Source organism: Stigmatopora argus, chromosome 16, assembly GCF_051989625.1.
Source record: "Stigmatopora argus isolate UIUO_Sarg chromosome 16, RoL_Sarg_1.0, whole genome shotgun sequence".
In the NCBI taxonomy this organism is placed as follows: Eukaryota; Metazoa; Chordata; class Actinopteri; order Syngnathiformes; family Syngnathidae; genus Stigmatopora; species Stigmatopora argus.
The window spans coordinates 3,192,263-3,445,644 of record NC_135402.1 but is presented as its reverse complement, the minus strand read 5'-3'; the positions used below and the strand labels follow the sequence as shown (position 1 = coordinate 3,445,644).

The following is a 253,382-nucleotide window of genomic DNA, read 5'->3' as shown; positions in this document are numbered from 1 at the left end:
TCATCTCGTAGGTGGAATGGAGGGGAGATGTCTAGGGATTGGTCGCCAGAGACCAAAAAAAGGCTGGCCACGAACCCATTGGCCTTTTTTTTTTTTCATTTCTGCTAACAAGATGAATTGGGACTTGGGGAACTGGCTCAGGTTTAATGTTTAATCCTTGGAGAGTTCAGGACCAACATGTATAGAGGGAAAAAAAGGACTTATCTATCGGGAGAGCAGCTGTTTTTCTATCAAATAAATAAATAAAAAGGAGTCTAGTTTAGCTATTCCAGAGCAACAATACCTTAAAAAAACTGATATAAAGTATTATGATGTCATTTTCAAACTGTAAAATGAATTTAAAATAAATTAAACTCTCCAATCACACTTCAAATGTTTATTTTTGTTTATTTTTTCTCTTTTATGCCATTTAGGTCAGCACGGTGAACGTCTCCTTTCAAGTTCAGAGACCAAGATTTTAATTGCTGCTGGATTCCAGCTCCCCATGTGGATTTTGCATGTTCTCCCCATGACTACGTGGCTTTTCTCCGGGTACTGCTCTTTCCTGCAACCAAAAAAAAGGTAGGCTTCTTATTCACTCAAAATGTTTGTGTACATGATTTATGCGATTGGCTAGCAAGCAATTCAGGATGTAACCAGAGTTGGCTGGGATAGGCTCCAGCACCCCCGTGACCCTTGTAAGGATAAGAATAGGACTGACTAGATTATGTTATATAAATGAGTGCCCTTAGCACAAAAAAAGCCCTTTTTTATTTTATAACAAATTCTTCAATCACTGACGTCAACCTCAAATGGTCACATCTGATTGGCTGAATTGGTCCAAGCGTTAATGTATGACAGTTAACTCATCAGCTGCCATTGATGGCGATAGATGTCCAATCTAAGGCCGTTTTTCCCCCCTAGTTGGGCGTAAGTGAACTCCGCTGACACCGTCAAACAAAAGTTAGCTTAACATGACAACAGACAAGACAAGGCGTGCGTGCTTGCATGCATTTTAATATCATGGCGGGCTGAATTATGGATTCTTCCAATGCCGCCTCGGCGCACATAGCTTGCTTTTTGGCGAAGGTTCACATCGTGTTTGATCCCTGTGTACGGATTTTTTTTTTCACGGATTGGGGCTGTCAAACATGTAGACGTTTAACTGTCAATATTATTATAATTCAGATGATATGAATTTATGTCGCTATTTTTTTTATACATTAACCTTCTGTCTACAAAGTAAATTTCATTCAAATTTTCTCAATTAAACCAATTTTCAATCCTTTTCCCCCCCACTAGAATAAATAAATGTACAATAGTGGCCTATGTGCCTGAAAATGTTTAAAAAAAATGGAGCATATTTTTGCAAGCTTGTGTACTATTGAAGTTTGTGAGCAAATGCTAACTGCAGTCATAAAAATATTAATGTATTATTCAGATCTTATGCGAATAGTAAACGAGCACACGGTGTTTGTTGATCAAGAAAAAAAGTACATGAGAACATTTCCTTGGCAAAGCTTCAAGCAACTCATGTACTTTATTGTTGTTGTTACAGATTTTTTTTTATTTTTTATAATTACCACCTCAAACTGTTCATCTTCAAAGAGACCTTTTTTTGCCAGTCAGTTCTTTTGCAAAAAAAAAGGTTTTTGGACCTTTTTTTTGTTGGCGTCAAGTACGGGTGAAGTAAAGTGAATGGCCAAATGATAGAGCTAAAAATAAAATGGGACTGGACGCCCATTAAAAAGACAAACATGCTGCCAACAAACACTTTGACTGGACAGGTGAAACTTTTAAGAGGACAAAATGCAGAAGAACAACAACCAAAATAATACTTTTGCATCAAAATGCCCCCCAAAAAGGAGTTTTTGGCTTCCAATTTTTTTTTAATTTTAAAATAATTGCTCGTTTTTTAGACTTTATAATGGAGACATTTTAATATCAACCAAAACAATGTTTAAAAAATACTTAACTAATTTCAATTAAGAAGAAAACCTGAGTAACTAGCTGCATTGTCTTTAGTGTAAAAAAATACAACAAAAACAAATAAAAAAACTAACATGTATAATCCATAATGGCTTTTTTATGAAAAAAAATCTTGTAAAATACAATGGGTGCGGTTTATAGTCAGACATTTATTAGATTAAGATAATTCTGAATTAGCTAGCCAACAATCCAATCTTTTTTCTTTTTAATTTAAAAAAAGGTAACCCTGTTATCTCCCCAAAATAAAATCCCGGATGTTTAAAAACAAAGAGTATTTTTAGATAGGCGGCACGGTAGAAAGTGTTTAGCACATCTGCCTCACAGTCTGGAGATTGAGGGTTCAGTCCCTGCCTCGTGCGTATACTTTTAATACATTTTAGACATAAATAGATTGGTAATAAGTAAGTTAATAAATAATGTTGCTTGTTTGGATTAGTGTATAGATTATATATATCTATACACACACACACACTGGCTCCAAGCTCATTATCTCTTCGGAGTTGTCCCATTTTCACGTCTCCAACAGCAACAAGACAATGAAAAAAAAAAGCTTTGTGAAGTCTCTCCTGTCGAAAAACAAAAGGGGAAGCAAGCGAGATTGTGACCCAGATTACTTCTTCATTGTGATGAGGTGCTAATTCTCCTCCTCGCACACACCGCTACTGCTAACATTCATTTTAATTGCCATCCCAGGCCAAGAAAATCATTTTTTATTTGATTTTTTTACCTAAGGTGTTGGAATTTTGGGGTACAAAGGAGGAGTTTTTGTGTGGGAAGATTTTGTAATGTGGGATATGATTATAGTGTCAAAGTATAGTTTTGCTGGCGTTAGATTGTTTTTAATTAACATAAAATTGAATTGTATTCAGTGTTTCTGTTGTTTAGAGACAAGTTGAGTCAAGAGTGATTGGTTTTTATGACATTTTTTGGGGGGGTTATCAGGGGTGAAGAAGATAGATCAAGTTATGAGAGCAGAAGAGATGGAGGTAGCGCGTCCTAAAATACACCCGAGCTCCCAGAATTTGAGAGGGATGCGCATTAGCTTGCGGCGCTGTAAAATGGAGCGCCGCTTTTATCCTCCATCATCGGGCGTCATTGCAATCGCAACTTTTATTATTAGACTTCGACACCAGTTGGGGGGCTCGACAATATTTCATTCTGATTTCTTGGATGCCACCTTTCAAAATAGGAGGGTTTGGAGTGATATAACACTTTTATATTTGTTGTTTGTAGTGCGAAAAAAAAGTGATAGGGAATTTTTGATAGAAAATGTAGGCCTCTTGATTGGATGTTTGGGGGGGAAACCAAGAGAAGGCAGGGAATTTTTTTCCTCCAATGAGAAAATATCACAATTTTTATACTAGGAAGATTTGTTGTCTTATACCAAAATGAGTGTATTTAAAAAAAAATATATAAACTGGTTTTCCTTTTTTTTGCAAAGCAAGAGGGTTTTTATCCCTTGCAAAATGATTATTTTCCCTCATGAATCCCTTTTTAAAATTGAAAAAGTCAACTATTGTGCACGTATTGTTATGTGCTAGCCTTTATATTAATTGTCTTACATTTAATCAAAAATTCAGCCAAACATTTTGCAAGATTAGAATCTCAAGTAAAACATAGTAAACAAATAAATCTGTTTTACCTTATCATTCGTATAAGGGCACTTCATAAACTTAAACATATCCACTATACTTAACATTTAAAAATGAACAAAACACAATAAAATGCAATCATTTTGCTTGCCAGTCCAATTTCCAACTTTATCGTTGTCTCCATGCCGGTCTTCCCATGGGTTTTTTTCCTCCAGATTTTCATTTCCACGCGTGAAGTCGCTCCCATCCTCCGAGAGGAACATTTCTTCTTTTTTTTCGCACCCATCATAACGTGAAAATGTGCGGTCGCCCGGTTCGACGTGGCGACACGTCAGAAAATAGCATTGCACCTTTTCTGACAGGTGAGCGTGGGTGTGTTCTGTGCAAGATGGCATGCCACAAAAAAAAAGAAAAGACAGCAATTATGTCTTGTCCATTTGGACAAATAATCGCTGCCAACCCTCCCTTTCCAAATGGTTTAAGAGACCTTTTCTGAGCAGCCTGACACAGAAGGAGGGCCAGAAGAGGGCAGATGGCCACCTTGCGCCATATTTGCCAGCGTCCGTCGCCAAAGCTTCTTTTAGCAAATACACGCACGTGGCATGTTTACACGTCATCTTTGCGGTCTTGCTCAAAAAAGTCGGCAGTACTGGACATGATACTGGCACTCATAATAGTATTTATGCATTTGTTTATTTGTATTGGTAGTGTTGTAACTTCCGTGGCAAGGCCACATTTTGAGGGTCTTGATCCGAATTTTTTTAGTCTAATGAGCGTTCAGTATATGGTTTATAGATATTTGTTCTTTCGTAGTGCTGTAGTATAAATTTGCTGCTTCTTTTACGATGTAGACAAATTGTCGGGGTGCTTCAATCGCTCTTTGTAGTATTGTTTGTTCTATTTTTGCTATCATGAGCACTGGGTTTAGTTTTGGTACCCGTTCCAGCACCTTTTGATATTTTTTCTAGTCCAATTTGCATTGTTGAGGTACTTCTTTATCGTTTTTGTCAGGAGGACTGTTTCAAATGTGTCTTGTACTGATTTAATTCCTGCTACTTTTTCTGTACCGTTTCCACCGGCACTAGTAATAGTTTTGGTACCAGTTCCAGCTACTTTTTCTGTACTATTTCCACTAGTACTGGTATTAGTTTTGGTAGCAGTTCAAGCACCTTTTGATATTCTTTCTAGTCCAATTTGCAGTGCTGAGGTATTTCTTCGCCATTTTTGTCAGGAATGTATCGAATGTGTCTTGTTTTGATTGGATTCTTGCTACTTTTTCTGTACCGTTTCCACTAGCACTGGTATTAGTTTTGGTACCAGTTCCAGCACCTTTTGATATTATTTGGAGTCCAATTTGCATTGTTGAGGTACTTCTTTATCGTTTTTGTCAGGAGGACTGTTTCGAATGTGTCTTGTACTGATTTAATTCCTGCTACTTTTTCTGTACCGTTTCCACCGGCACTAGTAATAGTTTTGGTACCAGTTCCAGCTACTTTTTCTGTACTATTTCCACTAGGACTGGTATTAGTTTTGGTAGCAGTTCAAGCACCTTTTGATATTCTTTCTAGTCCAATTTGCAGTGCTGAGGTATTTCTTTGCCATTTTTGTCAGGAATGTTTCGAATGTGTCTTGTTTTGATTTGATTCCTGCTACTTTTTCTGTACTGTTTCCACTAGCACTGGTATTAGTTTTGGTACCAGTTCCAGCACCTTTTGATATTATTTGGAGTCCAATTTGCAGTGCTGAGGTATTTCTTTGCTATTTTTCTCAGGACTGTTTCGAATGTGTCTTACTTTTTGCGTACTGTTTCGACAAATGTGTCTGGCTTCTTGTAGACCACATGTGTCAAAGTGGCGGCCCGGGGGCCAAATCTGGCCCGCCGCATCATTTTGTGTGGCTCGGGAAAGTAAATCATGAGTGCCGACTTTCTGTTTTAGGATCAAATTAAAATGAAGAGTATAGATGTATATTAAATTTCCTGATTTTCCCCCTTTTAAATCGATAATTGTCATTTTTAATCCATTTTTTCTGTTTTTAGTTCAAAAATCATTTTGTAAAATCTAAAAATATATTTAAAAAAAGCTAAAATAAACATTGTTTTAGATCTATAAAAAACTGAATATTCAGGGCTTTTAATCCAGTTCTTTTAATCCATTTATATAAAAAAAAAAATCTAAATATTATATCTGAAATGGTCCGGCCCACGTTAAAGCGGCCCGCGAACCAACCCGAGTCTGACACCCTTGTTGTAGACTATAATTTAAGAATGTTTCCTTGTACAAGTCCTGGGACTAACCCTAAACCTGTCCCTGCAGTTTTTGGGGGGCATTCATGTCAGCTTGAAGAAAGACGTTAATGAAGCAGAAGCTGGAGTGGTGGTTAGGGGCCTTTTATTGGTGTATGTGCGCACATAGCCACAGGCTAATGGATCATTTCCATTATTAGTATTCGCTAACTCACCTATGCCGTGTCCAGCGGCTAATGAGCTCCCGGGGGATTCGTACATTAAGACAAAAGACCAGAGTGAGTTAGCGATTCGGGATCCGTTTAAATGCGCTCGCACACAATGAGCTTCCTTCGCATCTGGGTCACTTTGCCTCCTCCTCATTATTTATTCATGAGGTTATTTTTAGACAGGCGCACTCTTCTTCTGTGGTTTTGATTTTGCACCAGAGACATCTTAATTCGCCGATCCTCCAGGAGCAAAACATTGGGAATGTGCTGAGCTTGCCGATGATTTCCGATCGGGGATGAGTAGATCATTAAAACCACGGCGGTGGTCCCCAGCTTGGAGGGTGATTTTCTAGCTAACCTGCGTACAAATGTGCATGGCGCATACTAAATGGACAGATGGGGGATGCTAAATTCTGGAGAGTTGGCAGCAACGTTTCATGACTCTCTGTAAAACAGTGCTCCAGGACTTGGGTAACAAAAGTCTCAAAAAGACACGGAAAGTCGGCCATTTTGGTGAAACCTTTATTAGTCGTTGATTTAATTGACAGGTTCTAGACGATTGCGGTAGACGTAGACCATCACATTTTGTGTTATGTGGGGCATATTTAACAAGTTTGGTAGAAATGTCCATTAAAGGTCGTTCTACAAAGAAAGAAGGTGTGAGACTTTTTAGAGATTTAAAACAAGTGTCAAAGTGGCACCCGGGAAAGGAAATCATGAGTGCCGACTTTCTGTTTTAGGATCAAATTAAAATGAAGAGTATAGATGTATTTTAAATTTCCTGATTTTCACCCTTTTAAATCAATAATTGTATTTTTTTAATCATTTTTTCTGTGTTTTAGTTCAAAAATCATTTTGTAAAATCTAAAAATATATTTAAAAAAAAACCTAAAATAAACATTGTTTTAGATCTTTAAAAAAAACTGAATATTCAGGGCTTTTAATCCAGTTCTTTTAATCCATTTATTAAAAAAAAAACCTCAATATTATATCTAAAATGGTCCGGCCCACGTGAAATCAAGTTGACGTTAAAGCGGCACGCAAAGCAACCCGAGTCTGACATCCTTGATTAAAAAGACCATTTTATAGTCATTTTATTTTGTCACACAGGGTATAATTTAAATGATAGGAAAACATTTTTTATAGATAGTGAGCGTCATGTCGGATTTAACAAATTATCGGACGTGAACTAAGATAAACTAATGACAAGCTTCTTACTAGAAGTCTCCATTTAGATGAAGATACTCCGACTCACAGTTCATTTCCGCGGGTGTAATAGCGCATATTATTAGCATAAATTCCAATTCCAGTCTCATCCAAATGAATTGCAGTTTCATTCGGGTCCAAGATGGATTAGTCGTCCAAAGGCGAAGTCTGGCCGCCAGACGAGAAACAAAATGGCGTAACGCAAGACAAGGCTCGCCCTCTAATGTCCGTGAAGAATCTTTAGTCAAAAGTTACACATTGTGCTGTGCCAGCGAGCGGTTTGTTATAGATATTTTCACTGGACCCCTTACAAAAAGTAAAATATAATACAGAAGATTTACAGCCTATTATCTCATCAACATTTTTTGGGCGGGTCAGCACTTTTTTTGTTAGGCCAATGGGAAGAAAGTAATCCCAAACGACACACATTCATCTCCTAAGCGAAGGATTGATGGCGGTCACGTTCCTCGCAGCTTTGCTCGCCCTGAGAATACAGAAGTAGATTTATTGACTTAACGTCAATGCTTAGCTGAACCTTTAGACTGGCTGCCCGTAGTGGAACAGCATATATAAAATACAGGGCTAATAGCACCGATACTTAAGATTATAAATTATGATGGTATTTTACGCATAAAAAGTCCAGGGTATGTTCGAAAATTTAGGGAAAAAGTTGCCAAATCTGACCAAATTGCTGAATTCTAAATAATTTCTTTAGCTTTTTAATTGTTTGGGGGACTTTAAAATACTCGCATAATGGAAATGTAAGTGTTTTTAGGGTTGAACAGTTTTAATGTGCCACATAGGAATTTGATGTATTCCCATTGGGGTTGTTAATTCAGAGAAAGTTGCCAGACAAAAATGGAATTATCAAACACCCTTATTTTAGTTTGAAACTTTATCAGATTCTAACAAAATTAGCCATTTGTACACCTAAATATTTTTAACAACAGTCTTTCATATGAATGTCATTCATACTATGTATTGTCTCTCTCTTTAACAATTGAAGGACCCTGACATATGACCAAATATATCTTGATAGGCTGTCGTAAAATAATGAATGAAACGGTTTCAGACCCCACGTAACAATTTTATACGAAGAAAACCGGTTTCTGATTCGGACGTTTCTAACGAGGTGATGTTCCTGGCGAGGCCCCGCCTGACCTTTTACAAGCCTAAACCGCACGGACTGGAAATCAAAATGATGTAGCACCCTCACGTTGCTTAGATGAAGGACACTGACCTTTTAAGACGATATCAAATCCCTTGTGAACCTCTATATTTCTGACAAGGTGGAGGAAGATGTCCGATTTAAAAAAATACATATCTAATTCTACCGTTGTTTCAAATCGCACAGGTCAACCAAAGCGTTGTTTCGCAGTCAGGTTTCCTGATATCTAACTTATGGCGACAAGTCTTGAACCGTAGCTTGAGAAAGTCTAGTGGTTCAGCAACCTAAAAAGGCCTTAAATGACCTACAGGTGCCGGCAAATATCACCCAAGCACTACTTTCCTATTAGCTCGGCGAAAGCCAGCCCAGTGAGTCACTCGTCGGCCAGCTGGCGCTCCATCAGAAAAAAAAAAGTAGATTGGCAGGTCCAGACGGACACAACATGGAGCTCTTTTTATCCCTCATGTCTGGCAGTTGCGTTGGACATTTGGTTTCCAATATATATATATGTGTATAATGTGTGTAATTTTCGGTAAAGACATGGTAAAAGTTGTTTTAAAAAAATGTAATTTGATGAGCAAATCTTTAGAGAAAAAAAATAGTGAGCGGGATCTCTCTTTCCTTGGCTCAATGCAGACTGGTACCTTGGAGAGAGATCAAACTGGAGTTGGATGCAGATGGCAGAAACATTGGCTTTACTCGCCAGCATCCTCCTTTACCTCCCTCCATTCCTCCCTCAATACATCATATAATACACAGACGCATACAAAATACATGCACTTTCCTTGAAGGACTTCCAATCAATGGATTCTTGCTTTGTTATGGAACAGTAATGCATTTTATGAGGCCACTTCAATGTCAGGGTGAGCCAGTGACAATAACGCAAGATCAGCCAATATCTTTCCAGTCGTTTAGGATAAAAATGCATATATACATGTATATGTGTATATGTGTATATATGTATGTGTGTATATATATGTATGTGTGTATATATATGTATGTGCATATATATATTTATGTATATGTGGATATATGTATATATGTGTATATATATATATATATATATGTATATGTATGTGTATATGTATATATGTGTATGTATATGTATGTGTATATATATTTATGTATATGTGGATATATATGTGTATATATATGTATGTGTATATGTGTATATGTGTGTATATATATGTATGTGTGTATGTATATGTATGTCTATATGTATATGTACATATGTATGTGTATGTATATGTACGTATATGTATGTCTGTATGTATATGTACATATGTATGTGTATGTATATGTACGTATATGTATGTCTGTATGTATATGTACGTATATGTATGTCTATATGTATATGTACGTATATGTATGTCTATATGAATATGTACGTATATGTATGTCTATATGAATATGTACGTATATGTATGTCTATATGTATATGTACATGTATGTATGTCTATATGTATATTTACGTGTATGTATGTATGTATGTATGTATATGTACGTGTATGTATGTCTATATGTATATGAATGTCTATATGTATATGTACGTATATGTATGTCTATATGTATATGTACGTATATGTATGTCTATCTCTATCTATATATATATATATATATATATATATATATATATATATATATATATATCGACTTTAATTGACTAAGAGAAGCTCGAGTAACTCTGAGTGTGTGAAAGTAGTGAAAAGCAAGAGAAGAAAATAATATATATATTTTTACCCTTGATTGCACCAGGGTTGGAATGCCTGTCATTAAGAGTTTGGCTGGATGGCTGTCAGACTTGGTGCCAATTAGTGCTACTTTGGGGCTCCCGGACAGGGCTACCCTCTGGATCTTGTTTCACTTGGCATAAGGAGCAAAAAAAATGCGAAGGCCAGGAGAGTCCTCCATTGAACAATTACTTACCGACAAGTTGGACATAGCGCATTGTCCCTGAGAGATACAAAAGAACAAATATTGTCGGGGAAACTGGATAAAAAAGTGTATTTTTACAATAGTTAAACAACTAAAGCAGACTAAATAATAAATGAGTAAGCACCCATTTAAAGTTAGCCAGCTTCATGCATCCTGTGCGTTTAGGTTTTTCAATCCATGTGAAAGGTTATGTCAATCAATCCATTGGCAATCCTGCTGGTCAAGTAAGTTCCAGGCGGGGATTCTTTTTCTCGTCAAAAGCAATCAAATTGATCAACCGCTCAATATTCCCTTCCCCCGTGTAACGTCCTGACATTTTCTTGCTCGATGGCGGGGATCCCGCGTAATCCTCGGCTCATCCCACCCGATAAAATGAATTCAATTGTGCGGTCTGCCATTAAAGAAAATTTCATGGAAATAGTGAAATTCCTCGTAAATAAAATCCACTACATAGAACTATGCTAGATGGAATTTCATACAATAATTAACCAACATTGACCCATGTTTAAGCCGCCTATTGAGAAAATTCAAGCCTTATTTGCGCCTTATAGTGCAGAAAATACAGTACTTTCACTCTAAAGTGTTACCGCTCTTAAGTGTCAACTTTTGAATCGCTGTAGATGATAGCGACCGCTCTCCCTGAAAGGCTTAAAAAGACAAATTGTACACTCAGTGTAAAAACAAGACAGTCTGAAACAGCAAAGTCTATACACTAAGCGCTATCTACAGTACAGTAAACAATAGCGAGAGAATGGCGGTGTTTGACTGGGTAGAAAAATGGAGCAAATCTTCACCACTCGAGACTCCTAAGAGAGCACCTTAAACCATCTTCCTGCCAAGCCCCCTCGCCTCGCCTCTTCACATCTTCATAATGGACCGCAGCCCCTTAAGTGATCGCTAATGGAGGCTCTTCGGGGAGGCAACCCTCACTCCGTCTCCATTTGTCATCCGCCATCCAAAACAAAATGTCACAACCGCCAGGCTTTTTAGTTTCCCTTTTTGCGACTCTCCAGGGAATTGGCAGCACTAATCCGGATTATGTGGGGATTCACCCCCTGTCTGCACCCTTGCTCGGTTAATCCAAAACAACATCCGAGTATATATGTGATAGCATCCAGAATAGTTGACGCCTCATGCCAAATCATGTGGCCTTGTGTTTTGCAGGGATATTAAAAGTCAGATTTTCTGCCTGTTTTGCGGTTAAATGGTCAGAATTAATGCTAGATATGTAAAAGGTCTATTAAATGGTGACCATGTCAAAAATGCAAATGACTGCGCTAATGTCAAGCCAATGAGGTGCTCATCATATACGTACATTTAGTTATTCCACTTAAAACCAATGTCGGATTTTATTTTGAAATTCTGGTTGTGACATCACAACCAGAATTGATGATCATATTAGTGCCACATGACAACAAGATAATAAACTGATAAAACTGCTTTATTTTGGGTGTGACATGGTCGTCTTTTTGGATTTTTTTTGTGTGGCTGACAGCTGGGAAAGTTAGACTAATTAGGATTTATCTTCATTTTTGTGTCACTTTCTTGGATGGATTTGGATTTTAAAAACAGGTTTGTTATAATTTTAATGTCACTTGTAGTATTTCACAATACCTTCAACTTCCGTTAATTAGTAGCAAACTAGTTGTAATTCACGTCACGAGCTGGCACGGCTCGAAAAATACAAAAGCAGTGGAGCTGCAGTTAGACGGACGCTAATCTCCCGCTGTCACCTGAATACTAAAACATGACGTACTCCGTCCAAAAGTAAATATTGATGCGCTTTACGAGAAACATCTGCCATGCGCCGCTCATGAAATATTCACTGCAGAAAAATAGGAGGGGGGAAAAGATACAAAGCTGCGGTATGTTACGGTCTGGGCCATGTTTATGCGTAGAAGAGGGCATTGAAAAATAAAAAAAAAATAAAAACCGTTAGGTCATTTACTGTAATTGACGGTGAAACATGTCCAATTCATTTTCATGAAAAACCAGGGATTGTACTTATTTATTGGTTCCTTTTTAGCTGAAAATTTGAGGCAGTTTTCATTTATTCATGGGGGTGCCGGAGCCAATCCTAGCGTATTATAGCCAGTAAGCGGGTACCTATTAAAGTATGCATTATTAAATTGTTATTCATTCCATCGGGCCGCCATTTTTCTCAACACAGCTCAATGCCGTGAGCTAAAATGAACGTAGTATTTTTAGCGCTGGTATTCCATGACAAAGCCAGCGCAGTGATGTGACATGATGGTTTGAATCCAAATTGGGTTGATAACATGAACATTTCAACACAATTAGCATAATAATTTTAGTTTATGTCAAACCTTTTAGAGCGGTTTAATCCCCAAAATCTGATGTTTGACACAGAAATCATTTCAAATGGTCACCGACTTGTGACCCAGTTCAAAGGCAAGGGAAGAGTGGCAACCAAACGTGCACACGCATTCTAAGCTTCCATAAATCTTTTAATCACAGCACCGACAGGAACTATTTTTTCCCTTTCGCTTTCTCCCATGGTAGTTCTTCCTCCCTCGTTAAAAGCCACCCCCGCGCCACCCCGCGACGTTCAGTGGTGCGCCCCCCACTTCCAAGTTTCATCTTCTTCGCCTCATCCCTCGCCATTTGACAGCCTCATCCCTCCCCTCTTTTCCTCAGCCTTACTCCGCACACTACAGTTGAGTCCTAATGAGTACACTGGCAGCCTGTGTAAATTATTCAATAACTGGGTGAGGAATCTCATCTTGCCCCCCCCTCTCAATCCCCCTCTCCACCCGTGTCTTGGCTCAAAATAGACTTTCCCGTGTCGAGAGCAAATCATTCCCAGAGAATGAAAAGCAACACCACTATTGTTAAGTACCACGGAAGGCGGGAATACACGCCACCTGTGTTATGCATGCCAGACCAGTAGTTGGCAACGTTGCATAAGGGACTCGTTATTTGACAGAATCAGGATATTTTAACGGCGTTATCAGTAACGTCATCAAGGCGTTGAATTTCGTAACTCTACCAAAACAAATGCGGAGGGGGCTAATATGCGAGAAAATACGGTGTGTATATATATACTATATATGTATATATGTATGTGTGTATATATACTATATATGTATATGTATGTGTATGTATGTATACTATATATGTATATGTATGTGTATATATATACTATATATGTATATGTATGTGTATATATATATATATATATATATACTATATATGTATATAGATACTATGTGTGTATATATACATGTGTATGTGTATATATGTGTATGTATGTATGTACTGCATGTACATATATTACGGCTTTTAGTATCAAGAAAGATACTAACGGAGTTATACCCATTTACATCACGTTGTCAGCACAGCCAAAACAAGTCTTTTTTCATAAATGTGAGCATACAACTGACGTCTCTGGCCCACTCTGGAATTATCAAAAATCTTCATGCTATCAAAAATCTTTGACCTAATATGTGACCTCTGTTTTCATCTGGAAGTTGTTTGAGTGTGCGTTTGATATAGGACTCATAAGTATTGAAAAACTTGCGACAAAATACACCAAAGATGCCCACCTATTAGTTAATAGTAATAGTAGCAGTTGTAGTAGTAGTAGTGGTAGTAGCGGTAGTAGTGGTGGGTTTAGTAGTAGAAGAAGTAGTAGTAGTAGTAGTAGTAGTAGTAGTAGTAGTAGTGGTGGTAGTAGTTTCAAACAGTTGTTTCAGGTTTTATGTTCTTAAATTAGCCTCAATTGATGACCACCAAATCTCATCAGGTTTCAAAAAGCGCATGAAATGAACAATAATAACAGATGGAAACCTCATTTTTCATTGTTTGACAACTTGATGTCAAGCAGTCGTTTGTGAAATTGATGTCAGCGATCGAGTGGGCAGATTCTACAAAGATGCCTTCACCGATGTTACTCACAATTAAACGTGTCGACGCCAACAAAGGATAGACACTTTGCAATCAATATGACAATCACATCTAGCTTGATATAAGAGACCTCAAGGGACCATCGAGAAATGATGAAATGGCTTCCTATAAAGCGCGTTTTCCTCTTCCCACCGCCGCCGCCCACCAAGTTGACACGGAACAAACGAAGGAGATCTGCCGTGACGGCTCGGCTTTGTAATCCGACCAGAAACGTCATAACGCTCCGCGAGCTCTTGGCCACGGATGGAATATTCTCCCATCGAGTGTGCTTGGAGCGTGATGAAAACATTTTTTTTCTCTAGCCGGCGGCTGTGTGTGAATAAATAAAGACATTTATTATTCATGACTCTATGAATGGCGAGCCGATTGATCGTTGATTGTGGCGGGGGAATGCAGACAATAGCGGCTAGCCATGTGATAAAGAAGATAGATGAGCTGCAATACCTTTTTTTTTTTCATTTCATTTTTGTAGAGTCCAGAGAATGATACGGCTTGAAAGAAAATGGAGATATCATGACGTTATCTTTTGCAATGTCGTCGCCGAACGGATTATGTGTCGAACTCGAGGGCCTTGGATGGATATGAATTCCCGCGGCCTGCAAAGACAAATAGTGGTTGCAAATTTTATTGACGCAGTAGCGTAGCGTGTGGCTTTCACACGTCAGTGAATCGACCGTTTCGCCACGTGGACTTCATTTGTTTAGTTTTGTCAATATTGACGCCGACGCTTAGGGTTTTTAGCATAACTCCATCGACCGGACCCTAACAGACTGCAAAAACAGGGACTCCAAGAACCACTTATTGCCAGACTATGTTCATATGCAAACTATTCAAGAATAATTTCCTTTAGGCTACATCTATCAAGAGCAAGGTGAATTATTTCATTTATTGCTAACGGCTGAATTAATGATCATGGTAATTATATTCGAGTTTTTATCATCATCTTTTGAAGCAGCTCAGCAGTAACTGTTGCAGTTAAGTGTCCATTTTGTGTCATTAAAAAGAATAAAAACATAACTTCATAAAGATCTGCTGTCCAAAAATAGGTGGACTGCCCATTTGGTGTCATGTGGATTTATTTAATATTCATGTATAGTAAGTAAAAGAGGGAAATTGAATTACAAACTCCTTTCGACGGAAATAGACGTCCAATTCATTTCACCTGATTATTCAATCGGCAGCCAAAGGGTTAATCTATGCAAGGTCACGAAAGATTTATTATTTAAATGTAGTATAGTCAATACTAAAGTGTTTTGACTTGTGACACTGAAATAATTACTTTTGATTTATTTTTGGAAAGATTTGCCTTTTTTTAACAGGAATTTATTTATATAATTAATCAAATGGAATGAAATGAATAGATTTATTGTCATTATACAAGTTTAATGAGATTTAAAGCTTCACCACAATGTGCATAAATAACAGACAAACTAATAATCAATAATAAATAACACTGACTAATAAATAAATAATCAATAATAAATGATGACTAAGAAATAAATAATAAATATTTACTAAGAAATAAACAATCAATAATAAATAACAATGACTAAGAAATTAATCAATATTAAATAATGACTAATAAATAAATAATCAATAATAAATAACAATGACTAATAAATAAATAATCAATAAAAAGTAATAAACAATAAAATTATAAGTAGTCAACATAATTCATGGTATTAATATATTACTGTATCACTTCATTGTTTTTCCCCTTCACAAAAGACAGGAATTGAAATATAATATGTAGTATGAAAAAAAATCCTCATTTAAAGATGTGAATTAAAGCTGCTTCTGGGTGTTTTTTAAAATTTTTTAAATGTCCTATATTGCATATTATTGTATTTTGCAATTGTACACAAAATGCTGCATCAAAATGCACTTCCACTCTGTCAGTGAGCCCTACCCACTTCATTAGTAACTCTTTTCACCTGGTTACACGACAGCTGCAAACCAGCAATCAGCAGCCATGTTCTAGTCTTTTGTTTGTTTGTGCTGCCATGAAACTGTAGTGGGAGATTACCAGTTTAAAATTTACCACTGGGAATTTACCAGTGGGAATTCACCAAATGGACTTTACCAGTGTGTGTTTACCAGTTGGGCTACCAGTGGATTGCAGGTATGGGGCATAATTACCTTTAATTATTGTGATCTGGTGTACTGGGGTTGGCTTGTGTACTCATAGTTATTTTCTGGCCTGTGTTTCTCTGTCTTTTTATTTCTTTTTTAAAGAGTCATACATATTTATGACTGAAAATGCATTAATTTATCACTGAGTAGTACAAGTAGACTGTATATGTATTGCAATATTTGGTATGTTTTAGCTTGAAAAACTGGTTTCTGAACATGATAGGCATGCAAAGTGATGCCTTCATATTTTTGGGAGATGTGACTTCTCTTGCCATAGTCACAGAACTTCATTTTTATTGCTGATCTTGGCTTTTGGTAGACTTATATTTGTGTTTTCTCTTCCTCCTTACATCCTTGAGTATTTTTTTATGTGGTTAATTAATTTGAATATTCTGTCAATTGAATTGAATTGAATGCCTTTATTGTCATTATATACAAGTATAATGAGATTTGAAGCTTCCACCATATAGTGGTTAAAGCTTTAAATCAACTGTATTAGAAATGTTATGAAACTAGATTCTTGCATGTTTCCCAGTTTGAGAAGGCCTGGTTTAGTCTTGCCCATTTGTGGAAAAAGTTTGGGTTTATTTTCCTTTTTTTTTTCATTCCATCTATAGACATTTTATATCCACTTTACTCTGCAAGATATATTACTTTAAAAAAAAACACTAGGATGATTTTTAGCCTCATATCTCCAAGTCTGAGGCTAAAATAGTCTTTATTGTTCACATTGCCCAGCTTCAAACTCCTCCCTGCGGTGGGGCAAAAAAAAAAGAAAAAACCCACAGTGGGACATTTACCACGTTTGTACCCGTGATTGATAGGACTGTAAAAGACAAGGCGTCCATCCAGCGCGGCAGGCTGGCAATCAGCATGGCCGTCCGCGCTTTCCCTGTCGCCTTTCCTCCCAGCGAAGAAAACACGACCTTGTCTCGCCCATCGCTCTCTCGCTTGTCAGATGCACTTTGTCTAAATATCATTAGAGCCTCGCAGGTCCCAGGCCGGTGAAATCCATACGCCGCATACGCCAGCGCCAATCCGCTGAGAGCAGAATACGAGCGAGACGACATTTATCTCGTTGGCGGTCGTTTGCTCGAGCGCAAAAAACAAAAAGGAGATTTAGTCTTTGATTTATTCTTCTTTTTTTTTAACATCAGAATGGGTGGTGGATTGGTTTTCCGATAAAGCATACCTGTCAATGTCTACATTTTTGCCGTTTTTTTTATCATTTCAAATTGTGTAGGCCATATAACAACTTCATTGAAATTCAAGATTGAATTACATATTCAGAATCTGGAAATATACTTGTTTTCAACCCTAAAATAGTAAATATCAAATATTTCAAATGCATTCTCATGCCATGGAACGGTACGGAGAAAAGCAATGCAAAATTATATCATGCACATACCTGTCAACTTCTACGTTTTTCCCGTTTTTTTGATCATTTCAAATTGTGTAGGCCATATAACAACTGCATTGAAATTCAAGATTGAACTACAAATTCAAAATCTGGAAATATACTTGTTTTCAACCCTAAAAATGCTAAATATCAAATATTTCATATGCATTCTCATGCCATGGAACGGTACGAAGAAAAGCAATGCAAAATTATATCATGCACATACTTGTCAACTTCTACGTTTTTCCCGTTTTTTTGATCATATCAAATTGTGTAAGTCATATAACAACTGCATTGAAACTCAAGATTGAACTACATATTCAAAATCTGGAAATATACTTGTTTTCAACCCTAAAAATGCTAAATATCAAATATTTCATATGCATTATCATGGCATGGAACGGTATGAAGAAAAGCAATGCAAAATTATATCATGCACATACCTGTCAACGTCTACGTTTTTCCCGTTTTTTTGATCATATCAAATTGTGTAAGTCATATAACAACTTCATTGAAATTCAAGTTTGAACTACATATTCAAAATCTAGAAATATACTTGTTTTCAACCCTAAAAATGCAAAATATGAAATATTTCATACACATTCTCATGCCATGGAACGGTACGGAGAAAAACAATGCAAAATTTAATCATGCACATACCTGTAAATTTATACGCTTTTCCCGTATTTTATACATTTTTGAATATTTCATTGTGTACGCCATATAAGATTTTCAGTACTTTCTTTTACATGAATAACCTTAAAAAATGGCGCCATCTTAGTTGGGATTTTCTTGCCTTTTTTTGTTTCTGTCATTGATTCTGTCTTTATTTTTCTTTTGTTTAAGTATATTGCAATATCCTTTTACTTTTGGATTATTTTGCTGCTCCTATCCCTTCATTCATTCACTGCCTTTGACATTTATAAACATTAAATCCATTTCCACTGTAATGGTTTCACCGCCATTGACGGCAATAGACTGCACAACCCAATTTGACCTCCATCTCTCCCAGTCAAAATGCATTGGACGGCTATTACCACCACTGCGTACTTTTTCCAAACAACCCTTCCAAGACCGCGTGACACATCCCATAATAAAACCGCCAATTTGGATGAACCCAATCTCCTTGCATTTGCATGACAGAGCGCCTGTCTATTAACGCCTGGATGAAATGTGAAATCCCGACGAGCGAGGATGAAACGGGGTGAGGAAGCGTGCGACAAAAATATCCGGGAAAGGCGGCGGGAGGTCAAAACCCAAGACGGGAGACGTCTCTGTCACGCGGGGGGGGTGTCGTCATGCAGATTTTTACAACGCCGCCTGCTCTTTCCATCACATCGGATGCGATTTCCAAACCCGATTTAATTAAAAGCGCCGGCTCTTCTTATAGCCTTTTGAAATGTGCGCATGTCTTTGCTTTAAAGCCTGCTCTGGATGAGCTTATAAAACAAAAAAAACCTAGACATGGGCCTAATTTCTCATTGCGGTCGCCAAGGGGGGGCTCCGGTGAATGTTTCCAGCTATCCTGTGTCTTCATTTTATAGATCACATCCTCCACAGCGCAAGAGATAACATAGCGGTCTAATTGCAATTTTTCGAACGCCAACGTGTCTGGCAAACGACCCGCGTTCAGCTTCTCTGCAGTAATTCAATTTGGATGCTACAATACTCACGGGAAGAATGGCGAATAGACAGGTGGCTAAATGTTGGCGCATTGTCGTCTGCTAAGCGGTTTTGGGGGGGCTTCAGTTCTAGGATGAGTTCTCTTGCGGGTTACAATCTCGGAAACTGAGTTTTCTGGTGTTGGCAAAGTGATCAATAATTTTGGAACCCACACTGACTTTACGTCCAATTGTATTATGTTTGTTTGTATATACTTCTTATGGCTTCTAGGGAATGATTTGATTCATTTGAACACATTTGTTAGACCTAAAATTGTGTTTTTTTTGTGGTTTTGTTTTTTGTGGGGGCCTGGAAAGACCGTCTTATTTTTATTTTTTTTAATGGTGCTAGTTAATCCTTTAATCCCTCTTCTGACGCTAATTGTGACAGCATTTTCAACAAGTCCATCTGTTTTATGCCGCAAATTTATGCTTGCATCAATCGCTCCTCCGCTAGTTGCATGCAATGAATTGTTTTGGGTGCAATTTATCAGCCAGGAATTCTCCGAGCAGCTCGACCCGTGACAGTTATTATCGTTCAATCCACAAACAAATAAAGAATTGATTTCGGACGAGGCTAGCTGAGGTCAGATGGCACAAATGGGATTTATCTAACATGAGGTGACCTTTACCTCTACCGGCGTGCATGTAAATAGATGCCATTTTGGGCGGAAAGCCCAGTTGTGGGATGGACTTTTTTTTCACTGGAGGCTGGCAGAAGGCGGCCGGCAGGTCAAGATCGGCTAGCGATCGAAATTTGCGGCGCTTAACTGCCAATGGGCGAGTCTCCAACCAATGGGGAGCTAGACTGAGCGAATGCCCGCAACTCTAAAACGATGAAGCCCGATAAACGGTAGTAAAACAAAACATTCAAGACTGCCTATCAATTCATTTGGCCTTGCTCCTATTGGATATATGTTTAACTCTCAATCCAGTCTGTTATGTTTTCAACTATATTTATCGGAACAACTGTTTCTGTCAGATGCCCATTTAGCCCGTTGTTCACGAGTAATTCATTCTTGATGTCTGCTTATTTAGATAGTTGTGCACTCCAAAAGTAATTTAAACTTCAGTGTCCTACGTTTTTTGTTTTTTGACCTCTTTGTGGATTCTTTGCCTGCCGTGATTTATCCGAAAATCTGTGTTCCATGTCATGTTGAGACAAAATTAGTTGACAACATTGGATAGCCTGGGTAATGTATAATATCTGCTTGATTTCAAGGTTGCAACTCATGCAAAAAAAACCTCTCACCACCCTGCCTCCTTTATCATCAATCCAAATTATAAATGACAGATTAATCGTGACTTCCGTCCAATCCAACAGCAACTTGCGACGGAACGCCAGCTCATGCGCGACCGCTCCTTCAAGGCCTGATGCTGCCTGGCGTTCCAGGTTCAAGGTCCCAAGTCCACAGGAATCCCCCAAACCAATCAGCACGGGGCCGTCCGCTAATCCCAGCCCAACGTAGCATTTCAGCCCTAAATCCGTCTGATCCTTTCGCATATACACGAGTATAAATATATGAATTGGGACAGGCCGTGACTGAACGCCGGCTCAAATGCCCGGTAGACCACCGCGGCCCTCCTCGATTCCCGACCCTTAGGTGCACCGAGGCGGCGTTCGGATCTGACAGTGGCATCCATCACGCGCTATGAATAATCAATGAATGCCATCTGGCGCGTTCATCCCGGACTGCCTCACCTTCCTCCTCCTTGCCTGTTTTTTTATTTTTTATTTTTTTTACCCCCCGCCACATGTTTCCACAGCTTGTCGCGGCAGTGACGGGTGGCGGTATCCCTCGTTCCCTAATTGCGCTGCATAATTCTCTGAAAGCTAATGAGGTGACCCACAGCCCTTTAAAAGGACACCCTTTGTGATTTCAACATGACTAATAGGCTGGATTGACAAAAACTTTGGTAATAAATTGTCCATTTTTTTTTGTCTGAGGGACAAAAAAAATCTAATAATGCGAGGGTCAACTTGATTTCTGCAAATTTGCAGAACAGAGAAAATGTCCAGTAATGTCAAAAAACTGCAATCAAATTATCACCAAAAATAGGCCATTTTAACACATCAGATTGTTTTAAAAAATAATAATTCAGTTTCAAAGCAAAATATTGCAATTCTACATAGATTCCTCCATCAAATTCAACGTGTCAGGTTTTGCGTGTTGAGCTAATGGACTAACATTGTGTAATTAGCTCCTAATATTTCCTAATATTTTGGTCATAAAAGCTAAGAGACAGCGGTACTCGGTCGCTTGGTCGCCGGTCTTTTGGTCGCCTGGAAGGTTATTGATAATTACCATTTAAATCGTTGCTCAAATTCCCTAAATACAAACTGTGAATTATTATTTAGTCATACTTAATGCCCTATTAATTATTAGGCTAAAAAAAGCTCCAAATTTCCCGTACCGTGTTGTTTTACCTTGTTTTGTCGCCAGTCTTTTGGTCGCCCGGACCCAAACAACGGGCGACCAAAAGACTGGCGACATAACAAGGTAAAACAAGACGGTCTACGCATCAATAAAAGCCAACAATGGCCATGAGCAGTTTCACTGAGCCGATATGTGATTGTATAAGAGTTTGTATGTACATGAGTTGTCCCCTTAGGAAAGGACGTCAGTCAGGGTCTTAACAAGTTCTCCAACAAAACACAATAGTATGGGAAATTTGGAGCTTTTTTTAGCCTAATAATTAATAGGGCATTAAGTATGACTAAATAATAATTCACAGTTTGTATTTAGGGAATTTGAGCAACGATTTAAATGGTAGTTATCAATAACATTCCGGGCGACCAAAAGACCGGCGACCAAATGACCGCACACAAGAGACAGCATTAGCTTGAAATTCTGAAGGATTGCCTGTTCAATTTCCAAAGCAAAATTGCTTCAGCGATGCTCCCTATCATCTCAAGAAAGGTACACGGTGACCCCTCGTCGTTTATTTTGTAACGCGATGCGACTTCTCCGCAAGGTTGTTGTTGCCTTTGTAGCTTTCTATTACTGTTAAGTGCTTTCGCCCTTGGGGAAATTGAACTCCTTCTCGCTGGGCTCAAGCAAGGTCAACGCTTCCGTCGTGCTATTTCACTCGGCATCAAGACGTCTTGCCGGTTTGCGGCGGCTAATTACCCTTTAAAACCTGTGTTTGTTCCCGTTAAGTGGATACGACAACACGATGAAATGAAAATGCAACCAACAGGTTTTGGAAAGACGGGGAAAATAAGCCCCGCCAACTTGAGGCGCCAATCACAACACCGAAGAAGAAATTGAATGTTAATGTATTCAGCGAGTGACTGACGGCTCATTCGGTCGCCAGCGTCGGGAGATGATCCCGCCGACATGTCTGTCCAATCATCTGTGGCGCAAAGCGTCTCGTGTTGGCCAAGCACTCCCTGTGAAAAATAGAAGCAATCATTTATTCATCGATTGAAACATCACAGGAGGGGAGAAGAACGGTGGAACACGGGTTGTTTAGCAAAGAATGGGGATAAAAGATTGACAGAGCGAAAGATGGACTGCAAAGACACGGGGCAGGGATCGAGCCAAACCCAGCGTGGATCAAGGCGAGAGCGTCAAAAGGCGGCGTGCTGACAAAAAGGACAGTTTTACACCAACAAAGGACTTCAAAGTGTACCGAGCGGAGGCTTGATGCGAGATGAGGGGTGTGTGTAAGGGGGATGGTGGTTGCAGTTTACTCCAATAGCGCTAACAATCCGACCTTTCCAAACATCAAAGGTAAACAGAAGCTTTGAGAAAATGAAGAGCGGCGAGAAAATGCAAAGCTTTCATCAAGCGAGTGATGTTCCTCAACGTGGATTGGGATCAATGTTCCCTCTAAGCTGCGCACGTGCGCAATTGCGCACTACTCTCGTCTTCTATGCGCACAGCAAATCATATGGAGCGCACAAAATAAAATCCCATTTTTTTATTTTTTAGCTGTGAGGCTGACGCGTGAACCACTCATCCGCCGGGCCGCCCATTCATAGATGTTAATCATTACATTGTATTATTACTAAATCATTTATGTGTAGTAGACATGCACCTGCTTATGGCAGGTGTGATACTGGTGTGTGCCCATAGCGAGCAATGATGATGTTGCTCACACCAGTACTCAGTGTGCTCAGGGAGGTTGTCTTTCTGCCCAGACAAACAAAAAAATTGAGGGAATATTGATTGGGATGCACATTTTAATTTACTGCCGCTGATGGTAATAAAATTCTGAACTCCCCACTGATTTTATCTGGACTAGCCGACCTCCCGGTTTTATTCCACTTGACTATGAAAAACCATCAATACTAAAAAAACTAAAATGTCACCAATCTGCCATATGGCACATTGAAAGTGTTCCAGTCTTTAAAGGGAGAGATTTCATTTTGTGACTGTGCAGTGTGGTAACAAAATAAATAAAATACATATACACATCTGGAGTAATTTACTCATTGGCTGGCATTGTAGAGTAATAAGTACGACCTTCAATCGTGTTTTCTTTTAAAAGGAATGGTGGGAACGGGTGTGACTCTTTAAATTTCAAGCAATTACCGTATTTTCACGACTATAAGGCCCACTTAAAAGTCTTAAATTTTCTCAAAAATAGATAGGGCGCCTTATAATCCAGTATGCTTTATATATGGAAAAAAATGTGTCATTCATTGAGGGTGCGCCTTATAATGCGGTGCGCCTTATAGTCGTGAAAATGCGATATACTGCTAGACAACTGCCAGCAGGTGGCAGCGATGTGGCTTTTTGGATCTGAAATCGGTGTACTTTGTTTTGTTGATGAATTTGTGGAGGTTTGAGGCGGAAAAACACCAAAATTGTATACTAATGCTTGTTACAATTCTATTATAGATGTCCCCCCAAAACTATTCTTCTAAACACAGTCCTTCTCTGTTTTTTATTTTTTTTGGTATTGACACAAGTGAACTATCTCATTTCAGGTACAACACGTCGAGTACAACTGGAAAAAAGAAAGAGAGGCTTTTTTTGTCCACCGGGAGTTACATTGAAAACAAGTTGCGTCCTTCACAAGCCGATACATGTCATGGGACAAGAAAAAAGGAGTTTCAACCACAGTTGCATGGAGGGATTGACAATCTTAAGGTAGGTACATTCTCTCATATTTAACTTTTTTTGATATTCAGATTCCTCCCATGCGCTTATAAAAAAATAAATAAAAATAAGAAGCTACGGCGCCAACAATTACAGTGATACAAAGACCAGAAATTAAGTAAAAAAATGAACAATACAAGAAATAATACCCCAAAAAAGCAGCTAAAAATATCAAAATTCCCATAGTGAAATCCTCCATGATGTTTGATTTAATTTATTTTTTTAACAATAGGCTAACATCGAAGGAAAGACATTCAGTAGCGGTAGAAAACACTCATGCAAAAAAAATAAAATAAAATAAGAAAGCTTTTTTCCCACACGAACATGGAACTTTTGAATGAGCTTCGCCGAAAGAGCCCAGCAACAGTCGGGGCCTTCGGTCGTTATTGTCGCTGTCCTCGATGGACTTTATTTGCTACTATACTCCATGAAAAACGAAATGACTTGATGTACTGTCAGTCTCTTTGGGGGGGTAATTGGGGTTATTCTTTGTGAGGGGTTATGATTTATGTTTTTTTTTCCGCTTGGAAATGAAATGTTAGTCTTTGTTTAACGACTCACAGCAAAAAAATCACAGCCGTCGGAATGAGTGAAGTTTGATGATGATGATGATATTAACAAAGGCATGTTTTTTTTTTATTTCTCCATTTTTGGCATCTGTTGTATTACTTTCTGTTATACATATATATAGAGCGCTTTATATAGGTGTGGTCTACTTTTACAATCATTTTCTATGCAGTAAACAATGAAGATTTTCATTCCAAACTAATCGTCTGACAAAAAGATGGCAGCTATAAAATGGTAACTATTGCCTAACTAGTATTATCACAGTATGATTTTTTTTAAATTTATTTAAATATACAAATGTATCCTTTTTCTTCTTTGTCGTTTAAAAAAGAGGGAACAAACAGAATTATTTTAAAGAATCCTCTTGATGTGCCACCAGAACTCAAACACAGCATACATTTTTTTTTTTAATTAGATTTTCAATGACTACTGCAACTATTTAGCTATAACTATATGTAACCAACTAAAATTCATACTTGGTATTGTTAACCCATTTAAAGACAAGTGACTCATATATATTATGTGTATGTGTATAAATATTTGTATATATGTGTGTGTATATGTGTATATATGTATATATTTGTGTGTGTATATATATGTATGTGTGTATATATATATATATACTATGTATGTGTGTACATATATACTATGTATGTATGTATGTATGTATGTATGTATGTATTTATGTATACATGTATATAAATGTATATATATATGTATGTGTGTATATATGTATACATATATAAATGTGTATATATATATGTATGTGTATATATATGTATATATGTGTGTGTATGTATATTTGTGTGTGTATGTGTGTATATATATTTGTATGTGTATATGTGTATATATACGTGTGTGTGTGTGTGTGTGTATATATATATATATATATATATATATATATATATATATATATATATATATATATATATATATATATATATGAATGTGTATGTTTGTGTGTGTGTGTATGTATGTATGTATATATGCATGTATGTATATATATATATGTATATATGCATGTATGTATATATATATATATATGTATATATATGTATGTGTATATATATATGTATATATATATGTATGTATATATATATATGTATATATATATGTATGTGTATATATATATATATATATATATATATATATATATATATATATATATATATATATATATATGTATGTATGTATATATGTATACATGTATATAAATGTGTATATGTGTGTGTATATATATGTATATATGTGTGAATGTGTATATATATGTGTGTGTATGTGTCTGTGAATATGTGTACGTGTTTATATATGTGTATGTTTGTGTGTGTGTATATGTGTGTATATATGTGTATGTGTATGTATATATATATGCTAGTCACTGTAATAGTCAAACTCTTTGGTCATGTGATAATTACGTAAATTGGACGTAAATTTGGGTTCATAGCATTTAGAATGCTGTGTTTTGACCTGTGGTGTCACAGTCAACAGTTTCTTGAAAAACGAAATTGTTCAGTTCTCCTTTAAATCTAACCCTCTGATATTTCTCGATATTTTCTCCGTTAAAGTCCTCTGTGTACATTCTTTCGCAGGTACATACTTTATTTCGTACAATCCCGTTTTGCCGCGATTACAGTTCCTCCGAGCGAATGACGCGGAATAGCGTGACGTTGTACAGCACCTGATGCCCGTTGTTCCAAGCGTAGAGAGCGCGGTCCCGAGGGTTGTAGTCCAGCATTGAGATGTGCGAGTACTTGTTCTGGAAGGCGATGTCTATGTACTCGTACGTCGAGGAGTTGGTCGAGTAGGCGTAGTAGACCTTGGTGCCGCCGGAGTAGCCGTTGGTGACGTACAGCGTGCCGCAGATCATGAACGACTCGCCGGCGCTCCTTTTGGGGTGGTTGGTGGGCCAGCTTTTGACAGTCTGCAGCGTGTTGGGGTTCAGCTTGCTAATCACGATGTTGCCGGCGTTCTGGTTGGTGGCGTAGACCGCCCACAGGCCCCCCTCGTCCACCATCAGATCAATGTACGAGTGGCCGCCCCAGGCGTAGTGATACGCGTTGTTGAAGCCGGCGTAGTCCAGCTGCCGAGACTTGCTGATGGCGGAGGTGCGGAAGTCGAACTTGATGATGACGTGGCTCTGGAACTTGTTGAAGTAGATTGAGCCGTTGTAGACCACCTGGCCCGTTCCGGACCAAGGGTGGGGGAGCCGGTGGGAGGTGAAATTGTCGGTTGACATGAAGTCCTGCATGGACTTGTACTCCCGCACAAAGCGGTTGTTGTGGTAACCGTCCATGTACCAGACCTGTCAGCCACAGTAAATGAGAATCGTCATTCCAAACAAATTTAATCGTATCAGCCAGCAGACACGAAGGAGGAACACGATAATACCTCGACTTGCCTCAATTTACATGTTTTTGAGTTATGACCTTGCCTTGTGTTGTGAGTCTAAATATTACTTCATCCTTTTGTGACTTCATTGGAAAGCTCCGTCCAATGTGGCTGCTAGCTAATTCAATCAAAACAGCTCGTCTTAGACTTAATTCGTGCATTGTTCGGGTTGTCGATGGCGGGACCTCTGCCAAACTGCTACCGCAGGAGGCTAACAGCTTCATTCACCAACAGAAATTGACATTTCCTTCCCTCACGCTTCCTAATACCAATGTATGGATCCACAAAATGGAGTCTTGCTGAAACAATTGGCAGAGGGATGCCGGCTGGCTAAATAATGGATAGAGCAGCATCGAAAAATGATACAACAGATCGGCCATGTTGCTTTACCCTTTAAATTTTACACTCTACAGTCAGAACGCTGACCTTTTCTCTGGCACCGCCACAGGATTTCGTCAGCACTGATTTAAGAAGACAGACAGATCGACGTCAACAGTTTGCAACGCGTCAGCCTGCCTCTCGCCGTACGTGAATTTTAACCAGCTAAATGAAAACGCATGAATCCGGTGCAGAAACGCATCTTGCATTATTCAGTATATACTTCTGGATTAATTACACACAGTACAATGCAAACAAACCAACTGCAGGGAAAAGCGGGCACAACCGTTCCGTGTCTGCAAATATGCAAACGAGTCACGAATCCAATGAGCAGCGTCTCAAAACTAATAGATCATTACAGTTCAAGTCAAAGCAATTCCAGACATTTCCTTTGCGTATCGCTCATTTTTGTAGGCAGTTCACTTGCACTGAACAGATCACATTACACAGTCAACAAGCATCCCAATTAAATTAGCGCAGAGTTCTCCGCGAAACAGGCAGCGCCAAGATGTAATGGTGGATGAACACGGTCGGATGGACAAAGGATGGTTCTACCCCCAATAAAATATCTATTCTCAGAAGCTTTAAACACACACACACACACACTCACAGTTCCTGTTCTGCACCAGAGGCTCAAACACTTTTGATCTTTCTTTTACCTGTCATGCCGCCACGCACCATCCCGCTGGGATTGACTTATTTATAAATCACTTCAGAAAAGCTTTTTATTCAAATCCAGTATTCAATCTTAGCGTTCCTATCTCACAAGATATTTTTTGTTTGTTTTTCTTAGTGCCGATACATGCCACAATATTCTTTCATCTAGCTTTTTTCTTTCCACGTCCTGTGTCGAACAGTCTCACAATTTCCAATATTTTCTCCTCATTCCAAATTCAACACTGACAGTGGAATTCTTGACATGAAATACTTTTCAGCAAAGGACAAAAAAAAACAGAAGTTGAATAGACAGCGGCATGCTATTGTCACTTTCCTGCATTTTTCCACTTTCACGCCCCGCGAGGATAGCACAGCATCTCTTTCATGTGATCTGCTTATTATGTATTCGTTTCCAGGTAGCCTTGGCGGCATGCTAAATATAACATTAGGTCAGCAATTTGCAAGTTGAAGCAGCCTCCAGGAAGCAATTTACATAACAGTGGATGCTCTTCATCCTCCCGACGTGACATTGAAAGTTGGGTCGTTGCTATCGTGGGGCCCAATAAAGTGCTCCTGTTTTGCCGCCAATAAAATGTGTTTACCCGCTGCGCTCACCTTTGCTTGTCCGCTGCGCTGCGTCTGGTTGAATCTACAATGATTTATATGCCATATTTGCATGTTTGTGTTGTGTTGAGAAAGTGTCACACTGGGTTAGAAGTTTGTTTTTAAAATTATGCGATTAAAAAGACGAAGCCGACAATCGCAAATGGTAAATGTGCTCCAAATTTGCTCGTTTTACATCTTTAAGCGTTGATCAACAAATGCAATTCATTGTAACGTGTCCTTTTTTAGAGTTTCGTAGTGGATGGAAGAAGGTGTCACCCTCTACATAGATAATTAGCACTTGTAGTTAACTGAGAAGGGTCCGCATAATGGTAAACAAGAAATATTTAGTATTTTCTCCCACAATTGTCATAGACTGTCATCAGAGACGAATAAAAAGTCAGGCTTTCGGTTTGAGTGATGTGACTCAATATTATCTTGCATTTCCAAATCATTTAAGAATGCGATAATCTCTACCCTTCCGGCTTAAGCACGTTGAGCTGCGTTCTTTTCTGTAACAAACGTCTCTTTCAGGAATGATCCAAGGGGGAATTTAATGCAATTCCGTTTCGCTCATTTGTCCCGTTGGCTGAGTCAACGGCGGTTGAAAAGCTGCCAACAAAGGCCAATGAGTGCCAACCTAAAGACTGGGTCCACAGACGCTCGTCGAATGGTGTGTCGGAGGAGCTTTACTTGGGTTTTGCGCTCATTGTAAAGAGCCGTTGAGCTTCTATCCCCATTCCAGTACATTCTGTACACCCATGCATCTTAATATTCCTCCTTATTTTATGAAGACAGCCTCTTTTTACAACTTCCACGATATGTCAGCTCTAACTTTGAACACGACGTACAGACGAGCACTAGTTACGACACAAGACGCTAGCTTCAATATTTATTTAGGTCAATCATTTCCAAGTTCGGATATTTCGGCACTTCTCGCAGGGTATCAAGCCAAAGCAAATCATTTCAAATAAGCTTTCATAAGAGTCAATGTAATATAAAAGTGAACCGACATACCCTTGTGTCTCCTTCAGCTGCCAAGGGATCCGTCATCCAGGAGCCGAACCTGGACCCCGACGTCTTGATAGTGATGGGGTCGCTGATGTCCGTTAATTTGCCGCATGCTGCAAAGGACAGGAGGTAAGAAGACAGGAGCCAAAACCATTCAGGGTTGCTTTATCTGAAACAGCAATTCATTAGGCCAGGATTTCATTTGCTTGACATCCAAACGAGTTTGCCTGAAAGATGAGGGAGTTGAAGTCCATCTGGCCGCTCTCCGTTTCCTTTCAAACGGTCAATAGATTCTTCTTGCTATTCCGCTCACACATGAGTTGCTCTGTGTATTCACTATGTTTTTAATTGGCAATGATGGAGTTCTACGTGCGAACTTGACAAAACTAGCGTGGCCGCCACTCTACACGACCCGCGTTCCGATTTTAACGAGAACGGATTAGTTCAGGGATATAAAACGCTTGCCGTTAAGCATCCATTTCTTCGGACGCCATTTCGCTCGGGCAAATGTCGATTAGGATGATTGGATGGCTTCATTGGTAATGAGCCATTTCGAGCCACTAATTTAAAGACCGAGTCATAATAGCCTGTTTCGGCTCGTCATTAGCCCCTTTTGCACAAATTTCCAGTCATTATCCGCTAACTGTGCAACTCCTCGTCTCTTTTTAAGCCTCTTAAAACCTCCCCCTGCTGTTAAATGCTCCAAGTTTTTCCACTTTTCTATCTTCACTTCCAAGTAGAGGATCCATGTGTCTGTCAGTTAGCTGTAATTATGGGATAAAATTTATTCTGATGGTTCTGTTGGGAATTGAACATTCTAAGATAACTGAAGTCTTAAAAGTGTTGCCTGGATTTGAAACTTTCCCCAAAACCTAAATTCCATCATTCCCGAACCCATTACGTAGCTACCATCGATGTCAATAGACGCCCATACATAAGGTAAGTTTATGTTTACACAAACTGACTCTTTGGTTCTATCATTTTTATCATCTGTTACATTCAAAGCAATGCATTTGTAAGGGTCACCGATGATTCACTGTTAGAGATATACACAGCATTTACTATTTACAGTAGGGCTTGTATCTCTTCCATCATCCTCAACAGGATTAGAATGAAGTCATAAATGCTTCATCTACTTAACCATTCGTTTATTTTCTGCAATTAAGCCTCCATTTTAGGACGCTCTAATAAAGTCTGGAGGGTTTAATCCCTTGTTGGCCTAAATGTATGGAAATCAAAATAAACCCGATAGAAAGTGGCGGCTTGATGACAAAACACTGTTTTGGGCAACTGGGATGATGACAATGTTAAGCGCCGCATAGTCAACTTTATTGTCTTAGCCACCCTGTTTTGAGCTCCGAAACCAAGTCTTATAGTCATTATTTAACCTAAACAGTTGATGAAGTATTATTTGAAGTGCTAGCCAAGACTTATGGTCAATTTCGAACTCCTCCCTACAAGCGAGTGGAGGGAATGGTGTTAGAATAATGGCAAGTCTGTACTAGTATAGACTTCCTGCGCCATTCATCAGCATTGAGGATTAGCCCCAAGCGCTCACGTTGTTGGGATGTGACGGCGGGTGATTTATCGATTTGATTATTGCCCGGCCAGCTGAAGCGTCCCCTTGATCAATGACCATTGTAGCCCGTCCCCATCCTATCTCCCTGAGCAGTGCCATTGGACGATTCTCCGACAAAGGTTGAAGGACAGAAAATACTTAAGCTATTTTTTGTGATCCTCCTAGTATTCTTACTTCATTAAGGTAGACTCACAAAAGCTCTTACCTGAAAAGTCACAGGACATCCAGCATTTGAACCGTTTCTAGGCGTCCTATTATGCCCAATAATGTCTTCTGTATATTACACAGACCCGTATCGCTTAATTGATATTTATTAACTCGCCATAGCAAAACAAAAGTCTTCGCGAATAACTCTCGAGATTCCGTCCACGGCAAAATTGCCCTTCCATTGAACTTTATAACTTTAATTAGACTTTTCCCCCCTCCTGTTCGGTCCCACTGCCGCTTATGCGGTTGATTGACCTTCACGAGTGGAATCTCAACAAGCGTTTGTCTCGACATGAAAGGACCGGCGAGCCTCGATTTTTGCCGCCTCTCGCTGCGCGACCTCGTCTTTTATCTCTTCTCATCTTGTCTACATGCACCAATTGCGCTCCAAGCATCAAGTCTGTTTGTTTGAGAAAAAGAAAAATAGTCCTGCTGAGCACAAGTGAGCCCTTGAGATTTCTAAAGGAAAAAGCTGGGTCATTGCTAAGCAATTTTTAAGTCATAGAAAACTTGGATAGTCTCAAAATGCTCTTTAGTTCATCATACTGAAGCCACCTGTTCCGTGGACATTAGCATAGACATGAACAGGTAGGAGGCGTTGTTGTTGATGGTGTGTACACTATTTTTTTAATCTAGTTTTCTTGGTGGAAATCGCTCTCTTGTTCATAATGACATTTGGTAGGTAACTTGTACAGATGTGTACGCCCATTTATTTTTGTAATCTGTGCAGATTGATTACGTTTAAGAGTTGGACAGTAGCGTATAAGCAAACCCTTTTTGTCATTCCTTTAGCATGTGGTATAGCAGGTTGAAAGGATAAAAAGGATCATTTCTCTTGAATGAAGGAAAGGTTGAGTAGGGTTTTCATATCGATTCAAGTCATAAAATATTAGTGTTGTTAAGGGGCACTTTAAGGGGAAAACACTTTCAAGTGGTAAATGAGAACTCGCTGACCTGTAACTAATTCGGAGAATTTTGTCACTCGCTAGGATTACCGAGCCAAAATGATTTCTCAAGAACTCTCTGTGCATAATAATGAAATAATAATTAAAAATACAAGCACAGGGACACATTCTACCCGTGATTTACAGCCTTGCTGCTGTCTTATTCAATCGAGTGTGGGTGTGCATGTATTAGCGCCGGGGCTTGTAACAGAGGTGTGAAGAAGACACTGGCGACGGACTGGAAAGTAAAAGGACTTTGCCGAGCCGTAAAAGCATTTATCACTACAGCATCGCCTCTGTATTTTTGTCAGAAGATCATGATGTTGTCATTGAGCCTGAATTAACCCCAGTACCGTATTTTCCAGACTATAAATCACACAGATAGTTTGCCGTTAGATTTTGTTAGTAGGTTTTTCATATAACTATAGACTGTTAACAGATGCTTGTTTAGTCTGATTTTCTCCATTTTACTATTATTACTTTAAAGCCGCTTTAACGTCAACGTCACGTGTGCCGGACCATTTTAGATATAATTTTTAGATTTTTTTTAAATAAATGGATTAAAAGAACTGGAATAAAATCCCTGAATATTCAGTTTTTTTATAGATCTAAAACAATGTTTATTTTAGCTTTTTTTAATATAAAATGGATTAAAAAATGACAATTATTGATTTAAAAGGGGGAAAATCAGGAAATTTCATATACATCTATACTCTTCATTTTAATTTCATCCTTAAACAGAAAGTCGGCACTCATGATTTACTTTCCCGGGCCACCCAAAAAAAAATTATGCGGCGGGCCAGATTAGGCCCCCGGGCCGCCACTTTGACACATGCTTTAAAGTATGTTCTTGGTTTCTTATAAAATAAAATAGAAATTGCCTTCCAAAAATGCGACTTAATACTCCACTGCGACATCTATTTTTTTCTCTCATTGTGTATTCTTTGGTGCGTCGTCTTAGACTCAGGTGTGACTTCTAGTAAAAAAAAATAAAAAAAAATGACACATGGACGTTAGTACCTACCGTTTCAAGTTAATTTTAAAATATTTTTTGCCAGTTTGTGTCTTAGTTGAAATGCAATTAAAGCTCCTTTTCGAGAAATAGCTATTTCTTCACCCTCTTAATTTTTAAAAATACGCTAGCTGCAACTTTTAGCTGCACTTTTCACTTTACCCAAAATGCAACATGAACCGTATACGTCGAAGGTGACAATGTGAATGTACCTGAGCGTCTTCTCTGTGCGTGAGTGCGTGCACGTGTCTGCGTCTGCTGTGGCCTACCTAATTTTTGCATGCACGCTCGCAGCCGCTCCTCGAGATTTGACACTCGGTTGTGGAGCTCCTCGTAGTCATAGGCCCCCATCTCCTCCTGCAGCCCGCTTAGCACTGACGTCAGATTCTGGACCTCCTCCTTAAACTGCAATACCAATTTGGCATCGGCCTTGTACTCCACCAACACCGGTATCAACGGCCTAAGCTCCTCCATTTTCGCCTTTATGGCCTGAAAGGATTAGAATAAGCTCGGTTGAGTGTCACGGCGCCTCGCAAAACCGACCCCGCCACCCTCCCCAGCGTCGGCGAGAGAAAAACAAAAAAAATCTGGCTTTGCCTGGCTACGCTAACACTGACCTGCCACCAAGACCCCCAGTGTGTGTTGTGTGTACTTGTGTGAGTATATGTGCGTGTGCACAAACCAGCAAATGTTTTTTTTTTTTTGCTCTCGAAGTTCCGTCCCGGCGGTGACCAGCCGCTTAAGACAAACAAATCAAAATTCAAAAAAAGCAAGCCCTCGGTACACCAGCAACAATTGGGAAAGCTCTTTATTGGTCATTGTCTTTTTTTTTTAAATGCAACATTGTAGTAAGGGTTACATGCGTCTTTTTTTTTTTCTTTTTTGACATGTCACACACAACTGGAATTTTACGTTTTGAGTTTTTTCTTTCAAAAATGTTCTTGGTGGATTTGTCGAGGAACCAAATATGCATAGACAAAAGCTCGAAAGCAAGTAGAATGAAATAACAACAATTAGAGGAGATCCATTACACTTGGAAATCAAAAGTAGGAGGGGGACAGCAATAATTAACATGCAGGAAGAGATCAGTGGTGTGGGAGGGGGCGTGTCTGCCTGTAATGGTCACTAAAATAACTGCCCGAAAAAAAGCTCTCACTGGGGTCAAAGGGGAAGGAAAGGGGGAGAAAAATCTGGATTTTTGACCTGCCTCTTCTTCCCTGTGGCTCTTTCTCTTTCTCTCTCTCTTTACATGTCTTAAAGTTAGCCCTGCAAGCAAGAAAACGACAGGCTGTTGATAGCAGCTTGCTAACCTCGCTAGCAGACACACAACAAACAAAACGCGCAAGATTTTTTTTGTTTTTTGTTTTGCACAGAACAAAAAAACAACAACACACATGCAATGAGTAGTGAGTCGTGGGTATGGCCGTAAACATGCATGGGAGGGCTCACGCCGTAGATTTTGGAACTGACCAATCCAGCACCAGATCTTGAAAGTATATAAAATATTGTACTGCTAAATAATCAAAACATTGCAACAAACGTGCAAATGTTCAGGAATATATTTTTAAAAATTTGCAACTTAACGGCGCCAACATGTTCCGATTTTTTTTCTTTAGTTGAGGCAATTGTTGGAGGGAATATGGAATGAATGGAACACATTAAGTGGTCATGTAAATTGTCATTGAAAAAGATTTAGGGTCATATAGAAATTCTTTATGTTGTTGTTTGGTTGTAGTAAAGTTGAAAGTCAATTGGAAATGTAGTTTTTTATTTTTTATTTTAGTAATTATTGATTCTCACATATACAGCCAAGTCATTAACATAATGGGTGCCATTGAGAGGAGTGAAAAAGTTATTGTTATTGATTGTGATTTTCTTTAAAATCTATATATCTGAGTGACCCCAAACGTTTTGCAAGAAAGTTTACGTAAGGCCTTCGCATGTCAGGATCGGACTGATCCATCCCCCCCAAACAAGATCGGTATGACAGTGTACAATTCCTCACCTTGTATTGCTTAGCCATGTTCTGCATGTGGTTCTCTTCCACTTGCCTAAACTTGGTCTGCAAGCCACGGAGCTGCACTTCCATTTTCTCCACATACTGGAGTTCCCTCTGGGTTCTCTGGTCCAGAACTTGAATGGACTGGGTCATGTTCTGGACCTGAGAGCAAACTCAGTTGACGTCTTTGCTTCGGTTCATTTCGGCAAAGCTTAAAAGCGGGGTTACCTTCTCCAGAAGCTGCCTCAGTTGCTTTGTGCGGGCGTCCCTGGAGCACATAGATTGTTGGGGTGCCACCACGGTGCAGACGCACCTACCGTCGCCATCCTGGCCAGAACTGTAAACCTGCCACGACTCCTCCGGGTTGGCCGGCAGCACCTGAAGGGCGGGAAAAGTGGGGTGTTGAGTGGTGGTGGTGATTGAGAAAGATAATCTAGCGCCATCTGAATGGTAGATGATCTTGATTCAAGGTAAATGAGAAACATTTAGCATGGTCGTGAACAGGTGAGGATATTCAATTTAATTCGTAGAACTGACAATGAATTTTTCTTACGTGTCGATGGAATGTTTGGTGAAATGATGAGAATCTTGTCTCAATGTACTCAGAAAATGACTTAGCTGTTGTCAAATGGAGGTCTGTTTAGTTCAACGGCTATCTTGTATGAACAACAGGTTAACATCAGAGGGTAATTGCACCTTCTGTCATCTAGTAGAAGGACGCTTAATTGTTCTGTAGTGCAGTGATTGGGAATCAATGCTATCTGTTAGCTATCTTCTGGATATCAGAGTTTGGTGACCCAACGTAATAGCCGAAGTTCCTCGACACAGAAAATGGCGGAAAGTCGCAATCTGTATTATTTTGCTCTCGTGCCATCAGGGCAAACAGAATCAATCCTTTCCTGGCTGGACTCATTCGTTTGCAGGAAAAGGAATTCTGACCGACTGGCTAAACCGTGGAAGAGGAAAAAAAAACATTAATCACTGTGCAAATCCCGCGTGCACCTGCTGATTTCATCTGTAGGTGGAAGCTGCGAACAAATTGGAAAAATGTAGATGACGCTCCACTGCACTGGCGACAAAGAGCCCAACCCCTCATCAAACTAACATTTGGTCTTGGGTTTTAGGAAATAAAGCAATGAATCAGATGATTTGAGCCGAGCTTTACCAGATCGTGCCATTGTTTTTTTGTTTCTTGGCGAGTCAGACCAGAACAAATACCTTCAAACAACTCCTTTAGGTTTAACCACTGGTCTAGGGAGATACTTAGACTGGTAAACGATTGGCTGTTGTTTTTTAGACAATACGTTTGAGGTGTTTAATGCTTCATTTGTCATTAATTTGAGGGAATTACTGATGAGCTCCACTTGGGAGAGTTGCGATTGTGCTCTTGTAGATTGACCCTCAGTTTTGTCACATGTTGGACAGTTGAAATGCCTGTTGCTGGTTAACCCATCAAATGTGGCTTTGATTTTGTCATATTGTCACCAGAATTCTTATTCGAGATAAAAAAAAAGTTAGGTAGCCAAAGGAGAAATGGAAAAAGCCGCAGACTTACTCCGGTGCTGCGGTCCGGATAGCCACCGTGCGCCGCCGTCAGCTTGGTGGTATTAAGCCCCACCAGAGACGGCAACGTCTGCGACATCCAGTTGGTAATCATTGCCATGGTGCTCAGCACCACGCCGATTTTAAGCAACGGCACCGACATCTTCCTCCGAAAGTAAGCCTCCGCTCACGCCGTCTTCATTCCAACCACTCCTGGGAAGATTTGCTTCAAACGGGGGTGGCGTAGCCCGGTCTGGCTGGCTGGTTGGCACCGGGACTCCGGCTCAGTTCTCCGTTCCTGGCACATCTTCTTCTTCTCCCGACGTAACTCGATGCAGTGGAATTTCTCCGGAGTGACCGAAAGGAACCGGCGCAGGACCCCTTGCGCTTGGTTCAGCTTTCTCCCGCGCACTGCTCCCTCTTTCCGATGCGCCTCTTTACTATTTGCTTCACGCCCACAACCCGCCTCCCGCCTGCCTTCGTTAGGAGGCAGCACTCTCCGAATGGATGAGAGCGAGTGGGATGGAGGAGGGGAGGGCCACTAGGCATCTATCTCCAGACGCAATGATGTCAGCCAGGCTCGTGGAAAAATCTGCGATTGCAGTCTGAGCCGCTCATCCCGGCTCGACAACCCCCCTGGGCCGAGATGACAATCTGGGATTAACTAGAATTGTCGCGGTGGCCAGGGGATGCTCTCGGTCACCCCGACAACCCTGCTTCCATCCTTCAAGCCACCTCTGAGCAAACTCCAAGCTTGTCATACGGCTTCTCTAACGATTGTCGAACGCAGTGGCGGACTCTGGCGCCATCTGCATGTGAAATGTAGTAATGCCTATTTTTGAGGCATGTGCGATGTCCAGACGTTTTCTCAAGCCTGAGGTGAGTTAGTCAATCTAAATTTAGGCAAAAGCCAGAGGTGGATTAAGTTTAAGGTCCATGTCCTAACTGTTCAATACAAAGAAGAAATATTTTTTAAAGAAATATATAATTAGTAGTGATGTGCAAGAAATTAAATGCTCCTCCACAAGATGGCAGAATGCACAATTCACTTGCGTTTTACCTGTTACCCGTCATAGAACATTATAGCTTTGCGTTCACCTGAACAGGCAACATTTCATCAAAATGTGTTATTTGATGAATTAACATATATTCACTGCCATCACCGGCAATCAATTATACACATATTTTATGACCCATCCCAGGCAAAATGGCGTTTTCTGACCCCGTCCCAGGAAAAACAGATTGCTTGTCTAGCGCCTAGTGAGTTAAATGTTTGCCCTACAAGAAGTTAAGCTTTATTTTATCAGGAAGACTTTGTGTGACATTTTTATTGGTTGTGTGTTGATGCCGGTGTGATTTTTCTCATGTACAATATGAGCTTTGGCTCCATAAACGTGGTGAAACGCTCTTCCCACCAATGACTCATATCATCCCTTTCTGTTGACATTCGCTTTCATACACCAAGCTTTTTGTATCCAGTTCAGCCACGTGAAATAAGACAGTGTGAAAATGGCAGCGATGCATCATGCATGAGACCCCCGGAATAGCCGCACTGCTTCCGTCCGCTGGTTTCTGTAACGTAATTTTAGGGAGGCGAAGCGCACTATTGCCACATTGGCGGCGCTCTCTGCCCTTGTGACCTTTGCGTTAGGATGGGGTGCATGAGCAGAAGCCCAGATATGCTTTCCTCCAATTATCTAAAAGTCACAAATGAGAAATCCTCTTTTCATTTTCCGCTGGAAAATGAGCGTTCAAAGTTGCTAACCCACAAAACATGTTTTTTTTGAGAAAGTAACATCATAGCCCATGCTGTGTTAGAGTGAGCCGCAGTTGCCATGACGACAATCACACATACACACAAAGGCAATCACACTCCCGGCCCACAAGCGCACCACGACAATGTACTAACTCCCACTCTGACTGCTACTCGCAGCGTTTCACCTCAAGCTTCATATTTAGTCCATTTTAACTCAACACTGCATTTAATTTATTGGCTGTGTAACGCTGATTATTGGGCGGAATTGTGCAAATTTTGAAGTCAACTGATTCCATTGGGATCTGCCCTCAAACAATGGCCTGATAAATAAAAAAAATGATAGTGTACACACCACTAACAACAACAAGTAGTTTTAACTCGACAATTAAGTCTTGAAAAAGGTCACATTTTTGAAAGTGATTTTTGATCAATTGCATTGAGGTCTATTAATCTTGCTTTTGATTTGTTCTTATGATTTCATACCGAATATTCGACACACGGCGTTCCCCCAGGCCACGCCTCCTATTGGCTTACCGTCAATCAGCCGGTGCTCCATTCAGCCCTGACCCAAATAAACTGCACGAGAGAATCGTATGCTCACCTAGCTCCACGTACCTTTAACTGATGGCTTCCACTCGCCGCTGTAAATAGCCGCCATTGTTTGATCGTGTCAGTGTTCAATGTTTATTTTTTAAAAAGTGAATAGAATAGACATTCTTGATTGACATTTGGAAATGAATCGAGATCTGCCACAGTGAGATGTCAATATTTTCCAAGACCGTAGGATTGGTAAAGAGCTTCTTTTCAATGATTTTTGTCACTCGGATCGTAGTTTATTTATTGTGCCTGCGCTCGAATAGGGGTCAGAGGTCTTTAGAAAATATCCATAAATATGGGAGAAGCCATTTAAACCATGCAATTTAATGTAAAATCCACATCTTTGGATACAATTCGAGTTTTCTGTCAGCCAATCGCATCATTTTTTTTTGTCTAAACAACCCTAATATGCGACAATAACAACAAATTTAAACTAGAGTGAAAAAGTCCTCCACCATACGTAATGTAATTGATTTTTATAAACAACGACGGCATTAAAAGTTCAATACTCAACCAAGTGCACTGGATGCCATTAACAGAAAGGTATGGTTCTTTAAATAAATAAACGTTTCTGTTGCGTTCAAGGCAGACTGCACTCAACAACAAATTAGACATTTTCAATGGAGCCTGTTTTTTCAGCAACAATTTTCCTTTTGAATGCCTTCCTACCAGTTTTAAGTGGTATAACGACGCCAACGCCCTTTTTATCAAGTTATGGCGGCTCAGGCGTTCATCATCTACACTTTGTAGTGAGAGCTTGTGTTGATGCATTGATCTCTTGCAATCTATTGTGAGCTCATCCTTAGTAAAAATAAGTAAACATAGCCTTAGGCACCAAAAAGAAAGCCATGAAATAATAAAAATTCTACACGGAAAGTAATCCCTCGAATATCGCGGTTAATGTAGACCAGACATGCCCGTGATAATTGAAAAATCGCAAAGTAGGGTTTTTCAGTGCTGAGTACGAGTTTCAGCATGGATTTTCACATTTTTATGAACTTTAAAAAACAATTAATAATTGATAGCAGAAAAAAATGGGAAATGATAATCAAGGGAAGATTGTCATTTGCTCTATGCTGTAAAACATTTGTAAAAGATTTTCTAAAGAACGATAGTTTGCAATAGTCGCATCGTTAAATTATTATCGACTATCAGTTTTAAAATACAATCTGTTGCAATATATTGTATGCATATAAACAGTACAGCATAAACTTGGTAGCGACTAGCCAAAATTTGAGTATCTTATACAAGACGTATCTAACATATGCAAAATTGTAATGCAAAACCTTTTACCATAACTATTTAATTGCTGTGATTTAAGAACAATATTGGCAGAACTTTGATCTCATGATGAAATGAAATGAAAATTTGATCTCAACTTGGCCAAAATTTCACAATAAAGTTGGATGACAACTTGCCCAGCAGTCAATAGTTATCTAAAAAAACATTAATCAATACATTCACCCTTTAACAAAAGATATCGTGGCCTACATGATCCAAAATGGGATGTTTACGTATGTATTACATAACATTTCTTTACCAATAATAGTCACTTGCCCTAGAAAGAACCATGTAAAATGACCACATAATATTTCCTGCATGGTGATATCAATTTATCCCTTAAAAAAATATTGCAAACTTTGCCCATATCACAACTTGCCCTGCTCAAAAATTGCGTGCGGGTCACACCCACCTTCTGAAACGTTACGTACCTTTTTTTAGTTTACCGATCACCACGTACTAATATTATTTACGCCTTAATGGACTCGCAGGGAATGCAGTTTATTTCCCATCACCGACTTCAACATCCAAACATTTTTGGGAACAAAGTACCACCGAGTCGGCGTTGACGATCTCGCTAAATCCGCTTTCTCCCGAGCCAATTAGAGGGCCAGATGACATTTGGAACAGGAAGCAGAGTGCAAAATGGCGTTTTCAAGACCAAACAAGAGCTTACTTGCGTGAGTTCCATGCCCATGACGATGAGGAGGACCAGCGTGAGGAGCTTGCTGGCGGGCTGCATGTCTCTCGCTGTGAGGACGGAGCCCCCCGCACCCTCACCTTGTCTTTTTTTCCCACGGCCGCCTTCCTCGCGTCTCCTTTTCCGGCGTTGCGGCTGTCGTTTTAGTGCCTCGATGACCAAACGTGAGCGTACAGTAGCCCCCCTCCTCCACCTCTCTCTTTTCTTTTTTTTCTCAGCGAGGATGCGAGCGCAGATGCATCCTTTTGGTCTCCAACGCGCCTCCTTCTTCTCCTGTCTCTCTCTCTCGTTTTGCACGTCAGGCTAGTAGCATTTGGGTCAATGGGTGGTAGAGCGTTCTAGGGGGGGCGCAAAGTTGACGTTACCCCCGTCGAAACAGGGTCATGCCGTCGATGCTGCCGGTTGGGGAGAGCGGTCGAGCGCGAGGTGCTGAGAGCCGGAAGTTGCAGGCTAATGATGGGGAGGAGGGATGCAGGGAGGGAGGGGGGAGGGATAACGGGAGGAGAAGGGATGGTTGGATGGAGGGAGGGAGGGAGGGAGGGTATTGGGTACTCCAAATGGCAGGAGTGAAAAGATGATGACTACGGAATCAAGAGGTCAATTAGGAAGACGAGATAGGGATTCATTGGAAAGATTTTTTTTAATGGACACTATAAATTAAATCATGTTTTTTAGGGTAATTGAGGCATTTGAGATTAACAAATTTTGTTTTTTTATCTACAGTTGTAAGTTACTTCTTTTTTTAATCCATCATACATCATTTTTATTGTTTTTTTATCTACAGTTGTAAGTTTCTCCTTTTTTTAATCCATCATACATCATTTTTTATTGTTTTTTTTTTTTACCCCTTTAATTCATTGAATGAACTTTAGTTGGGCTTCCTACTCAAAACTGATTGGACGTTCTCTGCTGTTAATAGCGCTTTTTAGTCATATCAGTTTCACTACCTTAGTTTTTATTAACTTGAATTCATTATACATTTATTTATAATTCTATCTAGTTTATTTTTAAATGACCTAAAATAATCACAGGGCTCAAAGTTCTTAAGAGTCAACTTTTGAATAGAATAACCTAAGTTGCAATAACATACCATTCGTTTTTTTGCATTGCTTTGTTTTTCAAAATCTAAATTTTCCCCCAATCACTTTCTTTATAAAGCCTCATAGTTCTTAAGTGTCATCTTTTGAATAGTTTCAATAATAAACCATTGACATGTCCATTTCCCCCATCAGTTAAACTTGTAGACAAAAAAAATCTAATATTGAGCCACACTCGATGAAGAAAACACTCTTTTTCTCAGATAAAAAGGGATCCAAAATAGAAGGAAGGAGGAAGCGGTTTTAAATTTAGGTCCCCACCAGATTTCTCTCCTCGGTCCCCGAGCGTGCTGCCATTAATTCCCCCTTTCATCACTTTCCCCTCTTCTTCCCCATCCCGGCTGCTCTACCGCTGCTTCCTTTACTGCAACGGCCCTGATTAGTTCCGTGTTAACAAGCGCCGTTGCCATCCACTGATTTATGATGAATATGAAAGCGGGTGAGCCGAGTCCTGAGAGGTCATTATTGCCCCGTCCGTCCATCGGCGTCCATCCCTCTGCCGTGAACATGATGACTTGTTTGTTATAAACGACCTTTTGAAATGTCAGCAGCCATTTTTTTGTTCTTTGCGCATCGTGGGTGGACCGCGACGCCTCCTGGATTTCAATGTAGTCAAAGCAGTTGTCCAGACTTTGGTCTATGAGTTTGGATCCGTTAAATATGACGATTTACGTCATATCGTAGCGTACTGTTTTGTATTTTGTATTTCAACCTGTCAGGTTTTGAACCCTGAGCTGATGAGGGCGCTGTTTGCATGACTAGGCTGATTTTTTTTCAGATTTTCATAATGCGAGCCAATTAAAAACTGGCATCTGTCGGGCTGTAGTTCTAAAGTTTTCAATTATAGAAGTTTAATCCTTATCACTCTATCTATATTTTTTGCTACGGAGTTTAGCTCACTGTGTTGCTTCGCCTCGCGAGCATTAGCACGCCCGAATCTCGATTAATTGAAGTAACTTGGCACGCCGCCATGAACATTTCAATGACTACTACGAGCCCCGAGAGCACTCGTTATTATTCAGCGCATTAGCAATCAGCGTGGCGACGTTTTCATCTTTTTTGTTCTGCACAAATCTGACTGTAGGCTAACCATCATTCTTGTTCAATTCATAAAATAAAAAGACAACGTCCTTCTCCTTCCCTTTTGTATCCATTAGCGTAATGTGTTGGCTTGCGGCAGTTCAGTCAAAAGGTTGTTGAGCATCTCTTGGAAATCTGCTATCAAATTCTACACCAAGGAAATGATATGGAATGATAGCAGATCTTTTGGATGCAAATCAATCCAAAAAAGGGACACAAAACGCTTAATAAAATAATTACATCCTAATTAGTCATCGCCTTTCTCAGCGACCTTGGCCCCTCCCACTAAAAAATGTCAAAAATGTCACACCTGAGCAGCCTTTCTGTCTAGCGCGGCACTTGAAAGCTAAACATGATAACCAATTCTGGTTGTGATGTCATAACCAATTCTGGTTGTGATGTCACAACCAATTCTGGTTGTGATGTCACAACCAATTCTGGTTGTGATGTCACAACCAATTCTGGTTGTGATGTCACAACCAATTCTGGTTGTGATGTCACAACCAACTCTGGTTGTGATGTCACAACCAACTCTGGTTGTGATGTCACAACCAACTCTGGTTGTGATGTCACAACCAACTCTGGTTGTGATGTCACAACCAACTCTGGTTGTGATGTCACAACCAACTCTGGTTGTGATGTCACAACCAGAATTGCCAAATAAAAGTGGATATTCTTTGAAGCATTGTTTTGGGAATAATAACTATGAAAGGAAAAAAAACATTAATATTATTTGAGATATTTTGACATGCTCACCATTTCCTAACATCTTTAAGTCGGTTTTCATCTTTTTCGGATTAAAAGTCATACCTGAGTATAAGTCGCACCAGCCAAAGAATACACAATTAAGCATTTTCTTTTTGTTTGCTTGTTTGATTGTTTTTCCTTCATATTTTTCGTCCATTGAATCTTTACTCTTGGTACAACAAAAATAACATGTTGCTGGATTTGTGCAAGTCATTTAACATGCGAACGGCGTTGATGTTTCACAAACACAGCCAGCAGTGATAACCGTTGTTTCGTGGGCCGTTTGCTTACCGCCCCTTCAATTATACGACGGAGATTAGATGGCTATGATGGCGTCTGTCCGCTTTAGCGCCGATAATACCGCCGCATACATTTCGACGTGCCATGCATGGGAACGGAGTCTACGGGGAGGGTCGAGGATGCCATTTTTCCGTAGGCCTCGCGCTCAAGTCATGGGTTTAGTCGCAGGACTTTATTCCTGGTCAAACATTGGCTCAGCCACAAGGGAATTTTCCCACATTCTGCCTTTCCCATATCTCTGTGCACATCGTGTACTGAAGTCCCGCCATCTGTCCTCACCGCCAATCGGAAGGGCTTCAAGCTAAATCTGCTCTTTTCTGTCTTACTCTGAGTTAAGTGGCAAGATTGCTTCACATAGGGGCGTGATCCTCAAAACTCGATTTGGTAAACCCATTCTGCAGATTATTATTTTTTTTAAATCTGCCTTTCTCGCTCTTTTAACTAGGCAACATGAAATTCTAAATTAAACCTTTACACAAGACGCCATTTTCAGAATATCTTGGGTAAAAAAGATGAAGCTTACGTGACCCAAAATGTGATGTTCAGATTTGTGGAGGCTAGGTCTCAATTTTGATTATTTTCTTGTCATTCCTGTCAACCTCGGCCAATTGCTCCCCTTACTAATGATTGCAATTCCCCTTACTAAGCAAAAAAACCATACAAATGCAATGCGGCACATATTTACTCACATAGGGCCCACTTAAAAGTCTAAAATAGTAGATGGAGTGCCCAATCAGTATGCACTAAATTCAAGATTCTGTAAATGTCGCTGTATGACGCTGACATCTTGACTGTCTGGGTACATTGCTTGCTGACATGCTATATTTATACAGTGAAAAGGCAGATGTATGAAAGGGGAATGCACATTTGCATATCACGCTTAAAGATTGACAATATTAGCAGTCGAGAATGACGTTTTCGTCTCCTGCCAGTGACCGAAATGGGTAAAATGAGATCGGTTTTACAAAAAACGTTTGGAAGGATCAAAAAACGTATAAAATAGAGGAAAACCGTATAAGTTGCCAGGTATGGAGTCTGGCAGCCAATGAATTACATTTGTGCTTCACGAATTGGATTTAATATGATGTGTTAACTTCGCGTTACAGTCGGCATGGTAACAGAAGCCATCAACTGACTCACCGTTGGCAGAAGTACCACCAAATTTTAGCAAAACAAGTCTTAATAACGATATAAATTCTTCACTTTCAGAGTGTTCTGATGAAAAGGGTTTTATGAATACACCAGGGAACTCTTTGAAAATACAGCAAATATGCCTAATCTTTGCTCATGGGCATTTTTGTTCACTGTGCGTAAGGGACATTTCTCTACGTTGTTGCGGCACAATGGGTCACTTATGTATTTTTTTTCCTTCTCTGGGGGATTTCCACTGAACGACTGCAAAAGTACGCCACAGAAACGAGTCGTTTGGTTTTCAGTTTTGTGACGGCGCACCTGTGTCGCCGTCGTCGCTTGGCTGCACCCGGCGGAAACAAATTTGACAGTTTGACAAACGAGAGCAAGTCTGCGTCTGTCCAATTGCTGATGTATCGCTTCCTCATTACAGCAAAGCGTATGCTGCTTTTTCTTCTAAGATTAGAAAAGTGGAGCTCTGCTTTCAGCGCCTTATTCATCATTTTTGGGGATAAAATTAGACACCAAAATGGAGCGAGTGAAAGAAACTTGGAATCTTCTCTGTAGAAAGCAAACCTCCACCAAGGCCTGATCTTTATATTGTCTGAACCGAACACTTTCATGCGGTTCGTAGTCTCGCTCTGTTTGAATATATTCTTTTTATTTTTTAATACATTCAGGAGAGAGGTGATTAGAGTTGATTTTTATTTAAAGTTATTCGCTTAACTCATTCAGCGCAAGTCTCGGTCACAGATTAAGTGTTATGGTAGTTAGATATTTAAAAATAATACCTATTGACGGCAATGGACGTCTAATTAATTTCAGACATTTGAACTTAACTCCCATTTAAAATGGATTTTGCATCTATTACCATCAAAGGAAGCCAAAGAGTTCACTTATTTAAATTTCTCATTAAAAATGATTTTTATTTAGTTTATGCTTTCTGATATCTTTTTTATTGCCCTTAGCTTTTCTCCATTTGAGTTATTTTTATTTTTTACTGTTCAAATTGCACCATCCAAAAAATATCTAAATTCATTTTACGTAGTAGTTATTAAAATGTTTTATTGCGCATCGCAAAATACATGCGATCAAAACTAATACTACAATTGTATGTCAAATGGGATCCGCGTAAAATAGCCCACAACAAGTTAGAGACCCCTTTGTTTTAATAACTACATAAAAATATATCTTAAAAATAACTCCAAGTGGCCACTGTAAAATCGTCTTTCCCTGCAGGACGCATTTGAAATGTGAACGTGTGCGTTTGCCGCAGTTACATAAAAGACACTCTGGCGCACAAACAAGTGTTGCGGCCCAGGCGGTTTCCCTCCCAAACGCTGCATTATTAATGATGTTGCACCGTGCTGATGAAGATGATGCAAATGAGCAGCGGAGAAGGCGTTCTACTCGGCGCAGTGACGCTCGCGGTCCATTCCGGGGGATGACTTAGTACATTCTCGCCTCTCTGTGAATGCCATCCCCTAAAGAACCAGTTGAGGAACTCGTATCCGCATTGTTTTGAAAGACTGTATGAGTTGAAAATGGTAGCTTTCAACCAAAAAAACATTGATTCTGGCAGTACATTTTTCGAGGTGATATGAAATGCAACAGCAAGTGACTTTAAAATAACAGCAGAGCTTATTTTGCAACGGATCTCTCCGAAAATTTGACAGAAAATCATTAATAATGAGATCAGATCTGAACAAAGAATTTCTCAGCGGCCTTAGCCCCGCCCACAAACAAATATTTCCAAACAGAAAATATCACTGCTAGAAAAAAGCTAGGCTTTCTGTCCCGTCATTGGAATGTTATTGTTTTGTCATTCTACCATCATTTACTATCTTGCCTAGCAATGGAAAGTGACATGTGATTGTCAATTCTGGTTGTGATGTCACAACCAGAATTCCTGAAAAAAATGTCGTTCCTGATGCATTGTTTTGGGTGGAAGAGTAACTATCAAAGGGTATTTAAAAAAAGGCAGATTTCAGTGAGAAATAAGATTTTTGTTTTGAGGGCAGGTGTAGAAATTCCTACCAGAGTTCACTGTGCTGGTTAAAATTGGCTGGTGGATAAATTATTTACTTGGACACAGCATGTGATTGTCAATTCTGGTTGTGATGTCACAACCAGAATTCCTGAAAAAAAGTGTTGTTATTAATGCATTGTTTTGGGTGGAAGAGTAACTATGAAAGGGTATAAAAAATGTCAGATTTCAGTGCAAAATAAGATGGCTAGTGGATAAATTATTTACTTGGACACAGCATGTGATTGTCAATTCTGGTTGTGATGTCACAACCAGAATTCCTGAAAAAAGTGTTGTTATTGATGCATTGCTTTGGGTGGAAGAGTCCTTATGAAAGGGTATAAAAATGTTTTAGTGTGAAATAAGATGGCTAGTGGATAAATTATTGACTTGGACACAGCATGTGTCAGCGTTAGCTGTTATGTTAGCATGGAACGCTTTGCTCTTCGCCACGATTTGGATGATGCAACCTGAAGACATGTTGGTGATAAAATGGCAGGAAGGGGGGATTGAGGACAGAATTGCTTGGACAAACTCTCAGGGGACAAAAGAACAGTAAATTGGTTCTGGAAAGGAAGTGAGAGCGTGGAGTCAAGGCGTGGGGTGACTCCATCATGAAGTCAGGTTGGCAATTGGATGTGTCGGAGGTGAATAATTGAACAATGTGGGTTTGTAACCATGAGCGTCTCGGACCATGTGTCAGTGTGTCAAGAATTCCGATGGGGGTTTAGCTCAAGGGTGTCCAAATCGCTTTGAGAAAAATCTAATCATCATGGTAATAAAGTTTACCTGGCGTCAGCGCAAAATGTCAGTCATTTTTAAAATGTCTTCCGAATAGAAGTCACAATGCTAAAAATGGAAGTCGCACTAAAATCAGCGTGGGATTCGGGCGGGCGGGATTTGTTTTGATGTGTTAATACGCCACCCGAGGCGGCGTCCATGTTTCCCGGCAGAATGGCAGGTAGCAACTTGGGGTTGATGCTTTGGCATAACAAGTCGGAGCAGAGATCATTAGAATGCAAAATAAATAAATAGAATAATAAAGAACGATCGCCTCGCGCTGTTGCAAACATCTGAGATTTCTCGAGAGTTGAGTGAAGGCGGGAACACACAAAAAAAACGTAAAGTTTCGCTCAAGTCTTAAAATAGAGTGGCGCTCATCCTTGGCAGAGTTGGCACTGGAGGGCCAAAAAGGGAATATTTAACAAAAATGACTTTGAGGCTTTCTCAGCAGGGGACGCTTTGTAGCCTAGCTGCAGAATGTAGCCTTGATTTAATTAGATGGTGGGCTTTAAGTGCCAGAAGGGGGGCCATATGGTCCTGTGCCTGGAACCCTCCCCGAACCCTCCTCAAGCACGTTAGGCTTGGGACGCCGTGATGAGAGTTCGCTTTGAAGCGCCGTGGGTAGAGAGACCGAGTCAAGGAGACGCGACATATCCAACCTTCCATTTTAACTTTTTGCGCGTACTTTGATTTGGACTTTCAGGAAAGTCTTTTGTACTCCCTTGTAGGCAAATATAACTTCCTGTTAGCCGTTAATATTTTTTTCTTGTGCATGACAATTCTTGAATCACTTAGTTTGAGTACTAACTCTTTTTATCAAGTCAATATTGGAAACTCTTAACTTAGACGAGCTTCCTTAGTTCAATGCCTGAGTAAACTCAACTTGAAATAAGTTGTGCAAACTTACCGTATTTTCGGGATTAAAAGTCGTACTTGTTTATAGTTTGGCTGAACCTGCCACTTATATTCAAGTGCAATTTATATATTGCTCTTGTTGCAGTTTGAACAAAATGTGCAATATGATCCGGTTCCAGACAGAACGAAAGACGCACTTTAGTGCAAAGTTCGGCATCTTTTATAGGCTAAGCATAGTACAGTGAAAAACGTGAAGGACATCTGCCCTCTTTCGTCATCGTTTTGGTCAAAACACATCGTCCGATATCTTTCTTGGTAGGTCTACCCGACCCCCGCTCCTATACACATGGGATGCTAACGGTCGCCTACACAACTCGTTAAAACTGGATCTAATTCCACAGTACTATTTTATTTTGACCACCGCACACGTTTTTTAAATTATATATAATGTACGATAATGTTGGAATAATGATTCAAACCTTTTAAATCATTATTAGTAATATTTAATTAAAAAAGGAAAAACATCTTTCAACAAACTCTGCCTACAACTTGCAAGGAAAATGCGCTGTGACGTCGTCTTAGCCCCCAGTGCATTCTGACGAGCGGCATACTCTTCGGTACATTTAGCGGCACATAACCAAAACATTCAAAGGTAATCTGATTTAAACAATTGCCATTGAAAGAAAAACACCTGCGTAAGAATTTGCAGTATAAGCATAATAATTTCTTTATAAGGTAAACTGCCGGTGTCCCAGACAAAACAATTTATGAGTCCTTCGTAGATCTCCCAGTAAACAGTCCTTGGAGGGTGAGGTGTTATGTCAACAAGCTGGAGCCAGCAGGGTGACCTCGAGTTTGTCCCAGTCTTATACAAAAGTAATTAAAATGCCTTATTACTTATTAAAAATGCTTACAACACATATAGAATATTCCATAATAATTCTAACAGATAACAAATGCCTATTTAGCCTGTTGCTCTCCAGGTCAGAGAGTTTTGCAATTAAGTGCCACTCATCCATTTGTTGGTTCAAAGTTGATAGCAACTTCAAGAGCAACTTTCTGAAGGACACTCTAATCTAGCCTAAAATGGCAAACATTACTCTATTCAGGCAAGATTTCACTTCCGAAATGAATCGCTACTAACCAAACAGGATGAACCGCACATTTGTACACTGCGCAATGTTTGTACGTTATACAATATATTCTGCACATGAAAATATTGTATCCATCTTCCACGCGGCATCTTGTATGTACACATCTCCCCAAGGCAAAGCTTTCATATATCATATTTTAATGCCCACATTTGCATAGACTAATAACACGCTTGGATTTCTCTTTTTCTGTTATGTTGTTCCGCAAATGATTTAATGGGTTATTAAAATCTAGAGCCCCCACCGACGCCAAATGCCGTGATATATTTCATCGCAAAAAAAATGATCTGATTCTCCCAGGTGCCTCTGACTTAAATCGACGCAAACCTGACAAACGTCACCTCGTTCCCGAGGACGTGAAAAAGGATTTACTATTTAATTAACGGCGGTATTTGTGATTCATCGCTTCACGTATTTGTTTAGCATTTGAAATGGATTGGTTGATGGCTTCGGGTTTGTAAGGCATTCTATTAAGACAGAAAACATGTCAGCATTTTATTGATTGTTTTATAGTTACTAGTGCCGGTTAATTGTGTAGTTGAAAAAGTGGCAAAAAAGACAGAATGGAGATATTTTGGCATAAATTGTATTTTGGGATGCTTTGCTATTGGTCCCATGATTCATGTAGACTTTGTATTCGTTCAAATGAGCGGATTTTGTGATTTTAATTTGGGTGCTTTTTTCTGGTTTTGGTATATTTATTGGGATTTTTTTTGGAGAGTATCTGCAGGATTGGGAAATTCAAAGCTCAGAAACATGTAGCCTCTGAAGACATCTTTCCAATTGTAATGAGAAGCCTCTTTTAAAGAGTGTCACGGGTTCCGTTTAGACGGGTCAAGCGGGGTTGAGATTCGGGTTGGCCACGTTTCCCTCGGTGTCAATGCGTAATTGCTTTGAGACAGTAGAAACTCGCCTATCAGGAGTCTGGTCCCGCTGCCGATGACCCACATGCATGCCAATCAGTTTAGCCGGAGAAGGAAGGCTGCCATGCACGTCGTCTAGAATTTAATAACGAGCTTTTCTGCTCCGAAGGGCTCTTCGATTGAACGTTTTGCGTTTGTCGATGCGCCGCTGTGATTAAAGCCCTCCCCGCCCCGGAGTCATGTAGAAATGTCTTTGTTTCATGCTTCGTTTTGCAAACAATTAGAATCGGGGTCGTGAAAGCTTCCATACAAATGAGCTGTCGCTGTAGGAAGGCTAAGACCGTGTAGTCCGAGAGAGAGACTTGACCTGGACCAGAACTTTTTGCAGTTGAGATTGAGACCAGACTGAGACTTGGGCGTTATTATGTTGGTATGAAAAGTCCTGAAAACCGGGTGAGGATCGAGTGCGAACAGTTGTTGACTGAGAAAAATTCCGAGAACCTTTTCATGGCGTGAGCAACAGGGCTTCTTCCGAGATGCTAGTCCGTGTGCGTTTACAACATACTCGATGTTTCTTTGAAAATATTTATTTTTCTATTTTGGAATGAAATACTAAATTACTGCATACTCACATGAATGAATTAATTGCTACTTTGGCTTGATCAGACAAATTCCGATCCAAATTATGCCATTTTAGTTCCATACCGATCCATATCGGTGTTAGTGCAACATTAATATTTCACACCAATCGATAATCATTCCAATCAAATTGCAGCCAAGCTAGCGACATTCACACTCATCGTGTTTTTCGCCGAACGAAACAAGTTCCGATAAATCTCTCCTTATGTCGAGTTGTTTAAGTGTTTTTCTGGAAGTCATCAAAAAAGTTGAAGCAGCAGCAACAAAGACAAGTCAAATAATAACAGGGTAAAGCCTAAATATTGGGATGGCCTCTTTACACTTAGGTTTGTGATGTCATTTTTTTATTTATTTTTATTAAATAATACAATAAATATATAGAACGGTGATGACAACAAGAGAGCAAACTTAACCATTTCATGCATACAGATGAGTTTTAATGCTTCAAAAGACATACAAAGGAGTGGATGGCCACAGTAAACTTGGATTTATTGACATTTTAAACCAGAAAGGGGGGAAAAAATCATTTTGTCCGTACACAGGTTTCACACTGGAAAAAAAAAAAGTCATTTTATGGTTATAACCTCTTCCGAACAGATTGAGAAATTGTTCAAGTCACGTTTGTTTATTAATTGTTTTATTTTAAAAAAAATGTGTGAGGCTGTAGAAAATTGTGGTGCAATACTAGTGGTCATAAGCGTAAAAGAGTGCATAGGTTGAACATTTATTAAAATAGAAACCTGTATCAGAAGGGGGAAAAAAGCACCTTTCCCATACGAAAAGATGACTTAAAAGCTTTTTTTTTGGCATGGGATTTTGTCACAAGCAACAACAAAATAATACTCTTTGGATTCCTTTTTGGTGCTCCGATTCACGAAATTCAAGCAGATCGGCTGTGCTGAGAGGAAAAAAATAAAGCGTACAATATGCAGCAAAAAGATCCACGAGGAAAAATACAAAGTGTAGCACCACAGAAGAGGAAAAATAGCACCCAAGTTCGTCCGATTTTTGGCTGACATATTCCGTTTTGGTTTTAGTTCGCTGGTTGCAAATGTTTTTTTTTTAATTTCCATTCATCCAAACATCCTGTAGTTTTTTTTATTGTTGTAGTTTTCGCATTTGTCTTCTTTTTAAAACTGGTTTTCCTCGTCGCTGTTGCCGTGATGACGATGATGATGATGATGTCATGGGTGCATCCGCCCATTGGATGGAGTCACATGCGTTTTTTTTAATTCAGTAGAGCAATAAAACAAACACCAGGATCAATATACAGAATGTACTTACAAACATAAAAATTATTTATATATTTATATATATTTATAAAACAAAACAGGGAGAGGGGCAATTATGCACAAAACAAAGCTCCCAACAATAAAGCGAAGAACAAGCGTGACGGGAAAGGAAGTGAAGGGAGCCAAAATGGAGTCCGTGGCGGGAGGAGATGACACGTGGAATGTGATCACTAAAGAAGGCACGCTGAGGTTGCAAGGTTATTTTCTTTCATCCCACAGAATTTTGCTTTACGGAAAAAAACAAACATTTTTACAAACGGAATTGTCCTGGAAACAAAAAAAATAAGTGTTGTTGTTGCTGCTTTTCGTTCTTTTATTTTATTTTTTTTCTTCTTTTTTTTTCTTAACCTCCCAGATGTTTACACAGTTTTTAGCCGAGGAAGCAGACAGGGCCCACTTCGAAGCCGAACTTCTGCGTTGGGCCGCCAAAGTCGTTGAACATAATGTCCACAAATGGCACCTGCTCCACCTTGGGAGTGTTGATTTCCAGGACTGTCCTGTCGTAGCCCTTTTTCAGCTGCGGGAAAGGGAAAAACGTTTTAAGTGGGCACAGAAATGTACGCTGTCCCTACTGCAAAACACTCTGGGGCTGCTTTGCTGCTTCGGGCATTGGTGTCTTTAACTTAACCTGTCAGCGATTGAATTGCTAGCCCTCCTAGTCTACCTAATTTTGTTGTCAGCTGTTTTGTAGACGTGGATTATTTCTTCAAGCTGGCGACTAATGGACTCTAAACATTATTTTTCATTTCTACAGAGCATGGCGCTAAATTCCGGTGCATTTTTGTTACTTAGGCCTGTCATGAAACTGTTTTATTTTTGCAAAAATGTACTTTTGGCTGTATAAGGGTTCAAGTGGCTCACAAGTTAGCCCTCCCATCATTGAAATTTTCTGATAGTGGCCCTCGAGGAAATGTTTTGGGGACACCTCGGTCTTAGATAGACAACCACACGAGGAATAATGGCGCCCACTTGTCTTACCGCGCAGCCGTCCATTACTGCTCGAATGTACGGGTTGTTATCGTAGGACATCTCCTCGTCGTTGGAGCCCAGTAGGCGGATGGCCTTGTCGTAGTTGTCGCCGTCCGTGTCGTGCCAGGCCACAGATTGGTGGCAACTGTACGTTAGGTTCTGGCGGGCGGAGGCACTCAGCAGGCGCATGAAAGTCATCTGCACCACGCCGATGGGGTTGCCCTCAGCGTCCACGTAGGAGAGCTGGCATTAAAGAAGAGAGTTGTAGTTTTATTTACAAGTACAATTTGGGAATCTCCGAGTCAAGGAAGAAAAGATGGTGGGTAATAAAACAAGGAAGAACCCAGATTGCCTAGGAGCAAAATTGCTTTTACATTTGCCATATTATCATTAGAAAAAAATTAAACTATCAATGTTTATCCAGATTTTTATTTTATTTTACAATCATTAACCTACAGCAACAATGAAATCATCAGGTAGTCATCATTAATTGACTTATTTACCTTCATCACGAAATGGTTGCCGTTGGCAAGTTTTTTGCGCTTTCCACTATTTATAAAAAATAATAGATTAGCATTGCTTATTCTATCACCAATTGATACATTTCTGCCTTTTTTGCATTAATTATGTCAGTACAACATTGTAAAAGTCTCGAGTTAATGACATTAAAACCAATTGTCTCTAAACAGAGCACCCTCAAATTTGCACTTTTGTTGGCATGAAGGGAGCCAAATCCTGTCACAACAAAACGACGTCAAGAACCGTAACTCACATTTGTATACCAACCATGAGAAATCCCGTTACAGTCCACAATGTGGCTTCGTCTTCCCCGCCAAACTTACTGTGTGCATGCGGAATGGCAGCCAGCGGAGCAGAGCGTTCTTTTGTCGCCATTTCTTTGCCATGCATTTCATTCGTTCATTTACATGCATCTCTTGAGCCATAGTAATCAGATTAACAATGAAATTGTTTAACTGCATTGCAGTGCTACATAAAATTGCTAAGAGCATTCTTGTTAGAGATTTACCAGATGAGGTGACCCTTCAAAATGACATATAACCTATCTGCATTTTGTTTATTTTGGGAATTCAAATGATGAATTCTGAAAATTTGTTTGTAAGGTAACCCAAGTGTTTGGTGAAAATGTGGGAGAGATTGTTAAAAAGTTTAAATGTCAGTGCAATTACATAGTACTTCTACGGATAGTTACGTTAAATGATGGATTGACCATCATTGTCAGATTTAAAAAGATTTAATTGGACGGTCACCATACAACTGTTAGCTATAGCGTCTTGACACTGTGGCTCATGAGTCAGGGTTGTCATGCTTTTTCCCACATTTCCCCCAACATTACCTCTTCATCATCATCATCATCATCATCATCATCATAGCAGCCCAAAGTGACTGAGTTTCCTAGAAACCCATGGGTGCCTGGTGGCCGAGTATCCTGACCCGCTGAATTTGCATTGTTTCCAGCCAAAGTTGAATTCATTAGCAAAGAATTTGCACAAACGCTTGTGTTTAAAACACAAGTTTTATATTTTATTTCAATTGGCATAGCCATTATCAGCGATGCTGCAGTTCTAAAACTGCACTCGAGTTTGCAGCGTCAGGATATACGAACACCAACCCACTCTTTTGGGACTTAGGACTGGCTAGCAGCGGGATTGGACGCCCCATTCACCAGTCCATCCGTCTTTCTCGTTTCTGCTCTTGTACTCAAAGAAGCATGCACCTCATGCCAAGTCATGCGCCAACATCGTAACAGTAAATCCAGGAAGTGCCATGCACGGCCTGGGGGCCCACGCTATCCCAGCCTGCCCTTTCAGGCAAGGGGCCACTTACCAGGGAACCTCTCTTGTAGTGACTATACCATGTGCCTGGTGAGTCTTTGGGCCATTTTGCCATTTTGCTCTGGAAAAACCATATAACAGGCATTCAGGGAAAGGGAATGGTTGTAGGCCAGCTTACCAGTTTACCGCGTTTGAATTCACTGAACCAGGAGCCGGTTTTCTCCTTTAACCAGGAGGTGACTCTAGCCTGGGGGGGGGGGTACGGATCGACAGGAAGGAAAAATGGTTAGTGTTGACCACCAGGGAGGGATGATTAGTTCACCCTTTTCTCAATCATGCTGGTTCTCAGGGGGGCGGTGATGAGTGAGGGTAGCTGTCCACACCTGCCGGAATAGCGGAATAGACGCCGCGGCTTGAACCAACTGCAGCTGGCAGCTAATTGCTGCTGCAGCGTACACACGGATGAATGAAGACAGCGCAGCCCGTTGGGCGCTTTGCCACGGTGCTATTTAAAGATCAGCCGACCTCAGCGCTCAAAGTGTCAACTAGGGTTTTACAGCTCAGTATTAAAACTGTCATCAATTGGTATAAGAGCAGCCATGATGTATAGATTTGAAGAACAGTGCTTCTAGAAAGAAGATAAAGCATTAAGGCTTGGGAAATATAGTTTTAAAAAATAAGGATTTCCAGAGTAACGTTAGAATAAGAAATTAAGGTATGGTGTAGACTGACTTACTTCTTTGGGGATTTGCCATATTCAGAGCCGTTATCCAATTATGAGGAAAAAGCAAGCTAGCCTTGATTTTTATGCATTCAAAATGTGCCAATGACCCTTAGCTTGGGAAAAGAGTAATAAAAAAACAGTAAATTAGCAAACAATGACAACTGTGAATGATTAGCCTTTCATTTTGGAGCCGACAGCGTCATTATTCTTTCAAATTAAGCTATGAATGAGAAATATCGTACTTCCCCAAATATGTTGTCTGCATCGATAATTCTTCCATCATCATTTTCAACATTTTGATATTGCAGGTAATTACCATGCAATTTTCCGGGATTTTTTTTAACGTCTTCTGTATATAAAATGATGAAAAGTCTTCAGAAAAATTAAAACTCCAGGCAAGTTGTATCTACTAAAGTGTAGCAATGACATATTTATATACTTCCCGTCTCTAGACAGCAAGTGTTTGACTCAAGCCAAGCTTTGACATTGCGGAATTTATTTTTTTCTCCATCACCTTGGCTTCTTTTTCTTAAGGCAACTAAAGCCATTTCTCTTTGGGTTTAGTTAGCGTGTGATGGGCTTGAAGCGAGGCCTCATTAAAATGGCCGCCACACAGCCTTCCCTCCTGACAGCCGGATTGCACAGCCGCTCGTCTTTACGTGAAGCAAAAATCTGGTTAAATTGTTTCTGTCTCCATGCCGACGTGTTCAGAAATTAATCAACCCAAAGAAATGTGATAGTCAATGTGAGGAGAGGAGTGTGTCAAAATCGTAACATTCTACCAACCCTCTCCACACACATGCTAGCTGGTACTATGGTTACCAGAGTGGAAATAACATGGTTTGCTGTCAAAATCAGTACTCTGATCATGTATGAAGTCATATGGGCACTGGTATCGGAGTTGTATTACCAGCTCCACTGAACCTAAGGCTTAAAATGGCAGCAAGCAGACTCACCCCTTCCGATTTCTTGTCAGGGAAGATGCAGCTCTCGCCGGCTGTGAAGTTGCAGTAAACCTTGAAGGAGTCCCGGGAGCAGCCTTGGTTGGGATCGATCCAGTATTCACCTGTAGAGAGTCCACAGGTACGTGTTTCATTTGACCTTCACGGAAATGGTTTTCATTTGAACAATGGCCACAGGGCACTGAATTATCTTCAGTCGCTGTGTGGCAATAGTTGCAAAAATTTTATATGATTACAACACAGCGGCTACCAACCATCGGGGAAGTCCGGATGGCATAGCTGCAGGTCCTTGCAGGTGCGGGCAGGGTTGGCCTGTGTGCCTAGAGGGTGTTTCATCTGCTCGATCTCCAGTTTGAGTGAGTTGAGCGAGCCAAAGATCTCCTCCATGCCGTCGTCGTAGTCCTTGTAGTTGGCGTCCCCTGCCTCATCATCCATCATCTGGCTGGCGTCAATGTTCCTGCGCGTGCGGCCCTTGGTAGAGGCCTGGAGAGGGAGTGGGTGGATGACATCGCCTGGGGGCCCCTGTTACAGTGAAGGGAAAGAGTTGTTTGAGAACCCATTGGAATCATTTAGATCTAGCTAGTTCAAAAAATGTCTTGACTTACTGGAGGGCCTTGAGGTCCGGGTGTACCAGTCTCTCCCTTAGGTCCAGTTTGACCCTAACAAATCAGGAATAAAAAAGGAACCCTCAATTATACACCTTTTAAATGTCATCTGACTGCTTATTTTTTGGACAACTTACAGATGAGCCTTTAGCACCTTTGGGACCAGGAGGACCCTGCAGAGACAAAGTTGATAGATGGTAATATGTCAAAGGACACTACACTAAGAATGATTTGCAGAAGCTTACAGGGAATCCAGGCGGGCCAAGTGGACCAAGCGGACCAGAAGGACCAGCAATTCCCTATAGAAAGAGAAGGGTAGCAGAACAGAATTATTTGTTGAGAGTTTCCTCAAATAAATTGCTTACGGATTGTTTCACAGTAGACTCTAAATCCTAGCCAATGTTCTTGACAATCACTAGGCCTAAGCCTTGCACTTAAATCCCTCAAGGTTAGCCTTTTGTCACTCACATTATCTCCTTTGGGACCTCCAGTTCCTGACGGTCCAGGAAGACCTCTGTCACCCTTTTCTCCTTGCTCGCCCGGTGGTCCGATAAGACCAATAAGACCCGGATGGCCCTGAAGAAAAAGCACACTCCCTATAACTATCACGTGCACAAAACTTAGCACCTTCATACATCTAAGTGGCAGCCGGTGCTCTAATGGTTTGATGGCTGCGGGCAACCAACAGAGCTGATCAATCGGCCAGGAAATGAGTCCATTAGTCTTTGTGGCTAAAATGTCTGGGCTCACCTTCTCTCCCTTGACACCAGAGTCTCCTTTCAAACCAGCTAAGCCTGGAGGACCCTGTGATTTTAAAGGATATAACAGTTCCATTACTTGATGCTCATATAACCATAAAGACTAACACATCAAAGGCAAACTGACCATCGGCCCGGGAGGTCCGTCTGGACCAGGAGCACCAGGAAAGCCTTGCTCCCCCTGAGTACAAATAACAAGCGGTGATGTTGGGCCCCTGGGAAACCAGAATTTGATTTGCTTGCAATATTAAAACTTACAACGGGGCCAGGGATTCCCCTCAGGCCTTCAGAACCAGGTTTTCCAGGCGATCCTTGAGGTCCAACAGGACCCGTCTTTCCTTGAGAGCCTTCCAAGCCTGCTTCTCCCTTTTTAAGGACATGAAATCAGCTTCAGCTTAGGTTCTTGTTTGGACCACAATCAAGGGCAGTGATGTTCTTTATCTGCCACCACTTTTGCTGGTGTTTTGACAATAATAATAATAATAATAATTCATCTTTTACCTTGGTACCCTTCTCCCCTTGTCTTCCCTCAGGACCTCTAACACCGGCTGGTCCCTAATTGCGGAAAAAGTGGCATAATCATTGATTTGGAATATGAGAGTAGGTAGAAAAAAGCCACGTTAAGAGTGTACTCACTCTCTTTCCTGGTGGTCCAGAGGGACCAGACTCTCCTGTTGGTCCAGGGGAACCCTAAAGCGAAATTTTATAACATAAAAAAAGAAATGTACAACAACAACTACATTAATAGACAATCATAATGCACTTACAGCCTGACCGGCCTCTCCGTCATCACCCTTGTCACCAGCTGGCCCATCCAAGCCCTGTCAAACACAACCACACTTTATTCCCAAAGCACAAACTAAGCACACTTAGCTCAATCACAGGTAAAACGTCTAAACGTACAGCAGGACCGGTCTCTCCGGGAGGACCTGGATCTCCAGGGAAGCCGCTTGGACCCTGAAAGTTTACACAGTCGCCTTAAAGCCAATTTCCATTAAAACTGTGAACCGAGAGACGAGGCCACACGAGGACTTACGGGGCTGCCTTTGGGACCATCATCTCCAGGGGGACCCTTTGGTCCAGGTGGTCCAGCAGTACCAGCCGGGCCGGACTCTCCTTTCTCTCCTCGCTCTCCCCTCGGTCCCTATAATGATTAAAACAAATAGACATAAGTGGATTTTCGCAGAGTCTGCTAAAACATTTAAATGCTGCTAAGGTAAAGTCACTCACTGGTGGACCACCATCTCCCTGGAGACCTGGCTCTCCTGTCTCCCCAGCGTCTCCCTAAAAAAGTGAGCAAGTGCAAGGGTGAGAGACATTTCAAGATATACCGACGATGGCATTAAAAAAAGAATCCTTGTGACAATAAATCCATCGGCAAGGGGTTATCTGGTGAAATTAATAACCACAGCGATATGACCCACTAGCGCGCTGCACAGTGATGCCAATCTCCATTTTTATGAATAAAAACCCTATCCCGTTGCTTTAGATCCCCCTGGGGGCTGACCGCTTCTCATCTGCTGACAACGGCCCAAGTGCCAGCATGACTGACAGCTACTCAGCGCCGTTATTATGCTGATGTTCCGCCTCATAAAAGTGCCATTTCGGCGGAAGTGTCATTAGCCCAAAGAGAGATGTGATTGTGCGATGTTGTCATTTCGCAAGGGAGAGGATCAAGCTATCAGTAGCCTGTAAGACGTATCATTTTTCTGGGTAATAATGGCACCAGCAATTTTCCATGTCAGGGCCTTCTGTATTCCCTTTGAAAGTCGACTTTTTTAGGGCTTGCTGTTCTGTCTAAACTCCTCCAATATGGAATGGAGGAATAAATTTGGCCCGACACTGCCATTCTGTCAATGGAGGTTGTAAAGGCTTTTTTTTCACAGAAAGTGTAGAGCTAGTAACAATCTTTTTCGCGTTGTCTGTAAAATTATTCTTTTCTACTCCGAGGTCTTTATCTTGGTCTCGATCTTGGCATTCTCTTTGTGACCTCTGGTAAAGAGCAGATACAGGTCCACTCTTGGTTGTGGTTTTGACACAACATTAGTAGGTGGTAGTGAAAAAAAGTCCTGAAAAATATCTACCACTTTCTCAGTCTTTTCTGTCCTTCTACCGACAACTGACTTATGACGTTAATGAACACATTAGTCACCCAACAGATGCGAGCTGTTTGTTGTACTGACTGAGCGGCCATGCAAACTGTTTGCACACAACACTCCCGTCTTAAATCAAATAAACTCCAGGGACGTAACGCTCGCCTGTTTGGAATTCTCGCACCCGTCTGGGGCAAGAAAGAAGTACGAAGCAGCAAAAGTGTCATTTGCCACAATTCATCTCCTCAATCGGAGCTCAATTCCGGAACAGCCAATCGTTCTGAAGCTAAAATTTGTACGTTTCCCGGGAGAGAAAACAGCTCTTGAAGATGGACAAAAGTTTCAGAAGATAAATAAGCCAATAAAATGAGAAGACTTACTTTCTCACCAACAGAACCAGGGTTGCCAATACCACCAGGAGGTCCCTGAGGGCCATCAGCACCGGGTGCTCCGGAGGGGCCTCTTGGTCCAGGTGGGCCAGGTGGACCCTTCAGAAAAATGGTCACAACAGTGTGAAAAGTTGCGAAAATTAATCTTCTTGGAGTGTTGCGGTTTATCATGATCATACCATCTGACCAACGTCGCCTGTTTCGCCTTTCTCGCCACCTGGACCTGGCAAACCCTGCAGAAAACGGCAGTACGGCAATCTGTCAAAATGACACCGGTAAAATTCCTCAACACATTTGCACTATTTCTTACCTGCAGCCCGACTGGGCCTGGGGGTCCGGGGAAGCCTCTGGATCCTTCATCTCCCTTCTGGCCAAAGAGACCTTGCTGACCTCTGGGACCGGGTTCGCCATCTGCTCCCTGCACACCCGAAGAAAATAGAGATGTCAACGATGGCTCATTTAACAGCGAGCCGAGCCTTGGAATTAATATACTCACTGCAGGACCAGGAGCTCCGACGGGTCCTTGTGGTCCAGTGGGGCCTGGTGGACCCTGTCAATTTGAAGTCAAGTGTCAAGTAATGATTACAGATGATTACATACAGAGTAAATAAGCAAATGAACTCACATGTTCGCCTTTGTCCCCTTTGCTTCCTTTCTGGCCAGGTTCTCCAAGTTCTCCCTGAGAAACGTAGCCGTCACAAATGTGAAATCGACTCGACATTTTATCTTCAAATGAACGTAAGTATTAATAAAGTCCTTTCATACAGACGGAACATGTTAACTTTTGAAAAATCTGCTTTTATTTCACCGTTTTATGCACCGCTTTCTTTTTCTGTTAGGCAATGTGGTTTTCTATTAGTTTTACAGAATTTGCGATCAAACAATGCTACAAATGAGTTAAATTTTGTACGACTTATTTGTTTTGAAAGTTCTATCCTACCTTGTCTCCGTCCTCTCCTGGCGGTCCAGGGGGTCCTCCAGGTCCGGGCAGACCCACTGGTCCCTGAATACCATCTCTTCCAGCTGGGCCTAGAGGTCCTTTCTCTCCCTGAGAAGAATTTAAGACTTTCAAAATAGTACTTGGAACTGTCAAAGGCTCTTTTTGTCTTTGGATGTAGTATTAAGTTCCTTTCATGAAAAGTTTTCTTACCGGTCCGCCCTTCTCTCCGGCGGGGCCTGGGGGGCCCTGAGGGCCAGGGCGTCCGGGCAAGCCCGTGGGTCCAGCGGGGCCAGCAGGACCACGTTCACCTGGAGAACCCTTTAATGCAAAATATCAAAGTCAAGTTCTGTTTTTTGACACTTTCTAGTGGTTAATTTCGAGGCAAGGGAACAAAGTCCCAGAAATATTGTGCCATGCAATTAAAAACTATAAGTAATGTTATAACCTAACATAATGCATTCATTGCTTATAAGTTCTGATCTTGATGAATTCATCTTAACACAGTACTATACATTTTATAGTTGAAATCTGAAATGAATGAGTTATTTAGTCTGGTTTTGGCAGTACGTACAGCTGGGCCAGGTGGACCGTTTGGACCCTCGTTGCCTTTCAAACCGTGAGCGCCCTAAAAACACAAACAAAGCTTTCAGAACAATGCTTAAACCTTCACAATGTTTCTTTCTAGCTGAATGTGAGAGTAGAAGCAGGTTACATAACAAGCAAGACTTTGTGCACTGAGTTCTAAACAAACGAGGCAGGATGGCGTCGTGGTTCAACTCCAGCCCACTCAAGGTCTTGCCGGCGGGCTTTTGACAGCCTACAAGTGTTATGCAATGACACTGTAAAAGAAAATGATACTGACCACGGGGCCGGGTAGGCCTCGTTCTCCTGGGAAGCCTCGTGGGCCAGGTGGGCCGTCTTTACCAGCGGGGCCATTGGGTCCAGCATCGCCCTTTGGTGGGAAGACACAATCCCATAAAGAGTTAAAGTGAATTCGGAAAAGTATAATTACTTTCAAGTCATTTTCAATCATGAGGCCACAAATAATGAGAAATTGATTTGGAAAAGAATTAATACATTTCCACTAAGAACCCCAGGCTTAACTTAATGATATACAAAGACTGTTTCTGAGTTCAGATCCATGACTTCAGCATACATCCTTGACGCCAAATTTCTTCTCACGTGGGCTGTGAGGCCATTTTAGGACGCATAGATAGAGCACCACTGTGAATAAAGGGATATTTTTTCAATTATCAACAAACCTTAGCGCCTTCCTTTCCGGCAGCTCCGGGAAGACCCTGCTCTCCTGGCGGACCCGGGGGTCCTGGATGGCCTCGATCTCCCATTGGTCCAGTCTCTCCTGTTGGTCCCTGCACAATAAGGGTCACAAGGAATAGTTGACTTCTCGTAACATTTTCATAACAACTAGGATAGGATTGCATTGTGGAAAGACCAAACACCCACCTGAGGTCCGACCACGCCAGGGGGCCCTGGAGGGCCGGTCTTTCCTTGGAAACCCTGCGTGATACAAAAGTAGAAGAGAAAAAGACTTGGCTCAAGCGACAAATGTCCGTCTTGTTTTTTTTTAGTTCTTTTTAGAAGGTGACCACTCACAGTTTCTCCTCTCTGTCCAGGGTGTCCTGGAAGTCCCTCTTTTCCGGCAGGCCCTGGTGGCCCTTTTGGTCCGTGGAATCCCGTTGGTCCCTGAGGTCCTGGCAGACCCTGACACACAAACGACAGCGCTCATTATTAAAGGAAATTTAACGGGAATGGAGATCAAGTCATTTACCCTCTCGCCGGGGGGTCCCGGTGGTCCGTCGGTCCCTGAGGTGCCCTGAGGAAAGGGATTAACCAACCGTAAGTAAAAAATTTCATTGACAAGTATGATAAAAATGATTTCAATGATGTCCATTAGAGAATGAATGTGACATTTCAAGTAAATTGGTTGGGCGCACTTTTGGGCCAGCTTTTCCAGTGGGTCCCCTTGGTCCTCTTTCTCCTCGAGGGCCCTGTGGGAAACAAGAAATAGTTACATTTTATCGCGAGGCCACCAGATTCCCACCAAGTTGAATCTCGGTGCCAAGATGGCCATCTGTTAGTGTCACGACTCTGCTGACTAAGGCACGTACCGTAGGTCCTCGCTGGCCACGTGGTCCCGGCTTTCCCGCCGTTCCCTGTGGACAGAATGGAAGTCAGCCAGGAGTGAAAAATCACAGTATTCTATTTCATAACAAATTTAGGACGGACAATCGCAATGACCCGTAAAGGAAGAATAATCATACCCGGGTTCCTTTCTCTCCGTTAGCACCAGGGAAGCCTTGGAAACCTTGAGATCCCTATGAGGAAAAACACAAATCATATTCATCCTTATGCAGTATGATTGTGGAGGGGGGTGCCGGAGCCTATCCCAGCTAACTATGGGCACTAGGCAATGGTTGGTTGGTTCCCAGCCAAAGACAATTGCAATTATCAATACAATACTCAAATATATAAAGTGACAATCTATTGATTGGACAAGTAAGTGTTACCTTTGGCCCTTGTCTTCCTGGGTATCCGGGTAAGCCGGGCACTCCGAGTTTACCCTGTGACGGACGGTAGAGAATATATACACATGATGGAGGCTCCGCCCGCTTCACGTTTTAGCCACAGGATCGTGGCCGCTTCTTTACCTTCTCGCCAGATGGGCCAAGAGGGCCGTTATCTCCAGGGAGACCTGAACGACCCTTGGGACCCTCGGGACCGTCTTCTCCTCTTGGTCCTGCCGCTCCAAGCTCACCCTGAGTGGAGAGTGCATCAACGAGTCTTATTATTAACGCTCCAAATTGTCAAAGTCAAATGTTTAAAGTCAACGATTTTAATTAATGTAGTTTGATTGGATGTCAATTGTGGTCAATGGCCAATTTGTTAAGTGACTTCTTGTCTCCACTTTGATATCGATCGACTTGTTGTCTTTAGGCTCTGGAGGCGACTCTCCAGGGTTTTCCGGGGCTTAAGGCACCATTGATTTCTTTGAAGTCAAGTTAGGCGAATGCTGTGGCGTTTTAAAGTGAGGACTGACACTAACACTGGCCATGGAGTGGCAGATGGAAGCTAGTTATAGCTGCAACTCACTGTAAGAGGCAATGACTCAAAGTCACAAATTACGTTTAAAACTATGGATCGACTGGAAGGCTACTGCTCACTGCTAAAGGCTGAGATTCCCAGATAAAAGCGATGACCCAAGGTTAAATGATGGGCCTTGTGTTAAGGTTCATGACTCAACGAAATGGGCCGGAAGTCAGCGTTAAGTCTCATGGTTCAAGGCTACGATACCCTACATCTGGTAAAAGAACTGAATGTTCTTAGTTTTAGGACTAGTACCGTACCCAAATATATAAAAGTGTACAACTGATGGTGATACTACGGCTTATTGTTACTAATTCAAGTTGGATGCCAAGAGTCAATGTTGAAGGTTTGGACAGGCGGTTAGTTAAGAGCCTTGTTGTAATTGCCTACGAGTCTCCTCATTAAAGGCTTCAAACGATCTAGGTTTTTTGAAACCTGTGACAAAAGGCTTCAACTTAAAACCAGGACGTAAAATTTTGACAGCTGCTTAAATCTACAACTCAAGCTAACACGCTGCAATTAAGTCTACAACTCAAAGTTGTGACTTAAATTGCAAATATTACAACTTGAGTTGTTGAGATTGCCGCCAGTGCCTCACCACTGTAACGGTACCTTATACCTGCTTATTACCCACAATCCCGCAGTGATTTCAGAGTGCCAAAGCAATTGTACTTACGGCTTTGAAACAAGAAAACAAAAGCAACTCACCCTGTCACCCTTGATGCCCATATCTCCCTTGAAGCCCAGGAAGCCGTCTTCTCCCTGGCAAGAAAAATCGAGGCTTAATTTAAATGGAAATTCTTCAAATGACATCCGAGGACAGCAGACAACACAAGATGAATAATCATCCACCATCTCCAATGCATTTTTTTATATACCTTCTCTCCCTTGGTTCCTTTCAGGCCACGGACGCCATCAGCTCCCTGAGATGCGACAAAATAAAAAATAAGGTAAGCGACACAGCTTCCATTCTAACATCGAGAATTTAAAAAATGGGAAAATCACTCTCCCCCAAATCAATATTTTCTGCAATGTCTTTACTTTAATGCTGCCATTAAAAAACTTTATAAAATGCAATAATTTATTTTATTCTTATTAAAATCCCATTACATGTTTCTGAATTATGACCTAAAAATTGTACATCTTTCATTTAACGACAAAAAGTGAACTCATTTTTGTCCTTAGTCATAGCTCAGGTCATCAATTTCATTTATTTTTTACTCTTATAGATTTAAACTCCATTCTCATAATGTTAGTCTCTTAAAAATGATCGCATTTCATTCTCATAATTTATGACGTTAAACTTAAACTGATAAAAATAGAAAATTCCACTTTATTCTCCTAAAATCACGATGTAATTTCTTGCTCCCAATGCACTGTTCTCCTAAACAACAACTAAAACAAAACAAATTTTCCCCCTCACTACTGCCTTTTTTGTATATAAAACCAAAATAATAGTTTTCCTTCGACTTTGCACGCTATCGCGGGATTGGCCGCTCACCTTCACGCCGCGTGTGCCGGGATAACCGATAGGTCCTTGTGGGCCGGCCGGTCCCTGCAGACAACAATAAAATCAGTACGTGTACTAAACACTCACACGTACCCAGACGAAAGTAGAATGAAAACATTACCATGTGTCCCTTTTCTCCATGAGGTCCTTCTTTTCCAGGGTGACCCTATGAATCATAACAGTAAAATATCAGCTCATTTGCGTGTAATGACAATCATAAAGGCTTATTATATACCGACTCATTATATTGTCTTGGAAGTCTGAGTGCTAAAACTACTGAAGGACATTTTATTTAGCTCAGAAGTTTGTTCTCGATGAGCCACTTTTAGGAATCTTAAACGGAGCTTTATATATGTCTGTATATGTTTATGTTACGCACTACAGAGAGGAATACATTTCTCATTTCGGCCGAGGGAGAGCGGCGATTGGAAGGAAATGGAGGGCTGATGGTTTTCTATTGTTGCCACTTTGGGAAGGAAATGGATCCGAGATGAGGTTCAGGCAGGCGCCAGCAAACAAATGGAAGGGAGGGGAAGAAATAAAAGAGGGGGAAGAAATAAAGGCTGCAGGCGAAAGAAGGATAGAGGAAGCTATTGCAGTTTAGGTATTGATTGATAAGAATGGGACTTTTGCTTTTTTCTTCTTCTTGGTTTTTATAGCTGCAATATTAACCAGAAAAAGGCTCTTGGAAAATATACCCTGCCCCAAAAAAACAAATTTCAAAGTATTTACAATGTGTGAAAAAGTAATTTAAATGATTGTATTTTTTTTTTAATTACCTGATGATAAGTATAATGTGTTTATTTAGTTTGGTTATGTAAAAAGAAAAAAAAGGCGCTATTATAATTTGGAATGACAGTTTGCCATTGGTGGTATTTTTAAGGATTTTAATCACAATAGAAGTAGTGGGAAATCTTTTTTTTATTAGTGTTTGTTTCATTTTTTTATTTGGCTAAGAATTCCTTGTCCGTCTAGTTGGTCATCATATTAGTATGAAAGCTGACTTTTTAGGTAGAAAACAACAACTGATGACTGACCTTTCAATGAATTGCTAGTACTTTTGGATGATAACTTTAAGGGCACTCTTTTCTCTTATATATTGATTTAAAAAAATACATTTTGTTTGAGAGGCTTGTAAAAAGCGGGACTCACTGGTGGACCGTCAGCTCCCGGCATTCCTGGCAAACCAGGCTTCCCGGTGGGACCCTATAAACCCGCACAAGAAAAAATATATATAACTCCATAGAAATGGTGGAAATAAATCTGCATGCGTTGGGGGAAACCCGCTCCATTATTGAATAGTCTGCTAATTAAAAAAGCGGATGGGAGCCGTGTTTCATTTATACCTCGGAGGCATGCCACGCTCATGACTTAGCTTGAGCTTTTGCATTAGCATCCCATTAGGTAAGAGTGCAGAAACGGCATATTTATGCCTCAAACTATACATTAGTTTACTTCCCCCAAAAATCTGAAAACGGCACCTTGTCTCCAGGTGGTCCGATTGCACCTTGAGGCCCGCCGAGACCCTGTGGACAGATTGGGGGAAAATAAGAAATCCTGAATTTGCTCAGGTGGGAAGTCAAGTTTTCACTTTTCAGTTGATCTGCTCACCTGAGTACCGGGGTTGCCTTGTTGACCTGGTGGTCCTGGTTCTCCTTGAGGTCCCTTTGGGTCACAACCAATCAAAGAAGTTTATTTCCATCCATTATTGCCATGCAAACTTATCCAAGTCAACTTCTTCAACTTATTCTCGCAAGTATTTTGCAGTTTTTCATTAAACACTTGAATCTTGCATACAGAAGTCAGCTGGGATAGGCTCCAGCACCCCCCGCCACCCTAGTGAGGATAATGTGGTTCAGAAAATGAGAAATGAGAGAATCTAAACTGCTAAGAAAAATACAACTTTATCCATTTATTGAATTATTTGTATATTGTGGGTATCTTCCTGACCAAAATAATTCTACTTTATTCACCTAAGGTTCCAAATATGAAAAATAAAATGCAGTTTTATTAAAGTACACCCACCAAATGTGAAATATATTTTCGTCACTGAGAAAAATTACCATAATTCCTGCTTTATTCCTTTTATGCATATCATAGAATTACGCTAACGCCCAGTTGCACTCCTTCAAAATTGCACATGAAAAAAAAAATCCCGTCAAATATTGATCTTTCCATTATTCCTTAAAAACTGTCAGAGACTAAAATGAGATTTTTCCAATATGCTCCTTAAAGCCCAGCTCTATTTGTCACTTACAATGTTGCCTTTGGGTCCAGAGTGGCCGTCGGCTCCGGTGATGCCCTGCGGGACGCCGCATAAAAACACATTAGTACTGCATCCCTCTTCCATAAATTCTAGCAAACGCATTAGCTGTGAAATAGCCGTTTGGATGCCGGACTCACGGGAGGTCCGGAGGTTCCCTGGGGTCCTTTAGGTCCGAGCAAACCACGGGGTCCCTGGAATAAGAGGGGAAATATTAGATTGGGGGATTGACAAATCAAATCAAATGATTATTGGTTAGCTCTCCCGCTATGGACGGCTGTCAGCGTGAATTGCAGGAAATGAGTCAAGCAAAAACCGTAGTTTTTAGTGTTTATGCTTTTACACATACACAATGTTTGGCTAAAATAATGATAGAATGAAATGACGAAGAAGATTTATCTGAGATTAAATATTAGAATTGAAATTGTGTGTCTGTGTTTGAACCCAAAGGCTTTTGATATGCTACTCTGTCATTTCATTTTTTACAAACGCGATGTAGCGTATCCTTGTGGACAAAGCATTCATAACTGCAGCCCTAAGGTGGTTTTCAAGATGAGCTCAAAAAATGGGAACACTCACTGGTTCCCCAGGAAGTCCCCTTGGTCCAATCTCTCCATCATCTCCCTGAAATCGAAAAAAAACAATACAAAGACCAAGATCACATGAACCGTAGACGACGGGTCCACCAAAAATAACGTGGGTGAATGTCTTACCCTCTCGCCATCCTCGCCGGGACCACCGGGCGGTCCATGGGGTCCGGCTTCACCCTGGAACGAGGCGCGTTGACATAAACGGAAACAAAGACTAACCTACAAAATTGTAACTCACTCTGTGTCCTTTTTCTCCAGGAAGTCCCGCTAAACCGTCAAATCCACGATCTCCCTGGGTTAAAAAACAACAAAAAACCTTGCAGCACTTGGGGATGTTGAGCAAGTCACCAAGCCGAATACGTAAGAGCGTCTGCATACCTTGGTACCGGATTGGCCTGGCATCCCCCTGGCGCCGTCAGCTCCGGCGCGACCCTGCACAAAGTAAGGATTTTGTCTTAATGGCTGGGCAATGCTTACTAGCTTTAACCGTGTGAGATTAATCGTGGGAGATTAATTGTGTGATTGTGTGAGCTCAATAGTGTGATATTGTGTGAGATTAATTGTGTGAGATTGTGTGAGATTAATCGTGTGAGATTAATTGTGTGAGATTGAGATTGTGATCTCAATAATGTGAATTTGTGAGATTAATTGTGTGAGATTAATCGTGTGAGATGAATCGTGTGAGATGAAACGTGTGAGATGAAACGTGTGAGATGAATCGTGTGAGATGAATCGTGTGAGATGAATCGTGTGAGATGAATCGTGTGAGATGAATCGTGTGAGATAAACCATTTGAGATTAATTGCGATTGATCATGCAAAAGTAGTTCAGATTTTACTTTAAATGTACTGCCATAATCAGGTTATTAATTAATTTTCCTGAGGGACGCTAGGGGTGCTGGAGCCTATCCCAGCTAACTATCGGCACTAGGCAGGGCAAGCCAATCACAGGCCGGTCTATGGCCGTCCTGTGTGTTGTCCACGGTGCCTGCGTGGGTTTTCTCTGGGCACTCCTGGTTTGGTGTCTTTACTTAGTGTCATGCGTACCCTTCTGCCGGGTTTCCCTGGAGGTCCACCTGATCCCAGTGGTCCTCGTGGACCCTGTGAAAAAAATTTCCTGTATCAGCCAAAGATCTTGAGAAAAATTCACCAATGAAATCAAACATGGGAAGAAATTCAGATTCTTCTTAAAATGAAATGGTAAATCGTCCATTACATTAATAACGGCTAAGCAACAGCCTTTATTTCTATTCGTACTACGAATAGCGGAACGCATTTCAAATTGTAAAATATCACCGACCTGAGGACCGGCCTCTCCAGACTCTCCCTTCAGTCCTGCAACACCAGGAGGACCCTAGAACAAAAGCACAGTTAATTGACACCGTCACCCCAAGTCGTTTCCTTCGGGGAGGGACGCACCAAGGGCCCAGTCCTGCCGGTCAATCCCATAGGACCGGTCGATCCACGCATGGCCAGCTATGCGAATAAGAACGAAAATGAGCATCATAAGACGACAGCATCCTTTCGTATCCGACAACGTGGCGTTGAGCAAACTCGTACCCGGGCCTGCTGCATGATTGCCTGCATCTGAGCCTCTTGGGCTGACATGGCGGGTCCCTTCTGCCCAGAGTCTCCCCCTCCAGAGCTGAATCGGAACTACAAGAGAGTAAATCCATAAAGTGTTAATCCCGTGGAACCCCTCCAGGGTCACATCTGGTTTATTTTGTGCCCAGCGATTGGCAAACAAGTCTGTCGGGTTTAATATAAGTGCAAGGATCTTTTCTATCGTTCCATCTGGGACACCCGAGACCAATTTCAGAAATGCTAAACCTGCCATCTGGCGGACAGACGACTGTATTACATCTGAGTCATATGTCATTGGCCCCTTTCACACGGCTCTGAGGGGCCCGCAATCCTGAGCGATTGGGTCATGTAATGACGTGGCTATCGAAATGGACAGTTGCTCGAACTTGAGGACTTGAGGAAGATGCATCACGTAAAAAATCACTGTTTTAAATAGTTTGCGGTTACAAAAATTATCTTAAAAGACCCATTCTGTCTAAATTGCGGGTCAATTCGAATGCTAATGTTGCGGTAAGTCACCCTTGGTTTTAAGGTCAAATTTGCAAACCCCGGCATCCGCCAATGATTACAATTGTTTTTGGCTTCTTTGGAGATGCCAATGCAATGATTTGGAGTTGGACTTTTCAAGCTATTAGATCATTTTCACGCAAATTAAGTTAATATTCCATATATCACCTCATGTTTTGCTGATTGATTTTTGCGGAAATCTGACTCGGAGTCTGAAAACTGGTCTTGATGACACGCTATAACAGGAATTTATGGTCTGAATAATACTTTTTTTTTCTTTTAAAGTATATATCCAGAGGCAATATACACACAGTGGTGATTCACTCCCTCTTTCGCCACCATTTCGGTATTTTTTTGCGCTTTTCACGTGGCTTTCATTAGCTAGTTGGCCCAATGGTAAACTCACTGGTACGCATATGTGAGGTTTTATTCCGAAATCACAATATTAAATGAACTCAACGTGCTCAGTACTTTTTTTTTCTTCTCTTTTTCTCAGAGAATCATTTTTCCAGCAGAATGACAGACATCCTGTGCAGACTCGGCTTATGGAAAGAGAAAAAAAAGCGCAAACTCACTTCTGGGAAACTCATCAGATCAGCGGGAAAACGTGACAGGTCATTTTAAGATTATTTAACATTATTGTTGTTTTTCTTCTTTTCAATAATTAAAATGAACACGGTAATGTCTTTTGTTTTTGGTCAATTTGACTGGAATTGAGATACCTGTCTTAATATTCAGTCTATTAATTTAAGTAACAAATCGGTTGTCAGTCCCTGGGTCAGAGGTCCAATCCATTTGAATTGGGACGACTGGCAGCGAGTTCTGGACTGAGATAAACTGGTGATGCCGTACCTCCCAGTCCAGTTAATTGAAACCCTTATCAGAGTTATTGGCAGGCAACAAGTTAATCACTTTTGATGCCAATTATTCATTTTGAAGATGTAAAATGTTATTTCAAATCCAAATGAAGCTCAAGAAACTTTGTGCGTAAAATATGAATTATAATATGTCAGATTATTGTTGATGTTGTTGCAGCAAATGCCACAAGAGGCTGCTAGTGCACAAAGTGTTTTAACATTAAAAATAAAATAAAAAAGGGAAACAGTAGGCCAATTTCCAATTAATACATTCTAATACCGATCAGGAAAAAAATCATGAACCTAAATCAATAAATCATGCTTGAATAGTGAGTGATTAAAAAAAACATTTGCAAAACTTTATACACTATTAGTACTCTATTTAATGACATTTGTTTTTATTGTTTACTTACAGGCAGCATCAGGACAGTGCCAGGGGGTCCTGGTAGACCATCAGCACCAGGTAGACCAGAACGACCCGGAAGACCCTAACGGGTGAGCAAAAAAAACCACAAACAAAACAATTAGTGTAAATACAGACGTCCATAAAAATGACATCCCAGTTTAATGACAAACTTCTTACACTGCAACTACTCAAATATAACCAAGATGAAATTGTTCAAATCAAGGCAAAATATGCTTGTTGGTTGCCTTTTTTCAGCACAGCTTGCCAAGTCACATTTTCCTCTTGTGTTGGCAGACAATTTAGCTCAAATTAGATAATATATTCCACATGTCAGTTCCTCGTTTTCCTCTTTTATAAGCCCCAATTTTGGAGGATCAAGATTGCCACGATTTTTCAAATAAATCTTACTTTCCTCTTCTATTGGCAGATCATTTTAATGAAATCGAAATGATATCTTCCGTACGTGAGGCTATATTTCTTGTCACCGGGTTTTTTAACATTAACTAACATAAGCTATTGCTTCCTAGCTTTTGTGGAAAATGAAATATTTAGGTGTAGATCGTTTAAATGCATTTATTGTAAGTCGTTCAGGTTGTGTAAGGCTTCTTATGTGTAGACAATAAACCAATAACGTTATACATAAACATTTTCCGATAAAGGCATGAATGGGCTCACCCTCTCGCCGATATCTCCAGGAACACCTGGTGAGCCTGCGGCACCCGTAGGTCCGGGAAGACCCTGTTTTATAAGCACAATAAGATGAAAAATGTTAACACTGAACTCTCACGTGCATGTCATGAAGGGATTTTTATTTTTTTTAACAGATGACATGTTGCCGAACCGAGATACAGGGCATCCATTAGGGAGCGCTCTTTATATGTTAGTGAATTAAGGTGGGGGGCTTAAAAATGAACATCTGGGCAAGACCGTATCTCATCTGGGAGAGCGACCGCTCCCTTTCTGAAGGAAGGGGGAATCAAGGCCTGTTTTCTGTGCTGACATAAACAGGCCGGGACGGGAAGAGAAAGAAAAAGCCACGCGTAGGACAATGTTCCGGCGGCTTGACTTACCGCTGGCCCCTCAGGCCCAGGCGGACCCTCCACTAGCATTCCCTGCAAGGCACAAAACACACGAGTCGTTATCGGAGGTGCACTTTTTGAAAAATCTTATTAGGATGACAAGGTCAAGCCTTAACGTGCATTCCTGCCTGTCATTCCGACACTTGAGTGAGTGATTAATTTGCACAGTCAACAAGCCCTGCAGTGCACGGCGCACCTTAGCGCGTACGTTCCTGCAAAGGCAAGTGCGTCGGGTTGAATCCGAAGCAGAATTTGCGTTTTTGGCGTTAACGTTATGAGTTGACTGTCCTAGGACGGTGTGGGAAATTAAATCAGACGATATAGTGCTAAGATCATGATTATTAAGACTGAATTTTGACCTTTTTTGAGTGAGTGTTCTGGGCAGAGAAGGAGAGGGAATCGATAGGTATGGAATCGTATCCAGGGAATGGTTGCGCCAACATTTAAATGGATGTTGAATACAGTTCTTGGCTTAAAGGAATTAGGGAGACACTTGAAAATGAGTGTAGTGGGAGGTCAGCAGGTTTAGAAAAAACCTTTGTGGAAAAAGTTGTATGCAACCATGGTGCACCAAAGGAAAAATTGGCAAAGACACCTACAATGGTTGGGTAGCAAGGATGAAACTATTTTAGAAACTACTTCTCTAAGGGTGCATCAAATACATGGGAAAGGTATAAGTTAGTTCAAATATTTTCCCCCCAAAAACAAGCTGGGATGCAATTCAGTGACCTCATCGGTATCCCAGCCGCTGCCCATTGATTGTTTACCTCGCGAAATTGCTCAGAGTTGTCGTGAATGACATGTCACATTTGTCTACCCTGGAAAAAAAACATCCCGATACGATGGGAAATCGTAGACATCTGTCTATTGTCTGGAAGACAGAGAAGCTAAACACGCAGACAGTGTAAATATGAAAAAGGTCTGTCATGTATACTCGTTGACATTTGTTTTGGGAGCGATGCATCTTCGGTTCTGAGCGAAAAACCTTTGAAGGATTTCTCCACCGCGTTCTGCCAGTGTTTAGACACGGCGCGTATTGTGTTTACACATGACTGACAATCCCCACATGGCTCTTCTCCAAATGTTTACATTGGCGTTCCGATGACCAGTGGTACATTAGCTCTCAGTCCTTCGGTGGACGGTGGATGCAATCATCCATACGAGTATCCCGGGATGAGTCACAACATGTCTATAGATCTAGACCGATAATCTTCGAGAAGCAAAGTCTCGACTTTGATTCAATTCATTCAGTACGTGGGTTGTCCATAATATGTTTTTGTACATTAGCTCGTCAGAGTCTGTCGGAAGTGAGAGTAAGTCATGTCATGTCCCCCAGATTTGCCTGTTGATACTCACCGGTTCGATAATGGCAGGTTCTCCTTTCTGTCCTTTTTCACCACGGACGCCATCGACCTGGAACAATGAACCTGAGAATTAGCCACGCGTTGTCTTTCTGTATGCCTTCTTCAGATGGCTCTATCCTACCTGTCCATAGTACTCGGTCTCTGCCGGAAGCACTTTAGAACCTTTGTCAGGGTATTCCAAGTCATCGTAGTGCTCATCATAAATATTCAGATCCAAATCATCATAGTTATTGATGTGCTCCTCCTTGAAGGAGTCGAGGTCAGTGTAGTCCCCCTCGCCATCAATGCCTAGTCCAGTTCCAGTGGCGATGGAACCACCAGCTCCGGCTCCGGCGCTGGCCGATCCGCCTCCCACTGTGGAGGAGCCTCCCGCTGACACCGAACCACCTCCGACCGAAACGGATCCGCCACCGAGGGCGATGGTGCCGCTGCTGCTGCTTCCGCCGCCACCCAGTGAGATGGTGCCACTGCTGCTGCCACCTCCGATGGTGCCGCTTCCACCTCCCAGCCTGATGGTGCTGCTGCTGCTGCCGCTGCCTCCACCGCCCAGGGAGATGGTGCCACTCCTGCTGCCGCCGCCGCCTCCACCGCCCAGGGAGATGGTGCCACTGCTGCCGCTAGCTCCGCCACCAAGCGTGATGGTGCTGCTACTTCCGCCACCAAGGTCGATGGTACTGCTGCTCCCAGCACCGAGGTCAATGGTTCCTCCGCCAAGGCCCAGGTCGATAGTACTGCTGCCACCACCAAGGTTGATGGTGCCTCCGCTGCTGCTACCACCACCACCAATGTGAACGGTGCGTCTGGGATTTGTGCAGAAAGTAGAGTCAATCACAAGGGTGGAAAATATATTTGTGAGTCAAGTGGATTCTCAAGAAGTCAAAGCCAAGTTGTCTTTCTATCATGTTATCCAAGTAAGTCACAACTCCTAAAATTGGTGATTGAGAGGATGTCACAGGACTCGTCTTCTACCTGCTGCTGCCTCCGCCAGTAATCACGTCGCTGTCCACACCGTAATCTCCGTCGCCATAATCACCGTAGTCGCCATAGGCCGTTCCGAGCTAGGAATATGCACGGGATTTAGACTGGCTCCGCGACTTTTACAGCTTATGTCTACATCTGAGAAATTCACCTACAGTTGTTTTGTTGATTGTGACTGAGGATCCTCCTCCACCACCAACACCAACACCGGAGACAACCTTGGTTTCCACAGCGCTTCCTGCTCCCAGATCAATCTTTCCTGCCACTCCCAGATCCAGTTTGGGCTGAGAACCATCGGTCTCGGATGGATCATAGTAATTGTCATAAGTCCCATAGTTGTCATAACCGTCGTATGCACCGGCGTCATCGGTGGTGCTTGACGAAGAGCTGCTGGAGGAAGAGCCCGTGCTGGAAGACGAACCGGAAGATGAAGAGATGACTACTTTGCCACCTGTGCCAGCGGCACTAACGGCCTCTTCAACTTTGGATGCCAGGCTGTCCGTCACCTATAATGCAAAGTAGCGCACGTTTGCTGTGATGCAACGTATTTAAGCATCACCATTATTGATCGACTACCTTGACATCCTGAGTTGTCTCCTCGGCATCAGTCGAGTCAGTCGTTTTTCCGTTCTCCTCCTCATAGTAGGGGTACTCATAATAGTAACTGTCCTCCTCTGTGTTCTAGATCATTAATGAGGGACAATGAGAAAATCCTGTATTTAGTCATCAATATACGATGATGGCCACCCTTGGTAGTGGCAAAGAATTGGAACGCAGTAATTAGTATCAAGTGCAATTGATCTAGACACAGGAACAGGAATCCCTTGGACTTGTAGAAACCTTTATTGGACTCCCTTCCCTCTGTTCCAACTTGCTACACTGTCCACGAATGAGGAATGATTTGCCTGTTGAGTGAATGTTACACTCAAAGGTCACGTTTCAGTAAAAATTTTGCTAGGTCACAGTTAATTAGCAGCCTGGATTGGAGGTAGGAATTTGGGTTTGGACAGGGATCTTTCATCATCATTGCCCCACCTGCTGCAGACAACGTACTTTGTCAATAAAAATGAGGGACCTCTTTCAAGGCAACCATATTAATCCATATTAGTCCTTGGGTTATTTTTGGCTTGAACTATAGGTGGGATTAGGTCACATATGTGCTAGTCATACGTATGTCTAAAGCCTTGAAGTGTTAACATGACACGTGACTTGAAGTATTGATTTGACGTGCTAGAAATGTAGTTGGACTTGCTTGAAAACTAAATGTTAAGACTTGCCTATGGACGAGGCCCCCCTGAAAATGAGGTGATATTTCTAAAGAATTCATTGTGACCACTCACGTAGTCGTCAGTGTTGGGGTCCTGGTTCTGCGGTTGGTCGGGAACGGCCACCTCACAGTCGGGGCTGTAGTGCTCGCAGTAGTCATAGGCGGCGCGGTGGTCTGCTGCAATCATTAGCTGCTGGATGTCTCCCTGGAAACAACACGAAACAGGAAGTGAGCGAGACGACCAAGTTATGCATTTAAACAAACAAGGACAGGAGGGGGGACGGACCAACAACAAATGAGGACAAAGCAGAACATCTGCAGCCAAATTTGGTGGGGTCTGAATTTGACTTCAGGGTGTTTATTTCACCCCTTTTTCCACAGGGTTCCGCACTTTTATAAACGTGAATGCCTTAGAGGTGATGGTCATATGATTGCGCGTAACATGAGCGGACCTGTAGAAGTTTGACTTAGAGGAGATTGTATGGCAGCGTGGAGAGGGGCTGGCCAGTGGGCGGTAAAACAGTTCTTTAAGAAAGAAAAAATGCTGACAAGCGGGGTGAGATTGATGGCAAGGCGAGCGCCAGAGAAAGGAAAAGAAGACGAAGGCTCAGTGGGATCCCCAGGCTAGACTGGAAGTACGCGGAGCTGTGTGTGTCTGCTACATTAACGTCGACACTCATTTTTGCTTCGGCCCAAACATGTTCTCATCGCACCTCCAAATGCAGTGATGTCATAGCACATCTTTCCAAGACGCAAAGTACTTGGGTCAAACTAATGGGGATGAAGAAAGGCAATAAGGAGGAAAAACTGTTCCGTGTTTTTAGTTAGCCCCTCATTCTCGGATAGCACAATGTAAGAAATGAGAGTCACTTTGTGGAGTCAAACACTTAAACGTTGTGATCCTTTAATAGTCCTCAGAGTGGGTGGGATAAATTAGGTTTCCTGTTTTGTTGTGGCTTAGCACTGTCTCTTACTTTGGGTGCAAGAAAACAAATCCCGAGTTTCTTCCAGGGCCAGAGGAATGGAGTAGCCCCGAAATGGTCAAGTGACCATATCTCCGTTTTGGAATATGGGAGGTTTTGGAGTGGGTTTTCTCGTTAGATTTGGTGAGTCGCAGCTGTGCTCTGAGGGGAGGATAGGATTTTGGTATATGAAAATGAGCTCACACTTGGTCGGGAGTAACATTCGTAGAGCTGTTGAGAAAAACGGGACCGTGTTTCCTGGCCTTTGTTTTGCAAGTTTCCAGAAATTAGATGAGTAGTAAATCCCTTCATTGGAATTGAAACCTCACATGGGGCGAGATTAGGGTTACAAGTAAGACATTGGTTGACTAATTATGGGGGGACTTCAAATTAGGGTTATTGGGGGGGGGGGGGGGGGGATTTACAATGTTGAGTCATAGTTTGATACTTGATAGTAAGAATCTTCTTTATCAGTATCTTTTGGCAAAGTATGTTGGAATCACGCAAGGAATTAATTTCCTAGTTTCAATCCACCCAGTAACAGAAGTGGAGAGGTTGTCATGATGCGAACTGGTAAAGTGACATCACCGGGATAGTCATACCCGCCTATACGTGGATCTTTGATTTAATTTTCTTCCAAACTGAACAAAACCTAGTACACCAAGTGCCAGTGTGGTTTAGATCAGACGAAATCTGGATTACAAACTCTTTTTGAGAGCGCCCGTGGTTAACATAACTACTTCAAACCAATCTTGTTTTACAAATAACTTTGACTTCAACTGTCCTTTCTTCAGTTCTCGGCCATTCGTCCACAACGTCTAGGCTAATCTTCTCCTTCCCTGACTTGGACCCTGAACAGTTCTTTTTAGCGTTATGTGTGCAGCTGTTGTACAGATGTGATTCGCTGGCAAAATGTGAATGCAACATTTCTGGTTGAAGTGAGTGCGCTGTAATTACACGTTCCTTAGTCACTAAAGCACGACCAGAAAAACATCGTTGATCAAACATGTCATGTATGCGCTGATTAAATTGCAAATGGAAGTGGGAGGCAAACATTTGTCACAGTCTTTGTTGGAGCACCGCACTGTTGTGCTTGAGTCCAGGTGAAGGTAGGAAAGATGGAGCCAAACATCTGTCTCCCCAACTGAACCTGACCCAAAACTTTTCAGGCTGGACTGAGTTCTCTGGACCCGAGCCTTCTCAAATACATTCCCATGATGGGACTTTTGTTTTGCAACATCTGCACAACAAACCCATCCGAAAAAAAACCTCAAAAATGTTGGCGTTTTTACGCATCGTTTGTCAAAGTTCAGGTTAAAAATGTTATGTTAAGCAGCCTCTTTGTGTTGAACCAGTTGTGACGATATCAAACTTTACGAAGATCAATCACTGTGTATGTTGTTCTGAATTGTGACGATATCATCTGTCCAATTGCTGTTTTCTTCTGATTCCTTATGAGTCTATGCCTTTTTTTGTTAAGTAGTCCGTAAACACAATCAACTTAATGACGGTGTCCCAGAAGCATTACCGAATGTTGCACTCTAAAATCCAGCAATGATTTTCTTGTTCCACCTCACGTAGCAGCTTGATTAGGGTTAAATCCTCAGGACAAACGGGGTTAGTGACACGCCTATCCCCGTGCGACCCTGGGAGGTCCGCGTCCAAGTCCCTGATTTACGGAACACAAAGAGAATATTCCGCATTTTGACTTTAGGCCAGTTGGTAGACTCGGGCTGCCAGCTCAACTCGCTGACCGTAAATCAGCATCCAATTAAAGAAAAATGAAGCGTACCATGATTACATTTTCTCGCATTTTCTGTTAATCACTAACAGCTAAAGATCTTAATCTCGCATCTCTACGGGTCATATTCAGTGGAAATTAGATCCGTTCCTGATATCACACATCGTTCACATTTGGCTATTCCCAGAAAAAAATGGCGGACTGGTTTAAAGAAATACAAGGGAGCAAACATGACGAATGATTTGCGTAAAAAACTCATTTTAACAGATAGTCTTTTTCCTTTAGTTCTTTATTTATGGCTATTTGAATAGATTTCTCTCCCCAAAAGTGAGCCAATGAGTAAATCATTTAATTTATTTCAAATTATTGACCTTTTTTTGCGAAATATTGTCCAGTGGGCCGTAAATTTGAGGCCCCTGTGTTATATGGAGGTAATAAAATCATAATTCCTGGTTTAATTATCACATAAAAAAGTGGGTGCAATCAAAATGTACGCGGAGTGTAAATCTAGTCATGAAACCTTCAGGGCTTCTAAAAACTAAACGTTTCGCACGGTTTGCGAGACTAAGAAAGCGAAACCTCTGGATGATGTCACGCCATGTGGCCACAATTCCAAGACTGACCTCAGATGCAAGCTCATCACTTTTTCCAGAGTTGGCGAAAACTGCCTTTGCACGCGCATCCCCCTTTTCGCCAGCCTCACAATTGACGTTGTCTTACTGTAGTTTTTCCGTCTTTATCGCCATTATAAATGAAAAATAAGACTTTCTATGCATTGAATAGGATTGAATGAGCCAAGCCAATTGTGTTTGTTTTATTTCCAGTCACGGCTTTGTCTTGGAACAACAATGGTGGAACCAAAATTGAGTAACTGAAGGGTACTCATGGACGTTTGTCCAGCTGACCACGACATCGTCCTTAAAAACCAAACCACAAACCAAAGCTTGACGTTTTTGGGTAAGTACTTTTACAATTGCCTGACCGCCACTGAATCACATATCTGAAGGCGGGGGGAGTCCACGGAACATGTTGACGTAGCTGATATTTCATAAGCATAACTTTACTGGGGCTAGTACATGTATAATTTATCATTTTTCAACAAAAGGTGTATTGTCAATGGTTGTTTTAATTGTATTCAATATGTAGTAGAGTATTTATATAGCATATATCAGAAAATGACAGTTTTTGTCTCATACGTATACAATAGTTTTTTGCATAATATTTCCCTAGAAAATATGAATTTTATTTTATCAACATTCCGACATTTTGACATGACTTGGAAAAATTATTCTCCACTAAAACGTAATTGTTCTTTAAAAGATGACTACTTATTTGCAAAAGTATATAGAATTTTATCGTCATTGCATTGCAAATTTGTTCACAATCAAATATGATTTTTTTTGTCAAAGGCGAGCTTTTTATCCCCAACAAATCACATTAGTGCTCTTTTAAAAATAACTAAATGTAATCTGTAATTATTACCATATCATCAAACACATTTATTTCTCCTTTGCACATAAAACATTTCTGTATGTTCTAGTCAGAAAATTTCCAAGCTTCCATGTGTTCCTACACGTAATTATTTCTGGCTGGACTGCTTGAACTCCAGCTAAATGACGCAGACACCAAAAAAATAAAATAAAACAAACCCTCGATCAGACTAAACGGGGTGAAGGGAGCGAGGGGAGAACAGTTTAGGAAAGTGTGGTTTTCCAATTTCTCCCTTCGTCTTGTCTGTCTCGACTGCAAACTGCCAAGATGAACAGCGGGGGAGGCTTTTAAAGCAAAAAAATATATCGCCTCGTTCCCACGGTAACAGCCGGGAGTCGGACCGCCGATAGCCCAGCTCGGATTTGGATAGTTTAAGTGTGGCGTCATTCTTTATAAAACAATTTTTGTCTCCGGGTGCACTCTTCTCCTTTGGCCTGGCTAATTATACTTTATTAAAACTAACGTGGCAACTTTTTAGTTCCCGATAACACTATTTCAAATGTATTTACTGTACATGTTAAATCCATCAAAGGACGTTAAAACAAATCATGGCAGACTGTCAAATTGGCAAATATCGGGTTGTTGTCTTAAGAATAGAGAGCAGAAATGTGTTATTTACACCTTGAGCAATTAACATATGTGTCAACTTATACGTTTTCCTGATTATTTCAAATTGTGTACGTCGTATAACAACCTTTGTACGGGATTATTTACGTTTTTTTTGTAAAACCTATCTCGTTTTAGCCATTTCGGCTCTAATAATGATCGTCTCGACGATTTTTCTCAGATGAAAATGTCATCGTCAACTGCTAATCTTGTCATGCTTTTAGCACGATATGCGCACGCGCATTCCTTTTTTCACTATTTAAGTATATAGCATGTCAGCAAGCAATGTACCCAGACAGTCAAGCTGTCTGCGTCATACAGCGACATCTACAGAATCTTGAATTTAGTGCATAGAAAAGGCGCACCGACTGATTGGGCACCCCGTCCAAAAAAAATTGACTTAAGTGCGCCTTATGATGCGTAAATACGGTTTCTATCACTTAGTAAGAGGGATTGCAATCATTAATAAAGGGAGGTTGACAGGTATGAATTAGTGCGCCAATGATTCTACCAAGTAATATTTATTGTTAGACACTTTGTGATTGGTTCGCCACTGTGAAATAAATAGTGTATTCAGGCCTTCTTTAAAAAATGGCCTCATGTTATTTTTTTCCCAGATGTGTAATATTACGTCAGCCATAGGGGGAGCGCTGGAGAAAAAAAATACCTTTTGAACACCACATGTTAATTCAAGAGTTGAGAGAGATTTGGCATGAATCTTGCATAGCAAGCTGCTTTGATTAACAGTTTGAGAAGATTTCACATCAGGAGATTGGTCGTTCGCGAGTAGGGGGGCGGGGGTGATGTCATATTTCAAACGCTCCGCCGCGGGTGAGTGGAAGGGAGTCGCGAGGTTGGCTGGCTCGGCATCAGTCGTAGCCAATCGTCCTCTGCTACTAATTAGCAAGGTGCCGATGATTCCTTTTTTTAAGCATGCCAGAATTCAATAGATTTCAGGTGAAGTATCGTTTTTCTAATTAGTTCATCGTGGTGAGCATGTGAATGCGTTAATAGCATCCAGAAAGCTATTCTGATTATTTTCTTTTCTATTCCATCAGAAACCTCTAAAAGTTTTTCGATTCTCATGATAATTCCAAACGGTAATAAAGGAAATATTATCCAATATCTAACTCTTTAGTACTAGTTAAAATGACAAATGGTAGTCATATCTCAGAGTCATGACTTGCCATGAATTTTACAATCTTCAATAAATGCATCATGGCATAACTGCGGCATATTTGTGTTAATTGAAAAAGCAAAAGTTGGACAAATGAAATAAAACCGCAGGACAGCAAATCAACTTAAAGACAAACCATTGTTGAGAAAATGTCATTTGGGATATGTTTTCTTATTTCGCTTCAAACAAATTGTTGGCAAAACTATACTTAGCCAGTATGATTCTTGCCAAGAGGGAAAAAAATAAATAAATAAATAAATAAAATAATCTATCCAAGTCATCGGAATTGTGCCCCCGATAAGATAAAATCTTCAAGTTAAATTTTGTGGCCCCGAAAGCGCTAATGCTGATTTCGGAAATGGAACTTTTGCTGTCAGGTGATCCCTCAAAAACTTTGAACTAAACACTTTAACTTTTGGTCAAGATATACGCCTTGCGGCTAATGCTACTGGGCACTGCGATTTGTGACGCGTGGGTGGCAGGCGTCAGGCACGCTCGGTCACCGACATGTCTACAGAGGAAATGGCCGCCGCCGCCACCACCACCACCGCCTCAAACCACAAATAGGCACCAATGTCCATTACAGACTTCCAAAAGAAAGACTCAATGCGTTCATTCATTCTAAAGGCTTTTTGCAGTATCTGTAAAACGAAGTCAAAGCGTGCCAACCTCAAAGACTTCTTCATCAAGTATTCTTGTTCCGAAGACAATAATTCCTTTGGTGTCGATGATGGGGTGGTCCGATCGGAGCAGCTTCTGGGTGGTCTTCTTTTTACAGTCCAGAATGAGCGTGATGGTCTGCTTGTGCACACTGATGGCCACTCGATGCCACCTGGACAAGAACAAGGAGAGGTGATCTCGGTTCAAACATGTTCTGAGTTACCCCAGAAGCCCCTTCTCTTTCCACTACCCAACTAAAAACCTGAACGCTAGACCCCAATCCTAAAGCAAAACCTGAAGCCTCCATGCCCAATCTTGCGAGCCTTAACCTTTTTGATACGGATCCCCACAAAAGGCAGTCCACCTACTTTCCGTCAGCCAGGTTTATCCCCCGGAAGAGCGGGTAGTCCTCCGGTCCGGGCTTCCCCGTGTGGTCCTCGTAGAGGAAAACGGGCGAGCGCCCCATTTCCAGACCCAGTTGCTGGATTCCCTGCTCATTGTAGACCGATAACAGGAACGATTGGCTTCCCTTCCTGGGCCTCACCGTGGCCAAGATGGAAAAGTCCTCAGGGAAGACATCACCTGGTCAGCCAAAGGAAAGAGTTCAAAAGTCGGGTCATTCGTAGTGGCGATTTTTCTGCACGGAACAATTGGATAAGGCAGTTCAGAGCAAACCGGTGAAAGGTTTAAGTTGACTTGGAAGAAACTCCATAGCTGAATTGACTACCGTCCAATAACAACTATACTATAATGCGGTGAAAGGAGCAAATGGTGTATGAATGCAAATGTAATTCCAATTTCGTCATATGCAGTTTCTGGGTATGATGACAATTAGGCTTTTGTCGCATCAATGATGATGACAAAGCCTATGTCCAATTATTAGTCCGATTATTAATATTCTAAACAGATATGGCAATTGCCAATAATTTTTCCAAACATCATTGGGAAAATTCACTCCTGATTTGCGAGATTTGGATTTTTTTTTAGCCCTACTCTTTTTTTTATTTAGAATTTTGACATGGGGAAACTGCCAGGTTTCAATGTGCATCGCTCTTAGTGTATTGCAAAAGTGAAGAAGAGTGATCCAAAGCGGCCAATAATGAAAATACATCATATCTCCCGAACTAAAAGCGTAAATCCAGCCTACATTCTGTTGCATTTCGCAGCGTTAGCACTAGTTGGGGCTCGTTACGTAAACAGCGCCCTCGATTCCGAAACTCTGTTTACTCAAGACATAAGAGCAAAGAAGAAAATGACATCCTAATTTCCGTATGGTTAAAGCATTTCACAACTAAACATCATGTATATTATCATAATGTTATGTTTAGTCAAACGGGAGTCCTCTTGAAGATTTTTTCAGCACCCACCAGTTGAAGCATTTGAGTCAGAAAACTGGTAGCCGCAGGCGTTATTTGCTTCTGTAGCCCCAGGCGCAAATTTGGCAATCCTTAGGAGACATACCGCAGCGTGGGAAAAGCGCGCTATAATTAGCTTGCTCTTTTCGAGTCGTAAAGGTAATAGGAAAGTACTTCTGCGTCTGAATTTTTAACTAATCGTCCCGAGTTTGATGACTGAACGTCTGCGCTCACTTTTCCACAAGAGCTCGACGTGTTGTCCAATTCCGTTTAGCATCTCTTTGTCATTTATTGGTAGACATTTTTTAAGGATGAGGTGGCCAAAGCGGAGTTTAATCATGTGGAAAAATTAATGGGATGGAGTGATGTCACTGGCTAGGCTTTCCTCTCGAATAAAAAAAAATCAAAACAGAGACTAGAACCAACTAAACATTAACATTAATCGGAACAGTTAAATTAAAAATTTTTTAAAATCAAGATTTTATTGTAGTTGTAGAATGATTTTTTAGGTTAACTAGCATCTATTATCTGCCACGTTTTCAGATACTAAAAAAGGGAATGTTGTGCTTTCAAAAAAATATTTTGTGCTGTTAAATGCTAAAATATAATCTGTAATCCAGTAAAAAAAAAGGTGAGTGTAAAACAAAATAACAATTATAATGAAAATAAATGAATAGTGTTTTGGTAGTCATATGACATAATCCCGTATAATGATTTTAAAATAAAACCAATTGCAAATAAATGCAGAAATAAATGAATATTATTCAATGTAGTTACTATTCCTTATGTTTACGCAATTTTATTACATTAAATGCTTATCTAAGTATACTTAGCTCTGCCTTTAAATATTTTAAAATTCCTTCATTGTCTGGACTTTTTCAATGAACAGATTCAAAGTTTATAATGGTTAGCAGACGTAAATAATCAATTATACGAAAGCCTATAAAACAAAAAACGGAAATTGGTCTCCCGCTTTGTTTTTCCATTTCATCCCCTAGAAAGTCCGTAAAAACAGAATCCAGTCAAACACCTGCATGGGATTAGCGTAAAAGTAAACTCACCTGGATACAGTTGTTTGGTAGGAGCGCTTAGTTGCGCCTCTTTCGAGACTCGGTAGGCCACGTCCGGTCCTTGCGACGACCGCCGATTGGAGCAGAAACCCGTTGTTTTCGTGACGCCTTCGGGTAAACTAGGAAAATCTAAAATCTTCAAGAGGTTTGCTGGTTCCGCTGCACACAAAGGGAAACACAAAAGCAAATTTTCTTTAGTCAAAATTCATTTGCAACCAGTTTTTGGATTCATTGGTTGCCATGGGTCGGTTGGTCGGGATCGAAATCTATCGTCTTTCGCAACCGTCAATGTCAGTGACTGTTTTTTTTAAAATTGTATTTATTTTTATTTTTTTGCTGACAGTAGCACAATAGCAATTTGATGGAGTGTTTGTAATAGTGAAATCACGATCCGATACCCGGTATCGGCACCCGATATGGATATTTTTTTGCAAATTGGAAAGCATCAAATGCGGGTTCAAGTTTGTATCCAATCGAGTAGTCATGTTTTTAGTGCTATGTTGCTTCTTGCCTGCATTGGCTAAATAAATTATTCAATTAGATTTAAAAAAACGAAAAATACGAATCGTGACATCCCTAGTTTACCACATGCCGCCATCCCTTTCCATGCAATCCAAAAACAACCACAAGCTAAGATGTGCAATTAGCCAATTCCACCAGAATACACATTTGGGGTCAGCATTAACTGCGACCCCCCCCAAAGAGTGCGAATGCTACTTTGCTCAAACAGCTGTTCCCACAAAAGTGTCCTGCTTAGGCCATGTGGACAGAATAGGGGTCGCATCCACATAAAGGATGGACACACAACGGGCCCAATTTTTACGACATGCATGTAACAAAAGTGAGAACGATAGTAACCACGTTCAGGTATGACATTCTTGCGTGTCGGACAACCTAGAGACCACACACACACACACGCATATAGAAAACTGGAGAAAATTCATGGTGTAAAAAGAAATAAGTCCAATTTTTGCTACTGAAGCTACCTAGTCAGCAAAAAATGTAAATGGGTAGTATGCGTTATCAAATTCGTTTATTTCTGCGAATTTTGACAAATCCTAGAAAAAAAAACTGTTTTAACCTAATATTTTCTTGCAATGTTTCGATATATCAAACAGTCTAGGTATTTTCTGTACTGCTTATTCTTATGTGGGTCGCCGGGGTGCTTAAGCCTATCACAGCTAACGATAAGCAAGAAGCCATTTGCACCCTGAACTGGTTTCCAACCAATCACAGGGCAGAAAGAGACAAACAACCCTTCGTGCATGTACACTTTAGCTAGGGATAATTTTGTAGCATTTTTAGTAATGTCCCGATCTTTAAAAGTCAAAATTGGATTTGATTGGTAGTTTATCTAATTATGTTGTCCCCTTCAAAAAATTGGATGACAGTTGTTATAGTTTCAAATTAAAGATGAAGGTCTGCAGAATTTAAAGCACAATCTATTCGTTCGCTTTAAAAAATAGTCTGTCATTTTTCTAATAATTCTGGAACTCGCCCCCAGAACCAAACGAAGCAGTCCGCTTTTCTTTAACACAATGAATGGAATATACGTCGTGAAATAGGTCCTTGATTTTTTTCACATTCTTAGCGAGGCAAACGGGGAGTGATTTAATCGGCGTTTATCCAAACAGCGAGTCTCTTTGAAACATTCCGAGGAGGCTCCGTTCAGAGCGCCGCCACTTCCTAATCGGGATGTTCTCATCGCGCTCTCTTTTCGCCGATCCGGCCCACGCTTCCTGTCTGGGAGGAAGGCGCTTATCCTCGCTTGGTAATTGGGACAATACAGCAAAGGGTGATGCTCTCCCGTTTTAAAGCACTTTTCAAGCAATAAGATCTGGGACTCATTGACAAACGTTTTGACAGTCGGCAGCTTTTTCCATTTCAATCAATATTGTATTATGTACACTTTTCCTCATCCATTGAAAGTGTTTTCCTAAAGATTTGAACTGGATAGTTGCTAAACCAATGAATATCTTGAGCAAAATCAATGTGTCAATCTTAGAATCATTTGAATTTAACAAAAATAACAAAAAGCATGACTCATTATTCAAAACAGCACTAACTATTTCAGTTTTTCTGAAGGCCACCCTCTAAAACCCAGAAATAAGCCACTTTTAACACTCTCTGCTATCCTCAGACTGTTTTTTTTTACAAGCGAGCAGCCAGCCGTCGCCTGCACTTTCCATCCGTCCTTTAGTCATCTTAACTTTTTATTTGTCCCTTTTAAGGGCACGAACGTGCCCGGGCCATCACTTGCGTTTAAGGCGAATGCCTGAGAGTCCAAATTATAGCTAAATTGGTGCGTCGCGTCGTTTTTTTCTCTTGCTTTTTCTCACTAAAACTTCCGGATGTCAACTTGTTCGTTGACTGACAACAAATGAAGCAATAACATCAGCGGGGCAACCGGTCGACACTAACTGAGTCACGACCCCCGACCGTGTATCTTGCCTGCGCTAATCCGCATTGACACAAGATAATCCCGTCAAAGTTTTCGAGGAAACAACCTATTCAATCCCTCTGGTGCTCTATTTAATAATCCCAACCAAGTACTACAATCTCTCATTTATTGATTTAACCATTTATAATGTTCTTGTATTTTTTCCTTTCTTTTTAAACTCATTGGCGCGTGCAATTGAACGTTTGGGTGTACGTAGTGTATTTTTTTAAATTTGATTAGTTTAGTTTCTATTCACATTGCATAAATTGAATGCATTTAAAGTATAAAATAAATTTGATACAAAAATGAATAGTCGAGAACAAAATTAATATATATTTTTTAAAATGCCCTGCGATTGGCTTGTCACCGATTCAGTGTGTACCCATAGTTGGTTGCAGTAGGCTCTAGCACCCCCGCGAGCTGATTCACGGTTCAGAAAATGAAAGTATCTTTTTTTTAAATTATGAAAATGAGTCTTTTGCACCAAGGTCAAACCAAAAAAAAAACTTAAATTAGACATTTTTTTCTATATAAAGGGTTTACCTTCTTTAGTTTTAATTTTTAAGAGCTGTTGACTGTCCCTGAATGCTTGTTTTAGTCCCAACATTCTTATTTTTTTGTCAAAATAATGCCTCTTCCATTTTGCCGTAACTCAATTATTCTGACTTTTCCCACCTCGACATTTCTCAATCACCCCCCTCGTTTCCACGGCGCACAATCCAAGCTTCTTTTTTTTTTTCACCCCCGCGGATCTAAGGGCCCTCAGAGAGGTCAAAGGGAGGTGAGCCAAGCCATAAAGGTGTGACGTGAACACAATGGAGCTTTCTCTCAGAGAAGGACCACCAAAAAAGACGCCTGGATACCTCCAGTGTGCGCCCGCCGCCAAAGCCGAGCGGGACACACGGCGTCATTCATAACTTTAGGAAGCGACGGCGACCACATCCCAAGATGTCAGTCGCCACCTTGTTATGATGTGATGTTTACCCACTTAGCCCAAGGACCTCAGGGCCACCACCTATGGGGCCACCTGCTAAAAATAGCCCTCAAATCGGAGAGCTTTTCCCCAAAACTTTTCCTTTGCTGAATGTAAAGTAGCAAGAGTCTACACTACGTCTTTTCTGGAGGTTCTGGAGATCTTTGTCGTTGTAGCGTACTTTAGTGGAGCGGTCGCTGGCTCGAGTTCAAAGTCAACTACATGGCAGAAAATAATAAATGACACCGTACTGACTGAATTTCTAAATATTTTATACATGAATACATTGTCATTAGGAATTTTTAGTCTTTATAGACTACTCACTTAACTATTGGACTGCCATTGACATAATTTACATTTCCAATCCATTTCCCAGTTTGAATTCATTGGAAATCTATAGTGGTGAGTTAAATAGTAAATAAAAATGTAAAAAACGACAGTGTTATTAGGGCCATAACCAGGGTATTTCTATTTTTTATTCATTTTCATTTTTATTTAGGTCAATTGTAGACAATTTGTTCATTTTTAATCTTGTGGATTGTGATGTGTGCGTGATTGGTTGTTGTGCCCTCTGATTGGCTGACAACCAATTGAGTTTGCCCCCCCCCCCCGCCTACTTCCCAACACCATCGTGGACCCTTGTGAGGATGAGCAGTATGTAAAATGAATCAATTGGACCACAATAATAGCACGCCAGAATTGTATTCTAAAAGATACCATTGCGGCCTACACAAGCCAAATATGATTTCTGTATTTTTTGCTTTTTTTAAAATTATCTTTTTAAATGCCGAGTACAAAATAATTCTCATTTTCCAGTATTTTAGTACTTTTTTTATACTTTCCATTCCCAAAGACACCAGCACCAAAAAAAGAGCTGCATCAATTCTATTGAAATATGCGGGCCCGAGCCAACATCTTTACTCCACTAGGCGACCTTTTCTTTGAACAGTAGCTTGGGATCCATAATCCAGGTCTCGGCTTGTTGCCAAGTGTGTGGTGGATCCCATTCCCATATCTTCTTCTTCTTCTTTTTTTTCCACCCGCACATACACACTCGCACACTTTGGAACAATCCTAGTCGACTCTTCAGACGGCACCGTGGCTTTGACAGGAAGGAGGGGAGCTGGAATTGTGAATTTTCGTGGTGGGGAGGAGATTAACATTCCTCTTTCACTGCACTTCTTCCTCCTCCTCCTCCTCCTTCTGATGGGCAAGAGCCCTCGATGAATTGAAGCCGTCCGGCCAGCCAGCCAGTCAGCCGGCCGGCCAGTCGTTCGACAAACCGCCTCTCCGGGCGCCCATGCTTGACCTGACTCGAGGACAAGCCGGTGGTAATTAGCAACCATGAAGAGAAGCCCGACTCCAAAAACAAGAAGGCCCAATGAAAGAATCCCTTCCCCCCCAGCCAATCATCCATCACCACGGAGTTCTCTCCAGAAACGCCAAAACGCCAACAAGGTTACCCTAAAGCCAAATCTAGCACCAGCCATTTGGAACCCAACATTCTGGCTACCAAATCCCAAACATTTTCCGAGCTACTTCGAACAAAAGTATATCATAGCGAGACTCAGTTACATTAACTCCGACCTTGAGCATGTGACGAGATGTGGGAAATCATACTGCAAGCATTACATCTGCTAGATTGAGCTCATTACACACACGGACATCCTGTTGAGTCGATTCCGAGTGTCCACACAACACACACATAAACCCCACCAGACGGTTTTTGCCGTAAATCACGCTAAGGTGCTTGATATTATTTTAAAACATTCAAGCCTTCCGTAATAGTCACTCGTTTGTGAAAATAGCAGACTGACCGATCATATCGAATTGACTTCAAGGAAATGACAATACCGAATAAAAATGATCTCATAGATGGTTGCTTAAAGAACCTAAATGTGCCGATCACTTATTTCTTAGGACAGAAATGGGAGTGAAAATAATCAACAGATTATGACAAGACTTCCAAGCACAGTCAGTCACGCCACATTTAATAATGTAAGGTCAAGACTTTAGGCTGTTAAAAAGCAAGACTCCAAACCAACACCCAAACCTTCAAAATTGGTCTCGTGCCAAAACCAGTTTTGAGAGCAACTAGTTATTACGCACCGCAATCACTTTGCTGCCCCCTGCCAATAGCAACAACAGCAATAACACCAATATGACCAATCCCAATAGACACACCCACCAATCACAACCTGAGGAACCCAACATCAAAGACCTGGAACTTAAAAAAAGGGATTTTGGAACCAGCAAAAATAGTCCAGTTACCTCCATTTAATTTTCCCCAAATGAACCTGACCTTATTTATCTGAGAATCTCATATCGTGGGACCAACTGGCGACCAGTCCTGGTTGTAATCCTGCTGTCACCCAATATTAACTGGGATGCTCTCCAGGAGGAAATGGATGCTAATTGGCTAATCCCTCAACATGGAGAAATTGCTTACTTTGACGTAACAACGGCCTAGCGCCGCCCACAAATGTCACGGAAATCACAACCGTCGTTCTCTAGTACGTTAGCGTGAAACGAAACCAGCCTCCCATTACCGAGACAATTCCAACCGCAGAGGGACACGTGAATTGTAATTATTTATTCTGGCACAATGTCTCCAATGTAAGCACTTCATTTTATCAAGTGGAAGCAGTCTATAGCGAAATAACCCTCCCGTGTTGAGGTACAGTCCCCGAAAGATGAACCACATGTAGGTTTGGAGTGTTTTTCAAGGAGCCTTTTCTCTCTCTCTCTCTTATTGCTTTAACAGAGCTCCAGATGGTTTAGTTCACAGTGTTGATGATATAAATCTGTCCACCCCTAACTAGGATGGAAAAAGTGACTCAAAACCCTGCTGTTTTTTTTCCTCATGCTAGAAAGCACAAAGACGGCTTAAAAATGGTTTACATTTCAAGACGCTAAATTCAAGTGCTAGTCCTTTAACTACACCTTTTTTGTAAAACAGGGATTTTTATTTGTTTTTGACTTTGCAGTTGGTTTATTAGACCAAATTACAACTTGGTCAATATAATTAAGGACTTGAACTCCAAAAAGTCATTTATTTATTTTAACATGTAAGGAAAAGGAGAAACAAAAAACAATTGATTGACATTTTTTTTTAAATGTATTCAACAAATAAAATGTGTGTCACAGTTTTTTGGTAAAAGATTCAAATTTCTATTAAATATTTTTGTTCAGAGCCACCTAATGGTACAGTGGGTTTTTTAGATTAACTTCGGGGTGGGCAGGGGGGTTTTGATTCCCACTCAAACTGCATGTGTTTCTCTGTGTGCACTACAACTGTCTGGCGACCAATCTAGGGTCAATCAATTAAGCTTCAGATGTACCTATCTTTATTCTTTATCTGATTTTTATGTTATCTTATCAGCATTAGATATCCAATCCAATTTAACAAACGAATGGTCGCTGATCCAAATGGATTGGACGATTTTTTTTCAAAGGTCTAATTTTCCCAGTTCGTCCCACTCAGTCATTGCTGACCAAAGTTGCTAATCGGTTTTTATTTATTTTCTGACTTTGGCGTCACAAGCCTGGAGAAAGACGCAAGAAGATCTTGAAGAACTCTTAAGATCCAATCCCAAAACCTCAGACCTGCGTAACGCAAATGCTAACCACTCGCTAGTCTGCTGCCAATGCGAAAGACGTCCCATTTCAATACTTTTGCACGCCAAGCGGCACGTTTACGCGAGCAGAATCGCACGTTTTTTTCCCATCCCAGCTCCTCCGAATCGACCTCCGTACAACCGGCAACGATTGGATTTCATTTGGTTGGAAACAAAAATGGATAAAAAGTGCTTCGCTCAAGTATTCCAGTAGTCCAAACTGCGGCTAAGGGAATGTGTGGTTGGAAAAAATGAATCATGCGCTGATTATAATACTCCCATTACCCTTTTTATTTTTTTTTAAATAACAACAAGTCTTCTTGTGAGAAGACTACAATTCCCAAATGAGCCAAGAGGTCGCCGAGAACATTCCTGTCCCCGTGAACTGTAACCCGAAACCGAAACGACGGAGCTTTTGTGCTCCCTCCGGCACATCCCGACCCGATTGGAAGGGGGACGGGGGGGCGTCAGTGAATTTACACACAAGGCGCCATTCACCACTTCCAAACAATTAGCCTTAATTACAACGAGATCCAATAGACAAGATATACAATGCAGTTTTCCATAAATAATGAAGCATTTGTGCCCCCAAAAAAAGGGGTTTCCTAAGTCTTGGACTTTGGCGGAATTGCTCCAACTCAATCAATCGAGCTTGATAAAAGCGATTAATTCATGGAAGGGTCAATTATTTCGTCCATTCCTAATTGCGGTAGGGTAGTTTTGGCGTAAGTATGATTGAGTTTGATTTATTTAATAAGGGACAGCAATTATTAATAAACATATCTATTCATGTTAATGAACATGTATATGTGAATATGTAAGATTGTAGCCAAATGCTAATTTCTATCTTTAGTCCCTTGTGGATGTTGAAGATAAATGATGACACCTACTAGACACATACACATACGTAGCGCAGTTTTACACAACATTGTGATCGCAATTTTGTTTGTCTAACAGCCAGGCTTTAAGATGATTGGCCAAGAGGTTCAGAGACGTATGTTAATTGGTATTCAGTTCCAGGTATGAAGAGAGAAGGCGCTTGGGCTAATTTAGCACACTTTTTGAAGGGAACTACACAGTCACCTCTAGAGCCAGCTCTTGTTGATGTGTTGGACTTTTTTTGTACAAAATCTAGCACTGGAGGAGAATTATAATATATATTTTTTGAAGATGTTATAAACTAAAGTCGCATCTCCATATTTAACAGTATTGTCCCAGTTGAGGTGTTTGTGTTTTTTAAATATCTGACAGTGGTGGTGCTTTTTTTAAGCGACAATTTTGCGGAAAAATGTGTTAGCATTCACTTTTATACCATATCAAGTAATTATGTTGAATTAAGACCAATTGACCATCCAATATGTTTGTTTTGAAAAAAATACTTGAATTTAGTAGTTGTGCGTGAATGACAAATAATGACCTCATCTGAAACAAAACACTATCAATGGACTTCAAGCAAAAGTCTCAATGGTGATGTAGATTATTTCCTAAAAGAATCATTTTCAGTTGATTTTAACAATCTATATGTTGACTCATGTGGATGATCCACCATCACTTTCAACTGAAACATGTCTTCAATTATCGTTAGCTTCGACAGGAAGTCAACAACAAGGCAACTCGTTAAATTCTGCACAGAGTCAATCGCTTTTAAACAACTTTAAAGTGTCCGGACAAAAAAGAAAAGCACAATGGTGTATAGAAATCCCGAATGAAGAACACATGTGAAGGCGTCTTAAAGAAAGGCATCTTTTAATGACCTTGAACGTGGACATCCTATCATTTTTTTTTTTCAAATTCAGCTGAGAGCCTGCAGATGTTATTCCATTTGGAATTTTCTCGCAGGAAGAAAAAAAAACGTCCGCAAGAATGGTGTATTTTCTTTTCAGTGGGGGGGGGTTGCAGTTTTTTTCCGCCGAGAATCGGGAAGAAAACATCTGGAAGACATTTTTGCTGGCTTTTCTGAGGCTTTAGCAGACGACGCAGTGGAAGCGTATCAAATCCAGATGTGGCGGCCAGCTTTTCTGATGTTCCATTTTTTTTTCTTCTCTTTTTTTTTGCTCTTTTTCTTCGGATGAAACAAACTAAGCTATTGATGAGTCCAGGACCGACTTGCGCACACCATCTTGTGTCGCCATGGCCGCCGGATTTGGACCAAATCCCGCCTTGTTTTCACAGGGAAGCGCAATTCTGAGAATGTTATTTCAGTATTTTTTTCGACTCGACGCCTAGCTCAGCACGGAAGAGTTGATTTGATCAAACTGGGCCGAAAAGAAAAATGATTTCAGGTCATAAGCGTCCATTCACAGCCTTTGGCGTCCACTCCAATCCATTGGATTGGACGTCTAGCGTCGTTAACGACGGACGTAGAAGGGTCCTAACATCAGCGACGGCCCACCTGTTAGACCACCAACAGTGGCGAGCCGGATGCTAATAATACATGCATGCAGGCGACCTTTGACCTCACACTATAAATGACTGCGAAACCTTTCGCTTTGCATCGCTTCTGGCTGATTGGTCAGTAATAGCTATATTTCCATATCGTAAATAATTAACCATATTTGCCAGCAATGCATAGTCTGCCATAAATGTATCATAATTGAGACATGAATATTGAGCAATGTGATTTTTTTCCCCCCGATTATCATATAAATATGTTTTTTTAGTGGTTTTGTTGTTGTGTATATTAATCTGCTGGGTTTTTTTGAATAGTTTGGGCTTTAAAAGGTTATAGGGATTTCAATAGAGTCTAAAATAATGCATGTACGTTTAAAACACAACCTGTTGCATTTCAGCAAAAGCAATTGGTAAAACCAATTTGATTGGACGCTTGCTTAACCAATGGATCCAGATCATCACATCTTCACAACGCAACGCTAACCACTACACGATCAAAGTAGCAACTTTTACTGACATCAAAACATGCATTGATACCAATTACACTGTCCTCGATGATTGGTCGCCCCTTACTCAGTTCCATATAAGTCATTTGTGTGAACCACTACACCACTAAAGGCCCATTTTTAGTCATTTGGAACACCACAGACTCCAACATAATGCGGCTCCAGAGCCGCATGTGGCTCTTTTTATTCTCCTGCCGTGAATTTAAATTAAACTGGATTGACATCTATCACCGTGCATGTCACCAAAAAGTTAATGTAGTAATTATTGTTAAAGTCAACTGTATACCATTAAACTTGAAATGCATTCTTTTTTTTAATTATAATGTCACTTATACAGTCTTTCTTTTTCCTTTCAGTTTTGCAACAAATCTGTCATCATCTTGCATTGGTGAGTACTTTTACTTTTATTTTACTTGACTGTTAAATCTATTTTTTCTTACTATATCCCCCCAAAAAATCCACTTTAATACATCCATTTTCTACTTATTGTGACAAAGTAATATGACAGGTCAGTTATATGAAAAGGATCTATCTCAACTTTTGCTCATCCCACAAACATTGGCTGCCATTGACAGTTGTGGACGCCCAATCCGTTTTGTCAGCCCCTCCCAGTCCAAATGAATTGGGCGTCTATCATCGTTAAACAGTGTTGTAAACTTTACCAACGACCACAACACATACTTTGGATGTCTGTAATCTCTATTAAGTGTTGTTTATATGAATTTGACTAATTACCACAACACATATTCTATGAATACCATCCACAAACCTGTGCAGGTCAATTCTAGAATTACAATAAGACATTAACTTCACGACACGTGTCACCATTTTAAAATCAAAATTTGTCACACCCTCCAATATGTCTCCATTAGAATAAGTAATTTAACTTTATCTTAACACCATGTCACTAGTGATGACTGTCCTGCAAGCAGTAATAAAAGGACTAAGTGAGTTATGCCTGTATAATAGAACTTTTAAGATAGTTGATTGAGGTTGTGCATCTTCAAAAGTTCATTTTGAGGGATAAGAAGACATTTTTTTATATACTTTAGCTGCTCGCACTTGGAAAATGGAAAATATTCCAATTCCTAACAACTTTTTACAGTGTTGCGCCTCTCCGATGAGAGATATGATGATGTCATGTATCACAGCTTTTTGTGCAATCGGCATTTTGACCACTTTAGGTGTTCCAAAGTTTTAAAAAAGGCTTTGAAAACAGCAAAAAGATGATGTCACAGTGCATTTGCATCCTACCTGAACTTGCTGGGGATGTGACAAAAAGCAAAATCCCAAGCAGGGAGATCAGGGCCCCTCTTAATCTCCGTTTAACTTTCCATATGATGGGGGTATCCATGGCCGCCTGCCTTGAGTGCACCACGGCTCTTCGCAGCTCAACTCAAGTCGGACCCGCGGCCGCTGGCGATCGCTTGATGAGCAAAAAAGAAAAAAAGGAAGAAGAAGAAGAAGGAAAAAAAGGGGGACGGGGGAGGAATAGCGTCGAGGTGGCGGGGAGGGGTCGGGGGATCTCAAGCAGCCATAAGGGTCCCGAGTTTTCGTAGGGGTAGGGGGGATCCTCCGGACTGGACACACGCCGTCTGTCCCGCTCAGATGCTGCGCTCCTCTGAGGCGCCTCCGGCCGTCACTTCTCGGCCCCCCCGCGTCCCCACAAAAAAAAGAAAAGAAAACTGCCCCGCCTTAATCTGGCTGTCAATCAGCGGAGAGGCAGCGTGCTTTAGGGAAAGTAGTCTGTTTTTGGGCGGTGGGGGGCGGTACGGAGGTAGGGAGGTAGGTTGGACGCTCGATAGGACGGGGAACGTGCCAGGGAAAGTTTCATGGCTACAATTCCTGCGCTTGGAATTTGGGGAAAAAACGGGAAAGTGGAGGGAGGGGGCAAGTCCAAGTCTTTCCCATACTTCATCTGGATTACAATCAAAATGTGATAAAACACAAAGCGTGTATTGCCTCATATCTGGCCATGCCAATCATGTCATAATTTGATCCCGATTAATCCCGATACTGCGCTTTAATACGTTGATTGGGATTTTTATGTCACTTCCGACAAAAAAATCAATATGGACATAATAGTACATTGATATCATTTTTTTTCCTGAAACCTCATTCACCACTATAGTAAACATGTTTTATGTTTAAACAACTGTTGGGGTTATTCTGGGATACTATCATAGATGTATGCATTTTAATAATGTTCCCGTTATTATATTTTCTTAGTTTTTAGTCCAAACCTGCATAAATGTAGGATTCTAAACATGTAAAAAAAAACATCTTAAAAGCCCCGCAGCAATCAAGAACGAACAGTTATTTTTAAAAAGAACATTGCTATTGTGCAGTTATTTTGACAGATATTAATGAACATATGTATATTCATGTTAAAGAACATATATATGTAAATATGTAGCACAGTTTTAGACAGTGTTATGATCGCATCTTTGTTCGTCTAATAGCCAGGCTTTAAGATGATTGGCCAAGAGGTTCAGAGATGTATGTTAATTGGTATTGAGTTCCAGGTATGAAGAGAGAAGGTGCTTTGGCTAATTTAGCACTCTTTTTGAAGGGAATTACACAGTCACCTCTAGAGCCAGCCCTTGTTGATTTGCTGGAATTTTTTGGTACAAAATCTTGCAGTGGAGGAGTAGCTTTGTGTTGAAAGATTTTGTAAACTAAGGTGGCATCTGCATATTTAACAGTATTGTCCCAGTTCAGGCGTTTGTGTTGTTTTAATATCTAACAGTGGAGGTGCGTTTTTTTGCTTTGTGTTCAATACATTCAGAGCTTGCTTATATAAATGGTTTCAATTGGTTTTAGTGTTGTTTTGCAGGCCGATGACCAACTTGTTAAGCAGTAAGTCATATGTCACGGTGCTCCAAGTGCAGTCATCGTACATAACTACAATCAATGTCTAGGTTCTTACCCTCAACTGTGGACTATTTATAATTTGTTAGGCTTTTCCCCCTTACACTTTGAAAGACAAACCCGAGGCGTACTCACATCTGTGCTAGCGCGACAAAATGTACGCTGAACTCAAGCTTTTTTGTGCGGTCCATAAGCCATTGAATGCTAAGTGTCCGCAGAAATTTGCTCCTGAGGTTTACAAGCATAAACTCTGGCCTAAACACCCTTACCCTAATTCCTAGCCTTTGCCCCCACAAGTACCGCCAAAGCCAAAACGTGGTCAAGTGGGCGGCAAACCTCTACTTACTTTCCCCAACAAAACCTCCCCATTGGTTGGACACGAGCGCCTCGCTTTACAACCAACAGCAGTTTTTACAACCTAGCATTGCCGTTTGACCAGAACAATTCCGTTCCAGTTCTACTACATCCTCAAATTGTAAACTGATCAAGTCACAAATGTCAAACACCTCCAATTACACAGCTTCGCTCCGTTTCTGACCCCCAGCACGCCATCATTTTCACAGCCCAGGACGACAAAGCGCAAGACGGGAAGAGTTATTGTTATGTCGAGTTATGGAGTCCAAAATGGGAGAATTTTATGAGCGCCTTAGGAAGCCAAAAAGGGAAGTTCAAAAGGAAAAAGACCAGAAGATAGAGTAACAAATGCATAAATCTTTCGGCTTGGGCGTCTAATCCGGTTTGACGGCGTTCGTTCGGCCCTCTCGGCATCAAGTGAACAAATCTATCATCGGTGGAGAAACAAAAAAAAAGAACACACGTTTCTCTTAGGCATGTTTCATCGGGATTTACATTTTTTGATCCAGCGTGCCAAAAAGTCGGAATTAAAAACTAGAAGCGACATGAAGTGCAAAAATGTAAAAATTGCATTTGGCATAAAACAAGGACATATTTTCACCCCTAAAGCCATTTTTCTGCTCTTTCAATCAAGAAATTAGCTGTATAAGTCATATTTTCAGATGGTCTTAAAATCCATTTAGATTATGACGAGAAAAAATGTCTTCACCAGACTTTCACATTTTATTCCTTTCAAAACTATTTATTTCAGCTTGAGCACAATCTAAATGAAATCACAATGGCAGGTTGTTCTTTTAATGTTACTTTTATCGCATTTTGGCAAAATTCTTTTATCAATGCAAATGCATCACCTATGAATCTTAACCTTAAAGTCTTTTATTTTCTCCCCTTCTGTCTATAAATATATTCAGATCACTTCAAAAATATGTATCAATTCCGACATCCACGTTTAAAATCTATCTATAATTTTTAAAGTACTGAATTGCATCAATACACAATCTTATTTTGGGTAAAGAGATCTTTATTTATTAAAATTAAATCATAACTGTTATTGTTATCCAGTAATTCAACCCAAGAAATGTTGCTTTTAAATTATGAGCGTGTTAAATGTAAGCACGAATGGTCATGTGTGCACTACGACTGACTGGCGACCGCTCTCGGGTGTGGTCCAAAGTCAGCGGGCTAGACTCCAGCACCCCGTAACCTCGACAATTAGAAGCCCTATTGAAAAAGGATGAATGAATAATATAAAACATTAATTTTTTTTTGCCTAACAATCAATTACGATCAAAATCGCCACCTTAATTCAGTTCATCGTGATTAAAAATAACATGGGATGGCTCCAATCATTTTTTAGCGAGAAATGTGAAATTCAAGCGCTATACGTAAAACAGCCGTCTCGCCGCCGTGGCGAGTTGACATTTTCCAGAACGTCTCGGCACGTGAGCGAGGAGACGACGTCGGGTCTGTGAGTCACGGCGTGTCTGTCCCACTTGGGTTGAAGTACCGCCCGCGACTTGGCCGACTCGGCGCCTCGTTCACTCTTTCCAGAATTCCCTGCGCCGCCCGCACCGCGTAAGGTCTGACAAATTAAGGACGGCTCTTTGTCGGGACTCCACGGTCGTCTCGCGCACCTTTGGAGTGGGCGGGACTGGCCCAGAAATGGCGAAGGTTCACGTCAAATCTCCGTTTGCTAATTCGGCCGGGGTCCCGCTTTTTCTTCTGCGCTTAGTACCGACCGAAGGGAGGGCTAGCGTGTTTTGGCAGCCAACGAGAAGAGCTGCCTGCCACATGGGCGACGGCAGACCAGACTGTAAAGGTCAGCGAGTGCGGGCGGACCAGGCCCCGAAGTGGGGTGACGACTTCAGAGGAGCCTTTCCGACAAGGATTAGGCCTTCAAAGTCAAAGTTTTCGACGTTCTTTAACGAGGCTTAGGGTTCCCGATGGTTTTAGGAGAGAGTGGGAAATTAGACAAAGGCATGACGATTATGTAGGGTTGCAAATCAGGGTTGGAGATTGGAATTAGTTTTTAAGAGGGTTCTAAAGTGCATTCTAAATAGGGCTAATGGCTGCAAATTTGGGTTTTAAATGCAGTGTCAGACCTCCGATGTCAGTTTTAAATTAGGATTACAGTTTTCGACTCAAGTTTCGGGTTTGAAGTGAGGACTTTCAAAAAAGTGACGGCTTCAAATAATGTTTTTAAATTTTAAAAAATCTTGTGTTCTAAAACAGCCTTTTTATGTGATAAGCCAATCCTTTTATTTTAAAAACTTGGCATAAAGCAAAATTAGCTACCCAGATTGCCTTAAGTATTGACTCAGTCATTATACGAGCCACTTATCCTCACAAGGCTCGTGGGGGTGCTGGAGCCTATCCTGGCTGACAACGGGCAGGCAAAAAAATTGATGTCACCACATTTAGAGAGGAAATTACAAGGTGGTTGATTAAATAACATTTTATGAGAGGGTCAGTTTATTTTTCTAGAAAAGGACCATCACGTGACAAGAAATGTAATCAATGGTCTCCCATCACGTAAACCCCGTGCGACCTTTTGGACTTGAACTTAAACAGTGACCATGAGAGCTGCGGGAAAAATCAAAAACGGCCAACAATCGGCACTCTTGTACAGTGGAAAAGTTGAAGGTTGGCGGCGTGGGAGGTGAACTCGTACTTTCCACACGCTTAGAGAAAAAAAAAAATCATTAATATGAGCACAGTGGCAAAGAGACGGCATGAAATGGTGACCTCACCGATTTTTTTTCGGATATTTCCCCCATGACGGCAGACAGAAAACATGACATTTTATGCGTGGCTTTCATCTTCTTGATGTTCGCATTAAAATGTATTCAAATATATATTATATATGATTTTCTTTAGTCCGTATAATTAACATTCTTTTAATTTATCTTTTCTAAATTCATTCATTTTAGGGACCGTGAAAAGCTATTCAAAAATTATATCGTTTATAGACCAAGTGTAGAAATATATTTAAAAAAGTTAAATATCATTCTTATTATTCTATGATAAATAATATTATGTATTTTTATATCATTTGATTTAGTATTATTTAGCAATATTTTTTCATCATTATAAAAACATGAATACAATCTTAAAAAATTCTACATGAATCGATTTAGAATGTATAAAATGGAAATATTTCTTTTTTTCAAGTATCGTCTATTAAAATTATTTCATTCATGGCGGATTTGGCGATAAACTTTTATCACACATTCGCACAATAACTTCATGAATTGCATTTTTCTTTCATGGAAAGCTTGAAATAACTTTGTCTGATCTTCTTTCTATCGACTCTTTGATTCCACTTTCAAACTTGACTCCAATTCAACATCTGCGGAGAACCTGTTCCCAAGCTGGGGTGGGACTTAACGGGGGAAAAAAATGGCGTGCGGGGTCTCCGATGAAGGGAATATGAATGGAAAAGACAACGTAGCCCCGGAGGAGAGCATAAATTCGGAGATGCCGCTCTCCAAACACAAGATAGACGGAAAAAGCCGTCTAGCGGCGACGTTCCCTTGAAAGCGCTAAGCTCGCCGGGGGCACATCCGGACACGCTCGCCATTCTCATACGTAGCTCGTTTTGTGTTTGGCATGGAAAAATGACCTGTTTACCTATTACAAATGCACAAATTGTATGTTTTCGCTCGAGCTTTTTTACAGAAAAAAGCAACTTTTAAATGTCAGTTCGCCGTCCTTGAATTGGTTCATTAAGGCTTTAATTCCTTCCTTTTATGGTCAAAGTCGACGCAGCTGCAGTTAATCGGTTCAAGCGCATCAAAAAAAACTGACATAAGTCGTTTATTAGGAAAAAAAGCCCAATTTATGTGAACTGGGAGGACTGACAGTGCGATAAACACCATTAATTGTCTAATCCATTTGAATGGGCAACTTTTTTAAAGTTGTTTTTGTAAAGGACAGATGTCCTTAAAAAGAAAACAAAACAACTATCATGCAAAGTTTGAAGTGAAAGTTTCTGAGGTGAGAGTTAACGTATTGAAGTCAATGAGTTGATCGCAAATCCTTAATCTACTGAATCAGTAAACCCTTTAAATAAAACAACATTCCTTAATCTTCACAGTCCATGAAAAGCCAGAAGATCCCAAAATATGGGTTGTTTTTTTCTTTAAAAAATGTTTTTGTGCAATCTCCTGCTGTTTTGGTCTGCCCAGTCCAACTCGTGTCAGCTTCTTCTAATCAGAAACACTTCTGAGCTCCAGTTCATTGAGTGCGGCCAGAAGAAAATCTGCAACGATTGGACACAAAGTCTTCTGAAACGGGGGCCCAGCATACCCACTTTTTTCGGGATTCATTCAGTCAAGTTCGCCATTGGAAGGCTCTTTGTCGTCTTGTAGCCGAATTTGTTCTTGAGGAATACAAATACGATTGTGTCCTTAATCATCACTTGGAATCCTGCAATCGCAGTGCCAAACTTTCCCTTTTGGACTCTTATTCTGACACGACCGTCCCCGACCTAACTTTGTCCAAACCTAAGCAACCCCGATCCTAAAGCTACGTCCCATTTCCGAGGCCTGAGAGAGAGACGTTTCAGCACATTCCAACTCGTTTATCAAGACGAGACGATGATTGTTTTAGCAGAGGCAGGATGTCTAGCGGAATGACATACCAGTCGAATTTTTTCCCTCTCCATGAAAATGGGAATCCGCTCTGCTATTTATCGCTAATACTGCTAATATTTCCTATTTGTCAAAGGATTTCCCAAGTGTATCCGTCGCAGATGGGTCGCAAGGTTGACTTCACGCAAAATTTGGCTTAGATTTACGAGTCTTTTCCCTTCGTGACGACAGCGGAATACTCTCGTCCTAATTATAACGAAATACGTCAGCCCGGCATACCCATATTCTGAGCTAGTTCTTTTTAAAGACCCCTTTTAAACGGGGGCTCGAGGAAGCCTGTTTTATGGTGCTCACATGATAAACGATAAGTATTTGCATACAAGGATCGGATTACCTACAACGAGCTAAAAGGGCTGCCTCAAAATCGGACTTGGGATTTACAGGAATGCCCAAAAATGAAAAAATATTGAATAATATATAGAAATGAATGAAGAACTACACGAAGATCGAAATATTTTGGGAAATAAATGAAGAAATGCATGTTTTCTTATTGACTTTTACTCGTTTGTAAAATACAAATGCCTTTTGTATATGTCCCTATATTAGAAAGGGTGCACAGTCGATTGGTCGCCGATCTTTTGGTCGCCGGATATTTTGGTCGCCGGTCTTTTGGTCGCCCGTTGTCGCGGTCGGGGCGACCAAAAGACCGGCGACCAAAAGACCGGCGACCAATCGACCGCACACGATTAGAACGTATCCGCTATTGACAAATAATACCGTTTAGAAGAAGTTCCCCCGTTTCTAGGGTGTCTGTACCAGAAAATGATAAAGTCCTGGTGTAAATTTTGTCATGACTTCCCCCTTAAAAAGTATTTGTCTTTGTCAGTAAAGCTTTGTTGAACAAATGGCGGGGTTTGATTTGGGGGCGTCTGTCATGCTCCTCCCATCCCGAAGATTGGCTATAGTCATGTCACGGCGGCAACATATGTTCACGTAAAGGTCCGCTGGGAGGCTGAGGCCTGTGCGGTGTTTGCGTGGATCTTCTCCGGCTAGCAAATCCTCCTTTTTAACCGTTTTGCACCTCGCTTCGACTTCAAATGGCTGCTTTTTTTCATTGTTTTGTAAGAAAAGTCCCGCACGTTTGCTCTCCGTTGTGACTTTCCAGCAAATTCCATTGGCGGGGCTCCCCCTTAGCTTGATCCTCCTGCCTCGTGTTCTCGCGGCTCCGCTTACACGTTTTTTCTTCATTTTTTTCCCCTCACTCATTTCCCAAAAAGTACAAATTGTAAGCAGTGTGTCATTGGAGATGTATGAAAACAATGCCCGTAAAAAAAGATGCTAATTGAGAGAATTTTTGTTCATTCATTTTCTGAACCGCTTATCCTCACAAGGGTCGCGGGGGGTGCTGGAGCCTGTCCCAGATAACTACATGGGGCACGTGCAGGGGACACGAATCGGTGGGCAGCCAATCACAGGGCGCTATGAGACAAGAATTCACAGTAGGGACAATTTAGAATGTTGAACTAGCCGAGCATGCATGTTTTGGGGATGTGGGAGGAAACTGGAGTACCCAGAGAAAACCCACGCGAAGCCCGAGGAAGATATGCAAACTCCACTTGATTTTCATCAAAATATTTGGATTTTCTTTTTCGGAAAAGTTAGATCCTGAAAAAAATATCTGACCATCATATGAAAGATTTTGTTTGTTTGTTTTAATACATTTTTTTTTTCTTCATTAAAATATAATACCCGTCTTGGAGAAAGAAAAAAAAAATCTTGAACACTGTCAGTCTATCCCCCAATTTTTATATATTTAAATGTATTAATCTAACATTTTGTTAATTAATCACTTAAAAAATATTTCAATATAAATTGTGTTAATAAATATGAAAAGCACACTGCATGTCCATCACAAAAGTGACTTGAGGTTTGATTTTCCTTGGTGCTCAAGGCTAGAAAATGAATGGAAACGCCCCCCCTGCTTGACCCCCTCCCTGATTTACATTTAGCACATTTAGTGGACAGCCCCCACACCCACGCAGACCCTTCCAGTTGACCGCTGGACCCTCTATTTACCGAAACAACAGGAACTGTTGCGCATCGGGGGCTTGTCTCTGGGGTTCCCTCCTTACCTAAAAATGATTCCCCCATCTTCCCGGCAACCGTGTTTCTGGGATCCGTCGCCCCTCGCGCCCTCCTCTCACTCTGTGACAAATCAAATGCCATGAATACGATGAATTGTTTGTCCCGAAGAATGCCTCTGGAAGAATGAATGGAATGTGAAAATGATCCACGCTATTAAACCTCAGAGGAAATGCGAGTTATTTTTTATTAGTTTGCACAGAGGATTTAGCTGATGGCTTTTTTTGGGTGGTCCGGAAAAAACAACCCGTGTTTCTTTGAAAAATGTCACAATTACAATTTAAAAACAAAACTAAACATTTTGGTACTAAATCAGTCATCCAATCTGGTGCTGAAACTGACAAGTGCAACAAAATGTTGGATGAACTCAAGCTTGATGTGCCGGCCATTTTTTGTGATATTTCATCACGAGCTTTGGGCCCATAAAATCTCGGTCATTTGGCCCACAGGCTTTAGTTTGGACACCCCTGACCTGGAAGAAGTGGTTCAGATTTTCTGCTGTTCTGCCTTGTCTGCGTCTAGTCATGAAAGTGTCTTTGTGACGGTGGGAAAAGTTCTTGTAAATCCCTCCCTTCCGCATTAACGTTTTCACCGTCTGCCTTGTGCATTCTTTCCAGCTCTGTCAAGCAGAACCAGATCCCCCCCCCCACGCCCCCGCCATGGGTGCTCGCCGTACCCCCCAACGACGACGACGATGATGACGACGGTGGAAGCGCGGTGGATATTTGTCCTTTGAATCACACTTTCCAGCCACTTCCTGCTTCCCTCTCGTTCGTCTTTCATCAGGTGCTGTGCAAAAGAGTTCCAGCCAAATAAATGCCTTAAATGTAAACACATGGAGCGGTCGCTACCAGGAACGTGAGTCTTTCCATTCCAGACGTTGCGTTTGTCTCTGCCAGGCAAAACACGGGGAGGAAGATGAAGATGAAGAAGAGGAGGAGGAGGGCCATGAGGTCAAAGAGATCCAAGAAGGAGAATGCTCAAAGACTGGCATCCAAGACAATAGACCGCCAATCTGGCACCTCAGAAAGTTTCACTTCCAGGTTTGAATCTTAAAGTTACACATAAGCACGTTCGAAAAACGAGCTTAAATGGATATTTAGTGTTAAACTCGGAAGCCGTGATGTGTATATTGTCCCAAATTTTCTGAAATATATTTTCGAAATTAGTCGTGAATAAACTCTGACCTCAGAAAGTTTCACTTCCAGGTTTGAATCTTAAAGTTACACACATGCACATTCCCAAAAGAAGCTTAAATGGTTATTTAGTGTTAAACTCGGAAGCCGTGATGTGTATATTGTCCCAAATTTTCTGAAATATGTTTTCGAAAAATAATTCATGAATAATTTCTGACCAGAAAGTTTCACTTCAAGATTTGGATCATAAAGTTACACACAAGCACATTCCAAAAACAAGCTTAAATGGATATTTAGTGTTAAACTCGGAAGCCGTGATGTGTATATTGTCCCAAATTTTGTGAAATATGCTTTCGAAATGATTCATGAAAAAACCCTGACCTCAGAAACTTTGATTGCATCCTCAGGTTGTGATGGGAACTGGATCGGAATGTCCATTATTTGATTTCCACTGATACAGAAAGACGTCCAATCCAGTTGGAAACGGTAAGGACATGTCTTTATTTCCATAATATTTGACAAAATGGGAGTATCGTAATATCAATTTTCTTTATTCGTCATTTAATGTAATGTTTGTTTGAGTATCATCACATGCTGGTTACCATAACAATACTTCATTCCGGTAATAATGCAACATTTTCATCCGCGTACCGAGCCTTTCCTATTTTTTACATTTTGCAAAACGTTGCATATTTCATCTACTAGTTTAAACTTATTGGTAATACGTTGACGTGAAAAAATCATAATGTTAAGAAAGGCCCGTAAACATCTGCAGAGCGATCCGTCCAGTCACGCCGGACTGCCTCGTCACTGCCGCGAAACCACGGAATAATTTCGCCCTGAGCGCCTCGCCGATGACACGCGTTTTCCTGCCGGGGACTCGAACCTCGGCTATCGCTGATACGGACCCAGACGCTGACTCATCCATCCCACAGCTGCTTTGTGGGGGGAAAATGAGCGTTAATGGCGGAAGGCACAGAACAAGAACAGGCCTTTGGTTGGACATCTTGCGGTGGGAACGTTCCTCCACTCCGCGTGTTAATCGCAAACAGCTGATGGGGGTGCAAGAGGGGGCTTTTCAACCAAAAAATGTTTGCACAATAAGTTTGTTTGGGGGAAGAAGTTGCCCACCAATGAGGTTTTGATCAAAAAAAATTCAGCAAGTGACTTGCAAGTACCCGAAAATGACGAGGCAAAATTGACGTCTAGCGCCATCAAGTTACTTTTTTATGACCCAAAAAAAATAAACTAGCCCCGCCCACATGGCGTGAATGTGGGCCGGAAACCAAACTGAAAAACCAAACCCCTTAGATCACATGTGTCAAAGTGGCGGCCCGGGGGCCAAATCTGGCCCGCCGCATCATTTTGTGTGGCCCGGGAAAGTAAATCATGAGTGCCGACTTTCTGTTTTAGGATCAAATTTAAATGAAGAGTATAGATGTATATGAAATTTCCTGATTTTCCCCCTTTTAAATCAATAATTGTAATTTTTAATCCATTTTTTCTGTGTTTTTAGTTCAAAAATCATTTTGTAAAATCTAAAAATATATTTTAAAAAAGCTAAAATAAACATTGTTTTAGATCTATAAAAAACTGAATATTCAGGGCTTTTAGTCCAGTTCTTTTAATCCATTTATAAAAATAAAAAAAATCTAAATATTATATCTAAAATGGGAAATCAAGTTGACGTTAAAGCGGCCCGCGAACCAACTAAGAAGAAAGAAACCAAAGGTGAAGTAGAGAAGAAACTGCCTTTATGAGGGTCTTGGTTCTTGGACACGACCGTTGTTATTTTTATTTTCTATTTTTTTAAACATTTGCTGCCACATTTAAGCGCCATCTGCATACCAGATCACAGAAAAGTACAAGTCTCATTTTGGCTGGAAGAGGCTTGCGGCAATTGTTGCCAGCCCTCCCAGTTCAAATGAGTTAGACAGTGAAACCAAATCACTGTGAGGGATTAAACATCATTAAAGTCCAAATATTCCGACTTCCAATGCCACAAGATAATTGTTTTTATGATTATAATGATAGGTTACTTTCAATGTATTTCAAATTTTTTCCACTATTTTTTTAACCTCACTTTTTTATTGTATAGGCATGTTTTTATGACTAATCTTTAAATCCCACTGTACTTGTATAATGACAATAAAGGCATTCAATTCACTTTTTCTTGTAATATGCTTTTTTTCCAACTTTTTTTTTCTCGTGGGGGAAAAACTTAAGTGGGGGGTCATTTCGGACCCTCAAATGATGCGTGAAGGGGGTGGTCCGTGAAAAAGAGAAGAAGACAGACAGATGCTGAGACAGCAAAAATGAAGACGGAGGACCACGAGTGCCCGGCAACGCGCACGTGTCCGCCGACTTTGACCTTCCATCTTCACAACCTGGTCGTTTTACATTGTTGAGGGTGAAAATGGAAAGCAGATGCTAAAAGAAAGTGAGAGTTGGCCAGGAATGTTTGTTTGTTTCAACATGGACGACAAACATCTGGCCAACACGTTTCGTCATCCGGCCCCCTCCGAGTCTCTCCTTTTTTACCTCCTCGTTCACCCGCCGCTTGAAATTAGAGATTTTTTTTCCTCTAATTCCAATGTGTGTGTTCTCACGGGAACACAAAGTCAATGTGTGGCAAAAAAATAATAATATATGGCGGTAATGTAAGTGTGTTTCTTAAACGGAAGGATGGTGTCGTTCCCTAGTGGTGAGGAGGAGTGACAAAACTTGGGTCATCGAGATTTGGCGAAAAACTGAAAGTTGGCTTGAAAATTGAAAAATAAGATTTTGATGAGCGTTGCAAAAGTGAAAAAGATATTGCAAAGCCAATTGCAATATTATTCTTTAAATTGAGGAAATTGGACTTGGTGAAATATGAAAAGTTGCCGAGAAGAGAAACTCAATGTGACTCCATTTTGGGTCAACGTTAATCATCTTTTACTTTTATTTGGTTGCAGAAAAGTGATGTTCTAACCAGCTTTTTAAAAAATGCAAACCTCAAAGTGAAAGTTCCTTCATTATGAATAAACTCTCACCTCAAAAACTTCCACTTTACAGTTTGAGCTTCCTTTTCACTGCAAGTTAAAATGGATTGGACATCAAACATCAGTCATCAATGGCACTCAAAAATATTTCAGTTTTTCACCCAAATCCTCACAACTTATCTCTGCCAATCCCCCGACCCAAACCCTATAGTTTCTCCTAAAATCCCATATTTGCGCAAATTTTCCATCATATAGCGGCAGTTTAGCTGTTCAAAAAATACTTTGAATGCCCTGACTTGTTCAACGTCAGCAATGTAACAGCAAAAAAAAGTCATTTACATTTTTTTTTAAACTTCCTTAACAAGAACCACTTTTGTTCCTTCTTTCATTTTGCTCCTCCTCTCTTTCTCTCGCTTGTTTTCTTTTTTTTTCGGACTGCTGATGTGTCAACAGCTATTCTTTTTCTATGGCCGCACATGCACACACTCTAGCAGTTCCAGATGTTTGCGGGCATGATGTCATGGCAAACCGGAGGTACTTTTTTTTCTTCTTCTTTCTGCACAAAACATGAAATGCAGAAGAAGAAGATTCATTCATTCATTGGTTTTTATATTCATGGATTAAGTGGAAGGAAACAAGTGCGCATCTAATAATCAGTGGTGTGTTTGTGCTGGTTGCCTGGCAACAACACTGTCAATAATGAGGATCTAAATTTCTCAGGTTTGGACTCCTTTTTGTGATGACACAGGCCAATGGGGGTGGGTTTTTATCGCTTATGGGGGGGTCGCCGAGGCCCCGTTGAAAGCAAATTACAAGTCAAGGTGAAAGGTCCCCCTTGGAATGTCGTTGTTGGACGAGTGTGTTGTTTTATGGCCGGCCTTTGTTCAGGGAGGCCACTTTTTAATATAAGGTGGACATTATAGACCGTATATCAGGAGTGATATGTTCAAGTACTTGGAATATACAAATGTGCATTTTCATATGATCAAAAATCACTCCAAGGAGAAAAGAAAATATTTTTTAGTGATGTGGCTTGAGCCCTCTCTAACGGTGGGTAGTAAAACTGCATCCATCCTGAAATAGGAGCTTTAAATGACAATATATAGCTTTATAATGCTACTAGTCATACATTCTGGATGTGCAGTCCGTTTGGAATTTATGCGTCTTCTGTTCTTGTTGCTTTTTATGTAAGCACTTATCTATGTTGACTACTTATTTATTGATATATTTATTTGTGCACTTCATGTTGAGGCTTTATATCTCATTATATTTGTAGAGCAGGGGTCGGGAACCTTTTTGATGGAAAGAGCAATAAAAAATGATATTTTTAAAATGTTAATCCTTGAAAGCTATGCTCTTCATTTAATAGTCAACATGCCTGTGTGCTTTTTTAGTCACTTCACCACTTTTAAAGTTCCAAAAGGATTGTAATTCTTTTGACAACATTGTTACGTTGTTGCTAATCAATGAGTATCAATGAGTATCAATGAGAATATCCATGCAGAAGAGTGTAATGGAAAAAAAAATATGATTGTAAGTTGTAAGGCGCTAGAGGTAGTGCCAATAGCATAACACCAACCAACGTAAGCCATATGCTCCCATCAAAAGAGCCATATGTGGCTCCCGAGCCATAGATTCCCTACCCCTGTTGTATACTGACAATCAAAGCATTCAATTCCAATTTTTTTAATTTAGAAATATTTCCATTTTGTATAACTTGTGGCTCTTTCAATTGGCGTTTTTACAATATTTTTTAATTGATAACTATTTTCCAAACGTTTCACATTTGATCCTATTTTATTAATACAAAACATCAGTCAGCATATAAATAAGGCGGAGCAAAAACGTGACTTTCAGGCATTTTTAATTGGCACAGTTAACACAATACAAAGTATTCAGTGCTCCCAAAACAACAAAAAACAAGCAAATTGGCCAACAGGCAACAAGAACATACACACACACGCACACACACACACTCTCACAAACACGCACACACACACACATAGAACTGTGTAACAGTCTTTCCTGAACGTCTGTTTGCAAAGCAACACACTCCCAATACTTAAAATAGAGCACTTTTGTTTCCTTTTACATCTTTCTCCATATATTCATATTTATATATTTATACTTTCCGCTTCTCCAATGTACACGCAACTAAATCTCGACTGGGAAAACGACGCCAGGAACAAAAAGTGGTTTGTGGACACTGACAAGAGCAAAAACATCAGAAAATACGCCGCGAGTACAGTCGTAATATTATGAGATTAAAAAAATGACATAAATTGAGTTATGATAACATAGTTAAATATACAACCAGTTTTTCCTTACTTCCCCCAAAACTTTTTTAATGAATCCAATAATTGTTTAAATTTGTTCTATTGTACAAAAAAGCAAATCCAACAAATCCTATACAATAAAAAAAAATACTATGCTCAAAAATGTCAGAATTTGAACCAATTAAAATAAAAGATGAATTCCCGTTACTTTGGATATTTCCTATTCCTTAAAAATATAATATGCATCCTCCTTAATCTTATAATACTTTGACTCCACCCCCCCAAAAAATCCCCACCAATAAATGCTTATATAAGTCTCGTAATATTACAACCCGGTTTCTCGTGCAACCTTTTTCCATGCCAAATGTAATCATATTTTCATTTTCTTCTTTTCAGTTAGTTACTCAAGTCAGCTGAGATTTATTTCAAACGCTTTTTTCCCCTTCCAAAAACAAACAACTGAGCAAAGCCTTTTGCAGTAAAGTGGGATTCAGTGCCATTCCGTGGCAGGACATAACATAACACGCATTATATTTCTGCTTGAAATAATAACAATAATCATCAACATGGAGTCAAACTAACATGTGCCAGTGCGATAGATGGGTGGACATCCTTGTTGCTTCTTTTTTTTTTAGTCTGACAATGTAGGAACAGCAAATGTCAGTTAAAACAGATCAAGCGGACTCACAGTATGTCGTCAGAAGCGTCACAAGCTTTTGGGGGGGTCCTTGGGGGGGCATGACAAAACACACAAAGTAAAACTATAGCCTGAATAACTTTTGGGGGGCCCACCCCCCCAAAAAACTTGAATTTGGGGGTCATTAGGCAGTGATAAGACAACTAAGTAAGATGAGAAGACCCCCCGACCTTAGGAAAAGGTCATAGGAACCCCCCAAAACACTCATTCAGGTTATCAGGAGCCCCCTGTGCCCCCCCGTGGACGCCGACAGAGGAGGCAGGCAGGGCAAGCATGCGGCACGCCACAGCGCCAACACTAGAGGGCGCATCCTGCAGGGGTTAGGAGGGTTTCTGGGGGTGGGGGGGTTCAGAGAGAGGACCAGACGCCAAGCGACGGGATGGCATGGGTGGGTGACATTAATTTAACACACATTTTGGTGGAGGGGAAAAAAATCCTGAACAAAATGATTGTAAAGTCTTCTTAAACATCGCTAATTAGTACCATCGTAAAAGTTTTCCAATTCGAAAAATAGTCGTGATATTCTGATAATTTATCGGAATGCCACGATTATTATCGGGGTTTGTAATAGTTTGGATGATTCAATGTTTGTCGGAATATTGAGTCCAATTTCACACATTAACATTTTTGTAGTGTACTAATATTACGACTTCATTCTCGTGATGCGTTTGTAAAACCATGACTTTGTTTCGGGACGTTTGAGAATGAAAATTGGAAATTTAAGCCTAATTTTGGAAAATAATTTTATATATTGAATTATATCATAATATTTAAAGATTTGGAAATGTGTGTCAGTGTAATGAGAACTAATTTTTCCCACACTGGAGCATTTGTTTTGGTTTAATAGCATTATGAGAATGAAGTTGTAACATGAGAGTGAATGATCATGTTCCATTAGACATTCAATCCATTTTGTCTTAAACTGGATTCAACATCTGTACCCATAAATTGCGGCCAATGAGAGAATTAAAAAAACAAACATTTTGCCCTTATTCCCGTAATAGAAACACATTTTCAATCTTAGTAAGAAAACCTATGTTAATTGGAGAAAAAAAGTCACAATACTTTGACTTAATTATCGTAACATTTGGAAAATCTTGCAAAAACTGAGTTTCTGTAAAAAAAAAAAAAAAAATCAACTTTTTGAAATTATTACGAGAATAAAGTAGTTCCAAATAAAACCAAAGCGTTATGACTTAAATCATGTAAAATAAGGGACTGGAGAACTTATTTGTGTTCATGATTGAAACTATTGGATCCAAGATGGGATGGGGATGAGATATGAAGCGAGCCTTGGTCCGTTCGGGTGGTCCGCGGGTTGCCGCCTTGCTTTTTGCGTCCTCTCTCTGACTATTGGAGGGTTAGTCGGGCGGGGCGGGGCGGGGCGGCCAAGCTCAAAAAAAGCAAGACGGACTGTTAAGGGGTCACAAGCGCCAAAAAAAAAAAAAAGAGTCCAACTCCGGCTTTTGTTTTTGTTTAGTTTTTTTTTTCCAGGCCGCTTGCCCTGCCGCTTCCTCAGCCAGCACCGACCGCCTTTAGGAATCTGCAACGCAGGACAGGATATAAACAAACAACAAGTGACAAAAAGAACAAAAAAAATGTTAGGCGGCAGTGAAAAAGGGAGAACCATGTGAATTTTTAAGTCGTTCAAATGTCCAAATGTCCTATACATTTGAACTGGGAGGGCTGGTAGCGATGGCAGTGAAACATGATCATTCACTGGGAGGGATTAAACATCATTTAGAGTCATATATTTTGATTTTACCCTTCCAATGCCATAAGAACATTGAATTATTAATATGTTTTATCTTCTAAGTACTTTTTTTTACCCCCATGTTGCATTTGGACCAATGTAATGTTCATTATTATTTTTCCTGTGGACTATTTATATTTTTCTCTCCAATTTTTTTCCGTATTATTTAGCTAATTGTCTTTTTTATGTATGAGTTCTATTAGTGATTTTCATCAAACACAAAAATCAAATATGGCTGCCATTGGCGAGCATTAGAGAGTGATCATGTTTCAGTGTCATTTTCCAGCATACTAAAGACAACACTGCGAATACTTTTTTGATGATCAGACATTTTCCAAACTCTCATTTCCCTTTTGAACTCTTCTTTGGTGATTGAACAAAATCAAATCTTCCAGCTCTCCAACAAAAGCTGACAACATGCGAAAATTACAAAGCTCTACCATCTAGAAAAATAACTTTTCTGCCTTTATAATATCGACATAATCAAACACTTTTCCAGCAGATGACTTTTGGCATGCGTTCCGATTGGATACAGCTACACGTTTACATTCGTGGGGCGCGCGACGATGGGCTCCAAGGCACGCGGGAGCGATACGGCTCAAATGTAGGTCATAGCACCTTTGGCGTTGGTCCCCAAAAAGACCTCCACGTAGGACGTGGGCACGTAGCCCTCCTCGTCTTGGTTGCGGCGCACGCGGGTCCAGCCGTCGCCTTTGTCCTCCTCGATGACGTAGAGCAGCTCGCCCTCGGCCACCGAGATGGTGCCTTCGTTGTGGCCTGAGTCGCAAGCAAACAAGTCATGTGCAGTAATACCTCATTTATGGCGGCGGTTAGTCCGTTCCAAAACCTGGTGAATAACTGCCATGTAGCGACAGTGTTTTTATGGTGTCGAATGTATGTATGTGTGTGTGTGTGCGTGTACATGTATGTGTATATGTATATATATGTACATGTATGTGTATATATATATGAACATGTATATGTATATATATGTATGTGTATATGTATATATATGTACATGTATGTATATGTATGTGTGTATATGTATATATATATGTATATGTATGTGTATATGTATATGTATGTGTATATGTATGTATATATATGTACATGTATGTATATGTATGTATGTGTATATATATGTACATATGTGTATATGTATGTGTGTATGTGTGTATATATATGTGTATATATATGTGTATATATATGTGTATATATATATATATGTGTATATATATATATATGTGTATATATATATATATATGTGTATGTGTATATGTGTATAAATGTGTATATATGTGCATGTGTACATGTGTGTACATGTGTGTACATGTGTACATGTGTACATATGTGTGTACATGTGTACATGTGTGTACATGTGTACATGTGTGTACATGTGTACACGTGTACATGTGTGTACATGTGTACATGTGTGTATACATGTGTGTACATGTGTACATATGTGTACATGTGTGTACATATGTGTACATGTGTGTACATGTGTGTACATGTGTGTACATGTGTGTACATGTGTGTACATGTGTGTACATGTGTGTACATGTGTGTACATGTGCACATGTGTGTATATATGTGTGTGTGTGTATGTGTATGTATGTATGTGTGTGTATGTATGTATGTGTATGTATGTATGTATATATGTGCATATTTATGTGTATATTTATATGCATATATATGTATGTGTATATTTATATGCATGTATATGTATATGGATGTGTATATATATATGTATATATATGTATGGGTGTATATGTATGTGTATATGTATACATATATATGGTCTCCACACATCTGCGGGTGGCTTACCGTCAAAAGGGTAGAGCGCTTTGCAGTTCCCAATGGTAGGCAGCGTCTCCTCGTCGTCAAACTCGTCGTCAAACTCTGGCGTGCTGGCGGCCGGCGCCTTGGCGTTGTTGGCCTTGACGTGAATCTCGGAATTGTGCTCCTCCGTGTAGCTGCCGTCCGGGCTGCTCGAGGGCCAACACGCGCAAACGCAGTAAAAGCTATGAACGTCTTTTATCGGAACTTTGGGAGATTCCCCGTGAGGAACCCGTGAGGAACCCTTACCTCTCTCTGTCCTGAGCGCAGTTGTTGTTGACCGTGGTGGCGCCGCTGTCGTAGAGGACCACGCTTCTCCGTTGCGTGTCGCTTTTGGAGGGCATCCTCTCCTCCACTTCGGCAAGCCAGCCCTGGATGGGTTGACCAAAAACAAATTAGATGCAGCTAAGTTGACTTAAAAAATGGACACATCTTGGCCTATAGCCACCCAAGTGTGTATATTCCACTGACCTCAAACTTCTGCATTTCAAAGCCCAGCTTGTCGATATTTTGCCCCAGCTCGGCGAGACGGGGGTCCACGCTGGCGGGGTCGCCCATCTGTGGGTTCTTCACATAAACGTCTTTCATCTTGGTGAGCGCGTCCCTGGGGGGAAAAAAAAGCAGAAATGTGCCATCGGTGTTCGTTTGGGCTAAATTGGAATCTTTTACACAGACGTACCTCTGATCCACCTCCTTTTGAATGTCTTTGTTGAGATCGTCAATCTTGCCCTGCAGCTTCTTCCTTCGCTGTTCCGGTGGCAGGTGGCTAAAGTCCTCGGGTCCGGAACCCTACAAGACAAGTAAAGAATGTATGAATACAAAAAAGAATGAGTGATAAATTGTTGAGGGATGGATCGTGGGCGAGGTATCGTCCCTTTTGCGTTGAAGAACGAGAACCTGAAAGCCCGGACAGTCATCTTTTTGACCCAATTAATTATAAACTCTCTGCAATTGGTGAACCTGAGTTGAAAGGATATATTTTATTTTAAGGCTCACCTGTTTGTCAATTACTAAAAAAGAGAAACAGGGACATTTGTAAGTTCTATTTGTATCAACTACATATATAATATAAAAAAAGAAGGATTTTTTTGTAGGCAATGCAGATCAACTTTCTATTTTTTATTGAAACATTGTATTTTAAACCTGTTGATAAAAGGTTTGCAGAGGAGACCTTTTTTAAGACAAATTCTAATGAATTAGTTTGAATCTGAGGTTTTTTTTTAATTGTGACTGCTGAAACTACAACATACACATGCTTGGTCACCATGGCAATTTGCTCTACAGCCAAGAGAGCCAATCAGAACAAGAGTGAGCTCATGTCATTTTTGTTTCTTGTTTTTTTCAGAAAATGGTTCAAGTATTTGCAAGTTCTTCAGCTTCTGGTGTCCAAACAAAGCCAATATTGATCTGAAAGGTAGGTTTTTTCTTCATTCATTTCTAAATTTCAATAACAAAAATGGAAGTTAGCCCACTCTACTTCTGTGACTCGCATAACAGCATGCAACGCCCACTCTATCCCTTAAAACACTCGTTCTACATGCGACAATTCTAAAAAGTTAGTGAAATCTAATGTCAAAATCCCCCCCAAAAAGCACAATTTATTAGTGTCCATATTTTCTTTTGTCTATCATCCAAATTCGGACTGTTAGCTTAGTGTAACGATTCAGAATTCCTTAATTAAAGACCGGAATCATACATTTTGGGGTATAAAAAAAAAATCATTCTGGAATCAACACTAAGTTTGACAAACAGAGAAAAATCATGCATTGCGAGTTAGTCATTTCTCGTTAGGAAGACAGTTAAAAACCACAACAATAAAACGTGATCACCTCAATGAGATTCCTGACGTGGGAATTGAGCGTGATCTGCGCCATCGAGCGGCAAATGGGAGAGGGATGAGGGGGAACGACACAGCCACGCCACACAGAAATAAAAAAATAATATATATATATATATACAAAATGAGACAACACCCGTCGTTATGTCACGGCAAATCCAAAAACAACACGTGGCGTTATTGGCAAATGTGTTACTGGGTGGACATGCGTCATGCTGCGTTGGTGGGTGATGGCGGTTGCAGTTACTCGGTCATGCTTACCAGCTTGAGAGAAAGCTTCGTGGCGGGGGAGGAAGAAGGTAGGCGGGGGAGAGAGAAATAAAAAATAAAACAGTCAACATCAAGAGGGAAACATGAGGGACATTCAGGCTTCTCATCAATCAAATAAAGCAAAAAAAAAGGAGATTGGCACTTTCAAGACTGCTCATTGCAGTGGTTCTCAAACTGGGGTTAAAAAACGTATTTCCCAATTAATAATATTTTTTTTTACGTTTACCAACATTTTTGAAGAGTCTTATTCTTTTCTTAAACCAAAAAAAATCAATAATGTTTTTTTTTCATCTTTAGGATAGTTATAGATATAAATATTTTCTTATTTTTACAATCTTGGGCTTCATATTTAATATTTTGAAACTAAAATAAGTTTGAGAACCCCTGTGGTAAAGAATGAAGGGTGAGGAAAAAGAGGAAAGGCGGGTGAGGAAAGTGCAAAGGGCGCCGTTGAGAGATAGATGTGCCTCAACCCCTGGGCGTCCTTCTTTAATGTCACACACTGGACAGCAGGTGGCGCTAGAAGCACGCGGGCATATCTCAAACAAGGAGGCAACACATTTGGGGATTTATGGTTATCCAGTTTAGAAGCTCGCAGGCTGGTGGACACTCTTGTTAAATCTTTTTTAGTTTTTTTGCTCCACTCACGCAACCAAAATCTGGACCATGATTTATTTTGGCTTTTGGAGGCAAGGTTTGGTCATCAAGTAGCGAGAATTGGCCCATCGAGTTTATAGGTCCTCCATTTTCTAGTCACGCGAACCATTGAGCTGTTTCTACTCGTTTAGTTAGAAATCGCTAACTAGCTTATAAGCAGTCAGACAGACACACGCATGTAACATATACATTGGAAAAAGAGGCTGAATTAGAGGGCCTAAGAATGGCGGATGAGACCAGAGGTAGGAGTAGGAGGTCAAAGGTCAAAGGTCATTTTAGTGGCTATTTGTTGCAATTGCAACTCAACCTCTTTCAAAACTTGGCCATCAAGTTATATGCTGACAAGTTGTCCATATTCTTCTCCTCTTCTAGCTTCCCAGCTAAATTGACTTGTTATTATGTATTATTGTTATGCCGTAAATGAGTTGACAACCCACAAGTAAAGTGTTGCTAGCTACCTTGTAGTCAAGTCACTCGTTAGGCCAAAAAAAATGCCATATAAAGTGGCTTTGAGAATAAATGAACCCAAGCAAATCAAGTCTTGGAGAACTTTCCGCTGGGAAAAGAAGTGGTGACCATAGTCCTAAGTCAAGTCATGTCACGTCATGTGACTTGAAGTGGCGACCAGAGTCTTAAGTCAAGTCACGTAACGTGACTTGAATCCCCCCACCTCTGGCGATGATATCATCGTCACGATGATCATCACATTTGTGGAATGCGCACGTAAACGTCAAGCCGGCACGGCGCACGTGATGCGTAGCATGAGGCCTTCGTCTGGGGGGGTTTGGGGGGCGTGTCCGTAGCCGGACGGCCAAGGGCTCCTTTAGGAGGATGGCGCAGCAACTTACGACGTACTGGCGGGCTTCGAAAGCGTACGTGGGCCGACCCAGAGTCCTCTTCATGAGCTCTTTGTGACAAACGAGCGAGCGCGGCGTTTGCTGTTGCTGCTGCGGTGGTTGTTAGAGAGAACACACATCAATCCGCACTCTAAAATGACCCTTTATGGAAAGCCATTTGAGCAGTTATGTCCTTCTACGACTTATCGTACAACAAATCGTCACACTAGCAAAACGCCGACGGGGAGATGAAATCTTTGCCTGCCATTGAGAGCCGTTGACATCCTATCCATTTTGACTGCAAGGGCAGCCAACAATTAAATCGGCGTTTCAAATATACAGTATCGTAATGTTTGCTAACTAGCACAGCATACGCTTTGCGAATAATATACGTAACACCGAGGATGGCAGCCTACAACTTTTTTTGGAACTAAAAAGCATTTCACATTTTGGCGATATATACAAATGATAAGATACAATAAGAGTGTTTAATGTCAGTGCAGTATCGTAAAGTTATCATCAGTTCAATGTAGCAGTCTACTTTAATCCTTGATATGTTCTACCGGTTAGCAGAAATGTATTTGAAGTTGCTCTACTAGTGTGAGGAAGTGTCCTTAAATATAAAATACAAATAAATGCTCAAAATGCTGCCATAAAATGTATCCTTATGCTACTACCATCACTTAAGTTTTTAAAACAGACAAACATCTATAGACACGAAACATAGATAAACTGCTGTCAGCCATGAAGCGGTACAAGTTGACTCTATCTGATGAAGGATGAGGAAAAAAAGCTAAAAATCTGCGCCATCTAGAAAAAAGTAGTTTCCTATTTTCTGCTCTTGCCGTTTCAACCAAGCTTCAAATCCTTTTCTTTGCGCTTTGCATTGTTCTTTTCCCATCAAATTCACATCAATTCTTATTTCTATGAATAATGTCTGTCACTACTGGACTAGAAACTGAAAATTGTTGATTAATATGTGAATGCTAATCTTTCAGAACTGTTAACTGATGTCCGTGACTATTACAACACAAACATTTCCTTACCCACTATTGGCTAACAAATTTCACATGACATTTTTGTACCAGTATCAGAATCTTCATAAAGTTAGAATTTAAAACATATAGAGAAAAAAATAGCGAATATTTATATTTTTATGACCAAAATACTCACTTGCCCTCAAAATAGTTTAAAAAAAAGACTTAGCTGTCCACTGTAGTGACCAGTGTCCCTTAAAAGGGTTAAAATAGACAGCAATCAGCGCCACCTCTCCCACTCAAAATGGATAAGGACATCTATCGCCATCCATGAACACTAGAAACACTTTCCAGAGAACTCTAAAAGTGACCAAAGAAAACAAAAACAAACGTACGGAAGGAAAATGTGGGCTAAATCCCATTCCTGAGGTCACGGACGACTGCAAAGGTGCGTTTCAAGCTCTGCAATGACGAAAGCCTGCTGATAACGTGCAGGAAATCACTCTGACACTCCATGTCAACACATTTGGAAGAAAATACTTGAGCATCAGGCGGCGCCATCATCTCAATGGTGTTTTGAAAAGCGCGCATAGATCGAGATTTAACATTGTGACTCCGCCAGCCGTATTGCTAGGACGAGGATGAGGGCACCTTGGGGGGGTGGGGGGTGTGTTGCAGAGAGTTAAGAATGAGGACACAAAATGGAGACGAGGCCGGTGAGTCAGACAGCCATCACTGATTCACAGGAAGGGGAAGTAAGTTAGAAAGAAAAAAAAGAAGGGGAAAAAAATGACTTGCATTGCACTGTATGAGTCAAGGCATTAAATATGTTAGTTTGGAAAAAAATTGCCACATGTAAACTCCTTTTTTTGCAACATTAAGGTAGTAGCCTTCTAAAATAATGATAAATTTAAGTATGTACCCTACTTTTCCATTGTGAAAATGAATGATAATATTTCAAGTTGATTAGCATTAATTTAAATTGAATTGAATGCTATTATTGTCATCATACAAGTATGAGATTTAAAGCTTCACCGCCAAGTGCACAAATAACAACAAATAGTTATATTTTTGGGTAGATAAAAAATGTATTACATACAGAAATAATGAGGTAATTATTTCTTAGCTTCCTTCAGTGAATATTCATAGAATATCAATAATATGCGTGTTCTTTATTTGTAAACAAATAGACGCAAGGAACTCTTTCCAGTTAGCTGAACAAATAAATCTCTCAATATTAGAATTAACATTTGTCCAAAAGTACTATAAAAGAACGAATTAAAAAATATGATTATACAACTACATTTCCACGAAAAGACACTAAGTACCAAAATGGCTGAACATAGTGTTCTTTATCATCCTTTTTAAGTTCGATCCCCCAGGTCAAAACGCCCTGGCCATCCATCACCGTCAAAACGAGTGATCTTGAGCCAATATTAGTAAAGTAAAAGTCAATTTAAGTCTTATAATATAACCTTCAATTGACACCATTGAACCGCTACGTGCCTTGATTCCAATGTGGTTCATGTTTGGGTTTTCATGCCTTGGGGGCCCGTACAGTGCGGAATGCAAAGCGCTCAGGTGCAGAGGCGCACAAAAAGCATGCACAAAGCTCGCCACGTACGCACACACACACGCACACGCACGTAAACGCACGTAAACGCACGTAAACGCACGCGCACGCACGCACACGCACACTTACCCCTCGCCTCAGGCTCCGCAGGCAGTGCATTTTGGGCTTGGACGCCATGAAGTCGTTGAGGCGGTGGGAGAGGGGCTCCTTGTGCTGCTTGGGAGATTGGGAGTCGTTGGGAACGGCAGAAGGTGAGGGCAGGGATGAGGCTGGGGGGGCCGGCGGGGGCTGGCGGGGGGACGTTAACAGGGACATAAACTACCGGTCAAGAAAGAAAAAAAAACATAGAAGAAGAAGAAAGGAGGTCGAGAATCCCAGCGGAAGAAAAGGAGGAGGGAACACAAAATCAATAAGCCTCCTTCGACATGTTCAAATAAATCAAACACAACTTGAGTGGAATGTTGCTAACGTCGGTGGAATGGGAGGAAACTGAAAAGTGCGGTCGAGCGAGCGGCTGGAGCGCATGCAGGCGTCCATTTTGGAGCAAATCTCGGCGCTAAGTGAGACGTTCAAGAAGAAGAAGGCGTGCGGTAGAGATGCCATGCGTTGTCATGAATGAGGTCATTTCCCCCCAAAAAACAAAAAAAAACACAGCTACTCATTATCAAGTGACGCAAAATCTCCCAAAAATAAATGACGGCCATTTTGATGGTTTTAGACGGCAATCCCCCGCAAACCAATGTATTCCCTTTAGAAGACTGTCACGCCAATTAGCGGTCCAATTTATTTCCCGACCGTTGACGTCGAGTTCGTTTGAACTGGAAGTGAACGTAAAACGAACAAAATGTAGATTGGAAACATGTTTTAATTAAACGTACTCTTCTACTATCAATGCCAGTCAATGAATTAAACGCAAAATTTTCTTTATGACTTTGTTGATAGCAAATATCTGTGGAAAATACAATTGTGGTGGGGGGGATTACTGAATTATTTTGACTCATCGTCTAAAACCACACACACTTTTTTAAGGTTATTCATCCCAACAGGCACCAGAAGTGACACGAAAGCCTAAAAAAAAAAAAAAAAATAAAAAAATGAGTGTACCACCAGCCCGCAAGTCAGATATCAGCTATCTCTGCTCTCATTGGACAGCCAGTCAGTGGAAAACAAGAGTGAGGCAGAGTTGGGGTGAATTAATAAGGAGCCGGGAAGGCGGGAATGCATTAGTGTGTTACGGGCGGGTACAAACGCTCCACGTCAGTGAGGGTAAGGGGGGGGGGATATAAAACCACCATCAAAAAAATACCACCAAAGAACTCGTAGTCGATTATCTTGGGAGGGTTGCAAATGCGTTGTGTGGGTGTAGGTGTGGGTGTGTTTACCTTGTTTTTGTTCTTGATGAAGGGCCAGAGTTTGCCCTTGCTTTTGCCGGCGGACCTCTCGCGAGACTCCCCTCGCGAGTTGTTGCTCAAGCTGCTTTCCGATACCGTCCTCTTCATGGCCTGGCCGTAGTCCTCGAACTCCACGTCTCCGGGGGGCTCGAAGCCAGACTTGTAGGACTCCACCACTTGATTGGAGTCCTGGACACAATGGCAAGATAATCAATACAAGGCTCACGATAATGCTAATTACTCAAGATATTGGTAGAACCATTATCGATATATGGTGTTGACTAAAAATCTATTTCCAATTGGAAAAATGACCCGACAAGTTACCTGAAAAAGCACCAATTTCTATAGGAAGTGACGCAGAAATGAATTAAAATCAATGCAAAAAACCCTTTAAAAAAACACCCAAATTTTAAATGTAAACAAAACTGCTCAAAGGCGAAAAAACTGAAAACCCCGCACCAAAAACCATAAAGAATCACAAAAGAATTTAAACTCATTCCACCCCTTGGGTAGAAAATTTAATGGCTTCCATGACAACCAATAAGTAAATCTGCACACTATTGTAGTGTAAAAATATTTCTTTCTAAAACAGTGACGTCTTTTTTAACACAATCAATCCATTCTTTTAGAGAGGTTATCCCGAGGGTGAGATATCGCAATACAAAGTATCATGACACATCCCCATCACGATATATTGTCGCACGCCTCGTTAACGGTGTTAAAATCTGCTGTTTTCCTTCTGTCAAACTGTATCTTAACACGCCACGGTCTGCTTCCTGTGATTCTCCTCCTAATCGACAGGTCTGCAGATAAGCCGCCACACAGCCGTCTGCCTCGCTTACGGCCAATGTGATAAGGGTGAAAGAAAAATAGAGGGAGAAAGCTAAATATATCAAGCGTGACCACAACACCGAGAGGAACATGAATCACACAACCACAAGGTAAGAGAAAGTCGCACATTGCCGGCAGATGTCAGACAAAAACCAAACTTCATTTTGTCCCCCGGTCCACCCCCCCCCCCCCCCCCCCCAAATACGTATTTAGATAAAAATTATGAGGCAAATGGGATTCAAGTATTAAAATGCTGAATATCAGTAAAGTAAATATACATTAAAACTCCTAATGTAAATCATCGATTTAATTAAGTTTTAAATTATTTCTATATATATGTAGTATATGTATATGTACATGTAGTATATGTACATGTAGTATTTGTATATGTAGTATATGTATATGTACATGTAGTATATGTAGTATATGTACATGTAGTATATGTACATGTAGTATATGTACATGTAGTATATGTACATGTAGTATATGTACATGTAGTATATGTACATGTAGTATATGTACATGTAGTATATGTACATGTAGTACATGTATATGTAGTATATGTACATGTAGTACATGTACATGTAGTACATGTACATGTAGTACATGTACATGTAGTACATGTACATGTAGTATATGTACATGTAGTATATGTACATGTAGTACATGTAGTATATGTACAAGTACATGTAGTACATGTAGTATATGTACAAGTACATGTAGTACATGTAGTACATGTACATGTACATGTAGTACATGTAGTACAAGTAGTATATGTACATGTACATGTAGTACATGTAGTACATGTAGTATATGTACATGTACATGTAGTACATGTAGTACATGTAGTACATGTAGTACATGTAGTACATGTAGTATATGTACATGTACATGTAGTATATGTACATGTACATGTAGTATATGTACATGTACATGTAGTATATGTACATGTACATGTAGTATATGTACATGTACATGTAGTATATGTACATGTACATGTAGTATATGTACATGTACATGTAGTATATGTACATGTACATGTAGTATATGTACATGTACATGTAGTATATGTACATGTACATGTAGTATATGTACATGTACATGTAGTATATGTACATGTACATGTAGTATATGTACATGTACATGTAGTATATGTACATGTACATGTAGTATATGTACATGTACATGTAGTATATGTACATGTACATGTAGTATATGTACATGTACATGTAGTATATGTACATGTACATGTAGTATATGTACATGTACATGTAGTATATGTACATGTACATGTAGTATATGTACATGTACATGTAGTATATGTACATGTAGTACATGTAGTACATGTAGTACATGTAGTACATGTAGTACATGTAGTACATGTAGTACATGTAGTACATGTAGTACATGTACATGTAGTACATGTACATGTAGTACATGTACATGTAGTACATGTACATGTAGTACATGTACATGTAGTATATGTACATGTAGTATATGTACATGTAGTACATGTAGTACATGTAGTACATGTAGTACATGTAGTACATGTAGTACATGTACATGTAGTACATGTACATGTACATGTAGTATATGTACATGTAGTATATGTACATGTAAATTATACAAGAAATACATTTGAAATTTCCCAAATATGGGATGAATAAAGTTATCTAATCTAAATGGTTAATCGTTTTTAATCTATTTTTTTATACAAACGTATTCACATCTGTATTTTTTTGCTTAACTGGTTAACTAATTTGTCAGAAAAATTATCGGATAAAAGATATTAGCAAATTATAAAATTAAGGTAAAAAATATTGCATGAATTTTTATGACATCATCTACCAATAAGAAGTCCAGTGCAGCAACTAAACATATCCTGCCTTGTGACATGTTGGAAACAACACGTGAGGCAAAAATATGAAACCCCCCTCGGCATCCTTTTTTTCATTGCACGGCGGCCACGTGACCCCTCCCCCCTTCCTCCTCCTCCACCCGCACATTAGCCACGCTTGAGTGTTTTGCCTCCGCACCTCCTTAGCCTGGATGGATTCGGCCGCCTTGGTCATGCCGTCCAGACATTTTCCCACGATGGGGATCACCTGGCGGTCCACGTCGGAGAAGGTTTTCATGCACGACGATAACCTCTCGATGCGCTTCTCTTCCATGTTTTGGAGTTTCTACAAGACCAAAAAAATATATATATAGTAAAGACATGTAGATTTAGCAATAATATTAAATACAAAGCTGAAATGGACACATTTATACGCGTATAGGCATCACACTTCAACATTTAATACCTGAAAGATGTTGGGTATGACGTTGTAATAGTGCTCATTCTGCTCTTGGTTGAACTTTTGCAGGTAGGACGAATAATCGCTCTTGCTGTCAGTCGCCATCTGCTGCCTGGCCTGAGCCTGCTGGCGTGCCTGCACAAAAACAAACGCACACAAAAAAAGACACGCACTATTTAATAAGGAGGAGAGGGGCTTATTAGCGCAGACAAAAAAAAACACAAACAAACATGGCTGTAGCACAGAAAGAGTTACGGATGCATTTGTCTTGTGCTTTGGCAGGTTATTTTCTGTGTGGAAATTTTTGGACACGCCATGTTGGCTAATTTTGAAATGATGATCAAGTGGAGCGAGAGCGGCCCTTCTACAAATCTCAGCAGATGGAGGTGAGATTATCTCAGGCAGACAACATGTGTGCGCTCTAAACATATCTGTTTCTTCATTCCATGACATCTGAGGCCTGGCTAACATGTCGCGATAAATGAAAATAATAATTGCGAAACAGCCACTACTTTTAGTTAAAAAAAAAAAAATAGGGGTTACATACGTCACCGCACAACTAATGCAAATTGATACATTAAGAGATTTAAATTACATGCATAATGGCTACTAATACATGTAATTGTGAAAAAATTACCTTGTAACAAAGGCCTTAATTAATTTTTTTAAAAGCGATGCCATTTTTTCACTCCCCTTTCAAATCCGTGCAGTGAGTAATGCATTCAAAACAATTGGAAATAGGGCTGGTCAACAAAACGGTTAGAAATATGTATACTACTATGTTTAAATTATAAATGTCTTCTTAAATACTGTAAATTTTTCATTAATAAATGTTTCTATACATTAGTGTATAGTGCAAATTTCCCATTATAAGACATTTTATTTGCAATTTACAATTACAATTAGGAAGAGAAGCAAGTACATAAATCCAGGTGCCACTGAAAAATTATACACAAACACACGTATGGATAATCAATAGCTAATATCCTAGATTCTAAAAAAGGAAGTGCGTGTGTCGAATTGCCGAATGTGGAAGTCAAAACCTCCGCAAAAGGAATGTTAAACACTATGCGGGATGAAAAAAAAACATGTCAAAGTGCGAGTGCACGTGTGAGCATGCATTGCGATACAAAGTGAGCTTGCACAACACCTCCGTGTTGACAACAAATAATATCCTGTCTCAAGTTTTCTTGTCAGCGAAACATGTCACGTAAGACAGACTGCGGTCAAAAACAACCCTCGTCGAGATTTAATTGCACACTTAACGGAAAAAAAAACGACAAAGTGAGGCAAGCCACTGACGTCGGGACACAAAAGCGGAAACGCCTGGTTTTTACCGCACCTACCTTGAGAGAACTTCGCTTCAAGGTGAGGCATTGAAAAATATATATACAAACACATAAACACATAAAAATGGTTAGGCCGTTTATAGCTGTGTCATCGTTCATTATGGGGAAGTTTGGTAAACAATCGTACAGAATCGTACAGTATTGAGGACCAGTTTGGAGAACCCTCGTGTAATCATTGTTTTATGCAGTATCTTTGCAGATATTTTGGGAAGTGTTTGGTGCTTTAATTAAATATACGAACTACTTGGGAAGATTTTGAGCAGTCGCTCAAATTGAGTCGAATATTGATGTTTTCGTTGATGTATTGATTGTGTTTCAGTCAGTTTTGACACTGAGCACATGTATAAAAAATGCTTTTTTTGCATTTTTTTGGAGCACCTGATGGCTGAATGCTAATATTAATGAAAACGCCCATTAAAGCGCTAATGAAAATTAGCATCCCGCCACCTGCTAAAGCAACGAATATTCACACCAATGCATATGGACAAATAATAATAATAACGACACTTACATGCATAGAAGCTCATGCATGTGGTGAACTGTTATTTTATTATGTTCTAATTTGAAATGAAATATTGCCATCTAAGCAAAAAATTATAATAATCACTGCTTTGGACAAATTTTTGGATATGATTCCTAACCCCAAATCGTACATCCGGAACGTAAAAAAATAAATAAAAAAATAACAATGTCAAGTCAACTCACAAGACATGTTCCTGACATGTTTGAATGGCAACGATGCCAATCGACATCTAATCAATTCGAAGTGGGAACAATCAATGGCTGCCATCCCTCCCAATTCAAATGGATTAGCCACCTGCCCCCCCTCAAAGGCATCGAACGGCTTAAAAAAACAGAGACGTGCAGTGGTGATGCATAGAAGGACCCCCTCATAATCCCACGGTCAATGAAAGTGACGAGCAAACGCTGCCAAATCATATGATGTCATGACGACCGTACGGCAGTCGTGGTGGTGTGGCCCTCTTGTACGCTAATAAATTGGTTGTGATGCACGAGGATTGAACAGTGCACTTGCATAAATGCTGCCACTGTGTAAACGGGACAACACGGCTCCTGTTTGGCTGGGCAGTCTCGCTTCGGGGCCCTTTTTTTTCTCCTCACTGTTTGTGTCCAGTGAGCAGAAAGGCTCTTTATTCCCCGGCCAGTATTTGCATAATAATCGGGTCTCAACTGTGTCAACTCTTGAGCCTGACACCCCAGCCTAGGAAGGGACTTTTAGGGGGTCTTTGGATTGGATGTCAAGACAGGAAGAGGAATATCAAAATGGAAGCAGGGAGAAGCGCACCTTTTCCACGTCAGCCTTCGTCACGTTGATGTCGGCGTCCATTTTGTCAAAGTGCTGCTGCGCTTTGTCGGCCTCTTTGCAATCACGCTCATATTTCCTTTTACACTGGAAAAGAGTGTGGAAGGGAATGTTAAGCATTCTACTAAAGTGCAAATTGTCCCTCAATGTCTTGAAAATATCATACCTGGCAACCTCGACCAATTGCTCCCCTTATTAATGATTGCCATTCCCCTTATTAAGTGATAATAAACCGTACAAATGCAACATGGCACATATTTACAGACAAAAAACAAGCTTGATTTTTTTTCCCCCCATAAATACGTATTTGGGTAAAAATTACGAAGCAAATGGGATTCAAGTATTAAAATGCTGAATATCAGTAAAGTAAATATACATTAAAACTCCTAATTTTCCAATGTAAATTATCGACTTTTAATTACGTTTGAAATTATTTATATATATATGTATATATGTGTGTATGTGTATGTGTATGTGTATGTGTATGTGTATGTGTGTGTGTGTGTGTGTGTGTATGTGTATACGTATGTATATGTAAATTATACAAAAAATAAATTTGAAATTTCCCGAATACGGGATGAACAAAGTTATCTTATCTAATCTAATATAAATGGTTAATCGTTTTTAAAAGTGTAAAACTTTCCCCAATCAGACGGTGCGCTTTTTTATGCACTAAATTCAAGATTCTGTAGATGCCGCTGTTTGACGCTGACAGCTTGACTGTCAAATTACTTTTTTTAACATTGTTTTTTTCACGTACAAAAGGCGTACACAATTTGAAATGATGAAAAAAAACGTATAAAATACGAGGAAAACTTACAAGTTGAAAGGTATGAACTATATCAATGTCATTTAATGTGTATTTTATTAATGTCACAAATAAATGGCACGCCTGACTAAACTATTAAAAATAGGGAAGTTGTACCCATAAAAAGACGGTCATTTAGAAGAACCATAGTATCGCGTACAAGGCTGTTAAATGCGTCATATGGGCTTTTGATAAATCCAACATACGTCTTTAGTAGGGTTTTGTGTGAGTGCAAAAATAAGCAATCATCCAACCCCCCTTCCAGAGCAACAATCATGAGTTTGTCGGGAGTCAGTCTGCCTATCAGCCTCACAAAGAGATCATTGAACATACTCAACGTACATTCTGAGGCAGGGGGCGGTTCGGAGGCAGAGATAAGGACAACCGCTCTGTGTAAGCTCTCTTCTAAAACCAATAGATGTGACATGGATGCTTTTTCCCAATTGGACTTTGTCACACTAAACCCTCTACTGTACTGTAAATACTTAAATCTTAGTAGTACGGTGAATTGCAAAACATTGGTCATCTATTCAAAAGTTATCATTAGCTTCCCTCATTAGCCATGTCACAAGAAATACACTTTTGATTTGAAAAGGCGGTGAATTTGTTAAGTTAATGATTGATTTTGTGTAGAGTTTCTCAGTCGTGACCACTTTCCCTAAAAAAAAGAAGAAGCGGTTCCGCCTTGACTTACCGACTCCAGCTGTTTCCACGAGCTCTCGATGTGCTGCTGTGCTTTGCGGCCATCGTGGAAGTGCTGTTGGAAGACACGCAAACACAAATATTATTTCAACGCTCACGCCAAGCTCCTGACATAATGAGGATAATCGGTCCTCCATCGAATACGGTCAATAGTAATCATGTCGTAGAGTCATTGTGGAAGAAAAGTAGGGCAAGTACATACACGTGTATCTACTGCAGATCCATAAATATACTGTATATGACCTCATTCCCTATAAGATTAAGGAGATATTTGTAGCAGACCCAGCAGATGGCTACAATTCAGTGTGATTCAAAGGCAGACAGATAGTATTTTTTTCCAAGCTGTTTTAGGAATTTTTGGGAGACTGATGTATTATTTTTGGTTTTGCGGTTTTGTCGCACATGCTTTGTTTTGCGACACTTTTTTAAAATTTCCGTGAACTATACTATATTTTTGTAACTGTCTTTTCATTAGTATCTGGGATCGTTTAGGGCACATGTGTCAAAGTGGCGGCCTGGGGGCCAACTCTGGCCCGCCGCATCATTTTGTGTGGCCCGGGAAAGTCAATCATGAGTGCTGACTTTCTGTTTTAGGATCAAATTAAAATGAAGAGTATAAATGTATATTAAATTTCCTGATTTCCCCCCTTTTAAATCAATAATAGTAATTTTTCAATGCATTTTTTCTGTGTATTTAGTTCAAAAATCATTTTGTAAAATCTAAAAATATATTAAAAAAAGCTAAAATAAACATTGTTTTAAATCTATAAAAAACGGAATATTCAGGGCTTTTAATCCAGTTCTTTTAATCCATTTATTTAAAAAAAATCTAAATATTATATCTAAAATGGTCCGGCCCACGTGAAATCAAGTTGACGTTAAAGCGACCCGCAAACCAACCCGAGTTTGACACCCTTGGTTTAGGAAGTCATGAATTTTTAGGAGAATATTATGCAGAGGTTAATGTTTTGTCATCCATGTCCAATCATATTTCATATGTAGAATTTTCCGGAGGTATATGGAGTTTACCACAATAATCGTCACACTTCCCATTTCCCCATATTTTTTAGGGAAGCTAGTTAAAATAAGGAAGCGCTGGAGTGCAACAGAGGAAGTACTCGAACGCAGCGCTGAGCCCCTGGAGTCCCGTCACGTGTAAAATGGCTCTTATTTCAGAGGCTTACACATTTCTGTTTTGACAGGACACAGCAGCAGATAAGACAACCGAGATTGGCTGGCTTCAATACGACGAGCAAATGTTTCCCCACCACCGCATGTACAAAAAGTGCTTCAAAAATGGATATGGATGAGAGTACTGGAATCACAAGATTCTGAAAACAAATCCATTTTCCACCGACAAAAAAAGAATTCAAGCAGACCCTACAGCTGCATCCAGGTTATCAGACAGGAATTGAGGTATGTGGGAGTGCACCACTGCCAACTATCCCTTTTTTTTCTTTGCAGTGCCGCCCAAGCAACTGCGAGGTCTGGCAGTGCATGATCCAAATGAAAGTTAAACCCTTACTTGGGTCGTAAGGAGTCTGTGGGTAGAATTTATGCAGTTTAACTCAAAAAACAAACATTTTATTTCTCCAAATGACATGAAAAAAAATCTCATCTCAATATTTTTACATTCTAAATTTCTGTATCTCACCATGCAATGCCAAACCTCCCAGTTCAAACAAGTATAGCAATATGTTTAAAAATACCAAAATGGCCCAAATTGACTTTGGTAATAAGCAAAATGACAAAGTCAGGGGAAAAAAGCAGAACCCCTTTTTGTGTCGGCGACATAATAAATATTACTAAAAAATATGTATAAGACAGTATGCCTCTACGCATTGAAGTGGTAACAAGATAGCTTAGTCAATTGACTGACATGCTTTACAGGAATGCACTTACCCAACCACACACACTCACACACACTAGCGTGGTTGTCAGCACACATAATATTCCCTGTAAACGGCCACAAATCATAAAAAGAATAGAATAGATAAGCGCGATAAAGCCAAGGAATTTTCACTGAGCGAGTTCTGGATGGAAGGCCAGGAACAAGTCCTGCTCATGCTTACAAAAACTCCAACAAACCGCTAAAATTAAGAATCGTAAGACCTTGGTTTTTGGTTTGCTCTTGTTCTTGAACCAGTCAGTGTAACATTAGCCTTAGTCTTGGTCTTGTCAAGTCCTCAGTTTTGCTCTTGACTCGCCTTGGTTTTATTCTTGGCAGAGTTTCAGATTTCCTTGTTATGTGCATACTGTCTCACATTGCATCACTATTAGTTTTACATTCCTTGCTCTTGGTCTGTTCTCACCCATTTTTGTCTTGTTTTTGACTGTCGTGCATTGGTGTGTCTTAGTATTGATTGGTCTCGTGCTTTTGGTCTTGACTCTGGTTTCATTTCCTTCGTTATCGTACTTAACTCCGTCTCACATTGCATCGGTGTTCATCTTTACTTGCCATGGTGTCTTTCTTGAGCCAGTTTAACATGATATCAATTTAGGTCTTTGCAAAGTCTCACATTTTCATGGTCTTGGTCTCGACTTGCTCTCCATTCTCTTGAGTACAACACTATTCTTAGCCTGTGGTTGCATCAACCTACTTTGTCGTTAGCGGCTGTTTTCAGGCCAGCATCCACAACTCAATCTTACAGACTTTTTAAGCCTACACTGTGGTTTTCAGTTGATTTTAATTTTTTATTTTTGCCTAAACGCTTACTTCCCGACAGTCGACCGAATAAGATGTAATCAATTTTTTTTACTGGTTCCATTTGGTTGAGGTCCACTGAGCCGCAACTCAAAGCATGCATCTAAAGCACAAATAACAGTAAATGCCAAGTAGCATTTAAGTAGCACAGCCCCGTGATTAAATAGTTAATAGAAGTAAGAACTAAGCATGCAATTAGCTGTCTGTTTTCTGACAGATCACCTTATAATCATTCTTGAAACACATTTGTAAACCCAATGACTCATCCCCCAAATGACGAAACACTGCATTGTGGAGGCAAGCCAAATTCTTAAGGTATTGTGTCATCTATTTTTTCAAAAGGAGCTCTTATAATTCAGATTTAATGAAATATGCTTGCGTAACTAGTCTGAATACTATGAAGCCAGGCCATGATGTAGTGAAAATAATGTTAAAATCCCTTTCTAGGAACACATTTGAGTTCCCACTTGGATGCTGCTTCCAGTTCAGTTGAAAAAAAAACAAAAAGGGAGCAAAAATAATCGTACAAAACTAACATTTTGACACCCCTGTCCGATCATAACACGAACTCAGAAAGGTTACAATTCTGTTTTGATTTAAGAATACTGGATACATGTGTCCAGAACTTAAAATAGATATTTAGTTTTTTAAATTTTAGTGCCTTGTTGATGCATTTTAGCAGCCTGCAAAGGGTCAAGTTAACTCGCAAGATAACAGGATGGTTAATAGGCATTTCTCAAGGACCTCTTTCGTGAATTTGTGTCCATTTGAAGGAGTTTAAATTGCCAATCTGACCTGGAGCAAAACAGGAGCGTTAAAAGTAGGTCAAATCCTTTGTTGCTGCATTTTAGCATTTTTAAAAGGTCGAATTGAGTCAAAGCATTGTAGGGGGTTTTAAGATGGGTTTTACTGCTTTCTTTCTTTTTTTGTTTATTTAAAGGTTTGCAAAGAGTCAAATTGACCCCAAACTTAACAAGTGTTATGATGTCCTTTAGTGCTTTTTTTGCCTATTTGCATTCTTTTGAATGCATTTTAGCAAACACTAAAATAATTGAATACACTAGGTAAATGAAACAAACTAAAAGAGTGAAGAAAACTGTAGGAAAATCCCTGCTTGTGTCACTTTACAGTCTTTGCCTCCAAAATCTGGACAGTGGACAGAGAACGTTCCGGGTCAAATCCAGCCAAAAAGAAAATGAGTTTGTATAGAAATTTCACAAAAGCTGATATAAGCCCCCTCCCCCCTCTATGGGACTCCTGCAAACATGAACAAAGTGTCAAATAAAAACTGATCGCTAGCCGTGACCTCAGGCAATGAGTCAACAGGGAACATATACAAAAAAGGGTCAGTGTGCCTTTGAAAAAAAAAAGCCTCTGCTTTGACTTTCCACTCCAGTTCCCTCAGCTGGAAGCTTCCGTGACACCACGTCCACTTCATGACTTTTTTTTCCTCCCTCCAAGTACATTTCCCAGCTCGTCACATTCTGCTAAATATGCTTTGAAAGAACTCTTAAAACCGAAGCTTTGAGATGACATGACCACGATCGTTCACCAAGAAAATAGAGGTTGACTTTGGTGATGAACCGTAAACGTATTGTCCGATCCAATTTGCAATAAAAATGACAAAAGGCAATCGCAGTTGACCTTTTGTGTTTGTTTAATATTTCATTCATGTTTGTAAAAAGTTGAACTGCGCTCTAATTTAAAGCTTTCAGCCCAGATTATTCAAAATATCTGTTAAAGCTCAATTAAAAATAAAGGAAAATATCAGCATGAGAAGTTCGATCGGCCAAATGCTTCCCTTATTAATGATTGCAGTTCTCCTTATTATGCCATTTAAAAAAGAAAATGTACAAATGAAACACTGCACATATTTACTCACATAGGGTGCACTTAAAAGTCAAATTTTTTGCCCAATCAGTATGCACTAAATCCAAGATTCTGTAGATGTATTGCTTGCTGACACGCTATAATTACATGGTGAACAGGTGGAAAAGGTGAAAGGGGAATGCGTGTGTGCATATCATGCTTAAAACATGACAATATTAGCAGTCGCCGTTGACGTTTTATTCTGCTACCAGTGACCGAGACGATCCGGATAAGAGCCGAAATGGGGAAGACGAGATCAGTTTTACAAAAGCGTACTTTAAAAATCCCATACAGAAGTTGTTATACGGCGTACAGAATTTGAAATGATCCAAAAACGTATAAAATACGGGAAAATAGCATAAATTGACAGAAATGTGAATTGTTTTATTTGTAGACCAGCCATCATATGGTTGTAAACTAGTTACTATGAATCGCAGGGCACGACGAGACGAACAACCATCCACGCTTATGCTCAAGGAAGTTGGGAACCCAGCGGGGATTGAATCTAAGAACTGTGAGGCAACTGTGCTAACCACTCCACCAATGTGCCGCCCCTAAAAGGTATGACCATTTTTCCATCATATTGCCTAGCCCTTCTTTAAGCATCACCACTTTAAATCAGTGATGTTCTTCACTTGCGGCCGAGCCTCTGGGTGAGGCTATATTTACCCCAGCGTAACCTCAACGCAGGGTGACGCGAGCATATTCACAATTTCCATGTTGGAAGAGAGGCACGCCAAAAGCCGCTTGCATGTTCATTCATCCAAAAACAGTCGCGTACTCGTTTCCTGCCATCTTTTTACTCACCGATTTCCTCTCGGTCTTCAGATCTTGCAAGTAGCGTGAAAGCTCGGCGATGATCTGCGACGACAGGTTCTCGGCGATCACCTCGTGTTGCCCCGCGTAGTCGTTCAACTCGTTTAGAGTGGTCAGGAAGGCCTGGCAGAATGTGTACCTGAACAAACATTGACGTTTTAAACGATAGCCAAACCAAATATCCTCGCATCACTCTGTCCTGTAGCTTACTTGCTCTCCTCTTCTTCTCGCAAGTTCCTCTTGGGTTGGTACTTCTTTGACAAAGTCCTGTAAGAGTAAAACAAATATTCATGTATGTGCAGCATACTACTATATTTATATGCAGTACATTGGGAGGCCCAAATGTTAATCTGACACATCCCTTGCGTTTCTGCCAGAGTGCATCCGTCCAAGTCCGAATTGCGCTTTCCGCCCCAGCTAAGACATCTCCATCCTTTTCTTGTCGGGTCATAAATCATCCACCCTATCCCCCACCCTGCAAGCCCCCGGGGAGGTCAAATGCAGAGCCAGTCACCAGAAACAAACATGCGCAAACATGCTTTACTAACGCGATCTTGTTGTGATTCCCGCCGAGCGGTACGAGACAGGAAGACGCTAGCTACTCTGTCATCAGCACGTAATCATAAGCTTTGCGATAGATTCACAAGTATTGTGTTAAATTCAACTGTTGCCATAAAAAAATATGCTTCTAAAATGATACAATTGGAGAGCATTGTACATTTTTACCAAGTTATCATCATCAACTTCATGAATGATTGAAGAATGATTTTTTTCTATTTCTCGCATCGTTTGTAAATGCGTTTCAAGCTATTTTACCCCCCAAAATTAACATTTTTATTATTAAATTTAAATAATAACAGCTTTATTTTACCAGAATAGATAATCCTTTTACCTTATTTCCAAGCCAATACTCCTTTTTTATCGATATATTATATCTGTACTTTTACCCTCCCAAAATAAAACTTATTGACCAGTTTATTTCAAATTTTAGGTTATTTAGGTCTTTATTTCATCACATACAGAGACACTCAGTTATCGTGAAATGGGATCAACTCCAGTTAAATTATGATCCGATAAAGTGGCAGCGCTATAAAAAATGGATGTCCAGAGATTGGCCTTGCCACTTAGCTGCATTTAAAGGAAAAATATGTATCAATAATAAATACCGGACTAAATAAAAAATAAAAATACGTGTCAGGACTTCCTCCTGCTTAATCTGTCCTCATCCCAGAAGCCTCTCCAATACTGTTGCTAGGCAGATTTAAATCTCCTGGTCCCCCCCTAACCTCTTGTCCTTGTCTAATAATAGAATCCAGGTTGCCATTTAGTCAATCTAGGCCAGATGTCAGCTTTTATAAAATACCTTTTTAATATACTTAAGGAGATGTGCTTAAAAATGAAGGAAGTAGTCTTTATTGTCACTATGTATTATGTTGGATTGGAATTTTAGTGGGGGAGAGGAATTAATGTATTGCCTTTCCCGGAGTATTGTGCATGTTTACACCAAAGCTATTGGAAGAGGATTAGATTTGGATTAGTGCAATGTGTGCGTGGTGGCTATAGAAAGGAACAGGGGGTGTACATATGAGTCCATACGACTCTTTTGTGTTGTTATTAACGGCTAATCATTGCTAATTGGTCATGCATTTTTGGAACGAAAATTATAAATTGAAGTTGCCATTTTACCAAAGTGTATTTTAATGAAGTTGCCGTTTTGCGTTATCATTTTACAGGAATAAAGTTAGAATATATTTATATTTTCCCCATCATGAAGTCGATACAATTTCCATAATGCAGTTCGAATGCATAGAAATCATCATGTTACTAATTTCTAAAAGTTATTATTCCCCTAATTTTCAGTTTCTGGGAGGTCCTGGTCCAAACACAGTTGTCCAATTACTTCTAACGGACTTAATTCTCACCCAATAAATTAAAGAGATCGGGATTTGTTGCTAGGGAAATCCTAAAACGCTATTGGCTAGTCACTATCAAACGGGGGGGTTGGGTGGAAAGAGTCGATAACATATTGCCATTCTGCTTTAAACATGACTAATGGCGTGCGTGTTGGGGGTGGGCGGGGTAATCCTCCCCTATGTCGGGCTGCTCGTACACTGATGTGAGGGGGGCCGGGGGACACTTTTGGTTAGAGGAACGCAAATCTGGGTCAGACGTAGGGTGGGGGGCGTACGTAAGGCTGATGCGTGTCGCCGTATAAGTGTCGCCATGGAAACAAACCCGCGCCGCCTCCACAATCTACCGCTAAACACATCGAATGGACTTCCTCTCGAGTAAAGCAGAAGTTGACAAAAGATAACAGTAGTGAATGTTATTTCCTTTCCTTCTTAAATCATCTTTTTACTGTCTAAGCTGTTCAATGCCACTGATAGCGATAGAAATCAAGACGATTGCAGTACGAATGGTCTGTTTTTGGGTGTGTCTACAACTGACGGGCGACCAGTTTAGATCTTAGTCTGCGTTTTCACCCGAAAGTCAGATGGGATAGGCTCCAGCACCCCGTGGCCCCGATAAGGATAAATGGTGTTGAAGATGAATGCATGGATGAAGTCGTGATTTTCCTCAAAATTCAAGTACACATTAGTAATGGAAATCAAATGTGACTGCAATATAAAGTACCATTTTTGACAAATAATATAGCCCCGTGATTAGCACTCACCTGATTTGTTTTGCATAGTTGGCTTCAATCTCAGACCTCTCCTTGACAAATTTCGAGTACTTCTCCAGAAAATCTATCCCCCACTGCGTATGCTTCTCCAAGTTGTCAAATTGATCCTGCGGGAAAGAATTTGTGCTTATTAATAACAGTCATAGCAACGTTAATCATGACGTATTTATAAACTAATGGAAACTATGGAGTACTCTAACTCTACTGCATCGTAGCAACATACTTTGCTAACATTGCCATGTATGTTTAGATTAGATTAGATAACTTTATTCATCCCGTATTCGGGAAATTTCACTGTCACAGTAGCAAGAGGGTGAGAATACAGACACAGACATTTTCGACATAAATAAATAGATAATAAATAAATAAGCGTGTTTCTGAAATATATTTGTTTTTGTCAGTTTCAATTCTGCAGCCAATTGAGTTTGTTTCCTTCCCTTAGCTACCAGGTGTATAAACATTAGACAATCGAACATTGTAACAATTTTTAGTCAATGTAAACAAGCCCTCAGTGGCAATACCAAGTACTGCAATTTCCCACAGCGCCGGTTTGTACTTGGTAGTTTCCCTACAGCATGAGGGCTGCTAAAAACTTGACAAAAGCTGCAACAATTGCAAAACGTGCTTCACAGGAGACCAAATTTATACTCACAGCATTGTCGCTATACTTTTGGTTGAACAAACACGCTAGATTGGCGTTACTTTGGCAGCCCCCCATTCTCTTGCCTACCATGTCTGCAGTTTCCACTCAATACATGATTGACGGAAGAAAATGCGCTTGTGACACAGGAAGTCGGTGATGATTGTGTACGTATGCCTTGAAATCAACTCAATTGGAACCAATATGCTAGTTTTATATGTATTTAATGTTTCTAGTGTCAACGTCCAAAACCGTGAAAGTCAAAGTACGTCTCAACATGTTGAATGCCTGTAAACGTCAGTTGCTTTGGCGACTACTGCTGCCAATGGTTTGGAATGAGTTAAAGTGCTCCAATGTTGCTCTCAAAACGAAATGACCTTCATTTCTCAAAAGCGGGGGGACAATAATAACAGGGCTGAGAGAGTGGGGGTTTCCGGCCGGTATTGTTTGCTACTTTGAATGAGCAATCACTCATCAGCGGATCACTATGCACAGCAGATAACGCTCAAGTCCTCTAATTAGAATTGTGCTATTCAAACTGGAGTTTGTCAACAATCAGTTGTTGCATTTAGTTCGTTAGCCTGAAAGCGTACTTTCCTGTGTGCCTTTATGGAATTTTATATCATATCAAATCTCCTTGCCAATGTCGTCTAAAAAGTCATCCAGGACGTTTTGATCGATAAAATTTCTAATGAGGCAATTCCAGTGTTGTTGAATTTAATGTTTTTTCTTGCATTTTGGAATTGTTGTTAAAATGGCTTGAGCATTTATGCTTCACAAATTTAAAAAGTCAACATGTGTTAAATGACAGATTATTACAGGAGTAATGGGATTTTATAGAAAATTGATCTATTTATATGATTTTTTATTTTTATTTTTGAAAAAGTTAGTTCAACAAAAACACTGTCCACTTCATATTTTGTTCTAAGAAAAATAAACAGTCAGTATTATAGCACTTTGAAATGATCTGAAGATTGTCTTTTAAAAAATGTGCTATTGTATAAAATTGATACTCACTCAGTGTGCATTCAAGTAAATAAAAAACACATAGAAAATGATAATTTAAACCAATAAGCGTACCGTTACATGAATAAAGAGCGATAGTGTAGAAAGATGTGTACATTCACAAATACAGGCAGATCCACAGTACAATCTGACTAATGGTCGTTAAATTTATTCTGGGGCCAATTTCTCCCCTCTGCAATCATCAAAAGCACCAATTTAAGAAAAAAACAACTCACTCCTGCGCGCAGAATAGGCGTTATCCTTTTGTGCAACGGCACCATCCTATTCCGTTTTTCACCGGGAAAAAAAATCCCAAACTCAGGTTAATCCCAAACAGCGTACATCCACGTGAGCATCTCCAAATAGCGGTTGGGAAGTGCACCGGCCGACTCCCACACTATAATTCACGATTATTTTTATTTAAAGGGAGGGAACTCCGTCCGGGAGAGGTTCTCCACTCTCCCAGTGAGTCAATGTGAAATGTGAAGCGGCCCGCTGTGTTAATGCTCCATCAGCCGTAAGGTGCAATGGACAGGATAAAGGAAGACGACAGTGAGGGAGTGGAATGGAGGAATGGGGCGGGATTAAACAGGAAAGGGATTACAATTGAAGGCGGGGGGCGCATTGGCCTTGAACCTCCCACCCCCACACGCCTTTTATTTCACAGGACATTAAAAGCAAAATAATAACAACGTAAGCTCCATTTGGACTCATCCTGGCCTTATAAAAGAAACCAAATGATTCTCTGGAAGATAGGCATCCAATCCGCCTTTCCCAGTATGGATAGATTTGGAAGTAAATGAGATATCAACTATTTAATAACAATGTATCGTTTTTTTTATGAACATTATTGGTGAATACGGATATATGAGGACTAAATACCAATTCAAATTCTGAAAACGCAGTCGTTTTCAACCCTAAAAATCCAAAATATCAAATAGATTTCAAATGCACCCTGAAACGGTATGGAGAAAAGCAGTGCAAAATGATATCATGCAATACCCATGACATTTCCCAAACTTTATAGAGAAATTGATTTTTCAGTAAATGCTCTGGTCTTTTTTCACACCCACATTAGGGCAAGTAATTATTTTGATAATCGACTAAACACGTAATTTACTTTGGACTCTGGACTACATTATAGCAATAAATACATATCGGCACCACATACTACACACTGAGAAATCTTGTTTTATGATTTGCAGTCTACAAATATGTATCAATGTTTTCCAAAGCAAAAGGCAATGTTCAAAAATATGTATACAGTAATCCCTCGAATACCGCGGTTAATTTACACCAAACATGGCCGTGATAATCGAAAAATCGCGAAGTAGTATCATAACTTTTTTCTTCCGCTTACGAGTTTCAGCATGGATTTTCACATTTTTATGAACTTTAAAAAATAATAATAGCGGGAAAAATCTAAGTAGTGAATGCGCATTAAGTGAAGATGCGAAAATCGAGGGATGACTTTACTATGCTTTGAATTTTAAGTTAAATAACAACTCCAAAAAATCAGTCCCTGCACCCCTCACCACTTCAACCAACTTCCTTGAAACTAATTACTACTTTCCTATTAAACGGAGCAAACCGCAAATAACCAGGAATTCACTCTACTCTTTCGTTCTAGAGTCAGGTCGCCAACTAGAGATCCGGAGTTCCCATTGCAACATTTTCACCCAACATGAACGAAGGTAAGTTTTGCCCATGTTGTTGACATTATATGAAACTCCTCCCCAAAGTAAGCACAAAAACCTGTAGTTCTTTGCTTATTATTTCAGGACACAGCCACCGCCTCCCTATGAGGTGAGCTCTATTGTGGTAGCCCATGAGGGAAAACAAATAGAAGTGCGGGGCTACACATTTTTTTTATTATTCGGGAAATGGAAAGAGTTCAAGCGGTGGGGGGGGGAGACAAAAGCAGCCCCGGGCTAAATATAAATACAGCGGAGCCATGTGACATAAAGCAAACAAATAGGCGGTTGTTGAAGGATCAACCTGCTGACCCACAGCCCTTCCAAACTGGTGACAGGGATTTGGAATCATCCAAATGCACCACACTGCCACCTAATCACAACTAATGCACGTTAGTATTTAGCTTCCACTCCGGATTAGAGCCGCTGATTACAGGCGACCCAGGGAATATTGATCTGATCTAACCAGATAACAGGAGATCCAGAATGAATGGACCCTATTCGAGCAAATGAGTCAATCACTGTTGAAGCAATCAAACGGAACTGATCTGTCTTCGGGTTACGGCCAAACTAACTCAACGTAACAATTCATTGAAGGGGGTCCTTGATTAAGAATGGTTCTGACCGTATTTTCAAAAAGTGTTTTCCATATAAAAACTGATTGAAATTTTGATTTAGATCTTGTTACTCGCTCCATTATAAACTCAATGTAACTTCAGTTGGGTCTTCTTTTCATAACACTTCACATATAAATTCATTTGTAAGAATTCTATAGCAATAACACTTAGGTTTTTTTCCCATTACGTTTGCATTGCGCATTTAAAGATCAGATATAGTTTTTAAAGATCATATAGGCTTAATTTTGGAGGAGAAAGAAACTCTTAAGACTTTTTAAGGATCTGTGGGCACCCAGAACAAATACTCTTAGAGCAAAAAAAACATACTTGTTATAATAACAGAATAGAATCACAATTTTATCTCACTCTGTGAAACTGCTGCCTTTTTACTAACTTCAAGTGAGTGAGGTTTTTCATTTACAACTTGAACATTTTTGTCTGATCTGCTTCATGCTTGGTTTATATTGCATCACAGGAAGATAGGAAGCCTGTTGAGTCAACGCAAAGCAGATGTCCCGCCACGGTCTTTAGGCCCGTGCAGATGTTCTCCTTGTAGTGGTTGCCCCGAGGCCTATTGTTTTGAACACATAGTACAGCAGGAGTCCCGATAATCCCAATCAATTACACGGCTACAATGACGTTTACTATAATTTATGGATGCGATCTAACATGTTGTAAACACCAGACAGAAGTCTCGATGACAATTTTGCCAACATTGACATTACAAGTTTGTACCTGAACTGAAAACAGCTAACTTGAACCATGAAAAATGATGTTTTAATGAGAGTTTACTTTAGTTTTCAGCATGATTGTCTACATTTTTAATTGGATCTGATTTCAAATCTTAGCTTCCTAAGGGCGAATAGTCCACATCTTTTCCAGTAAATGAAATCAAGTGCCACTGATGACCAAAATTTCCACTTCTTCAACCATAACTCCTCTGCTTGGGTGCAGCACTTTGGCGAGTTGAGTGCCGTGGGCGTACGGCGAGCACGGACAAATATTTAGTAGACAGGCCGAGCCCTTTCTTCCGACACACATGCCGCTTTGTACGAGGAAGCGGGCGGAATAATGCTTCTGTATCCCCGAGTAACCTCCTCACGGGGAGCGAAGGGCATCAACCACGTGTGCTGAACCAATGAGCTTAGTCGACCGTTACAGCAAAACAAAATGTGAAATTCTTTTTTTTTTAATTAATGCCAGCGGGAATTAAAACAACCAATGTTTCCACTCTGACATCTATTCACAAAGCGTACAAACTGAGAACTGTAACATACCAACCTCGGCCAATTGCTCCCCTTATTAAAGATTGCAATTCCCCTTATTTAGCGATAAAAAAATTGAAAAATACGTACAAATGCATTGCGGTACATATTTACTCACATAAGGCGCACTCAAGTCTAAAATTTTCTCCAAAGTGGACAGGATGCCCAATCATTATGCACAAAATTCAAGATTCTGTAGCTGTAGCTTGACTGTCTGGGTACATTGCTTGCTGACGCACTATATTTATATATGCGTCCGCATATGATGGTTAAAGCATGACAATATTAGCAATCGACGGTGATGTTTTCGTCAAGAAATGGCTCAAACGAGATCGGTTTTACAAAAAACGTACTTGGAAAAAATCCCGTACAAAAGTTGATATATGGCGCAGACAATTTGAAATGATCAAAACAATTGTAAAATACGGGGAAGTTAACAGGTATGCAGTAACTATACAATTTTCAGATTTATTTATTTTTTATACAGTTTTAAAACATTGATTTTCATTATAAACTGCAATACTGTGCTAGTTCTGCTCGACGTTATTAAACTGTAAGAATTGCAAAGTGCCCATCTGAAAATCCTAAAAATGAAGACACAGTGCTTACTTAGCATAGCCAGACTAAACTCCCCCTGATCCCTTTCCCAGAACTGGAGATCACATTCAAAAATGACTAATGCTCCACTTCACTAGTCTGCTTGATTTTTTTTTTGGTACTGTAACTTGCGACTTCCTTTCAACTTGAAGGTTGAAACCTGCAGCAGAATTATGACTTGCACATGTGTGACTTAATCCAACTTCTGGCGCCTGTACTCAGTCTCAAATCAAGATCCGTTATCAATTAGCCAAGCAAAACCACGTCAGACTACTCGTGCAAAATCCCAGCAGCTGCTCGCCGAACTCAACAGTGCAAGTTGCCGTTAGCATGCCGCGTGGCTATTAATAGCCACAACGCCGAAATAGAAGACCTCGAAACGTATGGTGTACTCCTGCAAACAAGATGAACTCGCCACTGTGACATCTACATGACACATGTAACAGGAAGCCTTGTCGACTCATCTGTTTTACTGTCGCTTTCATTCGGACACGCCTTCAAACTGTCAGTGTCGATATTGACATTGGTTTTCAAACTGTGCTTCGATACGAGCGTTAATTAAATTCCCTTGCTGAACCGCAAAAGTCGGACAACCCCTAGTCCAGAACTACGGTTTCCAACTGTTCCCACTTACATTGCTGGTCATTTTCATCTGGAGAAGCACCTGCAAGTACTCTTGATACGGACTCAGCATTCGCCCCTCGTTCTCGGGTTTCGTAGGCGAGCTGTCCAAGAAAATGAAGAATTCGCTTCTTCGCCGCAACATGTTTACAGTCTTTACCCCAAGTTTTCTTCGTTTGTTTTCCGAGGATGTCACTTCAATGCCAGTCAGGAACAAAAGTGCGACGGGAGAGAAGGAGCAGAAAAACTAATGGAATGACCCGCTTATTAATCTGATTACGGCACCTCTCTGGGTAACTGGCTTGCTTATCCAATGAGAGCCTGCTGTTCTGTGGATTAATACTGCTTGCCGTCAGGCACACGTTTACCATTGTTCTACTTGAGCTGTTTTTCTTCTCTGTCCAAGACAAAGCTCTTTAATTCTAATAGATAGTCTATAACAGGGCTACCAAAATACAGAACAGGATGAAAAGTGGTGTGATAATAAGTAGAATAAATGTTTTTGCAGCACTCTCTGGGGGAAGGGGAAATTATATGATATAATATATCAAAATTAAAGAAGTATGCTTGTAATCCTAAGAGAGAAAAACAAAACCAAGATTGGGTATACATTGGAAATTCTTAATGTTAAACATCCTTCAAAATATGCAATTTGGAATTCCACTGTCTGTGTAAAAGTAAGCAAATATGAGAAACATTTTTAGCTCTTTAGGCCCTTTCTGGCTTTTGCAAAAGTATTTAGTGTGCAAATCCATCGCCCCGAGGAACAAGTAAGTGGTGTTTTCCAATGAATAAATAAAACGACACGCTTTAGTAGCAACGTTGCATGGGTCGTATAATTTCAAGTGGTGATTAGAGGCTAACTGTAGCAAAAACACAGAGAATGCTATCTTTAAGATTACTGGCTGTAATAGTGAGTGTCGGGAAGAGATTGAGTCATGGGTAAAAAATTACAAAACAGCTTCTCCTGAGTGGTGAGGAGGAATCGTGTTCATTTTCAGGACCAAGACTGACACAAACATATGTTTATGGGATGCCAATAAGACTAAAAGCACAGTTCCTCCAGGTCTGGACACAACATTAGACCAAGGAATGTTTGAAGAAATGTAACCTAAGCTGAACTTATTGGTTTACAGTCATCTTATTATCTAGGTAGCTTTAGTGGAAGGTTTAGAGTAGTCAATTGCCAGTCAGAACAGAACCACCAAAGACCCCCACAATAGATTGCAAGGCATCCTTTGTCAATGCAGTCCTACTTTGCTTGAATCCTCCTCTCCTCGCACTCCAGGGAGTAGTGCCGACTTTTTTAGATTAGTTTACAGTCACAGGGGGGTTCGACGAAGACACGATTTTAAAGTGGAATCTCACAGTCAGCAAGTAAGTGAATACAGTGGTCCAAAGGATTTGAATATAGTGCGAGAAAGTCTGATTCATCCAAAGACAACAAACTAGGTTGGGTTTCCGGGACCTGTTTCTTGAATGTTAAATGAGTCAAACTGAGGAGACAATGCTGGGACTCCTTATGAGTCCAAACTTCGCGATCGCTAAAAATGAGAACATGACTCCCCTGAGAGCAACAATATGACGATGAAATATACCAAAATTCCACTTATACACACATCCAAATAACGTTTCGGTCAACCTGTTTCCAACGGTTAACTTACGTTAATTTGTTACTCTTTGAGACGTTCAGCTATGTTGTCAGAACAACATGGTATAGACTCGTAAGCTATTCAAGTTTGTTACTTTAAAGTTCCTCACAGTTCTTTACAGAAGTGAAATTTTCAAGGTGAGTTAAAGCAGAAAGGTAACATGTCAGTGGTACCAGGGAAAGGGAAGTTAAGTCTCTGTCTGCAAAAGGTCCCCACCTTAAGGACTTCCTGTGTGGCTCCAATTTTTTTAGCTAAGTCTACAATGTCTTGTGTGTCTTGTGTCTCTCTTGCTACTGCAACCAAGAAATTTCCCAAATACGGGATGAAATAGAGTTCTAACCTAACCTAAACCATTTATTAAAATGGTCTTAAACGCCAGTGAGTCATGTTTTTGCTGTGATTATAATTAAATTTGCACACAGATTTTTTATAATGCTTGTAATCTGTGTTTTTTTTTTCAGGTTTGACCGTCATTTGGGACCGATGACTTGTTTGTCACACAGGTAAGATTTTTTTTGTTATGGCTACTTCTATATTGATAGTGCTGAGATTATTTTGTGCTTTTCTTTAATATTTTCAAGGCGTTTTGGAACTGCCAACTCCTCTTAAGTGTTTGCACAGCTAGAAATTTTACCAAGGTGACCTCACCATAGACGAAGTTTCATATTTTACGTCTGGATTTGCAACTAAGACTTTGCAGCTGGACTTGGCTGGAAACATTATTATGTTTTATTTAATAGTATTTCTGGTAAATTTATCAAGGCCAGGTCTGCCAGGGTAATAATCGATTGGCATGCGCTCATTCTTTTGGTCTGGTTTTATGAACACAATGTATACTGTCATCATCAGCGCTATGTCACTGCGTCAAACGTTATGCTAGGAATTGGGAAAATACTGATGCTACTGTAAACGTAGATATAATGCTACACCATTACTTTCATGTGCATTACTCAATTGCACTTGCACACAGGAAACTCCTGCCCACACGCTACAGGAAGCTGCGGTCACCATCATTTAATTCCGTGTTGCAGCTTGTGCTAGTTGAAGTGGGACAAGATAAAAAATAACAACACCCTGTGAAGCTTCTTAACTCTTTTTCGTATCTCCTTGACAAGTGCCTGGGTTCAAATCAAACGGGTTAGCAGCTGACTATAATAGAATTCAAAGCCCATTTATAGGTATTTACTACTTGGAATGAAATGTTTTCCAGATTTCAAGCCTAAGTGGAAGCCTCCAAAGTGGCCTAAAGGCTACATTGCACGACAGCTAAGAAAAATATACTGACATCACAAGGAAAATCCCAAGAATGTGGTCTTCAACTGCTTTTGTCTGTGAACTTTGCACCAGGTAAATTAAAGTATCCCTTCTTTACCGCCGCCCCAAAGAAAGAAAAATACATCCCTTACTAAACTACATCTCTTTATAATAGGCCAAACACAGTATGGTTTGTGATATTATAGGGCTTAATCTATTCACTGCAAATGTTTTTTAAAGATTTCTACAATTAGGATTCACCGTATTTTCACGAATATAAGGCGCACCGCATTATAAGGCGCACCCTCAATGAATGGCACATTTAATTTTTTTCCCATATATAAAGCACACTGGCACTAGTCAAATCTTAATTTAAATGAAATTATGTTTAATCTAACTTATTAGACTTTGTATCTGTACCCTCGGAAAAAAATTGACAAACACTTATATTTTAACAGTAAAAGACAATGTGAATCTCAATCTACCATTCGGAACTGTCCATAATTCCCTTTGACTATATTATTTATTTATTTTTTAAGTTGGAAGTCCCCCGTTCCTTCAAGATTTTTGTCATCTACATTACTCACAATATACTTACGCTTTGATCAAGCTGTTCCGATTTATGTTTATCCCTATAAAAGGCAGAGGAAAGACATTTTGATTACCCTGAAATGACAGTACCCGGGGGGCTCGCTAAATACAACAGAGCCTTCCCACTGGCTCGCGAGACATCTCCGCGTTCACACATTCCACCGCTTGTCACCATGCCCCATGAATTCTGCCACGACAAGCCGCCAACCTTTTTCCACAACGACGGCAGCCAGTCACGCCGAGATGGGAATCCCACCAAAATAGCTTCGACACACTTCTTGTCATCTCAATCGTTGCCACTAACGCGTTCCGATAGTCTGACTGGCTTAAGACAGGACCCGAAAAAAAAGCTAATGAATAGATTCGGTTTTGATTATGACACAACACCATGGGAATGTCATTTCTAGGCCTTTTTTGTGCACCTGCGATGGCTTGTCAACGCATAACAATCAAAGGCGGGTGATTGATGAAGATGTCTTTGATGCTTACAAAGAGCAGTGAAAAAAGGAAGGTCCTTTGTGATTAAAGGAATAGTCAACAGTCAGACAAAAAAAATCCTTTCAAAACTAGCATAGCACCATTCACACTGCCAAATGATCTGTTTTTTAATTTTAATTCAAGTCAATTAAACTTAAAAGTACATTCTTTCGAAAACTCGAGTAATCTTTATTCATCATAAAACAAAGTTCTCTTGCATCAAGCCTCTGGTTGCTTTTTTAAGAAAAAAAAAACTACAAAGACCCCTATTCACTTGTACTTGGTTTTCACGAAATTCGACTTAAATGTCATCTAAATTCATCAAAAACCGTAAATATATTGGCATCACAATTTTGTTTACCGGTAGCAAAAATTGACATATCACATATGCTTTAATCTGACAATCAAATGAATAGCAAATAAGAAAAAAAATGTCATTTTTTTCCTTGATATTGTAATATTGCATAATATAGAATAAAAGAAATGTAACTGAATGTGTTATTACAGTTTTAAGTTTGCGATATGAAAGGTATTCACATATGATCTGTCCTGGTAGTTGGTAAAATAAGAACATTTATATTAAAACCCCTAATTACAATATCCGTCTTGTGGTCGTCAGTAAAATAAGAGCATTTATTTTGAAAGACCCTCATTAACTTATTGGTTGTCATTGACAGCGACAGGCGTCCAATCAGCCCAGGTACATAAATGCATAGCATTCACTGTATGTATTGTAGTAGTTATTACAAGTTATATTGAAAACAATCAACCAACTCGTTGGCTGCCATTGACTGTGATAGACGTCCAATCCATTTTGACTAGAAAGATGGCAGCGACCAGTTAACTTCATTCAATTGATTATGCGCGCATGGATGGATGGATGGAATTATAGAGTAAAAGTTAGAAGGATTGATTGATAGATGGATCGATTAGATGATAGATGTTGTGATTGTGAGAAGGATGGGCCTTAACTAGCGTGTTTTGCTAAAAATGGATGCAAAACGGCGACTATTTAGCAAAGGGTGACGACATCAAACGTAACAGAAAAACGATAAAGATGTTGAAAGGCAGTTAGCCGTGCTAGATAAATTAGCTTGGATGCGTTTAACAGGGGGCTATCTCCAGCCAGGCTAGTGCTGCAGGTTGACGTCGTTTATGCGTATCTACAAAATGAGCAGCCAGGTTACTTTTGAATAATAATCAGAATATAATGATGGTGATAGGGGCGATCACTTACCCATAGATCTGAGCCCCAGCTCATGGTTTCGGGACGTTATCCTCGGAATTAATCCACGACGTGTCTGCTTGTTGTTGCTCTTTTTACGATAATGATGATCAGTCTATTACACGGTCAAATCCGTGTGTGTTGTCCTTTTTAATTCAGCGTTTCATCTTGAGCCGTGGATGGTTCTTCGATCGATGCAGCGCCCACGCGCGTCCCCGTGAGGAGTCAATGACAGCTGCTCTGGTCGTGCGCGTGCACTGGAGTACTGGGCGCGGGGGGTTGGGGTGGTCCCGCAGAGGAGGAGGACACTTGCTTGTCCTTTTTTAGTAAATAATACAAGTGGAAAGTCTCCTCGATGGTGTTTTCGCGTGAAGTGAGGCTTGAAAGGGAAGGGAAGGGGGCAGTGGGAGGAGGAGCGCCCCCCATAGGGCACACCCACAGAGGCAGATGTTACATTCAACGACACCCCCAAGTGGGCTTAACTACTTTCGTCTATCCTACTTTTTATGGCCTTATTCTTGTTCTTTCATTTAAAAAAGACCAAAGTGCAATGAATCGTGAAGGAACACAAAGTACACCAAACTAGTGAGTAACGATATATCGGTCAGTACCAATATACATCAAATATACATCAATTAATGGAACAACATTCTCTTTTTTTGGTAGGGCGTTTTGTTAGAAGCAATTGTTTTCATTCAAATGTCCCAAAAACCGTCCAAAGGTTTTTGTTTCTTCAGATGCTATGATGTCATGTGTAATTACTAACTGTTATATAAATATATAACTACTGTATGCAGACTAATTCAACATATTGCCTATGATGCTTTCAACAGTTAGTTAAAGACAACCAGAAAAACGTGTATGTTAAACATATGCAGAAAGTTGCCTTTGAAATTTATATTTTTTTAAAATAAAAAATAAAAGCGTTCTAGTTTGGCTTGTAAATTAGAATATTGTTAAATCAACACCACCACCCTGTGGTCAATAATGACGACACTCTGGCACTGTTAATAAACATGACTAAAACTACCACAACACATACTATATATACTCTGTATTATACATAGTAGTAAGTATCAGACGTCTTTTGGCGTCAATGGCAGTTAAAGATCATTTGCATTGGAAGTTTAGAACTGTCAAAGGTGAGATTGTAGTTCAGAATATAAATATGCATATCATTTCTGGACTAAAGAGTCTGATGTTGAAGAAAACAATGGATTCAATAGTCTACACCCCCCAGTGCAAATGTTATTTTAAAGACCAATCATGCTTCTTACTGCCACCATTACAGTTAGTCAAGGATCAGCTTTCAATCAGCCCGATCCAACGATCCCTTCTAATCTCCCAAATCGTGTCAAGCAGAGTCGAAAAACTCCAGAAAGACAGCCTTAGATTACAAGGCCAAAAATTGGATTATCATGGCCAATCCCATTATATATGTGCATGTTAGTCTCATTTCTGGTGATGGACAAGTAAGTATACCCGGGCAATTTCAAGTATAAACTAACCATTTATGTATATCTTTTGAGCCGCGGTGGGTTTTGAGCTTCCTCTGTGGAGTTTGCATGTTTTTCTTTGGCCTGTGTGGGTTTTCTGCCGGTACTCCGGTTTCTGCCCATTTCCCAAAAACTGTCATATAGGCTGCTTACCCCATATAAATTGCCCCTGAGGTATGACTATGAGCGTGAATGGTTTTCTCTCTGCTTGTGCCCCGTGATTGGCTGGCAATCGCCGGCTTGCTCCCCTTAGTATGCTCCAGCACCCCCGTGACTCTTGTGAGGATAAGCGGTACAGAAAATGACTTAATAACATGTAGTATATTGTTTGTTTGGACTTTTTGTTGTTTTATTTTTTTAAACCAGAGGCTTCGAAGGAAAAAAACGTACTTACTAATTGGTAATTCGTTTTATTGATTTCAGTGTTTAAGCCAATACTGATTGAAAAATACAAATATTGTTTTATTATTTTGTATTATTAATAGGAAATACTAGGCATGAAAAATGATAAAAATTCAATAAATCTTAATTAGTCAAGTTTTAAATTGAAGTTAATTTGTGCTCATTTTGTTAGCATCCGGAGCTAACGGTGCGGTGACGTCACACGCAGCGGACCAGCAACAACCGTCCCGGAAATGGGCGCACAAGACAGCGGATGACGACGGCGAGACCGTGTGCTGGTCCTGGGCTCCACCTCGCAACAAATGAAACACGGTACACTGTCCTCTCAATAATCTAAAGTTCCAACGACCGTATTATGATCGCCCGGCTCGCGGCGCCTGCCCTTCGCCGAGTAGCGTGAGCGGCGCCCCGGCCAGCCCGACCGATCAATTTACGCAGCCGGTTTCCACTTGCCCCGTTATGGATGTTCTGCTGTGGATGGCGCCGCTGGTGGTGCCGCTCGCGGTGCTGCTGCTGCTGTGGAGCAGCCGCCAGACTTTGGTGTTTTATTTTAAAACCTGCTTCTACGTGGCTTGGATGATGGTCCTGGCGTTGGTGGCTATCCCGCTGTGCGTGCTCAAAAGCGGCGGCAGAGACGTCGAGAACATGAGGTGAGGACTTCTCACTTGACAGCTTGTTAAGCTAACAGGCTAACTCGAATTCCACGACTGTGCAAAAAAAGATCACCATTCATAAAACCAGACTCTTTCGCTCTCTGTTCGTCCAAACTCTTAAAAAATAGCATTTCAGTCAAAATGATGCTAACATAACCTCCTGCCATAGTAGTCACAAACAAAAACAATAACAACAGGGTCAAATTCTGGAATATTCCCCAGTGTGAGCGAGAGAAACAATGCCACACTAGTATTTTTTCCATTAATTTGGGTCATTTTAGGTTTGTTATGGTCTCAATAATAATGTGATACCATGTGGTGTATGTCATTTCTAAAGCCCCTTTCATAGTTTCTGCAAAAGTCATATTTGGATTAGTTAAAGCATGTTGACTTTTTCACACTTGATCTTTGCATGTGTACTCAACAGGAATGCCTTTCTGTGGTATTTTTATTTGCACAGCCGAAAGAAGTCAGAAAAATTTGCAAGCTTTTATGTGAAACGCCTTGGAAATTAAAAAAAAAATGTTGCAACCTTGAAACAGGAACTTATTTTCACCCTTTTCCCGCAAAAGATTACAAAGGACATTATAAACGGTCATAGTCTCAGCCGAGATTTTTTTCCTTATTTCATCATTTACACTTTATTTTTATGCAATGTCAAAGTGACTTGTATTTTACTTTCTCCCCAATAGTTTGAGAATATTTTGCTCAAACTGTCATTTGTGAACACTCCTTCTGGACAATGACCTGCTCTTAAGCTTTCTTATCTCCAACAGGGAACAAGATTCACTTTATATGACTCACATGAGCCGGGCAGGAATTGGTGACTGTACGGTTTAATTGGCGCATTGTTTTAATTACCTCCGAGAAGTAGATGCCAGATGGTCTGTACCCACTTATTAAGCAGCTAGTGCATATGTATTAGTTAGTCAGATGACCTCACAGTGAAGATTTGCATCCATCTGCTGCTAGGGGTGCCGTGACTGATTTACACTCCAAGCCAGATTTCAGAGGATTTTCTATTATAACATCATTTTTCAAGTCCAATTTGCCGATTTTTGCTTTTACTACATATGTCCATAATACTGTTCTTTTTAAGAGAAGCTTTTACGTTAGCTTAAGCAAAACACAATCCCCAATAATGTATTTTTGGAAGTCCCTCCTCGGACCGCTATTGTTTTCAAAAGTCCGCTTATTCATTAATGAATTGATCAATTTAAGTAACTGAAGTATTTTGTTAGCCCAATCAACTATCAAATCGCCAACTGATTAAACAATGCTTAGTTTAAATCATTCGGAGACATTGTTGAAAAGAAAATTGCACAAATTCATTTTTTTGGCCTTTTTAATATAATATCCTCTTATTTACTTGCTCACAAAGTAAACATTGTTATGTAGCGGATCCACCCTTTCATATTGTGCAAATAAGACATTTCTGAACACATGACTAGCTTCCATTAGCTAGCATGTGACACGCAGCTAAGTGACACCGAGTTGTTCCTTCTACTCCTTATTTGACTTGTAAAACGACTCAAGTCAAAATGGAACCTTTACCCGAGATCTCTGAATTCTTCGAGTTATCTCTCATTGGGGATGTGATAAATCAGCTCGGCTGAGTTCAAAAGCGGCGACACGGTTGTTTTGTTATGACTCCCTATAACAACAATGCCATTCAAGGCCACGAGAATAATCCTTTTTGACAAAAACTTAGCATTTTCACAATAGCATGTAGCCTTTTGAGAGCTATTAGGAGCGTTAGGTCAATACAGTCTTCCCTCGATTATCGCGAATTCCCTTTTAGCAATTTTTTTCTGCTTTTAGTTATATATATTTTTTTGTATTTATTTTATTTTATTATTTTAAGTTCATAAAAATGTGAAAATCCATGCTGAAACTTGTAAGCGGAAGCCACTCTTGCTATTAGGACTCGGCCACTTCCATTTTTGTTGGCCCTACTTTAAAAAAAAAATACTGTGAATTTTGATGCATTTTTTCCCCTTCCTGTGTTCAGGATTATCCGGTCCCTGGTTCGGCACGTCAAGTATTTCCTTGGACTGCGATTTGAAGTCAGCGGCTGGGAGCACCTCCAGACCCCGGGACCCTATGTCATCATCTCCAACCACCAGAGCTCCCTTGATGTTTTGGGTAGGTGGATTCCCATTTTTTCCCTGTTTTTTTCCCTTTTTCAGCCCACTTTGTTGTTGAAACAAGTTCTTCGTAGCAGCAGTCCTGTCATACAAACCAGGCAAATGGCGGCTAACCGTCAATTACTTTAAAAGCATCTTTTGAGTTGTCGGACTAATCAATACATTCATCAATATGAAAGCGTATGTCATCCAGTCTTAGCGTGCGCCTGCCAAAGATCTTTCTTACATGCTTTGACACACCAAAGGCGGGTGAGATTTGTGAATGTTATTCCAAGCCATTCAAAAAAAATAACGTACAATTGATTTATGAATATTTCGTATATGGCTAACATGCTGTAAATCACTGACGCTAATATTTCTTTTCAATAAAGGCCAAAATGAAATAATTTGAAGATAAATGAAAGCAAACATATTTTATGTATAAAAACACTGACATTTCTGGATTATTTTTAAAAAAAAGCTGATTTTTATATGCAAATTTGCATATTATATACACTGCAGCTCACTAGCTAAAAATCCACAGATAAGCCACACTGTACTATAAATTAGGTTCAGAATGGAAAATTAAAGTCAAGTTTTCCCCAAAAAAATAAGGTACATTTAAAATAATTTACTTTTAATTTACCAATGACGCTGCTGGAAAAAATAATTTAACAAAAAACTTCCTTCCTCCGACAGGCCTGATGGAGATCCTACCCGACCGCTGCACCATGATCGCCAAAAAGGAGCTGATCTACGCCGGCACGGTGGGCATCGTCTGCTGGCTGGGCGGAATCGTCTTCATCAACCGCAAGAAGACCAGCGACGCCAAAAGCGTTATGGCCGACGCCGCCAAAACCATGTTGGACGAGCGGGTGAGGGCAGCTCAAAAGGTTCGGCCAGTGTTAATTGCTAATATCTGCCAGTTCATACTGTTTTAACCTTTTGTAGATCCGTCTGTGGGTCTTTCCTGAGGGAACGCGGAACCAGAGAGGAGATTTGTTGCCCTTCAAAAAAGGCGCATTCCACTTGGCTGTGCAAGCGCAAGTTAGTACCTTTTCAAAACGGCACGTCACGTCGCAAAAGTTATGTTTTGCCACTAGATAGCAGTAGACTCCTAATTAACCCGAGTACTCGAGGATTCATTCTTTCGGGAAATTATTGTCTTATTTCGATTTCATTCCCTCTCCACGTTTTTTTAATTAAACTTAAAAAAATCCCTACAGTTTAAATTTTATTTGCAGGCTCCAATCATCCCAGTGGTCTTCTCCTCTTACGGTAACTTCTACCTGCGTAAAGAGAGGCAATTCAAATCGGGTAAGTGCTACTTTTTCTTTTTTTAAATCCCAGGCCATGACTTTTGTAGTAGTACTCGAGTACTTTTTCGCCTGCTGTGAAACACAGGGACTATCCGGTTGAAGATCCTCCCAAAGATCGAAACCAAGGGCATGACGTCGGAGGACGTGGCGTCCCTCGCCGACAAATCCTTCGACGCCATGCGCTCGGCCTTCCTGGACATCTCGACTTTGTCGCGCCCAAACGGGCCCATCAGGCACTGAGCGCCCGCGCGCCCGCCATTTTCTCAACCCGAGCCCGCTGACACTTATATTCCTGGTCACTATCCCGCTACGGGGCGAAGGGGCCACGTTTCGGTCCAGGTCGGCGCAGTCCCGACCCTCGCGGTGTCTGCGAGCGGAGTGACGGACGGCTGGCCTGCTCTTCGGACCTGCGTGTTTTTTTTTGGTTTTTTTCGTGCATGCTTTTGTGCGCGTTTCACTTCAGATGCTTTTTTTTTTCCTCATGTTGCCTTTTTGTCGGGGTGATTCCTGGATGCGGCGGAGGGCCGCTCGACACTGACTTCTTCGGATGCGCCGGGAAGTGGAGGTATGGAGAGTATTCATTAACTCATTGGCTGCCATTGATAGCTGGATTTCCATTGCATGGGAAGTCCATTGCCATGGCAGCCAATACATTTTTTTCCTTTTTTTTAGGGGAAATGATCTTTTGCTAAATACCACAACGCATACTCTGTGAATACAAACATGAACATTTACTGCCTCTATTTTGAAACGGATGGGACATGCGTCTATTGTCAATGCCGGCCAAAAAAATTGTGTTTTTAAACTTTTTTTTGCTAACTGCCATGACACATACTATGAAACCAAACCTAACTCTAAATAGTTTTTTTTTGCCAAATATCTTGTCTCATGAGATTTTTTTTTGTAAATAATATTTTCGATATATATATATATTATTTTTTTCATATTTAGTTCAGGACTGTTATTTTTGGAGTGCAAACATGTCTTATTCAAGACTTTTTGTCCGAAATGTTATTTTATTCTGATAATTTTCCAACTCTTCTCTCATTAGCTCCCATTGACGGCAATAGACATCCAATCTATATTAAGTTTGCCGCCAGACATGCCAGTTGAAATCGATTAGACGTCTATTGCCTTTAATGCCACGTGTTTTTGAATTTAACAAATTTAGGCCTTATGTTCTATTTTGCGAATGTACCTCTGGAAATTTGGGATAAGCGTGTAAGCTACTAACTGCATCTTAAAGTGTCATTTTTTTCCCCCTATGTTTTTGGAGTGGGGGGCGGTGCTTAAAACGTGGGCTGACGTCATTGCGCGCTGACGTCATTGCGCACTGACGTCATTGCGCGCTGAGCTAGCGTGCATCTATTGACTCAATGTACAATATATAGCCGGTTTGACGAGTGACGCTCGCCTGCTTTTGCTTGTTTTACATTTATGATTATGACACAATGTAGGAATAACTTATGAATCTGTTTATTACATTTTTCGGTTTTCTTGAAAATAATGCTATTTACACAATATGAGCATTCAATTTTTTTATCTTTTCCCCAATAAATAACAACTAAAATATAGTTATTTACAAAAGTATTACTTTATTCTGGTAAGATTATGAGAAAAATATAAAAATCTAGTACGTATGGTGCTTTAAAAAAATATGTGTAACGCATAACACTCTTGGCTTCAATATATTATTGTTTTGTCAACTTCTGGTGTTTTAAATGTCAAATAGCCACCCTTAAGAATTAAGAATACAAATTCTGAAAGGAAATTGATTTTGTTATAATTTTTTTTTCACCAAAGCTATTAAAGACTGGCATATATCATGCAGTGTTTGCGTGTGTGTGGTCCTAAGCCCCTCCCCATTCTCAGTATTCTAATATTGATGATGTCGTGTTATAAAATGGGGTAAATGTGAATGCCTTGCAAAATATTTCAATAAATTTTGATTTCATTTTTTTCATAATTTTAATGAAATCTTTTGTCACTCTGTCATTGAGTACTTTTATTAGAAAATGTCACAAAACATTACAAAACAATTGAATTTTGCCATTGAAGATCATGTTTCAATGCCTATGACGACAATAGACCCCACAAACCAAAGGTATTGGGCGTCTATCGCTGTCAATGGCAGTCACTGAGAAAAACAGATAATACAAAAATATCAAAGATGCCCTTTTACAGTGCCCCTGTGATTTGTGCGACAAGTGGACTCGACAACCAGGTGAGTACAGTCTCCATGTTGCTTAGCTTTTTTGCTAGTTTTCCTGGCAGGAACCTAAAACGAAAGGGAAAGTGTTATGGAATGAACTATTTAACTTTCAAAATATAGTAACAAAAATGACATTCATTTTGGCACTTTTGGTCTTTCGTAGCAAGTTTGCCATTGACTGAAAATATCATTACTGCCATTTTTGTCACTGTTGTTTTCATTTTCCCGGGCTCGTGCTTGACTTACAGCTTCCCAGACGTTCCTCCAGGAATCCGATCTGCTCGCTCAGAGAGTCGATGCGATCCAGCTGGCGGAACGAGTGCGACAGCAAGGTGGGGCTGTTCTCCAATACTTCTTCCCGAAAATCGCTGCTGTACGGCGCCAGCGCCACCTGCAGCTTCTAAAAGGCAAGAAAGCAGATGACAGGAGTATCCAAACTGCGCCCATGTAAGTATTATCGACACCAGCCCGCACAAGAACCTTAAGTTCATCCTGCATTTTTTTCCATTCTCAGTTTTACCACTAGATGGAGCTAGTCACTGTTAGAAAAAAAAAAGTGATTTTTTTTTTACCTTCTCCAAAAGTTCCACTCTCTCTTTCAGGCTCTGCACTTCCTCCGTCACATTCCCGGGAATGACGCCTGCAGGGAGCGCAGCGTTAGCGGACGGCGGTACGGAGAGCGACCCTAAAACTGCCAAATTCTCGAGTAGTTGCGTGGGAAGGAATGTACAACGCTGACTAAAAATAGATTATTTTTTCAATCTCTCCCAGATGTTTGCCATTGCTACTGATGGACCGGGACCGCCGTCAACTCGTACTCAGACGTGATAGAGTTGGAAACGGGACCAGCTGGAACCAAAACCGCAGGTACTGGCCAACCAGGCCAACAACAACAACAACAAAAAATAGTAATAATATTTGCGCAATTGGCAAAAAGTTCATTTTTAATTTATGGACTGCCATTGACGGCAACAGACATGCAATCCATTTCAAGATATGGGACAGGGAAACATTTTTCTGAAAAAAAATGATCGTAATTAAATAAATTCAACGTACTATAGTATTGTAAAATATACACATAATACAAATAATCCTCTTTATATATTTTTTTCCTTCTCTAAAATGGTTAAAGGTAAGAAATCAAATATTAAAAAAATAATAATGACATGCAAAGTAATGGAGAAAGCACACGTTGTTCAAGCTTGTGAGCTGTAGGGGGCGCCAGTCGCAGTGCATTATTACTCACGGTACGAGTTGAGAGCGGCATAGCGCGTACCAAAAGTAATAATGAGCCGCGAAGCTGGCTACGATCTCTTCTGCGTCTTCTCAGTCTTGGCACAAAAAACTAACAAACACCAAAAATGCTAACTTGTCCGTCTGTCTGTTTCCTCGGCCTACCTGACGATGGCGCCGTAGGGACAAAACGGCGACACCCACGAGCATCTTCGGCCAGGACAAAGCCCGGACGGCATTCGCATCGGAAGCTCCCGTACGTGTTGACGCAAAGGTGAGCGCACGGATGCCCATCGTGGCACTCGTCCACATCTGGAAGGTAAAATTTCAAGCGTCTTGCACTCCTCTTTGGATTGACCCGAAATTAAAATGCTCCAATTAGCTTTACCTTGGTTACAATTAAGCGAGTGAAAACGGCGCCATCCCCGACAACACTCGGGATAGGCGTCGGAGAAAGACGACAGTCTGCTCACTTGGCGGTATGCCACCCTGTACGCCGTCCTGTAAGGAGAAAATACAAATATTACAGACAGCATGATCCATTTGACATAAAAAAAATACCTAAAACTCTATACATTTAAATAACTATTTAGTGGTCTGCATGGCAGCGAATGAACAAAATCAAAAGCATATACCTGTAAATGTTTAAATTTGATTGATTATATAGATACTTTCCTTGAGGATTACAGAATGGCAATATTTACAGGTTTAAAAAAATAATAATTGTAGAATGTAATATAAAAATAATTATACTGCATAGTCTATATCATATGCAATCTATTTTTCAAAACTGTAAATGGGAATATTCTATTTTTCTTTTTTATTTAATAAAGCTCTTAAATAAGATTTGAAAAATAAAAGCAAGGCTTTTGTATTAAAAGGGTCATAAAATATAACAATATTTTTAAGATCAACAATGCTTCTGATCTGTTGAGAATTAAAATATTTGATGATTCATGACTACGATAATCAATGACAATGACAACTACAGAAATCAGATGTAATGTATTTTTCTTTTCTTGTTTTTATTCATATGGAGCACAGACAACGTCGAAAAACAGTGAAGTGTGCCTTCCATCCGCCCTTGAACCTCAACCATTGAATTCACTAAGATGGCCTTCATCAATAAGTAAGGAAGTGCTTTGATTTGAAATTTTGGGGGGAAATGGGGTTAGCTGTTGTTGGAATCAGGTAGCCAGGAGGGGCACCACAAGAATAAACAATCGGGTCTTGAGCAATCTCAGTGGGCGGACATTTCCCGTGCTTAAACAAAATACTCGATAACAACTCCAGATTCCACTTTGACCCACTTTTGTGTGCATGAGTGCATGCTATCTCATTTGTCTTATTAAGTGTACTTACGGTAATGTTTTTTTGGAGGAAAGGGACTTTTTTTATTCCTTTTCATCAGAAATCAAAATTACTCTTAGGCCGTCGTTATTGACGATTATAGGCATCTAATTGATTCTGAATAGAGCTCCAAACAATATATGTTTGATTACCTCCAAAATAGTCGTTTTCGTCAAACAATTTCTATCATAATCGCAAATTTCCCATGTATTTTTATGTGGGGCGGTAGGCAACTTACTTGTAAGTACTACAGAGGCGGTGACCCTGACACATGGCCATGTAAGGCGTGTGTAGGGGCCGGACGTATGACTCGGTCGCCATGACAACGTGCTGGTACCGGCCACCGCACACCCTCCTCCTATAGGGAGCGAATGATACAGTTTCAGCGCCGTGCGATCGTCGTCAGCGAAGGCTAATGGATTCGTGTTTTTTACCCGTAGTAGTGAGCGTAGGATGAGCGCGTGAGCACGAGGAGAGCGGCGAGGAGCGCCGTCTGGATCATTTTGCTCTCCCACGACGTTCCCTCGCTGGCTCGCTCTCACGCTCTTCCCGGCCAACAAGAGGACGGGCGGGGTGGGGCCAGGGGGGGTCCCGGCTGGCCGGCCGGCTTGGAATTTGGGACTGGAGGACCACCTGAGACACAAACACGGGAATGTCGGGTTATTAGTAACCACTAGAGGGAACTGATGTGCCATACTTTAAGATTGTTTGGCTTCTTTAGATAGATAAAGAGCCCTGTGATTGGCTACCCACAGTTGGCTGGGATAGGCTCCAGCACCCTGCACGATCCTTGTGTGTATAAGCAGTAGAGAAAGGCCTTTCAATATTAAATTAAATGGCTTTAAAAAGAAACTATTTGAAATTAGCATGCAGTATTGTTATTGACATCTTTTAAAATATATCATTTCACCAGAGATTTTATTAAAATTTTATCAGGAAAATGTATATCAGGAATATTAACATTTGTACCCAGTATTTTAAATATTTTAGTTGATTTAGTTCATATTCAAAATCCACTATCAACTATTCGATCCAAATGTGCTCAAAATTTTCTAATCATTAACCAAAAAAGTATTTGACATTCGCATTAACCATTTCTCCTCCAAACAGTTTCCCCTTTTCACCACACGAGGGCGCCCCTTCTTTCCTCCGCGACTCACGTTCAACTGTCGCGTACACGGACGAAGACTACGTCATCCACGTACGTACGAACCCACACACACGCAGTAAGAAGCATGCACAGAACTATCACCGTTGCCGTGGGTTAAAAGTCCAAAAAATAGCAGGAAAAAAAACACCCCAAAAAAATGAAATCCAACAGTCTCGCTTCCGGTTAGCAGTCCAATTCCGATCCACTCGTTATAATCCCATTAATAGTCATTCAATCCAATGTGTATTTGTGTGTGTACGTGTGGCTGGTCAACTCAGACTGTCACGCACACGGAAAGCATGGGGGGTGATGAAGGACCTCCCCCCACTTTAAGACGCCCCCCCCCCCCTTCCCCTCAGCACCCGCCTCCCCCTACGGACCGGCTCGTTACGTCATCCACCCGTTATCGTCTCAAATATAAAATTGATCAGTTAGAATATCAACACTAATAGATCAATTGGACAGCTAACCCCCCTTATTAATTTCAATCTAAATGATACTTTTAAAGAGATGTTTTAAAGGCCTATTTGTCATTTATTGTTATTAATAATTTGTTAAAAGGGGATAATGCTAATTTTCTGTTTGGGGATTTAAAAAGTAACATTATGAAAGTTTGAAATAGTTGTTTCTAATACATTTTTTTAGATTGTCTATTTAATGCTGAAATATTTCTCTCAGTCATAATGGTAGTTTCTACAGTAATATTTTACTAGATTTTGTTTTCTAAAATTAATTGTGATATTTTTTTAAATGAATACATGCCTTAGCGCAAGCATTTTAAAAAAATATTTTTATTTTATAGTCACTTTCCATTATTAACATTATAAAATGCAATTGCATGATCCATTTTGAATATTTGAGTAACTTAAAGACAAATAGATGTTATTACTAATATTTTCTTACTTTTTTCATAGTCATTTATGTATTTTTGACTTAGAAATATATAGTTGTAAAGTTATTGAATCTTTTTTTCAAATTTACACAAATGATACTTTTCTCTCTATCACACCAAAATTTTCTATTTTTTTTTTTAATCTTTCAAGTTTCCGTGCCCAACTTCTGAACCAGAATCTGTTTTCAAAATAAAACGATCATTTTCTTTTACCCGTGGACGTGCAGGCCATGACGTGTGTGGGCGCGAGCCCTCGCCGTCCCCCTCCGGCCACGGCCCTGCGACCCCTCTGCCGCCCTCGCCATCGCGGTGCCGTCTGTGAGATGTTCGCCGCTGGTCCCGGTGGCGTCGGTGGCGTCGGTGGCGGCGACGGCGGCCTTCCTCCTCTGAGCTCCAAAATGATCTCTGGGCGTGTTTCCACTTGCTTTTTATGCCACGCTTCCTGTTGCAACTCAGGCAGGAATCTCGCGGACAATCCCCAAAGCGGACTTCCTGTCACTGTTGGGCCCTAATGATAAAAAAGAGGGAAAAAAAGAGTCAACCAGTGCACAATCCCGCTCCCAATCTTCCACTAAATGCAACATGCTAGCACTTTTGTATTGGTTTTATAACTCCATTGACGGGGTCACACGTCCAGTCCAGTCCGTTTTGACTCCGAGAATCGAAGGGCGCTAAAATATCAGCATGAATGGCCACTTTTATTGATCGAAATCCGTTAGACGGCAAGCAAATTGTAGTAAAAGTTGTTTTATTTTGGCGAGATGAAACCAACCATTTTTTAAGCCAGTACGTGCAAGCGATAACTTTGCTAATCAACATTTTCACCTTATAAAAACAACCTTTTCAGAATATTCACATTTTTTCTGAGTAGTTCTTAGTACTTTGAAAAAAAAAAGCAACTATAATAGTCTTATTTGGAGCCTTAATAAGCTGTATACTTTTACAAATAATTGTTAATATTTCAGGGGGGTGAAAAAAACTAGCCACTTACACAATAAAAGGCTTTTTATGCCAAAAAACACTAAAATAAGCTTAATGATCTTAAGTGTAAACTTGTTTAAGTGTCCATTGTATATATATTAGAGTTGGAACTATTGAATAAATCTATTGAAAGGCAAAATAGCAATCATCTTTTAGAATGACTTTTCTTTTTCCAAAAGAAAAGTTTTGATCATTTTCTGCTGCAAAACTCAAAAATGTCAATCAAAATTGATCTGTATTTTCTATTGTTGTAGGTGAAATGGAATGGAAAGTGTTAATTGTATGACATCAATTGACTGGACCTTCCAGTGGAATCTGCTCCGTCGAATTTCAAATCAGTGCCGAAGAAAGAAAGAGAGAGAAGAGGCTTATTTCCTTCTTTGAAATCCAAACAGGCATCAGCAGAGAAGGCGAGGTTAGCGTCCATGCCGCTTCCTCTCGCACAGGAAAAAGGAAACGGCTGCGAGAGCGAGATCGGCGCGCCGACTCCCCGCGAACAATGCCGATCTGGCTCGGACAGGAAGCGGATCTGCGTCAGTCACATTTGGGGAAAAGGCCCAGCGACGCTGACCTTGGACCAGGGCGTCTCAAATGCAACTGTTCAGGAATGGGCCGCAAAATCCGCCAAAATTTACCAATTCACTTCACTCACTTTGAAAGTTAAAAATCGGCATACATCATTCCAAAAAATAGGAATCAAGAAGTCTAAGACCATCCCAGTTCTTGTCAGAAATGATGATAAATCTATTTATTTACATTTAGCGCGCACAGTCCTCCCTAGAAGCGACCGTTGGATCGAGAACTATTTTGTGAAAGACAGAAAGTAATTGTCCCATTTCCCTCGCCGGCTGTGAACCAATCACAGGAATCACGAGCGCTGTCCCGTTTATTTTTATTTTTATTTTTTGCTTTCCGTCCAAACAGGACATCCTGCCATCCAAGGCCTGACACCCGCTACCTCCATCCCCCTCCCCCCCCCCCCCCCTCCACATTTCAAGCCACTTCAGGGACAGCCAAGGCACACTTGTCTAAACCCCCCCACCCCCCTTACCTCCTTTACTCTGGTGGTCCCGGCCGACCGGCACTTCCTGGCGTAAAGAGGGGCTAATTCCAAACTTACGTGCAGCCGACCCTTGACTAATATTGCGCATATTTAGCGAGTATAAGTTGTAATCTGTCAAAACAGCAGCCTGCTTTGCAATTTGATTTGCAAAATTCCATCGAATATGGCCCGCACAAGAAGCTTAAATTCACCTAATTTCAGTATTTTGTTGACTAAAATCATCCAATGAGAGGAATTGAGCTATCTTAGTTGGGATTGTTTTTCAGGGAAAAATATTAATTATGTATATATTTCAATATTCTTATACCTCTAGAGCAGGGGTGTCAGACTTGGGTTGGTTCACGGTCCGCGTTAGCGTCAACTCGATTTCATGTTTGCCGGACCATCTTAGATATATTTAGATTTTTTTTTTATAAATGGATTAAAAACCCTGAATATTCAGTTTTTTTTAGATCTAAAACAATGTTTATTTTAGCTTTTTTTATATATATTTTTAGATTTTACAAAATGATTTTTGAACTAAAAACACAGAAAAAATGGATTAAAAAATTACAATTATTGATTTAAAAGGGGGAAAATCAGGAAATTTAATATACATCTATACTCTTTATTTTAATTTGATCCGAAAACAGAAAGTCGGCACTCATGATTTACTTTCCCGGGCCACACAAAATGATGCGGCGGGCCAGATTTGGCCCCTGGGCCGCCACTTTGACACATGTGCTCTAGAGTATTTTCTTTCCAATAGCCCTTAACTAATTCCCCTTCCATTGACAGTTCTAAACATCCAATCCGGTTCAGGCGGGAAGTCTGAACCTGAGCGATCATTTCTCACTGCCATTGACGAAGATATCGTCATCATCAAAAGAGGTAATATCGATCTTTTTTTCCCAATTCCCATCCTCTGTTTAACAAATAAAGTGGAGATTACTGTTTCCTGCCGAGGTCGCCAAACTAAAGTATGCTAAAAACCAGACAAATAATACAAATGATCACATGTAGTACATAAATGTTTAAAGGGGGGCTGTGCTGTTTTATGCACGACTTCCTAGAAATCCCAACTAGCTCTCCATGTGTTAAATTATGATTTTTTTTTCTGCCCTGTAGCGAGCGGCTCGGGGGATTTGAACTGGGCTGGAGTCCTGCCAACATTTGCTGACAGCTTGACAGCTTTTGTAGGGAGCCAAACGGCGGCCAAAAGCTAAATGTTTTGAATAGCTCTGTTAGCACGTCACCAAATAGGGGAAGCCAACGCTAAGGATGTCCAATAGCATTATACTGAAATATGGGGGGGAAAAGATTTGGGGAAACCTAAGCTTCCCCCATCTAGCAAAGTTGGTTGTCAGAAATTGCCATACCTTTGTTTTGAAACCGTAAACAGACCGAAGCCAACGTCTAGGAATAGAGGAGATTGTTGCCTGGTGTCTGTTAATTGGATTGGATTGGATTGGATTGGATAACTTTATTCATCCCGTATTCGGGAAACTTGGTTGTCACAGTAGCAAGAGGGTGAGGATGCAGAAATAGGAAAGGCATTTTAGACATAAATAGATAGCACTACGTACCAGAAATTCCCACAAATAGAAACTTCCCAGGGTTTGAAAATATAAACACGCTGAAATTAAGAAGAGAAGAATGGCGTCATGTGAATAACCAATAGGAACCAGAGACAAGGTTCCTGGGGTTAAAAGACTTAAATCAGGCTTTTGTTGTCGCCACTACTTACCAGAACGTAGTACATTTTAAACTGTATATATATATATATATATATATATATATATATATATATATATATATATATATATATATATATATATATATATATATATATATATATATATATATATATATATATATATATATATATATATATATATATATATATATATATATATATATATATATATATATATATATATTCACACTGTCAAAAAGGTCAGGATAATCACAACCAGAATAGTGCCGTTAATCACATTAGATGATCAGTTTTATTCATTATATAAGATTGTTTATGTAAAAGAGCATATTTGTGTTTATATTTTTTGAGTACTTTTTTTGCCTTGTTGAAATTACCACTTTACTTCTAACTCAGTTACATGACTATAATGTGCTAGCATTGTTAAAGTTGGGAAAGTGGCGTTATAACTTGTAACTTCCTCACACTTCTTATGTACATACAATACATATATGTATATGCATGTTGTGTTTTGTGTTTTAGAACTTAATGAAGTTGTTTTGAATGCTTTCACCACCACAGGAGCGACATTCCGGGCCTCGAAAATAGCGGCAGAAACAAAGACGGGAAGTGATGTGAGAGCACTTCCCGCCTACTCCCCTCTGGATTTATCTGGATCCTGCAGACCGGACTCCCCGTGACCCCCCGCGCACCCCCTCGCCGACTGCTGCCCTTGCAACAATAACAGAAAAAAAAGCCTTGCAAGTCATTGACGCCCTGGCTCGAGAATGTCAGCCTTTCTTTCCGCCCCGCACGTCTTCCCACGTACAGCAAGTGATCAGGTTTGAAACATTTTAATGAGTACCACATTAGTTTGGTTTTTGCAGGACACAAAGTCAAAGCACGTGATTTTCCTTTCAGGGCCCACAGCAAACGATACGATGGCCGGTTTTGTCCCCCTCGGTCTTTTAGCGCGACTCTTGGGGGAAGGACTGGGATCTCAAAAGATGCTTGAATGCATCTTCTTATCAGCGCTTGGCTCTTGTCAGTCCGTCTGGGATATTTGCGAGGCTTTGTCTGGTATCGGTGAGTGTCTGCTAGGGGGGTCAGGGGTGAAAGTGCACAAGAGGGGGAGGTTGAATGAGGACAAATGAAAAGCATTGCCACACTTGCAAAAAAAACAGCTCATTCCTTCCAATCAAAATTCAAACTGAAACTCATTTTTTCAAACCTTTTTCAATTTCAAATCAAAATGAGCAAGAAAGACCACCTGTTGGCATTCTTTGGATGAATGAAATAACTCAAAATGTCATTGATATTCAATCTGAGGCTTGAATTTGAAAGTTTAGCCAGTGGGGCACATATACTCTTTTTTTTAGGTGTTCTTATGAACTATCACAAGCAGTTTAGCGCATTTTGTGTGCTAATACTTGGTCTGTAATTTAAGTAATTACAACAAAAAGTAAATTTAGAAAAACCTTTTAAGTGAAATGAGTCAAAAACTGAAATTGTCTTTTAAATAAAGTTTTTTTTAAAGGTAGAAGCAGCAAAATAAACCTTACGGATATAACATTTCATTATTAGATGTGTTAAACTCAATTTTCAGTTTGGGATTTTAAAAGAAACGTTCATGTAATATTGGCAATATTGTTCGATTCCTGCCATCCTGCCAGTCCAAATGGACTGGACGTCAATGGCACCCAATGCATTACTTAAACAGAACTGGCAGTGATTCTTACCAGAAATCATTTTTCGTCACATTAGTATTACAGATTTATACACACATTAGTACCAGCCCGACGCCGCCCTCCTGTGGCTGCCTCTGAAATGACACGCAAACCATGATTGTTATATCTGCAGGAATTGCGTGGGAATGCAAATTTATCTTAAATGGAGTCACCCATCACAGTCCAAATAAATGAATCGCCAGCCAATTATTTAATTTCATCCTTTAGAGTTTTAATGTGATGGCAGATGTATATTTTAGCCTGCTATTCAACAAGCAGTAATTGCAAATAATGAGCAAACAAGAATATTTGTTCACATTTCTTGCCGTACTTTTGACGACTCGGGTGACGAACTCCCAGTTGCCATGGCAACCCGCTTCCGATCGTTGAAAGTGGACTTTTCTTTCAAGTACAATATACAGTGAAAATTTCTCGAAAGTATTGTACAGTATTTCCATCTCGTCTGTTAAACCACTCAAAGGGTTTTTGTAGACCAACTACAATAGGTAAGATGCTAAATATGTGGATATAAAATAAGGAAAAAACAAGTTTATCGCACTTGCTTACCGTTTTAGCTAACTGTTAATAGAACATCTCATCTAAAAGTGTTACATCTTTCTTTAAAAAGTTGAAATTTGCCGTTTATGTCAAGTAGAAAAAGGCACACGTAAATAGTTTTGTTAAAATATTCACAATAGACCGGTAACGTCAATGCTAGTATTTGTATTTTATTTATTTATTTGTGTAAAATGATGGTTTGCGCTAAAAGTCTGGACGGGCCTCACCTGTCCAGAGCATTTTAATTCCTTCGTTTCCCTCTCGGTGAATATTAGATAAAAGTATGTATTTGTGTGATTTCTCTCTGCTATCCGCCGTTTTAGTCTATGTGACGTCACACACGTCAATTCCAATGGGCGCATAATTGACGCTCGTGATTTCCGCGTTTCTATAAAAAGGCAATGAAATGGCGACAAAATCAGCTTTTTATTCACATAACTTCACATCCAGTCAACACAAGTCCAAACAAAGAAAAATAGTATTACGATTATGAGAATAGTCCAAATGTAAAGTCGTTATATTATGAGACTTAAATCTCACATTGTAATATTACAGGATTAAAATGATAATATTATGAGATCCAAGTTCTTTTGTTGCTTATTTTGACATGACCTGACCTCTTTTTACTCCTTTAAATTTACTTAACTCAATTGTTTATTACAATATTAAAAATACAACATGTTTTTTTAGACCACCGCCCCTGAAAGTGTTCCTAAAAGTACAATTCGATTAAAAGATCGATGGCGGCTGATGGGTATTTCAGTTTGAAATCGTGCTGCGTACTAAGAAAATGTGTGTGTCCATCTGTGATTGACAGCAGAAGTCGGGAGCGCTAGATGGAGAAGCTGAGGGAAGAGTTCGAGCAGATCGTGGGCGAACTGGAGTGGCAGGACGTGGCCGCCACGCTGCAGGAGTTGTGCTCCAACGTCATGTCCGAACCGAATCCCAACACTTCTCCTCACCTTCCCAACCAAAACCCCTCCTCCGCCCACGCCCTGTCGCCCGTATTCGGGCTGTCGCTGGACGCCCGCCACCCCCAACCGGCTCGCTTGCCCACCCGGCTCCCGTTCATCCCGCCAGCTCAGTTAGTGGCGCTTCCCAGTATGAGATACGGGCCGCAGTTCAATCCCTACATTATGCAGCCCTTTTACCTCAGCCGCCAGCCGGGCGGTCCTTTCCGTCACCAGGTAAGGAGCCCCAAACTGAAAAACATGCTATTTCCAATTCAGGTTCCCTTGACATATTCTGTGGCTACTTTAATACACAGACATATTTTCATTACTAATGGTTGAGACCCTTTTTTCCCCCTCTACGCAGTTTTTACCGTGCCAGGTACCATCACATGTCGTCCAAGGTCAGGGGCCCTTCACCTTCACCAGTCCGCCAACGCAGCCGGTACGCACACACACATGCACACGTACACATGCACACGTACACACACACACACACTGTCCATTTGTTGTTGTTACAATTTGAAATGCTCCATCAGAAAAATAGGAATGTAACTGAACATAGAAAGTTTTGAACAAGGGGACGTATAAAATAGACTATTTTATGTCCCCTCGGGAGCTTCTTCAAAGTAGCAGCATGAACAAATCCTTTGAAAAAAAGTAAACGTTGATATCTATTTGACTTTTTTTTTTGTGTCTGCAGAAAAAAAACTTGCCTGTTGTGCCGCTGCCCGAAGGGGCCACTCTGCGCGCCGTCGGAATGCTGTGAGTTGCTCAAGCGTAAACAAAAAAATTGTGCACAAGATGTTGACTTGATGTTTGCCTCGTAGGAACGGCGAAGTATTGTACGCGGCGGTGGACGCCTCGCAGGCCGCGCCTCCTCCCATTTCTGCGACATCTTTCACGTAAATCTCTTCTATTCCAATATGACTCTGACCTCAGCGTGACACAAATAATCAAAAACAAACTCATAAGCTGCTATTTTGTTATTTTGTTAGTTAGCCTAAAATAATCGAAATTTTAAAAAATGAACTGTAAATATTTTTTACATTTTTTTTTTTATATTATTGTTCTTGATAGGAAAAAATGCTTATCTTTGCAGTACATCCTAAATATTTGCAAACACCTTTTGCTATGGATATAATGAAACATAATTGTTTATTTTTTATTTAAATTAATAACGTATATATATTTTAATTTTTTTTTTTAATATTATAGTAATAATGATAAAAATAAAATATTTATCATTATGTCCATATTTTCTCAATTCATCTGTTCAGCTTGCAATTACACATTTGGGAGTAAAATGTAAATAACAGTAAATAGGATATGATATAAACACACACGAGCCGATGAGTCCAATTGCAAAATAAACAATGATTGACGGACTGTCAAAATAATGGTTTGTGGCAGTCCTACATTTTAACGTGTGTACTCTTTATTTTTTTATGCCCCAAGTGCCAAAAGGACATGCAAACGACGACGCAAGCTTCCCGGCGTCAAAAAGCCGCCCAACGCGTTCATGTGCTTCCTTCGGGAACAGCGCCTGGCCATGAAGACCCAATTGGAGAATATGGACAGTGCGGCTGTCAATAAGTTGCTGGCACAGCTGGTGAGTTTTATTTAACCCATTCAAAAACAGATCTTTTTTTTATTTATTTTTTTAAAGCAAGGCTTTTTTGACATTGTAATACTATGAGATTAAAGTTGTAATGTTATGAGAATAAGCTCATACTTTTTAATAATAGGAGGTTAACGTCAGAAAATTAGGACGTTAAAGACGTAGTATGACAAGAAAAAAGTTTTTGGTTGTTTTTTTCTTTATATTTAGTCAACTTGGGCAGAAAAGTGCCCAACTGATTTACTGTTTTTTTCAATTTCAACATGATGTTTTGGCAGTGGACGTCGCTAAACAAAGAGCAGCAGGCCAAATACTACGAGCAGGCCTTCGTGCAGAAAAAGCTCCACGAGCAAATGTCATCCGAAGCATCCAGCGGCGACCAAGACAAAAGCCAAGTGCGTTGACCTTCCCGTTCAAACTCCAAAAATCACTTGTCATATTTCTTGTCCTTTTTGTGTGCAGGGCCCAAAGAACAAGAGGCAGCGTGTCAGCACAGGTAAGCTACTTCACCACTGGATTTCACCCTCGTCTTATCATTCTTGCCGCACAATTCGCCAACTAATTATTAATCAAATCTTTTTGTAGTCTATTAACGCGCTACCATTAGCTGTCTTGCTAAAAGCTATCATATTTGTGCATTTTTGGTAGCAGCCCACAACGAGGCCAATGCCTGGGATGCCGCCGCCGCCGACGGACCCGCCTCGTCCCCCTCGTCCTCCCCCGTGTCCCCTTCCTCCTCTTCCTCCTCACTCTCACCTTCCTCATCCTCCTCCACCTCCCCCGCGTCGTCCCGATCGTCTTCCCCGTCCTCGTTGCCCGAAGCCACGGCCGAGGCGGACGACTGCGCCGCCTCGCCGCCCGCCGCCGCCACGACGCAGCGCCCTCCTTCCGACGCCGACAAACGCGCCAACTCGGGCGACGAGTCCGACATCGACGGCATGGACGCGCAACTTCTGCATCTACTCGGATGCTGTTGAGAACAAAAGGCACACCGTCAGCATTTTGTTGTTTGTTTATTTCCCCAAAAATATGAATGTTTTATGAGAACTGTGTATTTTTCCATTCCCTATTTAGTTTTTATCCCTTGATGCCTATTGGACCAAATTAGGCCCCAGAGATGCCTGCTGTTGCTACTGGTGGGTTGGAATCATCTATTATGTATTTTAATGAACTTTTTCAACTTGTTACAGCATTTAGGTGAAAGAAAAGGCTGGAGGAAAAAGATTTTTTTTTAAATCTATGTCGAATCTAGCCGGCAAGTGGTCCTCTTTGTTTATTGGGTCACTTTATTGATTTCTATTTACTTTCTAAAGAGCAGGTGATTTCCTGTTAATGTGCTATAAATGTAGTTAACCCCTTATTGGTGGTGGAAAACTTGGTACTGGTTTTGGTACATTTCGGAGTCACTGCATGTATTTTTGTGGTTATTTATTGGCTGTTTAATGTCTAATTGGGAATGAATGGATCCACCGAAAAGACAAGCTTTCCCACTCTTGCTAAAAAAAATATTTAAAGGAAACGCGAATTATTCAAAATTGTTTATTTTTTATTTTTTTTATTATTATTTTTTTTTTTAATCTTATCTCAGTTGGATAGGGGACCACAATACACTTGAATGTTGCTAAATCACACAAGTGAATTACAAATCGGCACAATATTTGTGTAGAACTGTGCGCGGCCTCCAGAGGGCGGCAATGTCAACTGGAACTTTGATTATGGCCAAAGAAGTGTGCTTTTCAACCTCATTTTGTGGTGGTGTTATTGTTTGAACGGATCGTTCACACCTGGTCGACGGCTGCAGGTGATTAGAATTAAAGCATGCAAGTCGCCCAGCGAAAATCAACCTCGTTTTTGCTTCGTTTGACCAAAATGTTCAACAATATCTGCTTTCTTGTGAAAACATCAAATCGATGGGAAGGTTAGGGTGTTAAGTTTGTTACGTCCTTACTTGAATTCATTCAAGATCTACAGTGGGACCAAGTTATAGTTGATAGCGATTCAAACCGTCGATCCGTGAGTTTTTGCTTTAAATATTGGCAAAAACTTTGCAAAGATGTTTTCAATCTGTTGAATCTCACCTTCAACATTTACAGTAAGTATAAACTTTTGATTTTTTTTCTTCTTGAAATGTACAAATTACTCTTAACATACTACTAAACATTCTGACCAAAATGGCCGCACCCTTGCAAAAATGAATCATAGTTTGGTGTTATTCAACTCTTGTTTTTCCTCTGGGGGCAGTTTTCAGAAAAATCTGAATAGTCTGGACATTGGGTTTTTTAAAATGCATGTACTTTTAAGTATTAACCAATTCAGTCCCAATGTACGAAAGCTGCAATCTCCCAGGCAAATTGGATTGGACGTCTATGGCTGTCAGTGGAGGTGAGCGAGTTAAGGCTGGGGGTTACAAACTATTCCATAAACGGGCTGGTTTGGAGACCCCTGAGCTGAGGGCTACAAGTAACAAAATAATGCAGAGCCATTAGGATAATGCAAAAGTAAATCAAATCACAACCCAGATTTCTCAGTCCATCACAATAGCTCTTTAAAAAACTAATTTAGCATGTCAAACAAAATACTGCAATTTCAATATGTTATCATATTTTGACCCCTGAGCTCTTAAAAGGGCACTGTATAATTGTCTACCTCCATCTAGTGTTAAAGCTATGGAGTGTGACTATGTAGGCTGGACTCAAGCTTCTTGTGCCCGCCATATTCAATATTTTCACCGGGCCGTAATTTGCAATTAACGATTAAATATTTAGAAAAGAATTAGGTAGTCAATATGGCCATACATGATTAAAAAAACAAAAAAAATGTCATTACTATTGCTGAAAAAGTTTTTGGCCAGTGGCAGTCAATGAGTTAAGGCGTCCCCCGAGCTTTAACGGAGCGGCCCGGCGATAATGGGCGCCGTTTCTCCTCACGCCAATAAACATCTCGGTGATGGATGGTCATTAAATTGCGGCAAATAAAAAGCTCCACTGCAATCATTAAAAGCACCGGCGCCTATAACGCTCCTCCGTGAGAGAATCTGTATTGGAAAAGCAATGGGCGGGAAAAATTGGGGGTGCGCCGTTACCCCTGCGGCCTTCTCATTTGTTCATCTCATCCACTCGTCCAGGGCGTTACGATCACCGGCCTGGATCTTCATTTGGCTCTTCAGGATCCGCCTCGCTAACCATTTGCCTGAAGGATTTCAAGGTATTTGTACTTCTCTTATACACACACACTATGTACTATCACATTTAGTCACCTGATTTTGAGGATATGTCCATCCGCCATCTTGAAAGTGCATTAAGGGTAAACCAAACATGATGTCGTTGTATGTGAACAACAAAAGTTCAAATATTGTTTGACGTAAATGTGTTTATGGGTACAAATGTTTCCAAAATGGTGAATTTATAGGTCCAATTTTTATCTTTGCCCTTTATACTAGTGTTTCCCAACCACTTTTTGCATTGAAAAAATCTCATCTGAAAATCTTTTCATTTAAAACTATGTCGTTTATATTAGCAATAGTCGTTCTAATCAACGTTTTATCAGCAGTAATCACAAAAAAACTCCCAAATTATTCCCAAATCTAATTTTTCACACTGACCTAATGTCACCAAAACCGTGGTTCCTGTACAACTTACAGTTCGAGTGATGCAAAAATAAGTAAGTCATATTTTTAATCGTATAATTCCGACTTGTCTCCAAATGTTACTTAAATCTAATATTACGGGGAAAAATATTTTCTCTCACAGACTTTACGTCAGCAAAAATTGATGTCTGAAACTAAACAACTTCTGGTTCATGTTAGAGAAAAATAAACAACAAAATAGGGTATGCCAGGTCATGATGGGGTTAAACTTACCACAAATAGTCACTTAAAGCGTTAATTTATGCTCATAAATCACCAAGAACCATTTAAATAGCACATATGTATATAAAACGAGTCAGAAATCATTATTTTTAATTATCGCGAGCTAAGTTAAGGGTGACAGCTGCATTTCTTCTAGATATAAACAGTGAGTTGAGTGGCCATTGAGATGGACAAAGGGGCACCTGGCTTGTTTTCTTTTTTCATCCCCAACTACTGATTCAGGTCTTTTTAGTTGCTAGGCAACTCTGGAGTTGACCAGCCGGAGGCAAAGGGTCACGAGGTGAAATCTAATTGGCTGCGAGTCGTGTCAACTTGACAACTGTTACGAGCACAGGGTGGCAAATGACTTCTTTTTTTTTTCACGTTTCATTTTTTCACCTCCAACATAGAACACGTCACCAACCAAACTAAAAGAAATAGTGTAAAAATATTATTATTTTTATTATACTTGAAAAATGCATGCGAATAATAAATATCGCAGAACATAACCCGACAAAAATCTATATTTTTAAAAAAATTCTGAGCGTTAAGTCAACTAGAAAAAAAAGTAAAGGTATTCAAGAATGAACTCTTTCACCGCAGCTTAACTTTTTGGCGATGCTTGTTTGTGTGTTTGGATTCGACCGCCAATACCGCGCTCGCCGTTTATCATGTGACCTTGTAGTCTGCTTGAGTAAGTGCTTCGTTATACATACACACATACAAACACACACAGAGGAGGTCAAAGCACCTTGGCGTAAGGCGGAGTGATCATTAATAATGATAAATACCCTCCCAAGGCAACATAAAACAGGTCTGAAAATAGCCGCATCCATCTTGAATATGAATGCCACTCCCCCCTCAAAAATGACTTCCATTAGAGGAGAAACACAAGCAGTCGTGCCTGTTTTGTAATCAATCTATTTGTTATTATGGCTTTCATATTTTAGCAGGAAAATTATGGGAGGAGAAAAGAGCTTTTATTTTTTTATTTGGATTTTTTTGTGATACTTTTTTGGGGTTAGATTTGTTTGCAAGAATATTTCTTAAGAGGCAGGCAGCACGGTGATAAGTGGTTGGCACGTTCGCTTCACAGTTGAGGTCGAGGGTTTGATCCCATTCCTTTGTGGCGTTTGTGGGTTTTCTCCAGGTATTTGGGTTGCGTCCCACATTGCTACAACATGCATGCTAGGTTGGCGACCACTCTAAATTGTCCTTAGGTATGAGTGTGAGTGGGATTGGTTGTTTGTGGCATGGTGTCCTGTGATTGGCTGGCAAGCCATTCAGGTTGTTCCCCACCTAGACTCCAAAGTTGCCTCCAGCACCCCCATGACCCTGAATGAATGAAATTTGCTAGTATTTTTTTCTCTTCTTTCACTATATTTTTAAACTTTTACAAAAAGTAATCCCAAATTAAAGCATTTCATAAAATGTAAAAAAAAATACATTTAATTAAGAAAGCCAGATTTTTTTTTAAATAGCTTTTTCAATGTGGAATAAATATAATTTTTAAAATGAATTTCTAATAACACATTTTTCCTTTCTATTAAAAGTGGAAAACGTTCAAATTTTCTCGATATTCTTGTTAACCTATTCTAAATGTATATGAATATAATTTCATAAATATGTTTTGCGACGTCTCTATTGTTAATGGCAACAAAGCTCAGCCGGCGAGCATTAAACTCTTGTTGACGGGACGTGCTCGGGGGCGTCGCTTCCTCACAACCTCGACAAATATCACACCGGAGTCCCGAATTCCCGCAATTTCGCCGTCTCGCTTAGCATCTCGCCGACGCTGCGTCAACACCACGCCACTATACGACATTTCCAAAAACCAACAACAACAACGAAGCTCGGGAACATTTGACGGTAATCTTCCCCACGTGACCGCTTTGACATTTTCAAAACGGATTGGACATCTATCGCCGTCAATGCGGCCAACGTGTCGCTAGCGTCCGGACGCCGAAGCGCTTTACAGGAAGTGTGACGCGCGCAACCCTTTAAAACGAGATGACAACAATGACTTACTCATCGTTATCCTCATCCAGCTGCACGGGTGACTCATCCTCCGCCTATCATCCGCGCTATATAGCGGCGACCGATCACACCACCGTAACCCAACAATCACAGGTGAAAATATTGGCGTATCCACGGCAACCGTGCGCCGACAGTCCGAGATGGGCCCCGGGCATTGACGCTCCAAAGCCGATTGACTCGCTGATTTGTTTACCCCCGGACATCTTGGTCGTTGCCGCGGCAACCAGAAAGCGAGGTGAAAAAGAAGTGTGGTTTTAGCGGACTGACTTTTTGTGAGCTGACTGTTATTTTTGCACCTGACCCTAAGCCCTGCCCACCAAATCTGACAACAAAATAGTATTTATTAGTGTTGTACCATACCAGAAATACATGAATGCTAACATAATTGCCATCGAAAGGAAACAATGTATATGATGAGTCGTCATAAAAAACAAGACACCTTTAAAAGTGGTCTGGAATTTTACTCCAAATTCTGACTAGCTCAAAATCATCGTGACCGGACGTTTGGTCGCCGGACTTTTGGTCGCCGGACGTTTGGTTGCGGACGTTTGGTCACCGGACCCAAACAACGGGCGACCAAACGTCCGGCGACCAAAAGTCCGGCGACCAAAAGTCCGGCGACCAAAAGTCCGGCGACCAAAAGTCCGGCGACCAAAAGTCCGGCGACCAAAAGTCCGGCGACCAAACGTCCGGCGACCAAACGTCCGGCGACAAAACAAGGTAAAACAACACGGTCTACGCATCAATAAAAGCCAACAATGGCCATGAGCAGTTTCACTGAGCCGACGTGTGAGTGTATAAGAGTTTGTATGTACATGCGTTGTCCCTTTAAGAAGCTACGTCAGTCAGGGTCTTAACAAGTTCTCCAACAAAACACAATAAAAGTCCGGGAAATTTGGAGCTTTTCTTTAGCCTAATAAATAATAATTCACAGTTTGTATTTAGGGAATTTGAGCAACAATTTTAAATGGTAATTATCAATAACCTTCCGGGCGACCAAACGTCCGGCGACCAAAAGTCCGGCGACCAAACGTCCGAATACCCAAAATCATGATTTTAGAGACGTGCTGAAAGTGTTTTTGACTTCACGGTAGCAGAGACGCTAACCACCATTGACTTTCCTAAATTATGCAACGTTAATTGAGTACGCGGACGGACACGTTGATGAGGGCGCGGCGCCGTTAAACAAATCTCCTTTATTGCTGCTCTCTTGTGGACCTCCGCGCTTGAATTTATGGCCAACTGACACCATCACCACCCACAAACACGCACGCACGCACTCTCTCCGTCGTACATGTATTGATTTACGCAAGCGAGTGTGTTTGCGCGGTTCAAGGCCCGCCGTGAAACTTTTTTTTTGCCACCACGCTGCGAAACCTCCGACCTCGTCCATGTTTCAGGTGATCACCTGCCAAGGGCGGCCATCCCGACGCGCACAATGGTGGCGTTGTGTGTCCGAGGCCGGCTGTAATTAAAGGTGATAAATGGCGTCCTAGCTCAGCGGTTTGGGAGGTCTTCATTGGCTGCCAGAACAAACTCTTTTTCATTGACTTTCTACATTGGAATCTCCAATTGAGCCCTTGCCTTAGATTTTAATATACCTACATCTATGTTTTTGTAGGCCCAGCAAGGGCAAATGAGTCCCAAAATGGCTACTCTGAAATACCGTATTTTCTCACATATACAGGTACGGCTTAAATGCACACAAATTAGATTATACGCCAGAAATTGTCAAATTTGAAGGCTACGGCTTATACGCCAGAAATTGTCAAATTTGAAGGCTACGGCTTATACGCCAGAAATTGTAACATTTGAAGGGTACGGCTTATACGAGAGAAATTGTAAAACTTGAAGGGTTCGGCTTATATGAGAGAAATTGTAAAACTTGAAGGGTGCGGCTTATACGAGAGAAAATGTAATATTTGAAGGGTACGGCTTATACGAGAGAAATTTTCAAATTTGAAGGGTACGTCTTATACGAGAGAAATTGTCTAATTTGAAGGGTACGGCCTATACGAGAGAAATTGTCAAATTTGAAGGGTACGTCTTATACGAGAGAAATTGTCTAATTTGAAGGGTACGGCTTATACGAGAGAAATTGTCAAATTTGAAGGGTACGGCCCATACGAGAGAAATTGTCAAATTTGAAGGGTACGGCCCATACGAGAGAAATTGTCAAATTTGAAGGGTACGGCTTATACGAGAGAAATTGTCAAATTTGAAGGGTACGGCTTATACGAGAGAAATTGTCAAATTTGAAGGGTACGGCTTATACGAGAGAAATTGTCAAATTTGAAGGGTACGGCCTATACGAGATAAATTGTCAAATTTGAAGGGTACGGCTTATAAGAGAGAAATTGTCAAATTTGAAGGGTACGGCTTATACCAGAGAAATTGTAAAATTTGAAGGGTACGGCTTATACGCGAGAAAATACAGTAAATCTGGGGTTAAAATTGACTGGTTGCGGTTTCGGCTATCACAGATGTGTAAACATTCCCCACCTGAGCCATCTTTCATCAGCACACCCCGGCGAGAGGCCTTCAAAAGGCAGAAATTACAGGGCGAGCACACGATTAAAAGACTTTCAAAGGGAACATAAACACGCTTACGAGCCAGACAAACCCTCTAAAAACGCTTATTACGTGCACCTCGGCACGTTTCATCCCGCCCGGCCTCCAAAGTTCCCCCCCGAGCGCCTAATAAGCGAGCGCTAATGTTCCCCCGAACATCCACACCGAATAAGTGCTTCCAAAAAAAGGGTCCGTGGCCAATTTGGGAGTTCAAAAGCAACCGCAAAACTAATAAAAAAAACTTTAATCCTGCAGCCCTTCTAAGACTTTTCGCCATATTTTGTCCTAATATGACCACCAATCAAACAACTTTCTTTCTCTTCTAAGGGCCTCCATTTAATTTACCGAATTAAACACACTTTTCTATTTGCTTACTGCGCTATAACACACACTTTGCTCCCCTAATTATTCTCCGGTGGCAAAATATTGTGACTTTATTGTCTCGGAATAAGCAAGCGTGAGGGGAAAAAGCTCTACTTACTCTGTTTTTATGTATTTTTGTACGTTTTTTGCCAATAATTCTAATTGGCCTCAGATACTCGTCCGTCCCCAAACGTTGTCCATTTTTTAATCTCGGCTAATCCTCCCCGGTGTCCGCAGAAATGATTTAGCGGCTCAATATAGGTCGCTTTTGCATGCGTCTGAGTCGTCGGAATCGCCGGCTAAAAGCGGAGGCGGAGTTTATATTGGACAAACACCTTAAATGGACGCTTTAATTGGAGATTAGCCGGCCGTCTACTGGGAGGCACGGAAATAGTGTTCGCCGAGGAACTGCTTTACACTTTAAATGAGATCAATGGGAGAGGATTTGTTCTCGCTTTGTTTTCTTTTAACTGCTTTTTCATTGCCTCAGTGTTGAAAGGATGAGATGAGAGTTGAAAAGAGCATTTAGTTCTGCGGCTAAATCTTAGGGTAGTGATATTTATTAGGTATATGAGAGGTTACAGTAAGTACAAGAAAATTGGGAGATCTTTTTTAACAAAAAAATATTATAACTGTTTCCTTATCAAGATTGTTTTCCACAGCAAAAGCAGAAAATCTCTTATTCCCGTGTCAAAGTGGCGGCTTGGGGGCCAAATCTGGCCCGCCGCATCATTTTGTGTGGTCCATGAGTGCCAACTTTCTGTTTTAGGATCAAATTAAAATGAAGAGTATAGATGTATATTATTACATTTCCTGATTTTCCCCCTTTTAAATCAATAATTGTAATTTTTTTAATCATTATTTCTGTGTTTTTAGTTCAAAAATCATTTTGTAAAATCTAAAAATATATAAAAAAGTTCAAATAAACATTGTTTTAGATCTATAAATACCGGAATATTCAGGGCTTTTAATCCAGTTCTTTTAATCCATTTATAAAAAAATATATCTAAATATTATATCTAAAATGGTCCGGCCCACATGAAATCGAGTTGACGTTAACTCGAGTCTGACACCCTTGCACTTATTCTTTTATGACAAAAAATCTTCAGACTACAGAAACCAGTTCAAAATAAAGTGTAAAAAATCTAAAATATTTGCAGTTTTTAATATATATTTTAGAAATAAAATTACTGCAAAAAATATGACCTGGTATTAAAAATTATTTTTGAAAAGATAACAAAATAAAACCAATAGAATATTTACCAGCCCCTTAAAATGGATTTGACCAATTTTCAGTCCCACAATGTCTCCATACGATGAACCGATTTGTTTGTTAACGTGATAAACGGTCGTTAAAGTCAACCGGTCTTAACGCAGAGAGCGCCGAACGACGACACGCTCATCGGGGCAAAATGGCCCGCCCCACGTTTCAACTTTCAACTCTGCGTGACTCTGGCTTCCATCTATCAGATCACACTCGGTCGGGGAAGACGTGTCCTCTCCTTGGTCTTTGGCCCACTTCCATCCAGCTCGTGGAAGCTGCTCGTCTAATGACCCCAGAGTGCGCAAATTCATCTCGGGACTCGAGGCGGGCCGGCGACGTCATGCTCCCAAAAAAATACACTTAAACTGACCGCAAAAGAGGGAGGAAAACAATAACAGTGTCCTTTCGGAAAAAAACACTCTAAGTTGCCTAACCCGGTACTCTGACTTTTGGTCGCCGGACGTTTGGTCGCCCTGAAGGTTATTGATAATTACCATTTAAAATTGTTGCTCAAATTCCCTAAATACAAACTGCGAATTATTATTTAGTCATACTTGATGCCCTATTAATTATTATGCTAAAGAAAAGCTCCAAATTTCCCAGACTTTTATGTTTTTTTTGTTGGAGAACTTGTTAAGAGCCTGACTGACGTCGCTTCTTAAAGGGACAACGCATGTACATACAAACTCTTCTACACTCACACGTCGGTCGGCTCAGTGAAACTGCTCATGGCCATTGTTGGCTTATTCATGCGTAGACCGTGTTGTTTTACCTTGTTTTGTCGCCGGACTTTTGGTCGCCGGACGTTTGGTCGCCGGGCTTTTGGTCGCCGGACTTTTGGTCGCCGGACGTTTGGTCGCTGGACGTTTGGTCGCCGGACGTTTGGTCGCCGGTTGTTTGGGTCCGGGCGACCAAACGTCCACGACCAAACGTCCGGCGACCAAACGTCCGGCGACCAAACGTCCGGCGACCAAACGTCCGGCGACCAAAAGTCCGGCGACCAAACATCCGGTCACGGCCTAACCCTAGCTATGATTGGTCGATATGTGCCCTGCGATTGGCTGGCCGCCAATTCAGGGTGTCTCCCTCCTGGTACTTTTGCCTAAGAGAGAGGCTCCGGCACCCCCGCAAGTCTTGTGAGCATAAGCGCTACGGAAATTGGATGAATCGCTTCAAGGTCTCTAATGGCTGTTCGCCGTCTTGACCTGGATTGCAGTCTCCATTTTCATTTTTTTGCGATATTTCACAAGTCTGACCTTTTTGAAAGGGAAAAAATAATGCCAAGCGATCCTAATCTGCCGCTCTTTGAGAACAAGGTCGCTAAAGGAATGTCGCCGCTGCCCCACGTGGCGTCAACACGCCCTGGCGCGCATTCCCACACGGCTTTGAATGCGCTTGGGGCCGGCGAGCCGAGCAGATGCAAATGCAAATGCAGCACGCCGCAGGGAAAGGTTTCAACCTCTCGGCTCGTTAAAGCATTGAGGTAGTGACGGCCTGGAAAGAAAAAATAGCAAAGCAACATTCCCCCGGTGGAAAGTTGCCTATTTGTCATGCCTGGCGTGCCCCCCCGAGCTACTAAAACCATTGCTGTAATGACATTTCCGCTGCCCTTTTGGGAAAGCAATGCGCTAGAATATTGCAAAAAAAAAATCCTACTTTTCAAATTTGGAGGAAAATGAAAAGTGGCTTGTCAGGGAAGCAACATTTCTTTGAGACTGAAAATTCTGCCGCTATCAACTCGCTAAAATCCAAGTGTACAGAAACCCCTCGAATATCACGGTTAATGTAGATCAAACATGGCCGCAATAATTGAAAAATTGCGAAGGTTATTTAAAAAAGATAAACAAAATAAAAATTTACTTTAGTGCTGAGTCCTAGTAGCAAAAGCAGCTTCTGCTTACGAGTTTCAGTTTGTATTTTCAAATTTTTATGAACTTTAAAAAAATATATATGTATTTTTTAAAATAATTAATAGCGAAAAAAATTGCGTCGCGCATTCGCGATAATCGAGGGATTACTGTAATCATAAATAATGCTCCGATTTGAATTTAAAAATATAAACATCTATTTTAAGAGACATGATTTGTGCCGCAATACAAATACGAAAACATAATTGCAAAATTTATGAAGATGCAGTTTTTCTTACTTAAACATAGACTGGAGTACTTTTGCAAATACCGCGAACCAGTAAGAAGTATTTTCATTTTCAACCGCTGTCTTTCTCTCTCTTTTGGGATGAGTCACGGCTGCCGTCTGTGCATTATGGGATGGCAAATGTCACAGCGCTTCTGTGGGCAGCGTCATTGTCATAAAAATTTAAAAAAAAATAACATAAAAACAAACAATCCTTCTGCTCAACTAGGAGGACTCAGAATGATGAATCCTGCTACACGGGCAAGAAGGTATCATCCATCACCACGGCGACCAAACAATGGGAAATCAATACAAAAAAAGAACATGACATATTTTTCAATTAAATTCCAATGGCTGTCTAATTTGGACCAAAATAGTTCATCGACAACCGGATTCAATCGTTTGGAGACATAGTTGACCTAGAAATGTTCTAAATTCAACAATTTTTCCCTTTTGATATATTTTTTCTCATCCTTGGACAAACACTAAAGACAAGCAAAAGCAGTGTCTTGGTCGCGCATTTTTTCCGCATTTTTTTCCGCATTCCTTGCTTTTCCCTTTTGTCCTGGTGGACAAAGGAACGGAATGCGACCAGGTCCCAGCGCCGGTCTTTGTCCCTTGATTAGGTTATGTTTACGCCATTGTCTCGCTCATCCCTCCGCCGCCGCCGCATCGAAACAGCCGGCGCGCCGCAAAAGGGCGTCCGGCGGAAAGTTTGAATTATTCACCGTCACCGGAGGAGCCGGTTGGTCGTTAATATTTCATGGCTTGACTTTGGATGATTGTCTGTCGGCGCTCTTTCCTGACATTTAAGAATTGACTTTGCTAATTGAACCATCAAAGCCAGTTTCGCTTGGAAAAACAACATTTGGTGATCCTTTATCTAAATTTTTGTTGTTGCACATTAGTTTAGCTCGTGCTAATCACTTTTGCTAGGAGACTACACATGTTTGCTAGCCTACTATGTATTTATCTTATTCTTTCTAGGTGTAAATGTCAAATGTATGTGTTCATAAAATGTTTAATTCTGACTTGTTACAGTTTGACATTTAGATGCGATTAAAACTTTAAAGTACATAGGTTCTTACGTTAAAATTAATCAAAACTCTTCTCGGCTCAAAGCAACACAGGACCATTTTTATCTCACCCAAAAAATATTCAACAACATTAAAGCTAAATTAGCATTTCATTCATTCAGTGTCATTTGCATTTTTAAGAAAACCGTAAATAGATTTATGATCTGGGGAAAAAATAATCAAAGAAAACAGGGTACATAATGTGTTTTTGAGCAAAAAAATGGAGATCATATTTTTTCCCGAAAAATAACAATCGGAAATTTTCCCTAAATTGTTTTTGCGATGAAGTACTATCGTAATTTAGATCTTTTTGGGGAAAAAAAGGGAAAAAAAGTTGCCGATTTCCGTAGAGAATCGAAAAAACTTCAAAGCCGATTTAACGGGGGAGCACAAACCGTAAAGCCTGACTGCCTGCGGTGTTAAGTAGGGGGTCCACGGAGCCGGCTTGGGGGTCTTGCGGCCTACCGGGAAGCCTTTGACTTAGTAATTAGCTGAGAAACACAGGATGTCACACAGCTGGATGGGATTCCTAAGCACCCCTCGCAAGCCGCTCCATCTCTGGTTGTCATCGGTATCCATTTAGGTTCCCCCACAGACCACCTGATGGGGGCTTGAATTACTTCTACCAAGACCGGGTTTGGAGATTGCCCTATTAACCTGGCCCACATCTCAAATGTTTTGGCTTTTACGTTATTCGAGCGTCTATTTGAAAGAGAAATACTTCAAAAATCCTGAAGTTAAAACACTTAGTGTGGTTTTCTTTGCGAAGAAATTGAAAGATAATTCAATGTGAATCAGGTCTTCTATGCTTGAGGAATATTTGAGGCGAATGTATACATTATTTGTTCCATCCAGCAGCTTGCTCGTTTTAGAGATTACATCTGCGTGTGGTTGGGCGACATTCCGACTGGCAGGCACCACCAAAATATGCCTTCCTGAAGATAATTACACTAGACGGGACAATATATTTATTTATCTTACGTTCAAGCCCACCATTTCAGCTCATTTCGGTCTTTTACCAAGCCAGTTTGGGTTTGACCTCCCAAATTTAGTAGACCTGTCAATCATAAATTGACCTACAAAAAAGCCATTTTGCATTTTTAAGGTGCTATTTTATCAGTTTGTCATGTCAGTCTTGAAACTAATTTTCCCACCATTTTGTCCGTATTCAAGGGTCCTTGAAAAAGGTCCTTGAAAATTCCAAGACCTCCCAAAAAACTATTTAGCTTTGAACTTTTAGCATCTTTGTAGTCTTCCCCAAGGGCCCCCCAATGAGCAAGTCCTCCCGGAAAGTCCTGACTAGTTGTCGTTTCTCACGACGGTGGTCTAAACGTGCCGCTAACCCCCGCCCCCGCCGGACCCCAGACCAAAAGTGTCGGTGTGCGTTAGCCTGGCCTCTGCTTGTGGGAATAAGTTGAGCTTCCTGCCGGACAGGAAATTCAACTTCCTGTCTTGATTAATGTGACGGCCGCAGGGGTCTCGGGGTTGGGGGTTTGGGCTCCCACACACGGCGCCCCCGCATTACTCCTCAAATGCCGGCCTTTGTTAGCGGGCCACACAGCGAAGAAAAGATGATTTTAGTGGCTCGTTGCAACATCTCGCTACTCGGATTGTTTATTTCTTTAGCGCCCCCCTCGTCGGCTCAATCACCCCCGACCTTTTATGGGTTCACGGGGGTCAAAATCCAGCCCAACTGGTGTTTCTCAAAAGGAACAGGAATGTAAACAAAAAAAGAGTGGATGATCGGATGACTTTATTTTTTTTTGTGTTAGCCACGTAGCTCGTCGTAGCTTTCGCACCCCAAAAAAATGTGTGAGAGGAAGAGGAGAAGGCAGTGGTGCTTTTTAAGATTTCATGTTCTCCTCCAGCCCCCACAGTTTGCAGATAATGGTTGCCAAGGTGACTCAAGAGAGAAAGGCAAAGTATCTGCGGCTCTTTTAGCGCAGTAGGTAAAAAGCGCCGAAAGATTTCAAGCCCCTAAAAATGAAATAAAGTAGTCAAACGCAGGTTTTCTGTACAGACAAGAGGAAAAAACTCTCAGCTTTATTCAGTCATGGATTTCACATTGTGAAAAAACAGAAAATGTACAAAACAATGCCATGGAAACTAAAAGTCATGACATCAACCAGGACAAAGCCACATGTACTTTAGCATTTTTTTTTTGGTCTTGCGCGTATAAATATTCATCAGAATATCTTGCCATCGACAGCGATGGACGTCCAATCCATCTAGACCACAGGTGTCAAAGCGGCGGCCCGGGGGCCAAATCTGGCCCGCCGGATCATTTTGTGCGGCCCGAGAAAGTAAATCATGAGTGCCGACTTTCTGTTTTAGGATCAAATTAAAATGAAGAGTATAGATGTATATTACATTTCCTGATTTTCCCCTTTTTAAAATCAATCATTAAAATATTTTCAATCCAATTTTATTTCTTTTGTGTTTTTAGTTCAAAGCGCATTTTGTAAGATCTAAAGATAAATATGTAGATATTTTCCGTTTTCCACTTTAATATTGAACATAATTAAAAAATAAATTTTGTTTCCATTTGAAATGAAAAACATGCTTAAAAGAAATTTTCCATTACTAAGAAAAAAAAGCTCAAATAAACATTGCTTTAGATCTATAAAAAACGGACTATTTAGGGCTTTTGATCCAGTTCTTTTAATCCAATTTAAAAAATATATATATTAGATCTAAAATGGTCCAACCCACATGAAATGGAGTTGACGTTAATGCGGCCCGTGAACCAACCAGAGTTTGACACCTCCGATCTAGACGGTTATCTAAATCCTTAAAATGGCAACCAATGCCTTTGTGCATTTTAAATAAACTTAAAAACATTGTGCGGGGCAACATCCAAAATGACAACAAAATCAAACCATTCCAAAACAATCCAAATTTGCTTTGAAAGCAACTGTGCCTACAAATATTTGACAAATCGTGTTCAAACTACAAATTGTTGCGCCGTCTACCTTTATCCATAACTCGGACTCCGCCCACCCTCGAGCCGTGGCATTCATTGGCCGTCAATCACGGCGGGTCGTCACCGCTCCGCTGCTAATTCTTGCACTTTTCCAGGGCCTTGAGGGGAGTCGGCGGGGGGCTCGTGGCGGCTGATTTAAGGCAGGTTTCGCCCAGCCGAGTAGGAATTCTTTGCCTTGGACCCCCCGCGGCCTTGGCGGCCTGGCGCTGTGGGTAATCTGAGCTTCTTCCTCCTCCTCGTTAAGAATTTCCGACCCGCTGCGGTGACCAAGCCTTTATGTAATAATAATATTTCCAGGGAGAAGTATAGTCCGTCGCTTGGTATGGGGTTGCTCGCTTGAAGATTACCAAGACTGTCTTTTTCATGTGCACATATTGTAGATTTTTAATAGAGATTTTGACCTATCGGCACTACCGGGCCAACTATGACGACTGTTCTTTTTCATACGATTTAGGCTGAAATTTCTTTGTGAATAAATAGCCACAGAAATAAATTGAGTATTGCACCGATACAAGTTATCGCAAGGAGCCCCAATACGGCACTAAAATTGGCCATTGGCGACCTACTGCGCAAAATGTGCTCTTCAAAATTTCATTTCCAATCGCAGATTGCCCTTCCCAAGATGGCCGCCGACTGCCCTTTTCAAGATGGCCGCCAATTGCCCTTCCCAAGATGGCCACCAATTACAAACGACGAAGAACATATGAAAGGTAGAAAAAATCTAGCTGAAAGTCGGAAAAAAAAGCTCTTTTAGCGATTCATATTTTCAATGTTAGCGCCTATGCTTTTTGAATAGTGGCTAAATATACATTTTAAACGGTAATACCAGACAGGTTTGAACATTTTATGCACACTGACATGAGCATCTGCAAAATTGTTAACTTTGATATAAAACAAAAGCAGTCTTGTGAACTTACTTAGTTTCCTAGCAAAAGTGATTAGCACGAGATAAGCTAATGGGCTAATGTAGTGGTATCGATTGTGCAACTTCAAAATTTGGGTGAAACTTTTTTTTGCCTTTTTAAACGTTTTTTAAGCAGTGAGTATGCAATAATTTAGTATTATAAAACATATCATAGTATTTTGTTTTTTTGTTTTCCCTAAAAATGCGATCTGTCCAGAGAGAGAGAAAAAAATAGTATCGGTGCAACACTACAAATAATGAAAATTCTTCCGGCATTAAAAAGGCATAAAGATAGATTCACCAACGGCATAATAGAAAGCAGCGTCTCCAAAACAAAGCAGATTGCCCCCCCCCCCCCCCAAAATACCTCATGTCATAAGCGTGGTTGGGGGAGTTTATCTTTTTGTGCTATTTGTCCACACACTGAACAGTGTAGTCATGAAAATACGTATAGTTGAAATGTGTCACTTAAGCCTGTTGTGTATTTTGGGCATGTTTTTATGTTTTGTTTTGTGGAGCATCCATCTTTGAGGTCTCCTCGTAGATGGTCTTGTCACAATCCATCTTCCCGTAGGCGATGACAACAGTAAACAAAAACTTGGAGATCTGGAAAACAAATGACAGACATTTTTTTAATGTGCATTTTCATTTGGATTCCTTTACTCGCCACAAGCCTCAAATCCGGTAGCTCTCTGTATTATATTTTACGAGTGTATTTTTCTAGTGTATTCCTGTTTTCTAACAATTGATTGTTTGTTTGTTTGTTGCTAAAACCGCTATTTTATTGTTGAAGTAAAACTAGCGACCGTATTATGAGACACTAAAAATATGACTTATAGTTCAGGGCGACTTATCAATATTTTTTTTTAATTTCAGAGCGACTTATGTGTTTCAGTTTGGTTTGTTTAATAAGGGACAGCACATATTATAGAACTTATTTATATTCATGTTAATGAATATTTATATGTAAGATTGTAGCGAAGGGCTAATTTGCATCTTTACTCGCTTGTGAAGGTAGAAGATAAAAGATGACACGATCGCAATTTTGTTCGTCTAACAGGCTTTAAGATGATTGGCCAAGAGTTTCAGAGACGGAAGTTCACGTATGATAATTGGTATTGAGTTCCAGGTAGGAAGAAAGAAGCTGCTTTGGCTAATTCAGCACTCTTTTGGAAGGGAACTACACAGTCACCTCTAGAGCCAGCTCTTGTTGATATGTTGGAATTTTTTGGTACAAAATCTTGCAGTGGTAGGAGGAGCTTTGTGTTGGAAGATTTTGTAAACTAAGGTAGCATCTGCATATTTAACAGTATGGTTCCAGTTCAGGTATTTTTTTTCGTATCTGACAGCGTTTACAATACTTTCAGAGCTTGCTTATAAATGGTTTCAATTGGTTTTAGTGTTGTTTTGCAGGCCAATGACCAAGTAGTTATAGTTATAGTCCGGGAAATACAGTAATGTGAAATGCAAGTTGTATTTTGTGTGTAGAGGATTCCAAATTGAAATGGTGGGAAGTAGATTTTTCGGAATGACCCATGTGGTTTCCATCCTGAGTGTCCTTAAGAAAGACACACTAGCCCCCCCTCTTTTGACCCCGTTGCTAACGCTGCGTCATCAGTTCATTAATGAGCCGGCGTTAAGGCGCTTTGAGTACCTAGAAGGTAGAAAAAACTCTGCAAGTGAAAGCTCATTTATCATCGAAACTCCGTTAAGACCGCCGTAAAAAATTTGATTTCAGCATCCCATCATGCCGGCCCAACTTTTAACGAGCGTTAACCGGCTCGGTCAGCTCCATAAAGTCGGAAAGGGGATGGTGGGCGGATGGTGGGCCGCTACGTTTCCCTTCGGAGGGCAAAAGTTTTTACGGCAGTCCTTCCGCAGTCCCTTTCCCTCGTCACGACTCGCCGCGAGCAAGCTGTCAACCTGAAAGCCGGCTGAGGTTTAAATAAGTGGCAGGATTAAAGCCTCGGGTGACTGTCTTGAGCCGGGGAGTAATCCCGCGCTATTAGCCGCTCGCCTAGCTTTATCCGACGACGACGTACGCGCCGGATGCTCGCCCACGCCTTGTTGTCAAGAGCCGGCGAGCGCGCGTGGGTGACGGGTCCCCGCCGCGGCACCCCCACCCCGCGCCCGAGGCGACCGTCGGCTAGCGAAGCGCCTCCTACGTCGAGCCCGCTCATCGTCATGGCGGCTGAGAAGGAGGTCAGAAAAACAAAAACAGGCGTTCACTTCACCGCCTTTCCCATTGGCCCCTCGGAGCTGCGCGCAGGAAGTGGGCATTCGTGTCGGAATATTTCATGACCTGCGCTTTCGCACGGTCGACGAATAATTAGATCGCAAAATCCAAAGAGAAGTCACTCGAGATTAAAGTAGGAGGATAGTAAAGCGGCTATAATGATAATATCAAATTCCTGGTTCATTTTCGTAGTTTAGCAACGGATTCCTCGCCGTTTCAGCGTATATTTTAACGTGTACCGTATTTTCACGACTATAAGGCACACTTAAAAGTCTTATTTTTTCTCCAAAATAGACAGGGCGCCTTATAATCCAGTGTGCTTTATATATGGAAAAAAACATAAAATGTCTCAGTCATTGAGGGTGCGCCTTATAATGCAGTGCGCCTTATAGTCGTGAAAATATGTAGTTCTTCGAACAGGCGCTATAGCAAATAGATATATTCTTTTGATTGGCGTACTACTGAATTTGTTGCAAATAAACGCAAAACATGAGCCCAGTCCCATGGCCAATCGCCTGCTTTCAACCAAGTCAGCGGCTAACCCGTGACAAATGCTTCCCAACGGGGCGGCCTCCTTTCTCGCCAGCTACCGGCAGCGTAACCTCATCAAAGAGAGGCGACCGAGAGTGGATTAGGCCTGGCTGTGGCGTTGCGGCCTGTTGGCGTGCACCGCCCCCCCCCCCCCCCCCCCCCAACCGCCCCAACCACCCTCTGTCTAATTGGCCAAGCGGCTAAAGTAACCTCCCCCACAGGAGCAATAAAAGTATCCCATTCTACATCAATTACCCTCTCTATCCTCTGGCACGTCCCCGCGGTTACTTAACTAACAACCCCCATTCCCCTGCTCAACCCCCACCACCGCCAGCGCCACTCGCCCGCCACTCCGACATTCCGTTAATAGTCCAAAGAAGTTGGAAAAAGAGTCCGAGAAGTATCATTCAAGGATTGAAACCTTCAATATTCCCACATTAGCCAGATGGAATTCCCACGCAAAGAATTCTAGTAATGCCGGGTTGCGTCAACGTAAATGACCGCATGATATCCCGCCGCACATCTTTTGTCTTTGGTCATCGCATTCCGATACACAAAGGGGCAGAAATACAATTAGAAGGGGGAGAAGATGGCGTCTAAGTTCTGAGGTGCCTGCGTTCTGCCCACAAACAAATGAGAAACCTCATACTAGATTCAAATGATGAGCCAGCAGTTGGCTAGTTGTTTTTTCGGTGAGCTAATCCTCTCCCCGCGACTTTACGGGAAGGAATTAGTTCTTTGTCAAACTTTCAGGACGCTAAGCGTGGCAACCAAAACATGAATTTAAAAACAAAAGATAAAGATCAAGGGTGACCTTAATCTCAAAACCAGGTTTGTAACATGATCTGAACTATGAGATTCTAGATGATCTCCTTTGGCAAGCTAAGGAAAAGATGCTAGTGTCCGTCTATATTGCTTCTTCCCGTTTTTTTAATACTCATTTTTATCAGTTCTATCTTTCTATTCAGGACGAGCACTATTCCGTGTGAAGATTTTTTTAGTTTTGTTTGTTTGGACAAGATTATTTCCCAGGACAACAATTGAAGAACTTGGAAAACCTCTGGGAGTACCTTGTGGGATGGACTGGGGGTCTTCAGGCAGGCAGATGTTTCCAAGTGCTGACAAAGGCGGTGGGAATGAGCGAGTAGGGCACCGTGGTGATGCTGTTCCACGCGTCCGACGTGGGGTCGTAGCAGTCCAAGGTTTTGCAGCGTTGCGTGCCAAAGTATCCCCCCACCACGTAGAGTTTGTTCCCAGACGCCACCGCCTGGCAGCTCATGCGCTTGGCCGTCACGTCTCCGACTTTGGTCCACTGGTAGTTCTCGCTGCTGAACTTGTAGGCGGAGCAGGCCGAGAACTCTGTGTCTCCGCCCATGACGAAGATTTGGTTGCCCAGGACGGCGGCGGCAGTGTACCGCCACGGCTGCGGGCACGAGGCCGGCACGGTCCAGCGGTTCTCCTGGGGGTCGTAGCACTGCACCTTGGGGAGCTTGTCGTGGGTGACGCCGGTCCCCCCGAAGGCGAAGAGCTTGAGCTTGACGCTGACCACCGCCGCGTTGCTCACGCCCTCCCTCAGGGGCGCCACCATGGTCCACTTGTTGGCCGCCGGGTCAAACTGCTCCACCTGCTTGAGCGAGACGGACGGCGAGGCCGGCAGGCAGCCGGTGGCCGCCGTGTGACCGCCCACCACGTAGAGGCAGTGCTTGAGTTCGGCCGAGCCGTGGCCGAACCTGGCGATGAGCATGGGCGCCGCTTTGGACCACTCCTCCTGGAGCGTGTCGTAGACCCACACGTCTTTGGAGACGCCGTTCTCGGAGCCCCGCCCGCCCGTGATGTACACCTTGCAGGCGATGGCGCAGGCGCTGAATTCCTTCCGCGGGCTGGGGATGTCGGCTTTGGGAATGATCTCCTTGGCCTTCTGATCCACCAGGTACAACTTGTCGCACATGAAGGTCTGGCCCCCGAGGAGGAAGAGGGCGTGGCTGGTCTTGCGGGGCCGGGCGCACTGGCTGTTGACCACACCGTCGTTCTGCAGGATCCTCAGCTTGCAACGGATGGCTTGGTCCACCAACTCCTTGCTCCCGGCCTGGGCGTTGATCAGATGCTCGGTGGAGACGTTCTCCATGAGGAAGATGGCCGGCAGCAGGGCCAGGCGGACCGTCCCCAGGAGCTCGGGGAGCTCGCAGTGGCGCCTCTCCAGGTCGTAGTTGATCCAGTTCAGAGCGGCCTCGTAGACCAGACGCTCGTCCTCGGTCTCCAGCTCTTCGTGGGACAAAAGCTGCACCACCATGTCTTTGGGCAGTTGGAGGAAGTCCTCCGTCTTGCAGATGGCGGGGAAGTTGCTCAGACAGGTGCTCCAGGAGAGCTCCGAGAGCTTGGTGCACTGGTGGGCGTCGGAGAGGAGCAGCATGCCCAGGCAGTTGGACGGATGAAGGTTCCGCTCCAGGAATTCTGCGCAGGCGTCGCGGATGTCCTGGAACTCCAGCATGTCCCCGGCCTCCAGCAGCGACTCGGCGTTCTCCTCGTTGATGACCACCCTGGAAGTGTAGGCGTAGTCCAGCAGCAGCTCCAGCACCTCCGGGTGGACCGAGTCGTTGAAGTTCACCTCGCTGGCCTGGCTCTCGCGTAGCCCGCCGCTGAACATGGCCTCAAAGTAGCGGCTGCAGGCGGCCAACACGGCGCGGTGGCAAGGGAATGACCGGCTGCCGGCGTGGAGAAGCACGTCGGTGAACAAACGCTGCTGCCGCAAGGAGTTCAGGTGCATCAGCACGCTGTCGGCGTATGACGACTTGTGGAACAGGTAGATGTTCGTGGAGCCGGTGCTGGCTCGGGACTTCCGATTCTCGTGGACGCACACCGACATTTTCATCGAGTCCTGGAGATAAAACCAACGAGAACAATCAGACCAAAACAAATGACTTTCCATAGAGTTGACCACCGCTAGCCTCGATTCGCATAACGTCGTCCGCTGAGAATTCGGAGCATCCAAACAATTCGAGGTGACGACAAGGTACACTCTCATACCGTAAATTTCAAGTATGTTAATCATTCACCTACAAGGCTTGACGTGTCGCATGAGTGGTTTTCTCACTCGCTGGCATTCCAGTTATGCGCGCAGTTAAAGTTCCCACAGCTGCTAGCCAGCTTTTAGCCTCGGCGAGTGCTAACAAGCTCTTTAATGGCAACAAGCATGTGGAGACAGGATGCAATGGACTGAATACGGTAATGCCGGTACATTGTACTCTGTATCCGGTGGACTCGTTTCAGACGAAATAGGCATCAGGCACATCCGTACTTGCGCAGTCATCAACCAAGGCCCAAATACCTCAGCCAGACAGGATTGGTCGCATTCCAGCAACAACAAAGGTGGCGACGGGGCATCTCGTAGCTTCTGGCCCTTTCCAAGACCCCATTGAAAAATGTCCATGACGAAACACAATGTTTAAAATTTTTGCCTTGTGAATCGTTGTCAATAAGGCAAATACTATTGCACTTAATGATAGGCATTCATTGTCATGGTCATTAAAAAATACTCTACACTGTGCTTGATAACCCTTAGAGCACATGTGTCAAAGTGGCGGCCCGGGGGCCAAATGTGGCCCGCCGCATCATTTTGTGTGGCCCGGGAAAGTAAATCATGAGTGCCGACTTTGTGTTTTAGGATCAAATTAAAATGAAGAGTATAGATGTATATTACATTTCCTGATTTTCCCCCTTTTAAATCAATAGTCATTTTTTAATTTTTGTGTTTTTAGTTCAAAAATGATTTCGTAAAATCTAAAAATATATTTTAAAAAAGCTAAAATAAACATCGTTTTAGGTCTTTAAAAAACTGAATATTCAGGGCTTTTAATCCAGTTCTTTTAATCTATTTATAAAAAAATCTAAATATTATTATCTAAAATGGTCCGGGTCACGTGAAATCAAGTTGACGTTAAAGCGGCCCGCGAACCAACCCGAGTCTGACACCTTTGCCTTAGAGAATATTGATAAAATGGTTTTGATTAACAAATGTAGCGTTACAAACGATGCTGTTATTGCTATCCAATGATGGAAATCATTTCCTGCTTTTGCTCATAAAATAAAACAAAAAAGAAAACAATCTGGGACTAATGGCCGTTCCCAAACGTCTCCCAGTCCTCGGTGTATTAGTTAACCCTGTTGAAAATCCCGGGATGGGCCGGTTATTCTGTAAATAATCACGCCAGTCATGCTATATTTTCTCTATCCCCAGACATGACTAACGGAGTCATGAGCTCATCCCGACAATCTTCAAGCATCCGGTTAACCGAGGTTCTTTCAAAGGCACTGCCGGTGACTGAAGTCGGCGGCCAATTACGTGTGAGTAAACCATCTATATTTTTCTGGGGGGAATTATCCAATGTTAATAATAAGCCGCAAATGCCAACAAACAACACAAGGAGAAGGCCTAGCGAGAAAGCCTCTGGACTCCATCTGAGGCCTGGCTAGATGCAAACTCCAAATCATTGCCAGGTGTCCACAATCACGGATGGGGAAGACTAGTGGGAATGTAAAGGGGGGAGTTTCTCCGCGAGTAAACATGGGGATCAAATGGGCCACTTGGAAGCGACAAAAAGGAGAAGGCGCAAGCGTAGCGGAGACCGTTGATCGGCTTCAAAACTCCTCTGGATCTAATTTAGCGTCTCCTGCCAGCTGTCCTTCCGAAAGCCTGCTTTTCCTGCCGGTCGCTGGCGCCCGATTTCGCCATTTTGTTTCTTGGAAACGTATCAACAATACGTCACCGACTGGGTTTGTCAGGATAAAACAAAAACAAGTTGTCCTCAAACCTTGATCAGGCTAAGACCCATTTGTTAGCTTGGCAGCTAAATGTCAACAGCCCAATTGACAACATCAATTTTTTGGACAATACAATGACGACATATTTAACAATATTATCGTGTATCGCAGATTGGATTAAAGCGTCTGCGGTCGATTGGTCGCCGGTCTTTTGGTCGCCCGGACCGCGGCAACGGGCGACCAAAAGACCGGCGACGAAAAGACCGACGACAAAACAAGGTAAAACGACACGGTCTACGCATCAATAAAAGCCAACAATGGCCATGAGTAGTTTCACTGAGCCGACGTGTGAATGTATTAGAGTTTGTATGTACATGCGTTGTCCCTTTAAGAAGCGACGTCAGTCAGGGTCTTAACAAGTTCTCCAACAAAAAACAATAAAAGTCCGGGAAATTTTGGAGCTTTTCTTTAGCCTAATAATTACTAGGGCATTAAGTATGACTAAATAGCAATTCGCAGTTTGTATTTAGGGAATTTGAGCAACGATTTAAATGGTAATTATCACTTACCTTCCGGGCGACCAAAAGATCGGTGACCAATCGACCGTGTACCGATTTAAAGGGCCTTCAATGGTTGAATACGGTAATATTTACATTTTAAGTCGTCCACATCGCGGTCATTAAACTATGTTAAATTTTCCAAAAACCTTCAAATATAACCTAGGAAACTGGGGTACATTATTAGCCATATGTCCAATATTTTAGAACTGTAAGAGTTGGCAGTGAATGAGCATTTTTTTAGTACTACTAACAGCAAAAGACCCCTTTGTTGTTAAAAAATTTATCGGACGGCTGTCTTCATCCTACATTATCTTCCAAATAAATGTCTTACAGATGATTCATTAAGATAAACTAAGGACATTTCAGAAAGACAATATAAAGGAAAAAGTTTTTAGCAGATTGTTTAGCAGATGCTCCATATAACAAAATCGCAAATAAGTAAATTGTGGAAGCCTATGACGGAAATGTCAACTGTTTTTAATTGTAAATAAGCCTACAAATGTGAACTCTGGATCTGTTTAGTTCCAAAGAAAGCTATTGTGTCGTTTAAATTGGTGACAATGGAATGAAATGAAGCTTTGCTATTTGAATAATTGTACGTTCGTTCTGTGGTCTCAAGGAATAGCATTTACCTGTTCTGCCTGTCACGTTACATCTCTGCAAACATTTTCAAACCGTTTCCGATACTGAACCAAAACAGGGTGACAACAAAATCCCCCTAGGCTGAATAAACAGGAGGGTGTGTCATCTTGCATCACAAGTGACCCCTGTGAGGATAATCGTTAGAATAAAAGCAAGGATTTGAATGACTTGAATAAGCAAATGTGAACACCAGTGGAATATAATGTACATACTGTAACCACCTGTATGTAAAGTCAACTTATTCCCACTGTTGACCGATTTGGTATTGACGTTATTTGTTATCGGTTGAATGAATGCTTCTTAGCTTACGCGCAAAAAAAATGGAAATATTAAATGTTAAATATTCAATTCTGATCCTATTTACCGGTTGAAATGGTCGGATATTTTGAAGGAAACAACCTCTTGGCTATTAATTGTAATCATGCACACGGGGGTAAAGACAGAAAAAATGACCAAATAACAATTTTTGCGTGCTTGTAGATTATATGACACTAAATGTTTTATTAATTGCTTCTCGTGGCTGCTTCTTTTGTTCCTGATGCTTTGTATTCTGTCCATAATTGAGGTTGTTAGTGCAGATATGAATGCATTCCAGCCGTCAGTTTGGTTATTATGCTCTATGAATTAGCGTTTGATGGATTCCTACTTCATAAAATAGTCATAATAATGGGTAATAAATATGTAATGGCTTACCTCTTTGGGGTGAAGCAGGAGTTCAACCTCGCCCGTGGAATCCCTCAGACATGCCCGCGGTGATAGAGCCAGGATGCGGCCGCTTTGCTTTCTTCTCGTTTCTTCTTCTCCAGATAACACCACCGATCCAAAAGCTAAACCTTCTCCGATTTCGAAGTCCACGTCCGTACTAGGGAGATCTAAGCATTGGGGGTGAGGATCGTGTGATGGACTTTAGGACTTGTCTGGTTTCTACCCTTGTTCTCCTATTGAGAATGACTGAGCTCGATGGTGCTTTATTACAGTGCTTTGGGCTTATTGGGCGGGGCGACATTTTCTCGTGGAGCCAATCAAATAGGAGCAGGAGATAGAGTAGGAGGGGCGTTGGCATGCAAAACAAAATCAAACTGAAAACAAAACTTGTGGTAGTTTTAAATCAACACTGTCTTCAGTATGTTGTAAATGTATTTCATGAAGATGATAATCAATATCTGATAACGCAGGAGATCATGTTAAATAAACTGTTGGGAAGAATACTCATGTAAAAAATTTGGACGGAAAAATATTTGAGTTAACTGTCAAATAAATGACGGGAACGATCATGCAATGACTTAAAACAAAAATATGCTTTTTTTAGTTGGCAATATTTGAAAAGACGGTTAAGTCTGACAACAGCGACGCCCCGTGGACAATGTGATATAGTAGAAGAATTTAGCCGATTGAAAGTCACTTAAATCATGGGCAAATGTGTTTAATACCACAAAATCCATAAAAGAAACGATAAAATATCATCTCGGACAAAAACAAAATAAAAATAAACTGTCCCCTTTTAAATGTCGTGACTTCCGCATGTGTCGTTTTGGCCCCGCCCCCTTGGGACACTTTTCGGCTGCTCCTCGTCACCATTGCAGTCTCATGACTATTTGTTGTCCCATTGGTCTGTCATGTTAGCATCGCTGAGCGTTTTCCTCTTTCTGATAGTCTCGTCCTGCCTTGGGGGACACTGGCAGGACCCCTTGGCCGACGAGGGGCTTCCTCGGGACCGGGAGCCTTCCAAATGGGGGTCTTTGTGGCCGCTACCCCAACGAGTGAACACGTTCGATGTGGCGTTCAAGTTAGCCGCTGACAGTTTTGAAATCTTCGACGGCAAAGAGTCGTCTGCAGGCTCGAGCTGTAACCTTCTACAGAACGCATACAGAAGGTGACATTTTGAACACGAATCTTGTTTTTTTCATCATGTAATTCTGTAGATTTTTTTTCCTGTCCTCTGATGTCGTAGACGCATTTTTATTGTAAATGGACATCAGGCAATAAAGTTAAAATGATTCAAATCAGATTCACATACGCTTTATAGTCTTACTACCATATAACTTTTTAAATATCAGTACATATTTACTCCTAAAATGACTAAATCTAATGAGGTTTACAATTTTGCCAATCTGTTTAATTTTTTTTTTTAAACTATTCATAAAATGGATGCAAAAACACCAACATCGTCAAATTGTTCTCTTAGTGAATTTGTCATGGACTTACTCATAATTCCTTTTGTAAAAACGTGCACTTTTTCTATCTACTTCCTGCTGACTTCAAGGACTGTTTTTTTATCAATCAAAATGCCTCACTCATTGTTATTGTCCTCCCCTTTCAGGTACTACAAGTACATATTTGGTGGCATTAAAACAAAACGGCCACCGCAAGACAAGTGGACTGACTTCCTTCAACTGAATGGTCTGCAGGTCTTGATCACAAACCCGGAATCTGATTGTGATCTGTACCCCAGTGTGAAGTCTGACGAGTCATGTGAGTGAGCAAGCGTCCTTTTTATCTTCATTGAAGCAGGTTCCATTTCCTGTTTTATTGTCAATCATTAGTACACTTGTCTTACTTGTAAAAAAAAAAAAAAAAACGCGTACTATGAACTAGAGGTCGACTGAGAAATGATTTTTATAAACCGTTTTAAAAACAAAATTCAGCCAATTGCCACTGCCTGAGATGTCACAAAAGAAAACAACATATTTTGTTTGTATCTTCAGATGAACTGTTGGTGGATCATCCTTTTGCCATCTTGAAAGCACCAAAAGTTTGGGGCGCCCTGCATGGTAGGTTGTTCTTTTAAAATGACTCCATCTTGCTGGAATTGATATATGTCACTCAAAAAAGAGGAAACAGGAGGGATAGGCTTTATAAGAAAAAATATTGCGCTGATTTTTGGCCTTGTTTTAGGTCTGGAAACGTTCAGTCAGCTGGTGTACGAGGATGAATTCGGCACTGTAAGTGGACTTTGTTATGTTAACGTCAAAATAAATGCTTTGTGTCATAAATCATGCCATTTCAACTTTATGTCCATCGTTTCAGAAATGCGTCAACTGGAGCGAAATCAGTGATTTCCCCCGATTTGGGCACCGAGGCCTCTTGCTGGACACCTCAAGACACTTTATTCCTGTCAAAGTTATTCTGGCTAATCTGGTAACTCTTTAAATTGAATTGAAAACTAAATCTGTGAATGTATGTTAAGGTATTTTTTTCCACGACTCCAGGAAACCATGGCAATGAACAAATTTAATGTCTTCCACTGGCACATCGTCGACGATCCGTCCTTTCCGTACATGAGCAAGACGTTCCCAGACCTCAGTCGGAAGGTCATTAATATTTTGGTTAACTGATGCGTTAATCATAAATGTCGTATCCACAAATTGATGCTTGTTGGCTACCTTCTCTGCAGGGCGCATTCCACCCCTACACGCACGTGTACACGCCATCTGACGTGAAGATGATCATCGAGTTCGCTCGCCTGCGAGGCATCCGAGTCATCCCGGAGTTTGACACCCCGGGTCACACGCAGTCTTGGGGCAAAGGTTTGAGTTACATCCCAGCCAAGCACTCATCTTCAGTTTTTTTTCCTAATTAAAATGGATAAAACAGTATCAATTCATTTAACGGTATGTTTGCCAAGTTATATTGCTTATGTTAAGTTTTTTTTTTTAGGTTTAGTGCACTGTAATAGTTTCTCTTTTGGGAATTGGGTTTAGTAAAGGTTAGGAAACTGGACTACTGGTCTCCAGATTGAACAGGATAATCAAGTCAATGTTTTTCTGTAGGACAGGAAGATCTTCTGACGGCGTGCTTCGCCGGCTCCAAGCCGTCGAACAGCTTCGGTCCGGTCAACCCCATCTTCAACTCCACCTACGACTTCATGAGCCGCCTGTTCCAGGAGATCGCTTCTGTCTTCCCAGACGACTACCTTCACCTGGGCGGCGATGAGGTGGACTTCACCTGTTGGTGAGGAAAAAAGCAGCCAAACAACCCTGGCGCCCAATCTCTCCCATGTTTGTTTTAAACCCTCGACGCCTTCCTTTTTTCAGGAAGAGCAATCCTGATATCCAGACGTTCATGGAGCAGCAGGGCTTTGGCAAAAACTACAGCAAACTGGAGTCTTTCTACATTCAAAAGTAGGGATGCAAAATACATCATTAGGCTGAATCTTAGCCAATGTATCTATCTCTCTCTGATTTTATGTAGACTTTTGGACATTGTGGCGTCCACAAAGAAGGGCTATATCATCTGGCAAGAGGTTTTCGACAATGGTGTGGAGGTAAATTGCATTTTTTTATGTGGTGATGGCCACCCAATCTAACTTAAACTAAGTTGCATGTGTCCACGTTATATGATGGGAAATTTAGATGAAAAGAGGCTACACATAGTTCTCAAATTAGCATCATCAACATGTTGAGTGACCAGTATGAAACCACAAAAGCACAAAAACATCCAACACATGACGCTCTTTGGAGCCCAGTGCAAAATCAGCAAACTACCAAAAGTTAAACAATAACGACAAAGTTCCAAAGACGAGCACTGGCGAGAAGGAGGTAGCGTGGAACCACTAAGCTTGACACACGTTGCAGCTCAAAGCGGACACCGTAGTCCACGTGTGGATGGGCGGCGCAGACTTTGGCCCGGAAATGCACAACGTGACGGCGAGCGGATTCACCGCCATTCTCTCGTCACCCTGGTACCTAGATTACATTAGCTACGGCCAGGACTGGATCAAGTACTACAAAGTGGAACCGCTCAGCTTCAACGGTCAGTCCATGGGATTCAGCAATAGGCTTACGCTTCAAAGTGCTCGGGTGGCGGTTACCGTTAACGGTGATGGACATTTTTTTGCACCGGGGTGTCCGTTCGATGCGGCGTGACGGAGAAATAACACAGGATAAAATAGACCAATACATGGCTTGTAGGCGAGGCGTAGGACGGCCCTGCTTTGTGACATGGGTGCTTGTCTTATGTGTGTTGTGTAGCTAAAGGCTGATACGCTCATCCATGTGTGGAAAGGCACCAAGCAGCAATACCAGAATGAGATGGCCAAAGTCACCGCGTCGGGTTACCAGACCTTGCTCTCCACCCCCTGGTACCTGAACCGTATCGCCTACGGCCAGGACTGGCTTGCCATTTACAAGGCCGACCCGCAGGATTTCCAGGGTTTGTGTCAAAAATCCCCACCCGAGATCCAAAAGACAGAAAACGCATCGCCGTCCTCCCAATGACATCAGATAGGATTTGAAATCCTTTCTCCCCAAAAAATGACAAGTTGCTACAAATAGGCTCTTTGCAGTTTATGACGCGTTGTCGTGAGATTTTTATCCTCACTAGTTTTAGTTTTCTATAGCTGACATTCATATTCCTCAGTTTACAAAAGCTATACGCAAAAAAAGCATTGTTATTGAGGAGTTCTAATATGGACATCGCTATCCAAATTCAATGCGAATTTAACAATCCGTTTTGACTCGGCGGATTGGGAGTTATTATTCATTAATGGCAGCCCACGACATGTACTTAAATCATAAAAATACCTATAGATACATAAAAAAATATATTTTTTTAAACTAATTTCCAATCTTCCAAAAATGATGTTCCCTATAGTTAAAACTTCGACTCTTGCACTTAAGCGTAAGCCTGTTGAGGAAAAAAACTATCACGTTTCTTCGGTTTGGTCGTTTCCTCACTCCACTTCTTCGCCCAACTAGGAACTGAAACGCAGAAGAAGCTGGTGATCGGCGGAGAAGCCTGCTTGTGGGGGGAGTACGTGGACGCCACCAATCTTACACCGCGGCTCTGGTACGACGGCCTCAAGTGTTTTTCGTCTCGCGGCATCGCGGCCATTTTAGAACTGTTTTTGTCATGCGAGCAGGCCTCGCGCTAGCGCCGTGGCCGAGCGTCTGTGGAGCGCCAACAACGTGACGGACCTCAACGACGCGTACAACAGGCTGTTTTTGCACCGCTGTCGTATGGTGGAGTGAGTACCCCTTCTTGCATTTTTTTCAAAAAAGTAAACATGCACGTCTGAACGTTTTCTTGTCGGCACAGGCGCGGGATCGCCGCCGAACCGTTGTTTACCGGCTACTGCCCGCACGAGTACAAGGGAATCTAAGGAAGAAGAGGGAAAATCAGGAATCGAGTGTGGGCGTGCATCATGAAGGCATTTTTTTAAATTTTGGACACACACATACTCTCTGATCAATGCACACTATTGTAATGATTGTAAGACTGTACATACAAATACGGACGGACACATTTGCCCAGTATGTACTTTTTTTGATGTACTATTGACAACAAAACATGATTGTTTTGAAGCTTGATCGTGTTTATTCATCTTGCAAATATGAACGAGTGTGTCGAGTCTGCCAGGACACACTTTTTTTTATCAGCAGAGAATTTTTTTTTTAATCAAGCCCAGAGTCTTAACTTCTTGTAGTGTGCTGAGGGTCCAAATTACAACAAGCCGGCCATTCGCTTCACAAGTGTGTTCTGCTCCTGCATGTTCATGGCCTCGTACGTGTCCAACTCCAGGGAGAAGGTGGCCTTCCCCGAGGTAAGTGTTCGCAGGGCGGTGGAATAACCCTTGAAAACAAAACAAGACGGCTTGAGAATTATTTTAGACCAATAAGAAAACTGCTCCCACTTCCCAACGTGCAATTTAATGGGCCACCTTAAGTTCCTTGAATAACCCAAATCCAGAATATTACCACGGTATGCTCCCAGGAAACTGAGAAACGGGAATGATCAGAACTCACCCTAGTCTCTGCTAGCGGGACACTCGCCAACAACAACTTGTTGTCATGTCTACTCTGGATGTCCCGAACGGTCCCCCTTCTCTGGGCCAGGTCGCCTAACACGACACCCAAGTGTTCCTCCTCCACCGTCACCTCCATGGACATGACGGGCTCCAGGACTTGCCCCCCAGCCAGCTTCAAAGCCTTTGGGGACAGATTTTATCGTCGACTTTGTTCAATTGTGCGCTATTGAACCCGTCCCTGGCTAACCTTTAGCATGCAACGGGACACGCAGGCGGAAACCATCGCCGGAGACGTGCCCGGTTCCGCGTTGACGCGCTGAATCTGCGTGGAAACGTCCTGTAGAGGGTAACCCAATAATGGACCTGGAACAGTAGAGGAGTGCAGAATATGAGTTCATGAAAGTACTTGTAGACCAAGTTCTGTCCTAACCTTGGAGGTAGGAGCTATCCACTCCGTTTGCCACCGCCTCCTTCATATCTTCTGACAAGCTAGCAGCAACTTCTTCAGCGAATTCCACAAGACACGACCCAGGAGCGTGTCGGACGTTCAGTTCCACCGTCACAACGTGTCTCTTCTCACCCACGGAGCGGTCAAGCGTGTCTGCGTCAGAAGGAAAAAACGCTAGGAAATGGACGGGAATTCAATAGGAAAAGTGAGCTATACGCACCCGTGGCAGAAGCATGGTGGAGGATGGTCTCCCGGTAGGCCACCTGCAGCGGGCCCAGGTGGGTCTGGATGCCGTACTCCCTCCGGATACGATCGTGGAGAATCTCTATGTGCAGTTCTCCCATGCCGCATAAAATAGTCTGGAGGTGGACAAAGAGGTGGACGCTGGAAACGGGAGACGCGCATGATACGGTCCTACCTGTCCGGAATCCGGGTCAATCCGGACTTTCAAACTAGGGTCCTCTCTTTGAAGATTGTTCAGTGCCTTCTCAAGATCTGTACGTCGGAAAGAAAAATTAGGCCGAGTATTGAGTGATCAAAATTAGGTGGAGTGATAACCTCTCTTTTTTTTGTTTTTAATGCTGAAAGGCAGTTTAAACATTATAAATGTGTATATTAGAAATTTTACATTTTTCAAATGCTACTTTTACAACACTGGCCATAAGTGGTGGAAAATCAAGATTTCCCAAAAAGTGAATGTAAAAGTTTAGAATTATTTTATCGGTCATAGATATGACAAAAAGTCAATTTATAGGTCGGACGATATCACGGTTTAATTGTAGCTTACCGTCCTGTTTGGCCATGGTGGGCGGCTCGATGGTGCAGAAAAAGACCGGGTCTGGGACCTCCACACCGGAGAGAGCCACGCCTTTCCGACCCTCGGACGCCGCTTGGCGGGCCGCACCGGCCGCCGACGCTTTGGAGGAAACGATGGTGTCGCCGGTTACTGTCTGTTAGAAGAAAAAAAGGTGCATGAAGCACTTTGGGAAAGATGGGGAGACGACAGCGGCCAAGTTCACCTGCTTGAGTCCGACAGTCAGGGCGATGTTTCCCGCCGTCATGGATTGAATTTCCACGTGTTGGTCGGCAAAAGGCACCAGCAGTCTGCTCATCCTCTCGCTAAAAAAAAGTAAGCGGCGAGTATAGAGTCCGGTCGGCTACTTTGTCATTTAGCGTTAGCGACGACATACGTGCTGTTCCTGTTGATGTTGTACAACGCTGTCTGTGCTTTCAGCGTTCCCGAGTAGATTCGAAGGAAGACCAGCGGCCCGCGCTGCTTGTCGTGGAGAACTTTGAAGGCCAGAGCGCACAAGTCGTCCTTGTACCAGCGCCTGATGGACAGGAAAGGAGAGAACGTCATAAATGGACAAGTCTGATTGAGGTCTTAATAAATGAACATGATCAGAAAACGGTAAATTTCCAAGTGTGGAAAATCGTAAGTAAAATAGCTCTATTAACAAGGTAGAGTGTTTTTAAATACACTTGTTTATGTAGCCGTGAAAAAAATGTTTCTTTTAAAAGAGTGGAGCAATTTTGACTCACATCAGGTCATGCGCCCTTTCGTCAGGTGCAGGCAGGAAGTCGGTGATGGCGTCCAAGAGCGGTTGAACGCCTTTATTGCGCAAAGAACTCCCGCAGAGAACCGGGACGCCTTTACGGGTAAGAGTAACCCGCCGCACAGCTTCTCGGAGCTAAAAAGAAAAAAAAAAAAAAAAAAAAAAACTTGTTTAGCCAGCCTGCTATAACGTTCAAATATTTGGAAAATTCAGCCTCGGGAAGCAGTTTAGCTTTAGCAAACCAAAATTTGGTACTACACATCTTTTCTGGATGGACCTACACACCACAAACTTTTTTGATGAGTTAATTTATTTTTTATTTTTTACCAAATTGAATTGTAATATGATCACACAACTCACTTTTACGTAAGGAACGGCGTCAAAATTGTCACTGAAGTCGGATAGCAGGAGTTCGGCAAACTCATCATCCAAATCTGCAACCTGACATACATCAGAACAAAAAAGGAATACTACAATACTGTACTTCAGGGGTGTCCAAACTATGGCCCCGTGGGCCAACTGCAGCCTGCTTATCACCTGCTCAATTAAAGCCGTTCTGGCCAGTTGGACTTCCCTGAAAAGCTCCGCCTCTTCCTGCTGGGACTCACTCAAAGGTTTGGTATCAAAAAAGCGCCCGTCATCTGTCGGTTTCCATCTGAGCCTCTGATTGGTCAGCAGGTCGACCACGCCGGAGAAGTTTCTTCCTCTGCCAATGGGAATCTACCAAGTAGCTGGGAATGAGTGATCATATTCCAGTACCATAGACAGCAATAGATGTCCAAACAGTTGAAGGCCGACCACCATTAATGGAGCCAGTGAGTTGATTTTTAAATGTTTTTCATGGCAATGTTACCTGGAGGAGAACCGGATTGGCTTTCAACTTCTGTCTGATGCTTTCCAAGCAGAAACTGAGGCTGGAAAAAAAATCTTTAAATCTATCAGTACATTAAAAACAATGTAGTATTAACTCACTTAGCTGCAGGCTTATCCATCTTGTTCAGGAAGCAAATACATGGGACATGATGCTTGTCAGCCTGCCTCCACACAGTCATCGTCTGGGCCTTTATGATCCAAATTAAGCAGATTAAATGAGCTTGTCTTAAATGTATTTTTTATTAAAAGCAGAATGTGTGACCACCTCGACCCCCGCAGACGCATCAAACACAGCGACTGCCCCATCCAGAACCCGAAGAGCCCGCTCCACCTCTAGAGTGAAGTCCACATGACCTGGTATGGTGTACAAACACATACACACACAGGTACAGATTTCCAGATCATGTCAATTCATAGTGAGAACCATAAACACGGACCTGGTGTATCTATCAAGTTGATTCTGTGGCCTTTCCAGTCAAACGTGACTGCTGCTGACTGGATGGTGATGCCGCGTTCTCTTTCCTGAGCCATGAAGTCCGTGACCGTGTCGCCGTCATCCACGTCTAGAAGGAAAGTATAAAAATACTGACTTAATGCGACTTGTAAGGGTGAGTCCACTCCATTCTGCGCATTCACCTCCCAGCGCGCGAGTGTAGCCGGAGTAGTAGAGCATCCTCTCCGTAGTTGTCGTCTTTCCCGCGTCGATGTGGGCCATGATGCCGATGTTGCGGATTCTATGATGCAATTGGGGTCAGTATTTCATGCTTATTGTGTGTATTGTAATCAATAAAAATGTCAATAAGCATACCCACTTTGCACTTATTGTACAAATGTTGCAGTAGCATAATACTATGGGCCCTATTACCCATGACATCATCTTCTGGACGTTTTATTTTTAAGAAATTGTTGTTCAATTGTCAAAAATAAACTGTCCATGGTGTGAGAAACTAAATTATAAAACTACTCGGCACTTACTTGGACACATCTGGGCTGGGAACAGATCGCAGCGATTTAACATCATCTGTAAAAGTATGCTCATTTTATGGCATAATGTAAAATTTCTTGTTTTCTTTACATATTATTAAATAACTCACGGAAAAGGTGACATAATGACTTACCACCAGGAATTAAGCTGTAACTTCTCTTTCGAAACCTGTTCGCTGTCCACCTGCAGCGCCTCAGTACTAAGAAATACTTGACCTGTAAAGGACATTGAACGTCTCAAGACACTAGAACTCCCAATTTGAAGTGGCACTGGCTTACCCAAATCATAATTTAAATGTCCAATGTCGTCGCCATATTAATTCGTTTGACCTAAGAGTTTTTCTTCAGAATGAGTATAATTTAAACCTGCACTGACATGATTTTTCAATTGGAAAATATTTACAAATACATATTCAAAGAGCAACACGGTTGTAAACAAAACCGACACTGAGTGAACCATTCTAGGTTGTCAAAAATCACATTTTTGCAGGGTACAGCTTCTCAAAAGCTCCCCTCAGAACGTAGAAAGTGCTTATATTTCCGCAAGTCAAATTGACTCGGTAATTGACTGGATATTTTTTTATTTTATTCAATATTTAAAATTGATCTTGAAGTTATTTCCTAATAAGATTACACATGTTTATATCCTTGTATTTTAGTAAATATATCTAGATTTAAACGGACGGATTTCGATGACGGCCCAATGCAACCGGAAACCAACATGACGTATTTCCTGTAAAATTCGGCTTGGTTTAAACAACATCCAAACATCAGTAGCGCCGATGAAAAAAGATCGATTTATCGACGTTTAAATAAAAATTCCTACAAGCAGCACGTTTTTCTGAAAGATCGCAACTTTCCCAACACAGAATGGTGAGTTGATAAATCTGTCGGACGCCGTCTTTGAAAGTTTAACGTGATAGCTAGCACTCGATGCTAAGGCTAGCCTCCATGTGGCTGTTTTAGACTAACGAGTTTAATATTATGACAATGTGGAACAGCATGACTTTTTGATCATCGTGGATTCTTAATCTTTCGTCAACAAATTGTTTACTCATATTGACCCCGATTGAGACGCATACAAAAATATTGTAGTTACCATCTGTCAGTTTGTATGTAATGAGGTAGTACATTAATAATAGTTGGCAAACATACAGTTTTTAAATCACTTATGGATTCTTCTGAATTATGTACCTTTCTGGCCACTAAAATGACTTCAAAAATTATCTAATTCAACGTTGGTCTCAAATATTCTCATGAGTTTTATATGCTTATTAACCTATACCCCGTATTCTTCCTCCAACATTTGAATATTACAGCCTCAGAACGAGCACATCGAGTTGCATCGCAAGCGGCATGGCTACCGCCTGGACCACCACGAGAGGAAGCGCAAGCGGGAGAGCCGAGAAGTTCACACCAGATCGCACAAGGCCCGCAAGATGATCGGTCTCAAGGCCAAACTCTACCACAAGCAGCGATATGCCGAGAAGGTCCAAATGAAGAAAACGTGAGTGGATTCCTCAGTCGTTTCTCCACCCTTAGCCTGTGCTGCCACTTCTACACAATCTAGACATATATATTATGAATTGATAAATTAGAATTTTCTACAGATGAAAATATGTCTATTTTCCTGTTTTTGATCAACAAAACTACTATTATTTTTTGTTTTCCTGTTAAAATAGAAGCACTTTAATTTCAAATATGACTTTGGACTGCAAATTGGTAAGATGTAACAATCTTTGTACAGCATACTGTTACTGATAATGTATGTAACATTTGGGCGCAGCATGAAAATGCACGAGGAGAGGAAGACAAAGCAAAAAGATGACGAGAAGACCCCCGACGGTGCCGTTCCCGCATACCTGCTGGACCGTGAAGGCCAGACTCGAGCCAAAGTGCTCTCCAATATGATCAAGCAGAAGCGCAAAGAGAAGGCGGTGAGTTGCGTCACCGTCGTCGTCCTCCCCCGGCTTCGCTGCCCCGTGTTTTGACGCCCAACATCCGCCTCGCAGGGCAAATGGGAGGTCCCGCTGCCCAAGGTGCGAGCCCAGGGCGAGATGGAGGTCCTGAAAGTCGTCAGAACCGGGAAACGCCAAAAGAAGGCGTGGAAGAGAATGGTGACAAAAGTGTGCTTCGTGGGCGACGGATTCACGCGGAAACCCCCGAAATACGAGCGCTTCATCAGACCCATGGTGAGCCGGCGCGGCACTCGCCTGGCGCTTATCGCGCGTCGTGGCTTCTCTGTTGTTTGACCACGGCCATATCGATCGATTGTGCAGGGTCTGCGCTTCAAGAAGGCGCACGTGACGCACCCCGAGCTGAAGGCCACCTTCTGCCTTCCCATACTGGGCGTCAAGAAGAACCCATCGTCCCCGCTTTACACCTCGCTGGGCGTCATCACCAAGGGAACCGTGGTGGAAGTCAACGTCAGTGAGCTGGGCCTGGTCACGCAAGGAGGCAAAGTCGTGTGGGGTAAGCAGCCCGGCCGCCATTTTAGGCCCATTATCATTGGGTAGTGCTGAGTGATATGACAGTATGTCACTAAAACCATGGTAAAAAAAAATCCATCGTTAATTTTGATAATACATTGTAAAAATGAACTGTTAACTATCAACTCTGCAGTACTGATACTAACCTTATACAAAAGGCCCACTGCAAGGCATGTTGAAAGCATTTTAGCTTCCTGTGAGAGACACCGAAACAATTGGAAATAACAACGTTCAACAAAAACAGATCACCATGTATAACCCACACAGAAACACTTTGTTTGTTAGATTAAATGAATTGGCCATCATTTTTTTTGGGCAGAAACTGCGTTCAATACGAAGACATTTTGTGCTCATTGCTGTTTTTATCACATGATTTTATTTGTGCATTAATAAATGTATACACTTCTTGATATACCCCAAGCCCATATTGCCCAGCACTATTCTTCCAAAATCCTCACGATCAGGTCTGTCAACTTTCTCTAATCATGTTCTCCATCTTAGGTAAATACGCCCAAGTGACGAACAACCCCGAGAATGACGGCTGCATTAACGCAGTCTTGTTGGTTTAAGACTCATTCGTTCAAAACCAAAGACTGCGAATGATGAGGTCTGGCTGTACATGGACTTTTTTTAAGCTTACACAGGACGACATGAATCTCCCGTGTCGACGTTTGATACCAATAAAGTTGATGTTGAAGCAAACACGTGAGTAAAATTTGAGGAACATTTATTTTTATTTTACAGACTTCATTTGAAAACAAAAAAAATGTGCCATAACCGAATACCACATTTGGCTGGGTGACTCTTCCACGTAAAAATTAAGGCAGGCCTATGTTTACGTACCATCGAGGGCGATCGGACGTCTATCGCCGTGGATGGCAGCAAACATTTACGGTAGGAAAACTGTAAAAACATGAAGTCGCAAAGTGTTAAAAACTTTCACGATTCCCTTTCAATTTGAAAGTTTTTTTTTTTCTTTTTTTCTTCCGACTATTACGTCCAGTGTGGGCGACACTTTCGTCAGTTTTTCCCGTCACCAGTCAGAAAGCGACGTTAAAACACCAAAGCCCGTCCCGTCGCTATGTGTAGTACTCCCACTTGCTGTCGATGGTCTTGCAGCCCTTGACGGAGAAGACCCGCTCGACTTTGGGGAAGTAGGGAAGATCCTGTGCCACCTGGGCGGCGATGGCGGTGGCTTTGTCCGGATCCATGTCCTGAGCCCGCATGGTCGCCAAGGCGCACTGCAACACGTGTTTGTACTCCAGCGGCAGGAAAGGTACGAAAAAGTCCACCAGGTTCTTGTCGATCAGGCTGGTGTGCCACAGGCCACCTGCGATAATAATAATATTTTAAACATGAAGTCATTTCTGAAATTGAAAACCACTTTCTAAAAATACAAGAATTATGTTGCTATGGTCATCCATGAAAACAAATATGTATTTTTCCAAATTGATTTAATGTTACAGGACATTAAAATAGATTTTTTTCCTCCAACCTAAAAACACTGAACTAAAAATCAACCTAACAATGAAAAGTAGAGAAAAATATGATAGACTGACTTCTCTTGTTGTTAAACACCGACAAAACCAGTGCCTCCTCCACATCCTTGAGCTGTATCTCCTCTCGACTTCTCCCCGCTTTCCAGAAATCCAAAGCCGTTTCCACGATTCTCTCGCCGCCGGCGTTGCTGTGGCGACAAACCACCACGTCCACGCGTTAAAGCTAAAACGACCGCGTGAACAAAAAAAATAGTCTCACCTGAGAAAAATGAAGATGGCTTTGCGATAGGAGACGTCATCCAACTTTTCGTAGTATTCCAAGTAGGGCTTGATGCTGTCAATCAGGCCGGGATGCATCTTGTCCATCTCGTCGAAGATGAACATGGACTGAGGGCAGTTGCTCACGTTGCCTTTGATCCATTGCTGCAGTTGAGTCTGCCACAAAAGTCAATAGCCAGAAAATTGAAGTTGATAGATGCCCAATCCATGTTGACCAGTAGGGAAATTTTGCAGCCCTATTTGAAACGTCACCAGACACTAGCACAACATCATAGCGGTGTTGTTTTCGTTAACGATGACAAAAACAAAAGTAGTTTAACATTTTTCACCATTGCGTAAGGATAGCGCGCTAAATAGCGTCTTGGGTGACTAAATTAACAAAACGAGTGCTAGTTTATGTCTGACGAGACAAAAAAAAGCTACTCGTATATGTTTTGCTATGTTTGACATTTACGTATATTGTGGATAGTAGTAGGTAAAACCTTGAAATCTTCATCAGTGATCTAAACTTTTTTTTTTTTTTTACATGTGTATTTGTCGACAAAAACTTTTTGGGTGAATTAATCGACTAAAACGTGACCATTGAGTATTTTCAGTCCAAAAAAAAACTAAGACTAAAAATTTAACAACAGTGCAACGTACCTTGTAAGTGTCCATCTGCCCGGCGTTTTAGATTTGCGTCGACAAAAACTTTTTGGTGAATTAATCGACTAAAATGTGACCAGAGTAATTTCAGTCTAAAAAACTAAAACTAAAAATTTAACAGTGCAACATACCTTGTAAGTGTCCATCTGTCCGGCGTTTTAGATTTGCGTCGACAAAAACTTTTTGGTGAATTAATCGACTAAAACGTGACCATTGAGTATTTTCAGTCCAAAAAAACTAAGAATAAAAATTTAACAACAGTGCAACGTACCTTGTAAGTGTCCATCTGTCCGGCGTTTTAGATTTGCGTCGACAAAAACTTTTTGGTGAATTAATCGACTAAAACGTGACCATTGAGTATTTTAAGTCCCCCAAAAAATTTTTAACAGTGCAACGTACCTTGTAAGTGTCCATCTGTCCGGCGTGTGGAAAGTGGAGCTCGGAAGTGAAGACGTGTACAAACTGGCTTTGCATGCCTTCTTTGTAGATGTTCTGAGCGATGAGTGCGCTAGCAAAGTTTTTTCCCGTGCCGGTCCAGCCGTGTAGCGACAGCACCAGGGGTTTCCTGGGGTTGCCATTGTTCATGAAGCCTTTCACGGCCTTCCCGATGATGTGTGACGCCAAGTGCTGGCCGAACAATTGGGTTCGCAGGTCTTCCTCCAAAACTATTCGAACAATGTTACATGAATTACTGTCTTTGACGCAACCACCTATTTTGACTGGAAGTGGTCAAAATAGATCGGACGTCTGTCACCGTCAATGGCACAAACAATCAGTCACTCCAAATTCGAAGGAATTGGACGTATAAGATGGCCACTGAGTGAAGCCAACCGCGATCTCACCTGTGGAATTGAAGGCGATCCATCTGGAGTCGCAGCTCTCGTGCAAATAGTTATAAATACCGCGGGATACCGCGGCGCCAATTCCGAACATTATCGTGGTGGTAAATGGGTCAAAAGCGCCGACCACCGACGCGACGATCATCAAAATGTGAAGCCACAAAAATCCGCGTGCGGCTCTCATTTTCGAAGGCCGAATTAAAACACGTCGTGCGCTCGAAAAACTAACATAGTGCCAAAACGAAACTGTGGAGCAAGGAAGCTACAGGATAACACTGCTCGGCGAGTCACTTCCGTATACGTCATCAGAGCGCTACCAAAGAAAAATCAACAAGCCCCTGCGCGTTAGAAACTTAACTTGTGCGCCAGGAAAGAATTACAAAACACATAGTATTGATACAGAAAATAGCAAATTAAATGTATATGTTAATGTCACCTGTGTTGTTGAAGGTAATCCAATTGGGATGGCAGCATTCGTGGAAATAGTAGATGTGTTGGTATCTTGCGAAAAATCCAGCTAAAGCGGCCGCCATGCCCAGCACGATGCCGGTGCCGATTGTCTCAATGACCGCTGAGGTGGCCGAACACAGCAGGAGCAGCGAGGGCAACGACAACACGACGTGACGCCTCATAGCGGGTCTACGTTTTCGTCCATATCCACCCGCGTTTAAAACGGTACGTTACTAACTGGCGGCCATCTTAAAGCAGTGGATTTCTGTGACAGGCTCTCACTTTTCGCTCAGTGCGTACTAACTATGAAAACTTTTAAGCTTGAAATATATAATATGGTATTTATTTGTGTACATGGTTGTGATAATAGTCCTATATCTACACTTGTTTAACTTGCATCAGTTAACGTTCTAATCCTAGTGGTGTTCTCTAGGGGGCGCTCGAGTTCACCGAAATGTTCAGAAACGAAGAAGTTCAAACAAGATGGCGCCGCTGTTTTGGAATCGTCGAGGTATTTTCTCTTGCAAATAAGGAATATTTGACTTTGTTAAAGTCGCTTTAAACATATTTGATACACATTCTAATTTGGAAAAGTGTTCTTTACACTGTAGTATAATCCCCGACCGACAAGAGGTTGGTTTAGGGACGATATGACTTAGATTCCGTTGTCGCTTCGCTTTGTTATCGGCTGGGTCGATTTAGGCGTTAATTAGAGTCGCTGACACGCGGAATGGAGCCCGTGTCAGGCTCGGCCTCGGCTGGGACTCCCGCCCCCATATGCGAGGAAATGGAGGGCCTGTCCGGCAGCGTCGGCGTCCTCTTGCCGCACCTAGGTGCCATTAAAACTGAGCAGGGCCTCCCGGTGAGCGGCGTGGATGAGGCTGGCAACCCCAACGTGGCCATGGGTATCAAGTTCATCCTGCCGAACCGCTTCGACATGAACGTTTGCTCCCGGTTCGTCAAGTCGCTCAACGAGGAGGACAGCAAGAATATTCAGGATCAGGTCAACTCTGACCTGGAGGTCGCATCGGTGCTTTTCAAAGGTAAAGAAAATCAAGTAAATACAAAATGTCATGTGTTTATTTTGGAAAAATAATCAAAAGATTAAAAAAAACACAAATTAATATCTGTAGTATCTGAAAATTAAAATATATAGTGTTTATGTCTGTTTACTGAAATTCAAAAAAAGATAAATGACATGCACGTTAACCTCGTGAATTGATATTTCCTCAATTGAACTATAATCTTTTGCAAACCTTCAGAGATATATACTAATAAGTTTATTTGCAACACAAATCATATAAAAACAACAATTCTCATGTTTAATTTCTTGCATTTGCATTGTAATGAAATGACTGATGCATGTTTTATTTTCCAGCGGAGTGCAACATCCAAACGTCTCCATCGGCGGGCATCCAAGTCCGTCACGTTTACACGCCGTCCACCACCAAGCACTTTTCGCCCATCAAGCAATCCACCACCCTCACCAACAAGCACCGCGGCAACGAGGTCTCCTCCACGCCGCTCCTCGTGCACTGTACGTAAGCCGACGTCTTTTATTCCACGTAATCCTGATTAAATTCTTCTTTAAATTGGTCTCCACAGCTTTATCCATCCATCAATTGGCAGCGCAAGGGGAGATGGTCTTTCTGGCCAGCAGGATAGAACAAGGTCAGTACGCACACTCAACCTACTTGATAGAAATCCCATCCATTTTGGCTCTTAGTCAGGGCCAGAAGTTTAATTTTATATCCAGTCCTGCTACGATTAATCGACTAATTGGATATTGAAGTAGTTGTTGTATTGTAGTAGTCTAAAAAATGACCTACATCTTCTTTTTCAAGCCGATTAATAGTTAATATTTGCTGCGTATTTACTTTTTTTTTAACTTAAAACATAAAAAGAACTATCTTTTTATTAGTAGTTTAAATATTTATGGTTTTCTGCGTGTGCTTAATGACCTCAAACCTTATTTGTTGGAGCATAACTATATAAAAGAAAACAATGAGTTAATAAAAATAATTTTAGATTTTAAAAGATAAAGAAAAAAATGCATTAGCACATCTGACAATCAGGTGCAACTTATGTATGAAAATAAACTTGCTCATTGATGTCGAATAGTCCAAAAAAATAGTCTTCAAATCTCTTTCTGTACTATTCAATGAGGACAAACTGATTCATTTAATAATGAATCAAAATGAGATACTTACAAACATTTGCATTTTTTTTGTGTGCCGTCTTTTCTCCTCTAATCTGAAACGACATGCTTCTTCTTCTCTTACAGAGACGGTAATCAACGCCCAAGACGAAGAGGGCTTCACTCCTCTCATGTGGGCGGCGGCGCATGGCCAGATTGCCGTGGTGGAGTTTCTGCTGCAGAATGTGAGAATTTTTTATACTTTTTTTTTTTAAAGTGTCAACTTCTAAGCGTCCTAGTTACGATGATGTGATCGCACGCAGGGCGCCGATCCCAACTTGTTGGCCAAGGGAAGAGAGAGCGCTTTGTCACTGGCGTGCAGCAAAGGATACACGGACATCGTCAAGATGCTCATCGATTGCGGCGTCGACGTCAACGAGTACGACTGGGTGAGTCCACCACCACACACGTAGAATCAAAAACCCACATTTTTAGTTTTACCTGCTTGGGGCTTAGCATTTTAATTGTAGATCAACTTTGACGTGTATTTCTAATCACGATTTTTAATTGAATTTCGGTTTAACTTAACAAAAAAGTTGGATTTGTAGCAATTAACAAAAGACGACTATTGTGATATATACAAGTCATTTGAAACCACCATGGTTAAATTCCAAATCTTACTATATTTACGTTAATGGTAATAATTGAAACAAAAAACACAGGCAAATAATTTTATTACACTGTTCACACTACATTTTATCAATAGTTTCTGCCATACATATTTAAATCAATAATCCATCTAAATTTACCTTTAATATAGGTTTTGCAATTATTTTAAGAGTTTTCTATTTTATATTCATGTATAAATGACATTGTATTTCCCCCAACATTCACTTTTTAATGTTAATTCCAGAAGCATTCTGTAACAACTTTTGACACCTTAACCATTGCAAGAGGAATGTGAACAAATGCCTAAAATAAACTGTTTTCTTCTGTTTTCAGAATGGCGGTGCACCCCTTCTCTATGCCGTCCATGGCAATCACATTCGATGCGTGGAGCTCCTTCTAGGTGAGGACAACAACACCACACACTTACAATCCATCCAGTTCACCGCCGTCAACGAGCGCCTTTCTATTCGCAGAGAGTGGCGCCGATCCCACCGTGGAGTCCGACTCCGGTTTCAACGCCATGGACATGGCCGTCGCCATGGGACATCGAAACGGTATGTGACCGACGCGTTCGGATAGCAAAAACCACAACATGATGCTTTTTTTTTTTGTGTGTGCAGTTCAACAAGTGATGGAGGCGCACCTTCTGAGATTGTTGATGGCCATCAGAGAGTGAAATTTGGCGGACTTTGCACTGCCCATGGGTCAGTCTATTCCTTTTGTTTGCTCACATGTATTTAACAGAGTGCAATTAAAGAGTAGTGAAATCACTTGTAGCTTTTAAATGTATTTTTATTGCAGACACAGGGTTAAGTAACATGGAAGGAAATTAATTTACACACAATCATTATCGCAGTGAATGAGTTAACTTTGGCCTTGCCTAAACGTGGTTTACATTTCAGCCTAAAGCAGGGGTGGCCAACTGCAGTCCTCGAAAGCCGCCATCCACTCTGTTTTCCTTATCTCCCTCCACCAACACACTTGAATCAACCTCAAGCTTCTAAACAGCTTGCTAAGTTGATACAAGTGTGGTAGAGGAGGGAGATATGGAAAACAGAGCGGACAGCAGCTCTCGAGGACTGCAGTTGGCCACCCCTAGCCTAAAGAGGCTGGATACCTATCGCCATCCCAGTTGAAACGTCTATAGCGGCCAACGTCGGTCCCCAATTTCCATGCAGTTGGTCCTCTAGTTTGCTTCGTCTTTGGACGCCTCGTCAAAGTTCTCCACCAGATCTGAAAGAAGATAAACATGTCAAACACATTCAAATAAAAGCAAATTCTACCCCTCTAGGCACTTTCCCAGAACCAACCTGGAACTTCGTCATCCTCCTCTTCAACGGTGGCGATTGGCGCTTTACCATCTGGAGCTGAAAAATAAAAATAGAAATAAGTATATGTCTTAGTGTTGCCTCAATTACAATTTTGCACCCAATTTTGAGACTACCAAGTACTGATCCCTACACTATTTATTAATGGAGAAATGTCCATCAATGTTTTCACAATTGTTCATCTTGTTGTTTCTTCAAAGCCATTAAAAAGATCTGAAAAGCAATCTTTTAGTCCCAATGAATTCATTTCTATTTTTACCAAGTGTTTTTTTCTACGTGGCTATTTTTAAGATTACCCACAAGTGCGTGTCGATACGAAACGGGACCAACCTTGTTTGGGAAGCGCCTCGGCGAGCCTCCTGAGGCTCGTGAGGCTGTCGGCGCCGAGCTGGTTGAGGATACCCGGCAGCATTTCCGTGAGCTGCTTGGTCTCGGCGTGGCCCGTAACGGTGAAGGTGTTGGCGGCCAGCGACGCCTGCACTTTGGGGTTGTTGAAGTGGATCACCGTGCCCTGATTGGTGAACATGTTGACCTGGCCAAAAACAAAGAGGTCAGTTCGCTCAGGGTGTCGGCAGGGCCGGCGCCAGACTCGTCGCCCTTACCTCCTCGATGCCGGAAATGTTGTTGACGCCGAGCTTCTTCAAAGAAAACTGCAGCTTCTTGTCGTCTGCCGTGGCCGTTCGGTGCACCACCTTCTTCTTTCGCCGAGCGCTACCCTAAAAACGGGAGACCAGAAGAAAAGTCGTGATGCAACTGAGGTGAGTAGCATACAAACATTTGTTTTGAAGCGTCACCACTCACCTTTCCTCCAATGCGGACCTGCGCCTGCAACTTTGCTAATTTCTCTTGATTCATTATCGTTTCTCTCATCTGGAAAAGAAAAATGAAGTAATCAATTACAACTTGGCAATTGGCAATGACCATACATAGTGAGCCTTTTAATTGTTGCAAAAAATGACCATGTAAGGTAAGGCTTTTTATTTTTAAAAAGGGACCATGTATCGTAAGGCTTTTTATTTAAAAAAAAGGACCATGTATAGTAAGGGTTTTTATTTTATTTTTTAAAAAAGGACCATGTAAGGTAAGGCTTTTTATTTTTAAAAAAGGACCATGTAAGGTAAGGCTTTTTATTTTTTTAAAGGGACCATGTATAGTAAGGCTTTTTTTAAAATGACCATCTATGGTAAGGCTTTTTTGAGAGAAAAAAATATCACGTATAGTAAAGCTTTTGATTTAAAATTTGGGAATTTTTATATACAATATGGAGGAAATGCACACTGCTTTCCTACAATACTATTTACACATTGAAATCGGACATTTTGGAATCATTAAAATATCTCTGTATTAGGAACCTTGCAATATTGAAATAAATCAACACGATAGTAGCACAAGGCCGCGTCAACCTTTACAACTTTATACGAACTATTTTGAGCGATAAATTGATGAAAATAACCATTGACACGACTTAAGTATATTGACATAGGACCTCCAACTTTTTAGCTTTTTAAGACGACCCCGGAAACTAAGGCGTTAGCTAGCATGTTAGCGCCATAATCCCCGCAGACCAACGCGCAACAGGCGGCTACAGAGCGCCTCCGCCCCGCCGTCTTTACTTCGGCCCACTCGGCGGCATTTCATAATCGAACATAAAAAGCGACGTTGTGTTAACTGTCGGCGACGTGAAAGAAGAGCTTTAACCGCTCCAAACTCACCTGTAAGCTAACTGCAGACACACGCGGCGAGCAAGATGGACGCCAGGGAGGAAGAGGGAAGTGACGGAGATAGAAAGCGATAGCACGTCCGTTGCAGTACTTTTCCCCTGCGTTTGTTCTTGCAGGATCTAAAGAAATATTACGGAATATTTTTTTCCAAATTAAAATAGCCATACTATGCATGGTCTTGTTTTAGGGAAAAAGCCTTTCTTTACATCTTCATGCCTTACTATACATAGTCTTTAAAAAAGCCTTACTATACATGGTCATATTTTTTAATAATAAAAGCCTTACTATACACTGTTTGTGGTCTTTTTTCTCCAAAAAAGCCTTACTATACATGGTCGTTTTTTTAAGAAAAAAAGCCTTACTATACTATATCATTTTTTAAAGAAAAAAGCCTTACTATACTATGTCGTATTATAAGAAAAAAAGCCTTACTATACTATGTCGTTTTTTAAGAAAAAAAAGCCTTACTATAATATGGCGTTTTTTAAAGAAAAAAAGCCTAAATATACTATGTCGTTTTTTAAAGAAAAAAACATTAATATATATACTATGTTTTTAAGAAAAAAGCCTTACTATACATACTATGTCATTTTTTAAAGAAAAAAGCCTTACTATACTATATCGTTTTTTAAAGAAAAAAAGCCTTACTATACGTACTATGTCGTTTTTTAAGAAAAAAAGCCTTACTATACTATGTTGTTGTTTTTTTAAAAAGCCTTACTATACTATGTCGTTTTTTAAGAAAAAAAGCCTTACTATACTATGTCATTTTTTAAGAAAAAAGCCTTACTATACTATGTCGTTTTTTAAAGAAAAAAGCCTTACTATAATATGTCGCTTTTTAAAGGAAAAAAGCCTTACTATACTATGTTGTTTTTTAAGAAAAAAGCCTTAATATACTATGTCATTTTTTAAAGAAAAAGGCTTACTATACTATGTCATTTTTAAAGAAAAAGCCTTACTATACTATATCGTTTTTTAAAGAAAAAAAGCCTTACTATACGTACTATGTCGTTTTTTAAGAAAAAAAGCCTTACTATACTATGTTGTTGTTTTTTTAAAAAGCCTTACTATACTATGTCGTTTTTTAAAGAAAAAAGCCTTACTATAATATGTCGCTTTTTAAAGAAAAAAAGCCTTACTATACTATGTTGCTTTTTAAGAAAAAAGCCTTAATATACTATGTCGTTTTTTAAAGAAAAAGGCTTACTATACTATGTCATTTTTAAAGAAAAAGCCTTACTATACTATGTCGTTTTTTAAGAAAAAAAGCCTTACTATACTATGTCGTTTTTTAAGAAAAAAGCCTTACTATACTATGTCGTTTTTTAAGAAAAAAAGCCTTACTATACTATGTCGTTTTCTAAAGAAAAAAGCCTTACTATACTATGTCGTTTTTTTTTTTGAAAAAAGCCTTACGACATAGTAAGGCTTTTTTTCAAAAAAAAAAAAAAAAAAGAGTATAGTAAGGCTTTTTTCCCTTAAAAATCGACATAGTATAGTAAGGCTTTTTTCTTTAAAAAACGACATAGTATAGTAAGGCTTTTTTTCTTAAAAAACGACATAGTATAGTAAGGCTTTTTTTCGTAAAAAAAACTACATAGTATAGTGAGGTTTTTTTCTTTAAAAATGACAAAATATAGTAAGGCTTTTTTCTTTAAAAAACAACATTATATAGTAAGGCTTTTTTTCTTAAAAAACGACAAAGTATAGTAAGGCTTTTTGTCTTAAAAAAGCGACATAGTATAGTAAGGCTTTCCCCCCCCCAAAAAACGACATAGTATAGTAAGGCTTTTTTCTTTAAAAAACGACATAGTATAGTAAGGCATTTTTTTCTTTAAAAACGACACAATATAGTAAGGCTTTTTTCTTTAAAAAACGACATAGTATAGTAAGGCTTTTTTTCTTAAAAAACGACATAGTATAGTAAGGCTTTTTTTTCTTAAAAAACGACATAGTATAGTAAGGCTTTTTTTCTTAAAAAACGACATAGTATAGTAAGGCTTTTTTCTAAAAAAACGACATAGTATAGTAAGGCTTTTTTCTTTAGAAAACGACATAGTATAGTAAGGCTTTTTTTCTTAAAAAACGACATAGTATAGTAAGGCTTTTTTTAGTTAAAAACGACATACTATAGTAGGGCTTTTTTCCTTAAAAAATGACATGTATGGTAAGGCTTTTTTTCTTAAAAAACGACATAGTATAGTAAGGCTTTTTTTCTTAAAAAAAACGACATAGTATAGTAAGACTTTTTTTCTTAAAAAAGCGACAGTATAGTAGGGCTTTTTTTCTTTTAAAAACGACAGTATAGTAAGGCTTTTTTTCTTTAAAAACGACATAATATAGTAAGGCTTTTTTCTTAAAAAACTGCATAGTATAGTAAGGCTTTTTTTCCTAAAAAAGCGACATAGTATAGTAAGGCTTTTTGTCTTAAAAAGCGACATAGTATAATAAGGCTTTTTTCTATTAAAAAAAACGACATAGTATACTAAGGCTTTTTTTCTTAAAAAACGACATAGTATAGTGAGGCTTTTTTTCTTAAAAAAACGACAAAGTATAGTAAGGCTTTTTCCTTAAAAAACGACATAGTATAGTAAGGCTTTTTCATAAAAAAAGACATAGTATAGTAAGGCTTTTTCATAAAAAAAGACATAGTATAGTAAGGCTTTTTTTTCTTTAAAAAACGACATAATATAGTAAGGCTTTTTTTCGTAAAAAACGACATAGTATAGTAAGGCTTTTTTCTTTAGAAAACGACATAGTATAGTAAGGCTTTTTTTCTTAAAAAACGACATAGTATAGTAAGGCTTTTTTTAGTTAAAAACGACATAGTATAGTAAGGCTTTTTTTAGTTAAAAACGACATAGTATAGTAAGGCTTTTTTCTTAAAAAACGACATAGTATAGTAAGGCTTTTTTCTAAAAAAACGACATAGTATAGTAAGGCTTTTTTCTTTAGAAAACGACATAGTATATTAAGGCTTTTTTCTTTAAAAAACGACATAGTATAGTAAGGCTTTTTTTCTTAAAAAATGACATAGTATAGTAAGGCTTTTTTTTAGTTAAAAACGACATACTATAGTAGGGCTTTTTGCCTTAAAAAACGACATAGTATAGTAAGGCTTTTTTTCTTAAAAAACGATATAGTATAGTAAGGCTTTTTTTTTCTTAAAAAACGACATAGTATAGTAAGGCTTTTTTCTTTAGAAAACGACATAGTATAGTAAGGCTTTTTTCTTTAGAAAACGACATAGTATAGTAAGGCTTTTTTTCTTTAAAAAACGACATAATATAGTAAGGCTTTTTTCGTAAAAAACGACATAGTATAGTAAGGCTTTTTTTCTTTAAAAAACGACATAATATAGTAAGGCTTTTTTCGTAAAAAACGACATAGTATAGTAAGGCTTTTTTCTAAAAAATGACATAGTATAGTAAGGCTTTTTTCTTTAGAAAACGACATAGTATAGTAAGGCTTTTTTCTTTAAAAAACGACATAATATAGTAAGGCTTTTTTTCGTAAAAAACGACATAGTATAGTAAGGCTTTTTTCTTTAAAAAAACGACATAGTATAGTAAGGCTTTTTTTCTTTAAAAACGACATAGTATAGTTAGGCTTTTTTTGTAAAAAAAAACTACATAGTATAGTAAGGCTTTTTTTCTTAAAAAACGACATACTATAGTAGGGCTTTTTTCCTTAAAAAACAACATAGTATAGTAAGGCTATTTTTTCTTTAAAAAACGACATAATATAGTAAGGCTTTTTTTCGTAAAAAACGACATAGTATAGTAAGGCTTTTTTTCTTAAAAAACGACATAGTATAGTAAGGCTTTTTTTCTTAAAAAACGACATAGTATAGTAAGGCTTTTTTTCTTAAAAAACGACATAGTATAGTAAGGCTTTTTTAGTTAAAAATGACATACTATAGTAGGGCTTTTTGCCTTAAAAAACGAGATAGTATAGTAAGGCTTTTTTTCTTAAAAAACGACATAGTATAGTAAGGCTTTTTTTCTTAAAAAACGACATAGTATAGTAAGGCTTTTTTTATTTAAAAAAACGACATATTATAGTAAGGCTTTTACCTTAAAAAACGACATAGTATAGTAAGGCTTTTTTTCTTAAAAAACAACATAGTATAGTAAGGCTTTTTTCTTAAAAAACGACATAGTATAGTAAGGCTTTTTTCTAAAAAAACGACATAGTATAGTAAGGCTTTTTTCTTTAGAAAACGACATAGTATAATAAGGCTTTTTTCTTTAAAAAACGACATAGTATAGTAAGGCTTTTTTTCTTAAAAAACGACATAATATAGTAAGGCTTTTTTTCTTAAAAAACGACATAGTATAGTAAGGCTTTTTTCTTTAAAAAACGACATAGTATAGTAAGGCTTTTTTTTATTAAAAAACGACATAGTATAGTAAGGCTTTTTTTCTTAAAAAACGACATAGTATAGTAAGGCTTTTTTCCTTAAAAAACGACATAGTATAGTAAGGCTTTTTTCCTTAAAAAACGACATAGTATAGTAAGGCTTTTTTTCTTAAAAAATGACATAGTATAGTAAGGCTTTTTTCTTTAGAAAACGACATAGTATAGTAAGGCTTTTTTTCTTAAAAAACGACATAGTATAGTAAGGCTTTTTTTCTTAAAAAACGACATAGTATAGTAAGGCTTTTTTTTCTTTAAAAAACGACATAGTATAGTAAGGCTTTTTTTCGTAAAAAACGACATATTATATTAAGGCTTTTTTCTTTAAAAAAACGACATAGTATAGTAAGGCTTTTTTTCTTAAAAAACGACATAGTATAGTAAGGCTTTTTTTCTTAAAAAACGACATAGTATAGTAAGGCTTTTTTTAGTTAAAAATGACATACTATAGTAGGGCTTTTTGCCTTAAAAAACAACATAGTATAGTAAGGCTTTTTTTCTTAAAAAACGACATAGTATAGTAAGGCTTTTTTTCTTAAAAAACGACATAGTATAGTAAGGCTTTTTTTCTTAAAAAACGACATAGTATAGTAAGGCTTTTTTCTAAAAAAAATGACATAGTATAGTAAGGCTTTTTCCTAAAAAAACGACATAGTATAGTAAGGCTTTTTTTCTTAAAAAACGACATAGTATAGTAAGGCTTTTTTTTAGTTAAAAACGACATACTATAGTAGGGCTTTTTGCCTTAAAAACGACATAGTATAGTAAGGCTTTTTTTCTTAAAAAACGACATAGTATAGTAAGGCTTTTTTTCTAAAAAAACGACATAGTATAGTAAGGCTTTTTTTCTTAAAAAACGACATAGTATAGTAAGGCTTTTTTTAAAAAAAATGACATAGTATAGTTATGCTTTTTTTCTTAAAAAACGACATAGTATAGTAAGGCTTTTTTTCTTAAAAAACGACATAGTATAGTAAGGCTTTTTTCTAAAAAAAACGACATAGTATAGTAAGGCTTTTTTTCTTAAAAAACGACATAGTATAGTAAGGCTTTTTTTCTTAAAAAACGACATAGTATAGTAAGGCTTTTTTCTTTAAAAAACGACATAGTATAGTAAGGCTTTTTTTCTTAAAAAACGACATAATATAGTAAGGCTTTTTTTCTTAAAAATCGACATAGTATAGTAAGGCTTTTTTCTTTAAAAAACGACATAGTATAGTAAGGCTTTTTTTTTCTTAAAAAACGACATAGTATAGTAAGGCTTTTTTCCTTAAAAAACGACATAGTATAGTAAGGCTTTTTTCTTTAGAAAACGACATAGTATAGTAAGGCTTTTTTTCTTAAAAAATGACATAGTATAGTAAGGCTTTTTTTCTTAAAAAACGACATAGTATAGTAAGGCTTTTTTTCTTAAAAAACGACAAAGTATAGTAAGGCTTTTTTCCTTAAAAAACGACATAGTATAGTAAGGCTTTTTTCCTTAAAAAACGACATAGTATAGTAAGGCTTTTTTTTCTTTAAAAAACGACATAATATAGTAAGGCTTTTTTTCTTAAAAAACGACATAGTATAGTAAGGCTTTTTTCTTTAGAAAACGACATAGTATAGTAAGGCTTTTTTCTTTAGAAAACGACATAGTATAGTAAGGCTTTTTTTCTTAAAAAACGACATAGTATAGTAAGCCTTTTTTTAGTTAAAAATGACATACTATAGTAGGGCTTTTTGCCTTAAAAAACGACATAGTATAGTAAGGCTTTTTTTCTTAAAAAACGACATAGTATAGTAAGGCTTTTTTTCTTAAAAAACGACATAGTATAGTAAGGCTTTTTTTATTTAAAAAAACGACATATTATAGTAAGGCTTTTACCTTAAAAAACGACATAGTATAGTAAGGCTTTTTTTCTTAAAAAACAACATAGTATAGTAAGGCTTTTTTCTTAAAAAACGACATAGTATAGTAAGGCTTTTTTCTAAAAAAACGACATAGTATAGTAAGGCTTTTTTCTTTAGAAAACGACATAGTATAATAAGGCTTTTTTCTTTAAAAAACGACATAGTATAGTAAGGCTTTTTTTCGTAAAAAAACTACATAGTATAGTAAGGCTTTTTTTCTAAAAAAACGACATAGTATAGTAAGGCTTTTTTCTTTAGAAAACGACATAGTATAGTAAGGCTTTTTTTCTTAAAAAACGACATAGTATAGTAAGGCTTTTTTTAGTTAAAAACGACATAGTATAGTAAGGCTTTTTTTAGTTAAAAACGACATAGTATAGTAAGGCTTTTTCCTTAAAAAAACGACATAGTATTGTAAGGCTTTTTTTATTTAAAAAAACGACATATTATAGTAAGGCTTTTACCTTAAAAAACGACATAGTATAGTAAGGCTATTTTTCTTAAAAAACAACATAGTATAGTAAGGCTTTTTTCTTAAAAAACGACATAGTATAGTAAGGCTTTTTTCTAAAAAAAAACGACATAGTATAGGAAGGCTTTTTTCTTTAGAAAACAACATAGTATATTAAGACTTTTTTCTTTAAAAAACGACATAGTATAGTAAGGCTTTTTTTCTTAAAAAACGACATAGTATAGTAAGGCTTTTTTTCTTAAAAAACGACATAGTATAGTAAGGCATTTTTCCTTAAAAAACGACATAGTATAGTAAGGCTTTTTTTCTAAAAAACGACATAGTATAGTAAGGCTTTTTTCTTTAGAAAACGACATAGTATAGTAAGGCTTTTTTTTCTTAAAAAACGACATAGTATAGTAAGGCTTTTTTCTAAAAAAACGACATAGTATAGTAAGGCTTTTTTCTTTAGAAAACGACATAGTATATTAAGGCTTTTTTCTTTAAAAAACGACATAGTATAGTAAGGCTTTTTTTCTTAAAAAACGACATAGTATAGTAAGGCTTTTTTTAGTTAAAAATGACATACTATAGTAAGGCTTTTTTTCTTAAAAAACGACATAGTATAGTAAGGCTTTTTTTCTTAAAAAACGACATAGTATAGTAAGGCTTTTTTTCTTAAAAAACGACATAGTATAGTAAGGCTTTTTTTCTTAAAAAACGACATAGTATAGTAAGGCTTTTTTCCTTAAAAAACGACATAGTATAGTAAGGCTTTTTTTTCTTAAAAACGACATAGTATAGTAAGGCTTTTTTCTTTAGAAAACGACATACTATATTAAGGCTTTTTTCTTTAAAAAACGACATAGTATAGTAAGGCTTTTTTTCTTAAAAAACGACATAGTATAGTAAGGCTTTTTTTAGTTAAAAACGACATACTATAGTAGGGCTTTTTGCCTTAAAAAACGACATAGTATAGTAAGGCTTTTTTTCTTAAAAAACGACATAGTATAGTAAGGCTTTTTTTCTTAAAAACGACATAGTATAGTAAGGCTTTTTTTTCTTAAAAAACGACATAGTATAGTAAGGCTCTTTTCCTTAAAAAACGACATAGTATAGTAAGGCTTTTTTTCTTAAAAACGACATAGTATAGTAAGGCTTTTTTTAGTTAAAAACGACATAGTATAGTAAGGCTTTTTTCTTTAGAAAACGACATAGTATAGTAAGGCTTTTTTCTTTAGAAAACGACATAGTATAGTAAGGCTTTTTTTTCTTAAAAAACGACATAGTATAATAAGGCTTTTTTCTAAAAAAACGACATAGTATAGTAAGGCTTTTTTCTTTAGAAAACGACATAGTATATTAAGGCTTTTTTCTTTAAAAAACGACATAGTATAGTAAGGCTTTTTTTCTTAAAAAACGACATAGTATAGTAAGGCTTTTTTTCTTAAAAAACGACATAGTATAGTAAGGCTTTTATCTTTAGAAAACGACATACTATATTAAGGCTTTTTTCTTTAAAAAACGACATAGTATAGTAAGGCTTTTTTTCTTAAAAAACGACATAGTATAGTAAGGCTTTTTTTCTTAAAAAACGACATAGTATAGTAAGGCTTTTTTTCTTAAAAAACGACATAGTATAGTAAGGCTTTTTTTCTTAAAAACGACATAGTATAGTAAGGCTTTTTTCCTTAAAAAACGACATAGTATAGTAAGGCTTTTTTTTCTTAAAAACGACATAGTATAGTAAGGCTTTTTTCTTTAGAAAACGACATAGTATAGTAAGGCTTTTTTCTTTAGAAAACGACATAGTATAGTAAGGCTTTTTTTTCTTTAAAAAACGACATAATATAGTAAGGCTTTTTTTCGTAAAAAACGACATAGTATAGTAAGGCTTTTTTCTTTAAAAAACGACATAGTATAGTAAGGCTTTTTATCTTAAAAAACGACATAGTATAGTAAGGCTTTTTTTCTTAAAAAACGACATAGTATAGTAAGGCTTTTTTTCTTAAAAAACGACATAGTATAGTAAGGCTTTTTTTAGTTAAAAATGACATACTATAGTAGGGCTTTTTGCCTTAAAAAACGACATAGTATAGTAAGGCTTTTTTTCTTAAAAAACGACATAGTATAGTAAGGCTTTTTTTAGTTAAAACGACATAGTATAGTAAGGCTTTTTTTAGTTAAAAACGACATAGTATAGTAAGGCTTTTTCCTTAAAAAAACGACATAGTATTGTAAGGCTTTTTTTATTTAAAAAAACGACATATTATAGTAAGGCTTTTACCTTAAAAAACGACATAGTATAGTAAGGCTTTTTTTCTTAAAAAACAACATAGTATAGTAAGGCTTTTTTCTTAAAAAACGACATAGTATAGTAAGGCTTTTTTCTAAAAAAACGACATAGTATAGTAAGGCTTTTTTCTTTAGAAAACGACATAGTATATTAAGACTTTTTTCTTTAAAAAACGACATAGTATAGTAAGGCTTTTTTTCTTAAAAAACGACATAGTATAGTAAGGCATTTTTCCTTAAAAAACGACATAGTATAGTAAGGCTTTTTTTCTAAAAAACGACATAGTATAGTAAGGCTTTTTTCTTTAGAAAACGACATAGTATAGTAAGGCTTTTTTTTCTTAAAAAACGACATAGTATAGTAAGGCTTTTTTCTAAAAAAACGACATAGTATAGTAAGGCTTTTTTCTTTAGAAAACGACATAGTATATTAAGGCTTTTTTCTTTAAAAAACGACATAGTATAGTAAGGCTTTTTTTCTTAAAAAACGACATAGTATAGTAAGGCTTTTTTTAGTTAAAAATGACATACTATAGTAAGGCTTTTTTTCTTAAAAAACGACATAGTATAGTAAGGCTTTTTTTCTTAAAAAACGACATAGTATAGTAAGGCTTTTTTTCTTAAAAAACGACATAGTATAGTAAGGCTTTTTTTCTTAAAAAACGACATAGTATAGTAAGGCTTTTTTCCTTAAAAAACGACATAGTATAGTAAGGCTTTTTTTTTCTTAAAAACGACATAGTATAGTAAGGCTTTTTTCTTTAGAAAACGACATACTATATTAAGGCTTTTTTCTTTAAAAAACGACATAGTATAGTAAGGCTTTTTTTCTTAAAAAACGACATAGTATAGTAAGGCTTTTTTTAGTTAAAAACGACATACTATAGTAGGGCTTTTTGCCTTAAAAAACGACATAGTATAGTAAGGCTTTTTTTCTTAAAAAACGACATAGTATAGTAAGGCTTTTTTTCTTAAAAAAACGACATAGTATAGTAAGGCTTTTTTTTCTTAAAAAACGACATAGTATAGTAAGGCTCTTTTCCTTAAAAAACGACATAGTATAGTAAGGCTTTTTTTCTTAAAAACGACATAGTATAGTAAGGCTTTTTTTAGTTAAAAACGACATAGTATAGTAAGGCTTTTTTCTTTAGAAAACGACATAGTATAGTAAGGCTTTTTTCTTTAGAAAACGACATAGTATAGTAAGGCTTTTTTTTCTTAAAAAACGACATAGTATAATAAGGCTTTTTTCTAAAAAAACGACATAGTATAGTAAGGCTTTTTTCTTTAGAAAACGACATAGTATATTAAGGCTTTTTTCTTTAAAAAACGACATAGTATAGTAAGGCTTTTTTTCTTAAAAAACGACATAGTATAGTAAGGCTTTTTTTCTTAAAAAACGACATAGTATAGTAAGGCTTTTATCTTTAGAAAACGACATACTATATTAAGGCTTTTTTCTTTAAAAAACGACATAGTATAGTAAGGCTTTTTTTCTTAAAAAACGACATAGTATAGTAAGGCTTTTTTTCTTAAAAAACGACATAGTATAGTAAGGCTTTTTTTCTTAAAAAACGACATAGTATAGTAAGGCTTTTTTTCTTAAAAACGACATAGTATAGTAAGGCTTTTTTCCTTAAAAAACGACATAGTATAGTAAGGCTTTTTTTTCTTAAAAACGACATAGTATAGTAAGGCTTTTTTCTTTAGAAAACGACATAGTATAGTAAGGCTTTTTTCTTTAGAAAACGACATAGTATAGTAAGGCTTTTTTTTCTTTAAAAAACGACATAATATAGTAAGGCTTTTTTTCGTAAAAAACGACATAGTATAGTAAGGCTTTTTTCTTTAAAAAACGACATAGTATAGTAAGGCTTTTTATCTTAAAAAACGACATAGTATAGTAAGGCTTTTTTTCTTAAAAAACGACATAGTATAGTAAGGCTTTTTTTCTTAAAAAACGACATAGTATAGTAAGGCTTTTTTTAGTTAAAAATGACATACTATAGTAGGGCTTTTTGCCTTAAAAAACGACATAGTATAGTAAGGCTTTTTTTCTTAAAAAACGACATAGTATAGTAAGGCTTTTTTTAGTTAAAACGACATAGTATAGTAAGGCTTTTTTTAGTTAAAAACGACATAGTATAGTAAGGCTTTTTCCTTAAAAAAACGACATAGTATTGTAAGGCTTTTTTTATTTAAAAAAACGACATATTATAGTAAGGCTTTTACCTTAAAAAACGACATAGTATAGTAAGGCTTTTTTTCTTAAAAAACAACATAGTATAGTAAGGCTTTTTTCTTAAAAAACGACATAGTATAGTAAGGCTTTTTTCTAAAAAAACGACATAGTATAGTAAGGCTTTTTTCTTTAGAAAACGACATAGTATATTAAGACTTTTTTCTTTAAAAAACGACATAGTATAGTAAGGCTTTTTTTCTTAAAAAACGACATAGTATAGTAAGGCATTTTTCCTTAAAAAATGACATAGTATAGTAAGGCTTTTTTTCTAAAAAACGACATAGTATAGTAAGGCTTTTTTCTTTAGAAAACGACATAGTATAGTAAGGCTTTTTTTTCTTAAAAAACGACATAGTATAGTAAGGCTTTTTTCTAAAAAAACGACGTAGTATAGTAAGGCTTTTTTCTTTAGAAAACGACATAGTATATTAAGGCTTTTTTCTTTAAAAAACGACATAGTATAGTAAGGCTTTTTTTCTTAAAAAACGACATAGTATAGTAAGGCTTTTTTTAGTTAAAAATGACATACTATAGTAAGGCTTTTTTTCTTAAAAAACGACATAGTATAGTAAGGCTTTTTTTCTTAAAAAACGACATAGTATAGTAAGGCTTTTTTTCTTAAAAAACGACATAGTATAGTAAGGCTTTTTTTCTTAAAAAACGACATAGTATAGTAAGGCTTTTTTTAGTTAAAAACGACATACTATAGTAGGGCTTTTTGCCTTAAAAAACGACATAGTATAGTAAGGCTTTTTTTCTTAAAAAACGACATAGTATAGTAAGGCTTTTTTTCTTAAAAAAACGACATAGTATAGTAAGGCTTTTTTTTCTTAAAAAACGACATAGTATAGTAAGGCTCTTTTCCTTAAAAAACGACATAGTATAGTAAGGCTTTTTTTCTTAAAAACGACATAGTATAGTAAGGCTTTTTTTAGTTAAAAACGACATAGTATAGTAAGGCTTTTTTCTTTAGAAAACGACATAGTATAGTAAGGCTTTTTTCTTTAGAAAACGACATAGTATAGTAAGGCTTTTTTTTCTTAAAAAACGACATAGTATAATAAGGCTTTTTTCTAAAAAAACGACATAGTATAGTAAGGCTTTTTTCTTTAGAAAACGACATAGTATATTAAGGCTTTTTTCTTTAAAAAACGACATAGTATAGTAAGGCTTTTTTTCTTAAAAAACGACATAGTATAGTAAGGCTTTTTTTCTTAAAAAACGACATAGTATAGTAAGGCTTTTATCTTTAGAAAACGACATACTATATTAAGGCTTTTTTCTTTAAAAAACGACATAGTATAGTAAGGCTTTTTTTCTTAAAAAACGACATAGTATAGTAAGGCTTTTTTTCTTAAAAAACGACATAGTATAGTAAGGCTTTTTTTCTTAAAAAACGACATAGTATAGTAAGGCTTTTTTTCTTAAAAACGACATAGTATAGTAAGGCTTTTTTCCTTAAAAAACGACATAGTATAGTAAGGCTTTTTTCTTTAAAAAACGACATAGTATAGTAAGGCTTTTTATCTTAAAAAACGACATAGTATAGTAAGGCTTTTTTTCTTTAGAAAACGACATAGTATAGTAAGGCTTTTTTTCTTAAAAAACGACATAGTATAGTAAGGCTTTTTTTAGTTAAAAATGACATACTATAGTAGGGCTTTTTGCCTTAAAAAACGACATAGTATAGTAAGGCTTTTTTTCTTAAAAAACGACATAGTATAGTAAGGCTTTTTTTAGTTAAAACGACATAGTATAGTAAGGCTTTTTTTAGTTAAAAACGACATAGTATAGTAAGGCTTTTTCCTTAAAAAAACGACATAGTATTGTAAGGCTTTTTTTATTTAAAAAAACGACATATTATAGTAAGGCTTTTACCTTAAAAAACGACATAGTATAGTAAGGCTTTTTTTCTTAAAAAACAACATAGTATAGTAAGGCTTTTTTCTTAAAAAACGACATAGTATAGTAAGGCTTTTTTCTAAAAAAACGACATAGTATAGTAAGGCTTTTTTCTTTAGAAAACGACATAGTATATTAAGACTTTTTTCTTTAAAAAACGACATAGTATAGTAAGGCTTTTTTTCTTAAAAAACGACATAGTATAGTAAGGCATTTTTCCTTAAAAAACGACATAGTATAGTAAGGCTTTTTTCTTAAAAACGACATAGTATAGTAAGGCTTTTTTCTTTAGAAAACGACATAGTATATTAAGGCTTTTTTCTTTAAAAAACGACATAGTATAGTAAGGCTTTTTTTCTTAAAAAACGACATAGTATAGTAAGGCTTTTTTTCTTAAAAAACGACATAGTATAGTAAGGCTTTTTTTCTTAAAAAACGACATAGTATAGTAAGGCTTTTTTCCTTAAAAAACGACATAGTATAGTAAGGCTTTTTTTTCTTAAAAACGACATAGTATAGTAAGGCTTTTTTCTTTAGAAAACGACATACTATATTAAGGCTTTTTTCTTTAAAAAACGACATAGTATAGTAAGGCTTTTTTTCTTAAAAAAACGACATAGTATAGTAAGGCTTTTTTTCTTAAAAAACGACATAGTATAGTAAGGCTTTTTTCCTTAAAAAACGACATAGTATAGTAAGGCTTTTTTTCTTAAAAACGACATAGTATAGTAAGGCTTTTTTCTTTAGAAAACGACATAGTATAGTAAGGCTTTTTTTTCTTAAAAAACGACATAGTATAGTAAGGCTTTTTTCTAAAAAAACGACATAGTATAGTAAGGCTTTTTTCTTTAGAAAACGACATAGTATATTAAGGCTTTTTTCTTTAAAAAACGACATAGTATAGTAAGGCTTTTTTTCTTAAAAAACGACATAGTATAGTAAGGCTTTTTTTTAGTTAAAAACGACATACTATAGTAGGGCTTTTTGCCTTAAAAAACGACATAGTATAGTAAGGCTTTTTTTCTTAAAAAACGACATAGTATAGTAAGGCTTTTTTTCTTAAAAAACGACATAGTATAGTAAGGCTTTTTTCTTTAGAAAACGACATACTATATTAAGGCTTTTTTCTTTAAAAAACGACATAGTATAGTAAGGCTTTTTTTCTTAAAAAAACGACATAGTATAGTAAGGCTTTTTTTCTTAAAAAACGACATAGTATAGTAAGGCTTTTTTTCTTAAAAAACGACATAGTATAGTAAGGCTTTTTTCTTTAGAAAACGACATACTATATTAAGGCTTTTTTCTTTAAAAAACGACATAGTATAGTAAGGCTTTTTTTCTTAAAAAACGACATAGTATAGTAAGGCTTTTTTTAGTTAAAACGACATAGTATAGTAAGGCTTTTTTTAGTTAAAAACGACATAGTATAGTAAGGCTTTTTCCTTAAAAAAACGACATAGTATTGTAAGGCTTTTTTTATTTAAAAAAACGACATATTATAGTAAGGCTTTTACCTTAAAAAACGACATAGTATAGTAAGGCTATTTTTCTTAAAAAACGACATAGTATAGTAAGGCTTTTTTTCTTAAAAAACGACATAGTATAGTAAGGCTTTTTTCCTTAAAAAACGACATAGTATAGTAAGTCTTTTTTTCTTAAAAACGACATAGTATAGTAAGGCTTTTTTCTTTAGAAAACGACATAGTATAGTAAGGCTTTTTTCTTTAGAAAACGACATAGTATAGTAAGGCTTTTTTTTCTTTAAAAAACGACATAGTATAGTAAGGCTTTTTTTCTTAAAAAACGACATAGTATAGTAAGGCTTTTTTTCTTAAAAAACGACATAGTATAGTGAGGCTTTTTTAGTTAAAAATGACATACTATAGTAGGGCTTTTTGCCTTAAAAAACGACATAGTATAGTAAGGCTTTTTTTCTTAAAAAACGACATAGTATAGTAAGGCTTTTTTTCTTAAAAAACGACATAGTATAGTAAGGCTTTTTTTCTTAAAAAACGACATAGTATAGTAAGGCTTTTTTCTAAAAAAAATGACATAGTATAGTAAGGCTTTTTTTCTTAAAAAACGACATAGTATAGTAAGGCTTTTTTTCTTAAAAAACGACATAGTATAGTAAGGCTTTTTTTCTTAAAAAACGACATAGTATAGTAAGGCTTTTTTCCTTAAAAAACGACATAGTATAGTAAGGCTTTTTTTCTTAAAAACGACATAGTATAGTAAGGCTTTTTTCTTTAGAAAACGACATAGTATAGTAAGGCTTTTTTCTTTAGAAAACGACATAGTATAGTAAGGCTTTTTTTCTTTAAAAAACGACATAGTATAGTAAGGCTTTTTTTCTTAAAAAACGACATAGTATAGTAAGGCTTTTTTTCTTAAAAAACGACATAGTATAGTGAGGCTTTTTTTAGTTAAAAATGACATACTATAGTAGGGCTTTTTGCCTTAAAAAACGACATAGTATAGTAAGGCTTTTTTTCTTAAAAAACGACATAGTATAGTAAGGCTTTTTTTCTTAAAAAACGACAGTATAGAAAGGCTTTTTTTCTTAAAAAACGACATAGTATAGTAAGGCTTTTTTCTAAAAAAAATGACATAGTATAGTAAGGCTTTTTTCTTTAGAAAACAACATAGTATAGTAAGGCTATTTTCTTTAAAAAACGACATAATATAGTAAGGCTTTTTTTCGTAAAAAACGACATAGTATAGTGTTGGAGTAATCATTATTATAAATGTGTTTGCAATGAATATAAAGCCTTATAATATACATGCTTACTATATTAATCAATATATTTGCTTATTAGGAATAGTAATGCTCATCCTAAATGTGTAACTATGTTAAACTATATATATATATATATATGTGTTGATCGCTTTTATGTTAGAGTTAGAATTAATATGTGCTTTCAACGAAGACTAACGCTTACTCCAAGGTCTTTCTCCAGGACAGCTGGTTCCAGACTTAACAATTCACTGAGTCCTTGCTCCGAGGACTGATTACTGGAAGATACGCCTCAACCCTTTCCCCAGATACAAGTTCGCAATGAAGATCTGTGAAGGACGCTTACATTGTTGTTGATTCAGCGGATGGCTATCAATCAACTCGCATATTGTTATAAATTGTAACGCTTGATATGGAATTGTTTTGCTTTTTGCTTACGCAATTGGATCGATTACTTGCATATTGTTTTAATTTGTGACGCTAGTTTTGACGCTAGGTTTGCTTGATATGGAATTGTTTTGCTTCTTGCTTACGCAATTGGATCAAATCGATAACCTTGTAATTGTTTTGATTTGAGGCCTTAAACGGGCAGGACATAATGCCGCTCGACAGAATAATCTTGACCGGACGAGCGGGTGGATGTATTCTCTTCTTGCAAAAATTAAATGGTGATGTGACTACAGATGCCTTTTTTATTGAAAGCTGAATTTGGAAATACCTAAGGATAAACCTAACATTGGATAAACCTAACATATAGTAAGGCTTTTTTCTTTAAAAAACGACATAGTATAGTAAGGCTTTTTTTCTTAAAAAACGACATAGTATAGTAGGGCTTTTTTCTTAAAAAACGACATAGTATATTAAGGCTTTTTTTCTTAAAAAAAGACATAGTATAGTAAGGCTTTTTTCCTTAAAAAAACGACATAGTATAGTAAGGCTTTTTTTATTTAAAAAAACGACATAGTATAGTAAGGCTTTTTCCTTAAAAAACGACATAGTATAGTAAGGCTTTTTTTCTTAAAAAACGACATAGTATAGTAAGGCTTTTTTCTTTAGAAAACGACATAGTATAGTAAGGCTTTTTTGTCTTTAAAAAACGACATAGTATAGTAAGGCTTTTTTTTCTTTAAAAAACGACATAGTATAGTAAGGCTTTTTTTCTTAAAAAACGACATAGTATAGTAAGGCTTTTTTCTTTAGAAAACGACATAGTATAGTAAGGCTTTTTTTTCTTTAAAAAACGACATAGTATAGTAAGGCTTTTTTTCTTAAAAAACGACATAGTATAGTAAGGCTTTTTTCTAAAAAAACGACATAGTATAGTAAGGCTTTTTTCTTTAGAAAACGACATAGTATAGTAAGGCTTTTTTGTCTTTAAAAAACGACATAGTATAGTAAGGGTTTTTTTCTTAAAAAACGACATAGTATAGTAAGGCTTTTTTCTAAAAAAACGACATAGTATAGTAAGGCTTTTTTTCTTAAAAAACGACATAGTATAGTAAGGCTTTTTTCTAAAAAAACGACATAGTATAGTAAGGCTTTTTTCAAAAAAAAAACGACATAGTATAGTAAGGCTTTTTTCTTTAGAAAACGACATAGTATAGTAAGGCTTTTTTCTTTAAAAACGACATAGTATAGTAAGGCTTTTTTCTTTAAAAAACGACATAGTATAGTAAGGCTTTTTTTCTTAAAAAACGACATAGTATAGTAAGGCTTTTTTCTTTAAAAAACGACATAGTATAGTAAGGCTTTTTTTCTTAAAAAACGACATAGTATAGTAAGGCTTTTTTCTAAAAAAACGACATAGTATTGTAAGGCCTTTTTTCTTAAAAAACGACAAAGTATAGTAAGGCTTTTTTCTTTAGAAAACGACATAGTATAATAAGGCTTTTTTCTTTAAAAAACGACATAGTATAGTAAGGCTTTTTTTTTCTTAAAAAACGACATAGTATAGTAAGGCTTTTTTCTTTAGAAAACGACATAGTATAGTAAGGCTTTTTTTTCTTTAAAAAACGACATAGTATAGTAAGGCTTTTTTTCTTAAAAAACGACATAGTATAGTAAGGCTTTTTTCTTTAGAAAACGACATAGTATAGTAAGGCTTTTTTTCTTAAAAAACGACATAGTATAGTAAGGCTTTTTTTCTTAAAAAACGACATAGTATAGTAAGGCTTTTTTCTAAAAAAAACGACATAGTATAATAAGGCTTTTTTTCTTAAAAAAACGACATAGCATAGTAAGGCTTTTTTCTAAAAAAACGACATAGTATAGTAAGGCTTTTTTCAAAAAAAACCCGACATAGTATAGTAAGGCTTTTTTCTTTAGAAAACGACATAGTATAGTAAGGCTTTTTTTCTTAAAAAACGACATAGTATAGTAGGGCTTTTTTCTTAAAAAACGACATAGTATATTAAGGCTTTTTTTCTTAAAAAAAGACATAGTATAGTAAGGCTTTTTTCCTTAAAAAAACGACATAGTATAGTAAGGCTTTTTTTATTTAAAAAAACGACATAGTATAGTAAGGCTTTTTCCTTAAAAAACGACATAGTATAGTAAGGCTTTTTTTCTTAAAAAACGACATAGTATAGTAAGGCTTTTTTCTAAAAAAACGACATAGTATAGTAAGGCTTTTTTTTTCTTAAAAAACGACATAGTATAGTAAGGCTTTTTTCTTTAGAAAACGACATAGTATAGTAAGGCTTTTTTTTCTTTAAAAAACGACATAGTATAGTAAGGCTTTTTTTCTTAAAAAACGACATAGTATAGTAAGGCTTTTTTCTTTAGAAAACGACATAGTATAGTAAGGCTTTTTTTTCTTTAAAAAACGACATAGTATAGTAAGGCTTTTTTTCTTAAAAAACGACATAGTATAGTAAGGCTTTTTTCTAAAAAAACGACATAGTATAGTAAGGCTTTTTTCTTTAGAAAACGACATAGTATAGTAAGGCTTTTTTTTCTTTAAAAAACGACATAGTATAGTAAGGGTTTTTTTCTTAAAAAACGACATAGTATAGTAAGGCTTTTTTCTAAAAAAACGACATAGTATAGTAAGGCTTTTTTTCTTAAAAAACGACACAGTATAGTAAGGCTTTTTTCTAAAAAAACGACATAGTATAGTAAGGCTTTTTTCAAAAAAAAAACGACATAGTATAGTAAGGCTTTTTTCTTTAGAAAACGACATAGTATAGTAAGGCTTTTTTCTTTAAAAACGACATAGTATAGTAAGGCTTTTTTCTTTAAAAAACGACATAGTATAGTAAGGCTTTTTTTCTTAAAAAACGACATAGTATAGTAAGGCTTTTTTCTTTAAAAAACGACATAGTATAGTAAGGCTTTTTTTCTTAAAAAACGACATAGTATAGTAAGGCTTTTTTCTAAAAAAACGACATAGTATTGTAAGGCCTTTTTTCTTAAAAAACGACAAAGTATAGTAAGGCTTTTTTCTTTAGAAAACGACATAGTATAATAAGGCTTTTTTCTTTAAAAAACGACATAGTATAGTAAGGCTTTTTTTTTCTTAAAAAACGACATAGTATAGTAAGGCTTTTTTCTTTAGAAAACGACATAGTATAGTAAGGCTTTTTTTTCTTTAAAAAACGACATAGTATAGTAAGGCTTTTTTTCTTAAAAAACGACATAGTATAGTAAGGCTTTTTTCTTTAGAAAACGACATAGTATAGTAAGGCTTTTTTTTCTTTAAAAAACGACATAGTATAGTAAGGCTTTTTTTCTTAAAAAACGACATAGTATAGTAAGGCTTTTTTTCTTAAAAAACGACATAGTATAGTAAGGCTTTTTTCTAAAAAAAACGACATAGTATAGTAAGGCTTTTTTTCTTAAAAAAACGACATAGCATAGTAAGGCTTTTTTCTAAAAAAACGACATAGTATAGTAAGGCTTTTTTCAAAAAAAACCCGACATAGTATAGTAAGGCTTTTTTCTTTAGAAAACGACATAGTATAGTAAGGCTTTTTTTCTTAAAAAACGACATATTATAGTAAGGCTTTTTTCTAAAAAAACGACATAGTATAGTAAGGCTTTTTTCTTTAAAAAACGACATAGTATAGTAAGGCTTTTTTCTTTAAAAAACGACATAGTATAGTAAGGCTTTTTCCTAAAAAAACGACATAGTATAGTAAGGCTTTTTTTCTTAAAAAACGACAGTATAGTAAGGCTTTTTTCTAAAAAAACGACATAGTATAGTAAGGCTTTTTTCTTTAGAAAACGACATAGTATAGTAAGGCTTTTTTCTTTAAAAAACGACATAGTATAGTAAGGCTTTTTTTCTTAAAAAACGACATAGTATAGTAAGGCTTTTTTCTAAAAAAAACGACATAGTATAGTAAGGCTTTTTTTTCTAAAAAAACGACATAGTATAGTAAGGCTTTTTTCTTTAAAAAACGACATAGTATAGTAAGGCTTTTTTCTTTAGAAAACGACATAGTATAGTAAGGCTTTTTTTCTTAAAAAACGACATATTATAGTAAGGCTTTTTTCTAAAAAAACGACATAGTATAGTAAGGCTTTTTTTCTAAAAAAACGACAGTATAGTAAGGCTTTTTTCTTAAAAAAACGACATAGCATAGTAAGGCTTTTTTCTAAAAAAACGACATAGTATAGTAAGGCTTTTTTCAAAAAAAACCCGACATAGTATAGTAAGGCTTTTTTCTTTAGAAAACGACATAGTATAGTAAGGCTTTTTTTCTTAAAAAACGACATATTATAGTAAGGCTTTTTTCTAAAAAAACAACATAGTATAGTAAGGCTTTTTTCTTTAAAAAACGACATAGTATAGTAAGGCTTTTTTCTTTAAAAAACGACATAGTATAGTAAGGCTTTTTCCTAAAAAAACGACATAGTATAGTAAGGCTTTTTTTCTTAAAAAACGACATAGTATAGTAAGGCTTTTTTTCTTAAAAAACGACATAGTATAGTAAGGCTTTTTTTCTTAAAAAACGACAGTATAGTAAGGCTTTTTTCTAAAAAAACGACATAGTATAGTAAGGCTTTTTTCTTTAGAAAATGACATAGTATAGTAGGGCTTTTTTCTTTAAAAAACGACATAGTATAGTAAGGCTTTTTTTCTTAAAAAACGACATAGTATAGTAAGGCTTTTTCCTAAAAAAACGACATAGTATAGTAAGGCTTTTTTTCTTAAAAAACGACATAGTATAGTAAGGCTTTTTTTCTTAAAAAACGACATAGTATAGTAAGGCTTTTTTTCTTAAAAAACGACAGTATAGTAAGGCTTTTTTCTAAAAAAATGACATAGTATAGTAAGGCTTTTTTCTTTAGAAAACGACATAGTATAGTAAGGCTTTATTCTTTAAAAAACGACATAATATAGTAAGGCATTTTTTCTTAAAAAAGGACATAGTATAGTAAGGCTTTTTTTCTTAAAAAACGACATAGTATAGTAAGGCTTTTTTCTAAAAAAACGACATAGTATAGTAAGGCTTTTTTCTAAAAAAAACGACATAGTATAGTAAGGCTTTTTTCTTTAGAAAACGACATAGTATAGTAAGGCTTTTTTTCTTAAAAAACGACATAGTATAGTAAGGCTTTTTTCTTAAAAAAACGACATAGTATAGTAAGGCTTTTTTTCTTAAAAAACGACATAGTATAGTAAGGCTTTTTCCTAAAAAAACGACATAGTATAGTAAGGCTTTTTTTCTTAAAAAACGACATAGTATGGTAAGGCTTTTTTTTAGTTAAAAACGACATACTATAGTAGGGCTTTTTGCCTTAAAAAACGACATAGTATAGTAAGGCTTTTTTTCTTAAAAAACGACATAGTATATGAAGGCTTTTTTCTAAAAAAAATGACAGTATAGTAAGGCTTTTTTCTTTAGAAAACGACATAGTATAGTAAGGCTTATTTCTTTAAAAAACGACATAGTATAGTAAGGCTTTTTTTCTTAAAAAACGACATAGTATAGTAAGGCTTTTTTTAGTTAAAAACGACATACTATAGTAGGGCTTTTTTCCTTAAAAAACGACATAGTATAGTAAGGCTTTTTTTCTTAAAAACGACATAGTATAGTAAGGCTTTTTTCTTTAGAAAACGACATAGTATAGTAAGGCTTTTTTCTTTAGAAAACGACATAGTATAGTAAGGCTTTTTTTTCTTTAGAAAACGACATAGTATAGTACGGCTTTTTTCTTTAAAAAACGACATAGTATAGTAAGGCTTTTTTCTTTAAAAAACGACATAGTATAGTAAGGCTTTTTTTCTTAAAAAACGACATAGTATAGTAAGGCTTTTTTTCTTAAAAAACGACATAGTATAGTAAGGCTTTTTTCTTTAAAAAACGACATAGTATAGTAAGGCTTTTTTTCTTAAAAAACGACATAGTATAGTAAGGCTTTTTTTAGTTAAAAACGACATACTATAGTAGGGCTTTTTGCCTTAAAAAACGACATAGTATAGTAAGGCTTTTTTTCTTAAAAAACGACATACTATAGTAGGGCTTTTTGCCTTAAAAAACGACATAGTATAGTAAGGCTTTTTTTCTTAAAAAACGACATAGTATAGTAAGGCTTTTTTTCTTAAAAAAACGACATAGTATAGTAAGGCTTTTTTTCTTAAAAAATGACATAGTATAGTAAGGCTTTTTTCTAAAAAAATGACATAGTATAGTAAGGCTTTTTTCTTTAGAAAACGACATAGTATAGTAAGGCTTTTTTCTTTAAAAAACGACATAATATAGTAAGGCTTTTTTTCTTAAAAAACGACATAGTATAGTAAGGCTTTTTTCTAAAAAAATGACAGTATAGTAAGGCTTTTTTCTTTAGAAAACGACATAGTATAGTAAGGCTTATTTCTTTAAAAAACGACATAGTATAGTAAGGCTTTTTTCAAAAAAAAAACGACATAGTATAGTAAGGCTTTTTTCTTTAGAAAACGACATAGTATAGTAAGGCTTTTTTCTTTAAAAAACGACATAGTATAGTAAGGCTTTTTTCTTTAAAAAACGACATAGTATAGTAAGGCTTTTTTTCTTAAAAAACGACATAGTATAGTAAGGCTTTTTTCTTTAAAAAACGACATAGTATAGTAAGGCTTTTTTTCTTAAAAAACGACATAGTATAGTAAGGCTTTTTTCTAAAAAAACGACATAGTATTGTAAGGCCTTTTTTCTTAAAAAACGACATAGTATAGTAAGGCTTTTTTCTTTAGAAAACGACATAGTATAATAAGGCTTTTTTCTTTAAAAAACGACATAGTATAGTAAGGCTTTTTTTTTAAAAAAACGACATAGTATAGTAAGGCTTTTTTCTTTAGAAAACGACATAGTATAGTAAGGCTTTTTTTTCTTTAAAAAACGACATAGTATAGTAAGGCTTTTTTTCTTAAAAAACGACATAGTATAGTAAGGCTTTTTTCTTTAGAAAACGACATAGTATAGTAAGGCTTTTTTTTCTTTAAAAAACGACATAGTATAGTAAGGCTTTTTTTCTTAAAAAACGACATAGTATAGTAAGGCTTTTTTTCTTAAAAAACGACATAGTATAGTAAGGCTTTTTTCTAAAAAAAACGACATAGTATAGTAAGGCTTTTTTTCTTAAAAAAACGACATAGCATAGTAAGGCTTTTTTCTAAAAAAACGACATAGTATAGTAAGGCTTTTTTCAAAAAAAACCCGACATAGTATAGTAAGGCTTTTTCCTAAAAAAACGACATAGTATAGTAAGGCTTTTTTTCTTAAAAAACGACATAGTATAGTAAGGCTTTTTTTTAGTTAAAAACGACATACTATAGTAGGGCTTTTTGCCTTAAAAAACGACATAGTATAGTAAGGCTTTTTTTCTTAAAAAACGACATAGTATAGTAAGGCTTTTTTTCTTAAAAAAACGACATAGTATAGTAAGGCTTTTTTTCTTAAAAAACGACATAGTATAGTAAGGCTTTTTTCTAAAAAAATGACATAGTATAGTAAGGCTTTTTTCTTTAGAAAACGACATAGTATAGTAAGGCTTTTTTCTTTAAAAAACTACATAATATAGTAAGGCTTTTTTTCTTAAAAAACGACATAGTATAGTAAGGCTTTTTTCTAAAAAAAATGACAGTATAGTAAGGCTTTTTTCTTTAGAAAACGACATAGTATAGTAAGGCTTATTTCTTTAAAAAACGACATAGTATAGTAAGGCTTTTTTCTAAAAAAAATGACAGTATAGTAAGGCTTTTTTCTTTAGAAAACGACATAGTATAGTAAGGCTTATTTCTTTAAAAAACGACATAGTATAGTAAGGCTTTTTTTCTTAAAAAACGACATAGTATAGTAAGGCTTTTTTTAGTTAAAAACGACATACTATAGTAGGGCTTTTTTCCTTAAAAAACGACATAGTATAGTGAGGCTTTTTTTCTTAAAAACGACATAGTATAGTAAGGCTTTTTTCTTTAGAAAACGACATAGTATAGTAAGGCTTTTTTCTTTAGAAAACGACATAGTATAGTAAGGCTTTTTTTTCTTTAGAAAACGACATAGTATAGTACGGCTTTTTTCTTTAGAAAACGACATAGTATAGTAAGGCTTTTTTTCTTAAAAAACGACATAGTATAGTAAGGCTTTTTTCTAAAAAAACGACATAGTATCGTAAGGCCTTTTTTCTTAAAAAACGACATAGTATAGTAAGGCTTTTTCCTTAAAAAACGACATAGTATAGTAAGGCTTTTTTTCCTAAAAAAGTGACATAGTATAGTAAGGCTTTTTGTCTTAAAAAGCGACATAGTATAGTAAGGCTTTTTTCTATTAAAAAAAAACGACATAGTATAGTAGGGCTTTTTTCTTAAAAAACGACATAGTTTAGTAAGGCTTTTTTTCTTAAAAAACGACATAGTATAGTAAGGCTTTTTCCTTAAAAAACGACATAGTATAGTAAGGCTTTTTTTCTTTAAAAAACGACATAATATAGTAAGGCTTTTTTTCTTAAAAAACGACATAGTATAGTAAGGCTTTTTTTCTTAAAAAACGACATAGTATAGTAAGGCTTTTTCCTAAAAAAACGACATAGTATAGTAAGGCTTTTTTTCTTAAAAAACGACATAGTATGGTAAGGCTTTTTTTTAGTTAAAAACGACATACTATAGTAGGGCTTTTTGCCTTAAAAAACGACATAGTATAGTAAGGCTTTTTTTCTTAAAAAACGACATAGTATAGTAAGGCTTTTTTTCTTAAAAAACGACATAGTATAGTAAGGCTTTTTTTCAAAAAAAATGACATAGTATAGTAAGGCTTTTTTTCTTAAAAAACGACATAGTATAGTAAGGCTTTTTTTAGTTAAAAACGACATACTATAGTAGGGCTTTTTTCCTTAAAAAACGACATAGTCTAGTAAGGCTTTTTTCTTTAGAAAACGATATATTATAGCAAGGCTTTTTTCTTTAAAAAACGACATAGTATAGTAAGGCTTTTTTTCTTAAAAAACGACATAGTATAGTAAGGCTTTTTTTCTTAAAAAACGACATAGTATAGTAAGGCTTTTTTCAAAAAAATGACATAGTATAGTAAGGCTTTTTTTCTTAAAAAACGACATAGTATAGTAAGGCTTTTTTCAAAAAAAATGACATAGTATAGTAAGGCTTATTTCTTAAAAAACGACATAGTATAGTAAGGCTTTTTTCTTTAAAAAACGACATAATATAGTAAGGCTTTTTTTCGTAAAAAACGACATAGTATAGTAAGGCTTTTTTCTAAAAAAATGACATAGTATAGTAAGGCTTTTTTCTTTAGAAAACGACATAGTATAGTAAGGCTTATTTCTTTAAAAAACGACATAGTATAGTAAGGCTTTTTTTCTTAAAAAAACGACATAGTATAGTAAGGCTTTTTTTAGTTAAAAACGACATACTATAGTAGGGCTTTTTTCCTTAAAAAACGACATAGTATAGTAAGGCTTTTTTTCTTAAAAACGACATAGTATAGTAAGGCTTTTTTCTTTAGAAAACGACATCGTATAGTAAGGCTTTTTTCTTTAGAAAACGACATAGTATAGTAAGGCTTTTTTTATTTAAAAAAACGACATAGTATAGTAAGGCTTTTTTCTTTAAAAAACGACATAGTATAGTAAGGCTTTTTTTCTTAAAAAACGACATAGTATAGTAAGGCTTTTTTCTAAAAAAACGACATAGTATAGTAAGGCTTTTTCCTTAAAAAACGACATAGTATAGTAAGGCTTTTTTTCCTAAAAAAGTGACATAGTATAGTTAGGCTTTTTGTCTTCAAAAGCAACATAGTATAGTAAGGCTTTTTTCTATTAAAAAAAACGACATAGTATAGTAAGGCTTTTTTTCTTAAAAAACGACATAGTATAGTAAGGCTTTTTCCTTAAAAAAACGACATAGTATAGTAAGGCTTTTTTTATTTAAAAAAACGACATAGTATAGTAAGGCTTTTTCCTTAAAAAACGACATAGTATAGTAAGGCTTTTTTTTCTTTAAAAAACGACATAATATAGTAAGGCTTTTTTCATTAGAAAACGACATAGTATAGTAAGGCTTTTTTTCTTAAAAAACGACATAGTATAGTAAGGCTTTTTTCTAAAAAAACGACATAGTATAGTACGGCTTTTTTCTTTAGAAAACGACATAGTATAGTAAGGCTTTTTTCTTTAGAAAACGATATATTATAGCAAGGCTTTTTTCTTTAAAAAACGACATAGTATAGTAAGGCTTTTTTTCTTAAAAAACGACATAGTATAGCAAGGCTTTTTTTCTTAAAAAACGACATAGTATAGCAAGGCTTTTTTTAGTTAAAAACGACATACTATAGTAGGGCTTTTTGCCTTAAAAAACGACATAGTATAGTAAGGCTTTTTGTCTTAAAAAACGACATAGTATAGTAAGGCTTTTTTTCTTAAAAAACGACATAGTATAGTAAGGCTTATTTCTTAAAAAACGACATAGTATAGTAAGGCTTTTTCCTTAAAAAACGACATAGTATAGTAAGGCTTTTTTTCCTAAAAAAGCGACATAGTATAGTAAGGCTTTTTGTCTTAAAAAGCGACATAGTATAATAAGGCTTTTTTCTATTTAAAAAAACCACATAGTATAGTAAGGCTTTTTTTCTTTAAAAAACGACATAATATAGTAAGGCTTTTTTTCGTAAAAAACGACATAGTATAGTAAGGCTTTTTTCTTTAAAAAACGACATAGTATAGTAAGGCTTTTTTTCTTAAAAAACGACATAGTATAGTAAGGCTTTTTCCTTAAAAAAACGACATAGTATAGTAAGGCTTTTTTTTCTTTAAAAATTGACATAATATAGTAAGGCTTTTTTCTTTAAAAAACGACATAATATAGTAAGGCTTTTTTCTTTAAAAAACGACATAGTATAGTAAGGCTTTTTTTCTTAAAAAACGACATATTATAGTAAGGCTTTTTTCAAAAAAAAAACGACATAGTATAGTAAGGCTTTTTTCTTTAGAAAACGACATAGTATAGTAAGGCTTTTTTCTTTAAAAAACGACATAGTATAGTAAGGCTTTTTTCTTTAAAAAACGACATAATATAGTAAGGCTTTTTTCTTAAAAAACTGCATAGTATAGTAAGGCTTTTTTTCATAAAAAAACTACATAGTATAGTAAGGCTTTTTTTCTTAAAAAACGACATAGTATAGTAAGGCTTTTTCTTTAAAAAACGACATAGTATAGAAAGGCTTTTTTCTTAAAAAACGGCATAGTATAGTAAGGCTTTTTTTCTTAAAAAACGACATAATATAGTAAGGCTTTTTTTTAAAAAACGACATAGTATAGTAAGGCTTTTTTCTAAAAAAACGACATAGTATAGTAAGGCTTTTTTTTCTTTAAAAAACGACATATTATAGCAAGGTTTTTTTTCGTAAAAAACGACATAGTATAGTAAGGCTTTTTTTTCTTTAAAAAACGACATAATATAGTAAGGCTTTTTTTCGTAAAGAACGACATAGTATAGTAAGGCTTTTTTCTAAAAAAAAAACGACATAGTATAGTAAGGCTTTTTTCTTTAGAAAACGACATAGTTTATTAAGGATTTTTTCTTTAAAAAATGACATAGTATAGTAAGGCTTTTTTTCTTAAAAAACGACATAGTATAGTAAGGCTTTTTTTACTTAAAAACGACATACTATAGTAGGGCTTTTTGCCTTAAAAAACGACATAGTATAGTAAGGCTTTTTTTCTTAAAAAACGACATAGTATAGTAAGGCTTTTTTTCTTAAAAAATGACATAGTATAGTAAGGCTTTTTTCTAAAAAAAATGACATAGTATAGTAAGGCTTTTTTCTTTAGAAAACGACATAGTATAGTAAGGCTTTTTTCTTTAAAAAACGACATAATATAGTAAGGCTTTTTTCGTAAAAAACGACATAGTATAGTAAGGCTTTTTTCTTTAAAAAATGACACAGTATAGTAAGGCTTTTTTTCTTAAAAAACGACATAGTATAGTAAGGCTTTTTCCTTAAAAAACGACATAGTATAGTAAGGCTTTTTTTTCTTTAAAAAACGACATAATATAGTAAGGCTTTTTTTCGTAAAAAAAACGACATAGTATAGTAAGGCTTTTTTTTAAAAAAAAAACGACATAGTATAGTAAGGCTTTTTTCTTTAGAAAACGACATAGTATAGTAAGGCTTTTTTCTTTAAAAAACGACATAGTATAGTAAGGCTTTTTTTCTTAAAAAAACGACAGTATAGTAAGGCTTTTTTTCTTAAAAAACGACATCATATAGTAAGGCTTTTTTCTTAAAAAACTGCATAGTATAGCAAGGCTTTTTTTCGTAAAAAAAACTACATAGTATAGTAAGGCTTTTTTTCTTAAAAAACGACATAGTATAGTAAGGCTTTTTCCTTAAAAAACGACATAATATAGAAAGGCTTTTTTCTTAAAAAACGGCATAGTATAGTAAGGCTTTTTTTCTTTAAAAAAGACATAATATAGTAAGGCTATTTTTCTTAAAAAACGACATAGTATAGTAAGGCTTTTTTCTTAAAAAATGACATAGTATATATAGCAAGGCTTTTTTTCCTTTAAAAAACGAGATAATATAGTAAGGCATTTTTCTTTAAAAACGTTATAGTATAGTAAGGCTTTTTTCTTTAAAAAAAACGACATACGCATAGTTATAGCTCTATATATTAACATATAAAGACACAATAAATTAAGAAAAGGTCTAAATAACATTCTTGAACAAATTTTAAAAAGGGTGACACTGACAAAACGATACCTTTAGGTGGCGCCAGAATAAAGCAAACATCTGCACGAGTGACTAAATCTGGAATGGAGTTGTTTTTAGACAGAGGAAAGATAAAAATATCCAAGCAGGTGTAAAATTAAATTTCCTAAAGTCATTGGCTAACATTGACCACGATCAAAGTCCAATCTATTTGGACTGGGAAATTGGGCGCGATCAGTCAAAATTAATTGGACGTCTATAGACGTCCATGACTTGGTACACATTTATAGTGCATGGATTTTTTTGTTTTAATTGGTAACTGTAAGCTTTTTTATTTCTTTTGCACTCGATTGTGTCGTCTTCATTATTCGCTCCTACTTTTTCTATAAGCACTTGAAAGCATCGTTTTTTGGGGGGTGCATTTTGATGTTCAACAAAAGTTCTATGAACGTTATATCGTTATTCTTTTGGGTCTTTTGGGTTTGTTTAATTTTTATGTGAAGTAGTTTTTATGTTGTGTTTTTAATGAAGCTATTGAATTTATAGTTTTCATGTCATCTTTTCATTGGAATGTTACGTTTTTAGCTTTTTTGTCATTTTGTTTTGGTAGACTTTTCTATTTTCATGTTTTGAATGGTCATTTATTTTTTATAATCTAAACTTTAATGGAGCACTCGTTCATCATTATTCTTGTGATAGATAGGGTACACTATGATAACATTGGAACTTTCTTTTTCATGAGTTTTTAAATATATATTTGAAAAATGGGCACAACTAACTATTGAATCTAATTTATTTGTTTTCTTTTTTGAATGTGTCTTGTATTTCATAAACTAGTCTAACTTATTTGTATGCAGTTGAACACGACCAAAATGTATAATTTTCCTTTTCTTTTGTTAATTGTTTTTGGAAAGGGGGCGTCCGTTAAGTCGTGTAAAATTAAATGCATCTTTAAAAAACGGTCTATTTGATATAATATATAAATTTAAAAAAAGAAGAAAGAAAGAAAGAAAAGGAAAGGAAAGAAAGTGAGTGTTACTTTCGTGGTCGGCCTATGTGTGACGTGTAGTTCACGTGACCAGGGGTGCCCGTATAACAAGCGCCGGACGGTCCGCCCCCTCCCGGATTCACTCCGGGCCCTCGCGTGGCGATTGATCGGCCCGGACCGGACCGGACCGGCACAGAACGGCACGGAAAGGAACTGGACGCCGACTCGTGTGGAAGCATATGGACATAGGGGTAGCCGAAAGAGTCCCTCATCTCCCTCTTGCGACCTCCTCGCCCCGGTATCCCCCATCCTTTTCTTTCTCCTCCTTTCACCCCCCCTCCTCCCCCTCGTATGAGCCTCGCCGAGGGAGGGGGGCACGCCGGCGCTTCCTCATCCTCATCTGGCCTCGGTGGACGCGGCCGGGCGTGAGAGGAGAGCCATGACTCTGAGCTCCGAGATGTCGGACGCCTCTGTCCTCTCGGAAGAGACCGACATCGACGTCGTGGGCGAGGGGGAGGAGAGCGAGCACGGCCGCGGTTTCCCCCCGCCTCCGCCTCCACAGCAGCCGCCGCCGCCGCAACAGCAGCAGCAGCAGCAACAGCACTCTCCCCCGGCGTCAGAGCCAGCCGCGGCCGCCAGTTCGGAAGCCGCTCGTG

The 253,382-nt window shown here is 39.3% G+C and overlaps 14 protein-coding genes and 3 long non-coding RNA genes across 50 annotated transcripts in view; 8 read left to right on the top strand and 9 right to left on the bottom strand.

Moving 5' to 3' along the window:
• Positions 1–26,543: 26,543 nt before the first annotated feature.
• Positions 26,544–42,228, bottom strand: olfm1b (olfactomedin 1b). Of its 2 annotated transcripts, none has more exons than XM_077622164.1 (6): positions 41,752–42,228; positions 36,128–36,277; positions 35,906–36,061; positions 34,170–34,389; positions 30,165–30,271; positions 26,544–27,423 (listed from the first exon to the last, which is right to left on the bottom strand). In XM_077622164.1, the coding sequence occupies exons 1-6, from the start codon at positions 41,815–41,817 to the stop codon at positions 26,749–26,751; spliced, it is 1,374 nt and encodes a 457-aa protein (XP_077478290.1). In that variant the 5' UTR covers positions 41,818–42,228; the 3' UTR covers positions 26,544–26,748. The 2 variants fall into 2 exon arrangements, with proteins under 2 accessions (XP_077478290.1, XP_077478289.1); XM_077622163.1 differs by lacking the exon at positions 41,752–42,228 and adding an exon at positions 37,455–38,643.
• LOC144090572 (uncharacterized) lies at positions 30,194–40,008 on the top strand. Its single transcript, XR_013305438.1, has 2 exons — positions 30,194–30,287; positions 39,710–40,008. It is a non-coding gene; the product is annotated as an uncharacterized LOC144090572 (long non-coding RNA).
• Positions 42,229–52,769: 10,541 nt separating the features above from the next.
• On the bottom strand, positions 52,770–99,184 carry col5a1 (procollagen, type V, alpha 1). The gene is made up of 66 exons (XM_077622177.1): positions 98,725–99,184; positions 87,535–87,702; positions 85,487–85,700; positions 85,128–85,290; positions 78,555–78,686; positions 77,791–77,895; positions 77,370–77,720; positions 77,206–77,294; positions 76,358–77,036; positions 76,229–76,285; positions 74,864–74,905; positions 74,469–74,531; positions 73,801–73,875; positions 72,000–72,095; positions 71,859–71,915; positions 71,740–71,793; positions 71,487–71,540; positions 70,819–70,872; positions 70,679–70,732; positions 70,564–70,617; positions 70,430–70,474; positions 69,991–70,044; positions 69,845–69,889; positions 69,199–69,252; positions 69,069–69,113; positions 68,740–68,793; positions 67,709–67,753; positions 67,579–67,632; positions 66,956–67,000; positions 66,786–66,839; positions 65,642–65,749; positions 65,501–65,554; positions 65,255–65,308; positions 65,102–65,146; positions 64,928–64,981; positions 64,762–64,806; positions 64,587–64,694; positions 64,437–64,490; positions 64,235–64,342; positions 63,835–63,924; positions 63,544–63,597; positions 63,183–63,290; positions 62,973–63,080; positions 62,658–62,711; positions 62,529–62,582; positions 62,343–62,450; positions 62,212–62,265; positions 62,024–62,131; positions 60,781–60,834; positions 60,587–60,694; positions 60,454–60,507; positions 60,318–60,371; positions 60,187–60,240; positions 60,052–60,105; positions 59,809–59,916; positions 59,678–59,731; positions 59,543–59,596; positions 59,261–59,368; positions 59,038–59,091; positions 58,930–58,965; positions 58,793–58,846; positions 58,442–58,709; positions 58,182–58,291; positions 56,554–56,622; positions 54,718–54,951; positions 52,770–54,256 (listed from the first exon to the last, which is right to left on the bottom strand). Exons 1-66 carry the CDS (start codon positions 98,822–98,824, stop codon positions 54,110–54,112), a joined length of 6,198 nt encoding a protein of 2,065 aa, XP_077478303.1. The 5' UTR covers positions 98,825–99,184; the 3' UTR covers positions 52,770–54,109.
• On the top strand, positions 58,200–64,824 carry LOC144090570 (uncharacterized). Its single transcript, XR_013305436.1, has 3 exons — positions 58,200–58,308; positions 62,696–62,770; positions 64,607–64,824. It is a non-coding gene; the product is annotated as an uncharacterized LOC144090570 (long non-coding RNA).
• Positions 82,023–161,297, top strand: agpat2 (1-acylglycerol-3-phosphate O-acyltransferase 2 (lysophosphatidic acid acyltransferase, beta)). 6 transcript variants are annotated; one of them, XR_013305434.1, is made up of 20 exons: positions 82,023–82,141; positions 97,827–97,858; positions 108,047–108,215; positions 108,329–108,472; positions 108,973–109,051; positions 119,454–119,522; positions 126,451–126,590; positions 129,060–129,163; positions 134,163–134,376; positions 137,971–138,094; positions 144,308–144,371; positions 149,585–149,626; positions 150,334–150,470; positions 154,741–155,218; positions 157,233–157,366; positions 158,047–158,222; positions 158,299–158,394; positions 158,592–158,664; positions 158,752–159,231; positions 161,127–161,297. XR_013305434.1 is itself a non-coding variant. In XM_077622172.1 (19 exons), the coding sequence occupies exons 14-19, from the start codon at positions 155,028–155,030 to the stop codon at positions 158,904–158,906; spliced, it is 825 nt and encodes a 274-aa protein (XP_077478298.1). In that variant the 5' UTR covers positions 82,023–82,141; positions 97,827–97,858; positions 108,047–108,215; positions 108,329–108,472; positions 108,973–109,051; positions 119,454–119,522; positions 126,451–126,590; positions 129,060–129,163; positions 134,163–134,376; positions 137,971–138,094; positions 144,308–144,371; positions 149,585–149,626; positions 150,334–150,470; positions 154,741–155,027; the 3' UTR covers positions 158,907–160,643. The 6 variants fall into 6 exon arrangements, 3 of the variants coding, with proteins under 3 accessions (XP_077478298.1, XP_077478299.1, XP_077478300.1); XR_013305435.1 differs by lacking the exon at positions 161,127–161,297 and adding an exon at positions 160,851–160,872; XR_013305433.1 differs by lacking the exon at positions 161,127–161,297 and adding an exon at positions 159,339–160,643.
• On the bottom strand, positions 115,652–153,056 carry fnbp1b (formin binding protein 1b). Of its 20 annotated transcripts, XM_077622140.1 has the most exons (20): positions 147,485–147,709; positions 141,024–141,139; positions 138,560–138,616; positions 138,341–138,488; positions 132,953–133,015; positions 131,433–131,537; positions 130,124–130,138; positions 128,784–128,912; positions 128,517–128,663; positions 125,641–125,838; positions 124,388–124,576; positions 121,721–121,819; positions 120,207–120,221; positions 119,938–119,973; positions 118,788–118,897; positions 118,580–118,712; positions 118,358–118,479; positions 118,097–118,257; positions 116,891–117,049; positions 115,652–116,062 (listed from the first exon to the last, which is right to left on the bottom strand). In XM_077622140.1, the coding sequence occupies exons 1-20, from the start codon at positions 147,614–147,616 to the stop codon at positions 116,055–116,057; spliced, it is 2,142 nt and encodes a 713-aa protein (XP_077478266.1). In that variant the 5' UTR covers positions 147,617–147,709; the 3' UTR covers positions 115,652–116,054. The 20 variants fall into 20 exon arrangements, with proteins under 20 accessions (XP_077478266.1, XP_077478269.1, XP_077478267.1 ...); XM_077622143.1 differs by lacking the exon at positions 147,485–147,709 and adding an exon at positions 152,683–153,056 and having other exon boundaries at positions 115,652–117,049; XM_077622141.1 differs by lacking the exon at positions 147,485–147,709 and adding an exon at positions 142,914–143,219 and having other exon boundaries at positions 115,652–117,049.
• On the bottom strand, positions 160,657–165,919 carry egfl7 (EGF-like-domain, multiple 7). Of its 2 annotated transcripts, none has more exons than XM_077622175.1 (8): positions 165,717–165,919; positions 163,896–164,094; positions 163,700–163,819; positions 162,500–162,612; positions 162,277–162,423; positions 161,451–161,518; positions 161,125–161,278; positions 160,657–160,944 (listed from the first exon to the last, which is right to left on the bottom strand). In XM_077622175.1, exons 2-8 carry the CDS (start codon positions 163,961–163,963, stop codon positions 160,925–160,927), a joined length of 690 nt encoding a protein of 229 aa, XP_077478301.1. In that variant the 5' UTR covers positions 163,964–164,094; positions 165,717–165,919; the 3' UTR covers positions 160,657–160,924. The 2 variants fall into 2 exon arrangements, with proteins under 2 accessions (XP_077478301.1, XP_077478302.1); XM_077622176.1 differs by lacking the exon at positions 165,717–165,919 and adding an exon at positions 164,714–164,868.
• Positions 161,481–175,823, top strand: LOC144090565 (transcription factor 7-like 1). 6 transcript variants are annotated; one of them, XM_077622166.1, is made up of 17 exons: positions 161,481–161,548; positions 161,650–161,745; positions 162,295–162,385; positions 163,156–163,240; positions 164,572–164,662; positions 166,739–166,899; positions 168,325–168,417; positions 169,805–170,064; positions 170,144–170,308; positions 172,325–172,694; positions 172,825–172,902; positions 173,161–173,222; positions 173,288–173,362; positions 173,916–174,069; positions 174,357–174,473; positions 174,541–174,574; positions 174,727–175,823. In XM_077622166.1, exons 10-17 carry the CDS (start codon positions 172,344–172,346, stop codon positions 175,053–175,055), a joined length of 1,200 nt encoding a protein of 399 aa, XP_077478292.1. In that variant the 5' UTR covers positions 161,481–161,548; positions 161,650–161,745; positions 162,295–162,385; positions 163,156–163,240; positions 164,572–164,662; positions 166,739–166,899; positions 168,325–168,417; positions 169,805–170,064; positions 170,144–170,308; positions 172,325–172,343; the 3' UTR covers positions 175,056–175,823. The 6 variants fall into 6 exon arrangements, with proteins under 6 accessions (XP_077478292.1, XP_077478293.1, XP_077478297.1 ...); XM_077622167.1 differs by lacking the exons at positions 161,481–161,548; positions 161,650–161,745 and having other exon boundaries at positions 162,022–162,385; positions 172,328–172,694; XM_077622171.1 differs by lacking the exons at positions 161,481–161,548; positions 161,650–161,745 and having other exon boundaries at positions 162,022–162,385; positions 174,730–175,823.
• Positions 170,061–171,018, bottom strand: LOC144090571 (uncharacterized). Its single transcript, XR_013305437.1, has 2 exons — positions 170,962–171,018; positions 170,061–170,319 (listed from the first exon to the last, which is right to left on the bottom strand). It is a non-coding gene; the product is annotated as an uncharacterized LOC144090571 (long non-coding RNA).
• A 13,560-nt stretch (positions 175,824–189,383) lies between the features above and the next one.
• Positions 189,384–200,924, bottom strand: enc1 (ectodermal-neural cortex 1). Its single transcript, XM_077622162.1, has 3 exons — positions 200,677–200,924; positions 195,094–196,898; positions 189,384–191,862 (listed from the first exon to the last, which is right to left on the bottom strand). Exon 2 carries the CDS (start codon positions 196,890–196,892, stop codon positions 195,117–195,119), a length of 1,776 nt encoding a protein of 591 aa, XP_077478288.1. The 5' UTR covers positions 196,893–196,898; positions 200,677–200,924; the 3' UTR covers positions 189,384–191,862; positions 195,094–195,116.
• A 614-nt stretch (positions 200,925–201,538) lies between these two features.
• hexb (hexosaminidase B (beta polypeptide)) lies at positions 201,539–206,291 on the top strand. The gene is made up of 14 exons (XM_077621879.1): positions 201,539–201,856; positions 202,304–202,455; positions 202,689–202,754; positions 202,879–202,925; positions 203,011–203,121; positions 203,193–203,294; positions 203,378–203,510; positions 203,754–203,934; positions 204,018–204,104; positions 204,175–204,247; positions 204,558–204,735; positions 205,680–205,770; positions 205,844–205,948; positions 206,020–206,291. Exons 1-14 carry the CDS (start codon positions 201,600–201,602, stop codon positions 206,081–206,083), a joined length of 1,647 nt encoding a protein of 548 aa, XP_077478005.1. The 5' UTR covers positions 201,539–201,599; the 3' UTR covers positions 206,084–206,291.
• Positions 206,282–211,111, bottom strand: gfm2 (GTP dependent ribosome recycling factor mitochondrial 2). The gene is made up of 20 exons (XM_077621870.1): positions 210,869–211,111; positions 210,724–210,805; positions 210,581–210,626; positions 210,242–210,339; positions 210,043–210,168; positions 209,871–209,959; positions 209,705–209,793; positions 209,586–209,646; positions 209,270–209,452; positions 209,093–209,173; positions 208,719–208,867; positions 208,367–208,507; positions 208,196–208,295; positions 207,964–208,126; positions 207,595–207,671; positions 207,397–207,535; positions 207,159–207,329; positions 206,976–207,091; positions 206,727–206,909; positions 206,282–206,553 (listed from the first exon to the last, which is right to left on the bottom strand). The coding sequence occupies exons 1-20, from the start codon at positions 210,875–210,877 to the stop codon at positions 206,425–206,427; spliced, it is 2,232 nt and encodes a 743-aa protein (XP_077477996.1). The 5' UTR covers positions 210,878–211,111; the 3' UTR covers positions 206,282–206,424.
• Positions 211,112–211,128: 17 nt separating this feature from the next.
• nsa2 (NSA2 ribosome biogenesis homolog (S. cerevisiae)) lies at positions 211,129–213,780 on the top strand. The gene is made up of 6 exons (XM_077621876.1): positions 211,129–211,462; positions 211,909–212,096; positions 212,376–212,526; positions 212,602–212,781; positions 212,869–213,061; positions 213,580–213,780. Exons 1-6 carry the CDS (start codon positions 211,460–211,462, stop codon positions 213,645–213,647), a joined length of 783 nt encoding a protein of 260 aa, XP_077478002.1. The 5' UTR covers positions 211,129–211,459; the 3' UTR covers positions 213,648–213,780.
• A 356-nt stretch (positions 213,781–214,136) lies between these two features.
• Positions 214,137–216,993, bottom strand: tor1 (torsin family 1). 2 transcript variants are annotated; one of them, XM_077621871.1, is made up of 5 exons: positions 216,777–216,993; positions 215,901–216,166; positions 214,837–215,012; positions 214,638–214,765; positions 214,137–214,408 (listed from the first exon to the last, which is right to left on the bottom strand). In XM_077621871.1, exons 1-5 carry the CDS (start codon positions 216,970–216,972, stop codon positions 214,158–214,160), a joined length of 1,017 nt encoding a protein of 338 aa, XP_077477997.1. In that variant the 5' UTR covers positions 216,973–216,993; the 3' UTR covers positions 214,137–214,157. The 2 variants fall into 2 exon arrangements, with proteins under 2 accessions (XP_077477997.1, XP_077477998.1); XM_077621872.1 differs by lacking the exon at positions 216,777–216,993 and adding an exon at positions 216,344–216,658.
• On the top strand, positions 214,197–221,148 carry ankra2 (ankyrin repeat, family A (RFXANK-like), 2). Its single transcript, XM_077621875.1, has 11 exons — positions 214,197–214,354; positions 216,791–217,015; positions 217,224–217,833; positions 218,169–218,327; positions 218,396–218,461; positions 219,075–219,172; positions 219,251–219,376; positions 219,930–219,996; positions 220,070–220,150; positions 220,217–220,300; positions 220,888–221,148. Exons 3-10 carry the CDS (start codon positions 217,521–217,523, stop codon positions 220,270–220,272), a joined length of 966 nt encoding a protein of 321 aa, XP_077478001.1. The 5' UTR covers positions 214,197–214,354; positions 216,791–217,015; positions 217,224–217,520; the 3' UTR covers positions 220,273–220,300; positions 220,888–221,148.
• Positions 220,368–222,764, bottom strand: btf3 (basic transcription factor 3). Of its 2 annotated transcripts, none has more exons than XM_077621877.1 (7): positions 222,637–222,764; positions 221,726–221,794; positions 221,527–221,640; positions 221,255–221,456; positions 220,907–220,963; positions 220,705–220,829; positions 220,368–220,513 (listed from the first exon to the last, which is right to left on the bottom strand). In XM_077621877.1, the coding sequence occupies exons 2-6, from the start codon at positions 221,792–221,794 to the stop codon at positions 220,783–220,785; spliced, it is 489 nt and encodes a 162-aa protein (XP_077478003.1). In that variant the 5' UTR covers positions 222,637–222,764; the 3' UTR covers positions 220,368–220,513; positions 220,705–220,782. The 2 variants fall into 2 exon arrangements, with proteins under 2 accessions (XP_077478003.1, XP_077478004.1); XM_077621878.1 differs by having other exon boundaries at positions 220,368–220,518; positions 220,714–220,829; positions 222,637–222,760.
• Positions 222,765–252,877: 30,113 nt separating this feature from the next.
• The window catches only part of foxd1 (forkhead box D1), a 1,840-nt gene continuing 1,335 nt past the window's right edge, over positions 252,878–253,382 (top strand). Inside the window, exon 1 of the mRNA XM_077621874.1 lies at positions 252,878–253,382. This exon is cut by the window's right edge and continues 1,335 nt beyond it. Within this exon, the coding sequence (XP_077478000.1) occupies positions 253,166–253,382 (217 nt within the window). The 5' untranslated portion in view covers positions 252,878–253,165.

Coding starts and splice junctions, on each gene's coding strand:
- nsa2 (XM_077621876.1), top strand. Junction 212,782..212,868: donor AGCGCTTCATCAGACCCATG/GTGAGCCGGCGC, acceptor TCGATTGTGCAG/GGTCTGCGCTTCAAGAAGGC. Junction 213,062..213,579: donor AGGAGGCAAAGTCGTGTGGG/GTAAGCAGCCCG, acceptor TCTCCATCTTAG/GTAAATACGCCCAAGTGACG.
- col5a1 (XM_077622177.1), bottom strand. CDS start 98,824: ATGGATACCCCCATCATATGGAAAGTTAAACGGAGATTAAGAGGGGCC. Junction 73,876..74,468: donor CTGGAGATATCGGCGAGAGG/GTGAGCCCATTC, acceptor CTCACCCGTTAG/GGTCTTCCGGGTCGTTCTGG. Junction 64,491..64,586: donor CTGGACAGAGAGGAGAAACT/GTGAGTGGTCAC, acceptor TGTATCACGCAG/GGTTTCCAAGGAAAGACCGG.
- fnbp1b (XM_077622140.1), bottom strand. CDS start 147,616: ATGTTGCGGCGAAGAAGCGAATTCTTCATTTTCTTGGACAGCTCGCCT. Junction 138,489..138,559: donor CGAGAAGAAGAGGAGAGCAA/GTAAGCTACAGG, acceptor ATGTTTGTTCAG/GTACACATTCTGCCAGGCCT. Junction 117,050..118,096: donor AGCGCTCTACCCTTTTGACG/GTAAGCCACCCG, acceptor CTTGCGACTCAG/GCCACAACGAAGGCACCATC.
- tor1 (XM_077621871.1), bottom strand. CDS start 216,972: ATGAGGCGTCACGTCGTGTTGTCGTTGCCCTCGCTGCTCCTGCTGTGT. Junction 216,167..216,776: donor GATTACCTTCAACAACACAG/GTGACATTAACA, acceptor TTGTTCGAATAG/TTTTGGAGGAAGACCTGCGA. Junction 214,409..214,637: donor GGTGTTTAACAACAAGAGAA/GTCAGTCTATCA, acceptor TTATTATCGCAG/GTGGCCTGTGGCACACCAGC.
- enc1 (XM_077622162.1), bottom strand. CDS start 196,892: ATGAAAATGTCGGTGTGCGTCCACGAGAATCGGAAGTCCCGAGCCAGC.
- LOC144090565 (XM_077622166.1), top strand. CDS start 172,344: ATGGAGAAGCTGAGGGAAGAGTTCGAGCAGATCGTGGGCGAACTGGAG. Junction 172,695..172,824: donor GCGGTCCTTTCCGTCACCAG/GTAAGGAGCCCC, acceptor CCCTCTACGCAG/TTTTTACCGTGCCAGGTACC. Junction 174,474..174,540: donor GCGACCAAGACAAAAGCCAA/GTGCGTTGACCT, acceptor TTTTGTGTGCAG/GGCCCAAAGAACAAGAGGCA.
- olfm1b (XM_077622163.1), bottom strand. CDS start 37,604: ATGTCGGTGCCGTTGCTTAAAATCGGCGTGGTGCTGAGCACCATGGCA. Junction 36,062..36,127: donor TGAGGCAGCTTCTGGAGAAG/GTAACCCCGCTT, acceptor GTTTGCTCTCAG/GTCCAGAACATGACCCAGTC. Junction 34,390..35,905: donor ACATGGCTAAGCAATACAAG/GTGAGGAATTGT, acceptor TAATCCTTTCAG/GCCATAAAGGCGAAAATGGA.
- agpat2 (XM_077622172.1), top strand. CDS start 155,028: ATGGATGTTCTGCTGTGGATGGCGCCGCTGGTGGTGCCGCTCGCGGTG. Junction 158,395..158,591: donor ACTTGGCTGTGCAAGCGCAA/GTTAGTACCTTT, acceptor TTTTATTTGCAG/GCTCCAATCATCCCAGTGGT. Junction 158,665..158,751: donor AGAGAGGCAATTCAAATCGG/GTAAGTGCTACT, acceptor TGTGAAACACAG/GGACTATCCGGTTGAAGATC.
- gfm2 (XM_077621870.1), bottom strand. Junction 209,960..210,042: donor CAACTTGATAGATACACCAG/GTCCGTGTTTAT, acceptor ACACCATACCAG/GTCATGTGGACTTCACTCTA. Junction 208,296..208,366: donor AACATCAACAGGAACAGCAC/GTATGTCGTCGC, acceptor ACTTTTTTTTAG/CGAGAGGATGAGCAGACTGC.
- egfl7 (XM_077622175.1), bottom strand. CDS start 163,963: ATGATCCAGACGGCGCTCCTCGCCGCTCTCCTCGTGCTCACGCGCTCA. Junction 163,820..163,895: donor TCCTACGCTCACTACTACGG/GTAAAAAACACG, acceptor CGCTCCCTATAG/GAGGAGGGTGTGCGGTGGCC. Junction 162,424..162,499: donor CTCGCTTAATTGTAACCAAG/GTAAAGCTAATT, acceptor TTTACCTTCCAG/ATGTGGACGAGTGCCACGAT.
- btf3 (XM_077621877.1), bottom strand. CDS start 221,794: ATGAGAGAAACGATAATGAATCAAGAGAAATTAGCAAAGTTGCAGGCG. Junction 221,457..221,526: donor ACATTTCCGGCATCGAGGAG/GTAAGGGCGACG, acceptor GTTTTTGGCCAG/GTCAACATGTTCACCAATCA. Junction 220,830..220,906: donor GGAGGATGACGAAGTTCCAG/GTTGGTTCTGGG, acceptor ATCTTCTTTCAG/ATCTGGTGGAGAACTTTGAC.
- hexb (XM_077621879.1), top strand. CDS start 201,600: ATGTTAGCATCGCTGAGCGTTTTCCTCTTTCTGATAGTCTCGTCCTGC. Junction 202,755..202,878: donor AGTTTGGGGCGCCCTGCATG/GTAGGTTGTTCT, acceptor GCCTTGTTTTAG/GTCTGGAAACGTTCAGTCAG. Junction 205,949..206,019: donor CACCGCTGTCGTATGGTGGA/GTGAGTACCCCT, acceptor TTGTCGGCACAG/GCGCGGGATCGCCGCCGAAC.
- ankra2 (XM_077621875.1), top strand. CDS start 217,521: ATGGAGCCCGTGTCAGGCTCGGCCTCGGCTGGGACTCCCGCCCCCATA. Junction 219,997..220,069: donor ATGCGTGGAGCTCCTTCTAG/GTGAGGACAACA, acceptor TTCTATTCGCAG/AGAGTGGCGCCGATCCCACC. Junction 220,151..220,216: donor CGCCATGGGACATCGAAACG/GTATGTGACCGA, acceptor TTGTGTGTGCAG/TTCAACAAGTGATGGAGGCG.